The 209,783-nt window shown below is 42.5% G+C and overlaps 3 protein-coding genes, 1 long non-coding RNA gene and 2 other non-coding genes across 23 annotated transcripts; 3 read left to right on the plus strand and 3 right to left on the minus strand.

The window, feature by feature from the left end:
* Nucleotides 1-1,036: 1,036 nt before the first annotated feature.
* ESCO1 (establishment of sister chromatid cohesion N-acetyltransferase 1) lies at nt 1,037-73,246 on the minus strand. Of its 15 annotated transcripts, XR_010152045.1 has the most exons (14): nt 72,847-73,246; nt 56,000-56,131; nt 47,382-47,484; nt 45,024-47,140; nt 39,701-39,815; nt 37,863-37,923; nt 35,943-36,057; nt 32,595-32,726; nt 12,311-12,434; nt 11,662-11,751; nt 10,339-10,450; nt 7,785-7,928; nt 4,203-4,390; nt 1,037-2,246 (listed from the first exon to the last, which is right to left on the minus strand). XR_010152045.1 is itself a non-coding variant. In XM_523883.9 (12 exons), the coding sequence occupies exons 4-12, from the start codon at nt 46,551-46,553 to the stop codon at nt 2,099-2,101; spliced, it is 2,523 nt and encodes an 840-aa protein (XP_523883.3). In that variant the 5' UTR covers nt 46,554-47,140; nt 47,382-47,484; nt 56,000-56,131; nt 72,847-73,246; the 3' UTR covers nt 1,037-2,098. The 15 variants fall into 15 exon arrangements, 9 of the variants coding, with proteins under 9 accessions (XP_523883.3, XP_009432057.1, XP_024206753.1 ...); XR_010152043.1 differs by lacking the exon at nt 12,311-12,434; XR_010152044.1 differs by lacking the exon at nt 10,339-10,450.
* Nucleotides 73,247-84,363: 11,117 nt separating this feature from the next.
* SNRPD1 (small nuclear ribonucleoprotein D1 polypeptide) lies at nt 84,364-101,495 on the plus strand. The gene is made up of 4 exons (XM_009433779.5): nt 84,364-84,649; nt 94,954-95,030; nt 95,977-96,168; nt 101,322-101,495. The coding sequence occupies exons 1-4, from the start codon at nt 84,636-84,638 to the stop codon at nt 101,396-101,398; spliced, it is 360 nt and encodes a 119-aa protein (XP_009432054.1). The 5' UTR covers nt 84,364-84,635; the 3' UTR covers nt 101,399-101,495.
* A 21,793-nt stretch (nt 101,496-123,288) lies between these two features.
* Nucleotides 123,289-175,819, minus strand: ABHD3 (abhydrolase domain containing 3, phospholipase). Of its 4 annotated transcripts, none has more exons than XM_003315866.5 (9): nt 175,535-175,819; nt 174,615-174,778; nt 173,342-173,524; nt 156,404-156,449; nt 136,524-136,636; nt 131,582-131,755; nt 129,494-129,542; nt 129,251-129,416; nt 123,289-124,151 (listed from the first exon to the last, which is right to left on the minus strand). In XM_003315866.5, the coding sequence occupies exons 1-9, from the start codon at nt 175,694-175,696 to the stop codon at nt 123,979-123,981; spliced, it is 1,230 nt and encodes a 409-aa protein (XP_003315914.1). In that variant the 5' UTR covers nt 175,697-175,819; the 3' UTR covers nt 123,289-123,978. The 4 variants fall into 4 exon arrangements, with proteins under 4 accessions (XP_003315914.1, XP_009432058.1, XP_016788918.1 ...); XM_016933428.4 differs by lacking the exon at nt 123,289-124,151 and adding an exon at nt 127,292-127,486 and having other exon boundaries at nt 175,535-175,696; XM_009433783.4 differs by lacking the exons at nt 136,524-136,636; nt 156,404-156,449 and having other exon boundaries at nt 175,535-175,696.
* MIR320C-1 (microRNA mir-320c-1) lies at nt 155,995-156,081 on the plus strand. Its single transcript, NR_035742.1, has one exon. It is a non-coding gene; the product is annotated as a microRNA mir-320c-1 (primary transcript).
* A 119-nt stretch (nt 175,820-175,938) lies between the features above and the next one.
* On the plus strand, nt 175,939-178,843 carry LOC129137890 (uncharacterized). The gene is made up of 2 exons (XR_008540754.2): nt 175,939-176,144; nt 178,506-178,843. It is a non-coding gene; the product is annotated as an uncharacterized LOC129137890 (long non-coding RNA).
* Nucleotides 178,844-182,954: 4,111 nt separating this feature from the next.
* On the minus strand, nt 182,955-183,124 carry LOC112206319 (small nucleolar RNA SNORA81). The gene has a single exon (XR_002940547.1). It is a non-coding gene; the product is annotated as a small nucleolar RNA SNORA81 (small nucleolar RNA).
* Between the last annotated feature and the right edge of the window lie 26,659 nt (nt 183,125-209,783).

The following is a 209,783-nucleotide window of genomic DNA, read 5'->3' on the forward strand; positions in this document are numbered from 1 at the left end:
CGAGGCCGAGGCAGGTGGATCACGTGAGGTCAGGAGTTCAAGACCAGCCTGGCCAATGTGGTGAAACCCTGTTTCTACTAAAAAATACAAAAACAAATTAGCCGGCCATGGTGGCAGGTGCCTGTAATCCCAGCTACTCTGGAGGCTGAGGCAGGAGAATCGCTTGAGCCTAGGAGGTGGAGGTTGCAGTGAGCTGAGGTCATGCCATTGCACTCCAGCCTGGGTGACAGAGTGAGCCTCTGTCTCAAAAAAAAAAAAAAAAAAAAAAAAAGCTAGACCAGCATGATGAATCACGGGGAAATATTTACCGTGCCGTATCATTCTACCCATACAAAATGTAGAGTCTTATACCACTCTAGAAAAAAAATTTTTTTTTTGAGGTGGAGTTTTTTGCTCTTTTTGCTCAGGCTGGAGTACAATGGTGCAATCTCTGCTCACTGCAATCTCCACCTCCCAGGTTCCAGCTATTGTCCTGCCTTAGCCTCCTGAGCAGCTGGGATTACAGGTGCATGCCACCAAAACCAGCTAATTTTTGTATTTTTAGTAGAGACAGGATTTCACCATATTGGTCAGGCTGGTCTCGAACTCCTGACCTCGTGATCCACCCGCCTCAGCCTTCCAAAGTCCTGGGATTATAGGCGTGAGCCACCGCGCCTGGCCTAGAAATCGTAAAAGCAAAAATTTATAGGGAAATAAAATGTATACCTGTTAATTTAAGGCCCTAAATTTTAGCCAGTTTTCAACTGAGATATGATCATTTCAGCTCACAAAAATAACCTAAGTTGAACCACAGTGGTAATTCATTCTTGGGCTGTGGGCCCTTCATTTATTTGCAACATCATAAAAGTACTATGTTACTAAAATAATCAGAAAGGATTTTGCCTTTGGAAATAAAGTTCAGCTGATTTGCTGCTGACACAATGATCCTTTGGCAAACTGGTGGAAAGTGCCTTTAGGAAGCCAATGTTTTAATCATATTTCAAGATATCAAACCAAGAAAACACCCTGAAAAAGCACAAATGACAACACACCATTATTCTCAGTTAGTACATTGGTCACTTAGAAAAAGCTATCAAGTATTTTATTATTTTTATTCTACATTATATACAGGTCATAAAAGGCCACAGCAGTTTTTCAACATATAAACCCTTTAAAAGTAGAGGGCACTATGAAGGATAGACAAGTATCAAAATGAAGTCCAGTAATGAGGGCATATACTCAGTGCAGTATTTCTGAGGAATAACAAAGCAGATACCGAGTCATCCATACTTTGCTTCCAAGTATTCTATACGTTTTTATAAACCTCTTTGAGATTTGTTAACAGCCTAGGTGTGCCAAGTTGCCATTTATTTTAAAAGTGAAACCAGAATGAAAGAATAATGAATCTAGGAGGGTACCTTTCCTAATGCTTGTCATTTACGGCTCTCCAAGAAGGAAAGCCTCAATTCTTTACCACTTTCTACTTCCTCCTTCCATCAAAGATAGGAAAGAGAAAAATCAGGGAAAAAAAGCTCAATATTCTAATTCTTCCTATTTAGCTGGAGCTTTCCTTTTCTATAGGGGTTTCTTCAAAGTATAGTTCAGGCCTTTTAAAAATTAGCTTCAAATTCCAAAACACTTAATATTGCACCCTCCTTGAACAATAACTAAAAAAATTGGTTTCCACTCTGTGAAAATACAGTCTTTAAGCCTATCACTGGTATCAGCAGATCAATATAAAAAAATACAGTACCAAGCTACACTGGTATATTTCCATATTAAGAACTTCAAAATATACTTATCACTGAGACCATAGTCCTTGCATTAGTTTTCAGTCCACTATGAACAATTATCTGCTGCATGTAAACATGTCTAAATAACTATAGATAAAATACATCAATCATAAATTTCTGTAAAAGATAATAAAATATCTTCTTTAAAAAACAAAACAATAAGCTATTACTGCATTGTTTCCAATTTTATGAAAATGGAACAACCATATGGTTGTTGCCAGTCCTGAGTTCATTGTAATAAAAATGGCCCTAGTTCCTGGTTAAGGTCAGCAACCAATCCATTCTCTTCAATAGATGTCTTCTAGTGGTGTAGGCAAGAATTTGTTTTACGTGCTATTCTGTCCATTAATAAAATTATATACCAGAAACTGACCAGTGCCACAGTACTGTGTTGCAAACAGCTTTCCATCAGGAGTGGGATCTGAGAAAGCAATTTCTTCTTTGCTCAAATATGAGCCATATATAAAGTTACTCCTATTAAAAAAAAAATGGGGGGGAAGGGTTAAGTGTGAAATGTTAAAAAAAAAATTCTAATCATTAAAACTGGAATAACCTGTCAAATACAATTTGACTAAAAAAGCTTTTTAGATACTGATGTGCTCAAAATTTTTGAAAATAATTATTCATCTATAATATCAATAACCTGAGGTTAAATTTTAATAAAAGCAACAATGTAAAAACATTTACCCAACATCTTTTCATGATAAAAATATTCAACTAAGAGTAGAAATATTTCCTCAACCTGATCAAAGACATCAAGGAATATCAGAGTTAATGGTGAATGACTGAAAACTGTTCCTCAAAGATCAGGAATAAGAGAAGACTACTCTCACCTCTTCTATTCAATATTGTATTGGAGGTTCTCGTCATGAGGAAAAGAAATAAAAATCATCCAGATTGGAAAGAAAGAAATAAAACTATCTCTTTTGCAGATGAAAAGGCCTTGTTTATAGAAAATCCTAAAAAATTCACAAAAACAAAAAATCTAATAAACGAGTCTGGCAAGGCTGCATATTCAAGATTGATATTCAAAAGTAAACTGTTTCTATACACTTGTAATGAACAACCTAAAACTGAAATTTAGGGGGAAAAAAGTCCATTTATAATAACATCAAAAAAATTAAATACTTGCCAGGCACAGTGGCTCACACCTGTAATCCCAGCATTTTGGGAGGCCAAGGTGAGAGGATTGCTTAAGCCCAAGAGTTCAAGGCCAGCCCAGGCGACATAGCAAGACTCCGACTGTACCAAAACAAATGAAATTTTTGCCAGGCACATGGCTATGGTCTCAGCTACTCAGGAGGCTGAGGCAGGAGGATTTCCTGAGCCCAGGAGGTTGAGGATGAAGTGAGCTGTGTTTGCACCACTGCACTCCAGCCTGGGTGACAAAGTGAGATGCTGTCTCCAAAAAAGAAAAAAAATACTTGGGAATAAATGTAACAAAAGCAGCATTAAGACTTGTACACTGAAAACTATTAAACACTGCAGTAAGACATTAAAGACCTAGGGCCAGACGCGATGGCTCACACCTGTAATCCCAGCACTTTGGGAGGCCAGGGTGGTGAACTGCTTGAGCCCAGGAATTCGAGACCAGCCTGGGGAACATGGCAAAACCCCATCTCTACAAAAAATAGAAAAATTGGCCAGATGCAGTGGCTCACGCCTGTAATCCCAGCACTTTGGGAGGCAGAGGCGAGTGGATCACTTGAGACCAGGAGTTCGAGAGGTGGTGGGTGCCTGTAATCCCAACTACTTGGGAGGCTGAGGTAGGAGAATCGTTTGAACCTGGGAGGCAGAGGTTGCAGTGAGCAGAGATCACGCCACTGCACTCCAGCCCGGAACAACAGAATGAGACTCCATCTCAAAAAAAAAAAAAAAAATTGGCTGACCTAAAAACCTCTTTTGAATAATTAATTTTAACCTCCTTCATTAATCTTTATCAGAGGTACTTTATAGGACAAAAAACAAAACAATTTTTCTGAGTCTCCCTTTGATATCTCTGACAGTCAAGTGATAAAAGAAAAACTAACAAGAGATTTTGATAGTTTACAAATAATATTCTTGAATTAAGATAAATTTCTCTAAAAGCTGAACTCCCAAGGAACTTTCCACATTTCTTTGGTTATATTTAAAATTCTTCAAAATGAAGCACAACTTGAAATAGGTTATTTTGGCCTAACATCATAGTTACAAATAAGTAAGTCGAAACAGCTTAATATTAATAGTGTTTAGCCTATAGTGCTTTCTTCCTCCTCACATTACATTCTCATAAAAAGTACTTACAGATCCAATACACTGATAACCTCATGCAAAATTTGTAATTAATACAAATAAAGATTATACACGTTAATTAAATGCCAATCTTTACACTAAAGCTCTGCCTAAGTCCTAAACTACTAAAAATGATTTGAAGGATTACATTCAAGTTACCTTAGGCATTCAATCATGCGAGAAGCAATTTTCTTCCGACGCATCATGCTGAATACCCATATTCGACTGATCCCGCAGATTGCAGGCTCTGGTAATGTTGAGCAGCACCAGGCTTTTTGCCTTTCAAATCTGACTTTTTCTTCTTCTGACCTGATAACTGGAAGTTTCTCTTCTATAACTCTGTAGCCCTACAGGTGTCAAAAATTGGGAAAAAATTTAAGTGAGATTATTAATTAGCAACTAATACTGATCTGGTTGAGGCGGTTATGACATTTGACTGGCTTAACAAACTATGGGGCCACTTATGCTTTCACTCTCATTTTTAGGAAACAGACAACCTGGATCTGCATTCTGTTCCAGTTCATTTACTAGTTGTATGACCATGAAAGTAAGTTACAATTTCTCTAACCTTTGGGTTCCTCACTGGCAATATCCATCATCTCTCATTTTGAGAGATTAAACCAAGTAATATATACAAAGTACCTTGCCATCATGAGGAGCCCCCCCCAATAGGAACTGAACATTAGTTCTCTCTACCTCCCGCACTCCAAGAACCAGCAAAAGTACATGTTAAGAACACAGCAGTAACTGTTTCTGTGATTGCTGTCACAGTTCTAGATTTCACAGTTGTACAAGAACTGAGACTAGGGATAGCAGAGAAATCAATAATTTAAAAAGCCATTTCATCACACTGCAATCTCTTTTAAAAAAAAAAAATACCTTAAAAAACATATATCTCTTTTATTGTGGCTGGCTTTATGGGAAAAAAATAAAAAATAAAAAATATCTCTGCCAGTCTAGCTGCCAAAAAATAACACAATTGGTTGGTTTTTTTTGTTTTTTCTTTGAGACAGAGCTTCTTCTGTTGCCCAGGCTGGAGTACAGTGGTGCGATCTCAGCTCACTGCAACCTCTGCCTCCTGGGTTCAAGAGATTCTCATGCCTCAGCCTCCCAAGTAGCTGAGATTATAGGCACGCACCGCCATGCCCGGCTAAGTTTTGTATTTTTAGTAGAGATGGGGTTTCAACATGTTGGCCAGGCTGGTCTTGAACTCCTGGATTACAGGCATGAGCCACCGTGCCCAGCCATGACTAGCCTTCTGATGGGACAAGATATAAAACTTAAAAGTAAACAGACAACACAGTTAAGAGTCAGCAAAAACAACCCTAACAAACATTACATAGTTATCCTTCTAGTCTAAACACCGCTATAAGTCATTTATGGATCTAGGTGGAATAGAACCTTAAAAACACAATAGTTCGCACTATGTAAAATTAATTCAATTTCAGTATGGCAAACTTCTAATGAATTAGTCAATTTATATCAAATTAATTTCCCCAAACTACCCTATCAGTTACTTATTTAAATCAATTTTGTTATTATAGCAAGGTTCATAAGCACTATATAATAATTTCAGGCTGAATATTTATTTACTCATTATTTTTTCTTAAGAGACAAGAGTCTGGCTATGCTGCCCATGCTGGAGTGCAGTGGCTATTCACAGACACAAACATAGCACCCTACAACCTCAAACTCCTGGGTTCAAGCAGTCCTCCGATCTAAGCCTCCCAAGTAGCTGGGACTACAGGTGCCACCACACCCAGCTGAATTTTTTAAACACGTAGCTTAACATATATAGAGAAACTCCTGCAAACTTGCTTTGACTTTTCACTTTTTTAGAAAATTTTATGATCAAGCATACATCTGTGCAAGCAGCTATTAACCCACTTATGCCTAGTGTTCCATTACTGGAACACTAAGCATGTGGGAGTTATTTATATCCTACTGCTCAAGGTCATCACCAAGGTCTTATTTTTCACTCATGCAAAAAAATCAAAAAATTGTTGCAACCTTTGGCATAAATGAGTTAATATGCTAAAAGACACCATCTGAACAGTAGTCACACACAATGTACACTGAGTTCATGAGCAAGAACTTAGCTGGAAAAAGATAGAATTCAGGTCTGCCTCAAAGTGAGCATTATTAGGGAGTCCAGAAGCTTCTGTTCTCTTAGAATGGTCTCGGCAGTTTCTAGTAACACTCATAATGTAAACATACATGATTCCATTATTTGTTTTTTGTACAAATTGGCTCCTAAACACAAGATAACTACTCATTCAGAGTTCAACAAAGGAAGTGGTGATCTATTCCAGGTGTGGGCCATTTTTTTTTTTTTTTTTTGAGATGGAGTCTTGCTCTGTTGTCCAGGCTGGGTTCAGTGGCATGATATTAGCTCACTGCAACCTCTGCCTCCCAAGTTCAAGCAATTCTCCTGCCTCAGCCTCACGAGTAACTGGGATTACAGGCACACACCACATCTGGCTAATTTTTGTATTTTTAGTAGAGACCACGGTTTCACCATGTTGGCCAGGCTGGTCTCAAACTCCTGACCTTCTGATCTGCCCGCCTCAGCCTCTCAAATTGCTGGGATTACAGGTCTGAGCCACTATGCCTGGTGGTGTGGGCCTTTTATAAAGGTACAGATAGCAAATATTTTAGGCACTGCGGTCCACCTGGTCTCTGTTGCAACTATTCAACTCTGCCTTTGTAGTACAAAAGTAGCCATAAATATGTAAGCCAAATGGGTGTTGGTGGGCAACAATAAAATTTTATTTACAAAAACAAGCTGGATTTTGCCCACTCTAGTTCGCCTAGCCTTGACTTACTCCAGTGCTAGAGGGACTAATTGAGAAAGACATTACATTGGTATCCAACATGGAAACTTCCAAAATAAACTTTGATAGTATTCTGATTTTTTTTTTTTTTTTTTTTGAGACGGAGTCTCACTCTGTCACCCAGGCTGGAGTGCAATGGCGTGACCTTGGCTCACTACAACCTCTGCCTCCTGGGTTCAAGCGATTCTCCTGCCTTAGCCTCCTGAGTAGCTGGGATTACAGGTGCACACCACCGTGCCTGGCTATTTTTTTTTTCTTTTTTTTTTGAGACCGAGTCTTGATGTGTCGCCCAGGCTGGAGTGCAGTGGCACAATCTTGGCTCACTGCAACCTCTGCCTCCCGGGTTCAAGCGATTCTCTTGCCTCAGCCTCCCCAAAAGCTGGGACTACAGGCACGTGCCACCATGCCAGGCTCATTTTTTGTATTTTCAGTAGAGAAAGGGTTTCACCGTTATTAGCCAGGATGGTCTCGATCTCCTGACCTTGTGATCCTCCCACTTTGGCCTCCCAAAGTGCTGGGATTACAGGCGTGAGCCACCACACTCAGCTAATTTTTGTATTTTCAGTAGAGAACAGGTTTTCACAATGTTGGCAAGGCTGGTCTCAAACTCCTGACTTCATGATCCACCACCTCGGCCTCCCAAAGTGCTGGGATTATAGGCGTGAGCCACTGTGCCCAGCCTGATGGTATTCTGATTCTACAGAATTTTTATCTTACTGACTTGAGAAACTAATTCCCATGCATAACCATTATTCCACTATGGTGAAGACTCACACATGGGAATTCTTGCATTAAAACTGTTCCTTACATGAAATGGAGACAAATTTATCAGGATTTATGTTATTTGGGATTACGTTGTAAACTCATTAAACACCAAATTACTTAAGAACACTCTTTTATCACTTACCCATTGGATATGTTCCGCAATTAGGCAGCCAACTACTTTTTTGTCATTGGAAATGAAGAGAAGTGTTTTAGTTCTGGAATAGCACATTAGTGGAGCCTGTTGAAAACCTAAATCATTGTCAACCATCTCTCTAATCTCGTCAACCTGCCAAATAAAGAACAGTAATTATTTTTAAATGAAAATATTATATACATGTAAAAACACACTATTTCAGTTCAGTAGATCAACTTTATTCCAAGCAGGGCATCCTCTAAAGAGTTCTTTTGGGCTGGGTGTGGTGGTTCACACCTGTAATCCTACCACTTTGGGAGGCCAAGGCGGGTGGATTGCCTGAGCTCAGGAGTTCACGACCAGCCTGGGCAACATGGTGAAACCCTGTCTCTACTAAAATATTAAAAAATTAGCCAGGTGCCGCAGTGTGCGCCTGTAGTCCCAGCTACTCTGGAGGCTGAGACAGGAGAATCCCTTGAACCTGGAAGGCGGAGGTTGCAGTGAGCCGAGAATGCGCCGTTGCACTCCAGCCTGGGTGACAGAGTGAGACTCCATCTCAAAAAAAAAAAAAAAAAAAGTTCTTTTGAATGACTGTACTGATCAATAACTGTTTTTTAACCCCTTTGGAACACTTTGCAAAATGAAGGAAGAACTGGTGGGGGATGCCAAACCCAACAGTCTAGAGAACAAGAGGGATGGGGTGAGAGCTCCTACAATAGATTATTAGGAACATTAAGACTTCCTATTAGAAGTATCTAATCTGTGAATTGAAGAGAACTTCACTGCAATCTTAGCCAGGCAAGCCACTCTTCTTCTCAACCCTTAATTAGTACTCTCATCGGTAAAACAAAAGTGAGTATAGAGAAAAGGAACTCATGTTTACTTCCTATCAACCACTTATAGGCCAGACATTATTCAAAGCACTTTACAAATATTTCACTTAAATCCCACATTTCTTGGAGGTTTATGGTTCTTCACTTTACATATGGAAGAAATAATACTCAAAAGTTAAAGAACTTTCCCATGTCAGATATTAGACATCTAGAAAATCAAGCAGCAGAGTCACATGTGAACCCAAAATGTTACTATGGCATCAAACCATGCTTCTTGCAGTTTAGCTCCTAACTGACCAAAGTCAAACATGGTAAGCTCAAACTGTTTGCAGGCAATCAAAATTAAGACCTCTGTAGGTACTCAACCATTAGTTCCTTCCCCAGTTAAAAGATACTGCAAACAAAAGCCAGAGAGCAGTGGCTGATGCCTATAATCCCAGCACTTTGGGAGGCTGAGGCTAGAGGAGTTCAAGGCCAGCCTGGGCAACACAGCAAAACCCATCTTTACAAAATTGTTTTATTAGCCAGATGTGGTGGCACTTGCCAGTAGTCCCAGCTACTCAGGAGACTGGGGCAGGAGGGTCACTTGGGCTCAGGAGTTTGAGGTTACAGTGAGCTATGATCACACCACTGCACTCCAGCCTGGGTGACAGAGTGGAATTCTCTTAAAAAACAAAACAAAACAAAAAACTAAAAATAGAGTCCAATAACACTCATTTATGTTATTAAGTCCTCCTAATCCTGACACAGCATCCTACAACTCCTAATTCCTAAAGACAAGTGATTCACAATTCCCTAGATTTTAATTTTTAACCTATTATGGGTTACTAAGATTTTGTTCCGATAAACTAAAATGAGGAAATTAGCATCTACTGAGGGTTCCTTCTAAGAAAAGTCTGGTTGCCATATATGGTAGTGTAGCAAAAGTTCCCATGTGCATTTCCAAATGTGAATAGCTGGAATTCCAAAAATTCATTAATTTAATTTTCATTTAAGTTGACCCTCGAACAACAAAAGTTTGAACTGTGTGGGTCCACTTATATGTAGGGTTTTTTTCAATAAACATATTGGAAAATTTTTTTGGGAATTGTGACAATATGAAAAAACTAGCAGATGAACCATGTAGCCTAGAAACATCAAAAAAAAAAAATCAAGAAAAGGTTAGGTATGTCATGAATGCATAGAATATATGTAGATACTAGTTTAAGTATGGGATTAATCAATTATTTATGTTATCAATAAGGTTACCAGTCAACAGTAGGCTATTAGTAGTTAAGTTTTGGGGGAATCAAAAGTTGTACTTGGGCTGGGCAGGGTGGCTCACGCCTATAATCCGAGCACTTTTGGAGGCTGAGGCAGGAGGATCCCTTGAGACCAGGAGTTCAAGACAAGCCTGGGCAACATGGTGAGACCCTGTCTCTTAAAAAAAAAAAAAAAAAAAAGTTATAATTGGATTTTTGGCTGCATGAGAAGCCAGCACCCATAACTACTACACTGTTCGTGGGTCAACTGTGGTTAATCACTGATCCAACATTAATTCAACAAGAATTTACTATTGTGCAAGAATCAATGTTTCAAATACAAGACAGGTTGGGCATGTTTACATGTCACTGTAAATACTGTTGTCTATTCTGTTAGGCAGCAGTAATATGAAAGCTTATTTGGGTATCTAAGATTGTCCATTCAGATAAACAGAGTATCTAAAGTTAAGAATCAGAAAATAAACTTACATATTTTAAATAGATTATTAGCTAAACTTTCAAATAACAGGCGCAAAGTATTTTCCTTCAACCAACTTTTCAGGTGAAGTATTCTTAAGTTTAAAGAAGTCCAATTGTTAACCTAAAAAAAAGTATAATAAACTGTTTTCCTCCTGTTTCCAGACATTTGGGACACACTCTAGCATAATTACTAAAGTTTTTCAGATAAACTTAACTGAACCCATCGCTAACATTATGAGGTATTTCTTCTGAAAAAGCATCCAGAGGTTGAAGAAAAACATACTGAGTATATTATTTGAAAGTGTAATGAACATATTAAACTTATTTAAAAATAAGTTTACCTTTTTGGTTCCTGGTTTTTAAAATAACCTATATAATAAAATGGTTCCAGGATTCATTATCTGGTTCACTTCTCAACACAATAAACTCTCTGAACACTTGAAGTATGGAACTCTAAGTTAGACTAACACCTGCCTCACACTAGATAAAATAAACTTTTATGTTTCTGCATTATATTTATAAACTGGAATATATCCTTATATCTTAAAAATATTATAAGATTAAGTCATGTTTAATTTCAGGTTTACTATGACCTACTTAGCAATCCCCTTCTGCAATAAGCTTTTATTTAGAAATTTTCCCTTAGAATGAAACTTTACATTTTATTAATTATCCAAATTATTATAATTCAGCTTTTATTTCTGATCGTGAAATCTTTTAGTTGGCATTATTCACTTAACAGAAGATAAGCATATCTACTTTGGCACTCAAATTATTAACTACTACTAATACAGGACAATTTAGTAATAATACTGGACAGTACTCAGTTCATTTAGAATTCATATACTGGACACACTACAAAGTTTAACATAATTTTTGAATTGGGTTATACCCTTTAAACGCTTATTTCTTGTTTTCAGAATAGGTGTTTCAATATACTATGCAAGCAATCTGTTATCCTCTTAAAATTAACTGCGAAATGGGCCAGGTGCAGTGGTTCAAGCCTGTAATCCCAGCACTCTGGGAGGCCAAGACAGGCAGATCATGAGGTCAGGAGTTCGAGGCCAGCCTGGCCAATATGGTGAAACCCTGTCTCTACTAAAAATACAAGTTAGCCAGGTGTGGTGGCACACACCTGTAGTCCCACCTACTCGGGAGGTGGAGGCAGGAGAATCCCTTGAACCTGGGAGACAGAGGTTGCAGTGAGCCGAGATCGTGCCACTGCACTCCAGCCTGAGCGACAGAGCAAGACTCTGTCTCAGGGTAAAAAAAAAAAAAATTAACTGCAAAATGATATTATCCACTCTACATGAAGTTTCACTGGAAATTTACCTTTTTCAGGGCATACTTTGGGTCTTCAGGAAGAACCATTATTATCCTGCCATCAGGGTATTCAGCCAGAATTCTTTCTTTCTTCCAGCCCTAGATATATATATATACACACACATATGTAAAGTATGAATTTTATGTATATTCTATTCATTATATCCAGGTACAAGATAAAAAGTACATCAATTTGTCTAAAAATTGCAAACATGAAAAATATATGCTCATTAATGCTTAATAAAGCATGATAAATCGGCTATTTTGTTAAGCATACAATAGGTACAAGGCAAGCTAATTTCTCTCTACTACTCAGAGATATATCTAATACCACAAGAGTATTTCTAATTTATCATTTCCCGTTTTAAATTAATTTTGAAAGCCACACACCAAAAGCAAGCCCCTTAAAGTCAGTAATTCCCAGAAACTATAACTCTCCCAGATTCTTGATAAAAGAATTAAACTCTTATATTTCATTGGAACATGGTTACCTCCACAAACAAACACTCCAAGTTTTATGTCTGGCATGCCAAAGACCTCCAGGAGGTTTTAAATGAACTGATTTGCATGCAGTAGCCCAGTATGAAAGGAATAGTCTTATGCTTATTGATCACAACTACCAAAGCCACAAGAAGGAGACTATAAAAAATATAACTACCTTCTAAGAATCTAATAGGGAAGGAGAAGCTACGTTGTGTGTATCTGAAGTTAAACATACTCAAAAAAAGAGAGGTAATAAACTCTTCTTCAGATCCACACTCGTGGTGATTAATGAGCAGAACCTGCATAAAAAAACAAAACAAAACAAAAGCCACTTAAATCTAGTAAGATGGGACTGAACCAGAGGTTAAAACTAGGAGCTTTGAAGTTCAAAATAAGTACAGAAGGAATGAGCTTAACTAGTTGTTCCAGTTGTCTTAACCCAACCAACTTTACATAAAAAGGCCTTTCCAGAAGCCATTTATACTTCTAGTAGAGAAAACCACCATATTTTTTCTGATGTTTCTTCTAAGAACACAAAAAGCTCAATGAAACCAAGAAAATGGCAACTAGATTTCTTTAAAAATATACTATGGCAAGTATGAAAGCAGATTCGTTTTCTTAAACCATCAGGAATTTTTTGGAGGGGGAGGGTAGAAAGATCATAGTTGGGAACAAAAATTCTAGGTAATAAGCTTGGTATATGTAACAATTTAAATTAAAATATTTAAAATCCAAAATTTGTTTACATAATAGAGTACCCAAGTTAAATTCAGATGATTAAAATTATGATTGGTAAAATGTTCTCAAGATTTGAAAAGAAACGAGCAGAAACAATAGCCAGAGAAGTCCTTTTTTCATCTAAGAAACTAAATCTGTAGTTCTTCAACGTAAATAAGGTTTTAAAAAAGAAACTTAAGGCCGGGTGCAGTGGCTCACACCTGTAATCCCAGCACTTTGGGAGGAGGGCAGATCACAAGGTCAGGAGATCGAGACCATCCTGGAAACCCCGTATCTACTAAAATACAAAAAATTATTGTATTTTTAGGCGGGTGTGGTGGCACGCGCCTGTAGTTCTGGCTACTCAGGAGGCTGAGGCAGGAGAATTGCTTGAACTCGGGAGGTGGAGGTTGCAGTGAGCTGAGTTCGCACCATTGCACTCCAGCCTGGGTGACAGAGCGAGACACTGTCCCAAAAAAAAAAAAAAGAAAGAAAGAAAGTAAATCTGAATCATATAGAGATCTGAATATAGGTAAACAATTTTTAGAAGATTTACAAGACATCACCTCTTTAAAAACAAATTTCTATTACTAATGTTACTTTATGAAAAAGCTTTTAAATTTATGAACCTATTTTTAATAAAATGAAGAGATTTTCACTTTAAAACACCGAAAAGACCTAAAAATGTAAGTAACCTCAAGTTATAAGAAAACCATTCTTCCTGAACTGAATCATCTAAAGACAGTTCCATAAACTATTTTCCTATTAAATGCCTTTGAAAACAGTAATACTGGTTTCATGTCATTATATTGCATTATAGACATTAGACAAATTATTTTGCTTTACTAATTTTTAAGTGCGAAACTTTCTCTTGAAACAACTTCAGACTTGTATGTTCATGCTGAAATTTTTATCACAATCCATTTGATATAATTTTATGTTTTAAATAGTACCGTTTTTTTCATGTACTAAATAAAAGCCCTTTAAGAAGCAAAGGCTGCAAAAGGATACTTAGTATTGCTTAGATTTCTAATGTTCATGAAAACAGCAAGTTTTATTTATTCATGTAATTTACTTATTTGAGACAGAGTCTCACTCTGTCACCCAGGCTGGAGTGCAGTGGCAAGATCACAGCTCACAGCAGCTTCAAACTCCTGGGCTCAAGCAATCCTCTTGCTTCAGCCTCCCAAGTAGCTGGGACTACAGGTGTGCACCACCATGCCAAGCTAAGAAAGCATATTTCAGTGAAAACTTTTAAGTAATTCTAGAAAAAGTTCAGGGTTTAGATCCTTGTTCTTGGTAGTTACTAGATGCATGGCCTTAGGCAAATCACTGGAACTCTGATTCTGTTTCCTGATCTTAGCATTCTAAAAAATGGCTATCATCACCTCCATCACTTGGGTAGGTACGAGGGTGCTGTATTTAAGATGACTGCTCAAAGAGTAGCCACTAAGTAACTCTTAGCAACTTCCATTCTCCCTTCTTACTAGTATCAAACTAAGATCAATGCACTAATCTAACAAAACAGTCAATCAATAAATGTTCCCAAGGTTAAATACAGCAATAAATTCAAATCATAGGCAAAGAAAAGATGAAAGAAACAAGTTAGCTAATATTTGTTCAAATAACATACTCAAGACATATCTATGCCTCAACTACAGTTAACTGCTAGTCACAATAACCACATGACCCTCCTTACTTCAGAGAAACTTAGAGGCGATAAAGTCCATCCAATGCTTAAAATTAAGGCAGAGGAGAAGCAGGGTTCAGGAAAGAGTGCATGCAATTTAGAAGAATAATCAAATAGCCACAACGTTTTTGCAAAGATATAAATTCCAATGCAGTGCACTTACACTTCTGACCTTTAGCTCCAACATATTTCAGCACTAGTATGTTACACATAACCCTCTGCTAACAAGCAGTATTTTCCAAAACCCATTTTTTCTTACTTCATCCATTTCTGCTTCATGAAAAGCAGAAAACTTTATATTCCTAATTTGTATTTCTAACAGCAAGAAATTATTATTATTTTATTTATTTATTTTTTTGAGACAGTTTCATTCTTGTTGCCCAGGCTGGAGTGCAATGGCGCAATCTCGGCTCACTGCAACCTCCACCTCCCGGGTTCAAGCAATTCTCCTGCCTCAGCCTCCCGAGTAGTTGGGATCACAGGCATGTGCCACCACGCCGAGCTGATTTTTTTGTATTTTTAGTAGAAACTGGGTTTCTCCATGTTGGTCAGGCTGGTCTCGAACTCCCGACCTCAGGTGATCCACCCGCCTTGGCCTTCCAAAGTGTTGGGATTAAGAAATTATTACTCTTTTCTCCTTGCTATTGGAGTTACTATAAACTGTACAGTCTAAAGAATGGATTTCTCCTTTTTCCATCAAAAAAAAGGATTACAATTGGAAACAAAATACACTGAGTGGTAAATACACTGAGTATATACAATGATCAAAATTCAAACCAAACACTTAAGATGTGTAGATTTAATTGTATAAATAATACCCCGACTTTAAAAGTTCACATTAATCACAATTTCATGAAAAGGTTGAATGAGAATATACATTTGAAGGAATATTTGAAGAAATAAAACCAACAACCAGCTTTTCAAAAAATAAACAAATATTACAAGGGAAAAAAACAGAACCAGGGAGAACTTTGGGATTAAAAGATACTAAAGGGACATAACAACCAATGTAATATATAAACCCTAATTCAAACAAATAAGCAACATAGGAAATCATGAGCTATTTGGGAAGCTTTGAACTCTGATAGAAAACTTGATTTCAACAATTAATTCATTTATTGAAGGTGTAGTTATATTCTTTAAGGTACTTTTATGTTTAAAAAAGGAATAATCTTTGGCCAAGCACAGTGGCTCACATCTGCAATCCCAGCACTTTGAGAGGCTGAGGAAGGCGGATCACAAGGTCAGGAGATCGAGACCATCCTGGCTAACACGGTGAAACCCTGTCTCTACTAAAAATACAAAAAAATTAGCTGGGTGTGGTGGTGCACGCCTGTAGTCCCAGCTACTCGGGAGGCTGAGGCAGGAGAATTGCTTGAACCCAGGGGACAGAGGTTGCAGTGAGCCGAGATCGCGCCACTGCACTCCAGCCTGGGCGACAGAGCGAGACTCCATCTCAAAACAAACAAAAAAGGAGTAATCTTCATCTTTAAGCAATACATATTTAGAGGTGGGGCATGGTGGCTCACACCTGTAATCCCAGCACTTTGGGGGGCCAAGGCAGGCGGATTACCTGAGGTCAGAAGTTCGAGACCAGCCTGGCTAACCTGGTGAAACCTCGTTTCTACTAAAAATACAAAAAAAAAACCCCAAAAAAACAAAAACTAGACAAGCGTGGTGGCATGCACCTGTAATCCCAGCTACTTGGGAGGCTGAGGCAGGAGAATCACTTGAACCCAGGAGGTGGAGGTTGCAGTGAGCCAAGATCATGCCATTGCACTGCAGCTTGGGCAACAAGAGTGAAACTCCATCTCAAAAAAAAAAAAAAAAAGAAGTACATACTTAGAAATATCTACTAAAGTAATAACATGATGCCTAAGTTTACTTCAAAATAATTGGGAAAGTTAGATGAAGATGATTATCCATGAATTGTTGAAGGTAGGTGATCAGTACAAAGGGGTTCATTACTGTGTGTGTGTGTGCTGTATTAAACTTGTTTTGGAAAATTCAAATTGCCTATTGTCAAAACTGTACCAATGGCCCAAGGTTTGTTCAAGTATTTAGAAGTAAAAAATAAATGCAAAACTAATCTAGTCAGCGTTGCAGCCAGACCCGAAGTGCAGTAAAGTAGTGACTGTAACAGGAGCAGCTAGACCTGAAGTGTGATAAAGCAGTGACTGTAATAGGATCACAAAGGAGTTTTGGAGGTGCCAGTAATGTTGCTTCTTCTTACATGGGTGTGTTCACTTTGTGAAAATACACCATTATTAAGCTGCGTACTCGCTGTGTACTTTCTTTTTCTTTTTTTGGTTGAGATGGGGTCTCACTATGTTGCCAAGGCTGGTCTCAAAGTGCTGGGCTCAAGCCATCCTCCCACCTCAGCCTCCTTAAGAATTGGGATTACAGATGTGAGACACCATGTCTAGCCTGTGTACTTTCTTTACATGTTATAAGTCAGTAAAAATTTTAGTTAAAAACAATTACTGGACAGGTGCGGTGGCTCATGCCTGTAATCCCAGCACTTTGGGAGGCCAAGGTGGGAAGATCGCTTGAGGTCAGGAGTTCGAGATCAAACTGGCCAACATGGCAAACCCCGTCTCTACTAAAAATACAAAAATTAGCCAGGCTTGGTGGCAGGCACCTGTAATCCCAGCTACTCAGGAGGCTGAGGCAGGAGAATCCCCTGAACCTGGGAGGCAGAGGCTGCAGCGAGCCGAGATCACACCATTGCACTCCAGCCCGGTTAATAGAGCAAGACACCGTCTCAAAAAAAAAAAAAAAAAAAAAAAAAAAAATTTACTAAAGGAATTAGAAAAATAGGCATTTCAATAGTAATTTAAAAAGTTAAGTTGAGGCCAGGCGCGGTGGCTCACACTTGTAATCCCAGCACTTTGGGAGGCTGAGGCGGGTGGATCTCCTGAGGTCAGGAGTTCGAGACCAGCCTGGCCAACATGACGAAACCCCATGTCTACTAAAAATACAAAAAATTAGCTGAGCATGTGGCGCACGCCTGTAATCCCAGCTACTCGGTGGGGCCGAGGCAGGAGGATCACCTGAACCCAGGAGGCGGAGGTTGCAGTGAGCAGAGATCATGTCACTGCACTCCAGCCTGGGTGACAAGAGCGAAACTCCATCTCAAAAACAAAAAAAACCCAATACTGGTAAAGATGTGTGTCTAATCCATATGGCCATATTGAACTTCAAAGTGTTTAAAAGTCTTAGATATTACTACTAGTTTGAAAGTGACATACACATGGAAAAATTCTCTCAATTCAGTAAATTTGTACTGACTACCTACCATGTATACAAACCATTATCTTGGCAGTATAGCATAGTGGTAAGGAGGATTTCAAAAATCAGAAAAACCTAAAATTCGAATGCAAACTCTGTTACTCACTAGCTGCCCTGCTTTGGGCAAATTACTTAACCTCTCTAAAACTTGGTTTCCTCACCTATAAAATAGATACAAAAACAGGCCTGGTGCAGTGGCTCACACCTATAATCCATACTTTGAGAGGTAGAGGAAAGAGGATCACTTGAGCCCAGAAGTTCTAGACCAGCCTGTTAGAGCAGCATGGTGAAACCCTGCCTCCACCAAAAACAAATAAAAACAAAAAAACAACAGAAAACGACTGAGAAGCTAAATGAGAAAACACTATAAAATGTTGACCATAGGGCCTAGCACAATAATATGTACTCAATAAATAACAGTTCCGATTATTACAGCAACTAAGCATTTTAATTGTTTTAGTAGGTTTTGGTTTTTGTTTTGAGACAGGGTCTCACTCTGTTGCCCTGGCTGGAGTGCAGTGGTGCAATCATGGCTCACTGCAGCCTCAACCTCCTAGGCTCAAGCAACTCTCCCAACTCAGCCTCCCGAGTAGATGGGACCACAGGCATGCAGCCCAACACCCAGGTGATTTTTCTATTTTTTGTAGAGACAGGGTTTTGCCATGTTGCCCAGGCTGGTCTCAAACTCCTGAGCTCAAGTGATCCTCCCGCCCTGGCCTCCCAAAGTGCTGGGATTAAAGGTGTGAGCCACCGTGCCTGGCTGGTTTAGGTTTTTAAACCTTCAATGCCTTCCTGCCTTACAAGGTCATTCATGATCCGGTCCCCCATTTACCTCTTTCAGCCTTATCTCTTGCAGCTTTTCCAATACAACACAGTCACAAGTCATAATGGAATACTTTTATTTGCCTGGCCTTTCACATACTGCTCTCTTGGCCTGATATGCCTTTGCTCTATACCCTTCTGAGCTCAAGGGACTCCTACTTATCCTTTCTGAATTTATTAAGTGCTAACCCGACTTTTCCAATCTTTGTCATATGTCCTTGCTCTATGCTCTATATAATACCCTGTATATCCTAAAATACTACTGTAGCATTTTCCACACTATTTAAATGTTTATCCATCGTCCCTCGCACTGATCTGTGAACTTACATAAAAGATCTTTATAATAATTTTTAAAAACAAGGTCGACAGTTAATAAATGTTTAAGAAATAAATAAGCCTAGGAAAAAATTATCACATAAGAGATTACTGTCATTGCTTACAGATTTGAAAAAAAAAAAAAAACTAAAGAGAAAAAGAGTTAATTTGCTATGGTCATACAACTAGAAAGTGGCTCATTAGGAAACCACATCTCTATAGTTAAGCTCACTTTCTTTTCTACTATGCCACACTGACCTCAAGAATCTTATAAATCTAATAGGAGAAACATATAGTATACAAATGTCTTTAATACAAGGTGCAATAAAGTATATGCTTGAAAGGAAATTTTCCTTGATTCTAAAATAAGCTTTATTTATTATACTTCAATGTTTCTGAATCCAAAATCAGTCTATCAATATGTATATTTAATATATTTCTTAATTCTCAAAAAAACAGCTATCAAACTGAAGCAGGAACCTACAAGAAAAGGCAAAATAATATAAGCAAAGTGTTAAAATAGTTTTAGGAAGACAGAGAAAACGCTTATTGGGATAAGAGAGGAATAAAAGAAAAATATTCATAGAAAAGAGTATTTCCGGCCAGGCGCAGTGGCTCACACCTGTAATCCCAGCACTTTGGGAGGCTGAGGTGGGCAGATCACGAGGTCAGGAGATCGAGACCATCCTGGCTAACAAGGTGAAACCCTGTCTCTACTAAAAATACAAAAATTAGTCAGGGATGGTGGAGAGTGCCTGTAGTCCCAGCTACTCAGGAGGCTGAGGCAGGAGAATGGCGTGAACCCAGGAGGCGGAGCTTGCAGTGAGCTGAGATGGCGCCACTGCACTCCAGCCAGGCCAACAGAGCAAGACTCCGTCTCAAAAAGAAAAAAGAAAAAGAAAAGTTATTTCCCTGGGCTTGAAAGGCACAGATAAAAATGGGATGGCATTCTTGGTGGTGGGAATGCTATGAACTAAAAAATATAGGAAGGCCAGGTACAGTGATTCACACCTGTAATCTCAACACTTTGGGAGGCCAAGGCAGGACAATTGCTTGAGCCCAGGAGTTTGAGACCAGCCTGGGCTACACAGTAGGAGCCTGTCTCTACAAAAAAAAAATAGAAAAATTAGCTGAGTGTGATGGCACATGCCTGTAGTCTCAGCTACTCAGCAGGCTGAGGCAAGAGGATCGCTTAGAGCCTGAGAGGTTGAGGCTGCAATGAGCCATGATTGCGCCGCTGCACTCCAGCCTGGGCAACAAAGTTAAGACCCTGTCTCAAAAAAAGCAAAAATAAAAAGGCCAGGGGGGTGGTGGATCATGCCTGTAGTCCCAGCACTTTGGGAGGCCGAGGTGAGAGGGCTGCTTGAGGCTGGAATTTCAAGATCAGCAGGCCAACATAGCAATATCCATCTCAAAAAAAAATTTTAAATTTAAAAATTGGCCAGGCATGGTAGCTCACCCCTGTAATCCCAGCACTTTGGGAGGCCAAGGCAGGCAGGTTGCTTAAGCCCAGAAGTTTGAGACAAGCCTGGGCAACAAAGCAAGACCTTATCTCTACAAAAAGTAAAATAATCAGCTGGGCATGGTGACACATGCTTGTAGTCCCAGCTACTTGGGAGACTCAGGCAGGAGGATCCCCTGAGCCCAGGAGTTCAAGGCAACAGTGAGCTCATCGCACCACCGCACTTCAGCCTGGCCAATAGAGCAAGACCCTGTCTCTTAAAAAAAAAAAAAAAGAGGAAAGAAAGAAATATAAATCTATTCCCTCCTTATTAACAGCTACAGAGTTTTCTGAAGTATCAATGTGTCTGGGTCTTTTAACCATTAGCTCCAGTATTTTGATCTCAAAAACTGCATTTCCATAAGATAGGGTCCTAGAAGTAGAATCATTTGATACAACTTGCTTGTAAAGGCTGTTTCTTAATATAAAACCCTGCTCTAATTTTTGAGACCCTGTCTCTAAAAAGAAAACAAACCCCAAAATGCCATTTGAGTATCCATCTCACCCAACATTCCTGCTTTGAACCTGAATATGGTATCTGGACTACAGAAATCTACTTTAGGACCATGATGTTACAACTGTGAAGCACAAGAGTCAACACACTAAGGACAGCAGAGTGCTGAATGAGAAATGGCCAGCATTCATGATGACACTATTGAACTGCTAGATGGAACCACCATGACATGACACACCTCCAGACTTCCTTGTTTTTTTTTTTGGAGACAGAGTCTCGCTCTGTTGCCCAGGCTGGAATGCAGTGGCACGATCTCAGCTCACTGCAATCTCCGCCTCCAGGGTTCAAGCGATTCTCAAGCCTCAGTCTCCCAAGCAGCTGGGATTACAGGCAGACACCATCACGCCCAGCTAATTTTTGCATTTTTAGTAGAGACGGGGTTTTACCATGTTGGTCCGGTTGGTTTCAATGTATGTATTTGGGAGTTTTGCTCCCAATTAGGATACAGAAGGTCAAAGGCCAGGCACAGTGGCTCACACCTGTGATCTCAGCACTTTGGGAGGCCGAGGCGGGTGGATTACCTGAGGTCAGGAGTTCAAGGCCAGCCTGGCCAATGTGCTGAAACCCTGTCTCTACTAAAAATACAAAAATTAGCTGGGTGTGGTGGCACATGCTTGTAATCCCAGCTACTTGAGAGGCTGAGGCAAGAGAACTGCTTGAACCCAGGAGACAGAGGTTGCAGTGAGCCAAGATCACGCCACTGCACTCCAGCCTGGGCAACAAAGACTCCATCTCCAAAAAAAAAAAAAAAAGAAGGTCACAAAAGATCACTGTACCTACTGTAGTAAGAAAACACCCAATAAATGAAAATCCATGTGTTTTTAAAGACACTGAAAAGGCATAGAAACAAAATGTCTAAATGAACTGATTTTCAGAAATGAACCAGCCCTTCCTAAGTGAGCAGAGACCAGTAGCCATTTTTAACCCTAAGATGTTGATTATGTCTGGAAGCATGAGTGAACAAGCAAGCCTGCAACAGAGAACAAGAAGAGTCTCATCAACTTAATCAACGTAATTGGGAGAACTGGGTCAGTTAATAACCAACAGTCATCAACTTTTTAGATATTCAGTTATTATTTAGTTAACTGATCCAATTTTCCCAATTACGTTGATTAAGTGAACTTCTACTATAACATCTAAACCTTACGACTATATGAATATTTCTCATAAGATATGCCTGGGTCAGACCCAATAAAAAGTCAAATGGGAAGAATTATGATACTTTTTTCTCTTCTGTCTTCAAATATTAAAGAATCCTAAAAATCTCTTTATTAGGATTCACATTTTAAGCACTTTTCAATAGGTAGCAACAATATCCCAGTATGTAAGAAATACTTTATTTGATGTAAATCTCATCTCAAAGGTCATTTGGACTTAGCAAACACATTGAGTTCATCGGTATTGCTTATGACTTTAAAAGACTCATGGTCCAAATTCCACTCCACCTCTACAGCCAAAATTAAACAAAGCCAACAAGTCTATTACTGAAAAATGTTATCACAATGTACATCTCTGGGAGTTCTGCTCCCATTTAGGATAAAGGAGGTCACAAAAGATCACTGTAACTGTTGTAATAACAAAACACCCAATAAATGAAAAAGCATGTGTTGGCCGGGCGTGGTGGCTCACGCCTATAATCCCAGTACTTTCGGAGGCCGAGACGGGCGGATCACGAGGTCAGGAAATCAAGACCATCCTGGCTAACATGGTGAAACCCCGCCTCTACTAAAAATACAAAAAATTAGCCGGGCATGGTGGCAGGAGCCTGTAGTCCCAGCTACTTGGGAGGCTGAGGCAGGAGAATGGCACGAACCCGGGAGGTAGAGCTTGCAGTGAGCCGAGATCACGTCACTGCACTCCAGCCTGGGCTGCAAGAGCAAAACTCTGTCTCAAAAAAAAAAAAAAGAAAAGAAAAAAAAAAGCATGTTTTTTTAAAAGACACTGAAAATGTATAGAAACACAATGTCCAGGCCGGGCGCAGTGGCTCATGCCTGTAATCCCAGCACTTTGGGAGGCCGAGGCGGACAGATCACAAGGTCAGGAGATCAATACCATCCTGGCTAACACAGAGAAACCCTGTCTCTACTAAAAACACAAAAAATTAGCCAGGCGTAGTGGCGGCACCTGTAGGAACCTGGGAGGCGGAGCTTGTAGTGAGCCGAGATCGTGCCACTGCACTCCAGCCTGGGCAACAGAGCGAGACTCCGTCTCAAAAAAAGAAAAAAAAAAAAAAGAAACTCAATGTCTAAATGAACTGATCTTCAGAGACGAACCAGCCCTTCCTAAGTGAGCAGACACCAGTAGCCATTTTTAACCATAAGATGTTGACCAAGTCTGGAAGCATGAGTTTTACAAGCAAGCCTGCCACAGACAGAGGACAAGGAGAAGAGTCTCTTGCTGGAACAAAGAGAAACCAACCAGAATTACGTGGCCTGACATGGCAGTCTGAAATCTGAAGAAACTCCAAATACAGCAATAATTATCTACCAATTCTCTCCCATGGGACAACTGCAGTTGGGCTGGAAGGTATAGAGAGTTCTAGCGTCGTGTGGAGCTTAGATCCCCAATCTCAGCTGGAGAGAGACACCTAATACCAGAACAGAAAACTACAGTTTCAAACCCAACTCTGACCTGACCCAATTCAATTTCTAATTAGATCAAAGCAATCAGCCCCTCACCACAGTTAAGACAAAAGAAAAGAGAAAGCACTCATGGGTAAGGGAAAGGATACTATCTACTTCAGTCTCTACTTTTCCTTTACACACAATCTCCAATGTACAATAAAAATTTACAAAACCAGATAGGAAGACTCAATATTGTCAAAAGGTGAGTTCTTCCTGATTTAATCTACAGATTCAATGCAATCCTAATAAAGATCCCAGCAAGCTATTTTGTAGATACTGACAAACTAGTTATAAAGTTTGTATTGAGAGGGAAAAGACTTGGAATAGCCAACACAAAATTGAAGAACAACAAAGTTGGAGGACTGACACTACCCAATTTCAAAACTTACTATAAGGCTAGTTATCAAGACAGTGTGGTTGATATGGTTTGGCTGTGTCCCCACCCAAATCTCATCTTGACTTATAGTTTCCATAATCCCCACGTGTCATGGGAGCAACCCGGTGGGAGGTAATTGACTCATGGGGGTAGTTACCCCCATGCTGCTGTTCTTGTGACAGTGAGTTCTCACAAGATCTGATGGTTTTATAAGGGGGTTTTCCCCATTTGCTCGGCACTTCTCTCTCCTGACACCATGTGAAGAAGGACAAATCTGCTTCCCTTTCTGCAACGATTATGTTTCCTAAGGCCTTCCTAGCCATGCAGAACTGTGAGTTAATTAAACCTCTCTCCTTTATAAATTACCCAGTCTCAGGCAGTTCTTTGTAGCAGCGTGAGAACGGACTAATACAGTGGTACTGGTGAAACAACAGATCAATGAAACAGGACAGAGAACCCAGAAACAGACTCATAAAAAGTCAACTGATCTTTGATATAAGAGAAAAGGCAATATAATGGAGAAAAGACAGCCTTTCAACAAATGGTGCTGAACTGGACATCTACATGTAAAAGTAATCTAAACACAGACCTTGCATCTCTCACAAAAATTAACTCAAAATGGATCTAAACATAAAATGCAGAAATATAAGATAACACAGGAGAAAAACTAGATGACCTTGGGTATGGCAATGACATTTTAAGTATACCAAAGGCACAATTCATGAAAGAAATAACTGATCAACTGGACTTCATTAAAATTTAAAATGTCTGCTTTTTAAAAGATACTGTTGGCCAGGCATGGTGGCTCACACCTGTAATCCCAACACATTGGGAGGCAGAGGCAAGAGAACTGATTGAGCTCAGGAGTTTGTGACCAAGCTGGGCAATATAGGGAAACCTCAACTCTACAAAAAATTAAAAAATTAGTCAAGCACGGTGGTGTACCCCTGTGGTCCCAGCTACTAGGAAGGCTAAGATAGGAGGATTGCTTGAGCCCAGGAGGTCAAGGATAGAGTGAGCAGTGATCACACCACTGCACTCCAGCCTGAGTGACAGAGCACAACCTTGTCTCACAAAAGAAAAAGTGTATAATTAAAAGTATTTTTTGGACTGGGCACGGTGGCTCTTGCTTGTAATCCAGCACTTTGGGATGCCAAGGCAGGTGGATCACTTGCACCCAGAGTTCGAAATAAGCTAAGATGACACAGCAACACTCTATTTCTATTTTTATTAAAAAAAAAAAATTTTTTTTTTGAAAAAGATACTGTTAAGAGAATGAGAAGACAAGCCACAGGCTGGAAAAAAATACTTACAAAAGAAGTATCTGATTAAAAAACTGTTACCTGGCTGGACACAGTGGCTTATGCCTGTAATCCCAGCACTTTGGAAGGCTGAGGCGGGCGGATCACCCGAGGTCGGGAGTTCGAGACCAGCCTGACCAACATGGAGAAACCCTGTCTCTACTAAAAATACAAAATTAGCGGGGCATGGTGGCGCATGCCGGCAATCCCAGCTACTCGGGAGGCTGAGGCAGGAAAATCGCTTGAACCCGAGAGGTGGAGGTTGCAGTGAGCCGAGATTGTTGCGCCACTCACTGCACTCCAGCCTGGGCAACAAGAAGGAAACTCTGTCAAAAAAAAAAACACAAACACACACAAAAAACTGTTACCCAAAATATACAAAGAACTCTTAAAACTCAATAAGAAAACAGCCTGATTGAAAAATTAAAATTAAAATAAATAAAATAAAAAATGGGCAAAGGACCTCACCTAAGAAGATATACAAATGGAAAATAAACACATGAAAATAGGGAAATGCAAATTAAAACAGTAACATACCACTACAAGCCTACTAGAAAGGCCAAAATCCAGAACACTGATAACACCAAATGCTGGTGAGGACATGAAGCAAGGCAAACTGTCATTAATTGCAGATAGAAATGCAAAAGAATACAGCAACTTTGGAATAGAGTCTGGCAGTTTCTTACAAAACTAAACACACTCTTACCATACGATCCAGCAATCAAGCGTCTTGGTATTTACCAAAAAGAGCTGAAAACATGTCCTCACAAAAACCTATACACAGCAGCTTTACTCATAATTGCCAAACTTTGAAGCAACCAAGACATCCTGCAGTAGGTGAATGGATAAACTGTGATACATCCAGACAATGGAATATCACACAGCGCTAAAAAGAAACGGGCTTTCAAAGCCATAAAAAGACATGGGAGCCCAGCTCAGTGGCTCATGCCTATAATGCCAACACTTCGGGAGCCCAAGGCGGGTGGATCACTTGAGGTCAGGAGTTCAAGACCAGCCTGGCCAACATGGTGAAACTCCATCTCTACTAAAAAAATAAAAATAAAAAATTAGGCAAGGCGTGGTGGCTCACACCTGGAATCTCAGCACTTTGGGAGACGGAGGGGGCAGATCATTTGAGGTCAGAAGTTCAAAACTAGTCTGGCCAACACAGTGAAACCCCATCTCTACTAAAAATACAAAACTTAGCCAGGAGTGGTGGTGCACAACTGCAGTCACAGCTACTTAGGAGGCTGAGGCAGAGAATCGCTTGAACCCGAGAGGCGGAGGTTGCAGTGAGCAGAGATCACGCCACTGCACTCTGGCCTGGGGGACAGAGTGAGGCTCCGTCTCAAAAAATAAATAAATAAAATAAAATAAAAAATAAAAAAATTAGCCAGGTGTGGTGACACACGCCTGTAGTCCCAGCTACTCTGGAGGTTGAGGCAGGAGAACTGCCTGAACCCGGGAAACGGAGGTTGCAGTGAGCAGAGATCACGCCACTGCACTCCAGCCTGTGTGACAGAGCAAGACTTCGTCTCAAACTAACTAAATAAAGACATGGGAGATGTTTAAGTGCATATTACTAAGTGAAAAAAGCCCATCAGAAAAGGCTACATACTATATTATTCCAACTCTGACATTCTAGAAAAGGTAAAACTATGGAGACATTAAAAAGACCAGTGGTTGGCAGGGGTTAAGGTAGGAAGAAGGGATAAATAAGCAAAGCAGAATTTTTAGCACAGTGCAACTATTCTATATGATATCATAATGGTGAATACATGTCATTATACATTTCTCAAAACCCACAGAATATACGAGAAAATCCTAATATGAAACATGGATTCTGGGAAATAATGATGTGTCAGTGTAGGTTCACCAGTTATAACAAATGTACCACTATGATAAGGGATGTTGACAGTGAGGGAGGCTATACACGTGTGGAATTAAGGAGTATATGGGAACTCTCTGTACTACCTGCTCAATTTTGTTGTGGATCTAAAACAGGTCTAGGCCAGGCATGGTGGCTTACACTCATAAAGTCAGCACCCTGGGCAACAAAACAAAACCCCATCTCTACAAAAAACTTAAAAATTAGCCAGGTGTGGTGGCACTCGCCTGTAGTGGCAGCTGCTCAGGATGGTGAGGCAGGAAGATAGCTTGAGCCCAGGAGGTTGAGACTGCAGTAAGCCATGATTGTGCCACTGCACTACACCCTAGGTGACAGAGCGAGACACTGTCCCAAAAGGAAAAAGAAATATTAGCCAGGCCTGGTGGCCTGTACCTATAGTTCTTGCTACGCAGGAGGCTAAGAAAGATTGAGCCCAGGAGTTTGAGGTTACAATGAGCTATGATTGCGCCACTGCATTCCAGCCTGGGCAACACAGCAAAACCCTGTCTCAAAAAATAAAACAGGCTGGGCGCAGTGGATCACACCTATAATCCCAGCACTTTGGGAACTCAAGGTAGGCAGATAGCTTGAGCTCAGGAGTTCAAGACCAGTCTGGGCAACATGGTGAAACTCTGTCTCTACAAAAAATACAAAAATTAGCCAGGCATGGTGGCACACAACTTAGTACCAGATACTCAGGAGGCTGAGGTGGGAGGATTGCTGGAGCCCAGGAGTTTGAGGCTACAGTGAGCTATAACTGTGCCACTGCACTCTGGTCTGAACAACAGAGTAAGATACTGACTCAAAATAAAAATAAAATTTAAAAATCAGAAAAAAAATCTCTAATCCTGCTCTACTACTATTCACTTCTCTTTTCTCTAATGCCCAGTTTCCTCTTTTTCCTAACAATCTTGAAAAGGAATAAAGTATACATAATTAAATTATATGCACTCAAATTTCACATAAAAAAATAAAGATTAAGCAAGAGTTACTGGAACATGGTTTCCCTAAATCAAAAATTTAATCACATGTAACTTCTTTCCTCAACTTTCTGTAGCAGCACTATCCAAGAGAACGTTCTGTGTGATGATGCAAACATTCTATATACCACCTAACACAGTAGCATCTAGCAATGTGTGGCTTTTAAGCACTGGATAGTACGACCGAAGAACAGTATTTTTAATTTCATGTAGCCTAGTGGCTACTTCACAGGACAGCACAGCTCTGTAGCCAATCAGAGATCTGTCAACTCTTTTTTTTTTCCCTTGAGATGGAGTCTCGCTATGCTGCCCAGGCTGCAGTACAGTGGCACGATCTCGGCTCACTGCAACCTCCGCCTCCCAAGCTCAAGCGATTCTCCTGCCTCAGCCTCCTGAGTAGCTGGGATTACAGGCGCGTGCCACCACACCCAACTAATTTTTGTATTTTTACTAGTGATGGGGTTTCACCATGTCGGTCAGGTTAGTCTTGATCTCCTGATCTCAAGTGATCCACCCCCTCGGCATCCCAAAGTGCTGGGATTACAGGCATGAGCCACTGACCGGTACTGTCGACTCTTTCTTCAAAGTTTCTCATCAATGTTCTTTCCTATTTCTACGAACGTCATAGTAATTCAGCACTCACTATACATGCCTAATATGTATACTACTGTCTATCTATGCCATTGAAATATTACTTCTCTCCCTACACTTCATCAAAATATTGTTTTAACGTTATTTAAATTTTTATCATTCAAAATATTCGAGATTTTTCAAAACTTAAAAGAACAGAAAGAATAAAGTACATATAGCTTTCAAAATCAAAGTATCACAATTTGACTTGATTGTATTTTTCTAGTCTCATTATCCACAAAAATCCTGATTCAATAAAAATGATCTACTCATTATTCCTCACAAAAATGTTAAGCTTTCTCTTTAGTTGTACTGTTACCAATCATAGATGACTATCTATGTTCATTTTAAAAATCAAATCTTAACTCTTTCCTGTCTATGAAAACAAACCATTCTGACCACTTCTAAGTTGCAAAGCTAATGTATGATTTATTTAAATATTTAATATTGATTTATTGCTTTAATGGTTACTTAGATCTTTTATTAACTTTTCATTTCTTTCAGCCTTTGTTCCTAAACTTGAAGGAAAGGGCATAGCCCCGAGAGTAGTGCTCTCCACACAACATTCACTCAGATGTGAATTAATTCAAAGGAGTTAAGAAGGATAATACAGGAAAAAAGGATTGAGTTTTTCTCAGCCAAGAACCCATACATTGTTCTTTGGCATTACTAAAAGCTCAAAATATAGCTGAGTTCCTGATAGGTTCCTGATAGGTTTCTGGCAGTTTCCTGGCCTTGCAACGTGGCTCAATATGTATGCCAGGGGAGAGAACTCGTGCTTTCTCTTCACATCTTTAGGGAACAGTACCTTAGTTCTGGAAGGAAACTGAAGTAGTTTCCTAGGTCTAAACCAGAGTCCAGGCTCCACCTGAAAGCATTAAGAGGTTTCTTCCTAAATAGTTTTTTGGCTTTTTTGTTTTTTGGGATTTTTTTTTTTTTGAAACAGGGTCCTGCTCTGTCACGCAGGCAGTGATGCAATCTTGGCTCACCTTAACCTCCTGGGCTCAAGCCAACCTCCTGAGCTCAAGCGATCCTCCCACCTCAGCCCCACCAAGAAACTGGGACTACAGGCACATGCCACCACGCCCAGCTAACTTTTTTTGTACAGATGGGGTTCCACACGTTGCCTCGGCTGCTTCCTAGTTTCTAATAAGTCAAATAAAATTCATTTCCCCAAATGGTGTCAGCCAAGCAGATGGGGTAAAATGAAAGAATACAGTAAGAAAAAATTTTCTTACTGTATTTTCTACCTTTTATTTTAACCTTTTGAAAATATGACTTTTAGCCATTTCCAATTGTTATCAGATTATTAATCTGCCTGGAAAAAATTTTTACCCAAAGAAAAAGGTATTTATCTTATTTTCTACAGAATGTTTGATTAAAATTTTGGCCAAGCGTAGTAGTTCATGCCTGTAATCCCAACATTTTGGGAGGCCAAGGTGGGTGGATCACCTGAGGTCAGGAGTTCAAGACCAGCCTGACCAATACAGTGAAACCCCATCTCTACTAAAAATACAAAAATTAGCTGGGAGTGGTGGCATGCACCTGTAGTCTCAGCTACTTGGGAGGCTGACAGGAGAACTGCTTGAACCCAGGAGGTGGAGGAGGCAGTGAGTCAAGATTGCACCACTGCACTCCAGCCTGCGTGACACAGCAAGACTCTGCCTCAAAAAAAAAAAAAAAAAAAAAAAAAAAAAACTTGTTTTAAGTAAAACTAGTTGTTTCTAATTTATTCTATATTTAGTCTTAAGTAGAACAAAACTTTATTTCCACTTCCTGATACTGTCCATTTAACATGAATTAACACCAGAGTACCATATGACTTCTTCTATATACTTCTCACCAACAGACAAACCTAACAGATAAAATTGGCATTAAATAAAATTAAGATATTTTGTCAAGCATTTGTGAGTACTTAATGTCTATGAAAGGCATAAAATGAAAAGCCCAATAAATGTTTTAAAGTCACAACCCAAAATCTAGAACAGTGATCATAGCAGAACAGCTTTAAGATAGGTATGTTTTCTTCTTCTCTCCATACACTATAGAATACCACAATGTTTTGGAAGAGTCTCTTCCTTAGACTCTGTGTATACCTACATTTGAAAACAGCAAAAGATAAGAATATCGACCTTGATAACAGCAAAGAATGGCCAACTGCTAAACTCAATTCCTTCTCTTGAGCTTATTTCAAAAATGAAAAAAATAACCCATGGCTCTGTCCCATCAAGGGGGGGTTGGAGGAGGGGTCTGGCTAGGGCAGGAAATAATCTTCCCTAGGTTGCTACATTGCTTTGCTGCTTTGCAAGAGAGCCAGAATGTGTTTGGAAGATGATGACTTCACCTTGTTCCATAAATCAACTTCCCTTGACATCTTGGAAGAGTAGAGCAGATATTTCCTGATTGATTTATTTACTTTTCCTCTCAGAAATTAAGAATTTTCCTTAAGGTGAAGAATTAAGACTTTGAAATAAAATGTTTTTATAATTTTAGGAAACTAAATGATCACCAGAATTGAATAATGTACACTGAGTAGAATTTACTTGAACTAACTTCCTCTACGAGGTTTGTATATAAAATATACTGAACTATTTTTGTCCTAGAAGTATTCTATAATTTAGCTACCTGATAGAACTATTTTTCTTTTCACAATGCAAGGATATTAACATAGTCAAATTGAAAAAGTACAAATTTCAAATGATAAAACAATATCCAGCTATAGATATTCTATGTCCACGCACCTTATATTTGGTGAAGTGGTAGGAGAGAGTGTGTGGAAAAGTCAGATGAAATAAGAAATATAAAGGATGACCACAGGTAGAGAACCAAAAAAGTAAAAACTCACCCTATCCTGGGTAGAAGTAGCTGGATGAATGAAACAATGAATACAAACCCTTCAACCGAAGGTAAGTATTAATACAAGCATATGAATTTAACGGAGGCCAATAAAGACCTTTAAATAATCTAGTATCTGGTACCTATATAAAGATTTATATGAAATGAATTGGTGATCTCAGTTCAGATATCCTGGAGGTCTTATTAATGTGAGTGTACAGTACTGAAGGTAACATGTATACAATAAAAAGAGATTCCATTTCAGATATGGGTAAACAGCAATTCAATTAAATTACTATTTTCACAAGATATCTGAAATGGTTCAATATTGCTAAAAAAATTTTGCTATTTCCACAAATATTAAATAATACCCATTATGCCTAAAATGCACTTCCATTAAAAAATATATTTTGTACTAAAACAGATTTACTCTGTGGGAATTTTTTTTTTTTTTTTTTAGTATACTACAAATTCTGAGGTCTTAATTTTCTAGAATTTTTCTTTTTTAATCTTATAAAGAAAAACCCTCATGATAACAAAGAGAAGGTAAAGGAAATCTCCAAACAACCTACTTGGTATAATACCTATCACGATCAATCTCCAATATAAAACTGTGCCAAGAAATGTAAATATTAAATAGATTTATCAACAGTAAATAATTATTGAAATCAAAGGAATTTTATTAAAAAACATACAAGTTAAATAGCATTACTTCTGACAAGTACAATCACTACTTTAGAAAAGTAAAATTTAAATTCAAAATCCCACAACATAAACCAGTCAGAATAAATTAGCTGGTTTTTATGTTTGGCTTTGTTTTTAAAAAGCCAGTATACATACTACATGTGCTTTGTACATATTATTATCTCTTAAAAACATAAATTTTTCAGTGATTTAAATTTGGCAACTCATCTCATTAAGAGACCGACCTAATTATCTGATTTTTGCATTTTAGAATTCACAAATTCCACTTACCACATATTTAACAGCACTTATAAACTGGTTGTGGAAAAGCAGATGCTGTGTTTCATCTTCTGGATTTGAAGCTGTATACAGCATTCCACAAACATTACAAGAAACTGCTCCAAATCTTTTTTGTCCTGCATCCTATTTACAAAAAACACACAAAAGTTTTTTTCCTCCCAAAAGAATTATTTCAGAATATCAGCCTCTAAGGCTATAGTGTGAGCATAAAGTAAGAATTGTTTAATCTACATGAATAACATTCAATGTTAATTACTAAAAATAACATGTTAATCTGAAATCTGCATGTAATTTTACTAGGAAATGTTTCCATTTTAGTAACCTGATCCACGGCATATAACAATTTTTTAAAAACTGACAAATAGCTTTAATATTACAAACTTAGTCCTAAAGCCCCAAATAGGAAATACTCTATGAATGAGAACTAATATATATTTCGTATTTGCAATAATTATACTACTAGTGTGTAGAGGAAAAAGTTTTTTTGATACAGGGTCTCACGGTCTCACTGTGTCACCCAGGCTGGGACTACAGGGATGTGCCACCATGTCTGGCTAATTTTTGTTTGTTTTTGTTTTGAGACAAGGTCCCGCTCTGTCACCCAGGCTAGAGTGCAGTGGCATGATCTTGGCTCCTGCAACCTCTGCGCCTCCCAGGTTCAAGCAATTCTCCTGCCTCAGCCTCCCAAGTAGCTGGGATTACAAGAGCGTGCCATTGCACTGGACTAATTCTTTGTATTTTTAGTAAAGATGGGGTTTCACCATGTTGACCAGGTTGGTCTTGAACTCCTGACCTCAGGTGATCCACCTGCCTTGGCCTCCTAAAGTGCTAGGATTACAGGCATGAGCCACCACGCCTCGCCACCTGGCTAATTTTTATATTTTTTGCACAGAGAGAATTTTACCATGTTGCCCAGGCTGGTCTAGAACTGAGCTCAAGCAATCCTCCTGCCTCGGCCTCCTAAAGTGCTAGGATTACAGGTGTGAGCCACTGCACCCAGGTAGACTCTTTTTTATTTTTATTTTTAATTTGAGACAGAGTCTTGCTCTGTCACTGAGGCTGGAGTGCAGTGGCGCCATCTTGGCTCACTGCAACCTCCCACTCCTGGGTTCAAGCAATTCTCCTGCCTCAGCCTCCTGAGTAGACGGGATTACAGGAACCCACCAACATGCCCAGCTAATTTTTGTATCTTTTAATAGAGACTGGGTTTTGCCATGTTGGCCGGGCTGGTCTCAAACTCCTGACATCAGGTGATCCACCTGCCTCGGCCTCCCAAAGTGCTAGGATTACAGGCATGAGCCACCGCACCCAATCCATTCCATTTTTTAATGTCTTAAAAGTCTGGGGGGCCACCTGAGGTGGCTCACGCTTGTAATCCCAGCACTCTGGATCACGAGGTCAGGAGTTCAAGACCAGCCTGGCCAACATGGTGAAACCCCATCTCTACTAAAAATACAACAAATAGCCAGGCACGGTGGTGCGTGCCTGTAAACCCAGCTACTAGGGAGGCTGAGGCAGGAGAATCACTTGAACCTGGGAAGCAGAGGTTGCAGTGAGCCAAGATTGTGCCACTGCACTCCAGCCTGGGTGACTCCGTCTTACAAAAAAAAAAAAATTAACAATTAGCTGTGTGTGGTGACGCATGTCTGTTAGTCCCAGCTATTCAGCAGGCTGAGGTGAAAGGATCACTTGAGGCTGGGAGGTTGAGGCTGCAAGTGAGCTGTGATCACACCATTGCACTCTAGCCTGGGTGACAGCATGAGACCCTATCTTAAAAAAAAAAAAAAATCCTACTGATTATGTTGACTGTAACTACATAAATGTTCCTAGTACTTTGGGTGCCTTAATTTTTTTATATTCACTCATTCAAGTTAGATTTTTAATCAAAATATCTCCTGTTTTCCAATTTATCTTCCTGTAATTTAAAATGTAACTTTAAAATAATAATGTACTCTGCAATATAGATATTCAAAATCATTTTATACATTAAGTTCCATGTTATTATTATTATTATTTTTTTTTGAGATGGAGTATCGCTCTTGTTGCCCAGGCTGGAGTGCAATGGCACGATCTCAGCTCACCGAAACCTCCACCTTCCGAGTTCAAGGGATTCTCCTGTTTTAGCCTCCCGAGCAGCTGGGATTATAGGAACGAATCACCACGCCCAGCTAATTTTGTATTTTTAGTAGAGATGGGCTTTCTCCATGTTGGTCAGGCTGGTCTTGAACTCCCACCCTCAGGTGATCCGCCCATTTCGGCCTCCCAAAGTGCTGGAATTACAGGCGTGAGCCACTGCACCTGGACAAGTTCCATGTTATTTTAACATTTAAATCAACTACTGAAAGGAGGTAGTGATCAAATGACAAATCTAAGAAAGTAACAGATGTGAAATAAAGTATCACAATTTGTTATAAAACTAGAAGTATGAAAACAATTACTGTTACAAGACAAAGTCACTATTTAAGAAGGGGGTTGTAATAACACCAGGAATATTTTTCTGAGACAGAGTCTCGCTCTGTTGCCCAGGCTGGAGTGCAATGGCACCATCTCAGCTCACTGCAACCTCTGCCTGCCAGGTTCATGCGACTCTCCTGCCTCAGATTCCTAAGTAGCTGGGATTACAGGTATCTGCCACCACGCCTGGCTAATTTTTGCATTTTTAGTAGAGACAGGATTTCACCATGCTGGCCAGGCTGGTCTCAAACTCCTGACCTCAGGTGATCCACCCGCCTTGGCCTCCCAAAGTGCTGGGATTATAGGCATGAGCCACTGCACCTGGCCTGGGAACATTTTTCATACTAAAATTTATTATGACAAAAAGGCTCTTTGGCAAAAGTGAATGAATTTATTCTTTAAAACCTTGCATAAATACAATGCTGCTATGATTTTGATATGATTTGATTTGTCTCCACCAAAATTTATGGGGAAATTTGATGTCCAATGTGACAGTGTTTGGAGGTGGGGCTTAGTGAGATGTGTTTGCGTCTTAGAGGTGAATCCCGCATAAATAGGTTAATGCCCTCAAATGCCCTCCTGCTGGGGTGAGCAGGGTTAAAAAAAAAAAAAAAAAAGAGTCTGGCTTCCTTGGTTTCTCTCTCTTGCTTCCTCCCTTACCACGTGGTCTCTCTGCACATGAGCTCACTCCCTTTCTGCTTTCCTCCATAAGTTGAAGCAATCTGCCACCCTCACCAGATGCAGATGTCAGGCCATAGAACCACAAGCCAAATAAACCTCTTTTCTATAAAAATTACCAACCTCAGATATCGTATTATAGCAACATGAAATATACTAAGATGGTTCTAACAACAATTCACCAAAATGGTCAAGTTGTGTACTTACTATAATCAACTGTTTTTCATCAGTTTTCTCTGCTTCTTTTAGTTTCAAGTCCTTTGGAATTGTTATCTCCAAATGGGAATTACACTTAGGCAAAGAATGATTTCGTGGTGTCTCCCTTAAAAAAAATAAAATAAAATTACTAAATGTTACAGATCCAAGTCATTTCAAATCATTGGAAGGGGAAAAAATAACTTATTTTCTTTTTTTTTTTTGAAACGAAGTCTCACTCTGTCGCCCAGGCTGGAGTGCAGTGGCGCAATCTTGGCTCACTGCAAACTTTGCCTCCTGGGTTCATGCCATTCTCCTGCCTCAGCGTCCTGAGTAGCTGGGACTACAGGTGCCCGCCACCACGCCCAGCTAATTTTTTTTTGTATTTTTAGTAGAGACGGGGTTTCACCATGTTAGCCAGGATGGTCTCGATCTCCTGACCTCGTGATCCGCCTGCCTCAGCCTCCCAAAGTGCTGGGATTACAGGCGTGAGCCACCGCGCCCGGCAAAAATAACTTATTTTCTACACAACGCTGATAAATTTCAGCTTCAAGAGAGGGAGAAAAACCTTTTAAAAATCAAGGAGCAGGCCTGGCATGGTGGCTCATGCCTATAATCCCAGCACTTTGAGAGGCCAAGGCAGGCAGATTGCCTGAGCTCAGGAGATCGCGACCAGCCTGGGCAACAGGGTGAAACCCCGTTTCTACTAAAATAAAAATAAATACATAAAATAAAAATTAGCCAGGCGTGGCAGCGTGTGCCTGTAGTCCTAGCTACTCAGGAGGCTGAGGCAGGAGAATTGCTTGAACCCGGGAGGCGGAGGTTGCGGTGAGCCGAGATCACGCCACTGCACTCCAGCCTGGCGACAGAGCGAGACTCCGTCTCAAAAAATAATAATAATAAAAATAAAGGGGGAAAGAAAATTACTAATTTTCAGTAAAAAAACAAAAACTAATTTTCAGTAAAAAAAAGGCAACACTTACCACAGTTTGAATATGCTTTTAAGTTTTATAGTTTTAGCTATCTAAGTCATTCCAATTTGTACTAAATACTGTTTGTTGTTAATCCAAAAGGCAAAATAAGTCAGATCTATTTAATTCTGACATTAAAAAGAAAACAAAAAGCTTTTAATCTTACTTAAACACTCTTACATGTTGCTAATACCTAGTATTTCTAGAAGTCTAGGGAAAAGGGCATTCTCAAACACTATTGAGACAGGCCAACCACTTTGGAGGAAAGTCTGACAATGCAGGATAAGTTCTATAGCTATGAGATACAGACACACAAGTAAGCAAAGATACATGTGTTTAACATAGGATTTGTCTTTTCTGGATAGAAATGAACCAGAAATATCCAAAATGTTCATAAAGCATAGAACTGTTAAACCACGGTAAAGTCACACAATGAAATTTAATGCAGAATTTAGAAGAATAAGGTAGCTGCCAGATACTGTGGCTCACACCTATAATCTCAGAGATTTGAGAGGCCGAGGTGGGAGAATCACTTGAGGCCAGGAGTTCGAGACCAGCCTGAGCAGCATAGCAAGACCTTCTCTCTAAAAAAAGAATTTTTTTTAATTATCCAGGTATGGTGCCACACTATAGTCCTAGCTACGTGGGAGGCTGAGGCAGAAGGATCGCTTGAGCCCAGGAGTTCAAGGCTGCAGTGATTGTGCCACTGCACTCCAGCCTGGGTAACTGAGCAAGACCTCAACTCTAAAAAATAAATAAATAAAGAGATAAAGAATGAGGTAGTAGGGTAGAAAAAATGTCCATAGTAAACAGTATGTATAGGCATAGAAAAAGCTGTAATGAAAAGAGAATCTGTAGGTAAACTGAGGGTTACTAGCATAACTTTTTAGGGAAGAATCCCCTAAACTCAAAACTTGTTAAGTTAAAATCCTTAAGCTCTAAAATTTAATTAATAGCTTACCTGTTATCACTGCTTTTAGATGTCTGGTTACTGAGAATACTATGCTGTTGGGGAGCTGAACCTGTAATTTAATCAAGAAGGTGGGTTATATATTGAGTTTTATACTAGTTTTCCATCTAATGGATAAAATCATTATACATAAAAAAAAACCTTCAATGCATTAAATGACTTATTTTTAATAAAGACCATCTGATAAAATTAGAACCTTCTTCCTAGATACCATTCTTCAGACAAAAGGCAGAAAGGCTGTCTCATACTCAGACTACAAAGCTGCAAAGAGATGTAATGGTAGATTAGCTTGCCTCTAATTTAACCAGCAATTATTAGGACTGAATAATAAGGAAATTGTTTCAATGCCTGCATAATTATATAATCTCTAAGTAGAAACAAATGAAAACATTTTCTTGTTTAAAAAAAAAAAATAAAAGACGCCGGGCATGGTGGCCTCACATCTGTAATCCCAGCACTTTGGGAGGGCAAGGCAGGCGGATCACCTGAGGTCAGGAGTTCGAGACCAGCCTGGCCAACATAGGGAAACCCTGTCTCTACTAAAAATACAAAATAAGCCGGGTGTGGTGATGTGTGCCTGTAATCCCAGCTGCCCAGGAGGCTGAGGCAGGAGAACTGCTCGAACCTGGGAGGCAGAGGTGGCAGTGAGCCGAGATCGCGCCACTGCACCCCAGCCTGGAGGACAGAGCAAGGCTCTGCCTCAAAAAAAAAAAAAAAAAAAAAAAGATGGTCTCTGGAATTTTAGTCAGAATAATAAAGGCAATAAGCAATTCATTTTATTTTCTAATGAATAAATGCATTTCTCATATTTATATTACATTCTCTCTTCCCCAACTCAGAGAAAAAGTTAAATCATGTCAATGATTATCCGAACTCAACATTTTGCTCCATGTATACCTTTCATTTAGCAGAGAAACAACAGGAATTAAGAGATTTCTTTTCTATACCCTCTGCTGTCTCATCCAATATAAGTGACCAAATCCTCATCCAACAGTTCAAATAATTTTTTTTTCTTTTGGTTTTTTGGTTTTTGAGACAGATTCTCACTCTGTCACCCAGGGTGGAATGCAGTGGTGCAATCTTGGCTCATCTCTGCCTCCCAGGTTCAAGCAATTCTCCTGACTCTGCCTCTCAAGTAGCTGAGATTACAGGCATGCACCACCACGCCTGGCTAATTTTTTTTGTATTTTTAGTAAATAGAAACGGAGGTCTCACCACATTGGCCAGGCTGGTCTCCAACTCCAGGCCTTAAGTGACCTGTCTGCCTAGGCATTCCAAAGTGCTGCGATTATAGGCTTGAGCCGCCACGACCGGCCCAAATAATGTGTTATATAAAAAAAAAGTTCACAAGGTTCCAAAACTAAAGCTTTTGGACAATTTGCAAAGTGGACAATTTGCAGCATTTACTAAATCCTTAATTTAGAGATAGGATCATTCAGATGGAAAACTGAGTAAATAAGGGTTAAAGATAAGAACCTGAAATGGTAAAGCCCAAATAATAAAGTACTTAAGAAATAAGCTGCTACCACTATTTAATGCAATTCATTAAGAACACTTCTCAAGAAAGTAAGTCACAAATAAAAGTTGTTTAAAAAACAAAAGAACTTTTGGTAGGGAGTCAAAGGGTAGTACTTAGGTACTTTAAACAAACCAATCAACAGAAGTAATTCTGAAAGCATGGGTGATAGTCATGATAATCACATATTTGAAAAATACAGCAATGGTTAAAAAGAATTTAACAACCCTATTTGGTATATAACATTTTCTGTAATACTGACAAAAATGTCACTGAAGACTATGAAATCCAAATAATATTTCCAAAGTATTACCTGGAAATTTATTCTCTCCTGTATCAATTTTTGCTTGACTGAGCAGAGTCGAAACAGCAGTAACATTTTCCACTGGAGTGTTTTCTAGCTTGGATTCCAAACATTGGCTGAAATTCTGAACACATATAATTCAAAATTTTTACATCAACTTTGGGTTTTATCTAAATACACTTTCAGTAAATTTTAGCATACTAAAAAAATTTAACATACTTTTTATTTGGAGTAATTAATACAGACATGAAGTCTCCCCATGATCTTGCTACAAGCTACCCTCTCACCATCAGGGCCCATTATTACCCTTCATGCTAAATTTAAAAACAAGCAGGGTACAGCAGTGCATGCCTGTTGTCTCAGCTACTCAGAAGCCTCACTAAAAGGGGAGGATCACTTAAGCCCAGGGGTTTGAAGCCAGCCTGGACAACATAGTGACACCCTATCTCAAAAAAAGGAAATATCTCTTCCACAGATATATTCAATAGTTTCCTGGCTCTATACCTTTTTTCCAAGTCTGTCTAGACTATAATGTCCAATATGGTCATCACTCCCACATCTAACTAGTGAGTGCACTTAAAATGTGGTATCACTTGAAATGTGTTGAAAGCATAAATCACACCAGATTTTGAACTTAAGCACCCAGCCGGGCACAGTGGCTAATGCCTGTAATCCCAGCACTTTGGGAGGCCGAGACGGGCGGATCACTTGAGGTCAGGAGTTCAAGACCAGCCTGACCAACACAGTGAAACCTCGTCTCTACTAAAAATACAAAAATCAGCTGGGCGTGATGGCAAGCACCTGTAATCCCAGCTACTCGGGAGGCTGAGGCAGGAGAATCACTTAAACCTGGGAGGCGGAGGTTGCAGTGAGCCAGGATAGTGCCACTGCACTCCAGCCTAGGTGACAAAGTTAGACTCCATCTCAAAAAAAAAAAAAAAAAAAAGACAGGTTAAATAAAAGATATTAAAATTAATTTTATCTATTTCTCTTTACTCCATTAATGTGGCTACCAGGTAATTTTAAATCACGTATGTGGCTCACTTATATTCCTACTGGATAGTGCTGATCCAGAATACCTTTCCCCCTATATAAATTCAACTCATTGCTCCTCTTCCATAAAGCCTTTCCCAATCTTCTCTAGCGTTCTTCATCTACTTTGTCTAAATCTCTTTCATGTGCTTATCACTTTTTGTTTTCAATCAGTTATTTGTGTCTGACTTACCTATAAAGCTTAAAAGCAACAACCATATTATATTTACCTTTTTATTCCCAATAGCCTCTAATTCAGAACCTTGCCAAAGCAGATACTCAATTAGTAAATAACAAAAGAAAATACTTCAGGCGGGGCGTGGTGGCTCACGCCTGTAATCCCAGAACTTTTGGGAGGCTGAGGCGGGTGGATCATGAGGTCAAGGGATCAAGACCATCCTGGCCAACATAGTGAAACCCTGTCTCTACCAAAAATACAAAAAAATTAGCTGGGCGTGAGGCCGGGCATGGTGGCTCACGCCTGTAATCCCAGCACTTTGGGAGGCCCAAGCAGGCCGATCACCTGAGGTCAGGAGTTCCAGGCCAGCCTCGCCAAGATGGTGAAACCCCGTCTCTACTAAAAAACAAAAATTAGCCGGGTGTGGTGGCAGGCACCTGTAATCCCAGCTACTCAGGAGGCAGAGGCAAGAGAATCACTTGAACCCAAGAGGCAGAGGTTGCAGTGATCGAGATCATGCCATTGCACTTAGCTGGGAGTGGTGGCGGTCCCAGTTACTCACGAGGCTAAGGCAGGAGAATCACTTGAACCCGGGAGGCGGAGGTTGCAGTGAGCCAAGATCACACCACTGCACTCCAGACTGGCGACAGAGCAAGACTCCGTCTCAAAAAAGAAAAAAATACTCCAAACTCCATCAACAGTGGCTATCTCAGGGAAATGGAAATGGAAACTCCTTAAGGGCAGAAAACCTATCCATGTTCTATGGCCCTAGCACAGCACAGCACCTTGAACACAGCAGACACTCAAATATGTCCTGAACCAATATGGTCACCACCACATTTCCTGATCACTCTGTGACAGTGGTCAAAATGTTGAGATTAGTGAAAAATAATTGGAAACAATCTGAAAGGTGAAAGTCTTCTTTTTCTTTTGAGATAGAGTCTCACTCTGTCACCCAGGCTGGAATGCAATGAAATGATCACAGCTCACTGCAGCCTCAACCTCCTGGGCTCAAGAGGTCCTCCCGCCTCAGCCTCCCAAGTAGCTGGGACCACAGGCACACATTACCACTCCTAGCTAATTTTTAAATTATTTTGTAGAGAGGGAGTCTCACTATGTTGCTCAAACTTGTCTAAAACTCCTGGGCTCAAGAGATCCTCCCACCTCAACCTCACAAAATGCTGGGATTACAGGCAGGAGCCACTGTGCCTGGCCCAAGGTGAAAGTCTTTTCATAGAAGAAAAGATAAACTTGTGGTATATTCCCATAGTTTTAAAAATACCCAGGTATCAATAAGTATCAAATATAATGTTGATTACACAAAGCCAAGTTACAAAAATATATGTGCTAGTATTTTTGTAAAACACTGAAACACAAACAAAGCTAAGTATTCTTTATGAATTTATATACACATAAAATCACAGAAATAAAAACTGAAAAGATCCACATCCACTTTAGGAGCACATTTTAACTATAGGGAGATGGGTAAATGGAATAAAGAGTTGCAGTCTTCCGCCAGGCGTGGTGGCTCACACCTGTAATCCCAGCACTTTGGGAGGCCGAGTTGGGAGGATCAGGAGGTCAGGAGATCAAGACCATCCTGGCCAACGGGTGAAACCCCGTCTCTACTAAAAACACAAAAAATTAGCCAGGCGTGGTGGCAGGCGCCTGTAGTCTCAGCTACTCAGGAGGCTGAGGCAGGAGAATGGCGTGAACCCAGGAGGCGGAGCCTGCAGTGAGCCGAGATGCACCACTGCACTCCAGCCGGGGTGACAGAGTGAGACTTCATCTCAAAAAAAAAAGAGTTGCAGTCTTCATCTACACCTGTAATGTACCTTTTGTAACTTTAAAGGATTTTCAGTAATTTTTTTTAAATGTTAACTTTTGTCAAATCTGGGTGGTAGACATATGAGAGTAATGTTCATCTCTGCTATATTCTAAATGTTTGCAATATTCCAGAATTTCAAACCGTAAGATTTTTAACATAGCAACAAGTTTCTTAGGATATATTTTTTTTGAAGACAGACTTTCACTCTGTCACCCAGGCTGGAGTACAGTGGCGTGATCTTGGCTCACTGCAGCCTCCGCCTCCCAGGTTCAAATGATTCTTCCACCTCAGCCTCCTGAGTAGCTGGGATTACAGGTGTGCACCACCACACCCAGCTAATTTCTTGTATTTTTAGAAGAGATGGGGTTTCACCATGCTGTCCAAGCTGGTCTCGAACTCCTGACCTCAGGTGATCCAACTGCCTCAGCCTCCCAAAAGTGCTGGGATTAAAGGCATGAGCCACCACGCCTGGCAGGATGGTTTCTTATAATGTTCCTCCAAACAGAGGGGCTGCATAAATTCAAAGTATCTTTCAGTAAAAGCAATGTTATCAAAGGTCAAAATAATGTGGTCTACATAAACATCTTCATTCAAGTACAGTTTAGTACAAAGGAATGAATTAGATTTCATATCCATCAATATACTCTCCATAAACTGCCTTCTGAGTTTTGACAGGCATTTATGCAGCAAGCAATTAGAAGACACACTCTCCAACTGTATCTGGAGACACAATCCTGAATAAAAAGCCACTACATCTCTGCACGAAGCCACAACTTATTACTCATATTACAACTCACTACTTATTTCTAATTACTATCAGTGACTGGTAAAATCTCTCTGAACAATCATCTTTTAATTGATGCTTGCATTCCTGTCTATATAGAAAATAAAATTTGAGAGTACAATATGGTGTCTTCTCCCTTTAAGAAAAATAATAGACACTCATCTATTTTCATGGCTTCTGGAATAAAGCCCAGACTCCTAATGCACTCACATTTGCTCCTAGACAAAATGTCTCAAAAGAGAACTTTAAATCACTTGCAAAACTTTGAAATGACTTTTTTCTCTATTCATGACTACTTTTTTGGCTCAAATGATTTCTAATGTTCAGAGTATGTTGTTTTAGAAAGAATGCTGGGCTAAGAATTAGAACACCTGGATTCTATTTGTGCCACCAAACGTGTTGCCTAAATCACATTCCACTCCAAGTTTTCTTATTATAAAATTAAACAGTACAAATAAATCAGTTTGATCTATGTTAGAGTTCCAGGGTTCTATGCATATAAAATTTCTGCTTATTGGTTTTATATATTAGTAGTCTACATATAATTTACTTTAGAAAGAAAAGGGCTCAGCTGCTTTCATAAAATTTAAAACTACTTTCTTAGGTAATCAAAATTTATTCCAGATACAAGATTCTGGTTTTCAATTTACTTTTCCATTTCAGAGTCTTGGCCACTACAATTTTATTCTTAGGCTGAAGACTGAATTATTTATACCTCTCAGACAGACATTCTACTTGCCAACTATTCAAAATGGCCACAAAGGTCATCTCCTTAAAAATGTTTAACTTTTAAATTATATCCAGTAGGAAAAAAGGCTGATTAGTCCTAGTTGAAATTAATTTTAATATTTAGGTCAAAAGTAGTCCCTAAAGGCCAGGTGCAGTGGCTCACGCCTGTAATCCCAGCACTTTGGGAGGCCGAGGTGGATGGATTACCTGAGGTCGGGAGTTCGAGACCAGCCTGATCAACATGGGGAAACCCCGTCTCTACTAAAAATACAAAATCAGCCAGGCATGGTGATGCATGCCTGTAATCCCAGCTACTCGGGAGGCTGAGGCTAGAGAATGGCTTGAACCTGGGAGGCGGAGGATGCAGTGAGCTGAGATTGTGCCATTGCATGCCAGCTTGGGGAACAAGGGCGAAACTCCATCTCAAAAAAAAAAAAAAAAAGTAGTCCCTAAGAAACGTACTTTCTATGGTTATAATTAACAGAAAATCAGTGTGTTAAATTTAAAAGAAAAGCTGGAATTCAACCGGCTTATGCTTACATAAAATAAAAATGAAGAGTAAAAATGAGGAAACAATGAGAAGCACCCCAAGTAAATGTGAGACATCTGAAGTTCTATCACAACAAGACTGGGTTAATAAAACTCTCGCTAACAACTTAACAGGAGAACTTAAACAACTCTTCAATCTTTTATGACTTCATTCTTATGCTAAAATGTTATAAAGACATTTCTTACAGAAAATATTTCGGCACCTCTATTGTGCATAATAAAAACAGATTACCTTATTTGATGCTGAATCAAAAGAATGTTTCATCTGATTATCCAATGGTGGGTCAGAAGGTTTTATCTCATTGGCCAAATGACAATTTTCAGGAGCCCTTTCTGTGGTTTTATTAATTTCTACTGTAATATCATTAATTTTCACTTCTTCAGAATTAATTTCTTTCATTTTTTCCTGCTGGCAAGTTATATTTCTATCATGTAGCTTTGTCCTTAAAAATGTACTTTGAGTCACTGGATGATGCATTTCTAAAGCTGGTGGTGAAAAACTGGTTCGTAATAAGCCTAATTTAGGGGAAACTTGAGAGTCCAACTTATTGTGCTGCACAGAGTTAAATTTTGAGAGTTTAATTTTAGTCCAGTTGGAGTTCTTCTTGGCTGAGCTGTTTATTCCATTTAGTATACATTTCACAGGCTTTGTTTTTCTACTTGGGAAAAAACGATTACATTGCACATCCTGATTTGTTTCCTTCTGATGAAGTATTTGTCTTTCAACATTGGTCTCTTCCAATTTTATTTCTGTGGCCTTTTCTTCCTTTACACTTTCCATTTGTGAAGATTCCTTTTTTACCTCTACATTATCTGACTCAATTTCACCAGCAATTTCTTCACAGAGCTGGAGAATACTACCTCGTTTGCTCTTTCCTGCTTGCTCCAGCTCATTATCACTTTGTTCAGGCACTGATGGCTGTGGACTTTTTGGGAGTGTTGTGTTAGTATTCACTTGTGTATGAACCGACTTCTTCATCTCATTCTTTTTCGGGACCACTGAAGTAGCCATTTTTGATCTTTTCACCTCAGAAGTTACAGGCACAGGTTTCGTTTCGTCTCTTCTAGTAGTCTTCTGAGGACACTTTTCAGATCCTTGTATGCATTGAGAACTACAAGCACAAGCTGTCTGATGTTCTACCTTGCGTTTTTTCCCTTTGGGAGAATTTATTACCTCATTAATTACTAGATTTTCATCTTCTTTAGAGTCAGACTTTACTTCCAGTACTTTTCTCTTCACATGTTTTTGACTTGTTTTATTAGATTTACTCTGAGTACTGCTACACTGCTCTTTTTTAGTTGGTGGCAAACTCTGTTTAACTGCTTGAACTTGACCCTGAATTTCTCTACTGCGTAACGACCTTCTTGAAACCTCTGTTAATTGTTGTAGCCTTTGTGATCTCCGGTTAAGCTGTTCATTTGCTTTAGGGTTTTCATGTACTAATTTTTTCTGAGATAATTTCTTTTTTGTAGATTCTTGTGAATATCCCCTCACAGTCACCGTATTTTTATTAATGGATTTAGTAGCTTTATCATTAGATGCTGCCTTTGATGACCTTGTACTCATGCGTGTTTCCAATTCTGGCTGATTTATTTTACTTTCACTGGAAGATTTAGCCTGTGATTTTATAGTCTCCTTTGGACCTGATTTTTTTGCTAGATTCTTTTGAGAATCCTGAATTTCTGTTTCTGAATTCTTATCGTCACTTTTTTTAGTAACTTTGGAGGAATTCTCTTTTGATTTCTCCTGAATGGACATCATTCCTGAGTAATGACTTTCTTTTCTGAGTAGTTTTGAAGAGGATTTTTGTGTCCTGGTAGGCGTGAATGCTGATTAGCTAGTATTATTACTGAGGAGCAGGTCTGAAAAATCAACTTTAACTGATGCTGATATACATTTTCAACAAAAATACTAGTTTGCTTCAAGTAAGGTTTCTGTCATTCCTAGAACATGAGAAAAGCTGGCATGAATGCTAAAAGACACTTGCTTTACTTTGGACAAGGTAATAAAAATTTGAGGAAAATTTTGATTATTTTTAATAAGTTTTTTTATCAAAAGAAATTTAATTCAGGTTCAATCTGTTTTGTTAATTTTTAAATTAATTTTGGTTTCAGGCCTAGCTCTATTACTGGAGGAGTTATTTATCAGTGATCTGTTTTGATAAAATTTTTGAAAACTTTTTTCTTCTGAAGTCTACAGTTATTGGACTTCGATTCACTTGAAACATGTCTTATGGCTAACACGTTTCTTTCCTTGTTTGCTGAGTCTGTTGGTTTGCAGTTCTTATCTAACCTCCTTTGTTCAACAAAATATTCTATTAATATAGATTTCCTTTTGTGCTGCCATTTCTGAAAAATTAAAAAACAAAAATAAAGTTTTGTACAATCCATGAAATATGTCAATGCTAATACTACACAGAAATAACCTTGATTTAAGTAAAATCTAACTCCTCCTTTTGAAGTATCTAGTCAGTACACTTAAGGCTAACAGAACGAAGTATCCTAAGTATATTCCTATGAATAATCAATAACTTGTCTTACATAAGCATAGAATAGTTGAAAATCAGTGTATTCCTTGAGGTTTACTTACAGTTTTTGCCCCAAAATATAGACTCGATGTCTCAGCCACCATAACTCATGAAAATTAGACAAAACCATTCCTTCTAATATGCTCTTAACACATCACACAGCACCTGAAAGAAAAAGGGTTTTTTTTAATGTTCAAAAGGACAAAGGAAAGATGTAATCATCCATTCAGCACTCATCAAATATAACGCTCCATAATTTCATCCTGTCCTACCATTAGTCATTATTTCCTCAAAGCTCATATTACACGTACAGTATTTAATTTTAGTATTTCTAATTTGCACTCAACTATATGCAGCCAATGGACTAGTAGGCATTCATTCATGTTGTGAAAAAAAAGTTTTAAAATACGAAAAACAATTCATAATATAAGCATAAAATTGGTTAAACCAATAAAGTAAAATCCTATTTTGGGGAAAAAACAAAGCACATAGATAACTATATACATAAAAAAAGACTGAAATACAGTTAAAGAAGGAAGATTTAAGCAAACACATTTACCTCTATTCCGATTCAAACCCTACTGGAAAAAAAAGCAATAGAGGGACTAAAACAAAACAAGACCCAGTTGTGGTGGCTCACACCTGTAATCCTAGAAACTCCAGAGGCTGAGGCAGAAGGTTAAAGCCAAGAGTTTGTGACCAGCCTGGAGAACATAGCAAGATTCTGTCTCTACAAAAATTAAAAATTAGCCAGGCATTGTGGCATGTACCCACAGTCCAGGTTACTTGGGAGACTGAGACAGGAGGATTGTTTGAGCCTAGGAGTTGAAGGTTGCAGTAAGCTATAATCATGCCAGTACACTCCAACCTGGACAAAAGAGTGAGACCCATATCTAAAAATAAGTAAGTAAATAAAAAACCAAGACAAAGCCATAAACCCAAAGGATAAAGAACAAGACAGTAGAAGATAAAAATTTAGAAGTACAGATGCTACAGAAAAGGACAAATAATTGACTTAGTAGGCTCAAGAAAATCTGAATCTTCAGGTAGAAATGTGGAAAGCTGAGAAGATCTATTTATACCCGAGACTCAGGAATTGGCAGTATCAGACTCCATAGAGATGCGGATGAAAATAGGACTCAAAAGGCCGGGTGCGGTGGCTCACACCTGTAATCCCAGCACTTTGGGAGGCCAAAGCAGGTGGATCACGAAGTCAGGAGTTCAAGACCAGCCTGGCCAAGATGGTGAAACCCCGTCTCTACTAAAAATACAAAAATTAACCAGGCGTGGTGGCAGGCGCCTGTAATCCCAGCTACTCGGGAGGCTGAAGCAGGAGAATCACTTGAACTCAGGAGGTGGAGGTTGCAGTGAGCTGAGATTGTGCCACTGCACTCCAGCCTAGACGACAGAGCGAGACTCTTGTCTCAAAAAAAAAAAAAGAAAATGGGACTCAAAAAAGCAGATAGGGCCGGGCACAATGGCTCAGGCCTGTAATCCCAACACTTTGGGAGGTCGAGGCAGGCGAATCACTTGCGGCCAGGAGCTCAAGACTAGCCTGGCCAACATGGTGAAACCCTATCTCTACTAAAAATACAAAAAAATTAGCTGGGCATGGTGGTGCATGCCTGTAATCCCAGCTGCTCAGGAGGCTGAGGCAGGAGAATCACTTGAACCTGGGAGGTGGAGGTTGCAGTGAACTGAGATCATGCCATTGCACTCCACCCTGGGCAACAAGAGTGAGACTCCATCTTTTTTTTTTTTTTTTTTAAAAAAAAAAAAAAAAAAAAGGCTGGGCTCACACCTGTAATCCCAGCACTTTGGGAGGCCGAGGCGGGCAGATTCACGAGGTCAGGAGGTCGAGACCATCCTGGCTAACATGGTGAAACCCCGTCTCTACTAAAAATACAAAAAATTAGCTGGGTGTGGTGGCAGGCGCCTGTAGTACCAGCTACTGGGGAGGCTGAGGCAGGAGAATTGCTTGAATCCAGGAGGCGGAGCTTGCAGTGAGCCAAGATCGCACCACTGCACTCTAGCCTGGGCGACAGAGTGAGACTCCGTCTCAAAAAAAAAAAAAAAAAAAAGCAGATATTCTCCCAGATTGCCATTCCCATTACTGGCACTCAGAAGACTAGAGGTATAAATCTCTAGAAGGAGTGAAACAGAAGGTCTACAGGCTTAACAGGCACAGTTGAGGATGGAAGTATCATACTGACAACAGAAGGAATAAATAGGAATATACACACTGATTGCTGAAACCCACTCTGTTCATTCAAAACCCTCTTTGCCTACTCAAAGGTTCCTAGAGGATAGCAGCCAAGCCTATACCTTCTACTAAGGAAGTGGAAAGATTGTGTTCTACTGATCATTCTGAAGATGAGTACTACTGAATTTGGCAAGCCCTAGAGAAAATACCTAAAAATACTGATAAGGTCTACCTATAATCACTAAGACACACACACAAACACACACCCTAAAATCAGGAGTCTACCAGCCACTCCACCATGCAAATACATACAATTTCCAATCACTTTTAACCATGAGCAGTTAAACAAGAATCACCACAAATAAAAGAAAAGCCTTAATATGAAGAAAAAACAGGAAAAAAGTAGCTTTGAAGACAAAATTAGAGACAAAAACTAAAAATATGCTAATCTGTCATGAAACAGATATACAAGAACAGCATACAAAAAAGAACTCCTGAAAATTAAAAACACTACAGAAAAAAGTGAAAAAGTCAACAGATGCCATCAGAAGGTAAAGACAAGGATCTCTCCTATAAAGTAGATCAAAATGACTAAGATGGCACATGGGAGAAAAAAAAGTAAGAAAATTAGAGGACGAGCCATGAGGTCCAACTGGCCATTAACTGGACCTTTCAGAGAACAGAAAAAAAGCACTGGGGGAAAAAAAAATCAAGAATTCAAGAAATTTTCCTAGACCTGAATGACATGAGTTTCCTGATTAAAAGGGCCAAGACTGCCAGGTGCAGTGGCATGTCTATAATCCCAGCTACTCTGGGAAGCTGAGGCAGGAGGATCACTTGAAGCCAAGGGTTCCAGACCAGACTGAGTAACAGAGCAAGATCTACCACGAAAAAAAAGAAAAAAAAATTTTTTTTTGAGACAGAGTCTCGCTTTGTTGTCCAGGCTAGAATGCAGTGGCACAATTTCAGCTCACTGCAACCTCCACCTCCCAAGTTCAAGCAATTCTCGTGCCTTAGCCTCCCAAGTAGCTGGAACTACAGGCATGCACCACCACGCCTGGCTATTTTTTTCTTCCCCCAAGATGTAGTCTCACTCTGTTGCCCAGGCTGGAGTGCGGTGGCACCATCTCGGCTCACTGCAACCTCCACCTCCTGGGTTCAAGTGATTCTCCTCCCTCAACCTCCTGAGTAGCTGGGATTACAGGCACGCACCACCACGCCGGCTAATTTTTTTGTATTTTTAGTAGAGATCAGGTTTCACCATGTTGGCCAGGCTGGTCCCGAACTCCTGACCTCATGAACTGCCTGCCTCGGCCTCCCAAAGTGCTGCAATTACAGGCATGAGCCACTGCGCCTGGCCTTTATTGTACTTTTAGTAGAGACAGAGTTTCACCATGTTGGCCAAGCTGATCCCAAACTCCTGGCCTCAAGTGATCCACCCACTTTGGCCTCCCAAAGTGCTAGGATTATAGGCATGAGCCACTGCACCTGGCCAAAAAAATTTTCTAATAAGCTGAGCATGGTGGTATGCGCCTGTAGACAGGCCCAGCTACTCGGGAGGCTGAGGCAGGAGGATGACATGAGCTCAGGAGTCTTGAGGCTGCAGTGAACTACGATCATACCACTGCACTCCAGACTGAGTGACAAAGCAAGACCCCATCTCTTTAAAAAACAAAAAAACAAAAAAATGGGGCCAGGCACAGTGGCTCACGCCTGTAATCCCAGCACTTTGGGAGGCCAAGGCAGGTGAATCACGAGGTCAGGAATTCAAGACCAGCCTGGCCAACATGGTGAAACCCTGTCTCTACTAAAAATACAAAAAAATTAGCTGGGCATGGAGGCAGGCACCTGTAATCCCAGCTACTCGGGAGGCTGAGGCAGGAGAATTGCTTGAACCAAGGAGGTGGAGGTTGCAGTGAGCCGACATCACGCCACTCACTGTACTCCAGCCTGGGCAACAGAGCGAGATTCTGACACACACACACACACGCACACACACACACACACACAGCAGGGAGGGGACCTAAGAGTATCTAGAACAATGGATGAAAAAAATTATCTATTTTTAATTTTTTTTTTTTTGAGATGGAGTCTCCCTCTATTGCTCAGGCTGGAGTGCAGTGGCACAATCTTGGCTCACTGCAACCTCCGTCTCCCGGGTTCAAGCAATTCTCCTGCCTCAGCCTCCTGAGTAGCTGGGATTACAGGCATGCGCCACCACACCCAGCCAATGTTTTTTGTATTTTTAGTAGAGACAGGTTTTTGGTGTATTGGTCAGGCTGGTCTCGAACTCCTGACTTTAGGTAATCCAACTGCCTGGGCTTCCCAAAGTGCTGGGATTACAGGCATGAATCACCGCGCCCAGCCCCCAAAGAAATTTTTTCAGCCTTTCTATGTTTCTGCTGGCAATGAGGAAAAAAACTTTTTAATTTTTAAAAAACCTATCATAAGGATAAAAAGATGACTCTCAAACTTCTAGAGGGGGGAAAAATCCTGACTACATACAGATGATTAAGATCAGAATTACAACAAACCTTCCATAGCAACACTGGAAGCAAGATAATGGGAAAATTATTCAAAATGCTGAAGAAAAATTACGTCCCAAGTAGAATTCAATGCCCAATTAAGTGTGGAGTCTAGAATATTTTTCAGATATGCAGGGTGTCAAAAAATTTAACTCCCAAACATCTTCCTCTAGGGTCTACAAGAGAATGTGCACCAAAAAATAAGCATGTTAAAATCAAGAAAAGAGGAGGGAGTTTAGAAACCAAACAAAAAAATAAGACTGCACATGTGTGTGCTTACTGAAGTTTATATGAATAAATATAAGTATAAATAAGTTAGTTTAAAGGAATTTTTTAAAAAGAATTACTATTGGCCAGGCACGGTGGCTCATACCTGTAATCCCAGCAACTTGGGAGGCCAAGGCAGGCGGATCTCCTGAGGTCAGGAGTTCGAGACCAGCCTGACCAACAAGGAGGAACCCCCGTCTCTACTAAAAATACAAAATTAGCCAGGCATGGTGGCGCATGTCTGTAATCCCAGCTACTTGGGAAGCTGAGGCAGAAAAATCTCTTGAACCCAGGAGGCGGAGGTTGCGGTAAGCTGAGATCGCGCCATTGCACTCCAGCCTGGGCAACAAGAGCAAAACTCCATCGAAACGGAGTCTCATTCTGTCACTTAAAAAATAACAGGGTAGGCCGGGTGCGGAGGCTCACACCTGTAATCCCAGCACTTTGGGAGGCTGAGGCGGGCTCATCACGAGGTCAGGAGATAAGAGACCATCCTAGCTAACATGGTGAAACCCGGTATCTACTAAAAATACAAAAAAATTATCTGGGCGTGGTGGCGGGTGCCTGTAGTCCCAGCTGCTCGGGAGGCTGAGGCAGTGAGGCAGGAGAATTGCGTGAACTCAGGAGGCGGAGCTTGCAGTGAGCCGAGATTGCACCACTGCACTCCAGCCTGGGCAACAGAGCGAGAATCCATCTCAAAAGAAAAAAAAAAACAGGGTAGATTTACACTGATATTAAAATACACTTAGCTGTAATATTTAACAGTTTAGTTCCAACATATGAATTTGTAGAGATTAACAGAACAAAATAGACTCTAAAAATAGGCCTGAAATACAAAATTAGCTGGGCATGGTCATGGGCGCCTGTAATGCCAGATACTTGTGAGGCTGAGGCAGGAGAATCGTTGGAACCCGGGAGGCAGAGGTTGCAATGAGGTGAGATGGCGCCATTGCACTCCAGCCTGGACGACAGAGCAAGACTCCATCTCAAAAAACAAATAAATAAATAAAATAAAAATAAAAATAGGCCCTAATCCATCAGGGAATTTAGTACATATAAAGGTGGTATTGATTTCATTCATTTCAAATTAATGAAAATAGATTACTCAACAATTGCTGCTAGCTGGGCACACACACCTGTAATAACAGCTACTTCAGAGATGAAGCAGGAGGATTGCTTGAGCCCAGGAGTTTGACACCAGCCTGGTCAACATAGCAAGATTCCATCTCAAAGAAAAATTTATTAATCAGAGTTTGAGACCAGACTGGGCAACACAGTGAAATCTCATCTATACTAAAAAAAAAAAAAAAAAAAAAAAAATCAGCCAGGTGTGGTGCATACCTATAGTCCCAGCTATTCAGGAAGCTGAGGTGGGTGGATCACTTGAGCCTGGGAGATCAAGGCTTCAGTGAGCCGTGATTACGCCACTACACACCAGCCTGGGCGACAGAGACCCCATCTCCAATAAATTAATTAGTTAATTAATTGGTGTTAGAAAAACTGGGTAACCATCTAGGTAACCTATTCTAGTTTATGAGTAAGAAAATGTTCAAGAAAAAATGTTAATCATTAAAATAAAAACATTAAAACACAGATTAAAGTATGGGAAATTTTTTTTTTTGAGATGGAGTTTCACTCCTGTTGTCCAAGCTGGAGAGCAATGGTGCAATCTTGGCTCACTGCATCCTCCGCCTCCTGGGTTCAAGCGAGTCTCCCACCTCAGCCTCCCGAGTAGCTAGGATTACAGGTGCACACCACCATGCACAGGTAATTTTTTGTATTTTTAATAGAAATGGGGTTTCACCATGTTAGCCAGGCTGGTCTTGAACTCCTGGCCTCAGGTGATATGCCCGCCTTGGCCTCTGAAAGTGCTGACATTACAGGCATTACCATGTCCAGCCGAGAAATCCTTAAATATTTGTTTTCAAGTGAGAAAGGCTTAACTTTTAAGCCTTGTCACAAAATTGAGAAGCCAAGTTTGAAGGGCAAAACTGGGGAAAAATACTGGCAAGAAATAGCAAAAGCTAATAACCAAAATATATTTACAGGGAAACAACTATAAATGGCTGGTATAATAGATAACAAGATAATAATACAAATTAAAACCAACACAAAATATCATTTTTCACCTATCAGACTGGCCAAAGATCAAGAAGTTTAACAATACACTCTTGGTAAATGTTTGTGTCAGGTACCTTACATTACTACAAATGATTCAATGTCTATGCAGGACAATCCACCTATCAAAATTGTAAGTGCTAATTTTCAAAAAGTTTAATTTCACGCCTGGCGTGATGGCTCACACCTGTAATCCCAGCACTTTGGGGGGGCCAAGGTGTGCGAATCACCTGAGGTCAGGAGTTCGAGACCAGCCTGGCCAACACGGCAAAACCCCGTCTCTACAAATATACAAAAATTAGCGGGCAGGCACCTGTAATCCCAGCTACTCAGGAGGCTGAGGCAGGAGAACTGCTAGAACCCAAGAGGCAGAGGTTGCAGTGAGCCGAAATCGTGCCACTGTACTCCAGCCTGGGCGACAGAGCGAGACTCTGTCTCAAAAACAAAACAAAAAAATCAACAGAAACAAACTACTAATAGTAAACAATATGGATGAACCTTGCAATCATTCTGAATAAAAAAGCTAGACACAAAAGAGTACATACTGTATGATTCCACTTTTCATGAAATTCTATCTTTTACAAAGGCACTAATAAAAAAAAGAAAAAAAAATTCTAGGCCAGGCAGGGTGGCTCACACCTGTAATCCCAGCACTTTGAGGGGCCAAGGCAGGCAGATCACGTGAGGTCAGGGGCCTGACACCAGCCTGGGCAACACGGTGAAACCCCGTCTCTACTAAAAATACAAAAATTAGCCAGGTGTGGTGGCATGTGCCTGTAGTCCCAGCTATTCAGGAGGCTGAGGCAGGAGAACCGCTTGAACCCAGGAGGCAGAGGTTACGGTGAGCCGAGATCATGCCACTGCACTCCAGGCTGGGCAACAGAGCGAGAGACTGTCTCAAAAAAAAAAAAAAAGAAAAGACATTCTAGAGAAAGCAAACTAATCTACAGTGACAAAAAGCAGCTCAGTCATTGCCTGGGATGAAGAGTGGAGAGAGGGAGATTAACTTTTGGAGGTGACAGAAATGTTCTTTATCTTGACTGTAGTGGTGATTCCATGAATATTTAAATCTGTCAAAAGCTACCAAATTGTAATTTTAAGACAGTACAGTTTATTATACATAAATTATGCTTTAATAAAGCTGTCCAACAAATAGAGATATAAGTTATATGGAACCATGACGAAGAAACATTATTAAACCAAAAAAGCAAAGTGCAGAAGAGAGAATGTAGCATGTCTCCCTTTGTGTAAAGAGAGAAAAAGGAGATGGTGGAAGGAAGAGAATATACAGAATCATATGCCTTTTATGCATAAAATATATCTGGAAAGAGACACTAACTAATAATAGTGATGATTTCTAAACAAGAGAACTACTAGACCAAGTACCAGGAGTAGGAGAAAAGCTTACTTTTCACTATATACCCACTGAAATGTTTTATCATGTAGACATATAACCTTGTTGAAAAATAAAAATGTAAGTTAAAATTCTCTGAAAATATAAAATATATTTGGTACACTGATTAATCATCTTGGAAGATACTAAATCATAAAATTATATGCCACTTACCTTAAAGAAATAATATATCACCTTTTTCTTCAAGTTGATTGATGAATGATGCTTCTGATGAATGATACTTCTTATCACTTCCTGTATGTTTAGTAATCTTTAAAAAAAAAAAACTCTATAGCCAAAGACAATCTATTGAAAAAAAAATACAAAAATATCACTATTAACTGATACATTAAAACAACTTAGACAAACCTAGACTAAAAAATGGCCCAGTCAGGTGCAGTGGCTCATCCCTGTAATTGTAGCACTTTGGGAGGCAGAGGTGGAAGGATCAAGGATCAAGGATCGCTTAAGCCCAGGAGTTTGAGACCAGACTGGGCAACATGATGAAACTCTGTCTCTTCGAAAATACAAAAATTAGCCTGGTGTGCTGGCACGTCTGTAGTCCCAGCTACTTCGGAGGCTGAGGTGGGCGTATCACCTGAGCCCAAGGAGATAGAGGCTGGCAGTGGGCTGTGATCATGCCACTGCATTCCAGCCTGGGTGACACAGTGACACCCCCATCTCAACAACAACAACAAAAAGCCTGTGATGATTTTTCACTATTATATGCAAAACATTACACAACTGCTGTAATCCCAGAACTTTGGGAGGCCGAGGCGGGTGGATAACGAGGTCAGTTCAAGACCAGCATGGCCAAGATGGTGAAACCCCGTCTCTACTAAAAAAATACAAAAATTAGCCAGGCGTGGTGGCGGGTGCCTGTAATCCCAGCTACTCGTGAGGCTGAGGCAGAGAACTGCTTGAACCCGGGAGGCAGAGGGTGCAGTGAGCCGAGATCGGGCCACTGCATTCTAACCTAGGCTACAGAGCAAGACTTCGTCTCAAAAAAAAAAAAAAAAAAACTTACACAACTGCATGGTCACCATCTCAATCTTATACCATATAATACAGTTTTTCTTAAAATATAATCACTACTTCTTATCCCACCTCCATGAGAGAATTATACTTTCCTTCTGAAAAGATACCAGGCTTGGTCACATGCCTTATTTTGGCCTCGGTGGGGACAGGGTATCTATACTTCCCTGACCTGATCGTCTTGGCCACCTGACTTACTTTGGCCAACCAGATGCCAGCCTATAGTTATCAAGTTGTACCAGTATCATTTGTTAAAAAATAGTATTCTTTACCCATTGAATTGTCCTGGCCCCCTTTTTAAGATCCATTGCTGTAAATGTATGGTTTTATTTCTGGACTCTCAATTCTATCCCATTGGTCTTTATGATCTTATACCAGGACTACACAATCTTGATTACTGTAGCTTTCTAGTAAGTTTTTAAAAGATGAAGTGTGAGCCCAAAACTTTGCTACTCTTTTTCTTTTTTTTAGAGACTATGTCTCTCTATGTTGCCCAGGCAAGTCTCAAACTCCTGGCCCCACGTGATCATCCCATCTCAGCCTCCTGAGTAGCTGAGACCACAGACACATGCCACCTTACATGGCTAATTTTTTTATTTTTTGTAGAGATGGGGTCTCCCTGTGTTGCCCAAGCTGGTCTCAAACCCCCGGGCTCAAGCCATTCTCCCACCTCGGCCTCCCAAAATGCTAGGATTACAGGTGTTTGAGCCACTGAGCCCAGCCTAAAAGAATTTTTTTATTGATACATAATGATTACACATATTTCTGGGGTACATGTGACATTTTGATACAGACGTACAACCACGTAATAATCAAATCATGGTAACTGGGATAATTCATCACCTCAAACACTTATTACTTGTATCAGGAACATTTCAAATCTCTTCTAGTTATTTTGAAATACGCAATAAATTATTAAATACAGTCACCCTAGTGAGCTACCAAACACTAGAACTTATTCCTTCTAACTGTATTTTTATAACCATTAATCACTTTCTCTCTATCCTCTCCTCCCCACACCCTTCTTAGCCTCTGGTAACCACTATGCTACTCTCTACCTCCATGGGATCAACTTTTTTGTGGCTCCCACATAAGAACGAGAATATGCAGTAAATCTTTCCATGCCTAGCTATTTCACTGAACATAATGTCTTCCAGTTTTATCCATGTTGCTGCAGACAAGATTTCATATTTTTATGGCTGAATAATATTCCATTCCATACCACATTTTATCCATTCATCTGCTGATGAACACTTACTTACGTTGATTCCATGTCTTGCCTATTGTGAACAGTGCCACAATGAACATGGGAATGCAGGTATCTCTTCCATATACTGATTTATTAAAGCAATTATTTTCTTAATTTCCTTTTTGGATGGTTCATCACAGTGTACACAAAACTAATTTTTGTACATTGATCTTGTGTCCTGTAACGTCGTTAAATTTAATGAGTTCTAATAGGTTTTTTTGTGTGAATTTCTTAGGATTTCCTACATGTAAGATCATGTCATCTGCAAAGAGAGAGAGTTTTACTGCTTCCTTTCCAACCTGGATGCCTTTTATTTCTTTCCCTTTTGCCAGTCTACCTTGGCTAGAACCTCCAGTGGAAACCTCCTCCTTTCTACTGTTGAAAGAAGTGGTAAGAGCAGGTATCTTCATCTTATTCCTAAGTTTAGGGGGAAAGCCCTCAGTCTTGCATACTGTTAGGTATGATGTTAGATGTGGATTTTTCACAGATGCCCTTCTATTTCTACTTGAGCAGTTTTATCATGAAAGGATATTTCATTTTGTCAGATTTTTTTTCTGCATCTATTGAGGTAATCATGTCCGTTTCTTTCCTTTATTCTATCAACATGGTGTGTCATACTGATTTTTATATGCTGAACCAACTGTGCACTGCAGGGATAAATGCAACTTGGTCATTGTGTGTTATCATTTTTATAAGTTGCTGGACTCAGTCTGCAAATATTTAGTTGAGGATTTGTGTGGACATATTCATAAGAAATATTAATCTGTAGTTTTCTTGTGATGTCTTTGCCTAGTACTAAGGTCTTTTTAGTACTGTGATGTCTTTTTAGTACTAAGGCAATACCAGCCTCATAAAATGAACTAAGAGATCCCTCCTTTTCTATTTTTTGAAAAGTCTATGAAGGATTGGTGTTAATTCTTCTTTAAATGTTTGGTAGATTGCATCAGTGAAGCCATCTGAGCCTGGGCTTTTCATTTTTGGAGGTATTTTTATTCAATCTCTTTGTTATAGGTCTATTCAGATTTTCTATTTCTTCTTGAATCAGTTTATAAGAACTTGTCTATTTTATCTAGGTTATCGAAATGGTTAGCATACCATTGTTCATATTCCCTTTTAACCCTTTTTATTTTAGTAATATCTCTCATTCCTTATTTTAGTAATTTCTCTCATTCCTTATTTTAGTAATTTGAGTCCTCTCTCATTAAAAACTTTTTTAAAAAAGATAAAAGTAGCCAGGTGTAGTAGCTCATGTCTATTAACCCAGCACTTTGGGAGGCCAAGGTGGGAGAATTGCCTGAGCCCAGGTGTTCAAGACCAGTTTGGGCAACACAGCAAGACCCTATCTCTACAAAAAATAAATTAGCGAGGTGTGGTGGCACACACCTATGATCTCAGCAACTTTGGAGGCTGAGGCGGGAGGATCACTTGAGGCCAGGAGTTCTACTCCAGCCTGGGCAAAACAGCAAAACGTCAAAAAAAAAAACACAAACAAACAACAACAAAATAAAACACAAGGTGCCCCTGGGTCTGGTGACACATGCCGATAGTCCCAGCTACTCAGGAGGCTCATGTGAGAGGATCACTTGAGTCCAGAAGTTTGAGCCTAGACTGTGCTATGATCCTGCCTACGAACAGCCACTGCACTCCAGCCCGGGCAACCCAGCAAGGATCCATCTGAAAAAAAAAAAAAAAAGCAAAACCCACAAGGTGGGTGGATTTGTCCTATCAGATATCAAGATTTACTATAAAACCACGTTAATGTGTGATATTGTTTCAAGGATAAACAAACAGACCAATGGAAAAGATCAATGACACAAAATAGACCAGAATCAAACCAAGTATTTAACATATATGATCATTTGGTTTTTAAGAGACAGCACTGTCACCTTAAAAAAATAGTACTGGGATAACTGGATATCACATGGGGGAAAAATGAAATTGGATCCCTAGGCTGCTCTGCCTAAGGAGTAGCCATTTTTTATTCCTTTACTTTGTTAATAAACTTGCTTTTACTTTACTCTAAAAAAAAAAAAGAAAAAGAAATTGTATCCCTACCTCATACAATACTAAAGTCAATGCCAAATGGACTGACTACAGACCTAAAATGTGAAAGGTGAAAACAGTAACTTACAAAGGATTGGTATGCACAGATTATACAATATGTATAAGATATCCTACAAATTAATAAAACAGCCAACCAAAGAGAAAAATGGGCCAGGTATGGTGGCTCACGCCTGTAATACTAACACTTTGGGAGGCTGAGGCGTGCAAATCTCTTGAGCACAGGAGTTTGAGACTAGCCTGGACAACATGGCAAAACCCTATCTCTACAAAAAATACAAAAATAGCCGGGCATGGTGGCGTTCACCTATAGTCCCATCTACTTGGGAGGCTGAGGCGGGAGACTGCAGTGAGCCTTGATCGCACCACTCCACTCCAAGCTGGGCAACAGAGTGAGACTCTGTGTCAAATAAATAAATAAATAGGATACAGAGATGATTTAATTTTAGAAATGTTAATAATAAATAACATCAGCTGGGCGCGGTGGCTCACGCCTGTAAGCCCAGCACTTTGGGAGGCCGAGGTGGGCAAGTCACCTGAGGTCAGGAGTTTGAGACCAGCCTGGCCAACATGGTGAAACCCCGGCTCTACTAAAAATACAAAAATTACCCAGGCATGGTGCGCATCTGTAATCCCAGCTACTCAGGAGGCTGGGGCAGGAGAATCATTTGAACCTGGGAGGTAGAGGATACAGTGAGCCAAGATTGCACCACTGCACTCCAGCCTGGGCAACAGAGCAAGACTCCGTCTCAAAAAAAAAAAAAAAAAGATAACATCAACAAGTCAAATAAAAACAATTACCCTATTACTTCAATGTAGCCACTTTCCCCCTCCAAGTCACTTCTTAAAATTAATCAGCCTTTTTCCTACACAACCCTAGGACTATTTTGCCCAACCTCATCTTGATGGTTTTTTTTACTTTTTTCTTTATTTTGTTATTTATTTATTTATTGCCCTTAAATAGTCTCCTATCCAATCGTCTTGTATTTCAACACACCACTGGAAACTTCTATCTATCTCAAGGTACAGTAATTCCATCAGATTTACTGCAGAATCAAACCCAGTATACCTCTCAATCCCAACATAATTTACTGAAGGACTTTTTCCCCAAGCTGCTATGAAAGCCTCTTCAGTTCCATAAAACACTGGTGCAAATTCAGAAAGCCATCTAAACAGCTGGGAAAGATTTCTCTTCTGGGACAACAGAGTAGAGAGTAAGTTCTCAGCAATACTTAGCTCGAAGATGGCACAAAGCAAAGACGGCAAAGTCTACCGAGAACATCAGACCTCTCACACTTAAGGCCTTCAATTTGCACAGATCCATTCCCACCAGTCAAATGCAAGTCCGTCTTTTTTTTCCTCTCTTTTTTTTTCTCACTCTGTCACCCAGGCTGGAGTGCAGTGGCGCCATCTCGGCTCACTGCAAGCTCCGCCTCCCGGGTTCATGCCATTCTCCTGCCTTAGCCTCGCGAGTAGCTGGGACTACAGGCACCCGCCACCACACCGGGCTAATTTTTTGTATTTTTAGCAGAGACGGGGTTTCACCATGTTGGCCAGGATCGTCTCGATCTCCTGACCTCGTGATCCACCCGTGTCGGCCTCCCAAAGTGCTGGGATTACAGGCATGAGCCACCGCGTCCGGCCGCAAGTCCATCATGTCAGTTATTTTCCCTTACTACCTTCCAACTCTCCTTATACTGCTGATCGCTTCCTTTCTTAAACTCACCCACATGAACCCTTTTTCTTTTTTTTTTTTTTTGAGACTGCCTCTCACTCTGTCGCCCAGGCTGGAGTGCAGTGGCATGATCTCAGCTCACTGCAACCTCCACCTCCCCGGTTCAAGCAATTCTCTTGCCTCAGCCTCCTCAGTAGCTGGGACTACAGGCACGCGCCACCACACCCAGCTAATTATTGTATTTTTAGTAGAGATGGGGTTTCACCATATTGGCCAGGCTGATCACGAACTCCTGACCTTGTGATCCGTCCGCCTCAGCCTCCCAAAGTGCTGGGAATACAGGCATGAGCCACTGCACCCAGTCATGAACCCTTTTTCTATGAAAAGCAGCTTCCTATATTCAATCTCTTCACAATACAAATTCTACTTTAATTGAATTTGTATTTCAATTTTAATTGAATTTGTATTTAATTTAAATTTAATTAGCCTTAATTGAAAATTCACTCTCGGCCAGGCAAGAGGCTCATACCTGTAATCTCAGCACTTTGGGAGGCCGAGGTCGGCAGATCACGAGGTCAACAGATTGAGACCATCCTGGCCAATGTGAAGAAACCCTGTCTCTACTAAAAATACAAAAAAGTTAGCTGGGCGTGGTGGCACGTGCCTATAGTCCCAGCTACTCAGGAGGCTGAGGCAGAACTGCTTGAACCCAGGAGGCAGAGGTTGCAGTGAGCCAAGATCTCATTACTGCACTCCAGCCTCACGACAGAGCAAGACTGTCTCAAAAGAAAAAAAAAAAAGAAAAAAATCCACTCTCTTGAAATTATACCCTTTTCTCTAAAACTCTCCAGTAGTGTCTAAATGGTGGGCCCCCCAAAAAATACACCTGTGTCCTAATCCCTGAATTAGGGATTGTGAATGTATCTTATTTGGGGAAAAAAGGTCTTTGCAGACATAATCAAATTAAGGATCCTGAGATGTGATCATCCTGGATTATCCAGGTAGGCCCTAAATCCAATAACAAATATCCTTGTAAGAGAGTGGCACAGATATCCTTGTAAGAGAAGGAGACAGACACAGACAAGAGAAAATAATATGAAAATGATGGCAGAGATTGGAGTAATGTGGTCATAGGCCCAGGAATGCCAGGGCAACCAACAGAAGCTAGATGAGGCAAGGAACAAATTTAAGATAATAAATTTCTATTGTTTTAAGCCATCAGGTTTCTGATAATTTATTAAAGCAGACATAGGAAACTGGTCTCTCCTAAGCAGGCTATATCACATCAAGAAGCCTACAGTTTTCCCAGCACAACCATATTTTATCTTACACAAAATTCTTTACACATCTCTTTTAAGGTTTATGCCATTCTGCTATCAAACTTTCTTTCTTCATTGTTGTATTCCTACTGATCACCAGAAATTCTTCAATCATAATTTTCTTCTCCAATCACACTGTTACCATCAACTCCAAAGTTCACATGGATCACCACAGATTCTTTATTTTTTAATTTTTATTTTTATTGATCATTCTTGGGTGTCTCTCACAGAGGGGGATTTGGCAGGGTCATAGGACAATAGTGGAGGGAAGTTCAGCAGATAAACAAGTTAACAAAGGTCTCTGGTTTTCCTAGGCAGAGGGCCCTGCGGCCTTCCGCAGTGTTTGTGTCCCTGGGTACTTGAGATGAGGGAGTGGTGATGACTCTTAACGAGCATGCTGCCTTCAAGCATCTGTTTAACAAAGCACGTCTTGCACTGCCCTTAATCCCTTTAACCCTGAGTGGACACAGCACATGTTTCAGAGAGCACAGGGTTGGGGGGTAAGGTCACAGATCAACAGGATCCCAAGGCAGAAGAATTTTTCTTAGTAAAGAACAAAATGAAAAGTCTCCCATGTCTACTTCTTTCCACACAGACACGGCAACCATCCGATTTCTCAATCTTTTCCCCACCTTTCCCCGCTTTCTATTCCACAAAACCACCATTGTCATCATGGCCCGTTCTCAATGAGCTGTTGGGCACACCTCCCAGACGGGATGGTGGCCGGGCAGAGGGGCTCCTCACTTCCCAGTAGGGGCGGCCGGGCAGAGGCGCCCCTCACCTCCCGGACCAGGCAGCTGGCCGGGCGGGGGGCTGACCCCCCCCCACCTCCCTCCCGGACGGGGCGGCTGGCCGGGCAGAGGAGCTCCTCACTTCCCAGTAGGGGCGGCCGGGCAGAGGCGCCCCTCACCTCCCGGACGAGGTGGCTGGCCGGGCGGGGGGCTGACCCCCCCACCTCCCTCCCGGACGGGGCGGCTGGCCGGGCAGAGAGGCTCCTCACTTCCCACTAGGGGCGGCCGGGCAGAGGCGCCCCTCACCTCCGGGACGGGGCGGCTGGCCAGGTGGGGGGCTGACCCCCCACCTCCCTCCCGGACGGGGCGGCTGGCTGGGCGGGGGGCTGACCCCCCCCACCTCCCTCCCGGACGGGGCGGCCGGCCGGGTGGGGGGCTGACCCCCCCACCTCCCTCCCGGACGGGGCGGCTGGCTGGGCGGGGGGCTGACCCCCCCACCTCCCTCCCGGACGGAGCGGCTGGCCGGGCAGAGGGGTTCCTCACTTCCCAGTAGGGGCGGCTGGGCAGAGGCGCCCCTCACCTCCCGGACAGGGCGGCTGGCCGGGCGGGGGGCTGACCCCCCCACCTCCCTCCCGGACGGGGCGGCTGGCCTGGCGGGGGCTGACCCCCACCTCCCTCCCGGACGGGGTGGCTGGCCGGGCAGAGGGGCTCCTCACTTCCCAGTAGGGGCGGCCGGGCAGAGGCGCCCCTCACCTCCCGGACGGGGCGGCTGGCCGGGCGGGGGGCTGACCCCCCCACCTCCCTCCCAGACGGGGCGGCTGGCCGGGCGGGGAGCTGACCCTCCCACCTCCCTCCTGGACGGGGCAGCTGGCCGGGCGGGGGGCTGACCCCCCCCCACCTCCCTCCCGGAGCGGCTGGCCGGGCAGAGGGGCTCCTCACTTTCCAGTAGGGGCGGCTGGGCAGAGGTGCCCCTCACCTCCCGGATGGGGCGGCTGGCCGGGCGGGGGGCTGACCCCCCACCTCCCTCCCGGACGGGGCGGCTGCCGGGCGGAGACGCTCCTCACTTCCCAGACGGGGTGGCTGCCGGGCGGAGGGGCTCCTCACTTCTCAGACGGGGCGGCTGCCGGGCGGAGGGGCTCCTCACTTCTCAGACGGGGCGGTTGCCGGGCGGAGGGTCTCCTCCCTTCTCAGATGGGGCGGCTGGGCAGAGACGCTCCTCACCTCCCAGGTGGGGTCGCGGCCGGGCAGAGGCGCTCCTCACATCCCAGAAGGGGCGGCGGGGCAGAGGCGCTCCCCATATCTCAGACGATGGGCAGCCGGGCAGAGACGCTCCTCACTTCCTAGATGGGATGGCGGCCGGGAAGAGGCGCTCCTCACTTCCTAGATGGGATGGCGGGCGGGCAGAGACGCTCCTCACTTTCCAGACTGGGCAGCCAGGCAGAGGGGCTCCTCACATCCCAGACGATGGGCGGCCAGGCAGAGACGCTCCTCACTTCCTAGACGGGGTGGCGGCCGGGCAGAGGCTGCACTCTGGGCACTTTGGGAGGCCAAGGCAGGCGGCTGGGAGGTGGAGGTTGTAGCGAGCTGAGATCACGCCACTGCACTCCAGCCTGGGCACCATTGAGCACTGAGTGAACCAGACACCGTCTGCAATCCCGGCACCTCCGGAGGCCGAGGCTGGCGGATCACTCGCGGTTAGGAGCTGGAGACCAGCCCGGCCAACACAGCGAAACCCCATCTCCACCAAAAAAATACGAAAACCAGTCACGCATGGCGGCGCACGCCTGCAATCGCAGGCACTCGGCAGGCTGAGGCAGGAGAATCAGGCAGGGAGGTTGCAGTGAGCCGAGATGGCAGCAGTACAGTCCAGCTTCGGCTGGGCATCAGAGGGAGACCGTGGAAAGAGAGGGAGAGGGAGGCCGTGGGGAGAGGGAGACCGTGGGGAGAGGGCCACCACAGATTCTTAATCTCCTTAATTATTTACCAATTCTTAATGCATTTCAACTATACAACCTTTTAACCACATCAAAGGAACAAGAGAGAAGTACTGACTGCAAATCTGAGTCTAGTGGCTTGTCAAATTCATAACTCCTTTCTGAAAAACCTGCCATGGCCACAGGCACCTCCTTTAAAAAAAAAAAAAAAACACCTTAGACAATTCATAGTTATATCCTGAAAGTCCTGACCCTGCTACGCTTCCCATAGCTAACTAGATCAAGTGTGGGTTTGTGACCCAAGAGGTGCCAATATCTAGTCACTATAAAGCAGGGTTTTCCAACTCACCACTATTAACATTTTGAACCACATAGAGTCTTTGTTATGGGTGAGCTGTCCCGTGCATGGAGGAGCAGCAGCCTGTTTAGCAAGAGCAGCAGCAGCCCCGACCTCCATCCACTAGATGGCAGTAGCAACCCTTCCCCTAGTCCTCACAATCAAAATATCTCTAGACACTACAAAATGTCTCCTCAGAGGCAAAATCACCCTGGGTTGAGACCTACTACTATAACAGCAAAGAACTAAATTAGGAATTACAGGATACCTGCTGCTTGAGGAATTAAAACAAGGCAAGCCTACTGCTAGAGCTGTACTATTCTCAGCCACCTTCTGAGTCCTGAAATATATTCAGGTTTCTGTAAGAGCTGGTGAATTGTTCTTCAGCAAAGCCTAGTGTTTGGTGATTCCTGTTTTCTGCTACAAGATGTAGCTCTGTAAATAGTCTTCTCTTATTTCTATATATCCTCCCAATGAACTACTATTATTTAAGGTAACCCAAGTATTTCTCACATTCTAAAATGCCTAATAGATCACTTGAGGTCAGGAGTTCGAGACCAGCCTGGCCAACATGGCGAAACCCCATCTCTACTAAAAATACAAAAATTAGCCAGGCGTGGTGGTGGGCGCCTGTAGTCCCAGCTACTTGGGAGGCTGAGGCAGGAGAATGGTGTGAACCCAGGAGGCAGAGCTTGCAGTGAGCTGAGATCGCGCCACTGAACTCCAGCCTGTGCAACCGAGCGAGACTCCATCTCAAAAAAAAAAAAGACTAAATTTATCTTCTGAAAATTATCTATTTTTGAAGAAAAATTTAATCTAGTGTCTTGTGATAACAACAAACTTTCAAACACTAGTTGAACAAAACACAACAGTAAATTTCAAATTTCCATGGGAACAACTTTAACTTCTTAAAAGCAACAAGTATTTGTTTAATTTAACAACTTGATTTTCTGATGGGCTAAAATAGTCTACAACTACTGTGTGTGTGTGTGTGTCTTTTTTATATACGAAAAACTACACGAGAGCGCCACCATGTCTGGCTAGTGTTTTTTTTGTAGAGACGAGGTTTCGCCATGTTGCCCAGGCTGGTCTCGAACTCCTGGGTTCAAGCGATCCACCTGCCTCGGCCTCCCAAGGTGCTAGGATCACAGGCGTGAATGTGAACCACCATGCCTAGCCTATGGTATATATTTTAAACATATATTATGATAGATGCTGGGTATAGGCATATTCCCACCCTCAAATAGCTTATGGAGAAATTATCTAAGTGGCGTATATCTTCTAAAACTGAACAGTATCTGTGTTACAAAGAATAATACTTGGCCGGGCATGGTGAGCCGAGATCACGCCATTGCACTCCAGCCTGGGCTGTAAGAGCAAAACTCCGTCTCAAAAAAAAAAAAAAAAAAAAAAAGGGGGCCGGCGCTGTGGTTCACGCCTGTAATCCCAGCACTTTGGGAGGCCGAGGCGGGTGGATCACGAGGTCAGGAGGTCGAGACCATCCTGGCTAACACAGTGAAACCCCATCTCTACTAAAAATACAAAAAATTAGCCAGGCATGGTGGCAGGTGCCTGTAGTTCCAGCTACTCGGGAGGCTGAGGCATGAGAATGGCTGAACCCGGGAGGCAGAGCTTGCAGTGAGCCAAGATTGCCCCGCTGCACTCTAGCAGGGGCAACAGAGCGAGACTCCGACTCCAAAAAAAAAAAAAAAATAGGCGGGGTGCGGTGGCTCATGCCTGTAATCCCAGCACTTTGGGAGGCCAAGGAGGGGGGGATCACGAGGTCAGGAGATCGAGACCATCCTGGCTAACACAGTGAAACCCCGTCTCTACTAAAAAATACAAAAAATTAGCCGGGCGTGGTGGCAGGCGCCTGTAGTCCCAGCTACTCGGGAGGCTGAGGCAGGACAATGGCATGAACCCAGGAGGCGGAGCTTGCAGTGAGCGGAGATCACGCCACTGCACTCCACCCTGGGCGACACAGCGAGACTCCATCTCAAAAAATAAATAAATAAATAAATAAATAAATAAATAAATAAATAAAATAAAAATAAATAAATAAAAAGAATAATACTTGTCACAAAGACTATACTATTTATGGGGGATAAAAGTAAGTTAAATTTAATCCTCTCCAACGATGCCATAATAGAAACCTTTCCTGGGCCAGTGGTGGTGGCTCAGACCCGTAATACCAGCACTTTGGGAGGCCAAGGTGGGCAGATAACTTGGGCCCAGGAATTTGAGACCAGCCTGGGCAACATAGTGAAATCCCGTCTCTTCAAAAAAAAAAAAAAAAAAAAAGAAAGAAAGAAACCTTTCCTAATATAAAGCTACTTGGAGTCCTACATAATTTTTAAGAGTATAAGGGGATCCTAAGACCAAAAAGTTTAAGAAACACTGCATTTAAGTAATACTTAATGCCTCCTTTTAATTTACCCTCTGAATTTTTATCTGTGAGAATCTTACGTATGCTGCCATAAATGTTTAAAGTTCTTAGAAAAGCTCCTGATATATCACCAGTGCTTAAGTGTTAGCTATAATAATATTAATAATTAGCTATAATAATATTACAGGGAAAATGTTTTTATGAAAAGACAGAAAATATTGGCCAGGCATGGTGTCTCACGCCTGTAATCCCGGCACTTTGGGAGGCCGAGGTAGGGGGATCACCTGAGGTCAGGAGTTCAAGACTAGCCTGGCCAACATGGTAAAACCCCGTCTCCACAAAAATATAAAAAAACTAGCTAGGCATGATGGCAGGTGCCTGTAATCCCAGCTACTCGGGAGGCTGAGGCAGGAGAATCGCTTGAAGCCTTGAGGCAGAGGTTGCAGTGAGCCGAGATAGCACAACCTGGGCAACAGAGCAAGACTCCGTCTCAAAAAAATAAAAAAAAAATTTTTTAGTTACTCCTGGCTTCGCTTAACTACTTGCCAACTCAATTTCCATATTATCATTATCCCCTTCAGTTTCAACAACTACATTAATTCTAAACATTCAATTATTTACCTTAAAGCAGTAGTGCTCAAAATGTGATATGGGGACTCTCAGGATTCCTGAGATCAAAATCATACGAGAGCAAAAGATTAAAAGTACAAAACAGACCAATGAATTCTAATGCAACAGAATGCAAAACACATGTAGACATGGTTTCAGATTCTACATCGCAACTAACCTTTAAGAAATTACCACTTGTTAAGTTTTGTTGCAGAATCAGAGTATTACAACTATCTGAAAAAGCTAAAATACCCCACCCAACATACTGGTCATAAACTTCAACCAGAAACATATATAGCAACAGATTGATAGGAAAATCCAGCTGTCTTCTATCAGGCCAAACATTAAGGAGATTTACAAAAATGTAATACCATCACCATTCTTTCACTAACTTATTTTGGAATATAGTTTTTCATTAAAATGTTATTTATTAAATATATTAAGCTGGGTATGCACACCCGTAGTCCCACCTATTTGGGACGCTGAGGCAAGAGGATCACTTCAGCCCAAGAGCTCAAGGCCAGCCTGGGCAACACAGTGAGCCACTGTTACTAAAAAAAAAAAAAAAAAAATTAATTAAAATTAAAATGTTATTTATATTAAGCTGTAGTTTAATTATTTCAAATGAATTAATATATATGAAATTAATTCCTAATACAGTAACTATCAAGAGATATAAACCTATATAAACAAAAGCTACTTGGAGTCCTACATAATTTTTAAGAGTGTAAGGGGATCCTAAGACCAAAAAGTTTGAGAACCACTACATTAAAGTAATACTTAATACCACCTTTTAATTTACCCTCTGAGTTTTTGTGTGAATCTTACACGTGCTGCCATAAATGTTTAAAGGAAGCTGAACAGAGCAGAGGATATAAATCTTCCTTTAAGCTTTGTAATGCAATCAAGCATAAGATGTATATGCCCCTTCCCCTCAGGAAAAGACAAGACATGATGGCTGGGTTAACAGAATGCTCTCATTTGCCAAAAGTAACTACAGTATTATAATACAGCTATAATACAGAACTTATACAGAAAAAACAGAACCAAAGGATTTTCATTGAATGATCCACAGAAAAATATGAAAGTCAGGGTTACAAAAGGGGTAATATAGTCCTTAATTATCTACAGTAACAATTTTACTGGAGTTGGTTTCTAGTACCTAAATTTTAATCACCTTCAATAGAAGGTATTCCAAGAACTCTATGTGGAACAAAAATCTGCCAATAAAAGTCATGAAAAAATATTTAACTACTACAAAAAAATCCATTATTCGAACTGTGCAGCGCTGGTCACGTTCATTAACAGAATAAATACAATCAGCTCTGCATAATAAATTACCAAGCTAAAAAGGACTATCTGGCAAAAGAAGTTAATGGCATTCATTAATTAGGGTACTTTTTTAGTTATTCTGTGAAGCATAATTTATCAATTTAAATGCCAGCACCTTGTATGGGACGGACATTAAAAAAATTACTTGGCCAGGCATGGTGGCTCACGCCTGTAATCCCAGCACTTTGGGAGGCCGAGGCAGGCGGATCACCTGAGGTCAGGAGTTCAAGACCAGCCTGGCCAACACGGTGAAACCCTATCTCTACTAAAAATACAAAAAATTAGCCGGGCATGGTGGCACTTGTCTGTAATCCCAGCTACTCGGGAGGCCGAGGCAGGAGAATCGCTTGAACCCAGGAGGCAGAGATTGCAGTGAGCCGACATCTCGCCACTGCCCTCCAGCCCGGACGACAGAGTGAGACTCCATCTCAAAAAAAAAAAAAAACAATTACTTGTTCACTACAGGATTATAATATTGATTGAGAAAGGTGAAACAATAGCATATTTTCCTCAGTTAGCAATGATAAAGGAGTTCTAGCTCGTAAGCCAGGACAAATTTTGGAATTGTGCTTCCAAAGTCACATATCTGACCCAACAGTGATACTCTGCATTCTGCCTAAAAGGGAAAAAGTGGCTCTATTACAGTCCTAGTTTCCTCATTTCCTCACATGCTCTAGGCCTGAATTTGCGACTTCCAAATTAAGCACGTTTTAAAGCACTTCTCATCCTACTCCCATGTCTAATTCCATTGATTAGATTTTTTGCTTTTCAAATAAAAAAAAAAAAAATTCACCAGGCACAGTGGCTCAGGCCTGTAATCCCAGCACTTTTGGAGGCCCAGGTGATCACTTGATCCCAGGAGTTCGAGACCAGCCTGGGCAACATGGCGAAACGCCGTCTCAACAACAAATAGAAAACTTAGCCTAACATGGTAGCGGACGCCTGTAGTCCCAGCCACTCAGGGAGGCGGAGGTGGGAGGATTGCTTGAGGCCGGGGAGGGAGGTCAAGGCTGCAGTGAACCGTGATTACACCACTGCAATCCAGTCTGGGCGACAGAGCGAGACCCCGTCTCAAAATAAAATAATAACTTAAAACTTTATTCGTGTTGGTGTCCTGTGTAAAGCAGAAACTAAGTACTTGACCAGAAGACAAAGTGAATATAGCATAGTTCACTGCAACCTGGATGTTTTCAACTGAAATCTATGTTTTATCCACTTTTTAAAAAAAGCCAATGGTGGTGGGGGGACTAACCACACCTTATGCCACCAAGTAGCGCTTTTGTTTCCTGCGAAGCTTATTTATTGAGATATCGTTTTGTAATACTATCTAGATACTGTGTGCTGCGATTCCTGTTTAAAGGAATCTCAGTGCAGCTGAGACTACAGAAAACATGGTTCATAGTACTTCTCAAATCACAAAGCTTGAGCTCCTTCCTCCTCCTCTTCCTCCCTCCCCTGGTCCGCGCTGCGTCCCCATCGCCCCGGAAAATAAAGCACACGCCGGATTTTCGGACGCATCATTGAGAGGCGGAGGGAGAGGAGGTAGTCTTCGAATTGTTGGACTTGCTATCCCATTCTGCCTGTGCAAAATAAACCCCCATAGTAAAATAATCTTAACCCGTGATAAAAATCGAGGACCCAATTCTCTTTGGTTCGCCTCTCTCCATCGCTATAAACTTCACTGCGGCCCTCAATGCACTCATTTCTACTCCAGAGCCGCCCTACCTGTGCCGAGACCCCCATTTGCAGCATGAGTTACTCTATGACCTTGGGCCCGCTCCCCTCCCAAACTGAAGGCTGTAAAACCAAGACCCCACATCGCGCCCCGCAAACTGCAGAGGACTCCAGGCTCAGGCCGGGTCAGCGGGTTGCGCCAGGAGGCGGCGGGGGACTGGCTCCGGTGAAGCGCTGGGAAGAGAAAACGCAGGGGGCGGAGACGGGGCCCGGAGCTACCTGCGGGACCAGCACCGGCGCTGCCCCGGTGCTAGCAATGGCTGCACGCCACCTCGGGGCTCCCGGAGCCCTCGCGGCAGTGCTGGGAACTCCGGCCCTGCCCCGTCGGCGGTCACGACCCCTTATGAACTTCGACCGCCCAGCAAACAGCGGCAGGTGGTGCGCGGACGCGCGAGCACGTTAGCTGCCTACCTCAAGCGACGGCGTCTTGAAGCCTAGAGCCTCCCGCCTCCCTCCCAGGGGCGCGAAGAGCTGGGACCGAAGCAGTAGGAAGGGGCGTGCGAGGCAACACGCCACCGAGGGTGGAACAGGAAGAGGGAGAACTGTCCGCTCCCTGAAGGGGCTGGCAAAAGAGAGGTGAAGACACAGGCGGCGGGGACCGTCAGGGACGCTCGCGTACCTTCCTTTTGCCTGGCGGAGGGTCAGACTAGAGCCAGCGGATCGCCTCACATCCGGGTATCAGGAGACACTCAGCTGCTTCTGCTGCGGCCGCCGCCTCCCCCGCGGCGCAAACACCAAACTTCCGGCGACGACGGCGACGCCTCGCTCGTCAGATGGGAGTTACCTGTGACCGTCTTGGGTGCGCTTGCGCAACGCTCCTCTTCAGCCCTAACCGGCTCAGCTGACGTGCCCAGAAGACGAAGATGGCCGCCACGCTCACTGCGTGTCACGCAGTTTTTCACCCCGGCCCGGACGGCTGGGCGTCGAGGAAAGGCGAGCTAGTGTCCATCCTCAGCGCAGGCGCGGTGGGAGGCCTAGCGCGCGCGCCTCCGCGGGTGGTCGCCTGGCAGGGAAGTGGCGGCGCCCCCTAGCGGCGGCCGCTTGTCGTTCCTGGGGTCATCGCTTTGAGCTGAAAACCACCCAGGCCCCCAGCGGTTGTGGTTTACCTTGGAAATTTGTCGCAACTGGTTGCCATGTAGGTTTTGGCTGCTTCTGTCTGCGACGTATAATCCAGGTGCCTTTGGTCTTCCATATGAGCCAATGTAAAGAAGGAGGGTGGGGCCGGGCGCGGTGGTTCACGCCTGTAATCCCAGCACTTTGGGAAGCAGAGGCGGGTGGATCATTTGAGGTTAGGAGTTCGAGACCAGCCTGGCCAACATGGCCAACATGGTGAAACCCCGTCTCTACTAGAAATACAAAAATTAGCCGGGTGGTAGTGGCGTGCGCCTGTAATCCCAGCTACTCGAGAGGCTGAGGCGGGAGAATCCCTTGAGCCTGGGAGGCGGAGGTTGTGGTGAGCTGAGACTGGGCCACTGCACTCTAGTCTGGACGAGTGAGACCCTGTCTCAAATAAAAAAAAAAAGGAGGGTGCAGTCCCTGCCCTGCCCTCCAGCACCTCCAAAAAATGCAGGGCTTCGCCCTCTCCTTGCACACTTTCTTCCAGTGTATCAGAGTGCAAGAGTCATCAGAAATTGTAAAATATTCTGCTAGACTTAGTCAGACTGAGTGTTCAGACAAAGCTTTGGCTCGCTCTTGGACGCTTCTAGAGATAGAATCCAAGATTCTATCACTAGGATTCATGGTTCCCACACTTTTTTCTTTTGTGACAGGAAGGATCTTGCTGTGTAGCCCTGGCTGGTGTGCAGTGGCACAGTAACGGCTCACTGCAGCCTCGACTTGGGCTCAAGCGATCCCGCCTGCCTCAGCCTCCCTGAGAACTGCATGTATGAAGCCCACGACACCATGCCAGGCTAATTTTTTTTTTTTTTTTTGAGATGGAGTCTCACTCTGTCACCCAGGCTATAGTGCAAAGGCACGATCTCGGCTCACTGCAACCTCCGCCTCCCAGGTTCAAGGAATTCTCCTGCCTCAGCCTCCTGAGTAGCTGGGACTACAGGTGCCTGCCACCACGCCTGGCTAATTTTTTATTTTTAGTAGAGACGGGGTTTCACCATCTTGGCCAGGCTGGTCTCGAACTTCTGACCTTGTGATCCCACCTGCCTCGGCCTCCCAAAGTGCTGGGATTACAGGCGTAAGCCACCGCGCCCGGCCGCCAGGCTAATTTTTTTATATTTTGTAGGGATAAGGTCTCACTGAGACCAACCCAGGCTGATCTCGAACTCCTGGCCTCAAGTGATCCTCTCTTCTCTCCTTGGCTTCCCAAAGCGCTGGGACTACAGGCCTAAGCCACTGCTCCGGCTACTAGACTGCTTTTGAACATATGTTCTGTGCTACCCTTTACTTATTTGCGGAACTGTGAGGCTAGTTCGGTACTTCTGCATTTCAGAATGGGAAGAGGTGATCATAAATGGGTTTTCCCCTTCCTGCCCTCCTTCTTTGAAGCCAAGTACAACCAAAATGTGCTCTAAGTTTGTCAAACCTGATGTTTTTCTGACAATTCATCTTCCACGAATAGTGAGCTGCCTGTCAGTTTGCGCAGGGAGATGTTATGGCTTAAAAACAAAAACGAGGCTGGGCGCAGTGGCTCACGTTTGTAATCCCAGCTGTTTGGGAGGTATTGATGGGTGAGGCCATTCTTCACATTACCATAGTTGTGTTACTTGGCAAAGACCTGTCTGCTGCTTCCACCTTCAGCTCCAGTCCCTGATACACACTTTAATGACATATGCCAAACAGCTCAAATTGGGGGGGGTGGGGCGGGGGAACAGGAGTAAACTACTGGTCTGGTTAAAAGCTGGTTATTTATCAGGAGACCTGACCTATGTTTCCCTTCATCTTCGTCTTCTGATTGCCAGACAACTGGTGGGACTTCTTTTGGTTGGATAAACTACTTTGTCTGTAGTAATTCAAATTCTGGCATACAAAGAAACCATATTAATGAGTGTCGATTCTCACAAAATAGGCCTCTGCTTCTGAGTAGTCTATTCCACTCTATATGCTAAATTGGCCTCAATCAGGAGCATAGGAATTCGTGCAAATATCAGACCATATGAAATCATAGCCCTCCGGCCAGGAGCCTAGGCCATAGCAGCTTGTTGCTCTGCTGACCCTGGTGTCTGATCCCAGCCGGTGGCCTTAAAAAAACAAGAAAAGAAATAAATCATGTATTTTCGATACATAATTCATGCCTGCAATTTATGCTGTATTTTCTTTTTTTGAGACAGAGTCTTGCTCTGTTGCCCAGGTTGGAGTGTTGTGGCGTGATCTTGGCTCACTGCAACCTCCGTCTCCCTGGTTCAAGCAATTCTCCTGCCTCAGCCTCCAAATTAGCTGGGATTACAGGTGCCCGCCGTGACGCTCAGCTAATTTTTTTGTATTTTTAGTAGAGACAGGGTTCCACCATGTCAGTCAGGCTGATCTGGAACACCGGACCTCAGGTGATCCACCCTCCTCGGCCTCCCAAAGTGCTGGGATTACAGGCATGAGCCACCGTGCCTGGCCTTATTTTCTTTTCTAAAACTATATATAATCAGTTTCTGTGAAAAGAATAAATAGTTTGCGTTCATGGGAAAAAATAAACTTTCTTGAGCATTATTCTTTATCATTTTGAAGGATTTTTTCACTTCCGATTCATGAATACCAGTAGTCTCAATTTGTAGTGTAATTGATTAAATCTTACTCTGAACTATTATATCATATTTGTTTTTCCTTCTATCGGTAGTTTTCTTTTAGAGCATTCTATCTATGAGCTTTGGAATTTGGTTCATTTAATTTGGTTGTCTACTAAGAAACAATAATAATCTGATTAAATAATAATCCATTATTATTTAAATATCTTTGAGATTACAGTCTCTTTCAGGAAAGAGTAAAGAATTAAAGTTGGCCAGACACGGTGGCTCATGCCTGTAATCCCAGCACTTTGGGAGGCCGAGGCGGGCAGATCATCTGAGGTCAGGAGTTCAAGACAAGCCTGACCAACATGGTGAAACCTCGTCTCTACTAAAAATACAAAAATTAGCCGGGCATGGTGGCACCTGCCTGTAATCCCAGCTACTCAGGAGGCTGAGGCAGGAGAATCACTTGAACCCTGGAGGCAGAGGTTGCAGTGAGCCGAGACCGTGCCACTTGGGCAAAGACTTCATCTCAAAACAAACAAACAAAAAAAGAATTAAAGTTTTTTGAGGAAGAGTGGGAGGAGGGAGAGGAGCAGAAAAGATAACTGTTGGGTACTGGGTTTAATACCTGGGTGATGAAATAATGGGTACCACAAACCCCCATGACACGTGTTTACCTGTGTAACAAACCTTCACATGTACCCTCAAACCTAAAATAAAAGTTAAAAATTTTGTAAAAAAGAAAAATAAAAATATAACATAATTTGGAAATATAACTGTTACTTATGTCTACATCTAAAGCATTTTTATTAATGAATGAATAAATATTTTTAAATGTTAAAAGTTTTACAATTAGTGAGAAGCCTAGCATTGAACAGGTAGAGAATTATAGATCACAACTGAAAGAATCACAAGTTTTAGTTCAAAGGGGGTCTAAGACTAGCAAGAAAATATTTTTTCAGATAACTGTAGGAAGACATTCAACTTAGAAAAAGAAAGTAGTGTTTGATAATCCAAACAAAATGTTAGTCAGGTCTCTTTAGTTAGAAAATGACTGAAATCCAGCTCAAACTCATGTGAGCAACATTAAAAAAAAAAAAAAAAAAAAGTATTGCTACCATAACCAGGAGCTATAGGGGAACTGCTGACCTCAGGTCATCCTAAAACCTGAGGATGTCAGATGATGTCAGCAGGACACTCTACAATGCCCAGCTGTTCTTTCATCTGTATTAGTTTCATTCTCAAGTATGCTTTCCTGACAACTTGGCAGAGATTACATAAGTTCACAGCAAACTGGTTTCAGTGAAAAGAGTGGCCCCCGTTCTGAGATCTCCCAAGAAAGTCCTGGGGAGATCTTTGATTGTTTCAGCTTTGATGTGTACCAGTGCTAGAAATAAACGCTATAACCTAGATGACACATCGTGGTGCTCAACATTATAGTTACATAAGTGGTGAAGGTCTTTTTCACGCCCCCTACAGCAAGAATTAAAAGACCATGTTCTCCTGCTGAACTCAAAACCATGAATGTAATTTCCTGGACTTGTTTAAATTGCTTGTTTCCTTACTGACTCTAAATTGCAGTATATACTTTTCTGCCTTTGCTTATCAGTAGGATGTCTACTTCTGAAAACTAATAATGGAATAGTTGCATTGCTCCATGTATTATTTTCCCATTTCCTTGTTACTTTTCTTTCTTATGACCAATCTAAATGCCTGCAATAGATAAAGCCTCTGCCAAATCACAGAGGACAGGACAATCTCACTTTCAGATTAATCCTCCTGCTAGCAGGAAATTAAGGCATTATTTGTTGCCCCACTCTTGTTGACTTTATTTCAGGACTCTTTGATGGTTTTATACTATGAGAAAGTAAAAATCCTAAAAAATTTTTGAGCTAGAAAATAAAAAGTACAGCAATTTAGGATAAATCAACTGACAATGACATTTCAATTTGCCATCTGGGAGACACATCACTACCATACAAATAATAATGCTGGCCCCACATACTTGAGAGGGGATGAGTAGGTGTTAGCCAGATTAAAGAACTGTATGTATGAAAGACTGGAGAGGAAGGAAGCTTGATGAATTGCAAGAACTCCATTTTTGTTTTTCTTTTTTTCTGAGATGGAGTCGCACTCTGTCACCCAGGCTGGAGTGCAGTGGTGTGATCTCGGCTCACTGGAACCTCCACCTCCTGGGTGCAAGTGATTCTCCTGCCTCAGCCTCCCGAGTAGCTGGGACTACAGGTGCCCACGACCACATGCAGCTAATTTTTTGTATTTTTAGTAGAGACGGGGGTTCACCATGTTGTCCAGGCTGGTCTCAAACTCCTGATCTCCCATGATCTGTCTGCCTCAGCCTCCCAAAGTGCTGGGATTACAGGCGTGAGCCACCACGCCCAGCCCCAAATATTCTTATACTATTGAGGGGAAAGGGGATGGCTTAAGAAGTAGGCAGGCCCCTGTCAACCTAAAAGGAAGAGGCTGAAACACAAAATGTGATTTAAAGAGTTTACTTGAGCCAAAGTGAGGACAGCTGCCCGGAATACTCAGACACAAGTAAATTTGAATACGAGCTCCTTTTGGCCTTTGTTACAAGCAGGTTTTTAAAGGCAAAAAACCTGGACAGGGAGTGAGCTGATAGAAAGTTGTTTTTCAAGAATTATCATTGGCTTACAGAAATAACATTGATTAGTGATTGACTATGCATTGTTAAGCTATAGAGTATGGGGTTTAGTGTCTGGTGTGGCATTAGTAGTTAATTTATAGCTACTTGTAATAATAGTGAACAGTTTTGTGTGTGTGTGTGTGTGTGTGTGTGTGTGTGACTGGGTCTGGCTCTGTCGCCCAGGCTGGAGTGCAGTAGCACCATCTCAGCTCACTGCAGCCTCCACCTGCCTCAGCCTCCCGAGTAGCTGGGACCACAGACGTGCACCACCATGCCCAGCTATTTTTTTTTTTTTTTTGTATTTTTAGTAGAAACTTGGGGTCTCAACATATTGCCCAGGCTGGTCTTGGACTTCTGAGCTCAAGGGAGCCTCCCATCTTGGCCTCCCAAAGTGCTGGAATTACAGGTGTGAGCCAGCAGGCCCGGCCACAAACAGTTTCAATAGATGAATGAGACGTGTGTCTCATTTTAATGTTTCTCTGGGCTTGATAAAGTTAAAAAACTCTGATTCATCAAATACAAGTTATTTTCTTTTATCAGCCCAAAGTAGGAAGGACCTTCAAGATAATAGAGAGGAGTACCCCATGCTCAGTACTGGGGATACTGCAGAGAACAATACATTCAAGTCTCCTTCCACATGCAGCATGCATCCTAATAGAAGAGGCATTCAGTTATTTTTTTTTTTTCTTTTTTTTTTTTTTTCCAGACGGAGTCTCGCTCTGTTGCCCAGGCTGGAGTGCAGTGGCGCGATCTCGGCTCACTGCAAGCTCCGCCTCCGGGGTTCACACCATTCTCCTGCCTCAGCCTCCCGAGTAGCTGAGACTACAGGCGCACGCCCGGCTAATTTTTTTGTATTTTTAGTAGAAATGGGGTTTCACCATGTTAGCTAGTATGGTCTCGATCTCCTGACCTCATGATCTGCTCGCCTCGGCCTCCCAAAGTGCTGGGATTACAGGCATGAGCCACCGCGCCCAGCCTATTATGTTTTTTTTTTGAGACACAGTCTCACCTTGTTGCCCAGGCTGGAGTGCAGTAGCACGATCTTGGCTCACTGCAACCTCTGCCTCCCAGGTTCAAGCCATTCTCCTGCCTCAGCCTCCTGAATAGCTGGAATTACAGACGCCCGCCACCACACCCGGCTAATTTTTGTATTTTTAGTAGAGACAGGGTTTCACCATGTTGGCCAGGCTGGTCTCGAACTCCTGACCTCAGGTGATCCGCCCACCTGGGCCTCCCTAAATGCTGGGATTACAGGTGTGAGCCACTACGCCCAGCCGAGGCATTTAGTTATTTCACAAATATTTATTGAGGACATATCAACAAAGCATTATTTTAGATGCTGGAGGTGCTGCAGTCAACAGAAAAGACATAATTCCCTGCTTTCGGTTTGCATTCTTGTATCTGACAATAAATAAGTAAATAATTAAATGCTAAGAAGGAAACAAATATGGTCCTCCAAAAACACTGTGCAATCACACTTTCTATGATGATGGAAATATTCATATATCTGCATTGTTCAAAAGGGTAGCCATAGACACATATGAGTATTTGAAATGTAGTTACTAGGCAGGCATGGTGGCTCACGCCTGTAATCCCAGCACTTGAGGAAGCCGAGGAGGGTGGATCACAAGGTCAGGAGTTCAAGGCCAGCCTGGCCAAGGTGGTGAAACCCTGTGTCTACTAAAAATACAAAAATTAGCCGGATGAGGTGGCGGGCCCCTGTAATCACAGCTACTTGGGAGACTGAGGCAGAGAATTGCTGGAACCCAGGAGGTGGAGGTTGCAGTGAGCTGAGATGGAGCCACCGCACTCCAGCCTGGGTGATGGAGCAAGACTCCATCTCGAAAAAAAAAAAAAGAAATGCAGTTACCAAAATTGAGGAGCTGAATTTTTTTTTTTTTTGAGATGGAGTCTTGCTCATCACCCAGGCTGGAGTGCAGAGGCGTGATCTCGGCTCCCTGCAAACTCCACCTCCCAAGTTTCAGCAATTCTTCTGCCTCAGCTTCCCGAATAGCTGAGACTACAGGCATGCACCACCATGCCCGGCTAATTTTTTTGTATTTTTAGTAGAGATGGGGTTTCACCATGGTGGCCAGGATTGTCTTGATCTCTTGACCTCATTCATGATCCACCTGCCTCGGCCTCCCAAAGTGCTGGGATTACAGGCATGAGCCACTACACCTGGCCTGAGGAGCTGAATTTTTAAATTTTATTTAATTTTTTTCATTTTTGAGATAGGGTCTTCCTGTGCTGCCCTGGCTGGCCTCAAACTCCTGGGCTCCAGTGATTCTCCTGCCTCAGCCTTCCAAGTAGCTGAGACTATAGGCATGCACTGCAGGGCTGGCTATTTAATTCTAAATAGCAACATTCAGGCAGTATTCATTATCTAGGGGCTCATTGATGTCATCACAGGTTTTAGTTTTTTATAAACTCTGTCCTTGGCTGGGCACAGTGGCTCCCTGTAATCCCAGCACTTTGGGAGGCTGAGGTGGGAGGATCAATTTATTCCCAGGAGCCTAAGGCTACAGTGAGCTAGGATCACACCACTGCACCCCAGCCTGGGCAACAGAGCAAGATCCTGTCTAAATGAACAAACAAACAAAGAAACAAACAACACTATGTCCTGAAATTGGTTCTTCTCCTGGTTGTAAGGAAGTTCCCAACAGCTCCAGGGGTTACTCCCTTTCCATTCACAACAAAAGAAAAGAACATTGCCTCTAAAGGTCCAATTGGATCAACTTAGATCCCAAACCTACTGTGAACAAGTAATGGAATGGAGTATTAAAAGGGTAGAGTCAGCTTTCTTAGGACCACAAGGATCACCAGAAGAATATTAGAAACATTTGGAAAGACAAGGGAATAGATGTTGAGAAGGCAACACACAAATATCCGTTTTAGCTTTGCTACTCAAATTGATGTGTATAGAGTAGGGGCAGCTTCATCAACTGAAGGCTTGTTAGAACTGCAGAATTTCAGGCCCCACAACGATTGAATCAGATTTTCATTTTAAAGTTTCCAGGCTGGGCGTGGTGGCTCAAGCCTGAAATCCCAGCACTTTGGGAGGCCAAGGTGGATGGATCATCTGAGGTCAGGAGTTCGAGACCAGCCGAGCTAACATGGTGAAACCCCATTTCTACTAAAAATACAAAAAATTAGCTGGGCGCAGTAGTGAGTGCCTGTAATCCCATCTACTCAGGAGACTTAGGCAGGAGAATCATTTGAACCCAGGAGGCAGAGGTTGCAGTGAGCTGAGATCGTGCCATTGCACTCCGGCTTGGGCAACAAGAGTGCAACTCCATCTCAAAAATAAATAAATAAATAAATAAATAAAAATAAAGTTTTGGCCAGGCGCGGCAAGTCAGTCTCAAACAACAAAAAAAGGACAATATTTATCAAAGTTTAATGTGTGTAGGACTCACCTGGGGAAACTTTATTTTTTTAAATTTTTATTATTATTATTGTTATTTTTTGAGACAGAGTCTTGCTCTGTCGCCCAGGCTGGAGTGCAGTGGCACAATCTCCACTCACTGCAACCTCTGCCTCCTGGGTTCAAGCAATTCTTCTGCCTCAGCCTCCCGAGTAGCTGGGACTCAGCCTCCCGAGTAGCTGGGACTACAGGCATGCGCCACCACGCCCAGCTAACTTTTGTATTTTTAGTGGAGACGAGGTTTCACCATGTTGGCCAGGATGGTCTCGATCTCTTGACCTCATGATCCGCCCATCTCGGCCTCCCAAAGTGCTGAGATTACAGGCATGAGCCACCATGCCCAGCCGATAAGTATTGTCTTACAATATCTAAGAGTTCTGTTGATCAGCGATGAAGTCTAGGCTAGAGATACAAATCAAAGTCATGGTTTTGGAGGAGATTACCAGGTTAAAAGAAAAAGTATACATAAAGAGATTACAGCCGCAAGCCGGGAAACACTGTGACATGTATTGGCTCCATAGGGAAGGAGGAACCAGCTAAGGAGATTTAGAAAGAGTAGTTAGAGGCTGGGCATGGAGGCTCTGGGCCTGTAAACCCAGTACTTTGGGAGGCCACGGCAGTGGAATCTCTTGAGCCCGGGAGTTGGATACTAGCCTGGGCAACATAGTAAGACCTCTTCTCTACGAAATAAAAAATAAAATATTAGCTGGGCAAGGTGGCACGCACTTGTGGTCCCAGCTACTGAGAAGGCTGAGGCAGGAGGATAGCTTGAGCCCAGACGGTCAAGGCTGCAGTGAGCCCTGATTGTGCCATTGCACTCCTGCCTGGGCAACAGAGCGAGAAACCCTGTCTATAAACAAAACAAAACAAAGCAAGAGTAGTTAGTAGGATAAGGAAAAAGGCCAGGTGAGCTTGGCATCCTGAAACCCGAAAGAGGGAAGGGGAGTGTTTGTGTTAAATTTTGATGAAGCTCACATACTAAAGAGACAATAATGCCGGGCGGTGGCTCACGCCTGTAATCCCAGCACTTTGGGAGGCCGAGGCGGGCGGATCACGAAGTCAGGAGATCGAAACCATACTGGCTAACCCCGTCTCTACTAAAAATACAAAAAAATTAGCCGGGCGTGGTGGCGGGCGCCTGTAGTCCCAGCTACTTGGGAGGCCGAGGCAGGAGAATAGCGTGAACCCGGAAGGCGGAGCTTGCAGTGAGCCGAGATCGCGCCACTGCACTACAGCCTGGGCGACAGAGAGAGACTCTGTCTTAAAATACATACATACATACGTACATACATACATACATAAAAAGACGATAATTAGCGGGCCATAGTGATGCGCGCCTGTAATCTCAGTTACTGGAGAGGCTGAGGCACGAGAATCGCTTGAAACCGGGAGGCAAGGGTTGCAGTGAGCTGAGATCGCGCTACTGCACTCCGGCCTGGGCGACAGAGTGAGCCTCCATCTCAAAAAAATAAAAAATATATATATTTTGATGAGATGTTGAGAAAGATGAAGACTGAAAAGTTTGTCTTATAGATTGGAACTTAAAGTGAAAATAATCTGCTACATTGTGGATTTTATTTTTATTATTATTATTTTTTGAGACGGAGTCTCGCTCTGTTGCCAGGCTGGAGTGCAGTGGCGCGATCTCAGCTCACTGCAACCTCCACCTCCTGGGTTCAAGCGATTCTCCTGCCTCAGCCTCCCGAATAGCTGGGACTACAGGCGCGCATCACCAGGCCCCGCTAATTTTTGTATTTTTAGTAGAGGCGGGGTTTCACCATGTTGGCCAGAATGGTCTCGATCTCTTGACCTCGCTATCTGCCCGCCTCGGCCTCCCAAAGTGCTGGAATTACAGGCTTGAGCCACAGCGCCTGTCCCATTGTGTGATTTGCTTCAGGTACAGTAAGCAATGCTAGGTTCCTGGTGTTGGAACAGAATCAGCATAATACTTTGGGCTTCTCTAAGACCTTCTTTCCGTTCAGTGAGGAATTTGTATTAGGTGCTGCACTCACAGTGCCCTGCTGTTCAGAAACGTGATGGTGACAGTACTTTTTTTTTTTTTTTTTGTGAGACGGAGTTTCGTTCTTGTTGCCCAGGCAGGAGTGTAGTGGTGCGATCTCCGCTCACTGCAACCTCCGCCTCCCGGGTTCAAGCGATTCCCCTGCCTCAGCCTTCCGAGTAGCTGGGATTACATGCGCCCGCCACCACGCCCAGCTAATTTTTTGTCTTTTTAGTAGAGACGGGGGTTTCACCCTGTTGGCCAGGCTGGTCTTGAACTCCTGACCTCAGGTGATACCCCCGCTTCGGCCTCCCAAAATGCGACAGTCCTATTAACTGGATTTAATCTCTTCGAATCTCCCTCTCTTGCAGGACATTTTTCTCCAAGACCAGCCCTCGATACCCTCAGCCGTCGCAAGGCAACCTCCAGCCGCCAGGGGCCGCAGTCGCGCTCCTCGCGGCCGGAAGAGAGTGCGGCCGGGCGCAGCCTCGGCGTTTCCGCCATGCGTCTGCAGTGCTCCGCGCGCTCTTGACGTCCGGAGCCCCTGGAGTAGGCGCTTCCGGCCATTCATACTGCAGTCGGTCAGTGTTCGGTTGAAGGATTCTGTGTGCTGTCGGACCCAGAGGGTGACGGCGCCGCTAGGATGAAGCTCGTGAGGTGAGGGAGTGACCAAGCAGCTCTGGGGGCTGTGAAGGGAGGGCTTGGCCCGGAGTCCGGAAGGCTGGGCTCTCCCATTTGCAGGAGGCGGGAAAGCCGCGTGTGCGCGGCCTGCTAACGGCCGGCCTTACTGCGCCCGCAGCTCGTGCTCGGGCCTGGGCTTCCGCCTGGGTCGCTCGCGGATCCCGCGTGTCTTCCAAGAGATTGGTATAAAGGCCGAGCCTTTTCTTCCTGCCTAGTGACTTAGAGGCTTTAAAGGTGCAGCGCCTCCTGGGACACATCTCCCTCTTACAGTTACTCATTTTCTTTTTGAGTGGAACTCCCCAGTCCTACTTAACAGTACTTAGAAAGCTGTATGAGCTTATCTGGAAACAAACCTGTTTGCAAAATATTTTAAATCAGAGAAGGACTTCCGGCTTCACAAATTTTTGTTTTTTTAAATAAAGACGGTGTCTCACTTTGTTGACCAGGCTGGTCTCGAACTCCTGGGCTCAAGCTTTCTGCCCGCCTCGCCCTTCCAAAGGGCTGAGATTACAGGTTTGAGCCACCGTGCCCGGCCGATTTTTAAGTTTACTTTTTTATCCTCCTTAGATTTGTGATTGATTATTCCACCTCTGTTTCCCTTTAAGGTAGGCTTTTTATTTAGGAAAATCTCCCAATATAGGGCAGAAATTATCACAACGTAATTGTGGCTGATTACCCACGTAATATATAGTTCTCCTGTTTTATTTCTTAAGAAATAAATAGACCCTGTCAGTTAGGTAAGTCTTCTGAAGACTTGTTTGCTGATGTGAATAATTCTAAACTACCTGCAAGTAGATTTGGTTTTGGTGTTTTTCCTTGAGACTAAGCCTGGAACAGAGGCAGACGTTTCTAATAGCTAAGCCAGCAATTATAAATATTTAGCTTGTTTTTTTCCTGTTGAGTCAAGGATTGTCAATATCCGCTAAATAGTTATTGGGCACCTGTTACATACTAGGCGCTGGTAATAGGATTTTTTAAAAGGCAGAGTACCTGCCTTGTTGGAGTTTTCTGGTTAGTGGGGATGACAGACAAGTAGATAACGTCTGAAATAACGTTTGTTTGAAAAGTTTTAAATAACACATAAAAGCCTTCAACATTCAGGGAGGAGGCCAGGCGCAGTGGCTCACGCCTGTAATCCCAGCACTTTGGGAGGCCAAGGCGGGTGGATCACTAGGTCAGGAGTTCGAGACCAGCCTGACCAACATGGTGAAACCCCGTCTCTACTAAAATTACAAAAGTTAGTGGGGCGTGGTGGCGCGCGCCTTTAATCCCAGCTACTCAGGAGGCTGAGGCAGGAGAATCGCTTGAACCCAGGCGGCAGAGGTTGCAGTGAGCCGATATCGTGGCACTACGCTCCAGCCTGGGCGACAGAGCGAGACGCCATCTCAAAAAAAAAAAAAAAATTATATTCAGGGAGGAGTTGGTACAAAAGACATTTAAGGTTAATTTTTGGTATATTTTTATTTGAACTATAACTTTGGATAGGAAGTCATAGAATTTAAAGTGCATTTTTTAGGCTGGACGTGGTGGCTCACGCCTGTAATCCCAACACTTTGGGAGGCTGAGGCAGGCGGATCGCCTGAGGTCCGGAGTTCAGGACCTGCCTGGCCAACGTGGTGAAACCCATTCTTTCGAAAAAATACAAAAATTAGCTGGGCATGGTGGCGGGTGCCTGTAATCCCAGCTACTCAGGAGGCTGAGGTAAGGATCACTTGATCCTGGGAGGTTGCAGTGAGCTGAGATCGCACCACTGCACTCCAGCCTGGGCAACAGAGCGAGACTCGGTCTCAAAAAAAGAAAATTACATTTTTTGAAATTTCTCCATACCTGCCAATCTGAATCTTAATCCACTCATAGTTCAATTTTGTGTAATACACCTTGGATTCCATTTGTTCCCTTTAAAGATACTGCATGTTATGACAATTTTCCAGTAATTTTTAATACCTGTACTGAATCCTGTTTTGTGTCTTAGGTAAAATACAGAAACAAATTTTTTTTCTTACCAGAGAATGTATTTTTCCTCCAGAAAATGATTGTTTGACTAACTGGTTTGCATTTTCAGTAGACTTATTTCTGTATCTCAGTTGGCAGCATTGTCATCCTTATTCTCACTGTCACCCTAACCAAAAACCTGGGAGGTGAGCTTCACTTTTTCTCTCCTGATGTCCTTGACATTTGATACATTGCCAATTTTGCCAGTTTTACCTACTTCATAAAAGTGACCCACATTATCCTGTTTGGTTTTTGGGTTCAAATAGTGTGTTTTATACTGAGGGACACTGTGTTACTGACTATTTGATATCCAAGTTTCACTAAGTGGAAAGAATTCGGACAGTGAAAGATTCATCTGAAAATAATTTGAATCCATTTGGTTCCTGGGCTCAGTTAGGGAGGGATAATTGTGTATTTGTCCTGCCCATAGTAGCCTCCTTTCATTCCAGTCACCACCATTGAGGTTCAGGCCCTTTTTATCCCACTCATGGATTTTTGTTTTCCTTCTTTAAGGTAAATATCTTATACAACGAAATGCAGTGTATATTTCCTGCTATTGAAAAATGTAAACACTTTTGTAACCTAAACCCATATCAACAGAAGTAACGTTACCAAAACCTCAGACAGTTTCCTCAAGCCTTTCCCAGGCAACCTCTGGCTCCATACCCCTAGATGCAACCAGTTTCTTCCACCAGAAATGAATTTTGCCTGCGCTAGAATTTCATATATTTGGAATCACAAAGTATTTTTGCGTAAAACTTCTTTTAGTTACATGTTTTTGAGATTCATCCACATTGTGAAGTGTATCAGTAATGTGTTCATTTTTATTACTGGATATTAGTGCATTGTGTGTTTGGAAGTTCTGTATTTTAGGCCGGGCGCAGTGGCTCACGTCTGTAATCCCAGCACTTTGGGAGGCCGAGGCGGGTGGATCACCTGAGGTCAGGAGTTTGAAACCAGCCTGACCAACATGGTGAAACCCTGTCTCTACTAAAAATACCAAAAAAGTAGCTGGGCATGGTGGCAGGTGCCTGTAATCCCAGCTACAAGGGAGGCTGAGGCAGGAGAATCCCTTGAACCCAGGAGGTGGAGATTGCAGTGAGCTGAGATCACGCCATTGCACTCCAGCTTGGGCAATAGAGCGAGACTCCGTCTCAAAAAAAAAGAAAAAAGAAAAAAAAAGCTCCGTATTTTAAAAAATTACAAGAAAATAAAATAAAAAGTTATGTATTTTGTTTACAACTACGTTGAATATTCTTCACGTTTTTGGAGGGAAACAAATTTTCGTGGGTAAATACTCAAGAGTGGAGTTGATGGACTGTAACATAGTTATGTGTTTAGCTTTTTAAGAAATTTCCAGACCATTTTCCAAAGTGGTTGTACCATTTTACACTTCCATTAACAATATATTAGAATAACAATTGGTCCACATCCTCACCAGTATGTGGTGTTGTTTGCTCAGTCTTTAATTTTAGCCGTTTTAGTGGGTATGTAGTGGTATCTCCTTAGGGTTTAGTCGGTTTTTTGCTTATTTGTTTGTTTTTGAGGCGGAGTCTCACTCTGTCACCCAGGCTGGAGTGCAATGGCACGATCTTGGTTCACTGCAAGCTCCGCCTCCTGGGTTCACGCCATTCTCCTGCCTCAGCCTCCCAAGTAGCTGGGACTACAGGCGCCTGCCACCACGCCCGGCTAATTTTTTGTATTTTTAGTAGAGACGGGATTTCACTGTGTTAGCCAGGATGTTCTCAATCTCCTGACCTCGTGATCCGCCCGCCTCGGCCTCCCAAAGTGCTGGGATTACTGGCGTGAGCCACTGCGCCCAGCCCAGAGTTGTAGAAATTAGATCTGCGTCCTGGATACCAGTTCTTTGTCAGATGTGTTTTCTCTCAGTGTGTGGTTTACATGTTCATTTCCTTAATAGTGTCTCTCTTCTTGTAGCTCAGGCTGGAGTACAATTGTGCGATCTCAGCTCACTGCAACCTCTGCCTTCCAGGTTCAAGCGATTCTCCTACGTCAGTCTCCCAAGTAGCTGGCATTACAGGCGCCTGCCACCACACCTGGCTAATTTTTGTATTTTTAGTAGAGACAGGGTTTCACCATGTTGGTCAGGCTGGTCTCAAACTCCTGACCTCGTGATCCACCCGCCTTGGCCTCCCAAAGTACTGGGATTACAGGCGTGAGCCACCGTGCCTGACTGATCGATTTTTATTTATGTATCTGGAACTCTTTAAGTCTTTTTTTTTTTTTTTTTTTTTGAGATGGAGTCTTGCTCTGTTGCCAGACTGGAGTGCAGTGGCGCACTCTCGGCTCACTGCGACCTCCACCTCCCAGGTTCAAGTGATTCCCCTGCCTCAGCCTCCCGAGTAGCTGGGACTACAGGCATGTGCCACTATGCCTGGCTTATTTTTTTTGTATTTTAGTAGAGATGGGATTTCACCACATTGGCCAGGCTGGTCTCGATCTCCTGACCTTGTGATCTGCCTGCCTCGGCCTCCCAAAGTGCTGGGATTACAGGCGTGAGCCACCGTGCCCAGCCTATATCTGGAACTCTTGGGCTCAAGTGACTATCATCCATCTTGGATTACTTTTGGAAAATGGTGTTAGTGGTCCAGGTTCGTTTTTTTTCTGTATGGATTTCCAGTTATTCCAGCATCATTTGTTGAAAACACTTTCCTTTGCCTGTTACACGTCTTTGGCACCTTTGTAAAAAATCAACCATATAAGGCCAGGCTTGGTGGCTCATGCCTGTAATCCCAGCACTTTTCGGAATCCAAGGCAGGCAGATCACCTGAGGTCAGGAGTTCGAGACCAGCCTGACCAACATGGTGAAACCCCGGCTCTACTAAAACAAAAAGAAATACAAAAATTAGCTGGTTGTGGTGGCGAGTGCCTGTAATCCCAGCTAAATCAACCATGTAAATGTGGGACCAGAAATAGATCTGTTTGCTTGTATTGTTTCATTGATCTATTTGTTGTTCCTTATGTCTCGATTACTGTAGTTTTAACTTGTATATGTACTGCTCTAGTCACATAATTTGTCTTCCTAGAGATTATACTTTGGTCTCTTGTCTTTCTAAAATCTGTTTCTGAACATTTGCCCTAGGTTCTCTTTTAAATGTGAATATGAGCCTGGTACTCCACTTCATTGATGAAAATCCTTCAGTAGCTCTCCTAGAGGAATTCTTTAACAGAGCTTAGGCTTTCCATGAAAGGAAACTGCCTAACTCCTCTCTACTCATAGGACCTAAAATATTGAACTTAACATTTCATCGGCCAGGCGTGGTGGTTCATGCTTGTCATCGTAGCACTTTGTGAGGCCGAGGCAGGCAGATCACTTGGGCCAACATGGTAAAACCCCATCTCTACTAAAAATACAAAAATTAGCTGGGTATGGTGGCATGCGCCTGTAGTCTCAGCTACTTGGGAGGCTGAGGCACAAGAATCTCTTGAACCCGGACGGAGGTTGCAATGAGCTCAGATTGAGATTGCGCTATTGCACTCCAGCCTGGGCAACAGAACAAGACTCCATCTTTGTATCTATAATTACTCTGTGTCTTATGCTGTATTTTTTCTTTTGTTTCTTCTTGCTGCATATTTCCAACTTTTCAGGCTTCTTACTAGGAGTCCCCTAATACCTGACTCCCCTCTCCACATGCTACAATATATTCTTAGTAAAAAACCTGTGTGTAGCTGGGTGCAGTGGCTCACGCTTGTAATCCCAGCACTTTGGGAGGCCAAGGCAGGCTGATTGCTTGAGCTCAGGAGTTTAAGACTAGCCTAGGCAACATGGCAAAACCACATCTCTACAAAAAGTTTAAAAATTTAAAAAATATTAGCCGGGCATGGTGGCATAGTCTCAGAAAAAACCTAAACTAAAAACCTCTGTTAAAAAAAAAAACAAAAAAAACCTCTGTATATCTTTATTGCTTTCTACAACTTACAGTTATTTTTACATATCTTTTATGTATCTGAGCCACCGCGCCTGGCCACATAAGGTTTTTTTTTTTTCCTTTTATTTATCTTCTTTGCTTCCAAAAATGATTTGAAGAACTTTTATAGTAAAAGTTCTTACTAACTGGGATAGTAAATTCGTGTAAAAGATAAAAACAAAAACTTGATAATGGAAGGAAACCATTAGTTCAGAATTCTAGGCTTTTCTAGTTATAATTGATTGTTAAATTTGGAGCTGAATAATTCTCTGGTGAAATAAAGTGTTACCAATTCGTTGAGAAAAACGTTTTCTTGATGTCATATATAAAAAGAGATTCAACTCATGAGTCTTCTTAAAGTTTGAGGCTTGTTATATCCCAGACCAAGTAATTTCTTTTTTGTGATGGCTGTCTATACCACTAAAAAAAAAAGAAATTAAAAAAAGGCATTTTAAGGTTGGTTTCCCTTTATTCATTAAAACATTTCAGCCAACATTATTCAGTGCCTATTACAGTCTAGGATTAGATATAGAGCTTACGATCCCTACCCTCAAGAATAGTCTAGTGCGGGAGGATAATAGGTTATCTTACGTGTACCATTTAGTGTGATAGATGATAGGATCTATTAATTCAAAGTATATATTATAGACTAAAAGTTTTTATATGAACTGTGTATTGTATGATAGTGTGGGGTTCATTTTCTTAGATGTGATTGTGAGATTATGGTTATATAGGAGAATGTCATTAGAAAATGCATGCTGAAGTGTCGTAATGCCTACAACTTACTTTGAGATGGTGTGATCAGTTTTTTTTTCGTTTGTTTTTTTGACAAAGTCTCACTCAGTTGTCCAGGCTGGAGTTTAGTGGTGCAGTCTTGGCTCACTGCAACCTCTGCCTCCCAGGCTCAAGCAATTCTCCTGCCTCAGCCTCCCCAGTAGCTGGAATTACAGTCAAGTGCCACCAAGTCTGGCTAATTTTTTTGTATTTTTAGCAGAGACGGGGTTTCGCCATTTTGGCCAGGCTGGTCTCGAACTTCTGACCTCAGGTGATCCGCCTGCCTCGGCCTCCCAAAGTGCTGGGATTACAGGCATGAGCCACCACACCTGGCGAAGACTGTCTTTAAAAAAAAGGGCCAGGCCTGGTGGCTTACGCCTGTAATCCCAGCACTTTGGGAGGCCAAGGTGGGCGGATCACCTGAGGTCAGAAGTTCGAGACCAGCCCAACTGGTGAAACCCTGTCTCTACTAAAAATACAAAAATCAGCCAGGTGTGGTGGCAGGCGCCTGTAGTCCCAGCTACTTGGGAGGCTGAGGCAGGAGAATTGCTTGAACCCAAGAGGCGGAGGTTGCATTGAGCCAAGATCATGCCACTGCACTCCAGCCTGGGTGACAGAGCGAGACTCCGTCTCAAAAAAAAATAGAATTTAAAAAAAAGACGGAGTCTTGCTCTGCCACACAGGCTCCAGGGCAGTGACACAGTCATGGCTCATTGCAGCCTCAAAGTCCTGGGCTCTAGCGATCTTCCCACCTCAGACTCCAAGGAGCTGAGACTACAGGCATGAGCCAACAGGCCCAGCTAATTTTTTTATTTGTATTTTTTTCGAGATGGAGTCTTGCTCTGTCACCCAGGCTGCAGTGCAATGGCACAATCTTGGCTCACTGCAACCTCTGCCTCCCAGGTTCAAGCGATTCTGCTGCCTCAGCCTCCTGAGTAGCTGGGATTACAGACCTGCACCACCACACCTGGCTAATTTTTTGTATTTTTAGTAGAGATGGGATTTCACCATATTGGCCAAGCTGGTCTCCAACTCCTGACATTGTGACCCGCCCACCTTGGCCTCCCAAAGTGCTGGGGTTACAGGCATGAGCTACCGCACCCGGCCAACTAATTTTTTTTTTATTTTTATTTTTGTAGAGACAGGATCTTGCTTTGTTGACCAGGCAGGTCTCGAACTCCTGGCCTCAAGCGATCATCCCACCTTGGCCTCTCAAAGTGGTGAAATTACAGGCATGAGCCACTGCACTGGCAATTGACAATATTTGTAAACCCTTTAACTTTTCATCCTCTGCAAAATTTTATAAAAAGGGGAGAACAGAAATTTAGATGAAGTGAGAAGTGGATAGATTGTTCATTATATATTATCAAGGCAACTGGCTATTCAGTTGGGGAAAGTAATAAAGACAGATTTGTGCCTTACACTGCATAAAAAAGATCAATTCCAAGTAGAATAGAACTCTAAAAGTAGAAGAAAATAAGACACTATTTTTTTACAATCTTGGCATAGAAAAAACCCTTTCCTAGGCAAATTATGTATCCCAGGAGGGTGAACAAATTCAAAACATAAAAGTGAAAAAAGTTTATGTGACTAAAGAAACCATAAACAACAAACTTGAATGACTGGCAAACCAGTAGAAAATAAAAGAAAAACTCAACCTAATTGAGAATGTCAATAATGTGAACAGGTAATTCACGGAAGAAATAGTTTTCCCATATTAATGAAAAGATATTCAGGCAGGGCGTGGTGGCTCATGCCTGTAATCCCAGCACTTTGGGAGGCCGAGGCGGGTGGATCACGAGGTCAGAAGATCAAGGCCATCCTGGTTAACATGGTGAAACCCCGTCTCTACTAAAAAAAAAAATAAAAAAAATTAGACAGGTGTGGTGGCGAGCGCCTGTAATCCCAGCTACTCGGGAGGCTGAGGCAGGAGAATGGCGTGAACCTAGGAGGCGGAGGTTGCAGTGAGCCGAGATTGTGCCACTACACTCCAGCCTGGGTGACAGAGCAAGACTCTGTGTCAAAAAAAAAAAAAAAAAAAGATAAGATACTCAATCTCACAGGTAATTAAGGAAAAGCAAATTTTTCCCCCATCAAATTGACAAAAATTTGAAAGACTTATAGCAACTTGTGTTGGTGAGGGTTTGCATAATTGGGTTTGTAATGGGAAAAAATTGAACCAAAGTAATGTCCGTCAACAGGCGGTAATAAATTTTGACATTTCCATATAGTGGAATACTTTCCAGTTCTTAGAATGTTATTTTGTTATTTTGGCTTTTTGGGAGATGGAGTCTTGCTCTGTCACTCAGGCTGGGGTACAGTGGAACAATCTCACCTCACTGCAAATGCTGCCTCCCGGGTTCAAGCGATTCTCATGCCCCAGCCTTCCAAGTAGCTGGGATTACAGGCGTGCGCCACCTTGCCTGGCTAATTTATTTTTTATTTATTTTTTATTTTTTTTGAGATGGAGTCTTGCTCTGTCCCCAGGCTGGAGTGCAGTGGTGCGATCTTGGCTCACTGCAATCTCTGCCTCCCAGGTTTAAGCGATTCTCCTGCCTCAGCCTTCTGAGTAGCTAGGATTACAGGCGTACGCCATCCTGCCCAGCTAATTTTTGTGTTTTTGTAGAGATGGAGTTTCACCATGTTGGCCAGGCTGGTCTTGAATTCCTGACCTCAGATGATCCGCCCTCCTTGGCCTCCCAAAGTGCTGGGATTATAAATAGGCATGAGCCATCACGCCCAGCCTCAGTTCTTAGAATGTTTTGTATGTTGAAATGGAAATATGTCCAATATAAACTGCTAAACGAGGACTACAAGTTATAGACGTGAATAAAATATGACCCAATTTATGTAAAAAGAAATCTGTATATATCCTTCTGAATGCATATAAAATGATCTGGAATAATATTCCTACATACCCACAGTGCAGGGGGTTAGGGAGATTTTTACTTTATAGGCATTATAATAAGCTTGTAATCTTTTTACGGACTGTAATTCTTTATTTCTTTTTTTTTTTTTGAGACGGAGTCTCGCTCTGTTGCCCAGGCTGGAGTGCAGTGGCGCGATCTCAGCTCACTGAGAGCTCTGCTTCCCAGGTTCACGCCATTCTCCTGCCTCAGCCTCCCGAGTAGCTGGGACTACAGGTGCCCGCCACCATGCCCAGCTAATTTTTTGTATTTTTTAGTAGAGACGGGGTTTCACCATGTTAGCCAGGATGATCTCGATCTCCTGACCTCGTGATCCGCCCGCCTTGGCCTCCCAAAGTGCTGGGATTATAGGCGTGAGCCACCACGCCTGGCCTATTTCTTTTTCATGGTTTATAATGAGTCTAAGATCTTGTATGTCTGGATTTCAGGTTTGAGAATTAGAAACGTCCAAATGACAGTTTATGTTAGTATTGTTGTGTTCCTTCATAAAGGTTGAGGATATAATTCAGGAAAGCTGAAATTGTTATGCAGATTATTGATAGGAATTGATGCAGATAGCATCTAGCAAATTTTCAACATCGAGTTGTTTCACCCTTTCACCTTAATAAATGTGATTTTAAAGTGTTACAGGTAAAAATGGTTTTATTCCTATTTATAGATTTTTGATGAAATTGAGTCATGAAACTGTAACCATTGAATTGAAGAACGGAACACAGGTCCATGGAACAATCACAGGTACGGAGGTTGGACTGCTTTTATAACATTTTTTTTCTTCTCTTTTACCTAGCCAGAGTTTATTTTTTTATTGCTTAATGAACATTATTGTAGTACAAATCCTTATTTTTTTGTCTGAATTATGTAATTTTTTTTTTTTTTTTTGAAACAGTTTTGCTCTGTCACCTGGGCCGGAGTGCAGTGGCACGATCCCAGCTCACTGCAACCTCCGCCGCCTGGGGTCAAGCAATTCTCCTGTCTCAGCCTCCCAAGTAGCTGGGACTACAGGTGCCTGCTACCATGCCCGGGTAAATTTTTTTTTTTAGACGGATTCTCACTCTGTTACCCAGGCTGGAGTGCAGTGGCACAATCTCAGGTCACTACAACCTCTGCCTCCCGGGTCCGGGTTCAAGCAATTCTCCTGCCTCAGCCTCCCAAGTAGCTGGGGTTATGGGTGCGTGCCACCACACCCAGCTAATTTTTTATATTTTTGGTAGAGACGGGGTTTCATCATGTTGGCCAGGTTGGTCTCGAACTCCTGACCTCATGATCCATCTTAACAAAAGCAGTAACAATTCTTATATACAGAGAGAAGCAGAAACAAAGGTGAGGATAGTTTGGTGGAATGGGGATTATGAGGAAGTTACAAAGACAGTGGGAGAAACATGAAAGAAATACCTGTCACATCAGTAGTGAGCCTAAAGCCCAGTCAGGGTTCTTCCATGGCTTGCTGCATTCACTTCTGTAAGCAAAACATTAGTGTGCTAGGAAAAATCTCTAGGAAGGAAACACTGCTGACATTCCCCCATTTACCAGTTGCACATGTGCTAAATTGTGTCATAGAAAACTTGCACTTTGTAGAAGAACAGTATTCTTTTGTAGTCCAGTATTTACTGTGGCTCAGTAGATTAATTAGTTGCCTTAACTTGTATCATACTAATAACTGCGCAATTATTTTCCTCTTTAGGTGTGGATGTCAGCATGAATACACATCTTAAAGCTGTGAAAATGACCCTGAAGAACAGAGAACCTGTACAGCTGGAAACGCTGAGTATTCGAGGAAATAACATTCGGTATTTTATTCTACCGGACAGTTTACCTCTGGATACACTACTTGTGGATGTTGAACCTAAGGTGAAATCTAAGAAAAGGGAAGCTGGTAAGTTTGAAGGATTATAAACATTTTTGTGAATGCTAATCCTAATCCACACTATTCATAATATAGATATTATTTGCAAACAACACAAGTGTGTTTGTTGTTTAATATTTCCTATAGTATGTATAGTAATTCTTGGTGTTGCTATTAAAAACATTGAGCAACCGGACGCAGTGGCTCACGCCTGTAATCCCAGCACTTTGGGAGGCCAAGGCGGGTGGATCACGAGGTCAGGAGTTCAAGACCAGCCTGGCCAACGTGGTGAAGCCTCATCTCTACTAAAAATATAAAACTTAGCTGGGCATGGTGGCGGGTGCCTGTAATCCCAGCTACTCGGGAGGCTGAGGCAGGAGAATCGCTTGAACCCAGTAGGCGGAGGTTGCAGTGAGCCGAGATCTCACCACTGCACTCCAGCCTGGGTGACAGAGCCACTGTCTCAAAAAAAAAAACAAAACCAAACAACAAATATTGATGTGGTCGGGCAGGGTGGCTCACACCTGTAATCCCAGCACTTTGGGAGGCCAAGGTGGGCAGATCACCTGAGGCCAGGAGTTCCAGACCAGCCTGGTCAACATGGCGAAACCCCCTCTCTACTAAAAATGCAAAAAAAATCGGGCGTGGTGGCACGTGCCTTTAGTTCCAGTTACTCGGGAGGTTGAGGCAGACGGATCACTTGAACCTGGGAGGTGGAGGTTCCTGTGAGCCAAGATCGCGCCACTGCACTCCAGCCTGGGCTACAGAGTGAGACTTTGTCTCAAAAAAAAAAAAAATATATATATATATATATATGATTGTAATCCATAGCTTGAAAAACAATGATTTAATCTCTCTCTCGGTCCTTTATCTCATGCTGCTTTCCACTTTAAAAGAACCCCCTGTGGGTACCAAAATCTACAGATTCTTAAGTCCCCTTTCATAAAATGGTAGTAGTGTTTCAGTCTAACCTGTGCACATCCTTTTGTACACTTTAAATCATCTCTAGATTACTTGTAATACCTAGTATAATGTAAATGCTGTGTAGATAGTTATACTGTATTGTTTAGGCGTTAATGACAAGAAAAAGTCTGTATGTGTTTAGTACAGATACAACCATCATAGGCCTAAACTACATTTTTGATCCTCAGTTGGTTAAATCCATGGATGTGCAACCCATGGATATTGAAGGCTGGCTGTATTTTCAAATCTGAGGACGTTTTGCTTTAATGTCGTTAGGGTTATTCTACATTTTTTTTTTTACTACCTACCTACCTGTCTGGGAATTGATGATTGAAAGCCCCCCTGCCTCATATCATCTTACTCCACGCTTCTGAATCTTAGATTTTTCAGAAGTTATTCTTCCTTTACTAAATGTTACAGTTCCCAGTCTACTTTCTGATTTAAAATTTTGTTGAAAAAAATTTTGTTTGTTTGTTTTTTTTTTTTTTGAGATGGAGTTTTGCTCTTGTTAGCCAAGCTGGAGTGCAGTGGCAGGATCTCAGCTCACTGCAACCTTTGCCTCCTGGGTTCAAGCGATTCTTCTGTTTCAGCCTCCCAAGTAGCTGGGATTATAGATGTGTGCCACCACACCCAGCTAATTTTGTATTTTTAGTAGAGGTGGGGTTTCATCCTGTTGGTCAGGCTGGTCTCATACCCCTGACCTCAAGTGATCCACCCGCCTCGGCCTTCCAAAGTGCTGGGATTACAGGCAGGAGCCACCGCGCCCAGCCGAAATCTTTTTTTGAGATGGACTCTCTCTCTGTCGCCCAGGCTGGAGTGCAGTGGCGCGATCCCGGCTCACTGCAAGCTCCGCTTCCCGGGTTCACACCATTGTCCTGCCTCTGCCTCTCCAGTAGCTGGGACCACAGGCGCCTGCAACCACGCCCGGCTAATTTTTTGTATTTTTAGTAGAGACGGGGTTTCACCGTGTTAGCTAAGCGGTCTCGATCTCCTGACCTCATGATCCGCCTGCCTGGGCCTCCCTAAGTGCTGGGATTACAGGCGTGAGCCACGGTGCCCGGCCCAAAATCTTTTATCTACTGTGTTTTCTCTGCTTTTCTTTGTTCCTCTGGGTAGTTATCATTTTTGTTCCTTTTCTATCATAAATACTATTTCAGAAGAAATTGAAGGTAAGTGTGGTCAATTTGGCTCATTTTAACGTGTCCTAGACTTACTGTTTTTGTGTGTACACATTTAAAATAGTACGGTTTAAAATAACTGAAATTGGCCAGGTGCGGTGGCTCATGCCTGTAATCCCAGTACTTTGGGAGGCAGAGGCGGGCAGATCGCCTGAACTCAGAAGTTCGAGACCAGCCCGGGCAACATGGCATGAACTTTGTCTCTACTAAAAATACAAAAATTAACCAGGCATGGTGGCAGATGCCTGTAATCCCAGCTACTCGGGTGGCTGAGGCAGGAGAATTTCTTGAACCCAGAAAATGGAGGCTCCAGTGAGCCGAGATTACGCCACTGCACTCCAGCCTGGGTGACAGAATAAAACCCTGTCGCCAAAAAAAAAAAAAAAAAAAAAAAAAACTACAACAAATTAAATAATGAAAATGAGTCTTCGTTTCAAGTTTGTCATAGTCTAGTGTTAGGGAGTTATTTAAAAATTATTGGTTTGGGCCAGGTGTGGTGGCTCACGCCTATAATCCCAGCACTTTCAGAGGCTGAGGCAGCTGGATCACAAGGTCAGGAGTTCAACACCAGCCTGGCCAAGATGGTGAAACCCCATTTCTACTGAAAATACAAAAATTAGCCAGGTGTGGTGGCGGTCACCTATAATCCCAGCTACTCGGGAGGCTAAGGCAGGGAATTGCTCGAACCTGGGAGGCAGAGGTTGTAGTGACCCGAGATCGCGCTACTGCACTCCAGCCTGGACAACAGAGAGGAGACTTGGTCTCAAAAAAAAAAAAAATTGTTTTGTTTGTTGTTTGTTTGGTAAGAGACAAGATCTCACTGTGTTGCTCAGGCTGCAGTGAAGTGGCATGATCATAGCTCACTGCAGCCTCAAACCCCTGGCTTCAGGCTGTCTTCTGCGTTGGCCTCCCAAATGTTTGGATTTTTTTTTTTTTTTTGAATAAACATTTATTTTCTTTCTTTAAAAAAAAAAAAAGAAGCAGCAGCTGGGCGCGGTGGCTCACGCCTGTAACCCCAGCACTTTGGAAGGCCGAGGCAGGTGGATCACCAGCCTGGCCAACAGAGTAAAATACTCTCTACTAAAAATACAAAAAAGTAGCTGGGCGTGGTGGTGGGCGCCTGCAGTCCCAGCTACTCGGGAGGCTGAGGCAGGAGAATCGCTTGAACCTGAGAGGCGGAGATTGCAGTGAGCAGTTGTTTTCTTAATTTATCTTTCTTTTTTACAGATATGCATCACCAAACCTGGCTAATTTTTTATTTTTTATTTTTTTGTAAAGACAGGGTCTCCCTATGTTGGCCAGGATAGTCTTGAACTCTTGGTCTCAAACAATCCTCCTGCTGTGGCCTCCCAAAGTGCTGGGATTATAGGTGTGAGCCACCATCATACCTGGTCCATTTTCTTTTCTTGAGTTTTTTTTTTTTTTTTTTTTTTTGAGACAGAGTCATGCTCTGTCGCCCAGGCTGGAGTGCCATGACGCGATCTCCACTCATTACAACCTCTGCCTCCCAGGTTCAAGCAGTTCTCCTGCCTCAGCCTCCTAAGTAGCTGGGATTACAGGTGCCCAGCCCTTTTGTTGTTGTTGTTGTTTTACAACACCCCTCCAACTCTGTTTTTCCCCCCATTTTCTTTATTTTTTTTAACACTTCATTTTGAAATAATTTTAGACACAAAAAGTTGCAAAAATAGTACAAGGAATTCCCATACACTTTTCACCAAGATTGTCTAAATGTTAAAATGTCATATAACTACAAAAAATTAGAAATTTTACATTGATGTGGCACTACTGTATTATCTAGAGACCTTTCTCACATTTCTCTGATTGTCCCTCTAATGTCCTTTTCCTGGTCCAAGATCCAATCCAGTACAACAGGTTGCATTTACTTGTTACGTTTCCTTAGTTTCCTTTAATGCGTATCAGCTGGTTCTCCTCAGTTTTCCTTTTGTGACCTTGATACTTTGTAAGAGTACGGGCCAGTTATTTTGTGTAATGTCTCTTAATTAGCATCTTAAACTTACTATTTATTGCTTAGAATGGTAAGACTAGAATCAGTGTGTACAAATTTCTAATGTGGCCAGGTGCGGTGGCTCACACCTGTAATCCCACCACTTTGGGAGGCTGAGGCTGGAGGATTGCTTTGGCCCAAGAGTTTGAGAGCAGCTTGGGCAACAAAGGGAGACCTCATCTCTACAAAAATTTTAAAAATTAGCCAGACATGATGGTTTGTACCTGTAGTCCCAGCTACTCAGGAGGCTTAGATGGGAGGATCACTTGAGCCCGGGAGTTCAAGGCTGCAGTGAGGTGTGATTACACTCCAGATGGGACTACAGAGTGAGACCCTGTATTTAAAAAACAAAAACAAAAACAAAAACATTTAGAATGTGACTGACTTCTATGTCAAGATTTTCTAATATTCTTAGCTGTCTGAAGATGAAATAAGTTTATTTGGGTCATGAATTTCCTATCACCATGATACTCAACTAGAGTTAGGATGACCCAGTAGGGATATTACTATTTGGATTAAAGCACTAGATTATGTGTAGGTCAAATGAGTTTTAATTTTCTGAAGAGTTAATAAGATTGTGATTTGATGTAATACATTTAAACTTTCCTGGTTTTGAATTAACTTGCTTGGATTTTATTCAGTTACCAAAACTCTGGCATCAAGGTGATCATGTTTTATTCTGTGATATATATCTTCCCTTTTTTTGTGAGGTTCAAATCATTATATGGTGAATTTGAGACATGATATAAAGAAAAAGTATTTTTAAATTTGACACATTTCTTAGTAAATAAATTGAAATGAAACAAATAATAATCTCCCTAGGCCTTTAGTTATTGGTTCTGCATGATAATGTGTTGGGGGGTGGGGGGAATCTGAAGTCTAACACATTTAACAGAAGCTAGTTAAACTTTATTTATTGTAGCTACTAATAAAGAGCTATAAACAGGGAAAGGTGTGTGTGTAAATGTTGTTTGTGGTGTCTAGGTAACATTGGTGCAGGAGAGAATTGAACTTGGTTTGTTTTTCTTTTCCTTCAGTTGCAGGAAGAGGCAGAGGCAGAGGAAGAGGAAGAGGACGTGGCCGTGGCAGAGGAAGAGGGGGTCCTAGGCGATAATGTCTCTCAAGATTTCAAAGTCATACGAGATTTGGGATATTTTTTGTACAGGTTGTGTTTGTTTATGTCAGTTTTTAATAAACATAAATGTGGGACAGAGCTGTCTATTTAGTATATCAAAGTTTTAGTAGTTTCCTCCACATTCACGAAATTACCACAGTGAGAGCTAAGCATTTCTACTGGGCAGTTTCATTTTTAGATGATCAGGTTTTAAGTTTTTGAACTAAAATTTTTCTTTTTCTTTTTATGATGAATAAGGTTAAAATAAAAGCCTTAGACAAATTAAATTTGGCAGAGTTTAATTGAGCAAAGGACAATTCACAAATCAGGTAGCCCCTGAACCATAATAGGCTCAGAGGCTTCAGCCCAGCTGCATAGTTGAAGATTTATGGACAGAAGGAAAGTGATGTATGGAAAATGGAAGTGAGATACAGCAACAGCTAGATTAGTTACAGTTCAGCGTTTGCCTTATTTGAATATGGTTTGAACAGTTCGCTGTCTTTGGTTGGCTGAAACTTAGTGATTGGCACAAGAGTAGGGTACCGTCTGTTTACACATCCAGTTAGGCTACAGTTCTATGTACTGAGAAACCTTTAAGCTGAACTTGAGATATGTAAAGAGACTTTAGGCTAAACTTAACAATATATATAGGATATATGCCCTTCTACTTCACATGCACTGAATATGCATTTTATTGCTTTTCATTCTGTGGCACCTACCCACAGGGGAAGTAAGAAGTTTGTTTTGGTATTTCGGAAACTAAAGTCCTTATGGGATGGGGTCTAGAATTGATTCTCCTTTCCTGAGTTTTACTCCACGGAGTCTTAGGTACCTGGTAAAAAGTTGTCTTCTAAATTAAGGGTCATTGCTTTGTTGTCTAGCTGCTAATGTCTTACTTTTGTTTCTTTTGCTTTTTAATCAGTTCTTAATAGGATATAGTTTTATGTTTTCCAAGTTATAACTTGGAGTTAATGGTCACTAGATTATCAGTTATGAGCAGTGTTAAAATCTCCTATTAATGTGTAATGTACCTGTCAGTGCCTCCTTTATTAAGGGGTTCTTTGAGAATAAAAGAGAAAAGACCTACTTTATTTGACAGCAAAACTGTTCTAATTGTTAATAAGGACTTTTAAAAATTGTTTTTGATTTGCTAAGCTCAGAAAAAATGTCTCTCAGTGCATCAGTTCTTTGTAAAGCTTACTACGAAGTATTTATATGCTAAGGAAAACAACTGAGGATGTGGGTGGCTTAAATCTGTATTTTCATCATGTATGTGAGTTTTTGTTTTTTTTTTTAAGTAAAGAAATTTTCTGCAAAGATCGTTACCTTAAAAAAGTTTAGCCTGGGCGTGGTGGCTCACGCCTGTAATCCCAGCACTTTGGGAGGCCGAGGCAGGTGGATCACGAGGTCAGGAGTTGAAGACCAGCTTGGCCAAGAGGGTGAAACCCCATTTCTACTAAAAATACAAAAGTTGGCCAGGTGCAGTGACAGGCGCCTGTAATCCCAGCTACTCATGAGGCCGAGGCAGGAGAATTGCTTGAACCCAGGAGGCGGAGGTTGCAGTGAGCCGAGATTGTGCCACTGCACTCCAGCCTGGGCGATGGAGTGAGACTACGTCTCAAAAAAAAAATCGAGAGAGAGATATATATATGTATTTATATATATATGTATTTATACTAATATATAAATATATACTAATAGATATATTAGTATACATGTAGAATGTACCTGTCATATATATTAGATATATAAATGTATATATTGGTATAAATAAATACTAGATATATATATATTTTAAGTATCTTACCTCATCAAGTAAATTCAAATGCTTTTTGATTTTTCCACAGTTGATATTGTTTTTTTGTAAGTCATTGAAGTTATATAGTAATTAGCTTTTTTTCCCCCACAAATTATTGGCAGTGGTCACCCAGTTGTATTACAGGTTCTATGATCCAAAAAGGGATGTATGAAATTCATGATGATTAAGACAATTTTTTCTTTCTTTCTTTCTTTTGAGACGGAGTCTTGCTGTGTCACCCAGGCTGGAGTGCAGTGGTGCGATCTTGGCTCACTGCAACCTCTGCATCCCGGGTTCAAGAGATTATTGTGCCTCAGCCTCCAGAGTAGCTGGGATTATAAGCGTGCGCCACCACACCCAGCTAATTTTTTTGTATTTTTAGTAGAGACGGGGTTTCACCATGTTGGCCAGACTTAAGACAATTCTTTAATAGTAAATATATTAAAGGTGAGTTGGCTTGACAAGATACAACCAATATGTAATTTTTCTCCACACCTTTTTTTTTTTTTTTTTTTTTTCTGGAGACAGTCTCACTCTGTTGCCCAGGCTGGAGTACAGTGGCGCGATCTCGGCTCACTGCAAGCTCTGCCTCCCGGGTTCAGGCCATTCTCCTGCCTCAGCCTCCCAAGTAGCTGGGACTACAGGTGCCTGCCACCACACCCAGCTAATTTTTTGTCTTTTTAGTAGAGACGGGGTTTCACTGTGTTAGGATGGTCTCGTTCTCCTGACCTCATGGTCTGCACGAGGCCTCCCAATGTGCTGGGATTACAGGCGTGAGCCACCGTGCGTCCCCGGCCTATACCTTTCATTAATTAATAAGCTGGGGGAATAAATAACTGGATTTCATTCTTTTCCATCTTCTGACCTGTTGGTGCTCCTATTGCTTGTATCCAAGTAGAAGGCAAAAGGCAAGAGACCCCTGTAATGTAGCAAGTGGAGAGATTTGTTGAAGGGGTCAAACAAAACCCTGCAAGAGTAGGAAATAAACAGTTGGCTCCTGTCCTCGTGGAGCTTATAGACAGAAGCAGATAACAAATAAAAATTGGAGCTTAGTGCCGTGGTGCACACTTGTAGTCCCTGCTACTGGGGAGGCTAAGGCAAGAGGATCGCTATAGCCTGGGAATTTGAAGCTGTAGCGTGCTATGATTGCAAGCAGCCTGGGTAACCTAGTGAGACCTGGCTCTTAAATTTTAAAATTTAAATGAAAATGGCCACATAGCATAAGAGATCTAAAATTACGTTTTGTCCTGGCATGGTGGCTCATGCCTGTGACCTCAGCACTTTGGGAGGCCGAGATGGGTGAATCACTTGAGGTCAGGAGTTCGAGACCAGCCTGGGTAACATGGTGAAACCCTGTCTACTGAAAATACAAAAATTAGCTTGGTGTGGTGGCGGGTGCCTGTAATCTCAGTTACTCAGGAGGCTTAGGCAGGAGAATCACTTGAACCCTGGAGGCAGAGGTTGCAGTGAGCTGAGATCACACCACTGCACTTCAGCCTGAGTGACAGAGCGAGACTGTTTCAAAAAAAAAAAAATTTTTGAGAGTTTTTGTGTCTAGGATGTTTGCAGTGTGAAGCCAGTCTAGTAACAGTTTAAATGTAATAATAAATCACAGTGGGTACTAGATTGAGTTTATTCCACTAGAGGTCATTATTTCATTTCCATGTGAAAGGGCTAAAATTGGGTGAAGAAAAAGCTATTTGAACTGATTACCATCATTTACTATACAGGAAGCATTATAGTATGAATAGAAAACAGACTAGAGTTTAACATGCTTCTCTTGACCCCTCTTCACCACCCCCTAAAAGGCAGATGGGATCTTAGGACTGCAGCATTTTGTACACATCTGATATTTAATGAGATGTTACATATGAACTTTAGTTATTTTGTTTTGTTTTGTTTTCTTTTTCTTTTTTTTTTTTTTTTGAGACAGAGTCTAGCTCTGTCACCCAGGCTGGAGTGCAGTGGTGCAATCTCGGCTCACTGCAAACTCTGCCTCCCGGGTTCACGTCATTCTCCTGCCTCAGCCTCCCGAGTAGCTAGGACTACAGGTGCCCACCACTATGCCCGGCTAATGTTTTGTATTTTTAGTAGAGATGGGGTTTCACTGTGTTAGCCAGGATGGTCTGAATCTCCTGACCTCGTGATTCGCCCGCCTCGGCCTCCCAAAGTGCTGGGATTACAGGCGTGAGCCACCGCGCCCGGCCGAACATTAGTTTTTAAAGAAATGTATTATGAATATAGATAGAAAACCCAAAGTGAAGGAATAGAAAATGAAATATCAGATTCTTTTAATCTATCATAATTATGTGAGCATAACTTAGTATTTTGAAATAGATTAATGTAGTCAGCAAACAATTCATGTATTACCTATAATAGATATCATATAACATTTAATAACATACAGTTCTTGTTCCTGAAGACCTAACCTAGAAAATAACTCCATAACAAGAAGAATCTGTCATAATAAACCAACAGCAGACATTTTCTAAAGGCATTAAAAGTATATTTGATACTGGCCTTTATTAATGTGAAATTCTTGTGGATCTGTGAAATAAAGAGGAGTACTTTCTTTTCCTTTTTTTTTCTTTTTTTTTTTTTTGAGACAGTCTCACTCCTTCATCAAGGCTGGAGTACAGTGGTGCGATCTTGGCTCACTGCAACCTCTGTGTCCTGGGTTCAAGCAATTCTCGTGCCTCAGCCTCCCGAGTAGCTGGGATTACAGGCATGCACCACCACACCCAGCTAATCTTTGTATTTTTAGTAGAGACGGGGTTTCACCATTTTGGCCAGGCTGGTCTCTAATGCCAGACCTCAGGCGATCTGCCTGCCTCAGGCTTCCAAAGTGCTGAGATTACAGGTGTGAGCCATTGCGCCCAGCCAATAGGAGTACTTTTGAAAAGGAAGATAATTTTTTTTTTTTTGAGACGTAGTCTTGCTCTGTCACCCAGGCTGGAGTGCAGTGGTGCAATCTCAGCCCACTGCAAGCTCCACCTCCCGGGTTCATGCCATTCTCCTGCCTCAGCCTCCCGAGTAGCTGGGACTACAGGCACCCACCACCACGCCCGGCTAATTTTTTGTAGTTTTAGTAGAGACGGGGTTTCACCGTGTTAGCCAGGATGGTCTCGATCTCCTGACCTCGTGATCTGTCTGCCTCAGCCTCCCAAAGTGCTGGGATTACAGGTGTGAGCCACCACACCCGGCTGATAAACTTTGTAATACTAAGTTCTTTCTGTGTGGGAACATAGTAGTGTTCTCTACCTGAACCAGCTTTTCTTCTCAGTGAAGTTTTAGGGTTTTGTTTACGTATTCCATATATTTTGAGAAATGTTAATATACAGTGAGATTCAGTTTATGAAGAAAATAGTAATAATAGCAAGGCTGTAGATACCCAGTGCAGTCAATTCTTGGAATTTTCAGTAGTTGTGTAAAGTTGCTGTTAATACTAAACCACTAGTTCTAGGGAAAATATAGGGTTAAGTTCCTGCAAGCTTCTAGTCACATTTTCATCAACCAACCAATACATAACCTTGTTTTATGAGTGTTTCTGTTTAGAGACATATATAGTAGTATATGTAATACATATATACTACTGATTTGTTAATTCATGGCTGGCAGCACTAACTCATCCATGAACAAAGCTTATCTAACACTTATTTTCTCAAAAAGGCACATCATAGCCTTCTTGAATTTAGGAACATGACAGCACTAAACCTGGGGGCCATTTTAAATGTCTCAAAAAAAAAAAAAAGAACAGTTAAACAGGCTTGTTTAAGGTCTTTGCCATCCCACAACACACGCTGCCTATGCACAACTAGTGTTTTCCTACTTCTGTGGCTTTGTGCTTGTCCTTCCTCTTCCTGTAACATCCTCACCTTCCCAAGTTCTCTGTGTTTGTCCTTAAGAATCCTGTATCATTATAGCTGAAAGACATTACAGACCATCTAGTCCTTGCCTTCTGTTTTTAAGTTGAGCAAACTGAAGGTGACAGAGGTGGAACTTATTTGCCCAAGGGCCACAATAAGCCACTGGTGTCTGGAGGATGCACGGGCTCTGTGCTTTTACTACCTCCTAGGATGTATTCCCCGGTTGCCCTCCTTCACTCCCTGTCACAGTCACTGATGGCTTCCCTTTGTGTGGGTTTTCTCTGTGCTAAGCTGTTCTGTACTACTCAAATGCTATTCAGCATATATCCTTAAGTCTTGCTGTCTTGTTCAGTTTGTCTCCAGCCGATTTTAATATTTTTAGGGTAGAAATCTTTTCTTCTTTTCTTCCTTTTGTATTCTCCATTATGTGTCTCCCTCCCTCCCTCCCTTCCTTCCTCTTCCTCTCTTTTTTTTTTCTTTTTTTTTTAGACGGAGTCTCACTCTGTTGCCTAGGCTGGAGTGCAATGGCATGATCTCAGCTCACTGCAATCTCTGCCTCCCGGGTTCAAGCAGTTCTCCCATTTCAGCCTCCCTAGTAGCTGGGACTACAAGTGTGTGTCACATGCCCTGCTAATTTTGTACTTTTTTTTTTTCCGAGACGGAGTCTCACTCTGTTGCCCAGGCTGGAGTGCAGTGGTGCGATCTTGGCTCACTGCAAGCTCTGCGTCCCGGGTTCACGCCATTCTCCTGCCTCAGCCTCCCGAGTAGCTGGGACTACAGGCACCTGTCACCATACCCGGCTAGTTTTTTGTATTTTTAGTAAAGATGGGGTTTCACCATGTTAGCCAGGATGGTCTCGATCTCCTAACCTCGTGATCCGCCCACCTTGGCCTCCCAAAGTGCTGGGATTACAGGTGTGAGCCACTGCGCCTGGCCAATTTTTGTACTTTTAGTAGAGACGAGGTTTCACCATCTTGGCCAGGCTGGTCTGGAACACCTGACCTCGCCCACCTTGGCCTCCCAAAGTACTGGGAGTATAGGTGTGAGCCACCACGCCTGGCTCCATTATGGCTTCATACAAAGGTCAGTACAGACTGACCTTTGGGTAATTAAAGATAAAAGTTGATGGACTCGAAAATAAAACATGACAATCATATTAAAACCACCATAATCATGACTATTTCCATCTTTCTATAGTGATGCTCAGGAAAATTAAGCAACAATTATATTTTTACCCGAGTGTACCCTAGAATTACAGTGAGGAACACACCACACTGGGTCAGCCTGTCTTTAGGAGAGGAGGTAAGAAACCATCCAATATCTCTTGACTGAAATAGAGTTCCAATAAGCTACATGCTCTGGAAACAAAACCTCTCTATCAATTCTCATTCCAAATCACTGCATATCTCATAATAATTGGCTCTTGTCTGCTGGCTACAGGGGAGCACTAGGTCCTGGAGGAGGGAAACTGCAAGGCAGCCAAGGCCACGATTGTCCTGTGTTTACTATTAAACAGGCTTCACAGTGACAGAGCTGGCCATTTGAGGGCAGACCTGACCCGGAGCCTTCCACTCTGGGGAACCTCTCGGGTAAGTCTGATGCATCTGGGGATGAAAATCAGCCATGGAATTCTAGAAGCTAAAATAAAATATGGAAAGGCAACTGATGAAAACTTCCAAGACTAGAGCTTCGGTTTCATTTGTCTTAATCCATGGTTGGTTGAATAGCCATTCAATGGCTACTTTTTTTTCCCCAGTAAGAGCCTTCTAAATCAGGGATGAGATTTTAATCCCAGCACTTTGGGAGGCTGAGGCAGGCGGATAACGAGGTCAGGAGATCGAGACCATCCTGGCTAACACAGTGAAACCCCATCTCTACTAAAAATAAAAAAATTATCCGGGCGTGGTGGCGGGGGCCTGTAGTCCCAGCTACTCGGGAGGCTGAGGCAGGAGAATGGCGTGAACCTGGGAGGCAGAGCTTGCAGTGAGCCGAGATCGTACTACTGCAGCCTGGGCGACAGAGCAAGACTCCGTCTCAAAAAAAAAAAAAAAAAAAAAAAAGATTCAGGTTCCAGCAGGATGTTTCCAATTAAGAGTCACTTCCATGTCTGCTCCTTGTCACAGGCCGATGTATATTTCTGCACAATCTGAATCCGACTTCTATTCTGAAGTTTTAAGATTTGAGTCAGAGGGCTGGGCGTGGTGGCTCACACTTGTAATCCCAGCACTTTTGAGAGGCCGAGGCGGGCAGATCACCTGAGGTCAGAAATTCGAGATTAATCTGGCCAACATGTTGAAACCTCGTCTCGACTAAAAATACAAAAATTAGCTGAGCGTGGTGGAACACACCTGTAATTCCAGGTACTCAGGAGGCTGAGGGAGGAGAATTGCTTGAACTTGGGAGGCGGAGGTTGCAGTGAGCTGAGATCATGCCACTGCACTACAGCCTGGGCAACAACAGTGAAACTCCGTCTCAATTAAAAAACAAAAAGAAAAATGGGCACAGTGGCTCACGCCTGTAATCCCAGCACTTTGGGAGGCTGAGGCGGGTGGATCACGAGGTCAGGAGATCGAGACCATCCTGGCTAACACGGTGAAACCCCGTCTCTACTAAAAATACAAAAAATTAGCCGGGCGTGGTAGCGGGCGCCTGTAGTCCCAGCTACTCGGGAGGCTGAGGCAGGAGAATGGCGTGAACCCGGGAGGCGGAGCTTGCAGTGAGCCGAGATCGCGCCACGGCACTCCAGCCTGGGCGACAGAGCGAGACTCCGTCTCAAAAAAAAAAAAAAAAAAAAAAAAAACATTAGCTGGGCATGGTGGCAGGTGCCTGTAGTCCCAGCTACTTGGGAGGCTGAGGCAGGAGAATGGAGTGAACCTGGGAGGCAGAGCTTGCAGTGAGCCGAAATCACACCACTGCACTCCAGCCTGGGTGACAGAGCGAGACTCTGTCTCAAAAAAAAAAAAAAAAAAAAGATTTGAGTCAGAGGCCTAGCATTTGTTTTTATTGAGTACTTCCCCTTAACTGTGCACAATTAGAGCATTTGATAATTATTTTTTGTGCTTGCTAGAAAGATTACATCATCTGAGGGATTTGGCTAGCATGCATCTAAATATACGGGTTGCTATAGTTTGGGTGTTTGTCCCCTCCAAATCTCATGTTGAAATTTTGTTTTTCTTTCTTTCTTTTTTTTTTTTTTTTGAGACAGTCTCATTCTGTTGCCCAGGCTGGAGTGCAGTGGTGTGATGATCTTTGCTCACTGCAACCTCCGCCTCCTGGGTTGAAGTGATTCTTATGCCTCAGCCTCCAGAGTAGCTGGGATTACAGGTGTGCACCACCATGCCAGGCTAATTTCTGTATTTTTAGTAGAGACAGGGTTTTGCCATCTTGCCCAAGCTTGTCTCGAACTTGTGACCTCAGGTGATGCGCCCGTCTCTACCACCCAAAGTGCTGGGATTACAGGTGTGAGCCAACGTACCGGGCCAGGACATTAATAGATTAAAGAAAACCAATCAACTATTTGGGGGGACTGTATTAGGATTCCCCAGAGAAACAGAACCGATTGGAGAGATACAGAAAGAAACTTATTGTAAGGAATTGGCTATGATTATGGAGGCTGAGACTAAGACAAGTCACCCTGTCACTGGGACAGGGTGAGTCCCAGTGCCTGATAACCATGAGCACTGATGGTGTGAATTCCAGTGTAAGGGCAGAAAACCAATGTCTCAGCTCAGACAGGTGGAGAGAACAAATTCCTTTTTGTTTTGTTCAAGCTCTCAATGGGTTGGATGAGGCTCACCCACATTTGGAAGGGCAATCTTCTTTACTCAATCTGTTGATTCAAATGCTCATCTCATCCAGAAACACTCTCACAGACACACCCAGAAATAATTTTTAACCAAATATTTGGACACCCTGTGGCCTAGTCAAGTTTACACAATAAAACTAACCATCACAGAGCCCAATTCTTCACATCTTCTCTCCTGATCATCACCTCATTTGCATATCTACTCACCATTAGTCACTTTCACTTTTTTTTTTTTTTGAGACAGAATCTCACACTGTTACCTGGGCTGGAGTGCAGTGGTGCAATCTTGGCTCACTGCAACCTCTGCGTTCCAGGTTCAAGCAATTCTCCTGCCTCAGCCTCCTGAGTAGCTAGGATTACAGGCACCCACCATCATGCCCAACTAATTTTTTGAACTTTTAGTAGAGATGGGGTTTCACTATGTTGGCCAGGGTGGTCTCGAACTCCTGACCTCATGATTTGCCTGCCTCAGCCTCCCAAAGTGCTGGGATTACAGGCGTGAGCCACTGTGCCCGGCCACTTTCACCTTTAACCTAGTTTTTCCCACCCACTAAACTGCAACCTTGCCTTTCTGCATGTATCTTCTATATTTACACTTTGTGTAATATTTTTCTTCTATATTTACACATTGACAATGTCTGTTTATGTGGATGTTTTGTTGGCATCCAACTTGGAAGAAGCAAATGTTCTATTAAAAACATATTGTAGTTCAGTGAGAAGCATGTTTATTAGGCCAAGGTCTCTTTGGAGTTATAATTTTGAATTTATTATGGATTTATTTTTTGTGGATTATATTTCAGTAAGAAATAATGTGCTTGAGTTTCCTAATCACACTTAACAGGTTCTAGCCTTTATTAAATGTTCTTATAAAATGACACCTCTCAGGGAATATTTATGAAAATTTTAACCTATAAATTAACTTTATTTATTTATTTATTTTTTGAGATGGAATTTCGGTCTTGTTGCCCAGGCTGGAGTGCAGTGGTGCGATCTCAGCCCACTGCAACGTCCACCTCCTAGGTTCAAGTGATTCTCCTGCCTCAGCCTCCCGAGTAGCTGGGATTATAGGCGCCTGCCACCATGCCCGGCTAATTTTTTGCATTTTTAGTAGAGACAGGGTTTCACCACTTTGGGCAGGCTGTTCTCAAACTCTTAGCCTCAAGTGATCCACCCTTCTTGGTCTCCCAAAGTGCTGAGATTACAGGCATGAGCCATCGCGTCTGGCTAAATTATCTTTCGTATAAGGGCAACACATTTCCTCCTCTTTCTATATTCCTGCCTAAGCCTATAAAATAGAATACAGCTCATAAAATATTGAGGGTAGAAGAGGGTTGACATTTTGTTTCCCTCCCTCAGCAAGGGAGTCTGTGTTCTGCTGGCATTCCCTGGGGGCATCCACCAAAAGGCAGGCCTGGAGGAGCTCCACACTATATAGCTTTCTTTTCTGTGCGTGACCCACACTTGGGGTAAATGTGCTGTGTGCATTCAGCTCTCCCTATAAACTCATCCTGAGTTGTGCCTTGGGGGAAGGAGGGCATTTCACTTTATCTTCCAATCCAATCTATGTTTTAAATCTAGCTTTACCATTAATAAAGCAGATAGCCCCCATCTGTTTTCTCAATTTAATTCAAAATCTGGAGATGGAGAGTGTAGTTAATTGGTACTTTTGAAACCCCAAAACTTTACAATATATATACAGATAGGATCCAAAATGAATTTGATTGCTTATTGCTGATGCATATTTGTGACATACATGCATACATTTTATCTATCCTTCTCTGCTTGTTTTTTTAAAATTTAATTATTTTTTTAGAGATGGAGTCTTATTCTGTCACATAGGCTGGAATGCAGTGGCATGATCATAGCTCACTGTAGCCTCAAACTCCTGGGCTTAAGCAATCCTCCATCTCAGCCTCTTGAGTAGCTAGAATTACAGGTGCATGCCACCACACCCACCTGATTTTTTTTTTTTTTTCTGTAAAGATGATGTCTCTATGTTGCCCAAGCTGGTCTCAAACTCCTGGGCTCAATCCGCTCACCTCAGCTTCCCAAAGTGCTGGGATTACAGGTGTGAGTCACCAAGCCTGGCCCTGTTTGTTTTCTTACTCCATTTTAGGTCTTCCCTTACAATTAATAAAGTTTTCCAAATTCTGTATTTTGCAGATTGCATCCCCAGCTTATCTTTTTTTTTTTTTTTTTTTTTTTTTTGAGACAGAGTCTCGCTCTGTCACCCAGGCTGGAGAGTGCAGTGGCGCGATCTTGGCTCACTACAAGCTCCACCTCCCAGGTTCACGCCATTCTCCTGACTCAGCCTCCTGAATAGCTGGGACTACAGGCACCCGCCACCACGCCCGGCTAATTTTTTATATTTTTAGTAGAGATGGGGTTTCACCATGTCAGCCAAGATGGTCTCGATCTCCTGACCTCGTGATCCACCCTCCTCAGTCTCCCAAAGTGCTGGGATTACAGGCCTGAGCCACTGCGCCCGGCCCCCAGCTTATCTTTTAACATGCTCCTCTGTCCCCTGAATGTCTCCTAAACTGGAGGTTTGATCTAGTTGGACGGATACCTCTTCAAGTTTAGTTTTTTTGTCTCCATCTGAAGGCACTGGGAGAAAAAAAGAGAAAAAAATGTTTTTGTCAAGAATACTTCATACCTGGCATTCATACTGTTTATCATTTTTAATTTTTTTTGTTTTTCCTTTTGTCGATTATTTGACGCCCTCCGTTACCATACTGTATTTCATTCTTGTGTTATTTACATTTTCTTTTCTTTTCTTTTTTGAGTCGGAGTTTCACTCTTGTTGCCCAGGCTGGAGTGCAATCGTGCGGTCTCGGCTCACCACAACCTCCTCCTCCCGGGTTCAAGAGATTCTCCTGCCTCAGCCTCCTGAGTAGCTGGGATTACAGGCATGCGCCACCATGCCTGGCTGATTTTATATTTTTAGTAGAGATGGGGTTTCTCCATGTTGGTCAGGCTGGTCTGGAACTCCTGACCTCAAGTGATCCGCCCACCTTGGCCTCCCAAAGTGCTGGGATTACAGGCGTGAACCACCGCACCAGGCTAAATTTTCTTATACAGTGTAACATATTGATGAAAGAGGGGATTCCTGGAGCCAGACTCTGAATTTGAGTACTGGCTCTGCCCTTCAATTCTTTGTGTGACCTTGGACAGGCTATCTAAATTTTCTGTGCCTCGTTTTCCTCATCCATCAAACATGAAAGGTGCATTGGGTGGATTAAAATAATAAATACATGTAAAGTACTTTGAATAGTATTTGGCATAAAGTTTAAGATCAGTAGATGTTAGTTGTTATTATGAATTATTATTATCAGTTGGGGTTTTGTTTGATTTTAGAGACAGTGTCTCCCTGTCGCCCAGACTGGAGTGCAGTGGCATGATCAGAGCTCACTGCAGGAGCTGGGTATGGTGGCTCACGAGTCTAATCCCAGAACTTTGGGAGGCTAAGGTGGGAAGATGGCTTGAGCTCAGGAGTTTGAGACCATCCTGGGCAACATGGTGAGACCCCCATCTCTAAAAAAAAAAAACCCTAAAATTAGCCAGGCATGGTGGCCTGTGCCGGTAGTCCCAGGTATTCAGGAGGCTGAGGTGGGAGGATCAATTGAGCCTGGGAGGTAGAGGCTACAGCAGTGAGCTGAGATGGCGCTACTGCACTCCAGCCTGGGTAACAGGACAAGACCCTGTCTCCAAAACAAACAAATGAACAAACAAACAAAAATAGCTCACTGCAGCCTTAAACTCCTGAGCTCAAGAATACCCCTGCCCCAGCTTCACAAATAGCTAGGATGACAGGCATGAATCACTGCACTTGGCCCATATTTGCCTGTTTTTGAAGAGTAGTATACTACTTTTGTTTTTAACACTTTGAGTATTTTTACTTTCATTTAATAACATACAGTCTGAATTCATGGTGGGTGCTATGATCAGAATGTTTGTGTTTCCCCAAAATTTATATGTTGAAATTATCATCCCCAAAGTGATGGTATGGCTAGGCGTGGTGGCTCATGCCTGTAATCTCCACACTTTGGGAGGCCGAGGTGGGAGGATGGATTGATCCCAGGAATTTGAGACCAGCTTGGGCAACATAGTGAGACCCCCGTCTCTACAGAAAATACAAAAAAGAAAAAAAGGAATAAAAAAGTAATAAAAGTAAAAAACAGCAACAAAGTGATGGTATTAAGAGGCGAGGGGAGAGAAATGGGGAATGACTACTAATGGTTATTGAGCTTTTCGGAGGATAATAAAAATGTTCTAAAATTGTGGAGATGATTGCATAACTCTGTGACGAAACTAAAAACCACTGGATTCTACATTTTAAATGAGTTAATTGTATGATACAGGTATTGTATATCAGTAAAAAAATTGGCGTCCTAGCTACTTAGGAGGCCAAGGCAGGAAAATTGCTTGAGTCCAGGAGTGCAAAACTTTAGTGCTTGATGATTGTATCTGTGAATAGCTACTGAACTTCAGCACAGGCAACATAGCAAGACCCCATCTCTAAAAAATAAACAATTTTTAGCCGGGTGTGGTGTTGCGAGCCTGTGATCCCAGCTACTCAGGAGGCTGAGGCAGAATTGCTTGAACCCAGGAGGCGGAGGTTGCAGTGAGCCGAGATCACGCCATGGCACTCCAGCCTGGGCGACAGAGCAAGACTCTGTCTCAAAAAAAACAAAAACAAAACAAATTTTTTTTAATTGGAAAATGCAATTCAAAGAAAAAGAGCCTTTGGGAGGTGATTAGATCATGAGGGCAGAACCAGAGTGACATTAATGTCCTTATAAAAGAGGCTGGATGGAGGGAGTTCTTAGAACTGTGAGACCTTTATGTCTGCTGTGTAAAGCCACTCCGTTTATGGTATTCTGCTATAGTAGCCTGAAGGGACTAAGACAGTGGGCCTCTCCCTCTCAAAGTATGAGGTTTTTATTGTTTTTTTTGCTAAAGCTGGAGACAAGGTGTGCATAGAGAAGGTGTCACCTGTTACCTACCTTCTGTCGGAGAAAAATCCTGGTGTGAGAAGTTAGGGAAAAGAGAAAATGGGGTCAAATTTAGCGCTCCTGCTTTTGTTGAATGTGTCAGTTATTTGAACCACTCACTCAATTTTCTTATCTTTTTATGCAGAGTAACTTTTGTTTATTACTTAATTAGATTAATACTGCCTTAGTCTGTTTTCTGCTCCTAATAACAAATATCTGAGATTGGGTCATTTATAAGAAAAGAAATTTATTTCTTACAGTTATGGAAGCTGAGAAGTCAAAAGTCAAGAGCTACATTTGGTGAGAGCTGTCTTATGGTGGGGACTCTGAAGAGTCCCGAGGCAGTGCAGGGTATCAGATGGCCAGGAGGCGGAGCATGCTAGCTCTGGTCTCTCTTTTCTGATAAAGCTACCCAGTACCCTCCCATGATAACCCATTAATCCATTAATCCATGAATAGATTAATCCATACATAAGCGCTAAGCCCTCATGAGCCAATCACCTCTTAAAGGCCCTACCTCTCAAAATTGCCACGTGGAGGATTAAATTTCAACATGTGCTTTGAAGGGCACATTCAAACCATAGCAGATATCATTTATCTTTCCAGAAGCTTAAACAACAACAATAACAACAACAACAAAAAGAACTAAAAAAGAAAATGAGAGTATAAATATAACTATTTTAGATTAACTATTCCCATACCTTTTCTCTGCCTCTCATTTTCTGGTATTTCTTAATGTTTTCACTTCTTTTCTTTGACAGGCACACGCCACCACGCCTGGCTACTTTTTGTATTTTTAGTAGAGATGGGGTTTCACCATGTTGGCCAGGCTGGTCTCGAACTCCTGACCTTGTGATCCACCCGCCTCGGCCTCCCAAAGTGCTGGGATTACAGATGTGAGGCACTGCGCCCGGCCATCAACTTCTTATATTTTAATAGTACTCAATAGTTCAAGCATTTTTATGCTATCTTTCTAATCCTCATACAAACTCTAAAATTGATATTACTATCTGCATTTTATAGATGAAGAAACTGAAGTCTAGCAAGGGTAAATGATTTGCCTCAGGTCAAATGGCAGATCAGCAGCAGAGCTAAGAACCAAATTCAAGTGCTCTGAATTCAAGTCCAAATTTCTTACCCAAGAAAAGAACTTACAAATACTAGGATCAATGATTAATGATTATAAAGAGCTCTAGGTATATATATAGAATATTAGGCATTTTTTGTGTGTAAAAATCTATTTCTAAATATGTGTCATGAAAATATATATACTAGTTTATTCTACATCATGTTTCTCCAAGCATTACTTCAACTCTAAGAAAACCTGGAAGTTTCAAATGTCATATTGGAACACTTCTGTATAGCATTAGGAAAAATAAACTATATTCAGGGACCAGGAGTTAAGTACAGAGCTTGGAAAAATAGAGGCCTGAAATCCTTGCATCTGCCCATAGGTAAAGTAAAATAGATAAACAGTATATTTAAAATTTACAGATACTAATTAGTGGGTTAACAGTTTCAAGCAGAGAATAATGCTCTTCCCCCCACCCCCACTGCCCCCAAAGATGGAGTATCACTCTTATGCCCAGGATGGAGTGCAGTGGCATGATCTCAGCTCACTGCAACCTCTGCTCCCCAGGTTCAAGTGATTCTCCTGCCTTAGCCTCCTGAGTAACTAGGATTACAGGCATGCGCCACCATGCCTGGCTAATTTTTCTATTTTTAGTAGAGACGGGGTTTCACTATGTTGGCCAGGCTGGTCTCGAACTCCTGACCTCAGGCGACCCACCCGCCTCAGCCTCCCAAAGTGCTGGGATTACAGGTGTGAGTCACCACGTCCTGCTGAATAATGCTCTTTTGGGATCATTCAGATCTGTTAATGTATTGCTAGCTTGTCTACCAATATCCAGCTGGTATTCTTGGTAATATGATCAACAAACCTGAAGTATATATAGAATAGATATGATTATTGTACTGTTTGCAAGATTTGGGTACCAGTATCTAACTCTAGGGGGAAGATAACCATTTATAGAAGGCACAAATAGACAAATTGTCAAGTTATAAATTAATACTGAGTCACAGTCTTAACAGTGACAAGAAGTCTTTCTTATTTGATCCAAGTAATTATTTTTATTTAAAAGATGTTCAGGGTCAGACACGGTGGCTCTCGCCTGTAATCCCAACACTTTGGGAGGCCAAGGCAGGAGGGTCACTGGAGGCCAAGTTTGAGAACAGCCTGGCCAACATTGTGAAACCCCATCTCTACTAAAAATACAAAAATTGGCCAGGTATGGAGGTGCGTGTCTGTAGTTCTAGCTACTTAGGAGACTGAGGCACGAGAATAGCTTGAACCTGGGAGGTGGAGGGTGCAGTAAGCCCAGACTGTGCCACTGCACTCCAGCCTGGGCGACACAGCGAGACTCCCGTCTCAAAAAAAAAAAAAAAAAGGTGAGAGTCAAAATACTGTCTTTTAAGTGAGGCCTCGAGTTAAAATAGCACATTTCTTAGGTATTCTTTATCACCTGACCTTGCAAATTGTCCTCATCAACTCCAAATTAAGTTCTAAAATGTTGAGTGCTTACCTTGTGACCAACCAGTGCTATATTAGGTTCAGAGTAACTGTGAGATTTTAAAAATTACCATGTTGATTCTGAAGTCTGCAGGGGAAACAGAATGCTTTAACAGATGCTCTGCTTCAGAGACAGGTTGCAAAAATCCCTCCTCTCCCCACTCCTGATTTGCAAGTCCTACCTTTCCATCAGTGTCGTGGCCTAACATTCAAGTATTATTATTATTAACAAATAATTATTAAGAATTTTGAATGAGCCAGACACTATACTGGCCCCAGGGGGAAAAAAGGAGAGCAAAAAAGACATGTTTCCTATCCTCACTGTGCTTATAGTCTGCTGGAGAAAGCAGGTAAATAAAGAAGCTATCAGTAAGTGTGATAACTGCTAGAGAATAGTGATTTCCTTAACTTCTAGTAACTTTTAGAATCCCAGTGTTTTTCAAACTGCAGGTTGCAACCCATTGGTATGTCTCAAAAAATACATTTTTACAGTAATTTTTATTTATTTATTTATTTACAGAGTCTCACTCCCTTATCCAGGCTGGAATGCAGTGGTGCGATCTCTGCTCACTGCAACCTCCACCTCCCTCCAGGGTTCAAGTGATTCTCATGCCTCAGCCTCCCAAGTAGCTGGAATTAGAGGTGTGTGCCACCATGCCCAGCTAGTTTTTGTATTTTTAGTAGAGACAGGTTTCCCCATGTTGGCTAGTCTGGTCTCGAACTCCTGACCTTAGGTGATCCCCCGGCCTTGGCCTCCCAGAGTGCTGGGATTACAGGCGTGAGCCACCACGCCCGGCCTCACTTTCATTTTAAAAATAAAAATGGGCCGGTTGCGATGGCTCATGCCTGTAATCCCAGCACTCTGGGAGGCTGAGGTGGGCAGACCACCTGAGGTCAGGAGTTTGAGACCAGCTGTGCAACATGGTGAAACCCTGTCTCTACTAAAAATACAAAAATTAGCCTGGCCTGTTGGCGGATGCCTGTAATCCCAGCTACTCAGGAGGCTGAGGCAGGAGAATCGCTGGAACCCGGGAGGTGGAGGTTGCAGTGAGCTGAGATTGCACCACTGCACTCCAGCATGTGCAACAGAGTGAGACAGTGTCTTAAAAAGAAAAACAAAACAAAACAGTGATGTTCAAGTAAAAAAATAGACCAGACTAGAATAGGATGGGCTAGAAAATATGAGAATGTATTGCACATAATACGAGTATTGTTCTATAAAATGTGTGTTTATTGGCCGGGAGTGGTGGCTCACGCCTGTAATCCCAGCACTTTGAGAGGCCAAGGTGGGCGGATCATAAGGTCAGGAGTTCGAGACCAGCCTGGCCAACATGGTGAAACCCCCATCTCTACTAAAAATACAAAAAATTAGCCGAGTGTGGAGGCGCATGACTGTAATCCCAGCTACTCAGGAGGCTGAGGCAGGAAAATCACTTGAACTCAGGAGACGGAGGTTGCAGTGAGCCGAGATCTCGCCATTGCACTCCAGCCTGGGCGACAGAGCAAGACCCTGTCTCGGTCGGGGGGCGGGGGAGTGTGTGTATTTATTGGGTTCAAAGTGTAAAAAATGTTTGAGGCTTCTCCCCCACCCACCCCCCACCCCACCCCACCCCTGGCGAAAAAAAAGAAAAGAGAAAACTGTATCTATTTTCATCCCTAGTGCTGAATACAATGCTCTATATAGAGAAGACTTGGGATAAATTTTCGATAATGACAATAAACAGAAACATGAGAGGGAAACTAGAAAAAAATTCCATGATATGCTTAAAATGAACTTTTCAAAATAAGCGCCAGCTCACAAAGTTGTATTTTCGTGTTTATACCACTATTACTCAGCTAATTTTGACTAAGGACCTACTGTGTTTTAGGCAATATGCTAGTTGCTTGGGATGTAAGAAATAATTAAAACAGCCTTTCTTTCTCAGAGCTTGCTAGTGTGTGAAGAAACAGCTGGGGAGAATAATCCTCGATATACAAGAATCAGTACTTGAAAATATTCATCTCATTATAAATAACAAGTACATAATTACATGCATGTAGAGTTGTATTTTATTTTTGTTTTACACTAGTGGTTATCTTTAAATCTTTAAACATTACAGTGCTAGTTCATATTTTGGTCTTGGTACAATATCATGGTTAAAACTTATAATTCAGATTCACTAGGATGTTTATAATAAATAAAACATACAATAAGTGTTGGTGAGGATGTGGAGAAATTAGAACCCAGTACATTGCTGGTTGGAATGTAAAATGGTACAGCTGCTTTGGGAAAGCCTGGTAGTTCCTCAAAAAGTGTAGAATTACCATATGACCAGGTATATACCCAAGAGAAATGAAAAATATGCCCACACAAAAACTACACAAATGTTCATTGCAGCATTATTCATAATAGCAAAAAGAACCTAAATGTCCATCAACTGATGAACAAAATTTGATCTCTATCTGCACAGTAGAATACTATGCATCCATAAAAGGAACATCAGGCTGGGCGCCGTGGCTCACACCTGTAATCCCAGCACTTTGGGAGGTTAAGGTGGGCAGATCACAAAGTCAAGAGATCGAGACCATCCTGGCCAACATGGTGAAACCCCGTCTCTACTAAATATACAAAAATTTGCCGGGCGTGGGGGCGTGTGCCTGTAGTCCCAGCTACTCGGGAGGCTGAGGCAGGAGAATGGCTTGAACTAAGGAGGCGGAGGTTGCAGTGAGCCGAGATTGTGCCACTGCACTCCAGCCTGGGTGACAGAGCGAGACTCCGTTTCAAAAAAAAAAAGGAACATCAAGAACTGGTACATGCCACATATGGATGAACTTTTAAAACATTATGCTAAGTGAAAGAAGCCAGTCACAAAATAGCATACATTGTTTTACTCCATATACGTAAAACAGCCCAGAACAGGCAAATCTATAGACACAGAGATTAGCAGTCGTCTAGGGCTGAGGGATTAGTGACTTCTAAAGGGGTAGAGGGTCTTTTTTTCAGGGTGATGAAATGTTCTAAAGTTAGATTATGGTGATGGCTGCATAACTCTGTGAACAAACACCACTGAATTATGCCCTTTAATTTTTTTTAGAGATGGGGCCTTGCTGTGTTGCTCAGGCTGGAGTGCGGCAGATGTTTAAAGGTGTGATCATAGCTCACTGCAGCCTCGAACTCCTGGGCTCAAGTGATCTTCCTTTCTCAGTCTCCCGAGTAGCGAGTAGCAGGGACCACAGGTGCATGCTCACTGCTCTAGCTCCAAATTGTGTACTTTAAATGGGTGAATTTTATTATATGTGAATTACATCTCAATAAGGAAGTTAAGGTCGGGTGTAGTGGCTCACACCTGTAATCCCAGCACTTTGGGAGGCCGAGGCGGGCGGATCACGAAGTCAGGAGTTCAAGACCAGCCTGGCCAACATGGTGAAACCCTGTCTCTATTAAAAATACAAAAATTAGCCAGGTGTGGTGGTGGGCGCCTGCAATCCCAGCTACTCCAGAGGCTGAGGCAGGAGAACTGCCGGAACCCAGGAAGCGAAAGTTGCAGCGAGCCGAGATCGCGCCATTGCTCTCCAGCCTGGGTGACAAGAGTGAGACTCCATCTCATAAAAAGAAAAGAAGTTAAAAAATATGATTCAGGGCCGGGCGCGGTGGCTCACCCCTGTAATCTCAGCACTTTGGGAGGCCGAGGCGGGCGGATCACGAGGTCAGGAGATTGAGACCATCCTGGCTAACACGGTGAAACCCCGTCTCTACTAAAAATACAAAAAATTAGCCAGGCGAGGAGGCGGGCGCCTGTAGTCCCAGCTACTCGGGAGGCTGAGGCAGGAGAACGGCGTGAACCCCGGGGGGCGGAGCCTGCAGTGAGCCGAGATCGCGCCACTGCACTCCAACCTGGGCGACAGCGAGACTCCGTCTCAAAAAAAAAAAAAAAAAGATTCAGGCCAGCCAGCATCCATGGCAGGATCAGCCCCCTCATCCATACAGACCTAATGTAATTATTATGATTGAATCAGAATATATTTTGTACAGACAAAAAAGCACTGGTATTATTATTGCTATCATCTTAGATACAGTATTGAAGGAGTCTACAAGTACATCATCAGGAGTTCTCCAAATGGTGGCATTTTTAGTAAATAATTTTATGTTAATATATATTTTTTGTACATGGTTCTCTCAACGTGTTACCTGAGGAAAAAAATATGTATTTTATAAACAGGCTGAAGTAACGAGGAGGGAAAAGATGTTGAATAATGTGAAAATTATTATTATTGGCTGGCTAGCCCAATAACCATTGCCAATCCCCTTTCCCTTGCCTGCCTTCACTATGATTGATAAAGTATGTAACTGACAAATTACTTGCTTTCCCAGTCTCTCACTCCACCTGGGTGGCCATGTGACAGGGGTCTGGCTAACGGATGTAAGTGCAAGTCTTCTGGGAAAGCTTTCACTTTCCTAAAAGGGGAGATGTGTCTGGCTCCACTCTTCCCTTTTCATTCTTTGAACACAAATGTGTCACGTGGAACTGCAGCAGCCACCCTGTGTTTAGGAGATAACTAGCCACCGTGATAAGGATGGAATAGAAACAGCCTGGGTCTTTGATGACATTGGTAAGCCTCTGCACCAGCTCTGGCCTGCCCACCAGAATTCTTATAATACAAGTTAATGAGATATAATTTTTCCTTAAGGCACTGTTAGGTTTCCTGCAGCTGAAAGTATTCTTAATTGGTACAAGTGGTGTGAGCTCAATATTCTGGAAACAGTAAAGCAAAACAGTATTAATGTTTCTTACTAATGCATTAATAAAATTATCATAAATTACTTTCTAGGGATTACTTTCTGGGCCCTTTTAGCAGATAAAAACCCACAAAGGACCAATTTAAAATGGTAGAATTTATTTTAATATAATGATATATATGTGTCCACATATACTATTTTAAAAATAAGCATGTAAATTATAATCATTATAAAACATAAGTTAGTCCTAATTTAATATTATCAGAGTAAAAGAGCACATATAGAAGTCAGTCTAACATTGTTGCACTTGTCTTTTAAAGTTAGAATACATAAAAGATTTAGCATGTTGTATTTTATCTTATTTCAGTTTTCATGTTATCATCAACTATAAATACCCTTAGGAATGTACCACCTTATAACTTACATTGAAATAGCCAATATTTCTTAGTAGTTATTAAAGTACCATTAAATCACCTAAAACAAATAATCTAAAAAAATACTAGTTTAAATTAAAACCCTGAGGAATTAAAATTTTTTTTACACAATAGTTTTGGTTAAGTGCAATTTCATGTACATACTACTTTGTTTAAGGATGTACTTGGTAAGGCATAGTAAAAATAAAATCTACGTAAGTAACAATCTAATACTATATTTAATTTGTTGCTACAAAGTTGTTTTGTTTCTCTAAAAAGTAGTTTTTGCATATCATTCTGGACCTCTTCACCCATCTGCTGGCTTATTTGCTTTATATACAATAGTTAAAATTTGTGCACTAAGCTGAGCTGCCTTCACAATTGTGGTTCAGACAAAATGCACCCAAAGAACTACATGTTAAGAGAGTTCATGTCCATGCTCAACCATGGCTTGCACAAATTGCTTGAAGACACGATCCATGTAAGTGGACTGTCTTGGCCAGATTCCCTCCAGAAAACCAATATGGCCTCCATAAGAAGTAAGGACCAAAGCAACATTAGGATTTTGCTTAGCAGTTTCTACTGGAATAGCTTCAGACCAAAAAAACCATGGCAATAAGAGAGAAGAAGGAGAGAGAAAAATATAATCATTATGTTTTTGTCAGGAAAAGCATATACCTTTATCATGTCTAATAAACAGAAATCAAAACACCATTATATAAATATATGTAATGAGCATAGTTAAATGGAATGAGTCTGACTACCTTATATCAACTATCTATATTCTTACAACAGTTCATATATATGGTCATGTCTGCACAATCATTTTGGGAAGACTCAATCCAAGATCGTTCTTCATAACACAAAAGTATACATCAAGTCTTACTTTGAGAAATTAAAGTAAGACAATTCAAGGAATGGTGAATCCTCATAATAGGCTATAAAATTCCCACTGAGGTGTTACGGCAGGGGAAAAAACTAAGCTTAGCATCTTTGTGAGAGTTAGAAATTCATGAGGTATTATTTTGATTAACTTTACATGATGTGGCTGGGCATGGTGGCTCATGCTTGTAATCCTAGCACTTTGGGAGGCCGAAGTGAGAGGATCACTTGAGCTCAGGAGTTCGACACCAGCCTGGGCAACATAGTGAGACCCCATCTTGAAAGAAAGAAAAGAAAGGACAGGAAGAAGAAAGAAAGGAAGACAAGAAGAAAGCAAAGAAAAATGAAGAAGGAAAGAAAGAGAAAGACAAAAAGAAGAAAAAGAAAAAGAGAGAGAAAGAACGAGAATGAAAACAAAGGAAAGAGAGAAAGAAAAAAGAAAGAAAGAGAGAGGCCAGGTGTGGTGGCTCACGCCTGTAATCCCAGCACTTTGGGAAGCTGAGGCAGGTGGATCACGAGGTCAAGAGATCGAGACCATCCTGGCCAACATGGTGAAACCCCATCTCTACTAAAAATACAAAAATTAGATGGGCGTGGTGGCACGTGCCTGTAGTCCCAGCTACTTGGGAGGCTGAGGCAGGAGAATCGCTTGAACCCGGGAGGTGGAGATTGCAGTGAGCCGGGAGATCACACCTTTGTACTCTAGCCTGGCAACAGAACAAGACTCCATCTAAAAAAAAGAAAGAGCTCACGCCTGTCATCCCAGCACTTTGGGAGGCTGAGGCAGGTGGATCACCAGGTTAGGAGATCAAGACCATCCTGGCCAACGTGGTGAAACCCCATCTCTACTAAAAATACAAAAATTGGCTGGGCGTGGTGGCGCACACCTGTAATCCCAGCTCCTGGGGAGGCTGAGGCAGGAGCATTGCTTGAACCCGGGAGGCAGAGGCTGCAGTGAGCCAAGATCATGCCACTGCACTCCAGCCTGGGCGACAGAGCAAGACTCCATCTCAAAAAAAAAAAAAAAAAGAAAAGAAAGAGCTGGGCGTGGTGGCTCACGCCTGTAATCCCAGTGCTTTGGGAGGCAGAGGCAGGTGGATCATGATGTCAGGAGTTCAAGAACGGCCTGGCCAACATGGTGAAACCCCGTCTCTACTAAAAATACAAAAAATAGCCAGGCATGGTGGTGCACGTCTGTAATCCCAGCTACTTGGGAGGCCAAGGCTGCAGTGAACTATCGCACCACTGCACTCCAGCCTGGTGACAGAGCTAATTTTTGTATTTTTAGTAGAGACGGGGTTTCACAATGTTGGCCAGGCTGGTCTAGAACTCCTGACCTCAAGTGATTTGCCTGCCTCAGCCTCCCAAAGCGCTGGGATTACAGGCGTATGCTACCTGTCTGGCCTGAGTATAACCTTTAAAAGATATGAATTAAAGTTTTTTTTTTCTCCCATGCTTAGAGGTCAGTGAAAATGTTTTGATATAAGGTCTCTAATGGATCAAAACCTGGCATGAGAAGTGTTTTGATTTCAGATACTGCCAAATCTTATCTCCCTAATTAAGATAACATGGTTGAGGCCAGTGTGGTGGCTCATGCTTGTAATCTCAGCACTTTGGGGGGATCTCTTGAGGCTAGGAGTTTGAGACTAGCCTGGGCAGCATAGCAAGACTGACCGTGTCTTTACAAAAAATGTTAAAAAAAAAAAAAAAAAAAAAGCCTTGTGTGGTGGCATGCACTTGTAGTCCTAGCTGAGGCTGAGGTGGGAGGACAGCTTGAGCCCAGGAGTTTAAGGCTGCAGTAAACTTTTTTTTTTTTTTTGAGATGGAATTTCACTGTTGTTGCCCAGGCTGGAGTGCAATGGTGTGATCTCGGCTGGCTTACTGCAACCTCCGTCTCCGGGGTTCAAGCAATTCTCCTGCCTCAGCCTCCTGAGTAGCTAGGATTACAGGTGTGTGCCACCACGGCCAGCTAATTTTGTATTTTTTTTTAGTAGAGATGGGGTTTCACCATGTTGGTCAGGCTGGTCTTGAACTCCTGACTTCAGGTGATCCACCCACCTCGGCCTCCCAAACTGCTGGGATTACAGGCGTGAGCCACTTTGCTCAGCCTGACTGCAGTAAACTACGGTAGTGTCACTGGACTCCAGTCTGGGCAACAGAGCGAGATCCTGTCTCCAAATATATATATATAATGTGATTGATGCAATAATTACAACTTCACAACTTGGGCTGAGTTTTAGGGGCAAATGAGCTAATTAAAGGTAACAGCTTCTCTACCTCACCCCCTTGTAAGAAGAAAAAGGAAGCTAAAATTCACTGTAAGAGAACTGGGGCCCTTCCACAAATTGACTGTTTAGACAGTGCTCTAAATTTGACCCTTCATAACACTCTAAAGAATAAACGGATAGCCCTAAAGCAAGGCTCAACAAGCTAAGTTCTTATCAAAAAGTGGTCCTGAGTTCATGTCCTTAGCTAGCCACGTCCGTCCCAAGAAAGAACACCTAAAAGTGAACATCTATCTTGGGATCAGGTGTGGGAACTTAAGGGGGAATGGCTGATACTATTTTTGCTTTTCCTTTTTCACCAAACATTTAGAGTGTTTCATTTGCCTCTAAAGGAATTATCAAGAGCCTAAACTTCACACTCTGGATACATTCAGAAATTTCTAACAGAGAGTTACAGTTATATCAGAAGAACAAAAGGCTGGGCCACATTTGAGGCATGCGAAAGATGCTGGCTGCCTGTTCTCTCAGACTGCAGACAATTGTCCACTATTTCATTGCGGCAAGACTATTTTAAAGGCTTGGGAAAGAATAGAAAATAATGAGTTCAAACTTCACCCAAGTGGGTAAGGTTAAAATGTTGGGAATTTTTTATTGGTAAAAAGGGCAGTGAAATATAAAAACGGGTAGAGAAATACTGGACTTCCTTAATCCAATGAAAATATACTAAAACAATCACCATGTAAGTCGACTGATATTAAAGTTCAGAGTTTCATTTTCTAAATTGTGGTCAAGGCTGTAAGTTTCAGCTTCTAAGATTACCTGTGATTAAACATAAATCACACAATAAAATAGGATCTCCTAGAGAAATGATAGGTAATTTAAAAATATATATATATACACACACTGGGGATTTTCTGAAAATTTCACAACATATGTGTTATGTTTATAGTCAGAATCATTTTTTAAATGAAGTATTTGGGGAAAATGGTTTTAATGCATTGAGGGGAAAGAGAAAAAGTTTTTTTTTTTTTTTTTCCAAGATAGAGTCTTACTCTGTCACCCAGGCTGGAGTGCAGTGGTGTGATCTCAGCTCACTGCAACCTCCGCCTCCTGGTTCAAGCAATTCTCCTGCCTCAGCCTCCCAAGTAGCTGGGATTACAGGCACATGCCACCATGCCCAGCTAATTTTTGTATTTTTAATAGAGGTGGAATTTCATTGTGTGGGCCAGGCTGCTCCTTATCTTTGTTATCAAATTTCATATTTCTTGACTTAAGAAAGCAGGAAAGTTGGCGGGGTGTGGTGGCTCATGCCTATAATGCCAGCAGTCTGGGAGGCTGAGGCAGGCGGATCGCCTGAGGTCAGGAGTTCAAGAGCAGCCTGGCCAACATGGTGAAACCCTATCTCTACTAAAAATACAAAAATTAGCCAGGCATGGTGGCGGGCACCTGTAATCCCAGCTACTTGGGAAGCTGAGGCAGGAGAATTGCTTGAACTCGGGAGGCGTGAGCCGAGATCGTGTCTTTGCACTCCAGCCTGGGTGGCAGAGTGAGACTCCATCTCAAAAAACAAAAAAACAAACAAAAAAAAGGAAAGCAGTAAAGTTTAGGCTGGGTGTGGTGGCTCACGCCTGTAATCCCAACACTTTGGGGGAACCAGGCAGGCGAATTACCTGAGGTCAGGAGTTTGAGACCAGCCTGGCCAATATGGTGAAACCCCATCTCTACAAAAATACAAAAATTAGCCAGGCATGATGGCGGGTGCCTGTAATCCCAGCTGCTTGGGAGGCTGAGGAGGGAGAATCGCTTGAACCCGGGAGGCGGAGGTTGCAGTGAGCTGAGATCGTGCCTTTGCACTCCAGCCTGGGCGACAGAGCGAAAAAGAAAGCAGGAAAGTTTATTTTTGAATAATTTTCTTTTTTTTTAAGAGACAGGGTCTTACTCTGCTGTTCAGGCTGGAGTGTAGTGGCATGATCATAGCTCATTGCAGCCTCAAACTTCTGGGCTCAAGTGATTCTCCCACCTCAGCCTCCCAAGTATCTGGGACTACAGGCACACACCACCATGCCCAGCTAATTAATTTTCTTTTATACAGTATTCCAGGGAAAAGGAAAGGATGTTTCTCTTTAAATATGACCTTCTAGTCCAAATATGCTTCACTAATTGAGATATTCAAAGCCACTGTGTTTATAAAGTCTCAAGTTCTCTTCCAGATTAAAAGGGAAGAAAAACTTCAAATTCTTCTTTATAGGAATCTCAGGAAGAAGAGGCAAGTGATAACAATATTCTCCTGAGGCAAAAGGACTGTAACATAATCTGTCCAAAGAACAGTGTATTTGGTAAGAAGGAAAGGTGAGAATGAGCAAAACAGTGAGTCATAATTTGTTCTGAGCCTCTCACAATGGACTAGATAAGGGTCTGTGAAAATATTTAAGTGATTTGAGACATTTAGATACTGTGTTATGAGTATCTAGTTTTTTTATCATAATGGAAATGACACATTTTCTTATTACTATATTTCCTTAAAAAGAACAATATATTAAAAGTTGATTCATGTCAAAATATATACAAATATGTTAATTTTACCATGACTGGGTGAGAAAACATCATCCACAGAATTTAGACACAATACTGGAATTCCTACTGACTTCAGTCTAGGACTCGGACTGGCATCAGTATAATAATCATCAATTGTTTGGTATCCAAACATGACTGAAGTGAATCGCTTATCAAACTCTCTGATGGATTTAGCCTGAAACACAAAAACAAATTATATCTAGTCTTGCCCAAAAGAAGAAATAAAAGTATTACATAAAGTTTCTCTCCTACCTTCATGACATGATCCATATCAACTTGTTTTACAAACATATGTCGGTGCCTGGAAAAAAAGAATTTCGGAAGTAAAAATCAAGATCATTCCTACTCCATCATACTAAAAAGACTTAAACAAATTACTAAACAGCCTACCACAGGGCACAAAGTTGGCACTCAATAAATATTTGCTTAATCAGGTACGGCAGGATTAGAATAATAATGTTTGTGCTGAAGATATTTTCTTCAAGTACTTTTTTTTTTTTTTTTGAGACAGAGTCTTGCTTTGTCGCCCAGGCTGGAGTGTAGTGGCGTGATCACGGCTCACTGCACCTTCAGCCTGCTGGGCTTTAGTGATTCTCCCACTTCAGCCCCAGAGTAGCTGGGACTACAGGTGTGCACCACCACACCCCACCAATTTTGTGGGGTTTTTTTTTTTTTTTTGGTAGAGATGGGGTTTTGCCATGTCACCCAGGCTGGTCTCAAACTCCTGGGCTCAAGTGATCCACCCTCCTCGGCCTCCCAAAGTGCTGGGATTATAAGCATGAGCCACCTTGCCTGGCCTGGTAAAATCTAATCCAGTGTTTAATGTCAACTTCCAGGATAACTATGGTTTTCAGTAAGTCATGTGCAAATCAACAGTACTTTTAAAGTTTATATTCATCAATTCACTTAAAAGTACGTAACAGTCATAAAAAAATAAAGATTATAGCATTGCATGCCTGTATCAAAATATCTCATGTACCTCATAAATATATACACCTACTATGTACCCACAGAAATTAAAAATAAAAAAAATTAAAGAAAGAAATAAGCAAACAGAAATATCTCTGCTGGGCGGGGGGCTCACGTCTGTAGTCCTAGCACTTTGGGAGGCTGAGGTGGATGGATTGCTTGAGTTCAGGAGTTAGAGACCAGCCTGGGCAACATGGCAAAACCTCGTCTCTGCAAAACATAAAATAATTAGCCAGGTGTGGTGGTATGTGCCTGTAGTCCTAGCTACTTGAGAGGCTGAGATGGGAGGATCACTTGAGCCTAGGAGGCTGAGGCTGCAGTGAGCCATGATCACACCACTGCACTCAAGCCTGGGCAATAGAGAGAGACCCAGTCTTAAAAAAAAGAAAAAAAAAAAAGAGAGAGAGAGAGAAAGAAAAAGAAAAAAAGAAAATACACAAACAATTCCAGAGAAAACTAATGCAAAGATAGTATTTTGGTAGTATAAGAGCTGTGAGGGCTGAGATTATCTAAGTGAACTGCATTCTCCTGTCTCTAAAACATACTATGCTCATAAGCACACCCTCAAGGAGCTGTATTATTCAGCAATGAAAGTACTTACTACATTACTATCCAGGAAAGACTTAGGTATTACTAAGATTAGCAACAAGTAGAAAATCCAGGGAAACAGCCCATCACACCACTTAACACATTCCATACTAACATTTTTAGTCTTTTAGAATAATTTAGAATGGTGATTAGAATAGTAACCTTCAATAGTGTACCTTCACTAAAAATGGGGCACATACTTCAGGGGTTGTACAAGACAATCCACTGGGGTTCAGAAGGAAAACATTACAACTTTTAGCTATATTTTTAACTTATGCTTAAATTTTAACTTATACTTACATTTTTTATTTATATGCATTTATAACAAAGATAATATTTTGGTACAGTAGTAAATTTATTCAGTGTATAAACACATATACATATATTGGTAGTATTACGCTTTAAATTTTTTTACTGTTGGGGCATGTAATCATTTGGAGACAATAGTTTTTTGTTTTTGTTTTTTTTTTGAGACGGAATCTTGCTCTGTCACCCGGGCTGGAGTGCAGTGGCACGATCTCGGCTTACTGCAACCTCCGCCTCCTGGGTTCAAGCAATTCTCCTGCCTCAGCCTCCTAAGTAGCTGGGACTACAGGCACACATCACCACGGCCAGCTAATTTTTTTGTATTTTTGGTAGAGATGGGGTTTCACCATGTTGGCCAGGATGGTCTCGATCTCCTGACCTCGTGATCCCCCCGCCTCAGCCTCCCAAAGTGCTGGGATTACAGGCGTGAGCCACCGGGCCCGGCCCTGGAGACAACAGATTTTAAAGATGACTCACTTATTAACTGAAGACTGAAGGCAGGTTGTCAAATAGTAATTAAAAAGTAGCCAGTTCAGTGGTTTTTCCAATGACTCTGAGCAAGCGAAGGTGTTCCAACCAACGGAAAAAGTTGCAGCTGCCATCAAAGGCGTTTTGGACCCAATTTTGCCCAAGTAATTTAGAAGCAGCATTCTAAAATGGGGAGAAACAGGAAACTCAGTGATTAATTTGTTGTATCACAGAAGACATCCATTTCTAACTACAGACTTTATGTTAACTATGGAGAAGAAAAATATAAACTAGTGTTTAAGTCCTCTATCCTGGAAAAGCATGCAAGCATCTTCATTCTTTCCTTATATTCATATATTTATTTGTCTTGCAGTCAACTATGTGGTAAATGGGACAAATCATAGTTATTCCTTATATATGTATCCTATGGAGTCAAACATAAGAGAAATCCACCCTAAGAGTGGTTTTTAGATGTGACTGCATGCTGGAATCACCTAGAGAGTTTTTTTTTTGTGTGTGTGTGTGTTTTTGAGACAGAGTCTTGCTCTGTCACCCAGCCTGGAGTGCAGTGGTGCAATCTCGGCTCACTGCAACCTCCACCCCCCTGGTTCAAGCGATTATCCTGCCTCAGCCTCCCGAGTAGCTGGGATTACAGGCATGCATCACCACGCCCCGGTAATGTTTTGTATTTTTAGTGGAGACGGGGTTTCATTGTGTTGACCAGGCTGGTTTTGAACTCCTGACCTCAAGTGACCTGCCCACCTTGGCCTCCCAAAGTGCTGAGATTACAGCCGTTGCACCCGGCCTTTTTTTTTTTTTTTTTTTTTTTGAGATAGGCTCTGTAGCCCAAGTTGGAGTGCAGTGACACAATCACACCTTAGGGAAGCCTTGATCTCCTGGGCTGAAGTGATCCTCCCACCTTACCCTCCCCAGTATCTGGAACTACACGTGTCCGCCATCATACCCAGCTAATTAAAAAAAAAAAAAAATTTTTTTTTTTTTTGGTAGAGATGAGGTCTCACTATGTTGCTCAGGCTGGTCTCTAGCTCCTGAGGAGTTTGTAAATGACTACTGATGTCTAGGTCTTACCCTGAGAAATTGTGAGTTAACTGGTCTGGATCACTACCCTAGCTGCCAAGGATCCTTGCACCCTGTGGCAAGTTTCTAAATTGCTCTCTAGTCTAGACTTTCTGAGTTGTGGTAGAACAGTTGACCCCTAAAGTAACTTGTTTTCTCTTTCTATTCCTGTTATTTGTCCTTATTTCCTAACACATATTTTCTTCTGTTCTTTTTGTTCTACTAATTTTCTTGATTCTATGCTAATTCTATTTTGGTAAGAGAGACCATAATCATGTCTAATCTACATACACAATGTTGAAAATCTAAAGTTTAATGCTGCCTAGTAACAGGATGATATCCTAATTGTTTCTCATTATATTTTTTGTACTTGATTTCTTCAATTGTCCATGTTTTGAAATAGGAGAAATGGGTTAAAATTCCCCCTCATTCTTTTTTCCAGTTCAAATGACTTGCTGGGGTGAATATGATGAAGTTTTAGATGGAAAGTGTACATTTAGCTTTTGAAAATGATCCTTCATAACAAATGAACTATCTGTATACAGTATTGTGATTCACCAAACCATATATAGGACAATGCTTACTCTTCTGCAAAGGGTTCATTCTAGAGTCCTAGTTTTTGTGGCCCTACTCTTTGATGGGAGGTCAGATATTGTTGGGAGGCTGGTAAAATGCACAAATTAGAAGGCCTTGAAGGGAAACTCAGGACTAGGAAGATTCAGAAGTAGATATGACCAAGCAGGTGGAATACGTCTTGGTTATTACTCAGCAGCAAAATGATGCTAAGATGTTATCCCCAAAAAGACTGTTTTACTTCTATAGGAAAAGGACCCTATTTTCTCACCAAAAGAAAAAAACTACAAGCTAAAAAAAAAAAAAAAAAAAAAAAAAAGAAATAACCCCTGGATTAAGAGACTTAAAAAGCATACCAATCTCAATGTATAGACTTTTCCTGGCTTCTAACTAAACTAAAACCAAACAAGCAAACAAGACTATTTGGGAAATGTGAACACTTACTGAATACTGTATGATAGTTTGAAATTAGTGTTAATTTTATTCAGGTGTAATAACAGTAATATGGTTTTGTTTTTTTGTTGCTTGTTTTTTAAGATAAACTCCAGCCGGGCACAGTGGCTCATGCCTGTAATCCCAGCACTTTGGGAGGCTGAGGCAGGCAGATCATGAGGTCAGGAGTTTGAGCCAGGCCAACATAGCAAAACCCCCTCTCTACTAAAAATACAAATATTAGCTGGACATGGTGGTGGGCGCCCGTAATCCTGGCTACTCGTGAGGCTGAAGCAGGAGAATCACTTGAACCCAGGAGGCAGAGGTTGCAGTGAGCTGAGATCGCACCACTGCACTCCAGTCCAGGTGACAATGGGAGACTCCATCTCAAAAGAAAACAAACAAACAAACAAAAAAACCCACAAAAACTCCACTTTTTTTTTTTGAGATGGAGTTTTGCTCTTGTTGCCCAGGCTGGAGTGCAATAGCACAACGTAGGCTCACCGCAACCTCTGCCTCCTGGGTTCAAGAAGTTCTCCTGCCTCAGCCTCCTGAGTAGCTGGGATTACAGGCATGCACCACCATGCCCAGCTAATTTTGCATTTTTAGTAGAGACGGGGTTTCTCCACATTGGTCAGGCTGGTCTCGAACTCCCGAACTCAGGTGATCTGCCTGCCTTGGCCTCCCAAAGTGCTGAGATTATAGGTGTGAGCCACCGCGCCTGGCCTTTTTTTGTGTGTGTGAGACGGAGTCTCGCTCTATTGCCCAGGCTGGAGTGCACTGGTGCGATCTCAGCTCATGGCAACCTCCACCTTCTGGGTTCAAGCGATTCTCCTGCCTCAGCCTCTTGAGTAGCTGAGATTACAGGCATGCGCCACCACGTCCAGCTAATTTTTGTATTTTTAGTAGAGATGGGGGTTTCACCATGTTGGCCAGGCTGGTCTTGAACTCCCGACTTCAGATGATCTGCCTGCCTTGGCCTCCCAGCGTGTTGGGATTACAAGCATGCACCATCATGCCTGGCTAATTTCTGCATTTTTAATAGAGATGGGGGGTTTCACCATGTTAGCCAGGCTGGTCTCGAACTCCTGACCTCAGGTTGTCTGCCTGCCTCAGCCTCTCAAAGTGCTGGGATTACAGGCGTAAGTCACCACACCTGGCCCACCTTTTAGAGATACCAACTATTTATAAGTGACGTCTGAGATTTGGTACACAATAATCAGAGTTGGGGGAGAGAGGGGAGGGGGTGACACTGATGAAACGAGATGATCCATGAGTTGCTGGCACTTGGCCCCAGGGGCATCACAGGCTCTATCACAGGGATTACCCCAGTCCATGGGGCACTGGGCATAAGGATCGTCCATGGACTGTTTTTGCGTGTTGCATCTCCATAAGAAAAAATGTGTCAAGATATAAAACACATCCCCAAGTGGTAAGCCCACTTGGGATTGTGTCACAGTGCTAGGCAACTAGAAGGGGTGCTTCCGTCTAACAGTTCACAAGACATTAATGTTCAACCAGCTGTAAAGGCTAATGGTCAAGTTCTGCCTTCAGGCACTGAGGCTTCAATGCGGCACGAATAGACATTTCCCAGGAGCATTGAATAGAGAATCTGAACCTGTGTATGTAAGCTCCGGCCTTTAGAAAAGCCATGCGTTTATATGATTAAGGGAAAAGTTCAGCTCTCACCCAGTCCTTTAAGGTTCACATTATGGGGGAAAGGAAAGTGACGCTAAACTCAGTCCATTAAGCACAATTCAGAGAGTCTGCGTGGGTTTTCTCCATTGATTGAGATTTCTTCCTTTAGTAGGTCAAGTCAGACCTTCCATGCTAATGGAAGAAATGTATTCTTTTCTTCTTAGTTTTATGTTTATCAGAATCTAAAAAGCTGTGGTTAAAGGCCTGTTTTTTAGAGTCTATCATTTGTAAATGCTGTTCATTATCTTTTTTAAAAAATTAAAATGTTTTTTCTTTTTCACAGCCACTGGCTATAGAAAAATGCTATTCATTTTCAAGTGATTCATGTTCAAGATGTTCTAAAAACTGAAATGACAGATAAACCAATTATAAAATTATGAAAAAATATCATTTTCTATCTTCAGTATTTGCTGATTTAAAAAACTAGTTTTGGACAATGGCTTCAGGAATCTAAAAGCTTAGTAAAATTCCAGATAATAAAAATTTTGGATTTCCTTAAGCTCACCATCACTAGAACAACCAAAAAAACCCCAAAAACAATTAGTAGAAATAAGCCTAAATAGGAAAGTTCCAAATAAGCCCCAAAGTAATTGCAAGCAGCACAAATGACAATATCCATATGCTTAAAATAACAGCTGGAGTAGGGGGTTAACAAAATTTCAGTTTCTAGGAGAGCACTCCACAGTAGGTCCATTTGCCCAGCAACAAAACAAAACAAAACAAAATACCACCTGGGGAAAAATAATTTTGAAGGCCACTGCAGCTGGAGAGAGCAATAAGTGATTATTTCTGTAACTGGAGTGATGAAAGTCATGCTACAAGTTCAGCTTCAGAACGCAGCTCCAGGGATGGCTGGGAGTGCGTCAGGAATCAGAAGGTCAACATGGCAGCCGGTGAGTGATGCAATTGACTTCATGGGCTTCGGACAAACCTTCAGGCTCACAAAATCCGCAGTCACAGAGACCCGTAGTTAAGAAAAATATTAAAATTCACCTGAATTAATTCTTTCCTTCCTTCGTTCATTCAATCAACCGCATTTAATAAAATATGATAAACATAATCAGACATTTATTTAAAAACTGTCCATACAGCTAGCTTATAGTCCTCTCAAAGAGACAGCCAATAAAATAGCTTCCCTCTCAGAGATTATTTTAGAAAGGGAAAACCTTACCCTCCCATTGAAACCCCTGCTGCCAGGAAAGGAGCAGAAGGGTACAGGCTGTGTACATGGTGAATAACTGTCTCCAAGTCTTCAGTGTTAGCACAACAATAAGTCCTTGGCGTCTGGAAGTAGTGACAAGTAAAGCACAAAAATTACAATGTGAGGTTAATGATTTGTAAAATGCAGAAATGTAAACAGGAGCAAGAAGTCATACATATGAGAAAATAACCTTTGTTTGCACATACTGTAGTATTAATAATTTATCATTTTCCTGTCTTGCAGCGCACATACATGCCATTTAAAGTCAGCACAGTTAGAGTTGGCACTAACAAAAAGACCATGAACATGCAAGGAAGGCTTGATGCAGATGGGTCAAGACCAATACAAATACCTTCAATTAAACAAAGTACCATACTCAAACGTGTCTCCAACTTAACCAGAGCAGTTTAGGAAAAAAAGCAGAGAACTGTGCTTTCTATTAAACAAAAAACAACCTGTACCCTCAAAGACAAAATAACCTTTTTTTTTGTTTGTTTTGGAAAGACAGAGTCTTGCACTGTCACTCAGGCTAGATTGCAGTGGCATGATCACAGCTCACTGCAGCCTCGACCTCCCAGGCTCAAGCAATCCTCTGACCTTAAACTCCAAAGTAGCTGGAACCACAGGTATAGGCCACCACAAACAGATTTTTAAAAAAATGTTTTGTAGAGACAGGGGGGTCTTGCTATGTTGTCCAGGTTGGTCTTGAACTCCTGGGTTACAGTGATTCACCTGCTTTGGCCCCCCAAAGTGTTGGGATTATAGGTGTGAGCCTGTGCCTGGCCCAAAGTAACTTTAAAAATATTATTATTTTTGAGATGGAGTTTTGCTCTGTTGCCCAGGCTGGAGTGCAGTGATGTGATCTCGGCTCACTGCAACCTCTGCCTCCCAGGTTCAAGTGATTTTCCTGCCTCACTCCCCTGAGTAGCTGGGATTACAGACGCCCACCACCATGCCCGGCTAATTTTTGCATTTTTAGTAGAGATGGGGTTTCACCATGTGGACCAGGCTGATCTTGAACCCCTGACCTCAAGTGATCCGCCTGCCTCAGCCTCACAAAGTGCTGGGATTACAGATATGAGCCACCACGTCTGGCCAAAAAAAATTTTTTTGAGACATGGTCCTGCTCTATTTCTAGGCTGGAGTGCAATGGTATGATCACAGCTCACTGTAGCCTCGACTTCCTTGTTCAAGTGCTCCTCCTGCTTCAGCCTCCTGAGTAGCTGGGACTATAGGCATGCACCACCATGCCTGGCAAATTTTTTATTTTTTTGTAGAGACAGGATCTTGCTATGCTGCCCAGGCTGGTCTCAAATTCCTGAGCTCAAGTAATCCTCCTGCCTTGGCCTCCCAAGTAAAATCATTATTTATTAAAAAACAAACAAGCAGCCAGGCGCAGTGGCTCACACCTGTAATCCCAGCACTTTGGGAGGCCAAGGCAGGTGGATCACGAGCTCAGGAGATGGAGATCCTGGCTAAAACAGCGAAACCCTGTCTCTACTAAAAATACAAAAAATTAGCCAGGTGTGGTGGTGGGCGCCTGTAGTCCCAGCTACTCGGGAGGCTGAGGCAGGAGAATGGCGTGAACCTGGGAGGTGGAGCTTGCAGTGAGCTGAGATCACGCCACTGCACTCCAGTCTGGGTGACAGAGTGAGACTCCATCTCAAAAAAAAAAAAAAAAAAAAAAGCAAAAAGGGCTTTTCAATAGTGTACCCCAAATCCCCAAAATTTTAAATTGTAGCTCATTTCTAACTGGGGAACTGTTTTCTCCATCTTGAGTGCTGTCTGCCAATGAAAGAGTATGGTTTCCTAGTGCTGTCTTCACTCTAGATAAAGCAATCTACGGTCTAATTTATTAACTGAATATTTTCTTTTATTTTTAAATTTATTTTTATTTTATTTATTTTTTTTGAGATGGATTCTTGCTCTGTCGCCCAGGCTGGAGTGCAGTGGCACAATCTCAGCTCACTAGTACCCCTCTGCCTCCTGGGTTCAAGCAATTCTCCTGCCTTAGCTTCCTGAGTAGCTGGGACTACAGGTGTGCACCAGCTAATCTTTATTTTATTTTTGAGACACAGTCTCGCTCTGTTGCCAGGATGGAGTGCTGTGGCGCGATCTTGGCTCACTGCAACCTCTGCCTCGCGGGTTCAAGCGATTCTCCTGCCTCAGTCTCCTGAGTAGCTGGGACTACAGGTATGTACCACCACGCCTGGCTAATTTTTGTATTTTTAGTAGAGATGGGGTTTCACCATGCTGGCCAGGCTGGCCTCTAACTCCTGACCTCGTGATCTGCCTGCCTCGGCCTCCCAAAGTGCTAGGATTACAGGTGTGAGCCACCGTGCCCGGCCTATTTTTTTTGAATTTTTAGTAGAGACAGGATTTCACCATGTTGGCCAGGCTGGTCTGGGACTCCTGACCTCAAATGATCTACCCGCCCTGGTTTCCCACAGTGCTGGGATTACAGGCGTGAGCCACTGTGCCCGGCCAAACATTTTCTTTTCTAATAGTATGTATATACAGATAGCCTCAGCTGTACTACACTGCAGTAGACACTTAAAATATTAAAATATGTAAAGTTGACCATGCTTCAATATATAACACATTTAAACAAATGGTTTTCATGTGAATGTCATCAATAAGGGCTCTGTTTATAGCAGAAAAGCATCACGGATGCTTCACTTGAGATCTGGGAGGAGGGGGCAATCCTCTCGGTAGAATATATGTGAGTGTGTGTGTCAGAATTAAGTATATGTGCGAAAAAATAACCAGAAATTTAATAACAAGGAGAGGAATCTGGTAACATTACTCTAAGAAAACATGGAAACTAGTTATCTACACCACCCAATTTCATTATGTCAATTAACCATGATCATGCTAGGAAGGTTTTGTATCACCCACTGTTCAATCACTAATGAGTAGCCTGAGAAAATTACAATTTTTTTTTTTTTTGAGACAGAGTCTCGCTCTGTCGCCCAGGCTGGAGTGCAGTGGTGCGATCTCGGCTGACTGCAAGCTCTGCCTCCTGGGTTCACGCCATTCTCCTGCCTCAGCCTCCCATGTAGCTGGGACTACAGGCGCCCACTACCACACCCATTTTTTTTTTTTTTTTTTTTTTTTGAGACGGAGTTTCCCTGTTGTTGCCCAGGCTGGAGTGCAATGGCGAGATCTCGGCTCACCGCAACCTCCGCCTCCCAGGTTCAAACAATTCTCCTGCCTCAGCCTCCCAAGTAGCTGAGATTACAGGCCTGCACCACTATGCCTGGCTAATTTTGTATTTTTAGTAGAGATGGGGTTTCTCCATGTTGAGGCTGGTCTTGAACTCCTGACCTCAGGTGATCCGCCCACCTCAGCCTCCCAAAGTGCTGGGATTACAGGCGTGAATCACCGCGCCCAGCCGAAAATTATAATTTTTAACAATTGCCTCAATTAAACTCATCCCTAAAACACAGCCTATTCCCTACTGGCATCTTTTGGAATCTGCAAACATGACTCTCTGAAAGAAAAATGTTAACCTGACAATATTTCCGATGGCTAACATTTATTGGATCATTAAATTTGTGTCCACAAAACCCTGAGGAAGATCCCAGTGTATCTATTTTATAAATGAGGAAACTGAATTTAGAGAGGTTAAATAACTCCTGTAACATCTTAACAGCTACTAACTGACTATGCTCCGATACTTTAAAAAAATACCTTTTGATTGAATGCACGTCAATCACAAGGGGCGGGGGGCACAAATTCAACGTAAAATCTAAATAGAAAATACCTTCTAGTGGCCAGGGGTGGTGGCTCACGCCTGGAATTCCAACACTTTGAGAGGCTGAGGCTGGTGGATCACCTGAGGTCAGGAGTTCGAGACCAGCCTGACCAACATGGTGAAACCCCATCTCTACTAAAAATACAAAAATTAGCCGGGTGTGGTGGCAGGCACGTGTAGTCCCAGCTACTCAGGAGGCTGAGGCAGGAGAATGGCATGAACCCAGGAGGCAGAGCTTGCAGTGAGCCGAGATCACACCACTGCACTCCACCCTGGGCAACAAAGCAAGAATCTATCTCAAAAAAAAAAAAAAAAAAAAAAAAGAAAGAAAAAGAAAAGAAAATATCTTCTACTATGCTCATTCATAGTGACTTCAGAATTTGTCATGAGAACCTGGGTGATGAAATCATCCTTACTCAGCATTTTTATTGCAGGTGAGTCTATTCACACTGCACAGCTTTAAAATTTCTGAATTATTTATGAATAGTCCCCAATATATATTCTTATTATATAGGCTTTAACTATATGTGTATATGTAAGAATGCATACATATAGACACATACAGAGTTAGGGCATAAGAAAAATGCCCTAAGGAAAATTGCTAGGATCACAGAATCTTTGTGTCAAAAGGACCATAGATGTCACTTGGTTCCTTATTTACACATAAGGAAATTAAGGCCTGGCAAGGTTGAGTAATTTGCCAAAGGTCACAAAGTAGCAGAGCCTGCGTTATATGTTTGTAATAAGAACCTAATTCTTGTAAAGCACCAGGGTTCCATGAGGTATACAGTGAATAAATCATTATCTGGTACCCTCAGATATAGGTGCTGATTTTTCCCTAAACGTTTTTCTCCAAATAGATTGCATTAAGATCAACACTGATAATATTGCCAATGAAGGAGTGTGGATTTCTGGCACTGCCTTCATTCTAGATAAAGCACTATACAATCTGATATATTATTTTCTTTTATAATAGTATAGCCGTATAGCCCCAGCTGTGCTACACTGCAATAGACACTTAAAATGTTAAAATATGTAAAGCTAGGCAGGTGTAGTGGCATATGCCTGTAGTCCCAGCTACTCAGGAGGCTGAGGTGGGCCAATCGCTTGAGCCCAGCAGTTGAGAGCACCCTGGGCAACACAGCAAGACCCCTGTCTCTAAATTAAAAAACAACAACAACAAAAAAACTCACACCCAAAATTAGCCAGGTGTGGTGGAGGATCACCTGAGACTGGGAGGTAGAGGCTGCAGTGAGCTGTGATCATGACACTGCACTCCAGCCTTGGTGACAGACTGAGACTCTGTCTCAAAATGAGTAAATAAACTATATAAAGCTCCTTATGCCTCAATACATAATGATCCAATGGTAAAGATTGACAGTTTCCAGAACTCTGAAATTCAGCAAATCTAGAACCTTTCCATCATAGTCGGCCTCCTGCTAGCTCCTCCCCTGGCGGCTCTGCTAGCTTTCCATTTCCTACCCAGTCTCTCACTTTTCCCCCAACCCCAAATGCAAGTAGGTATTCATTCCCAAAAGTTTTGTCTTAGGCTTGTATCTGCTTATTTTCTGGTCAATACCCAGTTCTTGAAGCTCTTATCTACTCCCCTATCTTCATCAACCACCTCTCCCCAGTGACTGAACCTAAACCTCCACTGTCACTTTCATCCTCAGCTCCAGATTCAAATTTCCAAGTTCCAGCAGGCAGCTGCCCTGTAATGTTCTACCAGTACTTCAGACTCAACATGCACGAAGATTAACCCATTTTCCTCTTCATGAAAACTCCCAACACTTCTCCTAACTTCCCATTTCCCTATAAATGGCACTTATATTTTCCTAGTTAAAATTGTGGGTGACATGGCATTCTCCCTCTCCCTTAACTGCACAGCTGATAAACTGCCCAATCCTGTAGCTTCTTCCTCCTCAGTGAAAGGAAACTCCTCTCGAGTACAGGGCTGGTAAGTTGGATTCTCTCAAAAGGGGCCCTGAAGCAAGGATGTGAGTGCCAGCAGTTCATATGGAAGGCGACACCAGGAAGCACCCGCGGGAGAGTGGCAGAGTGAGTCAGGAAAGGCAGGAAGTCAATAAGAAAATGATACCAGGCAGTTTATGGCTGTGGGCAACTGGGACTCAAGTCCTTGGGATAGTCTGGGAGACTGTTGAACAAGGCTTACAATGATCCCCACTGAGTGGCAAATGAGCTATTTATCCACCAATTCCCTTTCAGCCACTGGTTGAAGCCTATCCTGGAGGATGTTAACGCCCCGGTACTTCTGGTCTGCCCTAAGTGCAGTTCCAGCAGGCTCCGATGGCTAGAGAAGGCCCCCAGTCACAGAGATGCAGGAAGCCCTCAAAAAGGCATACGTGGGAATGGTAAGTGCCAAGGGGGTAAGGATGTAGCACCAGCTGTCTTTGCTACAAGGCCTTTTTGCCTCTCACCTGGACTGCCACAAAACTTAAATGGTTAACTCCCAGTTTTTCTTGATAATCATTCATAATCCTACATCATTAATCTACACTATCAGATTAATCTTCCTAATGAACACTTGCAGCTGTAATCATGACAGTCTTTCTGCTTAAAATTTCTCATTAGCTTTCCACTGCCTACTGAATTAAGCCTCTGCCAAGCATTCAAGACTTTCCACAATATGACGCCGAGCAATCCTTCCAGCTCTGTATTTTATTATTTCTCCAAATGTACAGACGCAGACCAATGGGATACTGTTCTCTTGCCTGCTAGGCCCCTTAATATCCTTGCCACCTGTGACCTTCACCTGCCTGGTGTCCTTCTCTGTCAACCTTGCCTGTTGAAATTGTGCATGGAATAAATGTCACAAGAAGGCTGGGCATGGTAGCTCATACCTGTAATCCCAGCACTTTGGGAGGCTAAGGAGGGTGGATCACTTGAGGTCAGGAGTTCGAGACCAGTCTGGCCAACATGGTGAAACCCCCTATCTACCAAAAAATACAAGTTAGCCAGGTGTGGTGGCACATGCCTGTCACCCCAACTACTTGGGAGGTTGAGATGGGAGGATTGCTTGAACTCGGGAAGCAGAGGTTGCAGTGAGCCAAGATCGTGCCACTGTACTCCAGCCTGGGTGACAGAGTTAGACCCTGTCTCAAAAAAATAAATAAATGTCACAACAGGTGAGACTTGGCCCCTGTCCTTTAGGACCTCACAGCTGTTCTCAGTCCTGCTAATTGCCCTGTCCAGCCTGCTCCATGCCCTATCCCATGTGAGTCTCTATCACTGTCTTTTCACCTCTAGCTTTGTTAATAAACCCTTGTCAAACTGAACTGACACACAGGACTAAAAGGGAGGAGACCTGATTAACTAATAAGTTCTGATATACACAACTATGCAGTTCTATCGCACAGCCGCTTGCTGCTTGATGGGTTCCAACAGGAAACATCATCTGTCTTCTTTCTTCACAGGAGCTGAAGTTAGAAATAAGCACAGCCTACAGAACTTGGGACCCATTAAAGAATCACCCAGAATACACAGCAAAGACATTTATGGGGCAGTATATTGAATTGGTAGGCTTTGCAGAAACTGTCTCCAGGCCTGAAGATACAACTAGAAGCCTTTTAGACAAAAAACTCTGGTTAAATTCTGTTACTCGGGCTAGTAATGCAACTGGCAGCTATCCTTCTGGTAGATGAAATCACATCTAATCAGAAGAGAGACGAAGGAAGACCTGGGAGGATTCCGCTGGGTGGTGAAACTCCTTCTGGGTGGGATGAGGATGGGAAAAATGTAAAAAATCCAAAAGATATATCACTTCCAGCAGATATTTGGACATAAACATTCAATAAGTTAGAATAATTTGATGATAATTACAAGCCAAGGTTGTTTAAATTATCCAACTGTGACTATGATCAGAGAGCAATGACAGTAATTTATTTATTATCATTATTATTTTTTATAGAAATGAGGTCTCACTATTTTGCTCAGGCTGGTCTCAAACTCCTGGGCTCAAGCAATCCTCCTGCCTCAGCCTCCCAAAGTATTGGGATTACAGGCGTGAGCCACCATGCCTGGCCAACAACAGTAATTTAATGGCTGAAAGAGGTTAGTTTTAAAAGATGCATTGAAGAGAATGAAATATCATTAATTACTATTAGTCATATATAACAGAAAAACAATAAAGCATATATTTTATATTTACCTATGGACTACATCTAATTTATCCTTCTTAATCAACTAAGGGCTTCTTAAAAGCTGCCAAGCTGATTTCTCCTAACCTGACAGTTTTCTTGTACCAGATTTAGAAAATCTGTTTCAGAATTTAAAATTCTCTTCATTAAAAAAACAATTTTTGACCTAGACTCAAATTTTAAAATTCCCTCTGTTAATCAGGTAGCCAGACTCTCCCTAGCTATTCTTGGAGGAGATTAATTTGCTAATCTGCAGTGGAAGCCATAACTCAGAATCCTTCTCTTTCAGGGCTGGGGTTACCGCACTTCCAATGCTGAACTAAGCTATCGAGAATTTTAGTTTTCTGTCCAGCAAAGTGAAATCTGAAAAAGACACACGAATGCCTGGTAAAAAATCATTTACGTTTCATATTAACTGTAATGTTTGATGATCATCAGGATCTTAGAATATTTCATTGAGTATTCCTCTCTCAAGTACTTAATGATTTGCACTCAAATATTGGATAAGATGCATTTAAATGAAGTCTGTGATTCCTGTGTGGATGTGGGCCTCCCCAAAAGGAACAATGCTTTTAAAATAGGACTAATTATGCTCCTTAATTGATCTCTACAGTGTGATGTGGTTTTCATTCCACCCATCCCCTGTCCAGTACCTAGCAAATTGCCTAAGTTGTCCCTAGGAAAATTGATTTTATTTTTGGAATATGAGTTAATTAAATAAGGAGTCAGACAGAAGAAAAATTATTTGCACGTAAATAAAACCAGCAGTTTAATGAACCATCATTTCACCCAGTCATTGATAGACATATTAAATGACCAACTGTCTAAATTTGCCTGGGAGTTTGCTAATTTTAAAAAACAACTAACCATAAAACAAAGGGCCCCAGGAAATATCCTGGCCAGCTTTGAGGCTGGCCTCTGTGTCACATTCCTGCCAGCGCTCCAGATGGCTGCCATACATGCTCATGATGTCAGGTTATACAAGCTACACCAATAAATGAGCAGTTTTGTTAGTGGCTTAGAGCAGGTCAGCCAGGAATTATTTTCAGTCCAGGCTCCTAAGAGGCAAATCTCGTGACTCACCTGGGTCATGGAGGCTATCACATGCAGGACTACTCATCACCTCCCAGGGATTTTCAGCCCTGTTTGTACATTAGACTCACCAAGAAGTGTTTATTTAAAATAAATTACAGATACCTGGACTCCACCCTAGACCAAATGAATCAGAATCTCTGGGGGATGGGGTTCAGGGATCAATATTTTTTGAGATGGAGTTTCGCTCTTGTTGCCCAGGCTGGAGTGCAGTGGCACGATCTCAGCTCACTGCAACCTCCGCCTCCCAGGTTCAAGCGATTCTCCTGCCTCAGCCTCCAAGTAGCTGGGATTACAGACATGCGCCACCACATGCTTGGCTAATTTTGTATTTTTAGTAGGGACGGGGTTTCTCCATGTTGGTCAGGCTGGTCTGGAACTTCCGACCTCAGGTGATCCACCCGTCTTGGCCTCCTAAAGTGCTGGGATTGCAGGCGTGAGCCACCGTGCCCAGCTTTTTCTGTTTTGTTTTGTTTTTTGTTTTTTTGAGACAGCATCTTGCTCTGTCGCCCAGGCTGGAGTGCAGTGGCAGTCTCGGCTCACTGCAACCTCCGCCTCCTGGGTTCAAGCAATTCTCCTTCTTCAGCCTCCTGAGTAGCTGGGATTAGAGGCACCCGCCACCATGCCTGGCTAATTTTTGTAGTTTTAGTAGAGAAGGGGTTTCACCATGTTGGCCAAGCTGGTCTCAAACTCCTGGCCTCATGCAATCCACCCGCCTCGGCCTCTCAAGTGCTGGGATTATAAGTGTGAGCCACCACGCCTGGCCAGGGATCAGTATTTTTCAATGCTTCCCAGGGGACTCTAATGGGTGGCCAGAGTTGAGAACCTCTGCAACAAGAGAATAAGTAGGGTGAGAGCTAAGCCAAGAGGAGGATGCTGCAGTGGTAAGAATGGTAAAACCTTTCTTGAGTGACTTGGGAGAAGGGAAATCCAGTTCTATATGGGTCTGAACCTCTTGGATTCCTTGAAGTGTATGGGGAAGTACTCCCAAACATCTCATACCTTACAGGATCACCTGACACATATTAAGCATGATACCTAGCTATTAAATTATTATTTCTAAAACTCTTCCATTATTCAACAAAACATTCTTTCTCTTTTATTTTGAATTTTTTTTTTTTTTTTTTTTTTTGAGCTAGGTTCTTGCTCTGTTGCCCAGGCTGCAGTGCAGTGGCATGATCATGGCTCGCTGCAGCCTCAACCTCCTGGGCTCAAGCGATCCTCCTGCCTCAACCTCCTGAGTAGCTGGGACTACAGGCACGTGCCACCATGCCCATATCCAGCTAATTTTTAAATTTTTTGTAGAGACAAGGTCTCATTATGTTGCCCAGGCCTGTCTCCAACTCCTGGGCTCAAGTGATCCTCCTGGCTTGGCCTCCCAAAGTGCTGGGATTACAGGTGTGAGCCACCACACCTGGTCACAATCTTCTACGTTTAAAATTTTTGTTATTATTGGACTGCACCTATCAATGTTGGGAGAAAATTCTCAAGGATTAAATGTGTTCACACCTACACCTGACTGAGACCAGCCTTCCTGGGTTGTTATATAGAGGAAGGTAAGGGGAGCAGGAACAGGTTATTTTTGAAGCACTTAGGAAAGGGCCGACTTGGGTGGAACAATATGTCCAGTAGGGAGGTACTGCATGTGAGAAAGGCACTGCCTGAAGGTAGAAGTTTGAAACTGAATTGTGCCTTGGCTGGCCCTGACCTCTATACCCCTCCTCCCTCTGGCTATCAGGGAGGTCCTTTAATCCTTTCTAAATGCCTTCTTCAGAAAATGGCCCACAGTGGGGTGGGGTGGAGGAGCTGGAGGGATGGGGTGGGGGAAGAGCTCTAAGTCCCTCCTACACTACTAGCTTCCATGGAAAAGCTAAGGTGGAAAAGCTAGTAGAAAACAAAAACAGATTTCTCTAAACCTGAGTCCTTAACCCCAAAGAATCTGAGGTTGGAGGGACGATCCTCTCTCTGAAAACCCTCCTTCCATCTATCCCCAGATTTTCAGGCTGACCTGACTGGAAGCCAGTACTGAAAGGTCAAGACACCAGGCTGCACAGCCTGAGTTCCTGCCGTGAGACCACTCATCAGCTTTATGACTTCTGATTGTCACCCCACTTCTCCAGAGGTGTCCTCATCTGTGGAATGAGGTGGGGTTTTTTGTTTTTTTTTTTTTTTGAGACTGAGTCTCGCTTTGTTGCCCAGGCTGGAGTGCGGTGGCATGATCTCGGCTCACTGCAACCTCTGCCTCCTGGGTTCAAGCGATTCTCCTGCCTCAGCCCCCCGAGCAGCTGGGACTACAGGCGCCTGTCGCCACGCCCAGCTAACTTTTGTGTTTTTAGTAGAGACAGGGTTTCACTGTGTTAGCCAGAATGGTCTTGATCTCCTGACCTCGTGATCCACCCACCTTGGCCTCCCAAAGTGCTGGGGTTACAGGTATGAGTCACCGCACCCAGCCTGAGGTGGTTTTGTTTTGTTTTGTCTTTGAGGATTTGTGGACCTCTGAAGTAGAGCCATTCAAAATGCCAGTTCAGGATAAGCTGCTGGCATCAGAATGTAAATCAGCAAGCTGCTTCTCTCATTAAGGAAATATTGCGATGAGGGAAAAAAAGTCAGCTTATCTAAAAAGTGTGCAGAACTGAAATTGGTTTATGTGCTTTTAAAGTATATTAACCATTATTTAAAAAAAAAATAATTTACAGGCCGTGGACCTGGTAGCTCATGCCTGTAATCCCAGCACTTTGGGAGGCCAAGGTGGGCAGATCACTTCAGCCAAATTTCAGTTACACAGGAGGCATAAGTTCAAGGGATCTATTGTACATCATGGTGACTATCATTAATGACAATGTATTATATACTTGAAAGTCTTCCCATGGTGGAGGGAGAAAGCTCTGATGTCTCTTCCTCTTCTTCTACAGGCACTAATTCCATCATAGGGACCCTGCCTTCATGATCTCGCCTAAGCCTAACGACCTCCAAAGGCCGTGCCTCCTAATACCATCACCTTGATGGGTTAAGGCTTCAACATATGAATGCTGGGGCAGGGAACACAAACATTGGGTCTACAACAATATTTTATAGCCATCATGATGTGTAGAAAGTGCTGACCTGGGAGTCAAAACCAGCTCTGAACTCATCCACCAAACTTAGGTAATCATTTACTCATTTAAATGTTCTCAGGTAATGTATATGTTGATTAGCTTGATTTAGCCATTTCACAATGTATACATATTTCAAAACATCATGTTGTATACAATAAATACATAAAATTTTTGTCCATTTTTAAAACTAACTTTTTTTTTAAGGCAGAGTCTTGCTCTGTAGCCCAGGCTACACACAGTGGTGTGATCTTGGCTCACTGCAACCTCTGCCTCCTGGGTTCAAGTGATTCTCCTGTCTCAGCTTCCCAAGTAACTGGGATTACAGGCATGCGCCACCACACCCAGCTAATTTTTGTATTTTCAGTAGAGACAGGGTTTCACCATGTTGGCCAGGCTGGTCTCGAACTCCTGGCCTCAAGTGATCCACCCGCCTTGGCCTCCCAAAGTGCTGGGATTACCCGCATAAGCCACCGCATCCGGCCCTAAGTTGGCTGACATTCTATCTCAGCTCCTTATCTTGTCTGGGACTAGAGTCAGGTACCCTGAGGAAAAGAGTTGGTCCACAGGACACATTTTGGGCAGTGCTGCTTTAAATTATTTTCCAGCTTCTGCTTGACTTTCTAGGCCCTCCCTTACCTGCTGAGCCAGCCCTAACTTGAACTAGAAAGCACCTAAAGGAGGATTTTCTTTTTAAAGCTTTATGAGCTGTAATTTGCATACCATAATTCATGTAGAAGTCAATGGTTTTTAATATATTCAGAGTTGTGCCATCATAATTTAAGAATATTTTTATCACACCAAAAAGAAACCTCCATTAGCAATCATCGTCCACCTCAAGCCCTAGGTGACCATTAATCTACTTTCTGTGTCTATAGATTTGCCTATTTTGAATATTTCATATAAATGGACTCATACAATGTGTGGCCTGTTGAGATGAGCTTCTTCACTTAGCATAATGCTTTCAAAGTGCCCATGCATTCGACTTCATTCCCTTTTTTGAGACAGAGTCTCGCTCTGTTGCCCAGGCTGGCGTGCAGTGGCACAATCTTGGCTCACTGCAAGCTCCGCCTCCTGGGTTCACGCCATTCTCCTGCCTCAACCTCCCAAGTAGCTGGGACTACAGGTGCCTGCCACCATGCCTGGCAAATTTTTTTTTTTTTTTTTGTATTTTTAGTAGAGATGGGGTTTCACCGTGTTAGCCAGGATGGTCTCGATCTCCTGATCTCGTGACCCGCCCGCCTGGGCACTCCCAAAGTGCTGGAATTACAGGCGTGAGCCACTGTGCCCAGCCGACTTCATTCCTTTTTAATGTGGAATAGTATTCCAGGATATGGAGCTATCACATTTTGCTTATCCATTCATCTGTTGATGAATATCTGGGTTGTTTCTATCTTTTGGCTATTATGAATAATGTTGCTGTAAATATTTATGTACAGGTTTTTTTACTTTTTTGTTTTTAGTTCTTTATTTATTTATTTATTTATTTTTTGAGACGGAGTCTTGCTCTGTCGCCAGGCTGGAGTGCAGTGGCGTGATCTCGGCTCACTGCAACCTCCACCTCCCGGGTTCAAGCGATTCCCCTGCCTCAGCCTCCTGAGTAGCTGGGACTACAGGCACGCACCACCACGCCTGGCTAATTTTTTTGTATTTTAGTAGAGACAGGGTTTCACCATGTTAGCCAGCATGGTCTCGATCTCCTGACCTTGTGATTCACCTGCCTCAGCCTCCCAAAGTGCTGGGATTACAGGTGTGAGCCACCGTGCCCAACCTATTTTTATTTTTTAGAGACAGGGTCTCTGTTGCCCAAGCTGGAGTGCAATGGCACAAACACAGCTCACTGCAGCCTCAAACTCCTGGGGCTCAAGCAATCCTCCTGTACTCAGCCTCCCAAGTAGCTGGTATAACAGGCACATGCCACCACACTTGGCTATTTTTTGTTTTTGTAGAGACAAGGTCTTACTATGTTGCCTAGACTGGTCCTGAACTCCTGGACTCAAGTGATCCTCCTGCCTCGGCCTCCCAAAGTGCTGGGATTACAGGTATGAGCTACTGTGCCTGGCTTATGTATAAGTTTTTGTGAGAACATATATTTTCATTTCAGGAATTTCTGGGTCATATGGTAACTCTATTTTAACTTTTGGAGGAACTGCCAGACTATTTTCCAAAGTGGCTAGGATGCTTTTCTTATTGGGTTAGGAACACAGAAGTCTGCATGATCCTATAACTAAAAATAGGGAACCCAAGATTCTATAACTTTATATAGGATCTATAATTTTAGTTATAGATCCTATAACTAAAAATAGCTTTCTGTGTCTACAGATTTGCCTATTTTGAATATTAGTTATAGGATCTATAACTAAATTTGTAGCTTTTAGTTATAGATCCTATAACTAAAAATAGCTTTCAACAAATCTTGGCTGAGTTATTTGTAAATTACCATTCCTAAACTAAGTTTACAAAGTAATCAACAATGTTAGAGAATTTGTGGGTAGCTTGGATTCCTATCCTTGAAAACCAATCTGCAGAGTAGAAGAAAAAGTCCCGTCTATTCCAAGGCTCCTAGAACCCTACAGGAATATCTGAGGTTTGCTCTACTGAGACTAGGACTGTCTGTCTCCTGCAGGAAACAGACCCAAGGAGAAAAGGTGTATAGGATGCTCATTTCCTAATAAGAAAGGCCTTGGGCTTTCTCTGAATCCTACAATAACTAATTGGAAATGAGGACAGAATGGCAGTGGAAAATTTCTACTTCCTTATTCTCCTTTGTAGGAGCCATAGTAATCTCTATAAATTCTAAGTATATCTCTAACATTTCCACTCCTAGGAGAACTGCTTACCCTAAATTTCATTTCAGCTTTGCTAGTTCTTGTGAGCTAATTTCTGTTAGAGACAGTTCCCTCCTGTTTGATCTCTGCTGATTCATCTTTTGTTCTTTTTTATGCCTACCCTAAAGTCTCGCTTACTCTGGGTCTAAGCTACATTAAATTATTTCTGGAACAAGGTGAGGTATAAATAAACATCAGAGTTCCTCTAGTATGAAACAGTAATTGTTCTTACCTTGAAGACAGAAAGAAGCAGGATTATCAAGGGATCTAAATATCAACGTTAGCTCTAATAATCGATATTAGCATCTCATTTTTTGATCCAACTCAAAAAAGAGTAATAAGGATGTAGAATAACCAAAGGTAATTATGTCCATTTAGAACAAGTACTTTAAAAAAGAAATTCAAGGAAGTAAACTAATTAATTAAATGTATACTTCTTATACCCTAATGATCTAATGAGTTAATACAGTAGTAGTTATGCCTTGGGTTATAAAAAACTTTTTTTAATTTTAATTTTAATTAATTAAATTTTTTTGAGACGGAGTCTCGCTCTGTCGCCCAGGCTGGAGTGCAGTGGCACGATCTGGGCTCACTGCAACCTTTGCCTCCTGGATTCAAATGATTTTCCTGCCTCAGCCTCCCAAGTAGCTGGGATTACAGGCATGTGCCACCATGCCCGGCTATTTTGTATTTTTAGTAGAGACAGAATTTCGCCAAGTTGGCCAGACTGGTCTCAAACTCCTGACCTCATGATCCGCACACCTCAGCCTCCCAAAGTGCTGGAATTACAGGCTTGAGCCACCGCGCCTGGCCTATTTTTATTTTTTATTATTTTTTAATTTAATAGAGATGGGGTTTCGCCATGTTGGCCAGGCTAGTCTTGAACTCCTGGGCTCAAGTGATGTGCCTGCCTCAGCCTCCCAAAGTGCTGGGATTACAGGCATGAGCCACTGTGCCTGGCCCTAAAAAGCTTTATCTTACAAGATATTTCAAGTTTATTATTTCTTTTTGTTTGTTTTTGAGATGGAGTCTTGCTCTGTCGTCCAGGCTGGAGTGCAGTGATGCCATCTTGGCTCACTGCAACCTCCACCTCCTGGGTTCAAATGATTCTCCTGCCTCAGCCTCCTAAGTAGCTGGGACTAAAGGTATGTGTCACTACACCTGGCTAATTTTTTTGTATTTTTAGTAGAGACAGGGTTTCACCATATTGGCCAGGTTGATCTCGAACTCCTGGCCTCAAGTGATGCACCCGCCTCAGCCTCCCAAAGTGTTGGGATTACAGGTGTGAGTCACCATGCCCAGTCTCATGTTTATTATTTCATGTGAACTTGAAACATCCTTGTGAGGTGGCAAGTACACATTATCATATTTCAGTTAAGAAAAAGAGAAACAGAAAGGTTATTTGACTTGTACTTTATCACTTATAGCTGGTTAGTGGTGACAACAGAACTTGAACTTGGGACTTCTTACTGAGTCCGAGGTACTTTCTGCTACATAAACCCAAGCTGCCTGCCAGACTGTAACTCTAACAGCTTAGTGTGTTATTAGCTATTTTGAGACATATTTGCTGGGGGGTACTAGTTAATCAAAATTTAACTGACACACTGTGTAAGACTCCAGAGACCCAGCTACTCTTATGTTACTTAGAACTCAGTGAATTCTTCCTGGAGGTTTTTCAAAAATACAATTAAAGCTTATATAAGGGCTGAAAATTACTGGGTTGCTGTACTATTTCAAAGCAAATTTCTAATTAACTTTAAATGCTAAGGAGAGAATGTTTTTAAAGTATCCTTCCCCTCTTTTTCTCTCCTCCTTCCTATTTGTTGTTTTTTTCTTCTTTAAATGTGTATGTGTGTGTGTGTGTATATATATATATATATATATATATATACACACATACACACACATATATATTTGAGACAGGGTTTCCATATGTTGCCCAGGCTGGTCTTCAACTTCTGGGCTCAAGTGATCCTCCCACCTGGGCCTCCCAAAGTGTTGGGATTGCAGGTGTGAACCACCACTCCCAGCCTGTTGTTTCTTAAGCTTCTAACCACCAATCTCCCCTTTCACTCTACACGTGCCCTAACTAATCTCAGCTACTCCTGAGCTTCAACTTCTACCTGCACACTGATAATCTCAGTCTGTCTCTCTCTTGCTTGCCTATTTCTCTTGAAGGCCAGTCCAGTACATCCAAAAACTTACTAAAAATTTCCACCGGGATGATCTAAAAGCACCCTAAACATCTAAAATGGAATCGTTTATCTTTGTTACATCATAATCTCACAAATTCTTCTAAATTTCCTATTTCAGCAAATAGCAGCATCTTCCATCAGCCAGCCAAGCTAGAAACATTACCCTAGACTCCCTTGTCTTTACTTCCCACAGTACGACTAATACTATTTTCTTCCCCTTGAATACTACTCATTTTTGTTCTCTCGTCTTTATTCCCCCTCCAACTGCTTTCAAACTCCAAACTCCATGTAGGTCTGTAGTAACTGCTTTCTAACTGGCCTCCCAGCCACCAGCCTCCAGCCTCCTTCCCCTCCATCTCTTTCTTTCCTACACACCACTGCCATGGTTCTCTTTCTAAAACATGACCATGATCAAATTATGCCCTTGCTTCAAAATATCAATGATTCAATACCAGGTTCTTAGGAGTCTACATGTGATTCTGGCCCTACCCTTCTAGAAAATTCCTGTCACTTCCAGAAAAGTAAGAAAGCATAAAGCATAATGGTCAAAAACATAAGCACATAGATCACCTGGGTCTGAATCCTGGCTCTGTCATTTGTTGGGAGGGGCAAGTTCCTAACCTACCAGTGTCTTGTTTTCTTCATCTGTAAAATGCAGGACAGGGGCCAGGTGCAGTGACTCACACCTGGAATCTCAGCACTTTGGGAGCATCGCTTGAGCCCAGGAGTTTAAGAGCAGCCTGGGCAACAGAGTGAGACCCCATCTCTACAAAACAAACAAACAAATAAATAAAAAATCAGCCAGGCATGGTGGCACACACCTCTGGTTCCACCTACTTGGGAAGCTGAGGTGGAAGGATCACTTGAGCCCAGGCGGTCGAGGCTACAGTGAGCCGTGATTGTGCCACTGCACTCCAGCCTGGGCAACAGGGCAAGACCCTGTCTCCAAAAGGAAATGAGGGATAATGGGGGCTATACTTACCTAAATTGTTGGGCTGTTTCTATTTCTGAAGATTAAATAGGAAAAGACATAACTGATACATTCTACGGATTACATAAATATTAGATAAAATTATCATCATCATCCAGCCATAGTAAGTAGCTGCTACTGTACGCACTTTATAATACCTTGGTCTTTGCACTGAGAGAGCCTCTCTCCCCCCTTTGGAGGTTCAATACCACAGCCTTCAAGATCCAACTCAGAACGCTACCTCCTCTCTAAGCTCTCCCACCTCCCCCAGGCGCTTTGTTACTCTTTCCCTTTGTGCTCTGTAGCCTTAACAAAGGCTACTGTTAAACACTTAGCACTGTGTATATTTTAATGGACTTGACTGTCTCTCCCACAACTAAAGTTTGAGCTCCTAAAGATTAGGGCTGTGTCTCATTAATATGTATATCTTCACCCTATTGCCTTGCACAGTGCCCAATTTAACAGGCACATACCACGGCTCTGCTGAATGAACAGATCTTTGTCCCTCACTTCATAAAGAACTAACGAGCTTGGCTTTGCAGCACATTATTTCCTTGAGAGCCTCAGACCATGTCTTCCCCCCGGCTTTGTGTCCTGGAAGAATGCACAGCAGACAGGAGCTGCTCAAAATGATTTGCCTGGGCCAGGGCCACAGTGACACATTCAAATCTTTCCCTTTAGAGTACTATCTGTCTACGAGATTCCTAAAGGGCTAGATTGAATGAGAAAACGTGAACCTTCACGTCAAGCTATTTATTACAAGGCGCTTGAGTAAGACCATAACACTCTGCAACTTTTGCTTTCGAAATCGTGTTGATCTTCATTTCCTCCAGTCCCTAAGTCACTGTAAAGCCAAGTACAAGAGGTTTTTTCTTCCCAAGTTCTTATAAAGTGTTGACATTTGTGACCTGATTGTAAATTTTTATTTCCAGCATGACTTATTTATAGTCTTAATGTCATTCTCTATCAATGACCCAAAAAAAGTTTCTTTCAATTCTAGTAGAATTGCCTTTGACCTGTTGAGATTGTAAAAAGTTAAAAAGCTGAAGAAAATTTTAGCAAGTGGAATATTTCTCATTCCAACTCACGGATTTAAAGATCAGATAGAGTGATTTTCTAAGAGGTGAAAGATCTATCCTAGCAAAAACTCAGAATTAGAGGGGGAAAAAAAAGACCTGATATAAATTTTAAAAGGTTTCAATAACATTTCCACCATGTAAACTTCAGCTGGCAAACAGGCATGTGACATACAAAATTGTTTCATGACAAATGTAAATTTCATAAGTGGAAAAAAAATCACTGTATTAGTTAATTTGTTTTGCACTGGTTAATTTTTAAGGAAAATGTGTTTTGCATTAAAAATGAGGCCTTCTCTTCCCAGTTCTTCCCAGAGTCAGGAAAAGCTGGGTTGAGAGGGTAGAAAAAAAATGATGTAGGTGAATAACTATCGATGTTAAAATGTAGTAAGTACAAAAGTTTAGTTACAAAATAGAATCTTAATTTTTATAAAAATAGAAATATATTATATATATTTTATTTATATATGAAATCTGAATGAACACAGACTAAGGGAATTTCCTTGGTTATACAATTATCGGTCTTGTAAATTTCCTTTTTTTCCATATCTGTATTTTTGTATAATAAATTTGTATTGCTTACATAAACAGAGTTATTTTAAATAAAAAGAATATGCTTTTTGTTATAAAACTAGAAATGATTCTTTAAAAAGTTAAGACTGTTGTCATTTAAATTTACTTACCAAGAGATTCTCCCCCGCCACTCCTCTGTTGTTAAAAACCACACATCTAAAAACCAGGAAAGCAATTTTTGTTATTTTTACACATGATTCTTGCTCATGATATAATATTAAAGTCATCTTACTGACACTGATTTAGAGCACTAAAAGATTTTAAAAATCTGTCTTGTAGGTGTAATGTTTGACAATTTCATCTAAATGCAATGCACTAAAATAAAATTCCAGTTCTCTAAATTCCACATGTGGGTTCAAATTAGAAAACTGTACACTGAAGTGATGTTAATTTTTCCTACCAAGAGTAGAATATTTCCAACTTCTTCCTACGCACATACGTGGGCCTCCAACAAGTGTTTTTAAAACAATTCTAAATACAAGTCAAATTTAAATGTTTTTGCTTTTTTTTTTTTTTTTTTTTGAGATGGAGTCTCGCTCTTGTCACCCAGGCTGGAGTGCAATGGTGCGATCTCGGCTCACTGCAACCTCCGCCTCCCAGGGTTCAAGCGATTCTCCTGCCTCAGCCTCCTTAGTAGCTGGGATTACAAGCGCCCACCACCATGCGCAGCTAAATTTTTTTTGTATTTTTAGTAGACACAGAGTTTCACCATATTGACCAGGCTGGTCTTGAACTCCTGACCTCAGGTGATCCGCCCACCTCGGCCTCCCAAAGTGCTGGGATTACAGGCGTGAGCCACTGCGTCTGGCCTTGTTTTTGCTTTAAACAAAGAAAAAATATATATCCTCTACCCATTGCATTTGTAACATTCATACGTATCTATTTATATTCTAAGAAACAGCTCTTGTTCCCTTAAGGCTCAGCAAACATGGACACCAGAATTTTACATGAGGTGTAAACATCACAGGTGAGCCACAAAGAGCCTGGCGCCTGAGCTGGTGGGATGGGCCCCATTATGCTACTGCTTAGTGTTCAGTTGACCTAGGGAGGAAAGATGACCTTGTGCTTTCTCTGATCCTGTTTGCATCTGCTGGGTAAATGGGCTCAGATCAATGTAAAGGGTTTAGATCAATGTTGGCTCAAGTAAGTACTTGGTGAAAGTTAGCTATTAGTAATAATGGTAGTTGTAGTGTCGTGCTGGTTTCAAAAGTTATTCAGTATTTAAAATATGTAACTCTCATTTAACTTTCAGGCAGCCACAGGCCCAGATATGTATTTTTACCATCCTTAGACAAAATCTTGATTTGTGTCTACACAGGTTCTCACTGATTTAGTGAGTCTATATTCATAACAATTAAAATTCATTTTGTTTTTGTCTGATTACCTATTCAACCAACCAAGGCCATTTAAGATTCCAAATCTCTTCTTGCAGGGTGCTGCTGAGCACTGTACAGGTTCTAAGCAACAAAGAACCTACTGCTGTATAGAACATACACAACTCTGACTCTCTTCTCAGGGAGTTTAGATCTCAAGGCACACCAGCTTCATTTAATGTGGTATGCAGGCTATGTTCTTGCAAAGGAATTTTCTTGCAACTGAAAAGCCATATAGAAAATTTTATTAGGCCCAGTTGAAAGAAGAGAAATGTTTAGAAACCTCGGAAATCCTATTTGAGAAAAAGCTAGAAATATTACATTTTATTAACTCACCTAAGATAAATCTTTTTGTTTTTTGAGACCATGGTCTCACTCTGCAACTCAGGCTGGAGGGCGGTGGCGCGGTCACAGTTCACTGCAGCCTCAGCCTCTCATGCTCAGGCAATTCTCCTGCCTCAGCCTGCTGAGTAGCTGGGACCACAGGTGCACACCAACACGGCTCAGCTAATTTTTTTTCTTTTTTTTTTGAGACAGAGTCTCGCTCTATCACCCACGCTGGAGTGCAGTGACATGATCTCGGCTCAATGCAACCTCCATCTCCCAGATTCAAGTGATTCTCCTGCCTCAGCCTCCTGAGTAGCTGGGATTACAGGCACGTGCCACCACGCCCGGCTAATTTTTGTACTTTTAGTAGAGATGGGGTTTCCCCATGTTAGTCAGATCGTTCTAAAACTCCTATCTCAAGTGGTCTGTCTGCCTCGGCCTCTCAAAGTGTTGGGATTACAGGCGTGAGCCACCGTGCCCGGCCAGCCTGGCTAATTTTTATAAGTTATTTGTAAAAACAGGATCTCACCATGTTGCCCAGGTTGGTCTCTAACTCCTGGGCTCAAGTGATCCTCCTGCCTTGGCCTCCCAAATGCTGGGATTACAGGCATGAGCCACCGTGCCTGGCCAGAGAAATCTTAAATAAACTATAAATACATTCAGAAAAGTCAGAGTAGCCTCAGTGACTCCTTTATCTTTTCTTGCTAAAAACAATGGCAAGATGTCTTGATATAAATAAGATTTCAGTTGGCCATTTGTATTTACTTGCATAAGCACTTAAGTCACACAGGAACCGGTGCTAAAGTTAATTATGATCTTGAAACTTGAAGCTCCCAGTCATTCAGAAAAGAACCACTTTAGAGTACAAACATTAAATAAGGATTAAAATGGCTTCTGGAGCAAGATGTCATCATGTGACTGCCAGTGAGAGAAGGCAAGAACACTAGTGAGGGGAAAGAAAAAGATGATCTGCAAACTCATGAAAAAGCAGCCTGTACATCTGGGATTTTCTTCTAAACTGCAGAGTGGGATATTTGCACTTTCCTTCAGGCAACTTTGGAAAGTGGATCATAGTTCTGGTAGCTCTTGCTAGAGGACAAATTGTACTCACCACTCCATAAGGCTTTGATCCTAACAGTGTTCAATCAGTAGCAGTCATCATTGTATACTTAAAGCCTTGGACGTGGGGCAGAGAGATAAGGAAGAATGAGGAAGCAAAGCAGTTACAGAGGACGGCAGAAAGAAGGCTGCCATCCTGCCCTTTCTCCCACTCCAGCTGGGGATGAGCAACCAGCTCTTTTCATTTAACCCCTTTGCTACCCTGACAGTCATCAGGGAACACTGAACTAAAAGGGCTGGCTGTGAAACTACTATTCCTAAGGCATTGAAAAATCTGTTAACCTCTTCTTCTTTTTTTCTTTAGAGATAAGGTGTCACTGTTGCCCAGGCTGGAGTGCAGTGACACAATCACGGCTCACTGCAGCCTCAACCTCCTGGGCTCATGTGATTCTCAGCCTCCCGAGTAGCTGGGACTACAGGGGCATGCCACCATGCCTGGCTAATTTTCAAATTTTTTGTAGAGACGGGGTCTCCCTATGTTGCCCAGGCTGGTCTTGAGCTTGTGAGCTCAAAACAATCCTCTCGTCTTGGCCTCCTGAAGTTCTGGGATTACAGGTATGAGCCACTGTGCCCAGCCTGTTTTTATTTTTTTTTTGAGACAGAGTCTTGCTCTGTTGCCCCTGCTGGAGTGCAGTGGCGCAATCTCGGCTCACTGCAAGCTCTGCCTCCTGGGTTCAAGCCATTCTCCTGCCTCAGCCTCCCAAATAGCTGGGACTGCAGGTGCCTACCACCATGCCAGGCTAATTTTTTGTATTTTTTTTTAGTAGCGACAGGGTTTCACCGTGTTAGCCAGGACAGTCTCAATTTCCTGACCTCGTGATCCACCTGCCTTGGCCTCCTAAAGTGCTGGGATTACAGGCGTGAGCCACCACACCCAGCCGCCTCTGTTAAACTTCTGTAACAGTTCTCTCCAATTAATTTTTACAGTTACCTCAAACAATTCTAAAGGGCGTGTATATGAGGGAAATTGTTCTGCAAAGCATATTTTTCCTACATATTTGAACTATATAATTTTTTTTCCCTCAAAACAAGGAAAATATAAAGAGAAGAAATATCAAATAAAGAACAGATCTGGTAAGAAGAACTTTCTGTGACAAGATAACCCATTAACCAGGGAAGCAGGTGGGTGTCCTTTAATGAAGGTTAAATAAAAGGAAGAGACTATCTATAGCACAGAGTTTCTCAATCTTTAGTACTATGGACATTTCAGCCCAAATAATTCTTTGTAGCAGTGCTGTCCTGTGCATTATAGGATACTCAGCAGCATCTCTGGCCTCTACCAACTAGATGCCAGTAGCACATGCCCCAGGCATAACAACCAAAAATGTCTCCAGACATTGCCAAATGTTCCCTGGGGGAAAAACTGCCCCTAGGATGAGAACCACTGTCACAGTGAGATGGACCAGAGAACCTTGAATCTGCTCAGGCTTGAACCCTGGAAGTCAAGGTTGCAGTGCTGTGATCACACCAGTGCACTCCGGCCTGGGTGATGGAGAGCCTGTCTCAAAAAACAAAAACAACAAAAAAAGTAGCAGACTCTGAGCTTGGGCACCTAAGAAAAGCAGCGAAACTTCCATGGGTTGTGAGTACCTGCCTAGGCCTAGTTTCCAAATCTGTAATTTTATCAGGCAATCTGAAATATTTCAGTACTAAGATTCCCCAAATCTTCAAGTCTAACAATAGAAATGATAATCAGCAAAGGGTAGAATGAGAGGAACATTCAGAGATCAGCTAGTCATATGACTGATTTCAGGTAATAATAATAACAACAGATACTGTTTACTAGTGTTTACTATGTGCCAGATCATGTTCTAAGCACTTTACACGAATATTAATATTGGAATAACTCATTTATTCATTCAATAATATTTACTGAACTAAAGATTGAGTTAGAGCCTGTAGTAGAGAAATAAAGTATCAACATAAGGTTCCTGGCCTCAAGGAGGGTACAATCTAGTTAGATTGAAAAGATATGCACCATATTTTCAGTTGAGTGACTACAACAAAAGTAATAAAACAAGACAGTATAGGATTCAATGTCCAAGGAGTGGTATAGACAATAAAACCCTATGAGGTCAGGATGGGCAAAATTGATTAAGAAAGGCTTCATAAAAGGTAGATAGATCTTATGTTAGGACTTGAAAAATAGTAAAGATTCCAGCAAAAGGCAAGTGTGAGATACATTGTAAAGGGAATAATCCAAGCAAAGATATGAGGTGAGTAGGTATTAAATGTTCTAAGGGACGAAAAATCAATTATCAGTTGAGAAGTGGTTACACGGACAGTAACAATAGAAAATAAGAATGGAAAAACAGGTTAGGACAAAAATAAACATAAGGCTCTGAATTCCAGGTAAAGAAAAGATAAGGAAGTTCTGCCTCTAGTAATGTCCAGGTAGATCCTTTAGGGCCAAACTTTCCATAGAATAATAACTATACATTCTTGAAAAAATATAAAGGCAGTAGAGAACAACAACGACAACAAAAAGCATGCAGAAACTGAATGGGAGTTGACACTAGGAAAATGAAAATCATACTGGGTGAGTTTTCAATTTTTACAGCTTCTCCTTTTTTTACCTGAGGGAAGGCAGTAGTTGGGTATTACTCAATGATAAATAAAAGTTGGATAGAAATGCTCAGTCTCTTGGCTGGGCGCAGTGCTCATGCCTGTAATCTCAGCCCTTTGGGAGGCCAAGGTGGGTGGATCACCTGAGGTCAGGAGTTTGAGACCAGCCTGGCCAACATAGTGAAACACCGTCTCTACTAAAAATACAAAAATTAGCCATGTGTGGTGGCAGGCACCTGTAATCCCAGCTACTTGGGAGGCTGAAGCAGGAGAATTGCTTGAATCCAGGAGGCAGAGGTTGCAGTGAGCCAAGATCATGCCATTGCACTCGACTGGGCAACAAGGGTGAAATTTGGTCTCAAAAAAAAAAAAAAAAGGGGGAAATGCTCAGTCTCACAGGCTTGAAGAACTATTAAAACAGTTTGGGGCAACAATAGAAGTTGAAAAACAAGCAGAAAAAAATCTTAGAATGGATACACAGAGAAAGAGCAGTAAATTCTGACTAAAAGCTGGGCCCAAATCTCTAGTTGATCCCTCATCTATACATATGTGAAACACACTACAAGCAACCCAATTAAGGCTAAAAAACTGGACAAAGATTTCAACTGCGATTTACAACAGAGGAGAGAGAGTTTGAAGTTTGAGTGCAGCCAAGTTAACTATCTAATAAAGCAAACAAAAAGCAACACTCTTTGGGAAAATATAACAGAATCCAGAGTCTCTACAATGGATCATTCAAACTGTCCAGAACACAACCCCAAATTGCTAGACCATGAAGAAACAGGAAAACATGACCCACACTCAAGAGATAACCTAACTGGTCCTGAGATTGTCCAGATGTTAGAACTAGCAGATGAAGTTTTACAGCAGCTACTATAACTCAAGGACATTAAGGGTGGTGGGGTGGGGGAGCTTGTAAAGAATTAAAAAAAAAAAAAAGAAAATCTCAGCATAATAAAATTTATTAAAATGGAAATTCTAGAAAAAAATATAAAATCTGAAATAAAAAATTCACTGGATTTGCAAATTGCAGCTCGAACATAGGATAAGAGGAAAAAGGTCCAAAAAAAATAGAACCTCAGTGATTTGTGAAACAATATAAAAAAAAAACAACATACATGTAATTGTGGGCTGGGCACAGTGACTCACCCCTGTAATTACAGCACTTTGGGAGGCTGGGGCAGGCAAATCACTTGAGGTCAGGAGTTTGAAACCAGCCTGGCCAACATGGTGAAACCCCGTCTCTACTAAAAATACAAAAATTAGCCGGGCGTGGTGGCAGGTGCCTGTAATCCCAGGTACTCAGGAGGTTGAGGCAGGAGAATTGCTTGAACCCAGGAGGCGGAGGTTGCAGTGAGTCGAGATCATGCCACTGCACTCCAGCCTGGGCGACAGAGCAAGACTGTCTCAAAAACAAAACAAAAAAATCCACCACATTAACAATTACATTAAATGTAAATGAATAAGAACCTCAATTAAAAGATGGAGATTGTCAGACAGGATTTAAAAAAAGCAAGATCTGGTTGGTCACAGTGGCTCATGCCTGTAATCCCAGCACTTTGGGAGGCCGAGGCAGGTGGATCACCTGAGGTCAGGAGTTTGAAACCAGCCTGGCCAACATGGCGAAACCCCGTCTCTACTAAAAGTACAAAAATTAGCCTGGTGTGGTGGTGGGTGCCTGTAATCTCAGCTACTTGGGAGGCTGAGGCAGGAGAACTGCTGGAACCTGGGAGAAGGAGGTTGCAGTGAGCAGAGATCATGCCATTGTACTCCAGCCCAGGTCAACAATAGTGAGACTCTGTCTCAATAAAAAAAAAAAAAAAAAAAAAAAAAGAGCAAGATCTAACTACATGCTATCTACAATACACTTTAAATACAATGACATAGATACTCTGAAAGTTAAAGTGTAAATAAAGATATATCACACAAACACTCAGCAAAAAAAGAACGAAGTGGCTATGATAATATCAGGTAAAGCAAACTTCATGACCAGAGGTTAAGAAGAACATTTCATGATGATAAAAAGTTAATTCATAGGAAGACTAACAATCTTAAATGTGTATGTGTCTAACAGAGCTTCCGTATACATGAAGCAAAATTAATAGAATTAAATGGAGAAACAGAAAATCTACAACTATATTTTAAAATGCTTCTATCAATAAAAGATAAAAGTGAGCTATAAATAGTCTGAATAACATTATCAATATTAACCAAATTTAAATGTACAGAACACCACATCCAACAAGAGAATACACATTCGTTTCAAGAAATGATGCTATCTAAACATTTCCAAGCTTACTAAGGTCATAAAGGTGGTAAAACAAATGAACATAATTCACGTACCTTTTTCTAAGATGCTTCAGAAATCAAACGCAGTAATTAATGTGAGTATATTATTCACTATTACATGCCTAACTCATGATTATCATATGGTAATGGAGAACACTGAAAGTCAATTCATAATTCAGGAACCTCATTATCTCCCGTTTCAACTCTTTCCCTATAAAATCTATTATCTGAGTAGGAAACATGATTTATTTGCCTGTCATGTCTTGAATTTCCCTGATAAAACTGAGTCCCAATGATATCACAGGTATGCATTATCATATTAAGCAACAATCATGGGATTGGAAGAGCTAGATTTTCCCAAGCTAAGAGCCTAAGGCATCCAAGGGTATAAAATAGTAGTAAAGAAGGGTTTTCAAGAACTATTAACATTTCAAAATGCCTCACAGAAATCATATGTTTATCTGTAATAAGCCTGTACATTCCAATCTTTTCTTTTCTTTTTTAAGACGGAGTTTTGCTCTTGTTGCCCAGGCTGGAATGCAATGGTGCAATCTCAGCTCACTGTAACCTCTGTCTCCCAGGTTCAAATGGTTCTTTTGCCTTAGACTCCCAACTAGCTGGGATTACAGGCGTCCACCACCACACTCGGCTAATTTTTGTATTTTTAGTAGAGACGGGGTTTCACCATGTTGGCCAGGCTGGTCTCGAACTCCTGACCTCAGGTGATACACTTGCCTCAGCTTCCCAAAGTGTTGGGATTATAGGCGTGAGCCACCGCACCCGGCCCTACATTTCAATCTTAACCCTGTCACACACCAGCTAATTTTGATCAAATTACTAACTTTTGTTAGTAATTTCTGCTTTTTGTTTGGTAAAATGGGGTTTATAATATGTATCTTGAACTGGATATATACTAAGTAGGATAACCTATATATAATGCCTGGCATGGGGCCTATCATGTGGCAGGCACTCAGCAAAGCTAAATTTAATTGTAACCAACCAAAGTGGCAATTCTGGTTATTTCTTGCTGATCATAAGTTCTAAGCAGCCCTATGAATTTTTTAAAAAAAGAATAGCAAGTTAATATTTAATTAATGCAGTTTATTTTTTAGGTATATTTCAAAACCAGTGGGCACAAGGGAAAAAGAGTCAAAGGTATCTTTAATGTGAGGAAGCTGAAAACTAATGATACAACCAGCATGGCTAATTCTTTCAGTGATCTTATTCTATTTTATTGCAATCGTTTCCCTTCCCTGCTTTAGCTGTGATCCTAAAATTTACTCAGCTGCTTTCTGATGTTCTCATATTTCATTTCACTCATTTGATTTCTAGCTGTGTCTCTTTGGTATTTTTGTAGATTTTGTCAATAAAACACCCAGTTGAACTGGCCCTATTTAATAAGCAAAGTGCTCTAAATTTATAGTGCTTGTAAGTAACAGTTGTTACTCCAGTGTCACAAGTCACTGCTGGAAACTATATTACCCAAAACAGACTCAGAGACATGGATTACAGGACAATGTCGATTCCAGCGGCCACTCTACGTTAGCAAGACATTTCCTTCCTTCTCTCTGTACTACCCTTTGGCTTGCCAGGCACACTGTTGTCTCTGGGCTCTCTTGGAATGGCATCTTCTTGGTATTAATAACAGTAAGGTGTAGGCAGTAAGTATCTCATTTTAATCTGACCAGATTACAACAGTGGGGCTCTTTCCTAAGCCATACAATGGTCCTAATTCACTTCTTAAGGTTTCATAGCTAACACTTAACAAAATGTTTGCCATAGGCCCTGTACTAGTCAACATTCTTTATACACATTACACGCAATCCACACAACCCTGTGAGGTCTAGGTATTGTTACAGTGAGAAAACGGGTGCTGAGCAATGACATAATTTGTCTGTGGGTAGGCAGGTAGTGTATGACAGAGCTAGGATCTGAACCCAGGCAGATCCGACTCAAGAATCCACTTAACCACCTCACTTCACTGCCCAGCACTACCTAAGCTGTAACACTCAGGTCTCTTTTTCCAAAGAAGACGGGTGCTCTGAACACAGAGTATCCTTTGAGGGCATGCCAACTCTGATAAAAAGAGCTTTGTCCCTGAAGGTTTAATTGAGGTGCCATGTTGCAGTGGAACAGCTAACAATTAGTGCCCTAGAGAATGGGACCACTTGTCAGTCTCCACCATAACTTTTTCTGGAATACCAAGAAAGAAGCTAACCTCTTCATTCAGTGCTTTCTAACATGCATTACTCAATCTGGCTAGTCTCACAAATGATCAGTTAACTGCCTTATTCCCGAAAGTTTAAAAACCAAATTATTTTAACAACAACAAAATGAGTTACTGAGAAAAAAAATTCTGGTGTTAATTTAAAATGATTTCTTATCTAAGACATTGCTTTTAGATGAGGGAAAGCGTGGTCAGAACTAACCCTTTTGTTTTGCTGTCTCATTTTCCTTAGTTCAGCCTCTCTCATCTCTCCTCCCTCAGGAAGTCTGTAGCTAGACTCCCCACCCCTGTCCCCCACCAAGGCACCTCTAATGCTGCAGGAAAAGCTAAATTGCATCTAGAGCTATGATAACTTCAAATGACATTTACTTGCTACTTCCTCTACATAAAATATTCTTAGGATCACATTTTAAAAAAAAATTTTTTTTTTTTTTTTTTGAGACTAAGTCTCGCTCTGTCACCCAGGCTGTAGTGCAGTGGCACAATCTCGGCTCACTGCAACCTCTGCCTCCTGGGTTGCAGTGAGCCCCTCGAGTAGCTGAGATTATAGGTGGGGGCCACCATACTTGGCTAATTTTTGTATTTTTTAGTAGGGATGGGGTTTCACCATGTTGGTCAGGCTGGTCTCGAACTCCTGACGTCAAGCGATCCGCCTGCCTTGGCCTCCCAAAGTGCTGGGATTACAGGCGTGAGCCACTGTGCCCAGCCAGTACCACATTTAGAAGCAAATTTTAACAACTTTTAAATAATCTCCTACACTGAGTCTCTCAAGAATATAAATGATGAATGGTGACATCCTTGCTACCAGTAGGTGGGCTCTGCAATGAAGAATAAGAGATCCTAATTCTGTCAAACCATACCAAAAAATTAGTTTTTTCTCTAAGTAGGAAATAAAGTAACAAGACAGTAAGAAATGTCTTAAAACGCAAGTTTACAATCTTGCAAAAATCCCTCGAGTGATCCTTTTGCCCTCTTCTAACAACTGTCCTGTTTCTCTCCTTTCTCTGTCAAACTCATCGAATGGGTGATCCATTCCTGCTCTGTCTACTGAGGTCATCTATCCAGCAGTTTGGCTTCCTTCCTCATCGCTCTACTGAGATCCTCTCATGTTTTGCTTTATTCATCCTCCTTCTCCTTTAAGTTGTATGTGACACCGCTGATCTACTCCTTCCCTCCATAAAATGACCCTTTTGGCTCTTCTGATATTTCTGAATCCCAGTACTGCCAACTCTTGACTACTCAGCGGCACGAGCTGCTAGTCACCTCCCAATATCCATCCTTCCCTTCTTCCTCAGCAACAGAACTCCCAATTTTAGTTGCGACATGGCTGTCCAAAATAAAGATATGATTTTCTTTTTTTTTTTGAGATGGAGTCTCGCTCTTGTCATCCAGGCTGGAGTGCAATGGCGCAATCTCAACTCACTGCAACCTCCGCCTCCTGGGTTCAAGCGATTCTCCTGCCTCAGCCTCCCAAGTAGCTGGGATTACAGGCACCCGCCACCACACCCGGCTAAAGTTTTTGTATTTTTAGTAGAGATGGGGTTTCACCATGTTGGCCAGGCTGGTTTCGAACTCTTGTCCTCAAGTGATCCACCTGCCTTAGCCTCCCAAAGTGCTGGGATTATAGGCGTGAGTCATCATGCATGGCCAAGATTTAATTTTCAAGCTTCCCTTGCAGCCAAGAGTGGGCCAGTGTGATACAAGCAAAAGTGGTGTGCACAATTGCTGGGCTGCATCTTTAAAGGAAGATGGTACCTTTCCTATTCCTGCTTTTTTTCTCCTTCTTGGGTGTTAGAATGCAGATGTGATGGCTACTGCTGAAGCATCCATGTTATGAAGCAACATATTAGGTTGGTGCAAAAGTAATTGGGGTTTTTGTCATTAAACATAATGGCAAATTACTTTTATTTTTGCCATTACTTTTAATGGCATTAAATTTGCCATTACTTTTAATGGCAAAAACCACAATTACTTTTGCACCAACCTAAGAATAAAAGCAGCTTAGGTTCCTGACACTGACATGTGCCATACAAGCCGTGATCTACCTTCTTAGATTTTTACATGAGAGAAATAAGTTTACACCGTCACTACTATTTTGAGTTTTTTGTCACTTACAGCCAATCCTGCTCCTTTCTGATGTACATTTCCCTGCTGCTGCTGCACAGTCTTTGCCACTTCGACTAGACTGTATGCTCTTTGGGAATAGGTTCTGATATTGTACTTTGCAGCCCCAAAATACTTATGACTGACCTGGATTTCAATGAACTTACAACCGTATAATTCTGGATGGGTCATTCTTGTTAATATTAGTTGGGGGTGGAATATAATGGTAAATGAAGGCTCTCGGTTTTATTTTTTTAAATTTTAAAATTTTTTCTTTTTTTTCCCCCCTAGTAATAATGGCTCTCAATTTTAAAAAGTCAAAAGATGATTCAGATTTTGTTGGAGTTACTGTTTTTCTCCTTGTTTTTTTTTTTTTTTTTTTTGAGATGGAGTCTTGCTCTGTCACCCAGACTGGAGTGCAGTGGCGCGATCTCGGCTCACTGCAAGCTCTGCCTCCCGGGTTCACGACATTCTCCTGCCTCAACCTCTCAAGTAGCTGGGACTACAGGCACCTGCCAACACGCCTGGCTAATTTTTTTAAAAAATATTTTTAGTAGAGACAGGGTTTCACCGTGTTAGCTAGGATGGTCTCGCTCTCCTGACCTTGTGATCCACCTGCCTTGGCTTCCCAAAGTGCTGGGATTACAGGCGTGAGCCACCGCGCCTGGCCTTTCTCCTTGTTTTTGTTGTAGTACTGGAAATCAATTCAGAAAACGGTAAAAGGATTTAAGAAAACAAGGTATTATTAATGTACATAAAATAATACCTATTAGGCTATATTACTGGAGATTTTTTGGAATGAATGGTAAAGTTTCTAATTACTTTATCAATCATATAGGTATAAATTGTTAGAGAAAACTGCCTTTTCTCCAGCTTTCTGGTTTCCATGAAGAGGGCTTCTCTCTAAACATATTTCTGGTCTTTTATTATTCATTGTTATTATTTAGTTTTGGTTTTTTTTGGTAGAAATGGGGGGTCTCACTATGTGGTCCAGGATGGTCTCAAACTCTTGGGCTCAAGCAATCCTCCTGCCTTAGCCTTCCAAAGTGCTGGGATTATAGGAATAAGCCACTGCACCTGGCATTCCTGGCCTCTCTTATTTTATTTACCTTCCAGGAGGTGGTAGACATAACTGATTAATAAAATCTGAAAGAATTTATCTGGCTTAGCAACTTTCTCCTCTTGCAGGCAGGAACTATCCAAAAGAGTACATACTGCAATCCACCAGTGAAGATGGACAGGTTATCTTCATGTAGGCAGGCCAAACATTTCCCATCTCATTCTATTTACTTTTTTTTTTTTTTTTTTTTTTTTTGAGCCAGAGTCTCACTCTGTCGCCCTGGCTGGAGTGCAGTGGTGCGATCTCGGATCACTGCAACCTCCACAACCCAGGTTCAAGTGATTCTTCTGCCTCAGCCTCCTGAGTAGCTGGGACTACAGGCACGCACCACCATACCTGGCTAATTTTTGTATTTTAGTAGAGAGGGGGTGTCACCATATTGGCAAGGCTGGTCTTGAACTCCTGACCTCGTGATCAGCCCACCTCGGACTCCCGAAGTGCTGGGATTATAGGCGTGAGCTACCGTGCCCAACCTATTTATCCTTTTTTTAAAAAAACTGAGACAGAGTCTCACTCTGTTGCCCAGGCTGGAGTGCAGTGGCATGATCTTGACTCACTGCAACCTCCACCTCCCGAGTTCAAGCGATTCTCCTGCCTCAGCCTCCCAAGTAGCTGGAATTACAGGTGCATGCCATGATGCCCGGCTAATTGTTTGTATTTTTAGTAGAAACAAGGTTTCGCCATGTTGGCCAGGCTGGTCTCAAACTCCTGACCTCAAGTGATCCACCCGCCTCGGCCTCCCAAGGTGCTGGGATTAGAGGCCAGAGCCACCATGCCTAGCCTCATTCTATTTACCTTTGACTTACATAGTAAAGCATTTGCTCACAATTATCTTAAACAAACTTAAGCCTAGTTTCCATCCCATGCATCCTGAATTTTGAATTAGTGCACCTTAACAGAAAAGTACTTTGTTAGTTTTCAGGTAGAGGGAAAAAAACAATGGTTTAACATCAACAATAAACCATTATGTCTCCTTTGACCATACGCTGGGAGTTAGGTTCTCTCTAATGTCTAAATCATATCTCGTATCTCACCAGTAAATCATTGACAGTTCCCTGGTGACCTGACATAATTCATGACTCTCCCTAAACCTTCAACCTTTACACAAATAGTAACTGGGACAGGATGGCAAGTGCACCCTGCACCTCAGGGATGTTCATACTGAAGATACTGAAACTCTCATCTATAGCAGACATGGTAACATCTATGTACTCCCACAAGGAAACTACGTGTTTCTCTATCCCAAGAGGTAGATTTGCTTGTACTCATTCTTTTGAATTATAAAACATTTTCTTTTTTTTTTTTTGAGATGGAGTTTTGCTCTGTCGCCCAGCCTGGAGTGCAATGGTGCGATCTCAGCTCACTGCAATCTCCGCCTCCCAGGTTTAAGCGATTCTCCTTCAGCCTCCTGAGTAGCTGGGATTACAGGCACACGCTGCCATGCCTGGCTAATTTTTGTATTTTTAGTACAGATGGGGTTTCACTTTGTTGGCCAGGCTAGTCTCGAACTCCTGACCTTGTGATCCGCACGCCTCAGCCTGTGGATGAGTGCTGGGATTACAGGTGTGAGCCACTGCACCCGGTGAAAATCTGGCAACCTTTATAAGCAATGGACAAAAGGTATGTGCACTGGCAACTCCAGAGCTTATAAGACTCAGTCCTTGAGTTTCAACCACATTGTTTTTATTTATTTATTTTTATTTATTTATTTTTATTTATTTATTTTTTTGAGACAGAGTCTCGCTCTGCTGCCCAGGCTGGAGTGCAGTGGCGCCATCTTGGCTCACTGCAACCTCTGCCTCCCAGGTTCAAGCAATTCTCCTGCCTCAGCCTCCCGAATAACTGGGATTACAGGCATGTGCCACCACACCTGTCTAATTTTTTTGTATTTTTAGTAGAAACAGGTTTTCACCATGTTGGTCAGGCTTGTCTCGAACTCCTGACCTTGTGATCTGTCCGCCTTGACCTCCCAAAGTGCTGGGATTACAGGCGTGAGCCACTGTACCTGGCCCAAATTTTTTTATTTTTATTTTTTTTGAGACGGAGTTTTGCTCTTATTGCCCAGGCTGGAGTGCAATGGCACAATCTTGGCTCACTGCACCCTCTGCCTCCCAGGTTCAAGCAATTCTCCTGCCTCAGCCTCCTGAGTAGCTGGGATTACAGGTGCCCACCATCACACCTGGCTAATTTTTGTATTTTTTAGTAGAGACGAGGTTTCACCATGTTGGCCAAGTTGGTCTTGAACTCCTGACCTCAAGTGATCCACCTGCCTCGGCCTCCCAAAGTGCTGTTATTACAGGCATGAGCCACTGCACCTGGCCCACATTGTTTTTAAAAGCAGTTCTAAGTCTTGAGAGACAGCTCAGGCCAAATCTAGAAGCAGTAATTTAAATATGTACAAAAGCCATTATGATCTTCTGTACTTTCTGAGCATGACTAAGTTTTAGCCAAAAAAAAAAAAATGGAACCAGGCTGGGAGCATTAACTCACACCTGTAAGAGACTGCAGTGAACCATGATCATGCCACTGCGCTCCATGCTGGGCAACAGAGCCAGATTTGGCCTCAAAAAAAAAAAAAAAAAAAAAAAGGAACCAAGCCTCACATCTAACTGTATGGTGCTTAAACATGGAATAATGATGAATTCCTGCTACTGCTAAGCAAATTTCTTGAATATAATTCTTGAACATCATAGTTCTTGAGAGAATGTTACTTCATGGACAAAATAGGATATTATTTATAAAAGATCAGAATTAACTTGTTAAAATTAAGTTAGCTATCATGGAATTTTCCCCTTTACATCAAACATCAAAATGTTCTTCTTTCCTTTTTTTCTTTTTGCCCAAGGTGTCACTCTGTCATCCAGGCTGGAGTCCAGTGGCACGATCATGGTTCACTACAGTCTCTACCTCCTGGGCTCAACTGATTGCCTACCTCAGCCTTGTCAGTAGCTGGAACTATAGGTGCATGCCACCATGCCCAGCTAATTTTTGTAGACTAGGTCTCACCATGTTGCCAAGGCTGGTCTCGAACTCCTGGGCTCAAACAATCCACTGGCTTTACGCCTTCCAAAGTGCTGGGATTACAGGCATGAGCCACTGTGACCAGCCTAAAATTATTTTTTTAAGGTAAACTTACCATCAGCTTTTCACACAAGTGTTTCGAGTTTAACAAAAGATACAACTCTACTTTAAATACAACTCACAGAGTGTTCCATTACAATAATTATCAGCTAAAAAAAAAAAAAGCTGAGGCACAAAAAAGCAGTACCTTTTATAATGACTCTAAGATTCTAGAGCTGAACTTGAAACTCAAAGTTGCTAATCACTTGCAAAAAATTAAATTGTACCTGGTGACTGAGCTTAATAATGGTTACTCAGAAAAGCTGTGGCATCAACAACTGGCGACTAGCCAAGTGCACCTGCAAACTCCGGTGGTCAGAAGAGGCAGAGATCACCTTTGATAAACAGGGACGACCTACAAGCTGATTCTGAATATTTTTTGCACTTGGGAGCTGAGCCAGGGCGACAAGATTAGTGAATCCAGGCCCCAGAATGTGGCATGACGGCCACTGTGTACTCTCTCAGGGGTTTGTAATTGTTGTTCTCCCTCCATAACACACTCTCCATTGGGGTGGGGATGGGGGGAAGGGCTCAGTCAATGCTCAGATGATTCTAATTTCATTCATTAATTCAGCCTAAATCTGCAGGGTGTCTACTATGCTAAGTGATATTTCTTGTGAGATGATTCAGTTATGCATCTTCCTGAAAAAAAAAAGAGGAAAAAAAGAATGCAGAGAAAAATAATAATTTAAGGGACTGCTTTTCTGTGCAAGAAGTACTAAGTATTTCTGAAACAAACATGTAGATATATTTGTACTTCATTTGGAATGGATCAAGTGAAAAAAAAGAAATCTTTTACTGGTACCTGTATCCTAATTCTTCACTAAGATGGATCATATGAAGGATATATGACTCCTTGCTTGTTCCAGTGAGGCCAGGCAACAATAAGATAGTAGGTCTGGTGCTGGCATCCATATAACACGTACTGTTATCATTATCAAACCAGTCCAGTGAAATCTGTCCTCCATCTGCAGTTTTAATAAGTTCACTGAAAGGAATAATTCAGAAGACATTACTATTTACATGTTTTAAGTCATGTCTTAATTTTGTTTTAATTCTAAACACATGACATTATTTGGTCATCGAAAAATAACATTTTTCCAGCATTCACGAACACACCCGTATCTCGATCTACATATCATTTTCTTTCATTAGAAGGATTTTATGAAGATTAGTACCATCAAGTATTTCCAGCAACCTCCGTACAAGGTCGTATATAAAAATGAACTGCTAATTATTAAGATAAATGAATACTTACTCATTACTCTAAAACACCCAGCATTTAACCCTTGTTTGATTGAGGTCACTCAACTAATGCGACAGGGAAGTCTGAGTAAGTAAAATGCTGATCTAATCTCTGACCACTGCTCTAGCTCTTTGGACTCAATAATGCAGTCTCCTTGTATAGTATACTTCAAGATTTTCTTCTGAAATAATTTAAATTATTTCTCACATAGTATTCATGAACTTACAGAATTTTCCCAAACAAACAGTGCAAGTTCCAGGCAACAAAATAAACTCCAGAAGGATAGATGACTAAGGGAAATTAATAACAGGCACCATTTAAATCTGGTTCCTGATAAATCCTGGACCGTATCTTTAACACATCAAGAGCTATTATCATCAAGATCCCATTTGCCTGTCAATAGGAAGTCATTTTACACCAATAGATCGCCCAAAACCCAAATTAAGTGGCATCCTTCTCACCCCACCCCCACACCCAGTATCTGCTACATATCAATGAATGAATGCAGATCATCAAAAGATCTGGGTCTTTCTGACAGATGTATGACAAACTGCGAGACAGTAATCCCCAAACACTTCTCTCATCCTAAAAATAAACCATTTACATCAGGTTGGCGGTTAGGGCGGGGGCCAGGAAGCAAATACCTGCAGCTGGGGTATTTTCCTGCAGCTGGGGGTGGAGCCGGGGACATACCTTCCATTTTCATTCCCTCTTTCTGTTCTATATACTTCCTAAAGCAGAGATTCTATTAACCAAGAACTGGGAATAAGCAAGCAAGCAAACAAACAACCTGTGATTTTGCAGAAATGACTGAAAACGGAAATTCACTTACTTCCTGTACTGCACCGGGGGCTTCGAAGTGATGAAAGGTCTAAGCAGGGTCTGTCCTCGACCCTCCCAGCACCAGACCGTCGGGTAGTACGTTTCTGTAACCACGGGACAGTGGTCTTGAAGGAAGCGGCTGAAACTCTCACCCCCCGTCACTAACTGGGGTTTCTGAAGGGAAAAGCAGTAACAGAGAAGGGCCCAGAGCAAAGTTTCTGCCAACCGTAAACCAGAAACCGGCAAACACTTGTCGCTCGCGCGCGCGCTCCCTCCGATTACAACTCTTTCTGGAGGGCTGACGCAAAAAATTCACAGTCACAGAGGACTGAAACGGGGGTTTCGCCAATGCCCCGAGGGGAAGGCGAGAATCGCGATAAGGGAGTTTGTTTGTTTTTAACTCCGCCTCCCGGGTTCAGGGGATTCTCCTGCCTCAGCCTCCCGAGTAGCTGGGATTGCAGGCGTCCGCCACCACGCCCGGCTAATTTTTTGTAATTGTAACGGGGTTTCACCATTTTGGTCAGGCTGGTCTCGAACTCTTGACCTCAGGTGATCCATCCGCCTCGGGCTCCCAAAGTGCTGAGATTACAGGCGTGAGCCACCGTGCCCTGCCCGGAGTCATTTTCAAAAGCGCCACGGCGTTCCCGAGTGCGCCGCCGGCTTCGCGATCGGTGACTGGGCAGCGCCGCAGCGCAGAGGTCAGCCGGGTTCAGGCTGCGCTCCGAGGACCACCCGGCCGGGACCCCCAGGGGGCGGGCGAACGGGCGGGGGCTGTTGGCTTTCCCGCGCGCGCTGGGGGCGGCCGCTCGGGAGCAGCTCGCCGCCTATCCCCGGGGCTGCCGACCGCCCCTGGCCGCGCAGCCTCGCGCCGCGCCTGCTACCCTCGCTCCTGGCCCAGCAGCCCGCGGCCCTGCGCCACCCCCGGCTCACCTTGGCAATGCTGCTCAGGTAGTAGAAGGCATAAGCGACGCTGAAGCCCAGGATAAGGGATAAGCCCACCCCCGAGCCGAAGAACCCCACCCGGACTTGGTGTTCCAGGTAGAGGGAGAGCTCCCGGGACAACATCCGCAGGTCCATGGCCAGGCGCTGCATGGCCCCCGAGCGCGGCGCGCGGGTCCTGCGGCGGGAGGAGAGCCGGCTGGCGAGCGGGCGAGAGCGGACGCGGCGCCGCTGCCTACCCCCGACCACAGTGTCTCCTGCCCGGCCGAGCGCGGCTTCCGACAACGGGCGGGGCGGAGCGGCCCAGGGAGGCGTAGCCCGAGGCTCCAACGCCGCCCGCTCCGCCCCGGCTTCCTGGAGCCGCCCCCACTGCCAGCCACTCAGGAACCTTCCAGAAGCGCGGTTCCAATACCCGCCACCGGGAGGGCGGGCGGACTGGGTTCTCCCAGCTAGGTCGCAGTGGGCGATGGGGATCCCCAAGGGTGGGCCGAGAGCTGACGGATCGGCAGCGCTGGTTAAGGCCCCGCACCTGCAGTCCCAGTGACCTTGAACGATTCCGCTCTGCGGCGGGTGTCCCTAAACTAGCGGTTTAGGGTGTCAGGTAAGTGTGCCTTGCATTCAAAGATTTGGGGAGTTAATGCCAAAGATATGTTAGCAGGTAAGAATCCCACATCCTCTAGACGTTTGCGTTGGTCCTCAAGAATATGGAAAGAGAAAAAATATTCTATGAGCATTCAACAGTGAGGACATCATACTCGACTCTGAATCACTCTGTGAATCTTTTTAGTTGCTAAGTGTCACTTAAATGAGAAGTGGTCTCTGAAAATAAATGAAAAGGTCAAGAATAGCAACCGGGATTCAATTGTTAAAAACCTATTTGTGGTTCATTAATGCTTTGAATTTAGAGACTTACGGAAATTCACACCGATTACCTAATGTACAGACAAGAGACCATTTATGAAGTAGGGTCTCCTAGGCTTATTTATGGCAATATGATAAATCAGGATACTTATGGGTATCTGAAATGGTTAGAAGATTTAATAGCCTATTCCTACTCTTATGAACTCCTTCCTCAGAGAGGTAGGAAGAATGGCAAGACTTAAACAGACGAAAGAAGGGAAAGTGCTGTCTAGATTATGAAAAATGCCACAGGATTGTAAATTAATAATGTAATTTAGATGGGGACATGAGACGGACCAGAAGTGAGCAATTTATTTGGCTCCGATTTGGTCATTGCAACTTGGTGGTTGGCTGCAGCACCCAAAATAATTCAATTACCTTTACTGAGCCTGTTTTTTTCTTGTTTTAATAATCTGTAGCGTAACAATTTCTACTTTATAGAGTTCCCGAGAGGACAAAATAGTGTATATACTGGACTCCCCGTGAGCAGAAGTAATTTTCACGCTCTGGCTCTCACACCTGAGCACACATAGCAAACGTGAATGCATATGCTGGTTGCCATACTTGAAACTTCATAGCGTTCTTCATAACCCCTGCACCAGCCTTCTGCACTACCTACCAATAAATGCATGCGTATTTCAGTTTAAGTTTGTTCTGTTTTGTTTTGTTTTGTTTTTTGAGACAGAGTTTTGCTCTTGTTGCCCAGGCTGGAGTGCAATGGCGAGATCTCGGGTCACTGCAACCTCCACCTCCTGGGTTCACATGATTCTCCTGCCTCAGCCTCCCAAGTACCTGGGATTACAGGCATGCACCACCACACCCAGCTAATCTTGTATTTTCAGTAGAGACAGGGTTTCACCATGTTGACCAGGCTGGTCTGGAACTCCTGATCCACTCGCCTCGGCCTCCCAAAGTGCTGGTGAGAGGTGACAACGTGCTAGCCGCCCTCGCTCGCTCTCAGCACCTCCTCAGGCCAGGGCATCCACTCTGGCCGCGTTTGAGGAGCCCTTCAGCCCGCCGCTGCACTGTGGGAGCCCCTCTCTGGGCTGCCTGAGGCCGGAGCCAGCTCCCTCTGCTTGCAGGGAGGTGTGGAGAGAGAGGCGTGGGCGGGAACCGGTGCTGCTGTGCCCCACGATCACGGGCCAGCGGGAGTTCCGGGTGGGTGTGGGCTCGGCGGGCCCTGCACTCTGAGCACCGGCTGGCACCGCCGGCCCTGGCCAGTGAGGGGCTTAGCACCCAGACCAGCAGCTGTGGAGGGTGCCCCGGGTCCACCAGCAGTGCCAGCCTGCCAGCGCTGCACTGGAATTCTTGCTGGGCCTCAGCTGCCTCCCCACGGGGCAGGGCTCAGGACCTGCAGCCCGCCATGCCTGAGCCGCACCCCCCGCCCCACTGTGGGCTCCTGCGGGGTGAGCCTCCCCCACGAGCGCTGCCCCCTGCTCTGCCAAGCCGGGTTCCATCCACTGCCCAAGGGCTGAGGAGTGTGGGGCTGACGGGGCAGTACTGGTGGGCAGCTGCGGCTCCCCTGTGGGATCCACTAGGTGAAGCCAGCTGGGCTCCTGAGTCTAGTGGGGACTTGGAGAACCTTTATGTCTAGCTAAGGGATTGTAAATACACCAATCAGCACTCAGTGTCTAGCTCAAGGTTTGTAAATGCACCAATCAGCACTCTGTATCTAGCTAATCTGGTGGGGACTTGGAGAATCTTTATGTCTAGCTAAGGGATTGTAAATACACCAGTCAGCACTCTGTGTCTAGCTTAAGGTTTGTAAACACACACCAATCAGCACCCTGTGTCTAGCTCAAGGTTTTTAAATGCACCAATCAGTGCTCTGTGGGGACTTGGAGAAATTTTGTGTCTAGCTCAGGGATTGTAAATGTACCAATCACCACCCTGTCAAAACGGACCAATCGGCTCTCTGTAAAACAGACCAGTCAGCTCTCTGTAAAATGGGCCAATCAGCAGGATGTGGGTGGGGCCGATAAGGGAATAAAAGCAGGCTACCCTAACCAGCAGAGGCAACCCCTTCCACATTGTGGAAGCTTTGTCTTTTTGCTCTTTGCAGTAAATCTTGCTGCTGCTCACTCTTTGGGTCCACGCTGCCTTTATGAGCTGTAACACTCACTGCGAAGGTTTGCAGCTTTCCTCCTGAGCCAGGGAGACCACGAACCCACCAGAAGGAAGAAACTCCAAACACATCCGAAGATCAGAAGGAACCAACTCTGGACGCCCCACTTTTAAGAACTGTAACACTCACTGCGATGGTCTGCGGCTTCGTTCTTGAAGTCAGTGAGACCAAGAACCCACTAATTCCGGACACACAGGGATTACAGGCATGAGCCACTGTGCCTGGCCCAGTTTAAGTTTAAAGTGAAAGTATTATCGAATAAAATGTTTGTCTGAGCTTGGGCATTATAACAAAATACCATAGCCTAGGTGACTTAAACATACATGTATTTCTCACTGTTCTAGAGGCTGGAAGTTTGAGATCAGGGTACCGATGTGGTTGGGTTTTGGTGAGGGCCCTCTTTTGCCTTGCAGGTGGCTTCTCAGGAAGCTCTGATGTCTCTTCCTTTTCTTTTAGAGGCACCAATTCCATCATAGGGACCCTGTCCTCATTATCTCGCCTAAACCTAACTACATCCCAAAAGTCGTTCCTCCTAATACCATCAACTTGAGGGGCTAGGGCTCCAACATATGAAGGTGGAGGCGGGGGATACAAACATTGATGCCTATAATATTTTATGGCCATCATGGTGTGTAAAAAATGTACTGACCTAGGAGTAAAAAACAGCTCTGAACTTATCCACCAAACTTAGGCAAATCATTTACTCTTTGGGGGCCTCAGTTCCTTGTCTGTAAAATATGATTGAGATGGAGGTTGTCCAAGTTTATTTCCTGTTAGAAAAACATTCTCCATTTTTCTTTAGAACTACTATTTTGGCTGGGCGTAGTGGCTCACGCCTGTAATCCCAGCACTTTGGGAGGCCGATGCAGTTGAATCACTTGAGGTCAGGAGTTCGAGACCAGCTTGACCAACATGGTGAAACCGCATCTCTCCTAAAAATACGAGAAAATTAGCTGGGCATGGTGATGGGTGCTTGTAATCCCAGCTACTCAGGAGGCCGAGACAGGAGAATTGCCTGAACCCGGGAAGGCGGAGATTCCAGTGAGCCAAGAGCATGCCACTGCACTCCAGCCTGGGCGACAGAGGGAAACTGTCTCAAAAAAACCAAAAAACCAAGTAACTATTATTCCCAATTTATACATGAGGAAATCAGAGCTCAGAAAGTTTAATTCATTCATTCAATCAGTGTCTTCTTGGGTGATTACAGGGCACTGAGGATCCGAGTCTAGTGTGGCAACAGAGGAGTAAGCAGTTACATTACAAAAAGTGTGGTGTCTGGGGATGGTTCCAGATGCAGCAGGTACACAGGGTTCTTAGTAGCAAACAGCAAAAGTCAATTTGGGCTTACCATATGCAGAAAGGAAATTTATTACAATGGTATTTGATAGCTGATGAAACTCCAGAAGGGCCAGAGAACAAGGCTTAGAAGTTGGGAACAATGCCTTTAAAAGTCATGGCGAGGCCGGGCGCGGTGGCTCACGCCTGTAATCCCAGCACTTGGGGAGGCCGAGGCGGGCGGATCATGAGGTCAGGAGATGGAGACAATCCTGGCTAACACGGTGAAACCCCGTCTCTGCTAAAAATACAAAAAAAATTAGCCGGGCGCGGTGGCGGGTGCCTGTGGTCTCAGCTACTCAGTAGGCTGAGGCAGGAGAATGGCCTGAACCCAGGAGATGGAGCTTGCAGTGAGCCCAGATAACGCCACTGCACTACGGCCTGGGCGAAAGAGCGAGACTCTGTCTCAAAAAAAAAAAAAAAAAAAAGTCGTGGTGCTGGTCCTGTGATGACAATACTCCTGCTCTCTCTCGGCTACACTGCATGGTTTTTGGCATCCAGACCAGCTACGCTGGGCACAAGGCTGTGTTCTAAATCCCTGACACTGTTGCCTCTGGAAACAGGGTGTTACCACTTCTGCCCCCTCACTACAATGGATTATCCCTGCTTCTTAATTTCACTGTATCCTTATTTATTCAAAGTCTGTTGTGAATGGAACTGACTGGTGCAGTCTAGGTTGTATCTCACCTTCCTCCCAGCTGTGGAGGTAGGAAAACAAATATCTGGCATTTTCAGTGTCTGTGGGGGGACATGCATGCTGCTTCATTTGTTGAAAAGTCCCCAAACACAGATGAAGGTTCAGATGCTGGGCAGTCAAAAAGAATGCAAATGTTTACCTCAAGCATGTAATGGAGCAACTTAGCCACATCCAACAGCCTAGGGAAGATCAGAAAAGACTTCCTGACAGAGATGTGAGCAAAGACCTAGATAAGAAGAGATGAAGGTGAAGAGTTTGTATAGGACGATTGAACTGCATGTGCAAGGGTCTGAAGATAGAAGCAAATATCAAGTGAAATAAGTTTCCATAGCAAATGAGTGGGGTTTGAACCAAAGACTGGGTGGTTCCAAAACCTGTTTTGGGAATTACAATGCTACATTACAAAATATTACCTTTGTGATGAAGAAACAAAGAAAATGAAATCATTGCTTCAAAAATTTTTAAGACACTTGCTTAGAATATGCTTATGTTTTTAATTTTTGTAAACTAATGAAATTCTCTTTATTTTTTTTTGAGATGGAATCTCTCTCTGTCGCGCAGGCTGGAGTGCAGTGGTGTGGTCTTCGCACACTGCAACCTCCGCCTTAGCCTCCCGAGTTAACTGGGATTACAGGCATACACCATCACGCCCAGCTAATTTTTGTATTTTTTGTAGAGACGGTTTCACCATATTGGCCAGGCTGGTCTAGAAATCCTGACCTCAAGTGATCCGCCCGCCTGAGCCTTCCAGAGTTCTGGGATTACAGGCGTGAGCCACTGCACCTGGCCTTGAAATACTTTATTGGATAAATACAATACTAAACAAAATTCATTCAAATACTTTCCCCAAAAAATCAATTTTTGCCCAGGTGCAGTAGCTCACACCTCTGATTCCAGCACTTTGGGAGGCCAAGTTGGGAGGATTGCTTTAGTCCAGGAGTTTGAGACCAGCCTGGGCAATATACTGAGACCTTATTTCTACAAAAAATTTAAAAATTAGCCAGGTGTGGTAGTGCATGCCTGTAGTCCCAGCTACTTGGGAGGCTAAGGTGGGAGGATCATTTGAGCCCAGGAGTTCAAGACTGCAGTGAGGGATATTCACACCACTACACTCCAGCCTGGGTGACAGAGTGAGACCTTGTCTCAAATATATAAGGCCTTTCTATTCAGGCCAATGACAAACACAAAAAAGATAGATATGCTAGTTTAACATAATTGACTGATTTTTTTTTTTTTTTTTTTTTTTTTTTTTTTGAGACGGAGTCTCTGTCGCCAGGCTGGAGTGCAGTGGCGCGATCTTGGCTCACTGCAACCTCTGGCTACCTGGTTCGAGCAATTCTCCTGCCTCAGCCTCCCAAGTAGCTGGGATTACAGGCATGTGCCACCATACCCAGATAATTTTTTTATTTTTAGTAGAGACAGGGTTTCACCATGTTGGCCAGGCTGGTCTTGAACTCCTGACCTCAGGTGATCCACCTGCCTCGGCCTCCCAAAGTGCTGGGATTACAGGCGTGAGCCACTGAACTTGGCCTAATTGGCTGACTTTATACAGCACTTACATCTTTTAGTCCACAAGTATATTACTAAATGATAGAGAATACCTAATACTACTATTTCTACAGAACTAGGAAATAAATTTCTAAGAAAGAAAGATTTTCCAGACCCCACATTTTATTTATTTATTTATTTTTATTTTTATTTTTTGAAATGGAGTCTCACTCTGTCACAAAAGCTGGAGTGCAGTAGTGCAATCTTGGCTCACTGCAACCTTTGTCTCCTGGGTTCAAGCAATTCTCCTGTCTCAGTCTCCTGAGTAGTTGGGATTACAGGTGCCTGCCACTACGCCCGGCTAATCTTTTTGTATTTTTAGTAGAGATGAGTTTCACCATATTGGCCAGGCTGGTCTTGAACTCCTGACCTCAAATCATGCGCCCACCTCGACCTCCCAAAGTGCTGGGATTACAGACATGAGCCACTGCGCCCAGCCAGACCCTATCTTTTATATCCACCCCAGCAATCTAACTCTAAAGAGGATAAAGCCGATGACTTTCCTCACAAGAGCTCATGACTTGTGTCACTTTGGTATCATAATCTTTCTTTCTTTCTTTTTATTTTTTTGACAAGGTTTTGCTCTGTCACTCAGGCTGGCATGCCATGGTGTGATTACGGCTTACTGCAGCCTCGACCTCCCAGGCTCAAGTCATCCTCCTGCCTCAGCCTCCCAAGTAGCTGGGACCACAGGCCCATGCCACCATGTCTGGCTAAGTTTTTTCTTTTTTATAGAGACGGGGTCTCTCTGTGTTGCCCAGGCTGGTCTTGAACTCCTGGGCTCAAGCAGTCCTCCTGCCTTGCCCTCCCAAAGTGCTGGGATTACACGTGTGAGCCACTGCGCCTGGCCTCACCCTAGTCTTTATAATCCAATGCTGTTACGTTTATTCTTCTGTGTACTCTGCTAGCATTATCACAAAAACCAAGATATGGTCCTAGTTTCTGCGATTTTAGCACAGTGCTTATACAGGAAGTTGTTTATTTTTAAAAATCCTGATCAAGTCTGTACCTGAAACAACAGACCTAAAGCAGCACAGTTGACCTTTATAGGTTGGTATAAAATGCTCATGAAGCTCTTTGTCATTTTTTTTCTAATTCTATTTGTATTTCAAAGGAGAAATCAGAATTGCACAGAGAATGTGTGGTAGGCAGACCCTAAGGAGACCCCCAGTGATCTCTGCCTCCTGGTGCCCTTCTCCTGGAGTGTGTATAGGACCTGTGATTCATTTCCAATCAATACGATAGAGATAGCAAAGGTAATGGGATGTCAACACTCCTGTGATTATACTATGTTATATAAGACTCCTTAGCAGACTGGAGCTAGACTGTCCTTTCAGCCTTGAGGAAGCAGCCATGTGAACTGCCCCAGAGAAAGCCACATAGCAGCGAACTGTAGGCAGCCTCTGGGATCTATGGGTGGCCTCCATCAGACAACTGCAAAAAACACTGGTGACCTGAGTCCTGCAACTGCAAGGAAATGAATTCTGCCAACAACCTGAATGAGTGTGGAAGGAGATTCTTTCCCAGTCAAATCTCCAGATGAAAATACAGCATGGTCAACGTTTTAACTTCAGCCTTGTGAGCCCCTGATCAGAGGACCCAGTTAAGTTGTACCTGGACCTGTGACCCATGGGAACTGCTAGATAAGAAATGTGTTGTTTGAAGCTGCTAAGTTGGTGGTAATTTGTTGTGCAGCAATAGAAACCTAATAGAGAATATAAAAGGGTCCTACAAAATCATTTAAAGATTAATAAATATTAATGGCTCATTTTTTTGCCCACCAATGTATCTATTATAGGAATATTTTATATTTATTATTATTATTTTTTGAGATAGGGTCTTGCTCTGTCACCCAGACTGGGGTGCAATGGTCTGAACACCTCTTACTGCAGCCTTGAATCAGTCTTGGGGTCAAGCAATCCTCCCCACTCAGCCTCCTGAGTAGCTGGGACTACAGGTGTGCCTTACCATGCCCAGCTTATTTTTTTGTTTTTGTTTTTGTTTTCATAGAGACAGGGTCTCACTATGTTGCCCTGACTGGTCTTGAACTCCTGGCCTTAAACAATCCCCCCATCTCAGACTCCCAAAGTGCTGGGATTACAACCCTGAGCCACCAAGCCCATCTGGAATATGTTTAATAAATTAAAGATCTCTGGGCCAGGCGCGGTGGCTCACGCCTGTAATCCCAGCACTTTGGGAGGCCGAGACAGGTGGATCATGAGGTCAGGCATTCAAGACCAGCCTCGCCAAGATGCCAAACCCCGTCTCTACTAAAAATACAAAAAAAATTAGCCAGGCATGGTGGCACGTGCCTGTAATCCCAGCTACTCGGGAGGATGAGGCAGGAGAATTGCTTGAACCCAGGTGGCAGAGGTTGCAGTGAGCTGAGATTGCACCACTGCACTCCAGCCCGGGCGACAGAGCAAGACTCTGTCTCAAAAAAAAAAAAAAAAAAAAAAAGCTTAATTAAGACAAGTTCTCATTATGTTGAACTCCTGAGCTCAAGTAATCCTGCCACCTTGGCCTCCCAAAATGCTAGGAGTACAGGCATGAGTTACCATGCCAGCACCCCTCTCCTTTTTTTTTTTTTTTTTGTATTTTTAGTAGAGGTGGGGGTTTCACCATGTTGGCCAGGCTGGTCTTGAACTCCTGACCTCAAGTGATCCACCCTCCTCGGCCTCCCAAAGTGCTGGGATGACAGGTGTGAGCCACCACACCTGGCCCCATTTTCCATTTTTTAAATTACACAGGAAATTCATTAAGTCACATTCCTTACAGGATGAAATTTGGAGAAAATTTTTAATAGGAGCACAAACAGCTATAATGCAGGCTTGTTTGCAGCTGTGGCCTTGCCCAGTGTAACAAGATGTTAAGTAGTGCTTTCCCTCCTTCTCTGGAATTGGTGAATGCAGTTCATATCCGTGCACAGAGGAGTCAAGTACCAAAATCTGTGGATCTACACAGATCTCCAGGGTTTAGTAAGAAATGTCTGAGCTGGCCAAATCGCCCAAAGCCATCACTCTAGGTGCCTCCTCCTCCTCCCTGCCTACGTAACAGACCAGAGAGGAAGAGATTAGCCGAGTTTTGAATTGTTGGACTGGGAGTTTCATTGCAAATATCCTCTTTGCAGAAAGTGCACAAATGCTAGATCTCTTGGTGGTGAATACGTGAGTTTCATGCTGGGAGTAGGGAGGATAGGGCATGGGGAACAGGTAGTGTGAAATAGGTGGATCTACAGACCTCTACACTGCATAATTTCTGAAAGACCCACTCCTGCTCAGTATATTTTAATTAGCTCCCCCATCTCTGTCTCCACAGTTTCTTTCTTCTCCAGGAGTCTCCTTCTCCAGGGTCCATGGGAGTTAGTCTCAATGTTGGCCTTTCAGTGCACTACAACTCTCTTGCATAGTATCCTCCCATGCTGAATCTGGGTTGGCCTTGTGATCTGCTTTACCAATAAAGGGAGTTGGAAATGACACTGAAATTTCTGAAACTAGTCTTGTGGTTTCCAAATTGGCCTTCCACAACATGCACTCTAGGGAAACCAACTGCCATGTAAGAAGTCCTACCCCTCTGGAACCAGCATGCTGTGAGGCTGCTCATATTGAAATACCTGATCAGGAGCTTTCTGCTCCATCAGCTGCTACTGGAGAGGAAAAATAGCTCTGTGTCCTCATTATTTCAATTTTGGTAGCCTAAAAGACAAGATGATGAGAATTGCAGAGCTTTGGCCCTAGCTCATGAAAAGGCAGTAAATTGGGGGGGATCACCCCATGGAGGATCATGGCAGACAGGAGACAGGACTAGATTGCAGCTCCCACTTGGACAGCAGTGTGTGGAGTCTCGCTTCGTGAACTTTTGCTCTAGACCTACTCCAGGAATAAATCAGAAAGTTGAGAGAACCCACGAACCCTCTGGAGAAAGTGGATTGCTCCTGTAGGACCCAGGAGACACTCCAAATACTGTGCTGGTATCCACAGCTGAGAGACCCACAGATGGCTCATATCACAGGACTCTGTGCAGACAACCCCAGTACCAACTCAGATCCTGGTAGACTTGCTGGGTGGCTAGATCCAGAAGAGAGATAACAGTCAGTACAGCTTGGCTTTCAGGAAGCCACATCCATAGGAAAAGGGGGAGAGTACTACATCAAGGGAACACCCTGTGGGACAAAATAATCTGAACAACAGCCTTCATCCCTAGACTTTCCCTCTGACAGAGTCTACCCAAATGAGAAGGAACCAGAAAACCAACTCTGGTAATATGACAAAACAAAGTTTTTCAACACCTCCAAAAAAAAAACCACACTAGCTCACCAGCAATGGCTCCAAACCAAGAAGAAATCCCTGATTTACCTGAAAAAGAATTCAGAAGGTCACTTATTAGGCTAATCAAGGAGGCACCAGAGAAAGGTGAAGCTCAATTTAAGGAAATTTAAAAAAAAATACAAGAAATGAGAGAAATCGTCAGTGAAATAGATATCATAAATAAAAAACAATCAAAACTTCAGGAAACAATGGACGCATTTATAGAATGCAAAATGCTCTGGAAAGTCTCAGCAATAGAATTGAACAAGCAGAAGAAAGAACTTCAGAGCTCAAAGACAAGGTTTTCGAATTAACTCAATCCAACAAAAACAAAGAAAAAAGAATAAGAAAATATGAACAAAGCCTCTAAGAAATCTGAGATTATATTAAATGACCAAACTTAAGAATAATTGGTGTTCCTGAGGAAGAAGAGAAATCTAAAAGTTTGGAAAACATATTTGGGGGAATAATCAAGGAAAACTTCCCTGGCCTTGTTAGTGACCTGGACATCCAAACACAAGAAGCTCAAAGAAGACCTGGGAAATTCATTGCAAAAAGATCATTGCCTAGGCACATTGTCATCAGGTTACCTAAAGTTAAGAAGGAAGAAAGAATCTTAAGAGCTTTGAGGCAAAAGCACCAGGTAACCCATAAAGGAAAACCTATCAGATTAACAACAGATTTCTCAGCAGAAACCCTGCAAGCTAGAAGAGATTGAGGCCCTATCTTCACCCTCTCCAAACAAAACAATTATCAGCCATGAATTTTGTATCCAGCAAAACTAAGCTTCATAAATGAAGGAAAGATACAGTCTTTTTCAGATAAACAAATGCTGAAGAAATTTGCCACTACCAAACCAGCACTATAAGAACTACTAAAAGGAGCTCTAAATCTTGAAACAAATCCTGGAAACACATCAAAACAGAACCTCTTTAAAGCATAAATCTTACAGGACCTATAAAACAAAAATATAATTAAAAAACACAAAAAGCAAACGTACACAGGCAACAAATAGCACAATGAATGGAATAGTACCTCACATCTCAATACTAATGTTTAATGTAAATGGCCTAAAAAATGCTCCACTTAGGCTGGGCACGGTGGCTCACGCCTGTAATCTCAGCACTTTGGGAGGCTGAGGTGGGCGGATCACGAGGTCAGGAGATGGAGACCATCCTGGCTAACACGGTGAAACCCTGTGTCTACTAAAAATACAAAAAAATTAGCCGGGCATGGTGGCGGGCGCCTATAGTCCCAGCCACGCAGGAGGCTGAGGCAGGAGAATGGCGTGAAGCCGGGAGGTGGAGCTTACAGTGAGCCGAGATGGCGCCACTGCACTCCAGCGTGGGGGACAGAGTGAGACTCTATCTCAAAAAAAAAAAGCTCCACTTAAAGGATACAGAATTGCAGAATGGATAAGAATTCACCTGTCAACTATCTGCTGCCTTCAAGAGACTTACCTAACACAGAAGGACTAAGCAAAAAGAAAAAATCTGGAGGCATCACATTATCTGATTTCAAACTATATATTATAAGGCCATAGTCACCAAACAGCATGGTACTGGTATAAAAATAAGAATATACACCAATGGAATAGAATAGAGAACCCAGAAATAAACCCAAATACTTACAGCCAACTGATCTTTGACAAAGCAAACAAAAAGAAAGTGGGGAAAGGACAACCTATTCAACAAATGGTGCAGGGTAGCCAAATGTAGGAGAATGAAACTGGACCCTCATCTCTCACCTTATACAAAAATCTACTCAAGATGGATTAAGGACTTAAATCTAAGACCTGAAACTCTAAAAATTCTAGAAGATAACATTGAAAAAACCCTTCTAGGCATTGGCTTAGGCAAGGATTTCATGACCAAGAACCCAAAAGCAAACACAATAAGAACAAAGATAAATAGCTGAGACTTAATTAAACTAAAGAGCTTTTGCACAGCAAAAGGAACAGTCAGCAGGGTAAACAGACAACCCACAGAGTGGGAGAAAACCTTAACAATCTATACATCTGACAAAGGACTAATATCCAGAATCTACAATGAACTCAAACAAATTAGCAAGAAAAAAATACAAACAATCCCATCAAAAAGTGGGCTAAGAACATGAATAGACAATTCTCAACAGAAAAAATACAAATGGCCAAAAAAATATGAAAAAATCCTCAACATCACTAATGGTCAGGGAAATGCAAATCAAAAACACAATGCGATGCCACCTTACTCCTGCAAAAATGGCCATAATCAAAAAATAAAAAATAGCAGATGTTGGCATCGATGTGGTGAACGGAGAACACTTCTACACTGCTGGTGGGAATGTAAACTAGTACAACCACTATGGAAAACAGTGTGGAGATTCCTTAAAGAACTAAAAGTAGATCTACCATTTGATCCAGCAGTCCCACTACTTGGTATCCATCCAGAGGAGAAGTCATTATACGAAAAAGATACTTGCACACACGTTTATAGCAGCACAATTCACAATTGTAAAAATATAGAACCAACCCAAATGCCCATCAGTCAGTGAATGAATAAAGAAACTGGTATTTATATACAATGCAATACTACTCAGCCATAAGAAGGAATGAATTAATAGGATTTGCAGCTACCTGGATGAGATTGGAGACTTATTATAAGTGAAGTAACTCAGGAATGGAAAACCAAACATTGTATGTTCTCATTCATAAGTGGGAGCTAAGCTATGAGGATGCAAAGGCATAATAATGACACAATGGACTTTAGGGACTCAGGGGGAAAGGGTGGATAGGGGGTGAGGGATAAAAAACTACAAATTGGGTGCAGTGTATACTGCTTGGGTGATGGGTGCACCAAAAATTTCACAAATCACCCCTAAAGAACTTACTAATGTAACCAAACACCACCTGTTCCCCAATAACCTATGGAAATAAAACATTTTTTTAAAAAAGAAAGAAAAAAATAGCTGGTCAGCTCCCACTGTTTCTGCCAACCCAGCTGAAGTGTTAGACATGTGAGTAAAGAAGCCACCTTGGAATGTTCAGCCCAGTGAAATCTGTAGATGACTTTGGCCTCAGATGTCATCTGACTGCAAACACACAAGAGACATCAAGCAAGAACTGCCCAGTTGAGCCCAGCCACCCTACAAAAATCTGAGAGCGAATTATGCATTGTTGTTTAAGTAACTAAGTTTTGGCTGAGTTCTTACGCATCAATAGTTAACCAAAACTATGGCCAACTATCTTGGGTGAGTTACTGGCAAGACAGGTTCAAGTTCAGGCACCTTCCTTGGTGTTAGTAGACAAAGGACCATGTGGGGCTGGGTGCAGTGGCTCATGCCTGTAATCCCAACCCATTGGGAGGGTTATGAGGTGAGGCCAAGAGTTCAAGACGAGTCTAGTCAACATAGTGAGACCCTCATCTCTACAAAAACAATTTTAAAAAATTAGCCAGGCATGGCTGGGTGTGGTGGCTCTCAGCACTTTGGGAGGCCAAGGTGGGTGGATCACCCTAGGTCGGGAGTTTGAGACCAGCCTGACCAACATGGAGGAACCCTGTCTCTACTAAAAATACAAAATTAGCCGGGAGTGGTGGCGCATGCCTGTAATCCCAGCTACTTGGGAGGCCGAGGCAGGAGAATCGTTTGAACCCAGGAGGCGGAGGTTGCAGTGAGCCAAGATCATGCCATTGCACTGCAACCTGGGCAACAAGAGCAAAACTCCGTCTCAAAAAAAAAAAAAAAATTTAGCCAGGCATGGTAGCTACTTAGGAGGCTGAGGTGGGAGGATTGCTTGAGCCCAGGAGGTTGAGGCTGCAGTGAGCTATGATTATATCACTGCATTCCAGCCTGAGTGATAGAGTGAGACCTTGTCTGTGAAGAAAAAAAGGACCATATGAAATCATATAAGTCAGTAATTAATTTTTATTATATTTTAGATACTGGCCTCAATAGATGGGAAGTATTAAAAATCTCAGAAACAGACTTTAAAAAAAATTTTTTTTGATATGAAGTCTCGCTCTGTTGCCCAGGCTGGAGTGCAGTGGTGCGATCTCTGCACACTGCAACCTCTGCCTCCTGGGTTCAAGTGATTCTCTGGTCTCAGCCTCCGGAGTACCTGGGACAATGGGTATATGTCACCACGCTGGGCTATTTTTTTTTTTTTTTTTTGTATTTTTAGTAGAGATGGGGTTTCACCACATTGGCCAGGCTGGTCTGGAACTCCTGACCTCATGATCCGCCCTCCTTGGCCTCCCAAAGTGCTGGGATTACAGGCATGAGCCACTGCGCCCGGCCCTTTTTTACTTTTTTCTAAAAACTCACTCCTATTTACACAAAAACAGACCCTTTAATATAGTTTGAGAAGCACTGACTTAAAATTTTCTCATTTCTAATAAGTCTTCCTTGATATTGTTGTCATTGATAAAAGTTTCAAAGTAAAATTTTCCTAACTAAACAATGGAAAAGCTTATGTATACACATTTATACTAGCAACCCAAATATGAGATATCTAAGAATAAAACGTTTAAAAAAAGATTTATAAGACGTTTTGCAGAAAACTTTGGTCACATTTGAAGGATAGTATGGAACCTGTTCATTAGTCCAAATAATACTAAATAAAGGGAAAGAAACCAGCATTTCCTGCCTTTTCTATATCAATCATACCTCAGGATAACCAAATAGCTTTGAAGGAAAGTTCTTCGGCATAGAAGAATTCCAGCTAACAAAATGAAGGAATGGTAGAAATAGAATATCACTATGTTGTAACCTTTAATAAAATAATTATAGGTCTAGTAAATGAGTATCAATAGCTGTTTATGCCATAAAAGCTAATGGGGACATTTTAAATAGGTGAATGAGGATGACAATTCTCTGAATCAATCTGACCATCAGGAACACATGATCATCCAGAAATTAAGGGTATCCTGCAGAGATAAACAACACTTCAGGGATGTAATTAGGAAAATCCAGAATATGGAAAATTCTATAGGTCAAACAATCTGGCTTATTAAATACATTATTTTAAAATAATTTTTTTTTTTTTTTAGAAAGTGGAAGGGGAACTTGTAGATTGAGAGGTCAATGCAATGTGTAACTCATGATTGGATCCTGATTCAAAGCAAACAAACAGAAGAAAAAAATGGAATTACCTGAGACAATCAGAGAAACGTGAAGACACTGGATATTTGGCGAAGTTAAGGAGTTACAAGCCTGGCACGGTGGCTTATGCCTGTAATCCCAGCACTTTGGGAGGCTGAGAGGGGTAAATTGCTTGAGACCAAGAGTTTGAGATCAGTCTGGGGAACAGAGGGGGACCCCGTCTCTACAAAAAATAAGAAATAAAAAATTAGCCAGGCATGGTGGTGTGCACCTGTAGTCTTAGCTACTTGAGAGGCTGAGGCAGGAGGATTGCTTCAACACAGGAGTTCGAGGCTGCAGTAAGCCATGATCATGCCACTGCACTCTGCACTCCAGCCTGGGCAACAAAGTGAGAACCCATTATCTTAACAAAAGAAATCTAGTGAGAAGTGGGTGTGGATTGAGATGAAACAAGGTTGCTGCAACTGAGTGATGGTACTGGGGTACATGGACATTCATTGTACTAGTCTCTCTAAATTTGTATATGTTAGAAATTTCATGTAATAAAAAGTTATTTTTCCTTTAAGAGATTTTTTTGAAAGATTTAAACATTTTAAAGAAGTTTTTTTTTTTTTTTTTTTTTTTTTTTTTAGACAGAGTCTCCCTCTGTTGCCCAGGCTGGAGTGCGATGGTGCGATCTTGGCTCACTGCAATATCCGCCTCCCAGATTCAAGCGATTCTCCTGCCTCAGCCTCCTGAGTAGCTGGGATTACAAGCATACACCGCCACGCCCAGCTAATTTTTGTATTTTTAGTAGAGACAGGGTTTCGCCATGTTGGACAGGCTGGTCTTGAACTCCCGATCTCAAGTGATCTGCCCGCCTCAGCCTCCCAAAGTGTTGGGATTACAGGCATGAGCCACCGTGCCCAGCCTAAAGAAGCTTTAAAATTATGATTTTACTAAAACTTATTTTTGTGACTGGGATAGTATCTGATAGAATTTGGGGAGAGGAGGGAGAGATGTGTGTCAAGGGAATATTTTTTGGGGAAAATACCAAGTTGTGAAGGAAGAAACTCAGGTATCTTTGAAAAGCAATTGTGTATGTATGACATTATTCATTTTCAAGAGGCGTTTGTAATAAAACTGTAGCTTGTGGGTAGGGTGAAAAATGCTCTTTTAGAGTATAATTATGTTTAAAAATATATTTTAAATAAATTTGAAAGTGTTTGAATAATTCTAAACTTAGAGAAAAGTTGCAAAGATAGTACAGGGTTCCCATATTTATCACCTGGTTGTCTTCATTAATATCTTACATTACTGTGGAGTGTTGGTCAAAACTAGTAAACTAACACTGATACATTACTATTAACCAAACTCCAGACTTACTTGAATTTTACTAGTTTTCTATTAACGTTCTAGAATCTAATTCAGGGTCTATCATTGCATTTACTTGTCATGTCTTCCTAGTTTCTTCTGGTCTGTGATAGCTTCTCAATCTTTCCGTGTGTGTGTGTGTGTGTGTGTGTGTGTGTGTGTGTGTGTGTTTTTAAGACGGGGTCTTGCTCTGTTGCCCAGGCTGGAGTGCAATGGCGTGATCTCAGCTCACTGCAACCTCTGCCTCCTGGGTTCAAGCGATTTTCCTGCTTCAGCCTCCTGAGTAGCTGGGATTATAGGCACGAACCACCACACCTGGCTAATTTTTTGTATTTTTAGTAGAGATAGCGTTTCACCATGTTGGCCAGGCTGATCTCGAACTCCTGACCTCGTGATCCACCTGCCTCGGCCTCCTAAAGTGCTGGGATTACAGGCATGAGCCACCACGCCCGGCCCAGTCTTTCCTTGTTTTTATTTTTATTTTTTATTTTGAGATGGACTTTGCTCTTTTGCCCAGGCTGGAGTGCAGTGGCAGGATCTCAGCTCACTGCAACCTCCACCTCCTGGGTTCAGGCAATTCTCTTGCCTCAGCCTCCTGAGTAGCTGAGATTACAGGCGCCTGCCACCACACCCTGCTAATTTTTGTATTTTTAGTAGAGACAGGGTTTCACCATGTGGGCCAGACTAGTCTTGAACTCCAGACCTCGTGATCTGCTTGCCTCAGCCTCTCAAAGTGCTGGAATTACAGGCATGAGCCACCATGCCTGCCTCTTTCCTTGTTTTTATGACCTGTCAAGGATGCTTGAAGAAAACTGGTCAGGTATCCTGTAGAATGCCTCTCAATCTGGGTTTGTCTGATATTTTTTCTCATGATTGGAGTGGTTATGGGTTTTTGGAAAGGATACCTCAAAGGTAAAATGCCTTTCTTATCACATCCTATGAAGGTGTACCTAATAGCCACATGACATCACCAGGAATGTTCACCTTCCTCTCTTGGCTAAAGCAGTTGTTTGCCAGGTTTCTGCACTGTAAAGTAACTATTTGGAAGAGAGTCACAAGTCTAGCACACTCTTAAGACGGAGGTAGCAGAAATTAAGCTCTACCTCCTGGAGGAGGGAGTATCTATATATATATTATTTGGAATTCTTTTGCGAGGAATATTTGTCTCTTCTCCCCATTTATTTATCTGTCCAATCTTTTATTTATATCAGTATAGACTCAATGTATATTTACTTTATAGTTGGATCATAATCCAAAACTATATTATTTTGTTTTTCGAATTCTTCCAGCTTTTGCCTTTGGAATTTCTCTTATGTTGGCTTATGTCCCTTTGACATGCCCCATTATTTTGTTTTTTTAAGCAATTCTTTACTTTCTGATACTTTGTGGAGGCTGATGCTGCAGGCTCATCTTGTATTTTCCCTATCTCAGGCCTAGAATGAGCCATGTCACCAAGGATTCCTGGTTTCCCTTATTCTTATTGCAGAATGATATTTAGAAACCAAGATGTGGGTTCTGAGTGTACTCACTGCTACTGGATATCACTGCTTTTAGGGCCTCTCAGTCAACAGAGCTAGGTAATAAATGTATGTATATTAAACCATGTGTATATACATATCTATAATTGTTTTTTTTTTTGAGACAGAGTCTTTCTCTGTCGCCCAGGCTGGAGTGCAGTGGTGCTATCTCGGCTCACTGCAACCTCTGCCTCCTGGGTTCAAGCAATTCTTCTGCCTCAGCCTCCTGAGTAGCTGGGATTATAGGCACCCGCCACCACGCCCAGCTAATTTTTGTATTTTTAGTAGAGACGGGGTTTCCCCATGTTGGTCAGGCTGGTCTCGAACCCCTGACTTCGTAATCCACCCGCCTCAGCCTCCCAAAGTGTTGGGATTACAGGCATGAGCCACTGTGCCCGGCTATAATTGTTTTTTTATAAATCCACATCTGTTTATAAAGTAAGCTAAACATAAATTCAGAGCATAACTTTTTTTTTTTTTAAGAGATGAGGTCTCCCTTTATTGCCCACACTGGTCCTGAACTCAAGGGATCCTCCTGCCTTGGCCTCCCAAAGTGCTGGGATTACAGGCATGAGCCACCTTGCCCAGCCCAGAGCATAACTCTTTTATGTGAACTCCCTCAGGGATTTTAGGAGGAATTAAACCTCTTAGCAATGTTTTTCATATTTTATTTTTGATTTTTGGTTAAAGTAACATTCTATCTGTGGCTGATCTGAGTACAGTGGTGTTTACAACTAATTGATCACAACCAGTTACGGAAGAAACATTTCTTTGTTTCTTCTTTACTCCCACTGCTTCACTTGACTAACCTTAAAAAAAAATTCTATCTGTGATAGGATACAGACTATATCCTTATCTTCCTCAAATCTATGTCAAATCAGTAACAGAAATCAGAAGGAATATAGAGTGGTTTATACTTGAAGAGAATGCCAAAACTGAAAATCATAACATATACATTTAATGAAAAAAGTTTTAGGTTACATTCAATTAAAAAATATATTAGAGTCAGCCGGGTGTGGTGGCTCATGCCTGTAATCCCAGCACTTTGGGAGGCTGAGGCGAGTGGCTCACTTGAGGTCGGGAGTTTGAGACCAGGCTGGCCAATATGGTGAAACCCCATCTCTACTAAAAATACAAAAATTAGCCGGGCGTGGTGGCATATGCCTGTAGTCCCAGCTACTCAGAAGGCTGAGGCACAAGAATTGCTTGAACTGTGGGGGCGGAGGTTGCAGTGAGCTGAGATTATGCCACTGCACTCCTGCCTGGGCGACAGAGCAAAACTCTGTCTCCCCCATCCAAAAAAAAAAAAAAATATATATATATATATATATATATATATTAGTCTATATGGATTGTTATAAGAAATGACAAATGTTGACCCGGCGCAGTGGCTCACACCTGTAATCCCAGCACTTTGGGAGACCGAGGCGGGCGGATCACGAGGTCAGGAGATCGCGACCATCCTTGCTCACACGGTGAAATCCTGTCTCTACTAAAAAAAATACAAAAAATTAGCTGGGCATGGTTGCGGGCGCCTGTAGTCCCAGCTACTCGGGAGGCTGAGGCAGGAGAATGCGGGAGGCTGAGGCAGGAGAATGGCGTGAACGTGGGAGGTGGAGCTTGCAGTGAGCTGAGATTGCGCCACTGCACTCCAGCCTGTGTGACAGAGCGAGACTCTGTCTCAAAAAAAAAAAAAAAAAAAGACGAATGTCATAAATTATTTATTAATAAACCACTGTGACCCCAACCTCAGTTCTAATACTTATTGCACTATTTGTGGCCCTAATTTTAACACTAACAATTTGATTTTGAATTGATTCATTTCTTTTGGAGGCGCATTCTGTCTTAGGAACTGAAGCTGGAGACTTCAAAATGAAAAAATGTAAAATGTGGAAGGCAGAAAGGTCATGTTGGAAAGGAGGAATGTATATGTGGGACCGCCTGTGGAGTCCTAGTGAAGAAGCAAGTTGACTTATTTGAAGGCTTAGTGGTTAAGGGGGCAGATGAGGTTGTGGTCCCTAGTCCCCACTCCCCATCTGTACTGTTTAGACTTACCACTGGAGCCTGCAGTCGAAATCTGCTTAAAGCTTCCATCATTATCGATTTGTGTTTATTAGATTCAGGGTTTGACAGCCAAGTCGTATCCATAATAGGAGATAAGTTACCTTCCTCTAAGGTAACTGGAGTCATTTGAGACTATCTTCCTCTGGAGGGGATTAATTTACAGACTATAACCTAACTGGACAAACATAAAGTAAATAAATGCTTCCTCTTCCTCCTTCCCTAGGGGAAAGTCAAAGACACACTTTGTGTAAGATTGAAAGACAGTTGAACAGGAAGGAAGGAAGGAAGGAAGGAGGGAGGGAGGGAGGGAGAGAGGGAAGGAAGGAAGGAAGGAAGGAAAACTATCAGGTTCTAACTGCAATGATTGAGATACCATTATTTTAATAAAACCTCAATATAAATCTTCTCTATTTCATCTTCATGCAAAGATGTAACTTTCTGATCATAAGTAGTTAAAAGAGAAATATTTGTGGCCACCTCAGCATCTGTGAAAACACCCTGTCTGTTAACTCTCAAACAGTTTGTTTTCAAGTGTGGAGTGGTCATATGAAACACTTCAGAGAGGTGCTAAAATCAGTTTTGAAGCAAGGCAACTCATTTAAGTTGAAAAATAATGGAAAAGAGGCTGGGAATGGGGGCTCACAGCTGTAATTCCAGTGCTTTGGGAAGCTGAGGTGGGAAGATCACCAAGAACAGGAGTTTGAGGCTGCAGTGAGCTATGATGGCACCATTGCACTCCAGCCTGTGTGACAGAACAAGACCCTGCCCCTTTAGAAAATAAAAATTAAAAAAGATTGGCTGGGTGTGGTGGCTCACACCTGTAATCTCAACGCTTTGGGAGGCTGAGGTGGGAGGATTGTTGGAGCCCAGGAGTTTGAAACCAGCCTGGGCAACATAGCAAGACCCCATCTCTATTGAAAAAAAAAATGGTTAATAAGAGAAATCTGTCTACATTCCGATAGAATGAAAACAGCTCAATGTCATCTGCATTAGATAAAACACTATCTTGTCCTGAATTTGTGTATCTGCCTTGTCTCCTCTTTGAGATTTCTATGTCCCTCATCATGCCCAATAGAGTTCCGTAATTATAAAAGGGTTCAGAGTGAACGCTCTGAAGGTAGTCCACGGTTTTGAATCCTGGCTCTAAGACTTGCCTATTGTGTAACCTTGACCAAGCTACTTGACTCCATCATAATAGGATAGACTTCAGGGAGTGGCTATGTAGATTGAGATGATGCATTAGTCCCTGGAACATTATTAAATGTTGACTGAGATCATTGCCTGTGCATCCCTTCACTCCCCCCGTAACAATGATTCCCACATGCTTCTACATAGATACACTGCATTAAAACCCTAAGTTCAGTGAAAAATGTGAGACTCACAGCAAAGTCCATATAAATGGGAGAATCAGAATCCTTCTAGGTGGTTATTGTGAAGATCATTCACTTTGGCAGTGGGGGAAGTTCTGGGGGATTACATCCTGGTTCTGCTCTCAAGGATGAACACTTTTGCACTTATTTCTCTGGCCCTTGGCTCCACACTCTGGAAGATTCTTCCTTGTTTATTATTCTCCACAGCCACATGTTAAGTGGGCATTGGAAAGTAAACCCTCCTAGGAGACTTCGCAGTTTAATTTATTTTTTTTGAGACAGAGTGTTGCTCTGTTGCCCAGGTTAGAGTGCAGTAGTGTGAACTCAGCTCACTGCAACTTCTACCTCCCAAGTTCAAGTGATTCTCCTGCCTCAGCCTCCTGAGTAGCTGCGATTAAAGGGACTGACCACCACGGGATTATAGGCATGCACCACCACACCTGGCTAATTTTTGTGTTTTAGTAGAGATGGGAGTTTTACCATGTTGGCCAGCTGGTCTTGAATTCCTTACCTCAAGTGATCTGCCCACCTCGGCCTCCCAGAGTGCTGGGATTACAGGTGTGAGCCACTGCGCCTGGCCCACAATTTAATTTGCAATAACTAACACTGGCTGGGTGTGGTGGCTTGCACCTGTAATCCCAATACTTTGGGAGGCCAAGGTGGGAGGATTGCTTGAAGCTAGTAGTTTGAGACCAGCCTGGGCAACATAACAAGACTCCCTTATCTACAAAAAACAAACAAACAAACAAAAACAATGAAAAATTAGCCAGGCATGGTGACACATGCCTGTAGTCTTAAGTACTTGGGAGGCTGAGGTGAGGGGATAGCTTAAGCCGGGAATTTGTTAAAGTGAGCTGTGATCATGCCACTGCACTGCAGCCTGGGTGACAGAGCAAGACTCTGTCTCAAAAAACAAATAGAGTCCAGAGGTCAGGAATGGAAAAAGAAGTCAGAGACTCTTTGGTTTCCTGGCCTTGAAGAAGCAAGCTGCCACGGGTTCTACAGCTGCAAGAAAATGAATTCTGCAAGCAATCACATGAACTTGGAAGAGGACCCTGAACCTCAGATTAGACTAAAGCCATGTCCATCCCCTTGATTGCAACATTGTGAGACTGTGAGCAGAGAACCCAGCTAAGCTGTGTCTGGAGTCCTGACCCACAGAAACTGAGAGTGAATAAACATGTGTTTTAAGCTACTAAATTTGTGGCAATTTGCTAGGCAATAGGAAACTAATATGCAGTTAGCATTTCCATTCTCTGGTACCTTCAACTACCCGCCCCCCCCCCCCCCCCCACCGCTTCCCTGCCTTTGGCTCTCTCTTTATCAGCAATTAAATAAAGTTAAGTCTTTCTTGTCTTAAAAAACTATCCCTAGGCTGAGCGCAGTGGCTCACACCTGTAATCCCAGCACTTTGGGAGGCCGAGGTGGGCGGCTTGGCTGAGGTCAGAAGTTCGAGACCAGCCTGGCCAACATGGTGAAACCCCGTCTCTACTAACAGTACAAAAATTAGCCGGGCATGGTTGTGGGCACCTGTAATCCCAGCTAATTGGGAGGCTGAGGCAGGAGAATTGCTTGAACCCGGGAGGTGGAGGTTGCAGTGAGCCAAGATGATGCCATTGCACTCTAGCCTGGGAGACGAGAAAAAAACTCCGTCTCAAAAAAAACAAAAAACTATCCCTAATCCAATGTCTTCCTGTAGTTACTGGTCCACCCGTTCTCCACATCATCACCAATATCTTAAAAGAGTAGGGTATCAGACAGAAATTGCATGTTGCTTACACAGGGGACTTCATCAAGATAGGGCCTCTTCTTTTTTCATTTTATTACTTTTAATTGACCCATAATAATTGTACATATTTTGGGGGGTCCAGTGTGATATTTAGATACATGTAAACAATGTGTAATTATCAAATCAGGGTAATTAGCATATCCACGATCTCAAACATTTATCATTTCTTTGTGTTGGGAACATTCAAAACCTGCTCTTCTAGCTATTTTAAAATATGCAATAAATTGTTGCCAATGATAGTCACTCTATTGTGGTATATAAAACTTGAGTTTATTCTTCCTAAGATAGGACTTCTTCTTTCATGTGACAAAAAGTCTAATGGCAGGTATCCCAGGGTTGTGGCCACAACTCAAAGAATGTCGTCAGTGTCCCTGGCTGCTTCTTTCTGCTGCTCAGTGTGTGGTTACTTTTATGACTCCCCCAATCATTTCAACTGCATCTCAGGCAGGTGCCTGCAGAGGTGATCTCCTCTTTAAGGAGCTATCTCAGACAGCCCACTCAATGACCTGCTTATATATCTGATTATATAGAACTGTGTCACATGGCAACGTCACCTCTATAGGTCTTTGGGAAAGATAGTTATTAGTTGGGTACTTCCCTCAACAAATCTGGGCTTGGTTAGTGAGGAAGATGGCGTCATAGTCTGTTCGGGCTGCTATAACAAAATACCTTAGACTGGGTAATTTATAAACAATAGAAATTTATTTCTCACAGTTCTAGAGGCTTAGAGGTCCAAGATCCAAGATCAAGACACCAGCCGACTTGATGTCTGATGAGGGCTCCATTCCTCATAGATGGCACCTTTTTGCTGTGTTCTTACATGGTGGATGATGCAAAAGGGCTCCCTCAAGCCTCTCTTATTATGATAATTATTATTTTCGAGAAGGAGTCTCACTCTGTCACCCAGGGTGGAGTGCAGTGGCATGATCTCAGCTCACTGCAACCTCTGCCTCCCGGGTTCAATTGATTCTCCCACCTCAGCCTCTCAAGTAGCTGGGATTACAGGCACCCGCAACCATGCCCGGCTAAGTTTTGTAATTTTAGTTGAGACAGGATTTTGCCATGTTGGCCAGGCTGGTCTCGAACTCCTGGCCTCAAGTGATCCGCCTGCCTCAACCTCCCAAAGTGCTGGGACTACAGGAGTGAGCCACCGCACCCAGCTCAAGCCTCTCTTATAAAGGCACTAATCCCATTGCCCTCATCACCTAATCACCTGCTAAAGACTTTCTTCTTAATACTATCACATTGGAGATTAAGTGTCAACACATGAATTTTTTGGGGGACAAACATTCAGATCACAGCAATCTATGTGCCTTGCTCTTGGACTTTGCAGCCTCAAGAACTGTGACTAAGGTATCTTGATATAGCAGCTCAAATGGACTAAGATGGTTGGAAAGAATGAATATTGGATCAAGAACTAGCCATCTATGCCAGCGTGGTTGCACTATCTTACCTTCCTTGAATTCCTTCATTCTTCAATCTATTTATTGTAGTCTGATTTGTGCCACCATGAAGCTTCTGAAATTACTCTTTTCAAGGTCATCAGTGTCTTCTTTGTTCCTGTGTCCTTTAGATCCTTTTGGTTTTCATGTTTTCCTTTCTTCGGCTCATATTTCTCCTCCAAGCTTCCAAATTACGTTTAAAAAAATTAACACTGGGCTGGGCGCAGTGGCTCACGCCTGTAATCCCAGCACTTTGGGAGGCCGAGGCGGGTGGATCACCTGAGGTCAGGAGTTCAAGACCAGCCTGGCCAACATGGTGAAACCCCGTCTCTGCTAAAAATAAAAAAAATTAGCTGGGCATGGTGGTGTGCGCCTGTAGTCCTGGCTACTCAGGAGTCTGAGGCGGGAGAGTCGCTTGAACTCAGGAGACGGAGGTTGCAGTGAGCCGAGATCACGCCACTACACTCCAGCCTGGGAGACAGAGTAAGACTCTGTCTAAAAAAAACCAACCATACCGTGCTTTTGTTGTTCTCTGTCTCAGTGAATGGCTCTACCCTTTCACTTGGTTGCCCAAGCCAGAAAGCTGTAATTGCACTGGTCCAGGTCACCATCTTCTCTCAATATTAGTTTGATGGTCTGCCAAACAATTTCTCTGACTTAAATCTCATTCATTTCAAATTCATTATTTATAATGCAACTAAATTGCTTTTTGTGAAATCCGAATTTGATCATGTCACTCCCTCCTTCAAACTCTAATAGCTTCTCATTGCTATTAGGATAAATTTCAACAGTCTTGCAGGACCTCTACTTCTCTCTCTTGTTCTTTGTTGAAGCCATGCAGATCTTTTGGTTTCTCCAGTGTTTCATGCTTTCCCCCTCTTTTGCCAATGGGCTTTCATGTATGTGGTCCCTTTTACCTAGAAATTTGGAGTTCTCTTTTTTACTTTCACCTCCTGAGTGAATTGGCCAACTTGTACTTACCTTTCAACACTTGGTTAAAAATATTTCTTTGATCCATTAAAATGGACTTAGGTGACGCTCTCTGGGTTTATTCCCATCAAATACACTTATCCTTCTGAATTGTACGTACCTGAGTATTGGTCTTGATTTCCCACTGGATTATAAGTTTCTGGGGTGCAGTGACTGTCTTTCTCATTCATCAATCAACCTCCAGAGTGTAGGTACTTTATTTTTGTCTAGCTTCTTTCACTCAGCATAATTATTTTCAGATTCATCCAGGCTGTTGCATGTTTCAATATTCATTTCTTTTTATTGCTGAGTATTATTCTATTGTATGACTATACTGCAAGATGCTGATCTATTCACCTGTTGAAGGACAGATGATATTTTTGCCAGTTTTCAACTATTACAAATAAAGCTGGCCAGGCGCGGTGGCTCATGCCTGTAATCCCGGCACATTGAGAAGCCGAGGCGGGCGGCTCACGAGGTCAGGAGATCGAGACCATCTTGGCTAACACGGTGAAACCCCGTCTCTACTATAAATACAAAACATTAGCCGGCGTGGTGGCGGGCACCTGTAGTCCCAGCTACTTGGGAGGCTGAGGCAGGAGAATGGCGTGAACCCGGGAGACAGAGCTTGCAGTGAGCCAACATTGCGCCACCGCACTCCAGCCTGGGCAACAGAGCGAAACCCCGTCTCACACACACACACACAAAAAGCTGTTGTGAACATCTGTGTACAAAACTTTGTATGAATATGGAGACTTCAAAAACTTTGTGGAAAAATGGAATTAAAAGATAAATATTAAAAACGCAAACTTTATTTCCCAACATAAGCTCCATAAAGTTTAAGACACTTTTGTAAGCAATGATTCTAGCCATTTTGTCCATCCCTAAAGAACGGAGGGTACTGGGAATTTAACCATATTGATAATAGTCTTTTTTACACTAAAGAAGAAGAAAAATGGGTGCCCTTTAAATATATATATATATACTTCTTGGTGGCAGGTGCGGTGGCTCATGCCTGTAATCACAGCACTTTGGGAGGCTAAGGCAGGCAGATCACTTGAGGTCAGGAGTTTAACACCAGCCTGGCCAACATGGCAAAACTCTGTCTCTCTACTAAAAATACAAAAGTTAGCTGGGTGTGGTGGTATGTGCCTGTAATCCCAGCTACTAGGGAGGCTGAGGCAGGAGAATTACTTGAACCCAGGAGGCAGAGGTTGCAGTGAGCCGAGATCATGTCTCTGCACTCTAGCCTGGGCAACAGCGTAAGCCTCCATCTAAAAAAAAAAATATATTATATGTATACACACACACACACACACACACACACACACACACACACACAGAGCAAGAGAGAGAGAGAGACAGGATTGACCTTGCTCTGTTGCCCAGTCCAGAGTGCAGTAGCATGATCTAGGCTTACTGCAACCTCCATCTCCTGGGCTTAAATGATCCTTCCACCTCAGCCTCCTGAGTAGCTGGGACCACAGGCATGTGCTACCATGCCTGCCTAGCTTTTTGATTTTTCTGTAGAGATGGGATCTTGCTATTCATGACCAGGCTGGTCATGAATTCCTGGGATCAAGTGATCCTCCCACCTTGGCCTCCCAAAGTGCTGGGATTATAGGCCTTAAAGATTTTTTAAGATTAGGAAACAAACGATTTTTTAAGATTAGTAAACAAAAAGAAGTTAGGAGACAAGAAAAAGCCAAAGCAGCACTGTAAGTTGGATGCCTAATGATTTCCCTTCAAAACTCTCACAAAATATCCCTTGTTTGAGGAGAGGAATGAGTAGAAACACTGTTGTGGTGGAGAAGAACTCTCTGGTGAGGTTTTCTGTACATTATTCTCAAAACACTCTTGTAATAAGCAGATGTTATTGTTTTTTGGCTCTCCAGAAAGTCAACAAGCAAAATCCCTCCAGCATCTCAAAAAACGGTTGCCATGACCTTTGCTTGTGACCGGTCCACTTTTACTTTGACTGGACCACTTCCACCTCTTGGTAGCCATTGCTTTGATTGTACTTTGTCTTTAGGATCGTACTGGTAAAGTTGTGTTCCATCTCTTTTTGCAGTCCTTTCAGAAAATGCTTCAGGGTCTTGATTCCATTTGTTTAAAATTTCCTTTGAAAGCTCTGCTCTTGTCTGCAGCTGATGTGAGTGAAATAGTTTTGGCAACCATTCAGTAGAGAGTTTGCTTGATTTTAATTTTTCAGTGGAATTACGTAAGCTGAACCAACTGAGATGTTTATAATATTTTTTTGTGGGGGTTCATACTTTCCTACAGCCTTGAACTCCTAGGCTCAAGTGATCATCTCGCCTCAGCCCCTGAAGTAGGTGGGAGCTGGCTACTGGCGTGTGTACCCACACCTGACTAATTTTTATATTCTTTTAAACAGACTGGATCTTACTGTGTTACCCAGGCTGGTCTTGAACTCCTGGCCCCAAGCCATTCTCCTACCTCAGCCTCCCACGTAAGCCTCCTGAGGGAATAAAGGTGTGAGCCACAGCACCTGGCTGGTATTGCCTATTTTTGTGCTGTTAATAGTTGGTCCTCTTCAATTAGGGCATGAACAAGATTAATTTTTGTCTTTACAAATTGAGCTGGAGGGTCTGCTGCTGTAGGCTTTTCTATATCATCTCGTCCTTTCTTTTTTCTTTTTTCTTTTTTTTGAGATGGAGTTTCGCTCTTGTCACCCAGGCTGGAGTGCAATGGTGCAATCTCGGCTCACTGCAACCTCTGCTTCCCAGGTTCAAGAGATTCTCCTGCCTCAGCCTCCTGAGTAGCTGGGATTATAGGCATGTGCCATCACGTCCAGCTAATTTTGTATTTTTAGTAGAGACAGGGTTTCTCCATGTTGGTCAGGCTGGTCTCGAACTCCTGACCTCAGATGGGCCCATCTCATCCTTTCTTAAAATGAGTTATCCATTTAAAAACTGCTGATTACTTTGGGGCATTGTCCCCATAAACGTCTCATTAAGCATCATCGATTTCACCATTCTTCCATCTAAGCATCTAAGCCTCACCATAAATATGATATTTGTTCTTGCTTTGATTTTTTTTTTTTTTTTTTTTTTGAGACAGAGTCTCGCTCTTTCACCCAGGCTGGAGTGCAGTGGCACGATTTTGGCTTATTGCAAGCTCTGCCTCCCGGGTTCACTCCATTCTGCTGCCTCAGCCTCCCAAGTAGCTGGGACTACAGGCACCCGCCACCACGCCTGGCTATTTTTTGGATTTTTATTAGAGATGGGGTTTCACCGTGTTAGCCAGGATGGTCTCGATCTCCTGACCTCGTGATCCACCAACCTCAGCCTCCCAAAGTGCTGGGATTACAGGCGTGAGCCAACGTGCCTGGCTGTTCTTGCTTTGATTTTAACAGAATTCATGTTGCTCTAATAGGGACTCTTTTCTTTTCTCTCTTTCTTTCTTTCTCTCTCTTTCTTTCTTTCTTTCTTTCTTTCTTGTCTCTCTTTCTCTTTCTTTCTTTCTTTCTCACAGAGGCTTGCCCTGTCACCCAGGCTGGAGTGCAGTGGCACAATCTCAGCTCACTGCAACCTTTACCTCCCTGGTTCAAGTGATTCTTTTGCCTCAGCCTCCCGAGTAGCTGGGACTACAAGCGCATGCCACCATGCCTGGCTAATTTTTGTATTTTTAGTAGAGACAGGGTTTCACCATGTTGACCAGGCTGGCCTCGAACTCCTGACCTCAAATGATCCATCCGCCTCGGCCTCCCAAAGTGCTGGGATTACAGGCATGAGCCACCGCTCCCAGCCAGGGACTCTTTTCAAACTAATGTCTTATCCTTCTTAGTGCTTCAAACTAGATCCTGTTCAGACATGTTATAACAAGTCAATAGGAGTTAATTTTGGTACACAAAAAATGGAACTCCATGCAGTTTTTTCATAATACACATTTTCCATGAACATTTTCAAGTCTCCTTGTGTATTTTCTTTCCTTTTGGGTAAGTACTGAAGAGTGGAATGGCTGGATCATATGGCAGTGTATGATTAAGTGTTGATTTTAAGAACGTGCTGGCTGGCAAGGTGGCCAAATAGGAACAGCTCCCGTCTGCAGCTCCCAGCGAGATTGATGCAGAAGGCAGGTGATTTCTGCATTTCCAACTGAGGTACCTGGTTCATCTCACTGGGACTGGTCGGACAGTGGGTGCAGCCCACGGAGGGCATTGTCTCACTCAGGAAGTACAAGGGGTCAGTGGATCTCCCTCCCCAAGCCAAGGGAAGCTGTGAGAGACTGTACTGGGAGGAACGGGGTACTCCGGATCAGATACTGTGCTTTTCCCACAGTCTTCACAACCAGCAGACCAGGAAATTCCCTCCGGTGCCTACGCCACCAGGGCCCTGGGTTTCAAGCACAAAACTGGGTGGTCATTTGGGCAGACACTGAGCTAGCTGCAAGGGTTTTTTTTTTTTTTTTTCATACCCCAGTGGCATCTGGAACACCAGCAAGACAGAACCGTTCACTCGCCTGGAAAGGGGGCTGAAGCCAGTGAGCCAAGTGGTCTGGCTCAGCAGGTCCCATCCCCACAGAGCCCAGCAAGCTAAGATCCACTGGCTTGAAATTCTCGCTGCTAGCACAGCAGTCTGAGGTTGACCTGAGATGCTCAAGCTTGGTCGGGGGGAGGGGCATCCGCCATTGCTGAGGCTTGAGTAGGCGGTTTTACTCTCACAGTGTAAACAAAGCTGCCGGAAGTTCGAACTGGGTGGAGGCCCTCTGCAACTCAGCAATGACACTGCAGCCAGACTGCCTCTCTAGATTCCTCCTCTCTGGGCAGGGCATCTCTGAAAAAAAGGCAGCAGCCCCAGTCAGGGACTTATAGATAAAACCCCCACCTCCCTGGGACAGAGTACCTGGGGGAAGGGGCAGTTGTGGGTACAGCTTCAGCTTACTTAAACGTCCCTGTCTGACACCTGTGAAGAGAGCAGTGGATCTCCCAGCACAGCATTCGAGCTCTGATAAGGGACAGACTGCTTCTTCAAGTGGGTCCTTGACCCCCATGTATCCTAACAGGGAGACACCTCCCAGTAGGGGCCGACAGACACCTCATACAGGAGAGCACTGGCTGGCATCTGGCAGGTGCCCCTCTGGGATGGAGCTTCCAGAGGAAGGAACAGACAGCAATCTTTGCTGTTCTGCAGCCTCTGCTGGTGATACCCAGGCAAACAGGGTATGGAGTGGACCTCCAGCAAATGCCAGCAGGCCTGCAGCAGAGGTTCCTGACTGTTAGAAGGAAAACTAACAAACAGAAAGGAATAGTATCAACATCAACAAAAAGGACGTCATCCGAAGGTCACCAACATCAAAGACGAAAGGTAGATAAATTCACAGAGATGGGGAGAAACCAGCACAAAAAGGCTGAAAATTCCAAAAACCAGAATGCCTCGTCTCCTTCAAAGGATCACAACTCCTCGCCAGCAAGGGAACAAAACTGGATGGAGAATGAGTTTGATGAATTGACAGAAGTAGGCTTCAGAAGGTCAGTAATAACAAACTCCTCCAAGCTAAAGGAGCATGTTCTAACCCAATGCAAGGAAGCTAGGAAATTTGAAAAAAGGTTAGATGAATTGCTAACTAGAAAAACCAATTTAGAGAAGAACATAAATGACCTGATGGAGCTGAAAAACACAGCACAAGAACTTGGTGAAGCATACACAAGTATCAATAGCTGAATCGATCAAGTGGAAGATGGGATATCAGAGACTGAAGATCAACTCAATGAAATAAAGTGAGAAGACAAGATTAGAGAAAAAAGAGTGAAAAGAAAAAGAACAAAGCCTCCAAGAAATATGGGACTATGTAAAAAGACCAAATATATGTTTGATTGGTGTACCTGAAAGTGACGGGGAGAATGGAACCAAGTTGGAAAACACTCTTCAGGATATCATCCAGGAGAACTTACCCAACCTAGTAAGGCAGGCCAACATTCAAATTCAGGAAATACAGAGAACACCACAAAGATACTCCTCGAGAAGAGCAACCCCAAGACACATAATCATCAGATTCACCAAGGTTGAAATGAGGAAAAAATGTTAAGGGCAGCCAGAGAGAAAGGTCGGGTTACCCACAAAGGAATCCCATTAGAAGGGGAAGTCCATTAGACTAACAGCGGATCTCTCGGCAAAAACCCTACAAGCCAGAAGAGAGTGGGGGCCAATATTCAACATTCTTAAAGAAAAGAATTTTCAACCCACAATTTCATATCCAGCCAAACTAACCTTCATAAGCAAAGGAGAAATAAAATCATTTTCAGACAAGCAAATGCTGAGAGATTTTGTCACCACCAGGCCTGCCTTATAAGAGCTGAAGGAAGCACTAAACATGGAAAGGAACAGCCGGTACCAGCCACTGAAAAACATGCCAAATTTTAAAGACCATTGACGCTATGAAGAAACTGCATCAGCTAATGGGCAAAATAACCAGCTAGCATCATAATGACAGGATCAAATTCACACATACCAATATTAAACTTAAATGTAAACAGGTTAAGTGCCCCAATTAAAAGACACACACTGGCAAATTGGATAAAGAGTCAAGACCCATTGGTGTGCTGTATTCAGGAGACCCATCTCATGTACAAAGACACACATAGGCTCAAAATAAAGGGATGGAGGAATATTTACCAAGCAGATAGAAAGCAGAAAAAGGCAAGGGTTGCAATCCTAGTCTCTGATGAAACAGACTTTAAACCAACAAAGATCAAAAGAGATAAAGAAGGGCATTACATAATGGTAAAGGGATCAATGCAACAAGAAGAGCTAACTATCCTAAATATATATGCACCCAATACAGGAGCACCCAGATTCATAAAGCAAGTTCTTAGAGACCTACAAAGAGACTTAGACTCCCACACAATAATAGTGGGAGACTTTAACACCCCACTGTCACTACTGGACAGATCAACAAGACAAAATTAACAAGGATATCCAGGACTGGAACTCAGCTCTGGACCAAGCAGACCTAATAGACATTTACAGAACTCTCCACCCCAGATCAATAGAATATACATTCTTCTCAGCACCACATCGCACTTATTCTAAAATTCTAATATTGTTACGTGTGAATTTGAACCTGTCATTATGAGGCTAGCTGGTTATTCTGCATAATTGGAAGTAAAACACTCCTCAGCAAATGCAAAAGAATGGAAATCATAACAAACAGTCTCTCAGACCACAGTGCAATCAAATTAGAACTCAGGATTAAGAAACTCACTCAAAACCTCACAGCTACATGGAAACTGAACAACCTGTTCCTGAATGACTACTGGGTAAATAAGGAAATTAAGGCAGAAGTAAAGATGTTCTTTGAAACCAGTGAGAACAAAGACACAATGTACCAGAATCTCTGGGACTCATTTAAAGCAGTGTGTAGAGGGAAATTTATAGCACTAAATGCCCACAGAGAAAGCAGGAAAGATCTAAAATCAACATTCTAGCATCACAATTAAAATAACTAGAGAGGCTGGGCACGGTGGCTCACGCCTGTAATCCCAGCACTTTGGGAGGCTGAGGCGGGCGGATCACGAGGTCAGGAGATCGAGACCATCCTGGCTAGAATGGTGAAACTCCATCTCTAGTAAAAATACAACAAATTAGCTGGGCATGGTGGCAGGCACCTGTGGTCCCAGGTACTCGGGAGGCTGAGTCAGGAGAATGGCATGAACCCGGGAGATGGAGCTTGCAGTGAGCTGAGATCACACCACTGCACTCCAGCCTGGGCCACAAAGTGAGACT

Source organism: Pan troglodytes, chromosome 17, assembly GCF_028858775.2.
Source record: "Pan troglodytes isolate AG18354 chromosome 17, NHGRI_mPanTro3-v2.0_pri, whole genome shotgun sequence".
Lineage (NCBI taxonomy): Eukaryota > Metazoa > Chordata > Mammalia > Primates > Hominidae > Pan > Pan troglodytes.

Bases quoted from the DNA above. Each gene is read 5' to 3' on its own strand.
- ESCO1 (XM_523883.9), bottom strand. From the start codon at position 46,553: ATGATGTCCATTCAGGAGAAATCAAAAGAGAATTCCTCCAAAGTTACT. The intron at 37,924-39,700 runs GTAATACTTTGG...ATTAAATTACAG, and splicing joins AGGAGAGAATAAATTTCCAG to GTTCAGCTCCCCAACAGCAT. The intron at 36,058-37,862 runs GTAAGCTATTAA...ATTTTTTTTAAG, and splicing joins TCTAAAAGCAGTGATAACAG to GGAGACACCACGAAATCATT.
- ABHD3 (XM_003315866.5), bottom strand. From the start codon at position 175,696: ATGCAGCGCCTGGCCATGGACCTGCGGATGTTGTCCCGGGAGCTCTCC. The intron at 173,525-174,614 runs GTAAGTGAATTT...TATTCCTTTCAG, and splicing joins CCCCCGGTGCAGTACAGGAA to TGAACTTATTAAAACTGCAG. The intron at 124,152-129,250 runs GTAAAATTAACA...TTTGGTCTGAAG, and splicing joins TGTTTTCTCACCCAGTCATG to CTATTCCAGTAGAAACTGCT.
- SNRPD1 (XM_009433779.5), top strand. The intron at 95,031-95,976 runs GTACGGAGGTTG...TTTCCTCTTTAG, and splicing joins GGTCCATGGAACAATCACAG to GTGTGGATGTCAGCATGAAT. The intron at 96,169-101,321 runs GTAAGTTTGAAG...CTTTTCCTTCAG, and splicing joins ATCTAAGAAAAGGGAAGCTG to TTGCAGGAAGAGGCAGAGGC.